General features: G+C 40.3%; 4 protein-coding genes across 12 annotated transcripts; all 4 read right to left on the bottom strand.

Moving 5' to 3' along the window:
- Positions 1 to 18,872: 18,872 nt before the first annotated feature.
- LOC143028810 (uncharacterized) lies at positions 18,873 to 19,949 on the bottom strand. Its single transcript, XM_076191174.1, has one exon. The coding sequence runs from the start codon at positions 19,947 to 19,949 to the stop codon at positions 18,873 to 18,875; it is 1,077 nt and encodes a 358-aa protein (XP_076047289.1).
- Positions 19,950 to 20,175: 226 nt separating this feature from the next.
- Positions 20,176 to 21,123, bottom strand: LOC143028811 (uncharacterized). The gene has a single exon (XM_076191175.1). It carries the CDS (start codon positions 21,121 to 21,123, stop codon positions 20,176 to 20,178), a length of 948 nt encoding a protein of 315 aa, XP_076047290.1.
- A 28,135-nt stretch (positions 21,124 to 49,258) lies between these two features.
- On the bottom strand, positions 49,259 to 234,179 carry LOC143029172 (sorting nexin-14-like). 9 transcript variants are annotated; one of them, XM_076191673.1, is made up of 21 exons: positions 234,071 to 234,179; positions 226,788 to 226,958; positions 226,191 to 226,259; positions 225,325 to 225,529; positions 224,840 to 224,971; positions 199,614 to 199,861; positions 199,075 to 199,279; positions 185,093 to 185,207; positions 184,047 to 184,145; positions 173,478 to 173,633; positions 172,856 to 172,980; positions 142,229 to 142,287; positions 134,506 to 134,526; positions 101,465 to 101,639; positions 98,796 to 98,976; positions 83,510 to 83,673; positions 81,974 to 82,209; positions 80,966 to 81,159; positions 78,513 to 78,677; positions 59,956 to 60,146; positions 49,259 to 59,706 (listed from the first exon to the last, which is right to left on the bottom strand). In XM_076191673.1, exons 2-21 carry the CDS (start codon positions 226,895 to 226,897, stop codon positions 59,620 to 59,622), a joined length of 2,937 nt encoding a protein of 978 aa, XP_076047788.1. In that variant the 5' UTR covers positions 226,898 to 226,958; positions 234,071 to 234,179; the 3' UTR covers positions 49,259 to 59,619. The 9 variants fall into 9 exon arrangements, with proteins under 9 accessions (XP_076047788.1, XP_076047785.1, XP_076047792.1 ...); XM_076191670.1 differs by having other exon boundaries at positions 233,944 to 234,074; XM_076191677.1 differs by lacking the exon at positions 101,465 to 101,639 and adding an exon at positions 114,722 to 114,791 and having other exon boundaries at positions 233,944 to 234,074.
- Positions 234,180 to 241,183: 7,004 nt separating this feature from the next.
- LOC143028812 (uncharacterized) lies at positions 241,184 to 243,339 on the bottom strand. The gene is made up of 2 exons (XM_076191176.1): positions 243,190 to 243,339; positions 241,184 to 241,772 (listed from the first exon to the last, which is right to left on the bottom strand). Exons 1-2 carry the CDS (start codon positions 243,337 to 243,339, stop codon positions 241,410 to 241,412), a joined length of 513 nt encoding a protein of 170 aa, XP_076047291.1. The 3' UTR covers positions 241,184 to 241,409.
- Between the last annotated feature and the right edge of the window lie 21,226 nt (positions 243,340 to 264,565).

Below are 264,565 nucleotides of genomic sequence, written 5' to 3' on the forward strand. Positions count from 1 at the left end.
CAGACCACAGGTTACTAGTGGTTGATCTTAAGATCGGTAATGTAAAACCACGGCAATGTAGAAAAAGAAAAGCGATTAAAATGAAAAGTTTGCAAGAGGAAGATAAAAAGAATGCTTATAAAACTAAACTTACACAAAAATTGGAGAAGCAAAATGATGAGTAAAAAGAAAGATGGGACATTTTGAAAGAAACAATCAGTGAGGTAGCAGAAGAAACTTTAGAGGTAGAATGGATTGGTGGATATAGGAAAAGACACACACCTTGGTGGAATGAGGAGGTCAAACAGGCAGTAAAAACAAAACTTTAAAATTAAGAAAGTGGTTAAGAAGACGAACACCTGAAAGCCGAGCAGAATATGTACTGGCCAGGAAAGAAACAAATCTTGCAAAAGATCGAGCAAAGACCGAGACATGGAAAGATCTGGGAGAGAGATTGACAGAGGATTTACAGAAAGGAAACAAGTTATTGTACGGTATAGCAAAGTCATATAGGAAAAGCAAGGCAAAACAATATAACAAAGACCTAGAAGGGAATGTTCTTATAGATCAGGATGAGATAGACAACAGATGGACAGAATACTTCCAAGAGCTCCTAAATGCAGGAAATGAGGAACAATGCCAAGAGATGGAGAAATATTTAGATGGGGAAGAACATGTTGAAATCACAGAAAAAGAATTTGAATAGTCATTGAAAGAAAGAAATAATTCTAAAACACCAGGAGTAGATGAAATATCATTAGAGTTAATAAAGTAAGGAGGAAATGTAGTACAGCAAAATATACTGAAGCTCATAAATAAGATCTATAGAGAAGGAACAATACCGGAGGAGTGGGGTAAAACCCTAATAGTCCCAATTTTCAAAGCTAAAGATGATGCTGGAAACTGTAACAACTATAGAGGGATTTCCCTCATATCCCACATCACAAAGCTATATGAGAGAATAATTGAGAGAAGAGTAAGAGACCTAGTAGAACCATTATTAGGAGAGGAGCAGCATGGTTACAGAAGTAATAGATCAGTAACGGACTTAACTTTTGGACTAAGGATGGTGATAGAGAAGGCATGGGAGTATAACCAAAGCCTATACATCGCTTTTATTGATCTACAGAAGGCTTTTGATTCAATACCTCGCGAAAAGGTATGGAGATGTATGGAGGAGAGGTATGGTGTCAAGGAACATCTAAAGAAAGCTATAAACAATTTGTATTACCCTTGTGTATGCAGTGTTAGAACATCAAAGGGGGCAGAAAAGTGGTTCGTAGAAACAGGGGTTAAACAAGGAAGTGTGTTATCCCCTCTGCTTTTTATAGTATATATGGAAACTGTAATAGAGGATTTTAAAGAAGGTAAAGGAGAAAACTATAAGAACAGAATAATGGTTTATGCCAGGGTTACCCAAAGTGGTCGATATCGACCCCCAGGGGTCGATGAGACCATCAAAGGGGTAGACAAATAGCCAAGGGGCCGAAAGTGGGCCAGTAGATTGCTAGGGGGTCGATATCGACTCTCAGGGGTCGATGAGATCATCCATGGGGTCGAAAAGGGGTCAGTAGATTGCTAGGGGGTCGAAAGGAGTCAGTAAATTACTATGGGGTCGAAAGGCAGTCTTTAAGATTAAATGGTTAGCATGAAATTATCCTGTTCTCTTCCCGTACTGAAAGAGTGAGAATAATCAACCAACCAATACCTAAACTTAAAGAAAACCATGTCAGTTCACTCTGAGTCGAAAATCCTCCCCATTCTGTGCATGTAGGGAAAATCTCACATACACACAACCACATCGTGAATATCAAGATGACGAACTTGTGTAATATTATTGCCTTGAATATTACTTGTAGTAATATAATAAAGAATATATAATATCACTCTTAAAGCTATTGGTAAATTATAAATATTTTAAAACACTTATGTTTATGTATATGTGAAAGTGTCTATCATTGTTGGAACGCCGTCGCCTTCATGAATGTTGCCATTTGGCCCTTTCATAACGGATGAAAATAAATAAATAAATAAATAAATAAATAAATAGAAATAAATGAATAGAATAAGTAAAATCCACAAAGACGAAAATTGTGAATATAGTACTTTAGAATTACCATAAGTGATTTATGAGACCAAACAAGAACTACAGTAAAGAATTAAAACAATAATATCAACAACAAAAATTATAACAATCATAATGATGATAATAACACTATTGATAACTAAGATTATAATAATAATAATAGTAATAATAATGATAATGACAATAACAAATATAATAATAATAATAATAATAATAATAATAATAATAATAATAATAATAATAATAATAATAATAATAATAATAATAATAATAATAATAATGATAATAATAATGATAATAATACATACATACATATACCATAGCTTTTTCCCCCTTACTAGGGAGGTAGCCAAAAAGGAAAAGGCATAAATTCATTCCCACCCATTCCATCCCTGAATACACTCCACACTCCTCCACCCTCCCTCTCATCTTAGCACCTCCTGGATGACGGGTCATCCCTGCACCTTGTCCACTGCCTTGGATCAGAAGCAGTGTCGCAAGACACAGCACATCCACAGCAAGGCCGCTTCATTAAATCGGCGACCCCCCTCTACGTCCCCCCATACATAAAGGAGAAGACGGGGAGAAATCCCTTCGGGCTGCGTCAAATTTTGCTTACACATACTACCTCACCCCCTATCCCCCCACCCATTCCACCTCATGTATCACAACATCATCCATATACAACCATTCTCCATTCACCCCTGTCTTCTGTCCTCTCCCGTCCTTCCTCAACAGACATTCCCCTCTTCCCCAAAGCCCCCTTCACCCCATCCGTCCACCTCATCCTAGGACGTCCCCTCATGTTCACTCCCTCCACATCTGCCTTCCATACCTCTTTTACTAGTCTTTCTTCACTCATTCTTTCAATGTGTCCAAACCATCCCAATACTCTTTCATCAACCCTATCTCCCAACCCCCTTTCCACCTCTGTTCTCCTCCTCACCTCCTCATTTCTCACTCTATCTAGCCTAGTAACCCCCATCATACTTCTCAGACACCTCATCTCAAACACATTCAAGCTCCTTCTCTCTTCCTCTCTTATGTTCCATGTTTCTGCCCCATACAGTGCTGTTGGCACAATCACTCCTTCATATAGTCTCCTCTTAGCATCCATTCCCAAATGTCTATTCCTCATTACGCTTTTTAATCCACCAAGGCATTTACTCGCTTCTCTCAATCTACATTCTACCTCCACCTTCACTCCACCTTTTCCTGCCACATTTGCACCCAAGTATCTAAAACTATCCACTTCCTCCAGTCGCTCTCCCTTAATGCTCACTTCCAGACTACTGCCACTATCACCCCTTGTACATCTCATCACCTTACATTTACCCACATTTATCTCCAGCTTTCTTTTATCACATACTCTCCCAAACTCTGTCACCAACTTCCTCAATCTCTCCACCGATCCTGCCACAAGCGCAGTGTCGTCCGCAAACAATAGCTGGCTCACCTCCCACTTTTCTCCATTTTCTTTAACCATCTCCAATCCCTGACCCACTACCCTTGCATTTACCTCTCGCGCCACCCCATCCATGTATAAGTTGAACAGCCAGGGCGACATAACGCATCCTTGACGAAGTCCCACCTTTACCTCGAACCACTCACTCTCTCCATTTCTAATCCTGACACAAGCTCTACTACTCTCATAAAAACTCTTGACAGCTCCTAGAAGCTTTCCTCCTATCCCGTATATCCGCAAAACCTCCCACAGTGCCTTTCTGTCTACCCTATCGTAAGCCTTTTCCAGGTCCATAAATGCCAAAAAAAAATCCTTCCCCTTTCCTATAGCTTTCTCACATATCTGTCTTACCACAAAGATCTGATCTACACAACCTCTACCTGTCCTAAAACCACACTGTTCCTCACCAATTACTCCCTCTGTTCCTCTCCTAATCCTCTCAATCAAGATCCTCCCATAAGCTTTCCCAACTACACTCAACAAGCTAATCCCTCTGAAACTACTACATTCACACTTGTCCCCTTTTCCCTTGTAAAGAGGAACTATACAGGCACTCCTCCAGTCCTCCGACACTCTACCCTCTCTCCACCAAACATTAAATAACCTCACCAACCAGTCCACCATAACTGTACCTCCTTTTTTTAGACATTCTACATGGCATCCATCCAGACCAGGTGCCTTACCTGCTTTCATCATCTTAACAACTGCCTTCACTTCATCCTTCCTTATTTCTCCTCCATTTTCCTCACTCATCACGGTCATTTTCTTAGCATTTCTCACCGCAGCTATCTTTCCCTCCCTATCCTCCTTCACATTTAGCAACTCCCTAAAATATTCTGACCATCTTCCCCTCACTGCCTTCTCTTCCATTATCATCCCTCCATCTGCACCTTTTACCTTTTCTTCTCTACTTGATTCGCCTCCTCTTCCTCTCTTAATTTCTTTCCAAAACATCTTTTTATTACTTTCAAAATTTTCTGTCATACTCTTACCCCATTTCACATCTGCTCTCCTCTTTGCCTCCTTTACCTAGTGCTTTACTTTTCTTCTCTTTTCTTTGTACCTCTCATATGACTCCCTCGTCCTATTTTGTAACCAATCTGTGAAAACTCGCTTCTTATCTTCTACAACCTTCTTTGTTTCCTCATCCCACCATTCACTACCCTTTCTTCTATTTCCTCCTGTCCTTCTTGTTCCACACACCATCTTTGCACACTTTGTGACTCCCTTCTTGAACCATCCCCATTCCTCCTCCACACCTAGATCTACTATATCCTTCACTCCCTCCCACTCCTCCTTCAGCTTCTTCTTGTACTCCTTTTCCTTTTCCTTTTCATAGAGTTTACTCTGAGCACCTCCCTACCTTTCGTCCCTTTCCTCTTCCTCCATCTATCCTCCACTCTCAACTTACCTTCCACCAAAAAATGATCTGATATTCCCCCACCCTCTCCCCTTAGCACATGTACATCCTTAACTCTTCCTATCATAATCCTATTTACCACTACATAGTCCATTAACGTTCCATCTACCACCCTTCCCTCCACCACCATCTCCCATGTGTACTTATGCTTGACTTTCTTCCGAAACACTGTATTTGCTATCATCAACTCTCTCGACACATTTCCACCATCAACTCTCCACTACGATTCTTTCCTGGAACTCCACATTTCCCAACCACTCCATCAATTGGATCATTTCCTACCCTAGCATTAAGGTCTCCCAGTACTATTACATTGATATTTCTCCCTAAATCCTCTATGTACTCATTTAAATCTATCCAAAAAGCCTCCCTTTCTTCTACGCTCTTCTCACTGCCAGGGGGGAAAAGAATACTGCCACCAAGTAATGATGACACTCTTAGTGGAAGAAACGTTGCAGCGTCGAGAAAATAAACAAACAGTTCCCACAAGGAAACTGTTTGAAGTTCTCGATTGAAAGGGAGGAGGTGTAACGAGCGGAATCTTCTATCAACTGAATAAACGTCTGGCATTATTATACTTGATATAATATCAGAGATCTATCAAGGTCATAAACGAGCACAACAAGTAAAAAAGAAATTGGAAGAAGAAAATAATGGAATATATTTTTTATTGAAATTAATGAGATACGAGTTTAATTTCTTCTCCACACCCTCTTGAAAAAAGAATCGGGTAAGGAATGAAGTATATATTGACATATTAATACGAAATCCCTACCCTGACATCAAGATGAAGAAGCACACACACACACACACACACAAACACACACACACACACACACACACACACACACACACACACACACACACACACACACACACACACACACACACACACACACACACACACACACACACACACACACACACACACACACACACACACACACACACACGTACTTACGTACGTGGCGCTGTGGTTAGAGTTCTCGCATGCCACTACGGTGGTCCGGGTTCAACTCCCGTCCAGAGGTGAAACAATTTTAGCATCGCTTCGCTGCGGGGTGTTACTCCAACTCTCGTTGGCGAGGTGTTGTGTGTGTGTGTGCGTGTATGGTGACAGTATTACCCATAAATCGGTCATAGGAGCTCTGAGCTCTCATCCGGGAGGTTGACTGTCGATCACGAGTCCAACACGTGATCCAAGACCATGGTGAATCACACACACACACACACACACACACACACACACACACACACACACACACACACACACACACACACACACACACACACGACTCGGTGGCGCGGTTGGTAGAGCGCTGGACTGGGAAGTACGGTGGTGCTCGCAGTACCTGGTTCGAATCCTGCCCAGGGCCGAAATTATTTCGGTATCGCTGTGCCTCGGGTCGTTACTCTGACTCTCGTGGGCAGGGAGTTGGGTGTGTGTGTGTGTGTGTGTGTGAAAGGTCATAGCATTACCCATAGATCGGTCATACGAGCTCTGAGCTCTCTTCCGCGAGGGAAATAGCTGTCGATCTCGAGTCCAACACGTGATCCAAAGACAAAGGTGAACACACACACACACACACACACACACACACACACACACACACACACACACACACACACACACACACACACACACACACACACACACACACACACACACACACACACACACACACACTCCTTTTGTTACTTGATGAGCTTTCACCCCAATCCCTATTCCATTGGGATGACTCATAAGCAACTTCCCCATCCCTTCCCTTTCTCTTTTTCATTTATGTCCTGCCAGTCAAGTGAACAGAAAAGGAACAGGATGACACATACAAGCCTATTCCATATACGTACTTCAGTGTGGGTTTGTGTTTGTGTCTGTGTATATTCATCTGATTTTTTCCCGGTTTAGCTTGACGGGGCAAAATAGACAGAAGAGACAGAGTAGATCAGAACAGGACAAGCAGACTGATTGAATCTACTAATCATTTTCGCACTGTAAAATATTTTCTTCTAGATAATGCTATCTATCTATATACCAAGGACCTCTTCCACCTAATAAGGGGGTAGCCAGCCAAGGGATGCATCTAATTCTACCCATTCTACTCCCATCCACCACCCATTGTTTCCCTATTACCTCAGCTCCTCGTAGGCGGAGGGTCATCCCTGTTTCTTGCCCACTACCCGGGTCAGAGGCAATGCAGCAAGACAGAACACATACACAGCAATGTCGCTTTATCAACATGCTAACCCTCCCTCCTCGTCTTCTTATGCGAAAAATTGAGAAGACGTGGAGAAATACTATCCATATATAACCGTTCTTCACTTACCCCTACCCCTTGCCTTCTCCCTTTCTTGCTCAACAGGCATTCCCATCTTGCTCAAGAACCCTTTCACCCCATCTATCTATCTCATTTTTCGTCCCCTCGAATTCACTCCATTTACATTCGTCCCCTCGAATTCACTCCATTTACATTCGTCCCCTTTTCCTTTGTAAAGCAAAAGTATACAGACACCCTCTATTCTTCCGGCACCCTTCCTTCCCTTAGACACACATTAAACAACATCACTAGCCAATCCACTATAACTGTACCTCCCTTTTTCAGGTACTCCGCATGATACCTATCCAAAACAGGTGCCTTACCAGCTCTTATAAATTTCAAAGTTCCTTTTACCTCATTTTTTCCTACTACTCTTTCATTTCCCTATCCCGTTATAGAGATAATACTAAACAAGTTCATTTAGTTTAGAGGAAATTTGAGACACCGATGGGTTAGGGTTATTTCTATTAGTCAACACTGCAATAGTTGACTTTAATTTTTGTTCAGTGTCGCCAGGCGGTTTTAATCAGCTGAGGAAAAGCTCTTAGAGCTACAGGATTAACCCAACAATGTTTATGACGTGTATATATATATATATATATATATATATATATATATATATATATATATATATATATATTCTAGCTATCACTAGATTTCTTATTCAGCTGAGGGAATTTTTTTGCCATACCATCTTTTGCCATACCGTTTCTTGCTATACCAATTTTTTACATGGACGATTTTATAGTAACGTTTTTCTCATGTTACGATATTTTTCACGATTTTCTTAGCTCCGATTTTTCTACTTACGGTTTATCAGGTACGATTTCTTTCGGTTACGATTTTCTAATTACGATTATCGTTTGGTTACGATTTCCTCTACATTGCGACCTCTTATTAGTTCCCTTCAATTATGTTGGCCATTCTGAGGATTTTCCTTTGTCCTTCGCGGACTCCAGCGACTTTGTCGAAGCTCGAGGACGTCCAATAAGAGGTACCTCATGCGATTGCTAGTTAACTTCTTTTCCGTGATTTCACTGACGGAGGCATAGATTGCGTTGACAGCTTGCGCTCCAACGGAGTAGGACATGGCTGCCTGGTCCAATGTCAAACCCGCCGTTTCCAAGAAGGCGCACACCGCTTCTAGGGAAGCCTCATCTCGTTTCTTTAACAGACAATGTATACACGAAGCTATTCTTCTCGGGCCGTAAAATGCCATCCAGGCAGAGGTTTGCAATATAAGTGCACAGCGCTATATATTGCTTTCTTCTTATTATCGAGTTTAATTCCTACTCTGTGCCCTGACTCTCTCCGGAAGAATTCAAATCTTTTGCCGTTTCAAAACGGCGTTGACATTCCTGTACCAGATGGTTTATTTAATCCTGGGCGCTTTCTTTGGGCAGCTTCTCTAGGAGCAATCTACAGAGTTTCGAGTACGTTCTCGAATAGAACTGCTAATGAGTTGCAAACTCTGTGACCAAAAATGCCGCACTCTCTGCTGTCGATGGGTTATCATTGAGAAACACAAGAATTTGCTCAGTAACCCTGTCGAAGTTCTTGGGAGACAATTTGTTTAACAACGACTTTAAGGGTCCCAGTCCTGAAGTCTATCTGTTGAAGTGTACTGGTCGCTCCTGTTCAGAAGAGGAAGTAGAGTTCTTGGAAATACTACTCATCCTCTCTTTTCAGTTGGGTGGAGTAGGAATTACTCGAGGTGTCTGCTGAGGAACACCTGAAGAATATTCGCTCCCACTTCGTCGACGGCCGCTACTGCCAGATATTATATCTATTACTTTCACCTTATTTCTATTACTTTCTGTTGAACTTTTACTTTTTCCTTCATCTTTCTTTTCTTCATTTTTACTCGTTGAGTTAAATTTTTCCTTTTTTACGTACTTTTCTGCATTATCAATGTCTTTATTTTCAGTTTCCCTCTTAATTCTTCTATTTCCATCACTAATAATGCTTCTCTCTTTTACAGGTCTATCGTTGTGAACTTCAACTGGATATGTCTGGGACCCTATTGACCTTACCATATCTTCTTGATTTCTATAATCAAAATTTTTCATATCTTTTCCACTGTTTTCTTCCTTTACAGATCTCCTGTCCTGATCATTGGTTGGTGAAGGCCGGAACACTTGGAAAAGGAAATCGCCTAAGTCCTTGGGTAGAGGCTCTACCAGGGTCTCTACACTTTGGAGTTTGTATGTGTACTTCCTTACATACACGTCCCCCTCTTCGTTCTCGACAGCCTGTGTCAGGTAGAGGTATCTTCCGTCCGGTGAGAGTTCTTCTTTGAGAGTGCGAGCGCTGACTTCCCCCGAAGAATGACCTGAAGACAGTGATCCGTTAAACATGACACCCAACAGCTCCAAAGAAGACTCCCCTGACTCTTGCGTCAAAATCCCCCTAATCAGGTGCGAAGATTAGCACATAATTAACAGGCGGGTTGCTCCATAAGGGAATAAAATCGTCTGGCTAAAAAGGCAGTAGGTCAACCATGTTAACTTGGAAAGGACATGGAAGGAATCAGTGTTTTCAAAAAACTAAAATACTGTTCAAATTATTATTGAGAGAGAGAGAGAGAGAGAGAGAGAGAGAGAGAGAGAGAGAGAGAGAGAGAGAGAGAGAGAGAGAGAGAGAGAGAGAGAGAGAGAGAGAAGGGGGAGGTGGGAGGGAGAGAGAGAAGGGGGAGGTGGGAGGGAGAGAGAGAGAGAGAGAGAGAGAGAGAGAGAGAGAGAGAGAGAGAGAGAGAGAGAGAGAGAGAGAGAGAGAGAGAGAGAGAGAGAGAGAGAGAGAGAGAGAAGGGGGAGGTGGGAGGGAGGGAGGGAGAGAGAGTGAGAGACGGAGAAAGAGGAGAGAGAGAGAGAGAGAGAGAGAGAGAGAGAGAGAGATTTTGTTTGTATAGATTTATTACACTCATAGATCGACAAACCTAGTACAGTAAGTAATTTCTATTTATACATATGAGTGCGTGACGCGCAGGTCACGTTCCTACGTACAGTGAAGATGTACGGCAATAATAAGGACATAAGAGCAAAGGAGAGAAAGGGAGACTGCATGAGATCATAAGGCCTGCACTAAGCAGTTCCATTACATTCTGTAAAGGGAAATATACTGATAATCAAGGTCGGGTAAGGTTTTGCATCCACAAAAGTAAGGGTGTTGAATTAGAACAGTGTCTAGATCAGGGGTTCCCAAAGTGGTCGATATCGACCCCCAGGGGTCGATGAGACCATCCAAGGGGTCGACAAATAGCCAAGGGGTCGAAAGGGGGTCAGTAGATTGCTAGGGGGTCGAAAAGGGGTCAGTAGATTGCTAGGGGGTCGAAAGGGGTCAGTAAATTACTATGGGGTCGAAAGGGGTCAGTAAATTACTATGGGGTCGAAAGGCAGTCTTTAAGATTAAATGGTTAGCATGAAATGATCCTGTTCTCTTCCCGTACTGAAAGAGTGAGAATAATCAACCAACCAATATCTAAACTTAAAGAAAACCATGTCAGTTCACTCTGAGTCGAAAATCCTCCCCATCCTGTGCATGTAGGGAAAATCTCACATACACACAACCAAGGTAAAACGAATACTATAAGGTACGTTGAGCACCCCCCCTCCGCGCACCTCCACCGTGACGTCATAGGAAATGCAGAGGGGGAGAGTGAGAAGTGAAAGAAAATGTAAACTTTAAAGAAAACCATCTGTATGTATGGTAGACTTTAAAATTACACTATGATGTTCACAATACTGAAATTACTCGGTATCACTTTCTTATCCTCAAATTATCAGTATCTGAGATATGACCGCCAGAAAAGTTATAAAAATGTTTTCCATGCTTTCACATTAGGTGGATTATATTAATATGACGAGTTATTAGATGGGATGACATGTCAAGCGTGGTTTTTATATGTAGATCTTTATCTCCACCAAGCTCAGTTATGTTTTAACCGGATTCTTTAGTCTGTTTATTTGCAATTGAATGAAAAATTCATGAAATGTTGCTAATAAATAGTTACTTTCAAAATGACGGCTGTATACATATCCAGATGACCGAGTATTGTGTGTGCCACATAATTCAATCCATTTCTTTCTAAGTTTTTTATTTTTGGGTAGTGAAAAGAAATGTATATTTTTATCACCTTTCAGTCTAACGGCATTGCACTTCTGCATTATACAAACTGTTGGCATTTGTATATGTTATTTGTCTGCCTTAGCTACCCCTTTAATCAGAAGAGCTTCGCTCCACACACTGGTGTGTGAGTGACTGACAGCTCTCGACCCGCGAACCCTGGTCTCGATATTTACGTTGACGTCATCATCTACCTGCGCAGTGGAGAGGTTTTCTGGCTCTCCCTCACCCCCCCGCTAAAGTACCTTGTAGTATTCGTTTTACCTTGCACACAACCGCATCGTGAATATCAAGATGACGAGATTGTGTAATATTATTGGCTTGAATATCACTTATAGTAATATAATAAAGAATACATATCACTCTTAAAGCTATTGGTAAATTATAAATATCTTAAAACACTTATGTTTATGTATATGTGAAAGTGTCTATCATTATTGGAACGCCGTCGCCTTCATGAATGTTGCCATTTGGCCCTTTTTATAATGGATGAAAATAGATAAATAAGTAAATAAGTAAATAAATAAATAAATAAATAAATAAATAAATAAAAATAAACGAATAGAATAAGTAAAATCCACAAAGACGAAAATTGTGAATATAGTACTTTAGAATTACCATAAGTGATTTATGAGACCAAACAAGAACTTCAGTAAAGAATTAAAACAATAATATCAACAACAAAAATTATAACAATCATAATGATGATGATAACACTATTGATTACTAAGATTATAATAATAATAATAGTAATAATAATGATAATAGAAATAACAAATATAATGATAATAATACATACATACATACATACATATACCAAGGCTTTTTCCCCTTACAAGGGGGTAGCCAAAAAGAAAAAGGCATAAAATCATTCCCACCCATTCCATCTCTGAATACACTCCACACCTCTCCACCCTCTCTCCTATCTTAGCACCTCCTGAAATGACGGGTCATCCCTGCACCTTGTCCACTGCCCTGGGTCAGAAGCAGTGTCGCAAGACACAGCACATCCACAGCAAGGCCGCTTCATTAAATCGGCGACCCCCCCTCTCCGTACCCCATTGCATAAAATGAGAGGACGGGGAGAAATCCCTTCGGGCTGCGTCAAATTTTGCTCACACATACTACCTCACCCGACCATTCCACCTCATGGTATCACAACATCATCCATATACAACCACTCTCCACTCACTGATAATAATAATAATAATAATAATAATAATAATAATAATAATAATAATAATAATAATAATAATAATAATAATAATGATGATGATGATGATGATGATGATGATGATGATGATGATGATGATGATGATGATGATGATGATGATAATGATGATGATGATGATGATGATGATGATGATGATGATGATGATAATGATGATGATGATAATAATAATAATAATAGCAATAATAATAATAATAATAATAATAATAATAATAATAATAATAATAATAATAATAATAATAATAATAATAATAATAATAATAATAATAATAATAATAATAATAATAATAATAATAATAATAATAATAATAATAATAATAATAATAATAATAATAATAATAATAATGTGGATAGGAGGTAAAGGGAACACGGGCTGAGGGAAATACTTTTATTCCTGACTAGTTTCGCCTGAGTGGCTTCTTCAGAGGAACATAGTTTGAAGTCAAGTTGGTCAATATATACAGTATATGGCAAAAGAAGGAACGTGGCAGTGTCAGGTTGGTCCCCCACTCGACCTCATCTGTCGGTGTGACGGGCTATCACAGCGGGTGGACCAATTATCCGCCTGTTGGTATTCGCGTGGCTGAAATGTCCGTCTGGATCAGGGGCTCTGTGTTTATTATTCATGACGACAAAGTGTGCTGCTGCTTTACCCTATATTAAATCCCCAGTCCTCTTATTAATGTTATCATGGATGTTGATAAAAACGGACTCCATCGCCTTTTTTTCTTTCCTGCCGTGTAATATTATCCATGAGAATTTTTGCCTGGTCCCATTTTGGTAGATGGCCTCTTTCGTCGACATGGTTAACTATTGCACTACTAACCCTGTGGTGTCTTACATCTGCTCGGTATTCTTTTAATCTGGTGTCTAAGCCTCTGCTAGTTTCACTGATGTATTTTCTGTCACATCCACCAAACGTGATTTCGTATACTACGCTATTTATATTTAAGGATGTTTTTTTTTCTTGATTACACGGCAGGAAAGAAAGGCGATGGAGTCCGTTTTGATCAACATCCATGATAACATTAATAAGAGGACTGGGGATTTAATATAGGGTAAAGCAGCAGCACACTGTCGTCATGAATGATAAACACAGAGCCCCTGATCCAGACGGACATTTCAGCCACGCGAATACCAACAGGCGGATAATTGGTCCACCCGCTGTGATAGCCCGTCACACCGACAGATGAGGTCGAGTGGGGGACCAACCTGACACATTGCCACGTTCCTTCTTTTGCCATATATACATTGACCAACTTGACTTCAAACTATGTTCCTCTGAAGAAGCCACTCAGGCGAAACTAGTCAGGAATAAAAGTATTTCCCTCAGCCCGTGTTCCCTTTACCTCCTATCCACATTCGTCACAATGTATACACATTTGTCAGACGGAGGTGTGGGGATCCATGGCGCTTCTGAGGCGGAATACAGACGAAAGTCAAAGGTGGTCAGTTTGCGTAACCGAAGAACGTTTCTACAAGAGTGTCTAGAGGAGAAAGTACTACCACAATCCGCGCCTGCTTATCTGTGGTTAGAAGAACACCCTTTTAGTGACACAGCTAGTATGTATTTGGAGAAAGGGTGCGAAGATCTCACATATGAGATAGCAGAGATTAAAGCTTCTTTATCTCATATACACCTACCACACAGCCTAGTGACTAAGCTGAAGAACGAAGACCTAATTCAAAAAGAGTCTCACAAATCAAAGCTCATATCTCTCTGCACAGACAGTAAATGGAAACAAGTAGGGAGAATAGACCTTATCAACAATCTATCTTCCCACACTCTGACATCGACGCAGCAGGAAGCACTGTCCTTAGGAATGAAGTTTGACACCGGTATGAACAACAAAAGTTATTTGGATTTTGTGCTTAAAAACAGCCGTTGGGACGACAGCGACATCGAGAAAGGCTTCAAGCAAGGTATCATTTTAAGTTGCACTGCGTCTGTCTCTTCGAGGAGAACATCAATTCCGAAGAGATAATTATGTCAAGGCGCTTAATGAGTTAAAGAAAATGGAAGATATCGTCATCACCTCTGCGGACAAAGGAGGAGGCATCGTGATCCTTGATTCCGACGACTACAACAAGAAGATGCTTGATCTCTTAGCAGACGGAAACACGTACTCTAGGCAACCCCGTAGCCAAGCAATTAAATAGGCGGAGATATTCAACAAAGAAGCCAGACACCTGCTGAACAAGACAGAGCGAGGAAAGAAGTTAATACATCTATTGGAAGAGGCCTCAAAAACTCCATCCATACGAGGTCTGCCCAAGATACACAAGCCAAATATCCCATTACGACCCATCACCTCTGGGATTGGCAGTGCACCACATCGCCTAACCAAAGTTGTAGCCGCCCATCCTTCCACGGCTTTGGGTAGACTCAGGCAGACACATCTACGGAATTCATCAGATCTTAAAGAGAGGTTACAAAAAGTGAATTTTAGGGCCAAGAAATTGGTGAGTTTTGATGTGAAAAGTCTTTTTACGAACGTCTCAATTGATGGTGCCCTAGAAGCAGTTGAGGAAGTACTGGAAATGTTCGAGGATAGTGATTTACCCGTGTGCAAACGCGATTACAAGAAATTATTATCCATGTGCGTCAGGTTCGGTGCTTGTGAATTTAACGGCGAAGAATACCGCCAACATGCAGGTTTAGCGATGGGTTCTCCGCTCAGTGCAGTTATGGCCTCACTCTATATGGAGATATTAGAAAACAAGTTTTTTCTCCGCATGATATCTGAAAATACTGTATGGCTAAGATACGTGGACGATGTTTTAGTAATTACCCACTACAATACTAAAATTGAAAACTTATTATCTAAACTAAATAGTGTGAATTCTAACATCCAATTCACGATCGAAAGTCAGATAGACGGACAATTACCTTTTCTAGACACCTTATTAATAAGATCAGGATGTGGCGTTAAATTTAAAGTTTACAGGAAACCGACGAATAAAAATTACTTCATTCATTACTACAGTGCACATAATAAGAGGACCAAGACTGGTTTGGTGATAGGCCTGTTCTTAAGAGCATTTCGCATTTGCAGTGACGAATTTCTAGCTGGTGAAATTAAAATTATCAAAACAACTTTTGAAGGGCTCAAATACCCCAAAGGCCTACTTTGCACCCTGGTGGAGAAGGCCCGCAGTATACTACGCAACAAAAGAGAAAAGTCCAACACTAAGTATTGGGTGGTCCCAAATTCCAATCGAACGATAGACCTAGACAAAATCTTATCGTCCTCCAACATTCGTCTTGCGACTTCCACAGGTACGAAAGTGAAGGACCTTTTAATCAAGAAAATAGACCCATCCTTAGATATAAACAGCGTAGTATACGAAATCACGTTTGGTGGATGTGACAGAAAATACATCAGTGAAACTAGCAGAGGCTTAGACACCAGATTAAAAGAATACCGAGCAGATGTAAGACACCACAGGGTTAGTAGTGCAATAGTTAACCATGTCGACGAAAGAGGCCATCTACCAAAATGAGACCAGGCAAAAATTCTCATGGATAACATTACACGGCAGGAAAGAAAGGCGATGGAGTCCGTTTTGATCAACATCCATGATAACATTAATAAGAGGACTGGGGATTTAATATAGGGTAAAGCAGCAGCACACTTTGTCGTCATGAATAATAAACACAGAGCCCCTGATCCAGACGGACATTTCAGCCACGCGAATACCAACAGGCGGATAATTGGTCCACCCGCTGTGATAGCCCGTCACACCGACAGATGAGGTCGAGTGGGGGACCAACCTGACACTGCCACGTTCCTTCTTTTGCCATATACTGTATATATTGACCAACTTGACTTCAAACTATGTTCCTCTGAAGAAGCCACTCAGGCGAAACTAGTCAGGAATAAAAGTATTTCCCTCAGCCCGTGTTCCCTTTACCTCCTATCCACATTCGTCACAATGTATACACAATAATAATAATAATGATAATAATAATAATAATAATAATAATAATAATAATAATAATAATAATAATAATAATAATAATAATAATAATAATAATAATAATAATAATAATAATAATAATAATAATAATAATAATAGTAATAATAATAATAATAATGATAATAATAATAATAATAATAATAATAATAATAATAATAATAATAATAATAATAATAATAATAATAATAATAATAATAATAATAATAATAATAATAATAATAATAATAGTAATAATAATAATAATAATAATAATAGTAATAATAATGATAACAACAACAGCAACAACAACAACAACAACAACAACAACAATAATAATAATAATAATAATAATAATAATAATAATAATAATAATAATAATAATAATAATAATAATAATAATAATAATAATAATAATAATAATGATAATAATGATAATAATAATAATAATAATAGTAATAATAATAATAATGATAGTAATAATAATAGCATTAATAACAGTAACAACACCAATGATATTAATAAATTGATATAATTTATGAATTAATAGTTTGGGGGTCTATAGAAAATCTTAAACTTTACTAGGGGGTCGATGAGCTGAAAAGTTTTGGGAACCCCTGGTTTATGCAGATGATATAGCTGAATGGAGCACAGATAGGGGAGAGATCGAAGAAGATATAAAAAGGTGGAATGAGTGCTTTATAAAGAAAGGCATGAAAATGAATGTAGAAAATACAGAGATAGTGACCGTTAGCAGAAGATAAGAACATGAATTCAGCATCACCATAAGAAATGAGATGATAAAAGACACAAACATCTTCAAATATCTTGGAAGTGTAGTCACTAAGGAGGGCGGAAATAAGAGGGATATTTCAGAAAGAATAAATAAGTTTAGTGCTTTCTGGCCAATAATAAAAGAAAAACATGTACCTTTATAAGCGAAAAGGATTATTTTCAATACCTTCATGACTCCTACCCTAACATACGGTTCAGAAAGTTGGGTAATGACAAAAGTAGACATAAGCAGGATTCAGGCAGCGGAAATGAGACCATTAAGAGTAGTTGGAAAGACGAGGAGAGATAAACTAAAAAAATAAAAAAACGAAGATATAAGGAAAAGCATTTGCGTCTGTTCCATGCTATGCAAAATAGATGCTGCCCAGTTCAGATGGTTAGGAGATTTAGAAAGAATGGATGAAGAAAGAATTGCAAGGGGATGCTGGGAGTGGATGCCGGATGGAAGAAGGCCAAGAGGAAGACCGAGAAAGAGATGGAAAGGAAATGTTGAAGAAGCCCTCAGCAGACATGACTTGCCCAACATCGAAACTCTGAGGGAGGAAAGGGCCTTCCATGATAGAGCCGGATGGAGGAACATGCTGGGATCACTGGCAGGCATAACGCCTACTACTGGGAGCTGAAGTAAGAAGTAAGAGTACACTTTAAGTTTTCCTGGGCACACTAGCACCATAACTGAGTCACTGGAGTGCGATTGACGATACCCAGCGACGGGAATACTGTGTCCTTGTTCATTTTGATTTCACTTAATTCACATTGGCGAGGCAGCGAGGTCCTCAAGGGACGCGTTTTGTGAGAATGCCAAGTGCCTACTCCTGGGACGTGATGCTGGTGGCACTGTGGGTGGGGCATGATGCGCTGTTGGCGGGCATTTTTCTAATCGTTAATTTGCGTGAGGAATACGGCGTAATGTCGGGGCAGAAACTGAGGCAATTCTAGTAGTCTCATGGAATAATTACTAGTCAGAAGGAAAGCGACATATGATACTAACTAGCCTAATTTAAACTAGTCTAGACAAGAAGTGGCAAGCGTGCAGGGGGGTTTTGAAACGCAGTGGGCTCCCCAACAAAAACAATAAGAACAAATGGTAATACATAGGTATGATGCATCAATTATAATACAAAAATACAAGGACACAGAAACATAATTTGGTGAGTTAGTTAAGTTGAGACATTTCAGTTTTAACATATAGTACCTTTGATGACTTCGAGTATGAGCTTACGAAGACATCTTGAAAGACGAGGGGAGGAGATTCCTGAATAAAATCGAGAGTACTTAGACTCAGTAAGGCACTACAACCAATTAGCGTCAAACTCTCACAACAATTGTTGTGGAAAGTAATTAGTGGATGCCTTAAGACTCCCAGCGCCTCCGCAGAGCGAAGGAAAAGTAACAGCTGAAGGGGCTGAAAAGAGACGAAAGAAAATGGGAAACACTAAAGTTGTGACACAGTTATGGAGCAAAGAAGACAGGAAAAGGTATCCTCTACAGCCTTGAAGCTAGGAGAGCTGGCTATTCATTGAGTATGGTGAACCAATCTCCGACACATTGGGCGGCCGCTCTACGTGGTCGGGCACAGGTTGACATAGTTTCGTCGTGTCAGCTGTTGCCGTAGCTGGTGGAATAGCTGGTGGTTCAGTTGGGGCGTCTGTCAGCGTGGTTGGGCTAGGCCGATCTGGAGTGGGCGATATGAGGTCCTCGAACCCACTGGCACTCTCAGTGGGGTCAACTGCTACTAGTGTCGTTTCTTTGTCAACTGTGTCGTACTCGACCTCCTCCTCGGAGAGAGGGGACTCCACAGGTGGTTCTGAGTCATCCGCGGGGGAAGGAGGAGGGTGTGTGTCTATGCTTAGGTTGAGTTCCAGAGGGATGATTTGAGTGACAGAGCGTTCATATTCTCCTTTGGCAGTGCGGACTCTGACGGATCTGATGACATTGTCAGGGCCGGGGAAAACTTGAATGATGTGAGCCAATGAATATTGGTCTTGGGGGACACCATCCAGAGTAAGAAGAACAAGGTCATGGACTCGAGGCACGCGTTGATGGGTCTTAGTGAGGCGAAGGTGGCGTTCTTTTAGACTCGTGACATAATCGTGGGTCCATCTCCTTTTGAATGTTTGTAAGGCATCTGTTAGGAACTGGTATTGTGTTCTTAGTGTGGTAGCAACAAGGTAATCAGGGTTGTCTGAATTAGTGAGTTGTATCTGTGGGGAAAGGGCATTAGTGCGGCCATGCATGAAATGATTAGGAGTAAGAGGGATGTCGTCTGCGGTGCTAACATAGATGAAGGGGTGGTTGTTCATTACGCATTCCAACTCTTGACACAAAGTTCTGAGTTTGTCGTAGGTAGGTGTATGTTTGGGGAGAGCCTTTCTCAGGTTGGACTTTGTGATTCCGACAAGACGCTCGTACACGCCACCTTCCCAGGGGCCAAGAGGAGTGATGAAGGTCCAAAAGGAATGGTGGTTGGTGAAAAATTCCCTGATTTCGGGATGATCCTTGAGTTCTCGAAGAAACCTGTCAGTGTCACCGAAGTTGGCTGCGTTGTCCGATACGGACAGGTGGGGCATCCCCATTCTTGCCGCAAAGCGACGCAATGCTCTAAGGAAATCTGCCACGCTGAGGGAGGTGACTACTTCCAGGACTAGTGCCCGGATGCTGGTGCATGTGAAAACGACCACATAGGCAATGTCAACGTGTGCTTGTTTTAACTTGATGGCTCCAGTAAAATCTACTCCAGTGATGGAGAAAGGTGCACGAAAGTGGATTCTATTAAGATGGAGGCGAGCTGGTGGAGGGAAGTTAGAGGTGGGCCTTGGATACGTCGGCAGTGTAAGCACTGTCTGATGAGAGACTTGATAGTCTGACGCTGGCGAGAGACCAGTAGTCTCTGCGGAGGAGAATATGGAGTGTGGCGGTGTTGATGTGAAGAGAGAGTCGATGTTGCTGCATGATGGTGTGGTTCCATAAAGGACATTTGGGATGCAATAACAGTGGGGGCGAGCGGCCATACTCGGTGGGCATAATAGAGTGTGGTGGTTGACAACGTATGAGACCCTGGTCATCTAGTTTGAGGCCTCTCTGGTAGATCAGGTTTTTGTCATCAGAGGTGAGATGGGTTACTTGCCCTTGTAGATGTTTATATATCCTAGGGAATGAACTGACTTGAGCCAGTCTGAGCATATCTTGTATGGGGCTTTGATAGAGTTTGGCCTTTACTGTAACTGACGCCTTGACTTTCACTGCTTTAAGTAGAATTCTGAAACTGTTGTGCGCTGTTGGAAGATCTGGGAACTGTTCAAGATGGAAAGGCCTCTCTGTTTCCATAACAATGGTAGGCCAGGCGTGTATATGAATGGGGAAAGTGTACGACTCTTGTGGGGGGTATTGGTCAGGGTAGGGACGCCATTCTGGACCCTTAAACCAGAGATTACATTTACCAATAATGCCTGAAACGTTAGTGCCCTTGGAGGCGAGATCAGCTGGATTGTCCTTAGTACTGACATGCATGAGTCGAAGATCATAGTTTTGTACTAACTGTTTGACTTCTTTGGCTCTGTTGAGGACGTATGTTGAGTTGCTGGTCTGACTGCGTACCCAGAAAAGAGCAGATTTGGCGTCAGACCACACAAAGGTGGTGTGATACTGAGAAGGACGTAAGTTCATCAGGTACTTGGCGAGGCGGCTACCAAAGAGAATAGCTGTGAGTTCGAGTCGGGGAATGGTAAGGTCTTCGTTGAGATTGGCCATGTTCTTGGGGGTGACTCTACTCCTTTCAGTGAGGAGACTTAACCTTCTTGTGAGACAGTGTAGGCTGCCACTCCAAACCCTCGTTTGCTTGCATCGCAAAAGATGTGGAGGGTGTGTCGGCTGCCAGGATGTGCGTTGCGAGGAAATAGAAGAGAATCTAGATTTCGGTAGTAGTCAAGGACGGTTGTAAAAGTCTTGATACAGTCTCCACTGAGGGGGGTATCCCATCTTTCGCCTTCTTTTCACAAAATCTGTATGTAGAGTTTACCTGTGAGAGTGATAGGGGCCAGGAAACCTGCTGGATCATACAAGGAAGAGAACAAACCGAGGATCTTTCTCTTAGTCAGGAATTGTTGAGGTTGCTCGAAGGCTTCCTTAAACTGATTGGACATAGCTACTCCGAGTGTGTCTTGTTCCGTGCTCTAACGGGGGCTGAGGTAGTCATGGACTCCGGTAGGTTCAAAGTCATCGATCTTGGCATTGGAGGTACATTGACCTAGGGGCATGTTGGCTTGACTCAAGATCTGCTCTATCTGAGGTATTTCTGTTGCAATATCGTGGACGTGATCGTAGGTAAGTTACAGGTTATCCACATAAAACACGGACTTGAGTTTAGTTGTCAGGGGATGTTCGTATATCTCTAGATGATGTTCAATAGTTTGGTTGAGGAGGTAGGGACTGCAAGTGATGTCAAACAACACCACCTTGAAACGATAGGTTTGTACTCCCTGCATGTCTGGACCCAAGAGGAGAAAGCGGCAGAAGTCTCTATCCGACTCATCTACTCCTATTCTAAGGAAGGCCTTGCTGATGTCAGCCAGGACGCCATAAGTGCCTTCTCAGAAGCGGAGTATCATTTTTTTTTTTTTTTTTTTTTTTTTTTGTGCCAGTGTCATTTAGGGACAGCGCGTTCTTGTGGGCTCTGGACGAATCGTTGAAAATTATCCGGACGGGGGTTGTGGGTGAGTTCTTATAGACTGGGTGGTGAGGCAAGTAGTGTACTTTCCCTCCACATTTGGACCGGGGGATACAGTTTCGATGAATCCAAGTTGGAGGTATTCGTCTAAAATTTTTCGATAGTCTTGATAGAGTGAGGGACGAGGGTTCCTCCTGGGTGGAATTGAGCCACAGCGCACCCATAGTTGATTGCAGGGCGGTCATCATTCTTGAAGGAAAGGCGGATCGTGTAAGCTCCGTTTTCCCTCCTTACTGTCGTCTTGAAAAACTTGATCGCCTTCTCTTCTAGATGATTGTATTTTTCTAATGAGATGCCAACTGTGTCCAAAGACCAGAGTTCGTGTACCGGGGGATCATTGATGGCAATTTCTTCAATTCGGATGCTGTTAAGTGCAACGGTTTCAAAGGGGGGGGGGGGTGAGAGTGTGGTCTTGAATCCAGGGAGGCAATTTGCCCCATACTACATAACCGGCGGGGGTGACAAAAAGTTCGACATCTAGAAAGTGCATAACGCGTTTAAAGACTAATGGTAGGTGATCGCTGCCTAATATAATATTGATATCAGAAGCTTGGTCCGAAGGTGCTTCATTGGCGACAGGGAGACCTTGGGACTTGAGGACCTGAACCGTACGTCGGTAACCGAGCATAGAAATGACCTTACCTACTGAGGGGTGCACTGCCACTTCGATGAGACGTTTCTCCGCACCCAAGTGCAAGTTGAATTCGATTCGACGATGTCGAATTCCCTGAGGTAGTTCTGTCTTGTTAAAGGAATCGATGCGGAAAAGTACGGTCCCCTTTGGATTGAGGTCAAGTTGATCTACAACGGAAGGGTGAATGAATGTGCGTTGAGGCCCACAATCGACGAAGACTTGGGAGATACAGTTTTTGCTACCTTTACTGAGGTGGCCGGTAAAAAATAGGTAAAGCTACAGTGCTCTATACTGATCGTTGGGCGAGGGTTGGGTCGGCGATGACAGTTGTGTTGTCAATAATTGTTGACGATTGGGGCTCATCTTCCGAGGGGACCGAACCAGTGGTGACAGGCTTAATTAGTACTGTCTGGGAACCTTGAGTGCAATTTGTGCAGTCTCATCGATGACTGGTACTGGTTCTGATTGACTCTGACTGATCTCTGGTTCCTGGGCTAGAGTAGTATCAGGTGCAGTGGAAGCTTGGGCTGGCGTGGTGATGGGGACTGAAGTCGCTGGGGTGTGCGCTAGCACTGTATCTGAGGGAACTGGAGAGGACTCCAAGACGGCTGGAGTTTGAAGGGTGGGAGCTTGATGTACTGAAGAAGGGGTGTTGGTGGATCCTGGTGCGTGAACTACGTTGGGCGTGACACTAGGGTTGCCATTGTGGGAACTGGTAGATGTTGATGGAGTAGAAGTTGAGGTACTGGCTTGTATTGCTTTGGTACCAGCTGGCGCTGGTTGCGATGGGGGGTAATATGGGGCCTGATACGGAGTGGGGTAGGCCCCAGAATACTGGAAAAGGGATAATAGTATGGATAGTATCCTGTATCCGGCTGATAACCAATAGGAAGGGGCGTGAGGGGGGAATGAAGATGCCACTGCTGGTTATGCTGATTGCTTGAGGGCACAGCGGAGCCTTATGGCGGGCACCACATTTCAAACAGCCTGTTTGGAAGTCACAATGGTTGGTTTGATGCTTGCTAGAGTACCAGATGGTACACTTACCTAGTGTTTGAAGTCTGTGGGTGCGAGCGGGGATATCATGGTAGACGGTGCAATGTGACGGCCGATGTGAGCCGCTGCAAAACAAACAACTGGATTTAAGAGGTGCCTCATTGTGGGCTACAGGAGCTGGACTAGGTACTGCTGGTGCTGACGGAGAAGAAAGAGGTGCTGTTCTTCTTGTGGTGGGTCTGTGTGCTTGACCTAGGGTCACTGGAGGTGTCAGAGCACGTGTTGGTATCTGTCGAGGTGGTCGAAGTGTTGGCAGAGTAGGAACCGGTGTAGGGACTACTACTGGGACTGGGTGAGCCGCCACGGGGATATGCAGGCGACTGCACGTGGTAGTTTCTGCGTAGACTTTGAACGTCGCGAGAAGCTCAGGCGCATTTAGATCAGAGGTACCCTTGTGTAAGTATATGAACGTGAGAACCTGGTGTAGCATTTTCCGTACCCGGACCACATCCACAAAATCATCGGAGAGGGCTTGTCCTACCACGTTCTTATGATGTTCACTCAAGCTGTCCCAGTCGGTGAGAAATCGTGACAAGTTCTCAAAATTGTTGGCAGGCTGGGGAATAGCAACGAGGAGCTCCTTCTATCCACTGCGTGCAGCCAGAGGCTTGTCATAGGTGTCATGAAGTCTGCGGAGGGCATTGTCATACGCGGCATCGTTATATACAGGGTGGCCGATCAGTTTCTTTGCTTTACCTGTACGGGAGCGCATAAGAGCGTTGAATTTTTCTCCATCTGTATACCTGGGGTTGTCATGGATCACTGTTTTGAAAAAATTCCACCAGCTAGAGAACATTTCTAGGTCCCCATTGAAATGGGGGGATGGGGGGCTGCTGTTCGTCCTTTGTGTAGGCTATGGTGGCGCCTTGACTAGGCTGTTGTTGTATTGCTGGGGCAACGGGGTTTGCACTGGTTATATTTACTCGGGCGTCTGCTCGGGTTCTCAGGTTAAGTAAATTCCTTTCGTGTGGTTTCAGTTGCTCCCCGAGTTCAGCAAGTCGATCATAATGAATGTATAGTGTCCAGGCAGGTTCTTATAACCGCTACACCTGACAACGGGGTTGGCTTTCTTCGTAAATTTCCCGTGTTGTGTTAGGGGAAAGGGCCTCTATGTTGGTAGTTTTGTAAGCGCCAGTATAGTCAATTATGGTTTCCAGGAAGTTCTGAGTAAGGGTGATGAGTTTCGGCAGATCTGTATTTGCACTGGTGTCTTCGGTGGGGCGTTAAGATACTTGGCACTACAAAATGTCCTTGAAACATATACAACCGCGCATGCCTCAGGTACCGAGGATTTTGTAATTTCCACGTTTTTAGATAGTTTTCCGGTTCCTTTCACGACAATCGCGCATATATTTTTTTCATCTCATTTCTAGTAAGAATTACATTTCGTCAAGGAAAGGCATAAACCTTGGACACGACCGCGCATACCCTTTTTTAAAATTACTTTCATTTTTCTGGCGGGACTTACAATTTTCCTCTAGGAAAGGTACCTTGGACACGACCGCGCATATTCCCTTTTTTTTTTTTTTTTTTTTTTTTTTTTTTTTTTTTTCTTAGCGGGACTTTCAATTTTTTGTAGCTCCTTTTTTTTCTTTCTAGGAAAAGGTATAACCTGAAACGTCGTTTTTCCGTAGCTCCTTTTTTCCTAGGAAAAGGTATAACCTGAAACATCGTTTTTTTGTAGTTCCTTTTTTCCTAGGAAAAGGTATAATCTGAAACATCGTTTTTTCGTAGCTCATTTTTTCCTAGGAAAAGGTATAACCTGAGACATCGTTTCACAAAAATAAGCTTCCAAAATATTTTTCGATTCATTTTCCAGTTTTAGATCGCGACACATGCGTTTTCAAAACGGGGTAATTTCCTGTCTCTATTCGTTTTCAAACCGAGGTAATTTTCTTCCTCTATTCGTTTTCAAACCGAGGTAATTTTCTTCCTCAATATATATTTCAAACCGAGGTTATTTTCTTCCTCAATATATATTTCAAACCGAGGTAATTTTCTTCCTCAACATATATTTGAAACCGAGATTATTTTCTTCGTCTTCGTTTTCAATCCGAGGTAATTTTCTTCCTCTATTTTTCAAACCCAGAGGGAACCGACTTCCTCCGTGATTTCATAATTCTCGTTTAATGCCATTAAACCTTAGCCTCAATGGTTCATGTTTTTGCCCGGCAATACATGCAGTAGCTGTTAATACATTCAGTATCATAATACATTCAATAGCCCGCTAATACATTCATAGCCCGCAAATACATTGGCCCGCTAATATATTCATAGCTCGCAAATACATCAGCCCGCTAATATATTCAATGGAGAGGGAATCGACATTCTCACTAGTTTCTTATTTCTGCCTGCAAATTCTTTCGATTTTTCTTTCCTTCTGTTTATTTCGATATTTTTCGTAGAGTTATTCCGATATTGCCGCATATGAAACGTAAGGGTATAGATATCCTCATAAGTTTCAATGTTGCCCGCTTATAATAGATATCCTCATAAGTTTCATTAAACATTGCCCGCTTATAATTTCGAAACCTTGAAGGAATCTCCAAAAATTTCCTACGTCAATTTTTTGACACTCTGATTTTAGGGGAGTACGTCAGGTATACGATTTTTTTCAGGCCACAAATCACACTTTTTAAATATATATATGTATATATACAAGCCCCCGGCTGCGCCGGGGGGCTTGGCCTGCGGCGCTAACGCTAACGCGCCCTGGGCTCCGCCCGTTAAAGCTTAAGATAGTAATATACTGAAGATGTAATATACGAACTTGTTGCACTGAAGATGTAATATACGAAAGCGCTTGATATTTAAGCAACTTTTATTTCTGAACCAACACATTTACATTTCTTAGATGGTTTTGGGGTTGTATCCTCTTCATCACGTCCGCGTTTATTCGAAGATCTAGCCTCTTCTTCTGTGTCGGCATTTCCTCCAATATTTTTTGTGCTAACTCCTGTGCAATCTCTTCAAGTCTGTCGGAATGTGTGTTTACACATTCGGGGAGAATCATATCGATTGCGTCTTCTTCCGAGAGGTTATATACCGGAGCTTCACCAACAGCGGTGGTCTCTGGCACGTCCACTTCAGGATTGAATGAGGTCTCATCAAAAAGCTCCTTATAAACGCAATTGATTGCAGGTTTTGGTACACATACTTCATTTACCTTATGCCAACCTGTATAGAGGATTAATGAATCCCAATTTGTTACCCTTGAACACGCCACGTAAAGTTGCCCGTGGGTTAAACACTGTACCGTATCCAAAAGAAGCCCACAGCGCTCGAACGTTTGCCCTTGCGATTTCTTGATAGTCATTGCATAGCTCAGTTTGACTGGGAATTGCTTGCGCCTCTAAGGTGATCCTAGGTATCATCACCTGTTCCCCTCGGTAGCTTCCACCCAATATTTTACCAACCAAAACATTTTTCTTTAAGTTAGTGACTATGATCCTTGTTCCGTTACATAACTTCGGCGGACAAATGTTACGTATAATCATTAACACACTCCCAACTTTTACCTGAAGACGGTGCAGCGGAAGAAAAGTATAGCGATGAATAAAACATGGATGTTGTAAGACGGTTGTTTGTTCCCTCTTTCTTCCCAGGTTTACATTTTTTCACCATTTTGTATGAGTACCCAATATCCCCATTAGGAATCAGTAAAGGATACTGAAATATGTCGTAAAAGAAGTTGGTGTGGTCAACTATTCTGAGAGGAATTGTTGTATTCTCAGCAGAAGTTATCACTATTTGCAAGGGATCTCTGTTTGGACCAAAGTCAACGATCCCCCCAACTTGTGATGAAGAAGTCGGGAGATGATATACTCCTTTCTGTTCTCTTGTATTGATACCCTCGGCCGATTTGAACGTTATAGACATATTGGGTATCTTACCGTTCCTTTTAACGTATTCGTCAATGAGCTTTCTCGAAGTCTCAACTTCTCTGAGCATACCTGCTAGAGACATATTGTTATCCACCAAGTAATTATACAACTGAGTTATTATAGTTTCGTTTTGTGAAACTTCTTTTAACTCTCTCGCTCGACGCTTATCAGTCTCCTTATTCGACCTATAGCTTTTTTCAGCTCTGAGAGAAACTACACAATCGCGCATACTCTGAGTACGCAACTTGATTTGCTGTTCCTTGTCGTGGTAGAAGTAGAGATCCAAAAATGAATTATCTGATTTCCAGAATGGCTTTTTTTTTTCCAGCAAATAATTCTGGTTTCAGATAACCAATTCTGTGGTACACCTTTCTGAAATGTCTCGCTTGTTTTGAAGCGTACCCGTGGTTTTAAAAGATGTAAAGGAGAATAACGCATTAAAACCGACTAAATTTTGTAGATAACGTTTCGAAAAAGAAGACGTGCCGTCATATAACGCTTTAAGATCTCCTTTAAGTTTCGACAGTAAAAATACTGGTGTTTGACCGGCATTGCAACAGATAGTTCTACGTTTGTTTTTCCACAGCAATGCTTGACAAAGTTTACACCTAAATGCCCCAATTTCACCAATGGAATGAGACGGAACTCCTTGTTTATCAGTCTCTCGCATAGACCCTATGTATGTCGTAGACAACTCTTCTAATGATTCCACAAATATTTGCTTTTTTATATTGAGGCAAATACGCTGTTCGCGCAAGCTATCTAAGTAAGCAATTTCCTCCGGAGAAAAATTCTTTTTAAAGATGTTTGCTCTGTATTTTATTTTTCCCTCTTTTTCCTTCTCTTTTTCTTCTCTTTCTCGTATCCGTTCAGCTTCCCGCTTCGCTTGCGCCTCTTTCTGGGCACGCATAGTTTCTCTCTTTCTTTGGCGTTCTTGCTCTTCTTCGATACGTTTCTTTTGCAGTAAATCCTTTGCTTCTTCTATTATGTTGACATTTTCTTTGATTTCTGCCACTACATCAGTATCCACAGCTTTCTGCGAATGTTGGTATTTAGTCTTTTTAATCGCGTACTTTTTGGCTCGATTTATTCGCCGCATAGCATTGTGAGTTCTTTCCAAATAATACCTTTGGTAATCCCCATGATCCGATTTCCCCCCATGTTTTGAAAAATTCTTATAACCCGCAAAGTAATGTTTTTCGAACTCACACGTATTCTCTTGCGAAATTTCTCCGTCAAACAACTCGAGTTTTTCAAAAGTTTCGTCACTGTACTTGTAATCCTTGTCCTCTTTCAATCTCCTGTTGAATAACAGCAACTTTCGGTGAAACACCTTTATAGATTCCTTTACCGAATACGCTTTAGTGTTACTATACAAACTTGGAAACCCTGAGGCGTGTTCCCTTCGCAGTTCGCCCATCAACTGTTTATTCCTGGTTAGAGATGCTTTCATCATTTTTTTCTTTTCCGCCACCCATTTCCAAAAGTGACGGTTCCTTTGCAATTTTAACTGTGAAGATTCCGGCATTTTCTTCCGAGAACAAACAATAGCACAAAGACACTCGGGTGAAACCCTAAATATACCCTTACACCTGCCAAGCGATGATGTAACCAATTTACCACCGGCCCGCCCCATCTCGGGAAATGACAGATTTTATTTTTATTAAGTATAAGATACCATATATAGATATATCGCATATATCATATATTTCACAAATATCTCATATATGCTCATAACTCATACATTCTTCTAAACAATGTCCTCCTCTCACGAGTGTATTGTTTAGCAATGTATTTGTGGTTAATGTATACAGGTAACTTTAATCGTTAATGTATACAGGGAACTTTATCCCACCGCTGCCACCAATGTCGCGTTCCTTGATTTTGAATATATATAGGTAGGTGCTAGCTGGCCAAGATGGTTAGATCAAGGAACACGAACAAACGTATCTTAACACAACATTCATGGTGGTGAATGAGACTAATGTTTCCTAAATATGTAACTTTTATTTATGTTGTTTTAACTTCAAATTAGATAGTGAATGACTTTGGGTGTGCAGGTGTGCGGGTGTGGGAGGCTGGACTTAAATATTCGATTGTACAGACCTTACAACATCCTGGTTGTAGTCCCAACTGTGACAGCTAATCTCTGAGAGTGCTCAACGAACAAATACTTCGCACTCGGATATATACTCTCTTCATGAACTGATATAACTGACTTTGACTCTATGGTAATAGTTAAGAGTTCTGACAACTTTAAACTGAATACTTTTGGGTGTCCGAGCAGACTGAACTTTACTTTGATGCTGGCTAGGAAGAAACCTCTGAATGATATAGGCTCCTCCTACAACTAATTATGATTGGCTAAGAATCTCTCTGTATAGTACAAATGACCAATGGTGGACATACGGTTTTTGTAAACATCCCCGCCTTCCTCAGACAGGGCACGGTTCATTCGGGGATCAGAGATCACGAATCCATTACAGAAGGGCGACCTCACGAGACAAAAAGTGTTATGGCTTGATAAGGTGCCCAGCGCGCGATGCGATGACGAAAACTAGTATCGACTAGTATCACTGTCTAGTATCAACCAGTGGTGATGATGCCGTCGCCAAACCAATCACCACAATCCCCGTTCCGTTTTTGTCGTCTCTTATAACTCAAGTGGGAAGACTTGGTGGCAGTATTTTTTCTCCCCACCATGGCAGTACGAAATGATAATCACTTGTTGCAAACACGCAGAGCCTTTACATGCCCAAGTGTCACCCCGGGGAAAGTTCTCAGTGACACCGCCCCCCTCCCCTATTACCACTTTCCATCTCCACCATCCCTTACAGCCTGTTTTAGCTATTGGCTTGCGAAATAATTAAACGGATTTTAAAAATTGTATTTAATGTCCCTATTGCAGTAAGGATATAGGAAAAATATTTCATATTCTATTCTAACGCAAAATTCGAATATTACGGTAAAATATTCAGGGCTCCTTTGACCTTTTTTATTATAATTATTTTGTCAGCCTTGTTGGGAGCATGCCCAGACTGGAATTGCCGCCCGAGGGCATATGCCCCCCCCCCCCCCTACACACACACACACACACACTGCACGGGCTCAAAGCCCGTGGGGGTGATACTTCACTTCCCCCCCATTATATATATATATATATATATATATATATACATATATATATATATATATATATATATATATATATATATATATATATATATATATATATATATATATATATGCCCCCCCTCCCCCACCCACCCTGTGAGGGCCTTGCAAACACGCATCAACAGACGTGATACTATAACATACAAGAAACGCAACATTATGTCAAAGTGAAGAAACGACTAAATCCGATTGGAGGAAGAATTACCCGAAAAGCTGGGAGAGAATTCTCAACAAGAATATATAAAAGGAAAATTTAAGCAAATTGTAAGTGAAGAGCAACGAAGTATGTCGGCTGTAATAAACAGTTACAGTTACATACTTATACCAAGGCTTTTTCCCCCTTACAAGGGAGGTAGCCAAAAAGGAAAAGGCATAAAACCATTCCCATCCATTCCATCCCTGAGTACACTCCACACCCCTCCACCCTCCCTCTCATCTTAGCACCTCCTGGATGACGGGTCATCCCTGCACCTTGTCCACTGCCCTGGGTCAGAAGCAGTGTCGCAAGACACAGCACATCCACAGCAAGACCACTTCATTAAATCGGCGACCCCCCCTCTCCGTCCCCCCATGCATAAAAGGAGAAGACGGGGAGAAATCCCTTCGGGCTGCGTCAAATTTTGCTCACACATACTACCTCACCCCCCATCCCCCCGCCCGTTCCACCTCATGCATTACAACATCATCCATATACAACCATTCTCCATTCACCCCTGTCTTCTGTCCTCTCCCGTTGTACTGGGTGGCTACAAGAAATGAAAGTCAATTTAGTGGGAAGTACGTTGTAATCTCTGGTACCACTGACAACTAATGCGTGTGAATACAAAGAGAGCTGGCTCCCAACTGATGCCAAGCCAGTGTTGCCACTTAGCGCGAAAACGTGCATCGCATTTGCAATATCCAATATAATTACAAATATACACAATGATTACACATAATTACAATAAATAATAAAACAACAAACAACAAAACATATGACAATTTTATAAAGAGGGGGAGACATATAATTCCCCAAATAAGCAACACACAATTACAATGTACGATAATAATGGTATGATATACGACATACCACGCTAACACATCGCTCGGCTAGCACCACTCGGTGACCCCACCGAGCAAACAAGAAAAAGACTGACCGAGGCAAGGAGAATCCAAGATACACAAGGACAAACCACACACACACCACATATGCAACAGTGGCAGACAAAAGTGTGGGAAAAATGGATACAATAGCACACCCAATACATTAAATAAACACATACATAATTGATTACATAAAGACAATACATACAAACACATAAAGGAACATAAGACTGGCGCCAGTTAACAAAAATACAAATACAGCAATTGCCGGACGTCCGGGACATGATACTTAATATCTAAACACGACTAAATACAATTCAAAACAGTAGACTTAAGAGCTAAACAATAGTTACACATTATAACCAAGGGAAAAAGAAAAAAAAAATGGTAAACATCACAAAGAATACATAACAATACACAATGAAAGTTTAAGTAATTACAGGACCCCTTGACCTAAGGTCATAATTATGAGGGGTAGATAAACAAGGCATAGTTCTTACAGTGGGCCCTGGAGGAGGCCGGGTAAAGGCAGGGATAGACACTTGAGTCTTCTTGAGCCTATCAGAGTGTGAAATCTCGCCAAGGCCTGTAGAAGGGTAAAAAATCCTGAACTAGTTAGGGTGTAGGCATTCAGTCACCAAAAGGGGACCCTCAAATTTACAATTCAATTTCGACTGGCGATCAGGCATGCTTTTGAAGACATGATCACCAACACCGATGGTCACAGGTTTTGCACGAGCATGTTGTTGTTTCAACATGTCGGCCTTTGAAACATCCAGTTTATCTCTTACAGAATTATAAATGGTATGCATCACATGACTCTGGATTTTACTATAGTCATCTAAATTGTAGAAGGGACGAGCAGGGCTGTCAAGCACATCATATGGGAGCCGTTTCTCAACTCCAAAGATAACATAATGAGGCGTTTTGCCCGTAGAAACATTAATGGTGTTATTGATACAAGCACTGACATGGGGAAGCCAATCCTCCCAAGACTCATGAAAATTACTAGCAAGGTGACGTAGGATCTCTAAAATTTTCCAGTTCGTCCTCTGAACAAGACCATTGGACGCCGGATGATAAGCAGTCACGAACGTCTGTTTGATGCCGTAACGTTCGCAAATACCTGCCAAAACCTCGTTCCTAAATTCCGTCCCATTATCACTTAAGAGCACCGAAGGAGTGGTGTATGGACACAACACATGGGAAACTAAAGCATGTGCTACAACTGGTGCAGATTTGTTACGTTAGGGAGCTAAGACTACAAAACGACTAAAGTGGTCCACACACACAAGGACATACACAGAGCCTTGAGTGCTACGAGGCAGTTGCAAAAGGTCTATAGCCACAGTCTGAAAAGGGCGAGAAGGAGTAGGGTACTCTAAAATGGGAGCAGTGCTCGTAGAACCTTTGTTCTAGGCACAAGAACTACACTGGGGTACATGAGAGGTAATGTCTAGTCGCATTTTAGGCCAATAATACTTCTTACGCGCCATGGCCAGAGTTTTGTCACGACCTGGGTGACCAGCCTGAGGGGCATCATGAGCAAGGGACAAAACAACGGGAACTAGAGACTCAGGGATCACTAGCTGTGTCACATCTTGCTCAAACACTTCCACATTACGAATGAGAACCTTGTCCTGCAGGGGAAATTGGGACAGAGGTACTGGTAAAGCTGGTAAGGTGGAATCATCACCAGACTCCAAAGCATAAATGACTGCAGACCAAACAGGGTCTTCACGCTGAGCTTTGGCCAGATCTTGCAGGGCAAAATTATGAATCACTGTAACAGCAGCAACAGGGATATTACATGAAAGTGCATCAGCAATGTGGTTCGCACGCCCCGGGATATGTTTAAGGGTTGGATTGAATTCCTCGATCGTGAGGAATCATCTGGCTAGACAGCCTGAAAGATTTTTGCCCTTGAAAAGCTGAGTGACAACAGTGTGGTCCATGTAGACTGTAATAGGATATCCAAAAAATGATATCACGGAAATGCTTTAAAGCCCACACCACTGCCAGGGCCTCTAAATGAGTAACAGAGTAACGGGACTCAGGCTTATTAAGAATGCGACTAGCATATGCAATAACATGAGGTCTACATCCATCTACTTGTTGCATGAGTACAGCTCCAATGCCTGTACCAGAAGCATCTGTACAAATGGTAAAGGGGATACTATAATCAGGGAAGGCCAACACAGGTGCTTCAGTAAGAGCAAGCTTCAAGGAATCAAAACTTTTCTGATGAACATCACGCAACTGGAAGGAAGAGTCCTTGAGAAGGCGAGTGAGAGGGGAAGCAATTGAAGCAAATTCTTTAATAAATGCACGATAGTATCATGCAAGTCCAAGGAAGGAATGTACATGTTCAAATGTCTTCGGTATAGGGAAGTCTCTCACCGCATTGATAAGTTGAGTTTCAACCCAGCTTCAGCAAAACGTTGCAAGACCATGGACAACTTAGTAAAGTGGCTTTCCACATCTTTGGAAACTAAAATCAAATCATCCAGGTAAACAAAAAGTCCATTCCCAACTAAGCCATGAAAAATGGAGTTAACTAAGCGCTGGCAAGTCAAAGGAGCATTCCGCAAACCCATGGGGCAACGAAGCCATTCATAGTGCCCACTGGGAGTCGAGAAGGCCGTGACTTTACGAGACTTCTCCTCCAGGGGTATCTGCCAAAAACCTGCTTTTAAATCTAAGGTGGTGAACACCGTATTACCAGTGCCAATGGACTGAAGAAGCTCGCTTAAGAGAGGCAGAGGATAATGGTCTGGAATAGTGACCTCGTTAACTCTCCTGTAATCAACAACAGGACGAAAAGATCCATCTTTCTTAGGCACCAGGAGAAGAGGCGAGTTCCACTCTGAGTGGGACTCCTGTACAACACCTTCACGCAATAAATCGTCAACCAAGGACTGGGCTATAAGCCGACGAGAGTGAGGTAGCCTGTAAGAGGGGACGTAAACAGGATGAGTACCTGGCTGAAGATCAGTTCTATGAACCACACGGTCCGTAACCCCTAACGGATCACCTGGTAAAGCCAAAGCCTGACGGTGAGCGACTAACAGGTCAAGGAAACGAGGCGTCTCTTCAGGAAAATCAATCTCGCCTACAAATGTGGCAAACTCAGAAGCTAAGTGAGCAGGGTCACGTGTTGGAGGAGACTGTAGTACAGAAGCTGCTATAATAGGCGAGTCCTGGAAAGTAGCAACGTGTACCACCTCAAAGGAGCCTAAGTGACTGCCAGGAGAAAGAGGAATAGGAGCACCCGTGAGATTGGTTACCATCGCCGTGGTAATATGATCCTCGCGAATAGTGGAGAGAGTTCCTTCTAAAGCAAGGCGACGAATACGAACAGAGTCAGGCAAAGAGAGAACGTCAGACCCTATCGGAGCACTTGAGACACGCACCGGAACTCGAACAGAACTTGAAGGTTCAATAAGATGCTCTCCTATAACAGGAGCACAATGAGAAACAGGGTTAGAGCGCTTAAAAGTTGGTACAGGCACATGTGCGGACTGATCAAGCACAGTAGAATCACAAACAGAAACTGGCCTATCCGATGCAGAGATATCACAATTGCAGAAAGTCACTACACGGCGACTAGGAGAAATATCTATGCCATGAGCTGTAAGAGCATCAATACCCAAGAGACAATCACACTTAAGGGCTATACCAGAAACAACAACGAAAGTGACTTGGAATACTGTAGCATGCGATGGAAACTGCAAGGGAAGACAAACAGATCCAAGAACAAGCAAGGGAGAATCTTGCACAGAATGTAAATTATTACAAAAGGGAGATAAAGGGAGATTATACAATTCCCGTAGAGCAAAATAAGCTTTTCTACTTAAGAGACTACATTCTGCACCAGTATCTACAGTGACAGAAAGAGGCGTATCCCTAGTAAGAAATTGAAAGGTAAGTAATTAAGAAGACTCAACAGCCACAAAGGGAATTATTTGAGACCGAACATTACTGGTCAACTCTTTGGGGTGTGAAACAAGCGCTGGGGAAAATGGGATTGACGAGGCTGTTGAGAAGTCTCATCCTTAAGTTTCAAAACCTTGAAACATTGATCAGTCGAGTGTTTACAATGACCATGGATATGGCAATAACTGAGTCTACCTTGAGGTTCTACTCTAGAAGGGTCATGCGACATATTAGAAGAAACAGTAGGTACACTCCTGCGAACAGGGGACTGTCTGGACTTGTGTACCTGGCGCCTACGGCGGTAACAAAATTCGCTCGAATGACCAGACCTGTTACCAAAGGTACATAACAGGGGAGGAGGGGTAACTGTAGATTGAGGAGAGCTATGACTAGGATATGTAGACTGAGAGGGCTGAGGAGAACAAGGGACATGGGCATGTTGAAGAGCATTGCTAATACACAAGGAACTAGAAGGCACTTCCACTAGTTTACAGGAAAACCTTGTCGCAAAAGACAATAGTCTCATTAGTCGTATACTTGAGAGAAGATTCTGCTCTTCTCTCAGAAGGCACCAAAAAAAGAATATACATAAAAAATTCAAATAATAAGACGAAATCTATCTAAAGTGATACTGCCATTATCTACCCAATCTGAATGTGAAAGTGACTCTAAAGCATCAACAACAATTATACTGGCCTGAGCTTGCGCCCGTCTATAATCAAGAGTGCCCAGTCGGGATACAAGAGTATCAGCCAGTTTGAAACACCAATGGAACGAACCACCACCAGGGGTATCTGAAAAAAAGTTTAAGGAAGTTAGACCTAAAGATGTCATAATTATAATCCAGAGATCTGGGATCTAAATACGACGCAGAAAGTAACTCCGATGCCAGAGGATTTGGCACAAGCTGGGACCTCACAAAGGAGATCTTTTCAGGCCCCATCGAAACATTAGAGTGCACAATTGAGTCCTCACATTGGCGGATAAAATCAATCGCCTTATAATAGGGATCTTGACCAGAGAATTTCATAACTGACGGGTCTTGATAACATAATGTCAATGTGTGCGCCATTGTCTCAGATGAGTTTTTTTTTTTTTTTTTAAACTGATAAACGAAGGCATCTTTGACTTAGACATGATAGGATTTGACAACTGTAACCCACTGCGTAATAACATACAGCAGGAATAGAAAACACTGACACTGAGCAAGAAATAATGTAAATATAACACACTTGCACAAAGCATGAGATAATGTAAATATATATATATATATATATATATATATATATATATATATATATATATATATATATATATATAGAGAGAGAGAGAGAGAGAGAGAGAAATCACATGGACATGGGACACGAACGTAAGATAATGATATAATTCAGTGACGTCTTGCGTAAGTATACGCAAGACGTCACTGGCGAAAGAAAATCTAACCACGGAGGGGTAACATTTCAAAAAGTAAACAACTAGTGACGTCATAAAAATGGCTGCCCAAGGCACGACCGGTATATATGAAATATGTATATACAACAATATGTCTACAAAATCTCAAAAAGGACAATAAGGTATGCCTAAGGCAAGGAAACATACAATACTGGGTTAGTAACGAAAATAACTAATGTCTTCGGACGCGATGTATGGGCCGGCGTGGTAAACAAGGACCGGCAGGGACGCCGACCAAGGGTTTCTTGCAATCCGAGCACGAATCCGTCCTCATCCAATCACAAATTAAAACTGCAATCCTCACAGCAACCATAAAAGAGTGTCCCGCAAAAGCAGACGGCGATATCAGTCCAAAAGAAGGCTGAACACGGAGATTCTCGGGGGAAACGTCTCCCAATAAAATCACATGGCGCTCTATGCAACCACAATGCTCCTGAACACCGTCTTTTATATAAAAAGTCACAGGTCCAAAGTGAGAAAGCACTACTACTTCTCCCAAATAAGCAAATCCTGTAGTCTGTGGAATGAAAATGGGAGAAAAGAACGGACATAGTCATGCAGCTATTACGACCGGCTATAGTCCAACGCTGCAATTTAGTCTTTTCTGAACGTTCACAAAAAAAAAAAAAAAAAAAAAAAAAAAAAACTGAAAATAATTGTTTTTACGCTGCCACCATAAATGTACCGGGTGGCTACAAGAAATGAAAGTCAATTTAGTGGAAAGTACGCTGTAATCTCTGGTACCTCTGACAACTAATGCGTGTGAATACAAAGAGAGCTGGCTCCCAACTAACGCCAAGCCAGTGTTGCCACTTAGCGTGAAAACGTGCATCGCATTTGCGATATCCAATATAATTACAAATATACACAATGATTACACATAATTACAATAAATAATAAAACAACAAACAACAAAACATATGACAATTTTATAAAGAGGGGGAGACATATAATTCCCCAAATAAGCAACACACAATTACAATGTACGATAATAATGGTATGATATACGACATACCACGCTAACACACCGTCCTTCCTCAACAGACATTCCCCTCTTCCCCAAAGCCCCCTTCACCCCATCCATCCACCTCATCCTAGGACGTCCCTTCATGTTCACTCCCCCCACATCTGCTTTCCATACCTCTTTTACTAGTCTTTCTTCACTCATTCTTTCCATGTGTCCAAACCATCCTAATACTCTTTCATCAACCCTATCTCCCAACTCCTTTTCCACCCCCGTTCTCCTCCTCACCTCCTCATTTCTCACTCTATCTAGCCTAGTAACCCCCATCATACTTCTCAGACGCCTCATCTCAAACACATTCAAACTCCTTCTCTCTTACGTTCCATGTTTCTGCCCCATACAGTGCTGTTGGCACAATCACTTCTTCATACAGTCTCCTCTTGGCATCCATTCCCAAATGTCTATTCCTCATTACACTTTTTAATCCACCAAGGCATTTACTTACTTATCTCAATCTACATTCTACCTCCACCTTTTCCTGCCACATTTGCACCCAAGTATCTAAAACTATCCACTTCCTCCAGTCACTCTCCCTTAATGCTCACTTCCAGTCTACTGCCACTTTCACCCCTTGTACATCTCATCACCTTACTTTTACCCACATTTATCTTTAGCTTTCTTCTATCACATACTCTCCCAAACTCTGTCACCAACTTCCTCAATCCCTCCTCAGATCCTGCCACAAGCGCAGTGTCGTCAGAAAAACAACAGCTGGCTCACCTCCCACTTTTCTCCATTTTCTTTAACCATCTCCAATCCCTGACCCACTACCCTTGCATTTACCTCTCGCACTACCCCATCCATGTATAAGTTGAACAGCCAGGGCGACATAACGCATCCTTGACGAAGTCCCACCTTTACCTCGAACCACTCACTCCCTCCATTTCTAATCCTGACACAAGCTTTACTACTCTCATAAAAACTCTTGACAGCTCCTAGAAGCTTTCCTCCTATCCCATATATCTGCATAACCTCCCACAGTGCCTTTCTGTCTACCCTATCGTAAGCCTTTTCCAGATCCATAAAAGCCCAAAAAACATCCTTCCCCTTTCCTATAGCTTTCTCACATATTTGTCTTACCACAAAGATCTGATCTACACAACCTCTACCTGTCCTAAATCCACACTGTTCCTCACCAATTACTCCCTCTCTTCCTCTCAATCAAGATCCTCCCATAAGCCTTCCCAGGTTCTAGGACAACTGCCCCCGGGACAACTGCCCCCGGGACAATTGCCCCCCGATAACTGCCCCTGGGACAATTGCCCCCGTAGGACAACTGCCCCCGGACAACTGCCACCCGGACAACTGCCCCCTGGACAATTGACCTGGAATTTATTGCCATTTACGTAATTACTTTTTAGTAATTGCCTAATTAAGTAACGATTACATAATCGGTCATTTAAGAAATAATTGTTGCTATTTCCTGAATTTATTACCATTTATGTAGCTACTTCCTAATTAGGTAATCGGTCGTACAAGTTATAGTTGATTTCCGAAAGTTATCGCCAATCGCATATATATAGGCTTAAAAAGAAAGAAGGATCCAATGTCTATTCAGAAATATAAGAAGTGACATCACCCATTATGGAGTTCGTCCGAAGTGAACGAGAACAAATGAAGCTTATTTATGAAGGATACATCTATGTGAAGCAGAAGGAATTGGCAAATAATGTTACATCTCAACAACTACTCACTATAAACCCTAGACTTAATCCAAAGATCTTCCTAATAGACTTTGAACAAGCTGCTAGGAGTGCTATTGAAGAGATCTTCCCCAACGTAACCGTTAAAGGATGTTTTTACCACTTATCTCAAAGCATATACCGTAAGGTGCAAAATGAAGGTCTCCAAACTAAATACCAAACTGACGCCGATTTTTCCCTACAAATCCGTATGATTCCTGCTTTGGCGTTTGTTCCCCCAGAAAAAGTTATTGAAGCATTTGAGAAACTGCAAAAGACGTTACCACCTGAGGCTGATGCTATAATAGATTATTTTGAAGATACATACATCGGCAGAAGACGTCGACATACAAGGAGACAGCTACGTTTCCCTGTAAGCATGTGGAGTATGTATACTTGTGTTGTTGAAGCTTTACCTCGAACAAACAACGCCTTAGATGGATGGCATAACCATATGCAAGCAAGCGTTACGTCATTTCATCCAAATATATGGAAATTTCTGGGGGTGCTGAAGAGAGAACAGGCACTATTCAGCGTCATAATCAATCAAATACTTGCTGGGCAGCCAGTACCTCCTAAGCGGAAACGCTATCAGGATTCTAGCATAAGAATAGCAAACATTGTGCAAGACTTTCAGAACCGCGATGTATAGGAATTTTTGAGATACATAGCCCACAAATTAAAAATCTAGTAGTCAAATCTTTTTTCAATATTTTTGCAACTTATATATGTACAAATTTGAGTATACAATGCTATCTTTTTAAAATCATGTATTTTTATTAACAATAATAAAACATTGGTTTTGATAGTTCTTATTTACTACCATTTCTCTATGAAGAATTTTTTATAAATAGTTACTCAGGAAATTACTAGAAAGTAATTACGTAAATGGCAACAAATTTGAGTATATAATGTTATCTTTTTCAAATCATGTACTTTTATTAACAATAATAAAACATTGTTTTAATAGTTCTTATTTACTACCATTTCTCTATGAAGAATTTTTTTTATAGATAGTTACTCAGGAAATTACTAGAAAGTAATTACGTAATTGGCAACAAATTTTAGGGCAATTGTCGGGGTAGTTGGCGGGGCAAATGTCCAGGGGGTAGTTGTCCTACGGGGGCAGTTATCCTACGGGGGCAATTGTCCCAGGGGCAGTTGTCGGGGGGCAGTTGTCCTGATACCGCCTTCCCAACTACACTTAACAAGCTAATCCCTCTGAAACTACTACATTCGCACTTGTCCCCTTTTCCCTTGTAAAGTGGAACTATACAGGCACTCCTCCAGTCCTCCGACACTCTACCCTCTCTCCAGCAAACATTAAATAACCTCACCAGCCAGTCCACCATCACTGTACCTTCTTTTTTTTTTAACATTCTGCATGGCATCCATCCAGACCAGGTGCCTTACCTGCTTTCATCATCTTAACAACTGCCTTCACTTCATCCTTCCTTATTTCTCCTCCATTTTCCTCACTCATCACGGTCATTTTCTTAGCATTTCCCACTCCAACTATCTTTCCCTCCCTATCCTCCTTCACATTTAGCAACTCCCTAAAATATTTTGCCCATCTTCCCCTTACTACCTTCTCTTCTATTATCATCTCTCCATCTGCACCTTTTACCTTTTCTTCTCTACTTGTTTCGCCTCCTCATCCTCTCTTAATTTCTTTCCAAAACATCTTTTTATTACTTTCAAAATTTTCTGTCATACTCTTACCCCACTTCACATCTGCTCTCCTCTTTGCCTCCTTTACCTTTTGCTTTACTTCTCTTTTCTTTGTAACTCTCATATGACTCCCTTGTCCTATTTTGTAACCAATCTGTGAAAGCTCGCTTCTTCTCTTCTACAACTTTCTTTGTTTTCTCAATCCACCATTCACTACCCTTCCTTCTATTTCCTCCTGTCCTTCTTGTTCCACACACCATCCTTGCACACTTTGTGACTCCCTCCTTGAACCATCCCCATTCCTCCTCCACACCTAGCTCTACTCTATCCTTCACTCCCTCCCACTCCTCCTTCAGCTTCTTCTTGTACTCCTTCTCCTTTTCATTTAAAGAATTCACTCTAAGCACCACCCTACCTTTTGTCCCTTTCCTCTTTCTCCATCTGTCCTCCACTCTCAACTTACCTTCCACCAAAAAATGATCTGATATTCCACCACCCTCTCCCCTTAGCACATGTACATCCTTAACTCTCCCTATCATAATCCTATTTACAACTACATAATCCATCAACGATCTATCTACCACCCTCTCCCATGTGTACTTATGCTTGACTTTTTTCCAAAACACTGTATTTGTTATCATCAACTCTCTAGACACATTTCCACCATCAACTCTCCACTACGATTCTTTTCTGGAACTCCACATTTCCCAACCACTCCATCAATTGGACCATTTCCTACCCTAGCATTAAGGTCTCCCAGTACTATTACGTTGACATTGCTCCCTAAATCCTCTATGCACTAATTTAAATCTATCCAAAAGGCCTCCCTTTCTTCTACAATCTTCTCACTGCCAGGCCCATATGCACTTACAAAGACCCACATCTCCTTTCCCAGTTTCACCTTCATCCACATTATCCTTGAGGAAACCTCCTTCCACTCCACTACACGTTTACCCATCTCTTCACTTACTAGAATAGCCACCCCTTCCCTCCCTCGCCCTCTCTTCACTCCTGATAACCTCCCACTTATACTCACCCTTCCCTTTCAACTTTGTTTCACTCAAAGCCAACACATCCATCTTTCTTCTCACAAACATACTACCTATCTCTTTCCTTTTAATCTCTCATCTGTACCACATCCACACACATTAAAAGACCCAAACCTTAGGGTGCTGGTCGGAAAACTCCCAGACGCTCTTATACCTTTACTTTTTCGTTTAGGAAGGTCTCCTGTGGGGCTACAAGGAGAAGGATGCCTAGTTCCAATCCCCGTCCCTTTCTTCTCGCCTCTTATGATCCAAGTGGAAATACTTGGTGGCAGTATTCTTTTCCCCCACCACAGAAAATGAATACTCAGAGAAATGGTACAGAACAGCAACAAGGGGTTGGGGGACAGCATAACGGAGGGACAGTCGTAGTATAAATTAAAAAAAAAAAAACGTAATACAATGAATTAAGAAAATGAAAATTTGGAGGGGAAACTAAAGAAGATTGTGCTGTCATACGAACTGGTTGGTTGGAATGGTTGGCAGACGGGCTACCTAACAAAAAATCTAAGGGTGCGTAAGGGTGGTCGCATGGGACCAATAGAAGTGGTTAAGAATGCTGCTTTTGTGTTGAGCTGGGCGGGGCCGTTTAAAACTAGGTCAGCCGTTGACGGTTTGAGCTTAAACTAAGGGGTAGCGGTTGGCACCACTGAGGAATGAAAATGGCGGGCTGTATTGTAGCCCGGGAAAATGGCGACCAGGGATACTTCAGCGCAATCTGGGCTTCTAACCCCTTCGTTACCAACCCGTCAACCTTACGTAAACAAACGTTTCAAACCGTCCCACGAATGGCTGGAGCCTTATGTTTGTAAACACAGACACTTGCCACCACGTGGGTAGAAATAACCCAGAAACCGAGGCCTTGAGAGCCCTCAATACACACAGCTTATAACTGTGACACATGCGTGTCACGGGGAGCACGCTCGGTTCCTGGCGGGTGCACTCAGCCGTGACACGCAGGTGTCACAAAACACACATCCGGTACTCAAGGGGTTAATGTGGAAATTTTTTTGCCTAGGGGGTTTGAACCTAAACTAGCATGGGGATTTTATTGGAGGTTTGGCAGCTGGGGATGCCATAGTGAGTCTAAAGAACTGAACATTTGTAGTAAATTCCTAATCTATGTGCAGGGAAAACCTTCCTGTGATTTACTACGCAAGTTTGTCACACACATTAATTAGATTGTCGAGATCTGTGCATAAGTAGAGAGCAGAGTTTCCGGTTCAATGGACAACCTGTGACCCATGTCCCAAAATCCCTGGACAGTGGAAGAAGGGGGTGATTGAATAACATGAGAATTCTCATACATTGGGAAATTGGAGAATGGGGATAGCTGCAGTACGGAAATAAAGTTCAGGAAATCTGAGACGCTGGCTGGGACCACGCACAGCCCCTTCAAACCGAGCGGGTAAATTCGAAGGACTAGAGAAACATGTTTCTCACAAGGGGAAGAATGGGGTAACAAGCTTGTATAAATCACACTCCTAGGACTAATTAAACAAAATTTAATAAACTGATTTTTTTATGATTTAATATGTCTCCACAAATCAGCCACAAGCAAGTGATATTAAACAAGATTTTACATTCACTTAATGTTCAATAAATGTCCTGATCAATATACTTCACAGCTATTCACCTGGATGAGATACATAAGTATATGGTTGGTGACATCCTATCTAGTTAGCCCTGCATGCTCTAATACCTAGCTATAATAATGAAATACCTCATGGAAATGTTCCTTTCTTCTCTCCTAGGATGGTGCACTCGTTTGGTAAAGTCTTCAAATGGGAGAACGCCCTCAGATTAACAGAATGTTCCGAGCATTTAGTGATCCAAATGCCTTTGTCTGTGGCACCGGGACCCAAGCCCCATCCTTCATCGATGGCGCAAAACTTGTGTGGGGGAGGGGAATCAAAGAACAGGATTCCATTTCTTCTATTTCCTCGATATCTCCGCACGTAGTTCACACTCTAAAAGTCAGTTTTCCTAAACACACGAGTTCACTGCACCGAATCACTGGAGTGGGATTGACAATGACCCACGACCGGACTTAATGAATTGAATTCAACGCGAGTCACGGAACACATCTTTTCCCTGTAATATACACTCTAAGTTTTCCTGGGCTCACTAGCACCATAACTGGGGTGCAATTGGCGATACCCAGTGACGGGAATACTTTGTCCTTGTTCATTTTGATTTATCTAAGTTTACATTGACAAGGCAGCGAGGTCCTCAAGGAATGCGTTTTGTGAGAATGCCAAGTGCCTACCTTTGGGATGCGATGCTGGTGGTACTGTGGGTGGGGCACGATGTGCTGTTGTTGGCGGGCATTTTTCTAATCATTAATTTGCATGAGGAATACGGCGTAATGTTGGGGCAATTCTAGTAGTCAGAGGGAAAGGGACATATGATTCTAACTAGCCTAATTTAAATTAGTCTAGACAAGAAGTGGCAAATGTGCAGGGGGGTTATGAAACGCAGTGGACTCCCCAACAAAAACAATAACAAATAGTAATATATAGGTAAAAATACATCAATTACAACTCAGAAATACAAGGACACAGAAACATATGGTGAATTAGTTTAAGTTAATTGATAAGTTGAGACATTTCAATTTTAACATTATAGCACCTTTTGATGATTTTGAGCATGAGTTTACAAAGACATCTTGGAAGACAAGGGGAGGAGATTCCTGACTAAAATTAAGGGTACTTACACTCAGTAAGGCACTGCAACCAATTAGCGCTAAACTCTCACAACAGTTGCTGTGGAGAAGTAATTAGTGGATGCCTTAAGACTTCCAGTGAATGTCAATGAAGGCCAAAATATCAAGATAGGATGTAATGACAGTGGAAGACAAAAGATCACGATGGGATGTAATTATAGTGGAGGAAAAAATATCACGGTAGGATTTAATGTCACTGGAGGACAAAATATAATATTAGAAAGGGATGCCGGACATAATGTCACTGAACGATGGGATGCCGGCGTGAATCACGGTGACGTAGGGGGACAAAATGTACAAAATAGATCGGATGACCGTAATCGACCAGATGTCCGTGATGGGGGAAAAGTTAATTTTGATAGGAGAAATGTTAATGAGGCATTGAATGTCAATGAAGGACCAAATAATAATAATATAGAGCAAGGCATAAATAAAAAAACAAAATGATAATATAAGACATGATATTAAGACTCAAAGTGTGTCAAAAAGAAATAATCACGAGTTTCTTAAAACCATGTACTTTAATGCTCGTAGTATTAGGAACAAATTTAAAGAAATACAGGCGTATGTCAAAAGCGAAAATCTCGATATGATAGGAATAACTGAGACATGGTTAAATGGTACAGAGTTCGAAGCTGAATTTAATATTGCGGGATTTAAACACTTTCATCAGGATAGAAACCACAAGAAAGGTGGGGGTGTTCTATTGTACGTTAAAAACAATGTTCATGCTTGTGTCTTAGAGAAAGTGAAACAGGATGCATATGACAGTTTGTGGGTTGAGTTAACCCAAACAAATGGACAAAAAATGAATATAGGTGTAATATATAGGCCAAAGACATTATCATTAGCAGACGACAAACTGTTATTTCAAGAACTGTCTAGTTTCTGCAACCGGGATTTATTGATAATGGGTGATTTCAATTTTACTGACATTGATTGGATGACCCTTGAACATGGCCATATAGGTAGTCGCTTGATTGATTTTCTTGGTGACAATTACTTAATTCAGCATGTAAAAGAGCCCAAAAGATATGGAAACTTACTCGATTTATTGATCACTAGCCGCGAAAGCATGGTAACTGATGTAGAAGTCGGTGAATCTGTTGCAAATAGCGATCACAACTTAGTCAGATTCAAACTCCTAACCAATTTTAGAATAGATACTTGTGCTTCTAAAATACCCGATTTCAGTAAAGCTCAGTTCATAGAACTACGTCAGGAGCTTCAGCTTACAGATTGGGAGGCAAAATTAAACGAAAGACCTGTAGATCAGATGTGGGAAATATTTCAAAATACGCTCACTAAGATGATTCAAACTTACATTCCTTTTAAGGACAGACGTCCCCCAAATCAGGCTCGCCCAAAGTGGCTCGACAAAGAAACTGAAAAAAGTATTGCTAAAAAGAGACAGGCTTATAAGAAATATAAGTGCTCGGGTGCATCTAATGACTATGAAAGTTATGTATCAATACAGAGAGATTTAAAAAAGACAATAAGAAAAAGAAAACGACAATACGAAATGAACATCGCTGATAAATCCAAAGAGAATCCCAAAGAATTCTATAGTTACATTAGAGATAAAAAGGTTGTTATGAATCACATTGGTCCATTATTATCTGATGACGGTCAACTTGAATATTAAAATGAAGGGATGTGTAATATCTTAAACAATTATTTTAGCTCGGTATTCGTAAACGAAACACCTCAAAGTGAATCCCAAACTGAAACCTGTGAAAAGTCTGGGGGTAAACTTACTCAGTACGGTAAATATAACAAAAGAAAAAATTAAAAGGTGTATAGACAAACTCAAAGTTAATAAAACCCCAGGGCCTGACGGTTGGCATCCAAGAATCTTAAAGGAAATGAAAAATGAGATTGTTGTTCCATTAGAAATTATTTTCAAGAAATCCATCATATCCGGAGATGTCCCAAGAGAATGGAAGCTAGCTAACGTTACTCCCATATTCAAAAAAGGTGACAAAAAGAAACCAAATAACTATAGGCCTATAAGTTTGACTTCGATCGTAGGAAAAATAATGGAAACTATCATCAGAGATGATATCGAATATCATTTAGAAAGTAACCGTTTGATAAATGATAGCCAGCATGGTTTCAGACGGAAACGTTCTTGCGTGACTTACTCGAATTCTACAACACAGTTATCTCGAATTATGACAAAAGAAACAATATAGATTTAATATATCTAGACTTTGCAAAAGCTTTTGATACCGTCCCACACGAAAGACTACTTACTAAATTAGCTTTGCATGGAATAAGTGGTAGCCTATTAGGTTGGACTAGTAATTGGTTGAAAGGTCGAAAACAGAGAGTTGTTTTAAATGGAAAAACTTCTGGATGGAAAAGTGTTGCAAGTGGAGTTCCTCAGGGTTCCGTTCTTGAGCCACTTCTATTCATAGTATATATAAATGATATAGACCATGGACTAAAATTTACTGTTTTCAAATTTGCTGATGATACAAAACTGTGCGGAGTGGCAAATGATCACTCAAACCAATTAGATATTCAAGAAGATTTAGATAAATTACAGCAATGGTCTGAAAAGTGGCTAATGAAATTTAACACAAGTAAATGCAAGGTAATGCACATAGGTAAAAATAACAGTAAGTACGATTACAAGTTATTTGGAAATTCGTTAACAAAAGTGGATAGTGAAAAAGATCTCGGTGTAATTATCAGTAACGACCTCAAATCATCCAAGCAGTGTATTTCAGCCTCTGAGAAAGCAAATAAGATTCTGGGATTGATTTCGCGATCTTTTGATTTCAAAAGTCCATCACTCATTAACAAGCTATATAAATCGTTAGTTCGTCCACATTTGGAATATGCTGTTTCCGTATGGTCACCGAATCTCATTAAAGACATTGACAGACTGGAAAAAGTACAACGGCGAGCCACAAAACTGATTCCAAATATAAAAAATAAATCATACAAAAATCGACTTAAGCACATGAATCTGTTTTCCCTAAAAAAGCGTAGACTCAGAGGTGACTTGATACAGGTCTTTAAGATTTTAAAGGGAATTGACAACATCAAAAGTGACCAAATTTTCACATTGAATGAGAATCAGACAAGAAACAATGGTCTCAAACTGTCCGGAAATAGATTCAATTTGGAAGTAGGTAGAAACAACTTTGCCAACCGTGTAGTTAATGAATGGAATAAACTTCCTGCACAGGTAGTGCAATGTAGTTCAGTTCGAAGCTTTAAGAATCATTTAGATAAATACCTGAGTAAGATGCTGTAATGATTATAATTTATGTTATATTATTTGGTTTTGTTTTGTTATAATTTGTCTGTGATTTTCATTTATTATTAGTTATATGTCAGTTTATAATAATTTACTCTTTACCTGTTTGTTTGTTATTCAACTATACCTATGCATTTATTTATGTATTTTATTTGTTATTTTTACATTATTATAGTTTTAATTTATCATTATTATTATTATTATTATTTTTTTTTTTTGCATCCGACCTAGATATGGATCAAAAGGTCTCCTGTCGGCATGCTCCGCCTTTGTAATCCTTAGTGGATGCCTTAAGACTTCCAGTGCCTCCACAGAGTGAAAGAAAAGTAACAGCTGAAGGGGCTGAATAGAGATGAAAGAAAATGGGGAACACTAGGTAGTGTGTCACAATGCCAAAGTTGTGACACAGCTTTTAATCCCACAATAACATGCAGCCAATACCCCAGATGGGGTACATAGTTTCCAAAATCCAGTTTTCACTACGAAATGTAAGAGTAGGGGGAAGAAATTATTACAATATCTTTTGATCATATCATTTATTAAGCAACAAAAATCACAACTTTGGAATACAATTTCTTTTATCATAGATTATTCTCCCAACCAGAGTGGAGTTAGCCCCCTTTATTGAAGCAAAGAAGCCTTTCGTGAACTGCATACCCATCTAACCTTGTTCATAGTTCCTTATGTAAAGCTTCAAGTACAGCCTTCATGTTAGGTGGTACAGTACACTTTAGCCTGTGAAATCACACTGAATCTGAAGAATACATGAGAACTGATTTATATAAACATTAATTCTTCATCCACAAGGACTGCAGTACTCTTAATGCAGTACTACATAGTACATTACTAGTTTCTCCTTTGAACTCAGTCATTTCCACTGATCAAATAACATTACTACAGCTACAGTAGATTGACCTGATATGTTCTCAATAATTTACTGAATCCATATATATAATATATATATATATATATGTATATATTTATGTGTGAGTGTGTGTGGTGGAGAAGAATACTGCCACCAAGTTTTCCCAGTTGGGTCATAAAAGGCAACAAAAATGGAATGGGGATAGGATTGGGCATCCTACTCTCTGTAGCCCCAGAGGGGACATTCCTAAAAAAATCAAAGGCATAAGAAGGTCTGGGAGTTTTCCATCCAGAACCCAAAGGTTTGGGTCTTCTAATGTGGATGGATATACAAATGAGAGTAAAAGAGAAGAGATAGGCAGTATGTGAGAAGAAAGATGTATGTGTTGGCACTGAGTGAAACTAAGTTGAAAGGGAAGAGTGAGTTTGAGTTTGGAAGTGTAGTTGGGAGGGTGTTAGGAGTGAAGAGAGGATGAGGAAGAGAAGAGGGTTGCTATATTAGTGAAGAGATAGGTAAATGTGTGGAGTGTAAGGTTTCTTCAAGCTTAATGTGGATGAATGTGAAACTGGAGAGATGTGGATTTTTCTAAGTGCATATGGGCCTGGTAGTGAGAAGAATGTAGAGGAAGATTTAAACAAGTGCATAGAGGGTTTAGGGAGAAATGTCAATGTAGATTTTGATGCTAGGGTAGGAAATGAACCAATAGATGGAGTTGTTGGGAAGTGTAGAGTTCTAGGGAAAAAAAAACATAGTGGAGAGTTGATGGTGATGTGTCTCGAAAGACAGTTTATAGCAAATAGTGTTTAGGAAGAAAGTCAAGCATAAGTACACATGGGAGAGTGGTGGATGGAAGGGTGGTAGATAGGACTTTAATGGACTACATGTTCTATGGGGAGAGAGTAGGGGAATATCAGATAATTTTTTGGTGGAGGTTATGTTAAGAGTGGACTGAGGGAGAAAGAGGAAAAGGACAAAAGGTAGGGAGATATTTAGAATATATACATATACCAATTTTTTTGTCTCTTACAAGAGAGGTAGAAAAAAAAAAACACTGATGGTGAACTGGCTGGTGAGGTTGTTTAATGTTTGTCTAAATGAGGGTAGAGTGCCAGAGGACTGGGGTAGTGCCTTATAGTTCTGCTTTACAGGGGAAAAGGGGACAAGCATGAATGTTGTAGTTTCAGAGGGATCAGTTTGGTGAGTGTAGTTGGCAAAGCTTATGGGAGGGTTTTGATTAGGAGGATGAGGATGCATTATGTCACCTTGGCTGTTCAATTTATACATGGATGGGGTGGTGCATAAGGTAAATGCATGGGTAATGGGTTTGGAATTGGAGATAGTTAAAGAAAATGGATAAAAATGGGAGATAAGCCAGTTGATGTTTGATGACGATACTGCACTTGTGGTAGGATAAGAGAGGGATTAAGGAAATTAGTGACAGAGTTTGGGAAAGTGTGTGACAGAAGAAAGTTGAAGATAAATGTGGGTAAAATTAAGGTGATGTGATGTACAAGTGGAGGTGGCAGCAAATTGGAAGTGAGTATTAAGGAAGAGACTGAAGGAAGTGGATAGCTTTAGATACTAGGGTGAGAATGTGGCAGGAAAGGGAGGAGTGGAAGTGGAGGTAGAATGTAGATTGAGAGAGGCAAGTAAATGTTTTGGGAGAGCTAAAAGTGTAATAAGAAATAGATATTTGGGAATGGATACTAAGAGGAGATTGTATGAAGGAGTGATTGTGCCAACAGCACTATATGGGGCAGAAACATGGAACATAAGAGAGGAAGAGGTGAGTTTGAATGTATTTACCTAGTTGTATTATATGGGAAGGGAGCTATGCTCGTGGTGACCTGTCTTTGTATCTTTCAGCATCAAGTTTTTTCTTAAAATCTTGAATAGTGCTTGCATACACTGTTTCTTTTAGATATCCAGCACTCTGTGTGGGAAGCTATTTTTTTTTTTTTTCAGATCTCTTCTATAGTTATCTTTTTTGAGTTTCTTTCCATGACCTCTTGTTTTTCCATTGTCATTTTTTAGTAAATCATTCCTATCAAGGATTTCCATTCCTTTCATGATTCTATAGTCATAAGAGTGCATCTTTCTCTCCTCTGCTCCAGTGTGGTGGTTCCAATTTGGATAATCTTTGTATGTTAATTTGGAGAGAGCTGGTGCCAACTTTGTCGTTGCTCTCTGTGTTCTTTCTAATTTCCTTATACTGTTTTAGTGCTGGGTGTCCATAGTGTCGCTGCACATTCCAGTTTTGGTCTTATTAATGTAACTAATATTTTTTTTATTTCTTCATTCAATTAGTCAAATACCACTTTCATTGACCTTGATAGGTTGAAGGTTTCTCCGACTATTTTGTTGATATGTTTATCTGGTGTCATGTGTTTACTGATTATTACTCCAAGGTCTCTTTCCTAGTTCACTTTTTTGATTTCTTCTTCACCAATTTTATAATTTTTTGATATTGTTTTTACTTTTGCCAAACTCCATTATACTATATTTCTTGATACTGAAGTTTACTTCCCACTTTTGAGTCCATTTCCAGATTTTGTCCAGGTCTGATTGTAATGATTCACAGTCCTCCTCTGTTCTTACTTTCTTTAGTATTTTTGTGTCATCTGTGAAGAAATTCATATAACACTCAACTCCTTCATCAATGTCATTTATATATGTATATGGCAAACATGATTGGAGCCAGCACCGACCCCTGTGGGACACCACTTATCATTTCTTCCCACTTCGAGAAGTATGATAGGGGTTACTAGGCTGGATAGAGTGAGAAATGATGTGGGGAGAACAGGGTGGAAAGGGAGTTGGGAAATAGGGTTGATGAAAGAGTACTGGGATGGTTTGGACACATGGAAAGAATGAGTGAAGAAAGATTAGTAAAAGAGGTGTGGAAGGCAGTGGTGGAAGGAGTGAATATGAGCAGACCAAGGATGAGATGGATGGATGGGGTAAAAGGGGTATTGGGAAAGAGGGGTATGTCTGTTGAGGAAGGATGGGAGAAGACAGAAGATAGGGGTGAGTGGAGAATGTTTGTGTATGGATGATGCTGTGATGCATGTGGGGGAGTGGGTGGGTGATGGAGTATGTGTGAAAAATAAAGTGACACAGCTCAAAGGGATTTCTCCCCATATTCTCCATTTCTTCATGAGGGGATGGAGAGGAAGTGTTGCCGATTTTATGAAGTGGCCTTGCTGTGGATGTACTGTGTCTTGCAACACTGCTTTTGACCCAGGACAGTGGGCAAGATGCAGGGATGACCCATCATCCAGGAAGAGCCAAGAGGGAGGGAGGGGTGTGGATGGAAGTGGAGCATGTGGGGATGGAATGGGTGGGAGTGGATTTAATGCCTTTGCTTTTTGGCTTACCTCCCTTGTAAGAGAAAAAAACCTCTGGTTTATTTATGTATGCATGTACTAGTAGGATTTTTTGTAACTTGTTATATCTCATCATCTTACTAGTAAATCACAGAACTGACTGTATTAGTCTCCATGCCTCACACTGCCAGTGAATTCCTGTATTCCTTAAGTATGGATGAGAAATGGCTTTTTAGAAGAACTGAAGGTCTTCAGATAAAGATCATCAATGCTGAGATTTCCATGGCATTTAATACTATATGCATTAGAGAAAAATTGCTGCTTAAAATACACAAATATATACAGGGTGCTGTGGTAATTGTTTTGTTGTTTCAGGGATGTGATAAGATGTGGGTAACCACACCACTTGAAACAAAAGCAACCAATTAGTATACATTGAGACTTTGTCTCAGCAACACCTTGCATCCATGGAGAGAGCTTTATATTTCCTTATCTATGGAAAAGGCATGTGATACTTATGTTAATCTCCACAAGATCTCAGAACTGCTAAAAGTGACTGAACAGTTTGTCAGGACCGTCAGGAGGGAGTTGATTTCTTCTGACTATGATTATGAAGGTGTTGCTGAGAGGAATTCTCAACGATCGGACACCATCAGGGATGCCGAATTTGTCACTCCATTGCAAGCCATGATTGATAAAGACCCCACCTGGTCCATGAGGTCTATTGCCAGAGAGCTGCAAGTGTCTGAAGGCACTGTAAGGAAATGTTTGCACAAAAATATCAGATACAAGACATACAAGATGCCTAAGGGTCAACTCCTCTCTGCAAAGATGCAGAACTGCTTAAAGAAGAGCAATAAGATACTCAATAAACTGAAGCACCCTCTGGAGAACGACATGCTCTGGTTCTTTTCAGATGATAAGAACTTCTGTCATAACAACAGGTGGTTGGCTGTCTGTCCCAAGGATGTGCTGAGAGTCATGAAAACCAAGTTTCCTGCAACTGTCATGGTGTTTAGGGTAGTCTGCAGCGAGGGCCAAGTCTCACTCCGGTTCTTCTTTCCCCAGAGGCTCTGGGTGAGCACTGAGTGTCCTATAGAACCATGTGAAGCTATGGATTGAGGAAGTAGCTGCTGATAGACCCTATGTGTGGCAACAGGAGTTGGCACCATGTCACATCTCCAGAAAATCTCAGAAATGGCTCTTCAACAATTTCTTTGACTTTGTTGCCCCTGATGTATGGCCCCCTAACCCACCTGACCTCAAACCTGTGGACTATTTTGTATGGGACTGTTGAATGAGATACTAACTGCACCCCATGCAAGAGTAAGGATGATCTGGTCAGTTGGATCAAGGTCGTCTTTGCCAATCTCTGCAAGGAGGTTGTGAAGAAGGCCTGTGCCAGGTTTTAAAGTGTGCTGATACAGAGTCTTTTTTTTTTTTTTTTTTTTTTTAAATAAATGCATTTTTACCTGTATTGGGACTTTTTTGTGACCCCAAAAATTTAACAATTACCGTTTGCACCCTGAATATATATATATATATATATATATATATATATATATATATTTACCTGTATTGCAACTTTTTTGTGACAAATGTTTTTAACAATTACCGTTCGCACCCTGAATATATATGTATATATATATATACACATACATGTTCCAAGGGGAGACAGTGGGGGAATATGAGATCATTGTTTGGTGGAAGGTAAGTTGAGAGGGGAGGATAGATGGAGAAAGAGGAAAAGGACAGAAGGTATGGAGGTGCTTAGAGTAAACTGCTTAAATGAGAAAGGAAGAAGGGGTACAAGAAGCTGAGAGAGAAAGGGGAAGGAGTGAAGGATAGAGTGAAAGAGGAATGGGAATTGTTCAAGAAAGGAGTCACAAAGTGTGCAGAGTTGGTGTGTGGATCAAGGAGGTTGGCAGGAAATAGAAGGAAGGGTAGTGAGTGGTGGGATGATGAAGCAAAGAAAGTTGTAGAAGAGAGGAAGCAAGCATTCACAGATTGGTTACAAAATAGGACAAGAGAATCACATGAAAGGTACAAAGAAAAGCGAAGTAAAGCATAAAATAAAGGAGGCAAAGAGGAGAGCAAATGTGAAATGGGGTAAGAGTATGACAGAAAATTTTGAAAGTAATAAAAAGATGTTTTGGAGGAAAATTAAGAGAGGATGAGGAGGCGAATCAAGTAGAGAAGAAATGGTGAAAGGTGCAGATGGAGAGATGATAATGGAAGAAACATAAGAAGAAGATGGGCAGGGTATTTCAGGGAGTTGCTAAATGTGAAAGAAGATAGGGAGGGAAAGGTGTTGTAGCGGGAAGCACAAAGAAAATGACTGTGATGAATGAAGAGAATGGAGGAGAAATAAGGAAAGATGAAGTGAAAGCAGTTATTAAAATGATGAGAGTAGGCAATTGGGTTGGATGTCATGCAAAGTGTCTAAAAAGGGAGGTACAGTGATGGTGGACTGGCTGGTGAGGTTGTTTAGTGTTTATCTAAAAGAAGGTAGAGTGCTGGAGGACAGGAGGAGTGACTGTATAGTTCCATTCTACAAGGGAAAAAGGGACAAGTGTGAGTGTAGTAGTTTCTAAGGGATCAGTTTGTTGAATGTAATTGGGAAGGCTTATGGGAGGGTTTTGATTCAGAGGATTAAGAGAGGAACAGAGGGAGTAATTGGTGAGGAACAGTGTGGGGTTTAGGACAGGTGGGAGTTGTGTGGATCAGATTTTTGTGGTGAGGCAGATATGTGAGAAAGCTTTAGGAAAAGGTAAGGATATTTTTTGGGCCTTTATGGATTTGGAAAAGGCTTATGAAGAATATGGCAGCAAATTGGAAGTGAGTATTAAGGAAGAGAGACTGAAGGAAGTGGATGGCTTTAGATATTTGGGTGTGAATGTGGCGGGAAAGGGGGGGAGTAGAGGTAAAAGTAGAATGTCGATTAAGAGAAGCAAGTAAATGCCTTGGGGATTAAAAAAGTGTAATGAGAAATAGACATTTGGGAATGGATGCTAAGAAGAGATTGTATATAGGAGTGATTGAGCTGAAAGCATTGTATGGGACAGAAACATGGAACATAGGAGAGGAAAAGAGGAGTCTGAATGTGTTTGAAATGAAATACCTGAGAAGTATGGTAGGGATTATTACAGTGGTAGTGGAAAGTTTGGGCGCAAAACTACAGGTGTCATAACATTTTGCTAAACTCAAAATACACAAAAGATACCAATTTCCAATCAAACTTTTGGCTATTTCTTTAATGCTAGCATCTGTACTGTTATTTAGACAAGACAATATGCACCACTTGGCAACTCTGTTTAGTTGCTCCCGGGACCACGTGGTGTCAGTTTGTAAACATCTCTCACATGGACTAGTAGATTTTTTGTGGTGGTCTCTGTTTTTGTGCCTTGATATCTCTGTAATGAAAAGTGGTAAAGAGCTGGGAGGACATAATTGTTGCTATTATAACCTTCTATAAGGAGGGTTATATGTGTAAAGACATAGCCACTTGTGTGGGAATTGGAATGTGGCAAGTGTAAAAGAGGACCAAGAAATTTTGAGATGGAAGAGGTGATGTCATTCCTACCCCTAAGCCTTGTTCTGGTTGGCCAAGGAAGATATCAAATCATACTTCTAAGGTTATTAAGAGGCAGTTGGATAAAGATCCAACACTCATGGCTTGAAAACTGAAGGAAAATAACTCTGCACTGCTGCAAGACATGTCTGTAAGATGCACTTCTGATCATTTAACCAAAGATTTACAATACCATAGTTGTAGTAAGGTTCTTCCCATCTTAAGTGCAAAAAACCTTACGTGATCACATAGTTTTTTGTAAGAAATATAAAGATTAGACTCTAGAAAACTGGGAACAAGTATTGTGGAGTGATAAGTCAATGTTTGTGGTTTAGTCAGGCTGTAGGTCGAAGTGTGTGAGGCACCCCAGGGGGTCGGACACTAATGACCCATGTTATATAGCTGCTGTGGTGAAACATGCACTAAGTGTTAAGGTGTGGGGTGGTTTGTGTTTGGTGGAGTCAGCAATTTAGTGTTTCTTGAACAAAATGAGTGTAAATCAGCACAGTTATTTTGAGTTATTGTGTGATAACCTGCCTGAAAGTTTTGAAAAGCCCATGGCATAGAAGGAAAAGCCCATGGCATAGGAGGAAAAGTGTTAGAATGGATTAAAGCTTGGATTAGTAACAGAAAACAGCAGGTCACCATAAATGGAATAAAATCTAGGTGGGGCAATGTTACTAGCAGGGTCCCCCACGGCTCCGTTTTGGGTCCCTTGTTGTTCATTATGTACAGAAACAACTTCGACGATGGCATAAATAGTGATGTTAGTAAGTTTGTGGACGACACTAAAATAGGATGCCTAATTAGGTCAGGAGATGATGCCCAGATTCTGCAGGATGATCTTAATAAATTGTTAACATGGTCGGTGAAATGGCAAATGAACTTCAATATTGCTAAGTGTAGCGTGTTAAACGTAGGGCTACAAAACCCCGAAAATAGATACAACTTAGATAACACGTGTTTAGAAAAATATGAGTGCGAGAGGGACTTGGGAGTTCTGGTGAGTCCGGACCTTAAAACCAGGAAGCAGTGCATTAGCGCCAGAAATAAAGCTAACAGAGCATTAGGCTTTATTGCTAGGATGGTAATGAATAGAAGTGCAGAGGTAATCATTAAACTCTATCTAGCGATAGTTAGACCCATCCTTGACTATGTGGTACAGTTTTGGTCTCCATCCTACAGAATGGACATAAATTCACTAGAATCAGTACAGAGAAGAATGACCAAAATGATACAAGGACTTGGAAATTTGCCTTACGAAGAGAGGCTTAGGCACCTAAACTTACACTCTCTGGAAAGACGCAGAGTGCGGGGTGATCTAATAGAAGTGTTCAAGTGGATCAAAGGCTATAACAAGGGTGATGCAAACAAGGTCATCATAATAAAACAACAGGGCAGGACTCGCAGTAATGGGTATAAACTGGACAAATTTAGATTTAAGAAGGAAATAGGCAAGAATTGGTTTACTAATTGGGTGGTCGATAAATGGAATAAACTTAGTAACCATGTAGTAAGCGCTGAAACTATCAGTTGTTTTAAAAAACGATTAGACAACTTTATGGATGGGGATGACAGGTGGTGATGGATACAGAGCTGCCTAGTGTAGGCTTTATGGTCTCTTGCAGTCTACTTTATTCTTATGTTCTTAAAAGTGTAACGCTAGCTTGTTTGTGCAGGATGGAGTTCCTACTCACACAGCTTGGTCTATACCCCACTGGTTAGAGGACTGTGGTTTAGATTACTTCAAAAAGTGGCCTGGGAATTCACCAGAACTAAATCACATTGAGCACATGTGGCATATCATTAAAAAACAGCTTTGGGATCGTAACATTTTGATTGTAGCAAAGCTTAAAATAGAAATACAGTATATTTGGGATAATATTGTTCCCCAACATGTAGAAAAACTGGCAAAAGGCATTCCAGCCTGTTTGGAGGTTATCATGAGCTGTTTAAATGTCTATTTAAAAGTCACAATTGTTTACATTTGTTTCTCATCAATTTGTGCCCAAATTTTCCACTACTAATGTAGGCTGGATAGAATGAGAAATGAGGAGGTGAGAAGGAGAGCAGGGGTGGAAAGAGAGATGGGAGATAGGATTGATGAAAGAGTATTGGGATGGTTTGGTCACATGGAAAGAATGAGTGAAGAAAGATTAGTAAAAGAGGTGTGGAAGGCAGAGTTGGAAGGAGTGAACAAAGATTAGTAAAAAAGGCGTGGAAGGAAGAAGTGGAAGGAGTGAACATGAAGGGGCTACCAATGGTGAGATGGATGGATGGGGTAAAAGGGGCATTGGGAAGGAGGGGAATGTCTGTTGAGGAAGGGAGACGACAGAAGATAGGGGTGAGTGGAGAATGGTTGTGTATTGATGATGCTGTGATGCATGGAAAGGAGTAGGTGTGGGATGGAGGGGTGAGGGAGTATGAGTGAATAATATTTTGATGCAGCCTGAAGGGATTTCTCCCCATTCTCTCTTTTTCTGCATGAAGGCACAGTGAGGGGGTGGTTACTGATTACATGAAATGGCCTTGCTGTGGATGTGCTGTCTTGCTACACTGCATCTGACCCAAGGCATTGGGAGAGATGCAGGGATGACCCATCATCCAGGAGGAGCCAAGATAAGAGGGAGGGAGGGGGTGAGTGTGAGTGCAATATGTGGGGATGGAATGGGTGGGAGTTGATTTTATGCCTTTGTTTTTTGGCTACCTCCCTTGTAAGGGGGAAAAGGCCATTGGTATATGTATGTATGTGTGTATACATGTATGTATATAAGTAATCAAATATAGCAAATAAATTATAAATTAAATGTATGATAGTACAGAAAGTAGAAAGAGTATTTTTAAAACTACCTAGTGTTGACTCAGCCAACACCCCCCTCATAGGTATGAACTTTGATTTGGCTACCTTCCTAATAAGGGGAGAAGGCCTTTGGTATATGTGTGTACTCAATGTTTCCTATCAACAACTGATATGACAAGATTATTTACAAAAAATGAAAGACTAAACCAAGCTGCCATTATCAAGTGGAATGTCCTTTTTAATGCTTTATGTATTTGGTTTGAGTTTGTTGTGAAGGCGTTTAGGTTGTCCCCTAGTGCCTAACCAGAGTGCAGCAAGGATTACTGCTGCAGGAAAGGTGAAGTGAAGTCATGAGCTAATTCAGGAAAAAGTTCTTCTAACACCTTATCCAGGAGAACATACGAAAGCTGAAAATAAAATAAATAAATCATGAATAATTACATCAACAAAACTGATGTACCTAATTCAAGCATTTTTTATAAAAAAGATGTACTTAATGCTACAAGTAATGCTACATGAAAATGGTTATCATGGCATCAGTAATGATTAATGCCAAATTCATTGCTGATAATGAGATCTGAATGTATTCAATCATCTCAATGACATAATATGAGTGGAAACCATTCAGAGACAAGAGAGACATCATATATTGTTACCTGTTTGTTGAGGATTGGGTGCTGGAACAAATTCACTAAAGTATTAGCTCCTTCTGTGTACTGGTCCTCTGTTAAGAGAAAGCCACGAATAGTTTTGGGAAGGAGGCTGACAATTTCATTTCTCAGTTCACTTTCACGAGCTCGCCGGTCTGCAGAGGTACGGTCAGAGGGTGCATCTATGAACAAAGCATCTGAAAATGGAATTCATAATTAAATAGGAATAAATACTATAGTACTGAGAAAGTCCAATGTCATTTGTACATACATATACCAAGGGCTTTTTCCCCCTTACATAGGAGGTAGCTTAAGTAAAGTATATATATATATATATATATATATATATAAAGGCATAAATCCACTCCCACCCATTCCATCCCCACACACTCCACTCCTCCCTCCCTCTCTTCTTGGCTCCTACTGGATGATGGGTCATCCCTACATCTTGCCCAGTCTTGGGTCAGAAGCAATCCAGCAAAACATGGCACATCCACAACAAGATCACTTCATTTCATTTGTGACCCCCCTCTCTATCCCTGTCATGCAGAAAAAGAGAACACGAGGAGAAATCCCTTTGGGCTGTGTCAAAATATCATTCATACATAACCACTCCACAACCCCCCTTCCCATCCCCCACCCACTCCCTTCCATGCATCACAGCATCATCCATACACAACTACTCTCCACTAACCCTATCTTCTGTCTTCTTCCTTCCTACCTCAACAGACATCCCCCTCTTTCTCAAATCCCATTTTACCCCATCCATTCATCCAATCCTTGGTTGCCCCCTCCTGCTCACTCCGTCCAACTCTGTCTTCCAAACTTCTTTTACTAATCTTTGTTCACTCATTCTTTCTGTGTCCAAACCATCCCAATACTCCCCTATCAACCCCATCTCCCAACTCCTCCCTATCCCTCACTCCATCCAGCCCAGCAACCCCCACCATATTTCTCAGACACCTCATCTCAAACATACTCCTCTCTTATGTTCCATATTTCTGCCCCATGTAGTGCTGTTAGCACAGTCACTCCTTCATACAATCTCCTCTTAGCATTCAATCCCAAATGTCTATTTCTCATTACACTTTTTAATCCTCCAAGTCATTTACTTGCTTCCCTCAATCTACATTCTACCTCCACCTTCACTCCTCCCTTTCCCACCACATGCATCTCCAATTATCTAAAGCTATCCACCTCTTCCAACCACTCTCCCTTGATACTTACTTCCCATTTGCTGCCATCCTCTCCCCTTGCACACATCATCCTACTTTTACCTTCAACTTCCTCCTCTTGCACACCTTTCCAAACTCTGCCGCTAACTTCCTTAATCCCTCTTCTGATCCTGCTATAAGCACTGTGTCATCTGCAAACAACAACTGGCCCATCTCCCCTTTTTCTCCATTTTCTTTAACCATCTCAAATCCCCTGCCCATTACCCTTGCACTTACCTCCTCCACCACCCCATCCATGTACACATTGAAGAGCCATGGCAACATGACACACCCTTGCTGAAGCTCCATCTTTACCTCAAACCACTCACTCTCTCCATTTTCCATTCTAACACAGGCTTTAATACATACATATACCAAGGCTTTTTCACCCTTACAAGGGAGGTAGCCAAAAAGGAAAAGGCATAAAATCATTCCCACCCATTCCATCCCTGAATACACTCCACACCCCTCCACCCTCCCTCTTATCTGAGCACCTCCTGGATGACGGGTCATCCCTGCACCTTGTCCACTGCCTTGGGTCAGAAGCAGTGTCGCAAGATACAGCATATCCACAGCAAGGCCGCTTCATTAAATCGGCGACCCCCCTCTCCGTCCCCCCATGCATAAAAGGAGAAGACGGGGAGAAATCCCTTCAGGCTGCGGAAAATTTTGCTCACACATACTACCTCACCCCCCATCCCCCCAACCATTCCACCTCATGCATCACAACATCATCCATATACAACCATTCTCCATTTACCCCTGTCTTCTGTCCTCTCCTGTCCTTCCTCAACAGACATTCCCCTGTTCCCCAAAGCCCCCTTCACCCCATCCATCCATCTCATCCTAGGACGTCCCTTCATGTTCACTCCCTCCACATCTGCCTTCCATACCTCTTTTACTAGTCTTTCTTCACTCATTCTTTCCATGTGTCCAAACCATCCTAATACTCTTTCATCAACCCTATCTCCCAACTCCCTTTCCATCCCCGTTCTTCTCCTCACCTCCTCATTTCTCACTCTATCTAGCCTAGTAACCCCCATCATACTTCTCAGACACCTCATCTCAAACACGTTCAAACTCCTTCTCTCTTCCTCTCTTATGTTCCATGTTTCTGACCCATACAGTGCTGTTGGCACAATCACTCCATACAGTCTCCTCTTCGCATCCATTCCCAAATGTCTATTCCTCATTACACTCTTTAATCCACCAAGGCATTTACTCGCTTCTCTCGCTACCTCCACCTTCACTCCACCTTTTTCTGCCACATTTGCACCCAAGTATCTAAAACTATCCACTTCCTCTAGTCACTCTCCCTTAATGCTCACTTCCAGTCTATTGCCACTTTCACCCCTTGTACATCTCATCACCTTACTTTTACCCACATTTATCTTTAGCTTTCTTCTATCACATACTCTCCCAAACTCTGTCATCAACTTCCTCAATCCCTCCTCCGATCCTGCCACAAGCGCAGTGTTGTCCGCAAACAACAGCTGGCTCACCTCCCACTTTTCTCCATTTTCTTTAACCATCTCCAATCCCTGACCCACTGCCCTTGCATTTACCTCTCGCACTACCCCATCCATATATAAGTTGAACAGCCAGGGCGACATAACGCATCCTTGACGATGTCCCACCTTTACCTCGAACCACACACTCTCTCCATTTCTAATCCTGACACAAGCTCTACTTCTCTCATTAAAACTCTTGACAGCTCCTAGAAGCTTTCCTCCTATCCCATATATCTGCATAACCTCCCACAGTGCCTTTCTGTCTACCCTATCGTAAGCCTTTTCCAGATCCATAAAAGCCAAAAAAACATCCTTCCCCTTTCCTATAGCTTTCTTACATATTTGTCTTACCACAAAGATCTGATCTACACAACCTCTACCCGTCCTAAATCCACACTGTTCCTCACCAATTACTCCCTCTGTTCCTCTCAATCAAGATCCTCCCATAAGCCTTCCCAACTACACTTAACAAGCTAATCCCTCTGAAACTACTACATTCGAACTTGACCCCTTTTCCCTTGTAAAGTGGAACTATACAGGCACTCTTCCAGTCCTCCGACACTCTACCCTCTCTCCAGCAAACATTAAATAACCTCACCAGCCAGTCCACCATCACTGTACCTCCTTTTTTAAAACATTCTGCATGGCATCCATCCAGACCAGGTGCCTTACCTGCTTTCATCATCTTAACAACTGCCTTCACTTCATCCCTCCTTATTTCTCCTCCATTTTCCTCACTCATCACGGTCATTTTCTTAGCATTTCCCACTGCAACTATCTTTCCCTCCCTGTCCTCCTTCACATTTAGCAACTCCCTAAAATATTCTGCCCATCTTCCCCTTACTACCTTTTCTTCCATTATCGTCTCTCCATCTGCACCTTTTACCTTTTCTTTTCTACTTGATTCGCCTCCTCTTCCTCTCTTAATTTCTTTCCAAAACATCTCTTTATTACTTTCAAAATTTTCTGTCACATCTGCTCTCGTCTTTGCCTCCTTTACCTTTTGCTTTACTTCTCTTTTGTTTTCTTTGTACCTCTCATATGACTCCCTCGTCTTATTTTGTAACCAATCTGTGAAAGCTCGCTTCTTCTCTTCTACAACCTTCTTTGTTTCCTCATCCCACCATTCACTACCCTTCCTTCTATTTCCTCCTGTCCTTCTTGTTCCACACACCATCTTTGCACACTTTGTGACTCCCTCCTTGAACCATCCCCATTCCTCCTCCACACCTAGCTCTACTTTATCCTTCACTCCCTCCCACTCCTCCTTCAGCTTCTTGTACTCCTTCTCCTTTTCATTTAAAGAGTTCACTCTAAGCACCTCCCTACCTTTTGTCCCTTTCCTCTTTCTCCACCTATCCTCCACTCTCAACTTACCTTCCACCAGAAAATTATCTGATATTCCCCCACCCTCTCCCCTTAGCACATGTACATCCTTAACTCTTCCTATCATAGTCCTATTTACCACTACATAATCCATCAACGCTCTATCTACCACCCTTCCATCCACCACCCTCTCCCATGTGTACTTATGCTTGACTTTCTTCCGAAACACTGTATTTACTATCATCAACTCTCTTTCTAGACACATTTCCACCATCAACTCTCCACTATGATTCTTTCCTGGAACTCCACATTTCCCAACCACTCAATCAATTGGACCATTTCCTACCCTAGCATTAAGGTCTCCCAGTACTATTACATTGTCATTTCTCCCCAAATCCTCTATGCACTAATTTAAATCTATCCAAAAGGCCTCCCTTTCTTCTACACTCTTCTCACTGCCAGGCCCATATGCACTTACAAAGACCCACATCTCCTTTCCCAGTTTCACCTTCATCCACATTATCCTTGAGGAAACCTCCTTCCACTCCACTACACGTTTACCCATCTCTTCACTTACTAGAATAGCCACCCCTTCCCTCCCTCGCCCTCTCTTCACTCCTGATAACCTCCCACTTACACTCCCAAACTTACACTCACCCTTCCCTTTTAACTTAGTTTCACTCAAAGCCAACACATCCATCTTTCTTCTCACAAACATACTACCTATCTTTTCCCTTTTACTCTCATCTGTACTCTCATATAAACTCTTAGCTGTTCTTGACAGTTTTCCTCCTATTCCAAATATTTGCAATACTACCACAAAAAACTAGTCAATGCAACCCCTACCTTTCCTAAAGCCACACTGTTTCTTACCAATTACTCTCTCCATTCCTCTCCTAATCCTCTTAATCAAAACTCTCCCATAAGTCTTCCCAACTACACTTTACAAACTGATCCCCCGGAAACTACTACACTTACATTTGTCCCCTTTTCCCTTGTAAAGCATAACTATAGAGACACTCCTCCAGTCCTCTGCCACACTACCCTCTTTTTGACAAACATTAAACCTCATCAGCCAGTCCACCATCACTGTACCTCCCTTTTTTAGACACTACACATGACACCCATCTAGCCTAGGTGGCTTGCCTGCTCTTATCATTTTAATAACTGCTTTCACCTCATCTTTCCTTATTTCTCCTCCATTTTCCTCATTCATCACGGTCATTTTCTTAGCATCTCCCACTGCAACCACATTTCCCTCCCTATCCTCCTTTACATTTAGCAACACTAAAATATTCTGTCCATCTTCCTTTTACCACTACCTCTTTCATTATCACCTCCCCATCTGCACCTATTACCTTTTCTTCTCTACTTGATTCACCTCCTCTTCCTCTCTTAATTTCCTTCAAAAATATGTTTTTATTGCTTTCAAAATCTTGTCACACTCTTCTCCTATTTTAAATCTGCTCTACTTTTTGCCTCCTTTATGTTATGTTTTACTTTTGTTTTTTCTTTGTGCCTCTTACATGTTTCTCTTGTCTTATTGTACAACCAGTCTGTGAAAGCTCATTTCTTCTCTTCTACAACCTTTTTGGCTTCATCATCCCACCAGTCATTACCTTTCCTTCTATTTTCTCCCTTCCTCCTTGTTCCACATACCATCTTTGCACATCTTGTGATTCCCTCCTTGAAACATCCCCGTTCCTCCTACATTCCTAGCTCTACTCTATCCTTCACTTCCTCCCACTCTTCTCTCAGCTTCTTACTGTACTCCTCTTTTTCTTTCTCATTTAAGTAGTTTACCCTAAGCACCTCCCTACCTTCTATCCTTTTCCTCTTTCTCCATCTATCCTCCCTTCTCAACTTAGCTTCCACCAAAAAATGATCTGATATTACCCCACTCTCTCCCTTTAGAACATGTACATCAAAAACTTTTCCTATCTTCTCCTGAGTGTCACTGTATAGTCCATTAATCACTTTGGTATGACTCGCATATATGTGCGCAAGCACTGGGTTGCTAGATGTACAATGATTTGATGACACATCATGTCTCATGCGCAATATGCCCGATGTACAATGATTCTATGATGCATAACCGTTGTATTTTTTCCAATCTGTCAATGTCTTTAATGAGATTCGGTGACCATACGGAAACAGCATATTCCAAATGTGGGCGAACTAACGATTTATATGGCTTGTTGATGAGTGATGGACTTTTGAAGTCAAAAGATCACGCAATCAGTCCTAGAATCTTATTTGCTTTCTCAGAGACTGAAATACACTGCTTGTATGATTTGAGATCATTACTGATAATTATGCTGAGATCTTTTTCACTATCCACTTTTGTTAACGAATTTCCAAATAACTTGTAATCGTACTTACTGTTATTTTTACCTATGTGCATTACTTTGCATTTACTTGTGTTAAATTTCATAAGCCACTTTTCAGACCATGCTGTAATTTATCTAAATCTTCTTGAATATCTAACCGGTTTAAGTGTTCATTTGCCATTCCGCACAGTTTTGTATCATCAGCAAATTTGGAAACAGTAGTCCCCAGAAGTGCCAGTTGTTGATGTGTTGACAGGCTGATGAGTGATGTGTATTTACCTAGTCATATTCTATGGGAAGGGGTACTATGCTCATGGTGTCTCGTCTTTGTATCTCACAACATCTAGTTTGTTCTTAAATTCATGTATGGTGTTTGCACACACTATTGTTTCATCCAATTTGTTCCAGACATCCACCACTGTGTGGAAAGCTGTTTTTTTTCTGATCTCTTCTATAACTGTCCTTTTTGAGTTTCTTTTCATATCCCCTTGTTTTTCTTCTATCCTAATTTAATAAGTCTTCTCTCTCAAGGACTTCCAAGCCTTTCATAATTCTATAAATGGCCAACAGATCACCTCTTTCTCTTCTTTATTCCAGGGTTGTGTGTGTGTTCACAGTAGGCCTATCTATTTTCCCCTGCCAGTTCGTCTCTCTCTACCTCCCTCAGCCCCCTCTCTCTCTCTCTGAGCTTGTATAGGATACAATTACCAGAACCCTTTGAGCTTTTGGCTTGGATAGACATCCTTTGCTGACCTTTGTGTTTACTGGAAAAATATGTTATGAGGAGTGGGACACAGAGAATGATGAAGAGTCCCTAGAAGAGGTATTTAGTGATGATTTCACTACTGATGAAAAACAAGTTGTGAGTGAAGAATGGACACTCCTTGGTGATCCATTTAGTAATTGGCATCTTGAGGGTGTGCCTCCCTTCACTGCACCATATGAAGGCATGAGGCCTTAGAAGGACATAAGTGCTTTGCACCTTATGATGCCTTCAAATTATTCTTTAGTAAGGATGTGATGGAAAAATTGTGTCTGTGTACTAATGCAAAGGTTGAGATTTTTTCACCAAGCATCCTGAAAAAGAAGGAAAATAAACAGACTTATTTGGAGAGAAGTGACTGTAAGTGACCCATATATGTTCATTGCTCTTTGGTTCACAATGGGCCTGGCCACACTTCCAAAAATGCATGACTAATGGTCCACCAACTGGGTGAGGTCTGGACCACCAGTATTTTGTAAAGAAGTGATGAGTAAGGACCAATTTTTTAGCACCCTTAAGTTCTTGCAGGAGTAGATAGAAGTGACCCTTGTACCAGAATTGAGCCATTTATACACTTGATAAGGGACAACAGCCAGATGATGATGACACCTGGTTGCCTTGTAGCTGTGGATGAAGCCCTTATTCTATGGAAAGGGCTGCTGCATTTCAGGATGTATATCAACAGCAAAAGGGCGAAGTTGGGAGTTAAGTTGTTTGTATTGTGCCTGTTTGATGAAGCTTGGAGGTGGATATTCCTGGAATGTGGAATTTTACTACGGCAGAGATGTATAACACATAGGAGATGAGGCTGCCTCACACTTATCTGTATCAGAACAAATTGTAGTGTATCTGATGAAAGACTTGTTAGATGAAGGGAGGCATGTCATAACAGACAACTGGTATACCAGTCTCAGATTGGCTATGTACCTAGACCAAAGGAAGACAATGCTCACAGGTATTGTGAGGTCCGGGAGAAGCCCTCCTAATTTACCTAGTTGATTATACGGGAAGAGAGCTATGTTTTTTTCTTGTCCCAACTTAATAAATCACCTATATCTACGACTTCCATTTCTTTCATGATTCTATAGTCAATAGATTTCCTCTTTCTTTTCTTTGTTCCAGGGTTGGCAGTTCTAGTTTGGACAATCTTTGTTCGTATGTCAATTTGGAGAGTGTTGGTGTCATCTTTATCATTGCTCTTTGTATTCTTTCTAATTTCTTTATATTCTTTTTAGTATTGAGTGTTCAGTGTTGCAGCATACTCCAATTTTGGTCTTATCAGTGTAACTAATATTTTCTTAACCATTTCCTCATCCAAAATTGATATATTTGTCTGGTGACATGTTTTTGCTGATAATTACTCCTAGGTCCCTTTCCGAGTTCACTTTTTTTACTTCTCCTTCATCCATTTCATAATTCCTCAATATTCAATTTTTACTCTTTCACAACTTCATTATACTACATGTGATAAAAATTAGTTGTTGTTGTTGTTGTCGTTCCCTAGACTGTCTGTCCGAGCAGTCCCGTCTCCCCAAGGAATGCCACAGCCGAAACTGGGTTTTCCCACAAATCCTTTATAAAGTGTATGTTGTGTTGTTTGCGTGCATGATTGTGTATAATGCAGTCTTCCATTATGTGTTGTATGGTATGGGGTGAAGTGTTACATCCTGGGCAGCTGTTCACAATGCAGTCATCCAGCCTCTTCTGGTAGCTTAGAAGTACTGGGTGGTGGCCGCACCGCAGTCTGGCTAGGTGGATTCAGAAGGGTGGATATCAGGGGGTCTGGCATGCAGCAGTGTGTTGTCTTTCAGTGTGTTAATGGAGCGATGAGTGATATGATTATGAATATGTTTCCGGAGGCTGGTATTTGGTGGTTGTGGAGGAAGAGAAGAGAGTATCTGTGTGTGATACAGGTCTTTGGGTGTTGTTTTAATGTTTCTTGGTGTGTGTGGGTGTTCTGCTATGTAGTGTAGCGGGTGTGATGTGTTTGTGGTGGCTACAGCAAGTGTTTGTGTGCCTCTCATGTCGAGGTGGTCCTTGACTTTGAGGACTTTTGTTTCATGGTGTAAATGGTCTGTAGGTGTTGTATTTGTGCAGCCTGTAATTGTTTTTAGGGCTTTGTTTTGTATGATTTGAAGGGTGTTGTGGTGTGTCTCACTGAGATTAGGAGCCCATGCAGGACTCGCATAATTCATCACTGAGCGTATGCATTGTTTGTATATTGTTGTATTAGTTTCTTTGTTTTGTCCAAATGTTGTTCAAGTGATTGACTTAAGTGCGTTAAGTCTAGGTGTGCATTTGTTTTTTATGTTTGTGATGTGTTGTTTGAAAGACATGGATGTATTGTATGTTACACCAAGAATTTTCGGTGTGTTTGTGTGTGGTATTAGAGTGTTGTTGATGTAGAGATGAGGTATGTATTTGTGTTCTTTTGTCCAGTTGGTGAGAAGTGTTGCTGTAGATTTGGTTGGAGCTATTTTGAGTCTGTTTGTGATGAACCATGTGTTGAGTGTATCAAGGTATGGCTGGATTATTTCTGCAGCTTTGTCTGTGTTACGATGTGTGCATGTGATTGTTATGTCGTCTGCGTAGGAAGAGATTTGTATTTCTGAGGTGTCTGGTGTGGGTAAGTCATGCATGTATAGATTAAAGAGAGTGGGGGATAGAACAGAGCCCTGTGGTACTCCATTCTTAATGTTTCTGATGTGCGATGATTGGCCATTATATGACACGTAAGCATTCCTACCTGCCAGATAATTGGCCAGCCATCTTTTGGTGTTATTGTGCATGTCTGTGTTATATATTCTATTTGTTAGGTTGTGGCGGGGGATAGCATCAAAAGCTTTACTAATGTCTAATGTTATAAGAAGTGTTCTGTGGTGGGGCCTATCTGAATTGATGCCATCTAAAATTCTTTGTGTGAGGTTTATCAGAAGAGTGTTTGTGGAGTGTAGTGGCCTAAAACCGTGTTGTGAGTTAGCAAGGGGAATATGTGGTGTGACAAGTTGAAGTATTAGGCGTTCAATGACTTTAGAGGGGGTGCAGAGAAGTGTGATTGGGTGGTGCAATGTTGGGATTGTTGGGTCTTTCTTCAGTTTTGGAATGGTGATTATTTTACCATGCTTCCAGATGTTGGGTATAGTGTTGTGTGAATAGCTGTAGTTTGCAATCTTTGTGAGTGCGTGTATACCTTGCGGTCCAATGTGTTTTAGGTGGATGTTACTTATGTTATCAGGGCCACAGGCAGATGAGTATTTGAGATTATGTATTATGTGTTTTGTCTGACTGTCTATGAAGGGTGTATAGTCTGAGTCTGTGGGAAAGTCTTTCTTACGTCGAATAGTGCATTGGTCGTCAGGGTGAGAAGTGAGATGGCTTGTCTGTGGAAAATGATTTATGAGTGTGTTTGCTTGTTGTCTGTTTGAGGGTAGATTGTCTGTTGTTGTGATTATTGCTGAGTGAGAGCGTGTTGTGTTACTGTTGGATAGTGTAATGCTGTTGAGTGTTTTGTACAATTTGCTGGTGTTTGTTTTGTGATCAAGTGTATTGATAAAGTTTTGCCAATTTTGTGTTTTTTGTTTGTGTATTTTATTGGCAATCACAGTGTTTAGTGTTTGTATTTGGTCTGCTATGTTTTGAGGGATAGGTGTGGGGGTATCGTGTTTAAGTGTGTCTCGTTGTCTGATGAGGCCTTGGATTTCTGGTGTGAAGTTGGGGTTGTGTGATTTTCTGTTGCCTCTAGGGATGTATCTCTTGTCTGCATTTTGTATGATTGTATTAAAAGTGTGCACAGCATTGTTTATGTTTGTGATTGGTGTACTGTTAAGTGTTTCAAAATGTTGTTCTGTCTCTTCAGTAAAAGCTTCCCAGTTAGCTCTCTTGTAATTGGTGTATGTGTGTCTGTGGCCAACTGGGGTGCATCTTGTTTTGGTGGTGATGATGATTGGAAGGTGGTCAGAACCAAGGGTTCCAACCACTCTCCATGATATTGGGATTAGGCAGGGGGAGCAGAAGGTGATATCAGAAGAGGAGGGAGTGTAGAGGGCTTGGTGTGGGATATGTGTATGACTATGTGTGTTGTTCATGATAGTCAATGAGTCAAATTGAGTCTGTATATCAAGCCCTCTGTCTGTGTCATGGTTGTCGACATACCAGGCAGACGACTTGGCGTTGAAGTCACCACCCATGATCAGGGGGGAATGTACATGTTAACTATTGTCAGTGTTGATTTGTTGCTTGTGCGGATTCGAATGGATTGGATTTCTGTAGTGTTACCTGTGGTAGGGAGAATTTTGGTTGTGGCACTTGTGTCCACAAAACAGATGGAGTGGTGGATCAGGGTGATGAGTCCACCCCCATTGCCGTCGGTCCGGTCTTGTCTGATGGTGGTGTAATTATGAAATGATGGTGTTTTGTGTGAGTGTCTTAGTTTTGTTTCTTGTATAATTGCAATGTGTATGTTGTGTTGTTTAAGAAAGTGTTCGAGTTCATGTTAATACCGTCAATGTTGTGTGTTCTGTATGTGTTGTATGTTGCCATTTGGGGTTGAGGTTGGGGTGTTAATGGGGAAGGTATAGGATTTGGGTTAGAAGGGGGGAAAGGAGAGATTGGGGACAAAGGAAGGGGAGTACTGATTGGGGATAAGGGCAAAGGGAAATTGGGAGTGGGTAAGGGTGCTGGCTGTGGTTGGGGAGGTGGGAGTGGGGTTACTGGAGGGCAGGTAGAACATGTCCAAGTGTTTGTGTATTGTTTTGTGTCAGCAAGTGTTGTACAAGTGAGGTGGGCCCAGTTTTTGCACATATTGCACTGAACTGAGCCCTTTGTCTGTCTGCTCGAAGTAATAGTTTTAGAGCATGTTGGGCATGTGTATTTTGTGGTGGGCCCAGGATTGCTCTCTACATCTCCGGCTAAAAGTAGAAGAACAGGGGTGATTGCCAGAAAATCACCCCTCGGTGCAGAAAAAACGTAATATTGCATGTTGAGAAAAAAGGATTGTGGTACTCCCCAAGGCAGACGTAGCTCCTCTTGGGGATCGGTGTATCATTATTTACAATGGCAACACAGTTGGTCTAGGTCCGGCATACCAAACTGTTTTCTACTGTTAATGCGTGTGAGTGTTTCTTTTATGTTGTTTTGTTTTGTTATGTGTTGTGTTAATAATGTTTTAAATGGTTGTCTGTATTTATTTTGTTTTGTCTGTTATGCATTATATCTGTTGTTTTGTGTTAATGCCGTGTTGTGTGATTATCAGTAGTTATTTTGTTTTGTGTCTCTGTTACAGATATGGTAGCCTGGTATTTTGTTGAATAAAGCTTGGATTTTGCCATTAAACGTTTCTGTCTCATTTCAATTTATTCAACAAATACCCATCATGGCCACACTGCTGAAACCATTCAGACTGGACACAAATCCCAGCTCATCTACAGTGGCCAAGGAGTGGAAACATTGGCACTGGACATTTACTAACTTCATAGAGGAGAGTGGAGAGGCCGCACCAGACAAATTGAGGGCTCTAGTGAATTGTGTGTCCCCAAATGTGTATGAACTAATTGAAGACTGTGCTACATATGAGACTAAACTAGAGAGTACTTATGTAAAGTTACCAAATGAAGTTTTTGCTAGGCACGTTTTGGCAACATGATAACAAGTCAGGTGAATCCCTTGATGAATTTCTAAGGGAGTTACATAAGCTAAGCAAGGATTGTAACTTCAAGCCAGTCACAGCTGAACAATATTGGGATGAGCTGGTACATGATGCATTTATTAATGGTATTGCCTTAGCATTCATGTGTCAGCGTCTGCTAGAAAATAAATCATTGAATCTGGAGGCTGCATACAGTCAAGGCTGTACATTGGATCTTGCCCAGTGTAATGCTGATGCATATACATCCCCATTGCCTGTTCCTCATGTTGCTGCTTTAGTTCCAGGACAGCAGGAACAGCCCAGTGATGACCAGCAACAGCAGTCAACGAGAGAGGAAATGGAAAGATCACCTGGAGATTCAACTGTTGCTGCTGCATACTTATCTAAGAAGAGATGCTATTTTTGTAATAAAGCATTCCACATTACAAGTAGAGTGAGTTGTCCTGCACATGCTGTTACATGTAACAAATATGGTAAAACAGGTCCTTTTGCAAAAGTCTGTAGATCCAATGCTAAGGCTTCAGATAGCACTACTGCTATGTTGTATAACCCCACTTTGCTCACAATTGCTACCACTTTTCCAAAAACAATTTCACATGCAGCTATGGACATCACTGTAAATGGTCTTTCCCTCATCCTCTCTTCACTCCAGACACCCTCCCCACTCTACTCCCAAACTCAAACTCACCCCTACCTTTCAACATAGTTTCACTCAATGCATTTACCTAGTTGTATTATACGGGAAGGGAGCTATCCTTGTAGTGACCCATCTTTGTATCTTTCATCATCAAGTTTTTTTCTTAAAATCTTGAATAGTGTTTACGCACACTATTTCCTTATCTAACTTATTCCAGGTATCCACCACTCTATGTGGGAAGCTATTCTTTTTCAGATCTCTTCTATAATCATCCTTTTTAATTTTCTTTTCATGTCCTCTTGTTTTTCCATTGTCCCATTTTAATAAATCATCTCTATCTAGGATTTCCATTCCTTTCATGATTCTATAAATGGTCAGTAGATCTCCTCTTTCTCTTCTTTGTTCCAGAGTTAGTAGTTCCAATTTGGACAATCTTTATTCATATGTTAATTTGGAAAGAGTTGGTGCCATCTTTGTAATTGCTCTTTGTATTCTTTCTAATTTCTTTATATTCTTTTTAGTACTGGGTGTCAATAGTGTTGCTGCTTATTCCAGTTTTGGTCTTATTAGTGTAACTAATATTTTTTTAATAATTTCCTTATCCAAATAGTCAAATGCCACTTCCATTGACCTTAATAGGTTGAAGGTTTCTCCGACTATTTTATTAACCCCTTCAATACGGGCCACATCGCACATCTGGCAGCATTAGCTGCCAGACGTGCGATGTTGCGTCACAGTACTCGCATTATAAAGAATAAAATCACTGCTCTATTGCTCGTTCTCTTTCACCCCTGAATTTTGATAACCATAGAAAATATGATGAAGCCAGTTTACAGAGTATGAGGGTCACGCAGGTACGACTACAATAAATATAATCAAGACGCCGACGTCGGCATCCTCGCGTACCCACTTGCTCCTCATGACGCCTACGTAGGCATCACCGTATGGAAGAGGTTAACCCCTACCATATGGTGCCGCACACGTAGGCATCATGAGGAGCAAGTGGATTCGCGACGCTGCCATATCGGCGTCTTGATTATATTTATTGTAATCGCCCCTGCGTTTTGACATTCTCCCTAATCTGCTCTTAATCACATTCTCTATGGTTTTCAAAATTCACGGGTGAAAGAGAGAACGATCGATATAAGCGGTGACTATATTTTATGATGCGAGTATTATTACGACACGTCGTAGGCATTGGCTGCTGCCCGCGAGATTTAAGTCCCAGAGTGAAGTGGTTAATATGTTTGTCTGGTGACATGTCTTTGCTGATTATTACTCCAAGGTCTCTTTCCAAGTTCACTTTTTTTATTTCTTCACCAATTTGATAATTTCTTGATTTTCTATTTTTACTTTTTCCAAAACTCTATTATACAGTAGAACCTCTACATATGAATTTAATTCGTTCCAGGACCTACTTCGTATGTTGAAATGGTCATACATACATACATACATATACCAAGGCTTTTTCCCCCTTCCAAGGGAGGTAGCCAAAAAGGGAAAGGCATAAATACACTCCCACCCATTTCATCCCTAAACACACTCCACACCCCTCCCACCCTTCCTCTCATCTGAGCACCTCCTGGATGACGGTTCATCCCTGCACCCTGCCCACCGCCCTGGGTCAGAAGCAGTGTCGCAAGACACAGTACATCCACAGCAAGGCCGCTTCATTTAATCGGCGACCCCCCTCTCCCTCTCCGAGGACGGGGAGAAATCCCTTCGGGCTGCGTCAAAATTTACTCACCCATTCCTCCTCATGCAGTCACAACATCATCCATATACAACCATTCTCCACTCACCTCTGTCTTCCGTCCTCTCCCTTCCTTCCTCAACAGACATTCCCCTCTTCCCCAAAGCCCCCTTCACCCCATCCATCCACCTCATCCTAGGACGTCCCCTCATGTTCACTCCCTCCACATCCGCCTTCCACACCTCTTTTACTAGTCTTTCTTCACTCATTCTTTCCATGTGTCCAAACCATCCTAATATTCTTTCATCAACCCTATCTCCCAAATCCTTTTTCACCCCTGTTCTCCTCCTCACCTCCTCATTTCTCACTCTATCTAGCCTTGTAACCCCACCATACTTCTCAGACACCTCATCTCAAACACATTCAAACTCCTTCTCTCTTCTTCTCTTATGTTCCACGTTTCTGCCCCATACAGTGCTGTTGGCACAATCACTCCTTCATACAGTCTCCTCTTCGCATCCATTCCCAAATGTCTATTCCTCATTACACTCTTTAAACCACCAAGGCATTTACTCGCTTCTCTCAATCTACATTCTACCTCCACCTTCACTCCACCTTTTCCTGCTACACTTGCACCCAAGTATCTAAAACTATCCACTTCCTCCAGTCGCTCTCCCTTAATGTTCACTTCCAGTCTACTGCCACTTTCACCCCTTGTACATCTCATCACCTTACTTTTACCCACATTTATCTTTAGCTTTCTTCTATCACATACTCTCCCAAACTCTGCCACCAGCTTCCTCAATCCCTCCTCTGACCCTGCCACAAGCGCAGTGTCGTCCGCAAACAACAGCTGGCTCACCTCCCACTTTTCTCCATTTTCTTTAACCATCTCCAATCCCTGACTCACTACCCTAGCATTCACCTCTCGCACCACCCCATCCATGTATAAGTTGAACAGCCAGGGCGACATAACACATCCCTGACGAAGTCCCACCTTTACCTCAAACCACTCACTCTCTCCATTTCTCATCCTAACACATGCTCTACTACTCTCATAAAAACTCTTGACAGCTCCCAAAAGCTTTCCTCCTATCCCATAAATCTGCATAACCTCCCACAGTGCCTTTCTGTCTACCCTATCATAAGCCTTTTCCAGATCCATGAAAGCCCAAAAAACATCCTTCCCCTTTCCTATAGCTTTCTCACATATCTGTCTTACCACAAAGATCTGATCTACACAACCTCTACCCGTCCTAAATCCACACTGTTCCTAACCAATTACTCCTTCTGTTCCTCTCCTAATCCTCTCAATTAAGATCCTCCCATAAGCCTTCCCTACTACACTCAACAGGCTAATCCCTCTGAAATTACTACATTCACACTTGTCCCCTTTTCCCTTGTAAAGAGGAACTATACAGGCACTACTCCAGTCCTCTGGTACTCTACCCTCTCTCCAGCAAACATTAAATAACCTCACCAACCAGTCCACCATCACTGAACCTTCCTTTTTCAGACATTCTGCATGACATCCATCCAGACCAGGTGCCTTACCTGCTTTCATCATCTTTACAACTGCCTTCACCTCATCCTTCCTTATTTCTCCTCCATTCTCCTCACTCATCACTCTCATTTTCTTCACATTTCCCACTGCAGCTATCTTTCCTTCCCTATCCTCCTTCACATTCAGCAACTCCCTAAAATATTCTGCCCATCTTCCCCTCACTGCCATCTCTTCCATTATCAACTCTCCATCTGTACCTTTTACCTTTTCTTCCCTACTTGATTCGCCTCCTCTTCCTCTCTTAATTTCTTTCCAAAACATCTTTTTATTACTTTCAAAATTTTCTGTCATACTCCTACCCCATTTCACATCTGCTCTCCTCTTTGCCTCCTTTACCTTTTGCTTTACTTCTCTTTTCTTTTCTTTGTACGTCTCATATGACTCCCCTGTCCTCTTTTGTAACCAATCTGTGAATGCTCGCTTCTTCTCTTCTACAGCCTTCTTTGTTTCCTCCTCCCACCATTCACTACCCTTTCTTCTATTTCCCCCTGTCCTTCTTGTTCCACACACCATCCTTGCACACTTTAAGACTCCCTCCTTGAACCATCCCCATTCCTCCTCCACACCCATCTCTGCTCTATCCTTTACTCCCTCCCACTCCTCCTTCAGCTTCTTTTCGTACTCCTTCTCCTTTTCCTTTTCATTCAAGGATTATGTAGTGGTAAATAGGATTATGATAGGAAGAGTTAAGGATGTACATGTGCTAAGGGGAGAGGGTGGGGGAATATCAGATCATTTTTTGGTGGAAGGTAAGCTGAGAGTGGAGGATAGATGGAGAAGGAGGAAAGGGACAAAAGGTAGGGAGGTTCTTAGAGTGAAATGGTCATATGTTAAAATATTCCCATAAGAATACATTGTAATTCGTTTAATTCGTCCCACAGCCCAAAAACCTATGATAACTCCTTAATAAATACTGTACTGCAGATAATTACATATAGCAATAAACCAAATGCATTACTGTATATAAGAGAGACGTAAAAAAAAAAAAAAAATTATAAGGATCACTTATATGAACACCGCTCTCATGCTTTTCTATGATTTCTTGCTTTACTTCTAAGGAAAGCATTACTTTCTTCCTTTTTCACCACTGCTAGCACTCGCAGCCGTCATGGGACCCATGATGATAAAATAAAAAAGGAAATGTGAAAAAGGAAGGTATTAAGCACTGTTATTTACGATCAGAACATGGAGAACCATGCGACACGAAGGAGAGCTGTGAACTGACTGCTGTCTAGCGGGCTAACCATGAAACTGCGATGCTACGAGAAACTTCGATGCCGTATACTGTATATGCGAAACTTTGATGACTTAATATGTTGGAAATCACTTCGGGTGTAGTCAAATATTAGATCGAATTTCACACCGTATGTTGAAAAATTCGTATGTTTAGGCAATTGTAAGTAGAGGTTCTACTGTGCTACATTTCTTGATATTGAAGTTTATTTCCCACTTTTGACTCCATTTCCAGATTTTATCTAGGTCTATCTGTAATGATTCACAATCTTCCTCTATACTTACTTTCTTTAGTATTTTTGCGCCATCTGCAAAGAAGTTCATATAACATTCCATTCCTTCATCCATGTCATTTATATATAAATATATATAGGGGCACCCCATATAGACCCTAAAGTATCAGCTGCATGCTACTGAGCAGATTTTCACCTCACAATAACATGCAGCCAATACCCTAGGTGTATTTGTGACAAAGTAAAAATAATACATACCTATACCAAGGGCTTTTTCCCCCTTACAAGAGAGGTAGCCAAAGTCAAAGGTATAAATTATGCAAAACAATATTTCTTTTAAAGTCAGAACTATAGTTACACATATATTTACAATTTATACAGTACTCAAGGTAACTATCATTTTGATCCCATATACCTCGGATTAGGTGAATGAGTTTAACAATACGAGGAGGAACAAGTGCTTGAGACAGTCTTCTGCGAAGGAACCAGGCCACAGCAGCATCAAAAGTACAACGGCACAAAAGCCGCAAGCACATGAGCCACCGTAATACCTGCATGGACAACCCGTACACTCGAACACCTGTCAAAATTTAAACATAGCTGTATGTAAAGAGGCTCAAAACAACATACACACACACATATATTATTAAGGCAGTTTACCCCTTTTAGGTGGTCAGATTAAAGCACAAATGATGGAAGGCATGAAATGACAGTGGATGAAGTGATTTCGAGGCAATAAATCTGAAAATTAGAGCCAGAAGATTTGATAAAAGAGAATTCATGGTCATACAACCCTTCTCAAATACATACCAAGTAATGTTGTCAGATTTGTCTCTTCTTTGGAAAATGACTAAAAATTATAACATAATTCTAGTAGGATACTTCATTAGTAAAGACGTGAACATGGGAGGACTGAGAAGCAAGTGGGAATGAAAGGTGAAAGTATTTAGCATTGCAGGTAATTTGCAGGACTGTTGACCTGGGGGATGGCAGTCTTTCTAGTGTTTCACAGTAGCTTAATCTGGCCTGGTAAGGTTGTATGGATGGTACAAAGAGAAGTGCTGGAAGTGCTGAATGTGTTGGGATTCGGTACCGTATTTTTCGGACCATAAGGCACTACGTACCATAAGGCGCACCTGTAATTTGCTATTCCCCGTCCTTACATAAGGCACGCCTGACCATAAGGCGCACCTGGTCTCGTCATCGGATAATCATGCATATGTGAGTGCATTCAGAATTGAACATTTTCGATGTTGAATGAGAAAAATCGGTTGGGATTTAGCAAAATTACAAAAATGTTATATTCTTTAATTTTGGTCAGTGAAATCAGACCCCCTCCATGGACGGTCTGCCCTGCCAATACCCCTAAAAAATAACATAAACACGTTACGGGAATTGTGGGGAATAAAACCAACATTAGCAGTTTTATTCCTAGAATTCTCTATTCACTTAAAAACACAAGATTTATTACAAATGACGGTAAATTTTTAGTTTCGACCATGGGCGCAATATAGCAATAGAAAATTAATTATTAATTTTGTAAATTATAATGTATCAACGTAATATGCAATTTTGTGAGCGGAAATAAAAAACAAAAAAGATGCTAAAACAGATTTCGTAAGTAACGAAGTCGTGTCGGACGAATGGTACGCCATGTTTGTTATGATAGATGTTGACATCGAAGAAATGAAAGGATGATAAATTCGTCTAACCTAACCTGTGTTTAATAAATCATTACCTGCAAATTAAATGTCATCCGGCTCATCCTCGTTGTCATCGTCATGAGAGACATTGGCAAGCTTTTCAACCACTCTCTCAGCTTACGGGGTATACAAAGTTCTTGCAGTTTGAAGGAATGCATGTATCTCCACTCCATAACATTCCTTCAAGAAAATGTACCTGGCGAGGTACTGTCGGAAGTACCGAGGCCGTCAATTGACAGACAAGATGGCGTCCCGATCCTATGTTACCGACTTCGTTCATTAGCATATTTGCTTGTAGCATGGTATTTTTTATTTTCATTTCCGCCCACAAAATTGCATATTACGTTGATACATTTTAATTTACAAAATTAATAATTCATTTTCTATTGCTATATTGCGCCCATGGTCGAAACTAAAAAAATACCCAAATGACTACAGTCGGAGTGGAGCGAGACTAGACCAATGCAAAATGGCTGTCTGTGTTGTGGATGCTATCATATCATATCCATAATAGCGTGAATGAATGTGGTGGCATGGACTCGAGAACTGTCGAAGTTTTCGCAATTTTCTCGTCAAGATACATGCATCTTGGTTATAACTTGGTTGTAACTTTTGCTAGGCCTATGCACTGTCGCTGTTGGCAGGCTAGCTATGAAACGTGTCAAAATAGTACATCACTGTCTGAGGCAATTTTTTGCACTGAAGCCACACATAAGGCGCACCACCCGATTTTGGCCGATTTTAAGGATTTTGCCCATGCCTTATGGTCCGAAAAATACGGTAGTTGTCAATAAAGTCTGAGACCAGTGATTTGGTGCACCTCTGATGTCCACTGTTGCAGAGAAGGCTTGGGAAGCCTTGCAAGTGTGACTTGAACAACTGCTCAGTACCTCCCAGGGACTGAACCCAGGCCTCCCATTTTACAGCAAGAACACTACCCACTGCTCCATTGCAGGTACCTGGAGTTAAATGAACACTGCATACCAAGGGCCCTTACCTCAGCCCTGAAAACCATATATAAATAGGTTAAATGTTTCATATAATTATATAACTCTAATGCAATGCTAGAACAGATATTGAATATACTTTGTCCCACTGTTTAATATATTACAAAATCCTTAATCCTATTACTAATCATGAAAACTGCATCTCACTTAACACTAACCTACAAAAAGGATGGTGTCAAAGATGCCCGAGACCATGATTGTAGCTGGAGGAGGAGGGGGCATAGGGGTGTCTGGTGGTGAAGGTAAAAATGAGGCTGAATTATCTTTAAACATGGTATTTGTGATGCAAAGGTCTGTCTGATGATCTTCCTCCAGTGGAAGAGCTGACGGTGCACCCTCTTCCCAGTCTGATCTGGGAAAGAAAATTAAGAAAATATTTCTCCTGTACCCAGCACAAATAGTAATGGCTCTTTTCATCACAGGTTCAAACCTATCATGACTTAACCCTATGTTGTCATGCACTTTCTGATTTTATTCTGTTTCAAGAAGATATAATCCAGGTGTACATGCCCAGCCTTCACTATCCTTAACATATTCTTTCTCTAAACTTGTGACAAATTCCTTGAATCAAAAACCCAGATTCGGCCTATGACAATTCCTGCTACTTTTATTATTTTTTCCCAAAGTGGCTGATCAAAAGCTGCATAAAAGTTCAAGATTCCTATTCTTCTGCAAAAATTCCTCATGGTAACCCTGTCCTATTTTTAGTATGTCATGTGTACTTTCCCTGAACAATTGTGTCTGCATTAGCATTCATATCTTAAATACTAACATACCCACTACCCACTATCTCTACACTGTGGGCCAATCTAATAATTGCTGATGGTTACCTGGAAGCTATGAGTTTCCTACAAGAGACACATTGGGGCAACAGAATGATTGATTAATCATCTATATACCAAAGGCCTCTTCCCCCTTATATGGGAGGTAGCCACCTATTCCATTCCCATCCAATGTCCAAGTCAGAGGCAATGCAGCACAACACAATATGGCCACCACAAGGCCACTTCATTTACATGGCAACCTCCATTCTTGTTCCCTCATGGGAAAAATTTAGAAGACCGGGAGTATTCCCTTTATCTATACTACCCCAACTGAGGTGTGGGTCTCCTACAAGATACCTGGAGCAAAGGACTGATGAACTGATTAACTATCCCAACTCTTACTTGTGCTTGGTCTTGGCTGTAACTGTTGTGGCAATGAAGACATTGATGAAAGGTTCGAGGTGCTGTCCACGCTCCTTCATCAGTTTACGAGGCACATCCCTGATGAAACGACCTAGGGACACCTCAGGTAAAAAGGTAGTTGTGAATTCATCCTTTGTCTTCAGGAACAGGAAAAGTAGCTGTGAACTTTTTAGTACAGGATTTTGAAGCAGTTTCTGCAAAAACTTTTCAAACACCTGCAATAAGGTTAACCACATCAGTGCGACTCAAATTCTTGTGTGCAGCATTGGCTGCCATTTGTAATTTATAATATAACAATCAGATACAAAGTAAGAACCACACTAACATGACTACATTCTGGTCACTACCCAGCATATAAACAATACATACATACATATACCAATGGCTTTTCTCTCCTTGCAAGGGAGGTAGCCAAAGTCAAAGGCACAAATCTGCTCCCCCCCCCAAAAAAAAAAAATAAGAGAAACAAGAGGACACAAAAAGAAACTAATGAAAGTCAGCTACAGAAGAGACCTGAGAAAAAAAAAAAAAAAAAAAAAAAAAAAAAAAAAAAAAAAATAATAATAATAATAATAATAATAATAGCTTCCCACATAGAGTGATTGATGTCTGGAAGAATCTTAATGGAGAAACAGTGAATGTCAGAACTAAACACGATTTTAAAAATAAACTGGATGTGGAGAGAAATGAAAACGGGTCACTACGAGCATAGCTCTTGTCCCATAAAATACAACTAGGTAAAATACAACTAAGAAAATACATACTCCACTCCCATTCACCACACCTCCTTCCCTCTTTTCTTGGTTCCTCTGGTATGACAGGTCATTCCTACATCTTGCCCACTGTCCTGGGTCAGAAGCAATGTCAAGACACACATAAACAATACCAATACACAATAAATAAGACGCATTCAATTACCCCTCCCGTCTCACTATCTCAAAATGAAGGGTCACCGTCCCCAATCATACTGATTGGGTTAAAGGCAATGGTGCAAGGCAGAGCTCTTCCGCAGTAGGGCCCAACAGCTGGAGCTGGTTTATCCCCACTGCCTCATCCTGTAGTGACCCCTCTCCTTATCCACACAAAACAACTTGTGAAGCAGATGAGAACACAATTTCAGGCATATCTAATTCACCATGACTAATACTTGGTCTGTAGCCTCAGTTCTTTCTTGCAAAAACCCTACTGTTGTGGAGCCACAACCACCAGGTTGACCTAATTTTTGTTTCTTTCTATTCCATCTGCAACCAGGCTATTTTATTCAATCACTTGGCATTTTCTTAGTAATAAAGAGGATAGAAACCTCTCCCAATTAATCCCTTCCTTATTAAGTGGCCCTTTTTCCTTTCAGTCTGGCTGATGCCAAGCTATTTCATTCATCTACATAGCACTCACTAGCAAAGGAGCTACCAACCTTCTTACTTTTTTTTTTTTTTTTTTTTTTTACCTAAAACCTGTTCCACCATTATCACCTTGCAGTATCCATTCCACTATCCATGCTTTAGTTTTACTCACCTCTTTTCTTTCCTGCATGAAAGCCATTCCCTTATTAGTGAAGAAAGTTCTTCTTGGAGGAAGTTTATCAGGAAATTCACCATGAAATTCAGTTAGCTTGGTTTCTAAAATATAAAACTCATGATATCGCCTCTCCACTTCCCAATGAAGCTCTTCAGGGTTTTCTGGAACAAAAAAAAAAGTATATATACATATATATATATATATATCTTATACACACACACACACACAAAGAAATATCAGAACATCTATCAAGACTGGACGTCAGAAAATCACATGGCCCGGATGGTATTGCAAATTGGATTCTAAAGGAGTGCAAAGAAGAACTAACAGACAAAATACACATCTTAATAAACAGCTCACTCAAAGAAGGAAAGATACCCAAGGACTGGAAAAATGCTAACATTGTACCAATATATAAAGGAGGAAACAAGGAAGAACCCACCAACTATAGGCCAGTATCACTAACAAGCACTATAGCCAAAATTTGCGAGAAAATAATCACGAATAGATGGGTAAAACATCTGGAAGACAACAACATATTAAACCCAAGACAATTCGGGTTCAGACAAGGAAGATCATGCACCACAAACTTAACATGCTTTTACTCAAGACTAATAGACATAGTGCAAGAAAGAAATGGATGGGCTGATTGTGCATTCCTAGACTTGCAAAAAGCCTTTGACAAAGTACCACACAGAAAATTACTAAAAAAACTGGAACACATAGGAGGAATACAAGGAAACCTACTAAAATGGATGGAGGACTTTCTGACTGGTAGAAAGATGCAAAGAGGAGAGCAGATGTGAAATGGGGTAGGAGTATGGCAGAAAATTTTGAAAGTAATAAAAAGATGTTTTGGAAAGAAATTAAATTAAGAGAGGAAGAGGAGGCGAATCAAGTAGGGAAGAAAAGGTAAAAGGTACAGATGGAGAGATGATAATGGAAGAGATGGCAGTAAGGGGAAGATGGGCAGAATATTTTAGGGAGTTGCTAAATGTGAAGGAGGATAGGGAAGGAAAGATAGCTGCAGTGGGAAAATCGAGAAAATGAGAGTGATGAGTGAGGAGAATGGAGGAGAAATAAGGAAGGATGAGGTGAAGGCAGTTGTAAAGATGATGAAAGCAGGTAAGGCACCTGGTCTGGATGGATGCCATGCAGAATGTCTGAAAAAGGGAGGTTCAATGATGGTGGACTGGTTGGTGAGGTTATTTAATGTTTGCTGGAGAGAGGGTAGAGTACCGGAGGACTGGAGAAGTGCCTGTATAGTTCCTCTTTACAAGGGAAAAGGGGACAAGTGTGAATGTAGTAGTTTCAGAGGGATTAGCCTGTTAAGTGTAGTAGGGAAGGCTTATGGGAGGATCTAAATTGAGAGGATTAGGAGAGGAACAGAAGGAGTAATTGGTGAGGAACAGTGTGGATTTAGGACAGGTAGAGGTTGTGTAGATCAGATCTTTGTGGTAAGGACAGATATGTGAGAAAGCTATAGGAAAGGGGAAGGAAGGATGTTTTTTGGGCTTTTATGGATCTGGAAAAGGCTTATGATAGGGTAGACAGAAAGGCACTGTGGGAGGTTATGCAGATTTATGGGATAGGAGGAAAGCTTTTGGGAGCTGTCAAGAGTTTTTATGAGAGTAGTAGAGCTTGTGTCAGGATTAGAAATGGAGAGAGTGAGTGGTTTGAGGTAAAGGTGGGACTTCGTCAAGGATGCGTTATGTCGCCCTGGCTGTTCAACTTATACATGGATGGGGTGGTGCGAGAGGTGAATGCTAGGGTAGTGGGTCAGGGATTGGAGATGGTTAAAGAAAATGGAGAAAAGTGGGAGGTGAGCCAGCTGTTGTTTGCGGACGACATTGCGCTTGTGGCAGGGTCAGAGGAGGGATTGAGGAAGCTGGGTGGCAGAGTTTGGGAGAGTATGTGATAGAAGAAAGCTAAAGATAAATGTGGGTAAAAGTATGGTGTTTAGATGTACAATGGGTGAATGTGGCAGTAGACTGGTAGTGAACATTAACCACTTCAGTACAGGACTTAAATCTCGCGGGCAGCAGCCAATGCCAGCCGTATGACGTCACGTAATAATATTTGCATCATAAAATATAGTCGCCGCTTATATCGATCGTTCTCTCTTTCACCCGCAAATTTTGAAAACCACAGAGAATGGGATTCAGGGCGCATTTGGGAGAATGTAAAAACACAGGGGCGACTACAATAAATATAATCAAGACGCCGATATGGCAGCGTCACGAATCCACTTGCTCCTCATGACGCCTATGTGTGCGGCACCGTATGGAAGGGGTTAAGGGAGAGCGACTGGAGGAAGTGGATAGTTTTAGATACTTGGGTGCGAATGTGGGGGGAAAGGGAGGAATGGAGGTGGAGGTAGAATGTAGATTGAGAGAGAAGCGAGTAAATGCCTTGGTGGATTAAAGAGAGTGTAATGAGGAATAGACATTTGGGAATGGATGCTAAGAGATCATATGAAGGAGTGATTGGGCTGACAGTACTGTATGGGACAGAAACATGGAACATAAGAGAGGAAGAGAGGAGTTTGAATGTGCTTGAGGTGAGGTGCCTGAGAAGTATGGTAGGGGTTACTAGGCTGGATAGAGTGAGAAATGAGGTGAGAAGGAGAGCGGGGGTGTGAAAAAGGATTTGGGAGATAGGGTTGATGAAAGAATATTTAGGATGGTTTGGACACAGGGAAGGTATGAGTGAAGAAAGGCTAGTAGAAGAGGTATGGGAGGCAGATGGGGGAGGGAGGTGAACATGAGGGGGACGTCCTAGGATGAGGTGGATGGATGGGGTGAAAGGGGGCTTTGGGGGAAGAGGGGAATGTTCTGTTGAGGAAGGAAGGGAGAGGATGGAAGACAGAGGTGAGTGGGAGAATGGTTGTATATGGATGATGTTGTGATTGCATGAGGAGGAATGGGCGGGGGGGATGGGGGGCGGGGGGTAGTGAGGTAGTATGTGTGAGTAAATTTTGACGCAGCCCGAAGGGATTTCTCCCCGTCCTCTCCTTATATGCAAGGGGGGACGGAGAGGGGGGGGGTCGCCGAATTAAATGAAAGCGGCCTTGCTGTGGATGTGCTGTGTCTTGCGACACTGCTTCTGACCCAGGGCGGTGGGCAGGGTGCAGGGGATGACCCGTCATCCAGGAGGTGCTCAGATGAGAGGGAGGGTGGGAGGGGTGTGGAGTGTATTTAGGGATGAAATGAGTGGGAGTGTTTTTATGCCTTTCCCTTTTTGGCTACCTCCCTTGGAAGGGGAAAAAAAGCCTTGGTATATGTATGTATGTATGTATGTAGAAAGATGAGAGTAGTGCTCAGAGAAAAATATTCAGATTGATCAGTGGAGTACCGCAAGGATCTGTACTGGCACCAATAATGTTTGCTATCTATATGAATGACATGGACGAGGACGTGAACTGCTACATGAGCTTCTTTGCTGATGACGCCAAACTGTTAAGAAAAGTAGAAACTGATGAGGACTGTGAAGCACTGCAAGAAGACCTAAATAGGGTATGGAACTGGAGTCAGAAATGGGAAGTGGACTTTAATACTAAGAAGTGTAGCATAATGGAGTTTGGAAAAAGCAAAAACAGAATATCAGGAAAATATACAATTGGAACCAAGGAAGTAAAGAAAGTAGGATCCGAAAAAGATTTGGGTGTAATTATCACGAACGACTTGTCCTATGATATACAGATTAACAAAATTGTCGGGGAGACTTACAACTTGCTAAGATCAATAAAAGTGGCATTTACATACTTAGACGAAGACATGATAAAAAAAATATTGGTTACATTGATAAGGCCTAGATTAGAGTATGTGGCGACATTGTGGTCCCCCAGTACCAAAAAGAATATAAAGAAAATAGAAAGAATCCAAAGAGCAGCTACAAAAATGGCACCTGCACTTGCAAACCTATCATACGAGGAGAGATTGGCTAAACTGGAGTTACCGACACTGGAGCAAAGAAGAGAGAGAGGTGACCTATTGACCATCTACAGAATCATGAAAGGCACAGAGATACTTGATAGAGAGAACTTACTTAACTGGGACAAAAGAAACACAAGAGGACATGGAAAGAAAATAAAAAACATAGCTATAGAAGAGAACTGAAGAAAAACAGTTTTCCACATAGAGTTTTGGACACTTGGAACAAACTGGATAATGAAATAGTATGCGCAAAAACCATTCATGAGTTTAAAAACAAACTAGACACTGCGAGATACAATGGCGGGACATCACGAGCATAGCTCCCCTTCCCGCAAAATACAACTAGGTAAATACAGCTAGGTAAATAAATATATAAATAAATACAGAAATGAATACCTCTATAACTGAATACAAAGATACATAACATATTTTCTGTACAAAATAAAAAATTAATGCATAAATAATGTGATGGATGGGATGAAAAAGGCAATGAGCAAGAGGGGAATGTGTGTTGGTCAAGGGAGAATACAGGAGATAGAGGTAAATGAAGAATGGCTGTGTATAGATGACACTGTGATGCAATGAAGGGGAGTGCGGGATGGGGGAATGGAGCATTTGTGTATGAATGATATTTTGATGCAGCCTGAAGGGATCTCTCCCTGTCTTCTCTTTTTCTGCATGAGGGGACAGAGTGGGGGGTGGTCACCAATTAATTGAAGTGGCCTTGCTGTGAATGTGCTGTGTCTTGTTGCAGTGGGCAAGATACAGGGATGACCCATCATCTATGAGGAGCTAAGATGAAAGGGAAGAAAGGGTGGTGGATGGGAGTGATATGGGTGAGAGTGAAATGAATGGGAGTGGATACTTGTCTTTTGATTTAGCTACCTCTCTTGTAAGGGGGAAAAGCCCTTGGTATATAGATAGACACGCAAATTAAGTATAGCTATACAAAATATTTCTACACAATTACAGTATAATTCCTTCCCATTCTACTTATTTACTACATGAACTATAGTAGCTTTCACCCTCCTCGTATCAGTTTTTATGTTTTTGTAAATATCGAACTCTGTATGGGGTACTGTAACTAATACGGTATGCTTGGGCAAGCTGCCAAGAGTAGGTCACACAAACACAGGATATTGATTGTCTTCCTCTTTATATGAAGTAGTTGTGGGGGAAAGGAATACTGCCACCAAGTGTTCCCACTTGAGTCGTATAAGGAACAAAAACAGGATGGGGATAGGACTAGGCATCCTTCTCCCTGTAGCCCCAAAGGAGATATTCCTAAAAAAAGCAAAGGCATAAGAGGGTCTGGGAGTTTTCCAACCAGAACCCTAAGGTTTGGGTCTTTTAATGTGCTTGGATGTGGTACAGATGAGAGTAAATGGGAAGAGATAGGCAGCATCTTTGTGAGATGAAATATGGATGTGTTGGCATTGAGTGAAACCAAGTTGAAAGGGAGGGGCGAGTTTGAGCTTGAGTTGGAAGGGTGTCAGGAGTAAAGAGAGGATGAGGTAGAGAAGGGGTGACTATACTAGTAAGTGAAGAGATAGGCAAAAGTGTGGTGGAATGGAAGGAGGTTTCTTCAAGGTTAATGTGGATGAAGGTGAAATTGGGAAGGGAGATGTGGGTTTTTGTAAGTGCATAAGGGCTTGGTAGCGAGAAGAGTGTAGAGGAAAGGGAGGCTTTTTGGATAGATTTAAAGAGAGAAATGTCAGTGTAGTGGTTTTAGAAAACCTTAATGCAAGGGTAGGAAATGAACCAATAGATGGAGTGGTTGGGAAATGTGGAGTTCCATGAAAAAATCGTAGTGGAGAGTTGATGGTGATGTGTCTAGAGAGTTGATCATAGCAAATACAGTCTTTGGGAAGAAAGGCAAGCATAAGTATACATGGGAGAGGGTGGTGGATGGAAGGGTGGTAGACAGAGTTGTTAATGGACTATATAGTGGTAACCAGGAGATGAGTAGGAAGAGTTTTGGATGTACATGTTCTAAGGGGAGAGAGTGGGGGAATATCAGATAATTTTTTGGTAGAAGGTGAGAGTGGAGGATAAATGGAGGAACTGGAAAAAGACAGAAGGTAGGGAGGTGCTTGGAGTAAATTACTTAAATGAGAAAGAAAAAGACAAGTACAAGATCTTGAGAGAGGAGTGGGAGGGAGTGAAGGATAGGTGTGGAGGAGGAATGGGGATGCTTCAAAGAGGGAGTCACAATGTGTGCAAAGATGTGTGGAACAAGGAAGATGGGGGGAAATAGAAGGTAGGGTAGTGAGTGGTGGAATGAGGAAGCCAAGAAGATTGTAGAAGAGAAGAAGCATTAACAGATTGGTTACTAAATAGGACAAGAGAACCATATAAGAAGTACAAAGAAAAGAGAGAAGTAACGCATATGATACAGGAGGCAAAGAAGAGAGCAGATGTAAAATGGGGTAAGAGTATTACAAAATTTTTGTTAGCTCCATCACCACTGTTCCCTTCCCTGGTCTCCACTCACCACTCTATTGTCATCTCTATGGACTGACTTTCTTTTGTGCTTTTACTTTATATTTTCCTTTCACCACTATCTTTGTGTAAGATTAGTCACTCACTATTTTCATCTGTAGGAATTCCCAGTAGTATTACTCTAAGAGAGGGGAATGAAACAGAGCTTAATTTTTCTTTTCTTACTGAATATTAGTATACTTGGTTTGTCAATTTACACTAAGGGACTCCCTTCAGGAATCCTTAATTTGTTTACTTGGACAGTTTGCAATGACATCATGATTTCTTTAGTCCAATGATCTTTACTTTCACATCTAAGTACCTTCCCTAAGGGCATGACTTTACTCTCATGAACCAACTGAATTTTCTCCTTCACCCTTTCTCTAATCAGAAAGGCTGTTACATTAAAGCAATACAGCTTACTCAAGCAATCTCGAAATCAATGCACTACTGACTCAGTTTACATATTGTTTTATCAACATAAAAATGAACATAATACAGTAATGAAATCGGGTCCCTGATGGCTGTTTGTAAACATTTAAGCAGGGAGCGAGATTGTGCAATTCCTTTGCCGATGAACTGTTGTTCATCAAACAACCAACTCATAAAAATTAATTCTCACTACTTACCACTCTACCTTTCTTTCTACCCACTTGTCTACTAGCCTCTTACACTTTGAAAGTAATAAAAAGATATTTTGGAAAGAAATTAAGAGATCAAGAGGAGGCAAATCATGTTGAGAAGAAAAGGTGAAGATGGAGAGATGATAAGAGATGGCATTAAGAGGAAGATGGATAGATTACTTTAGGGAGTTGCTAAATGTAAAGGAGGATAGGGAGGGAAAGGAAGTTGCAGTGGGAAGTGCTAAGAAAATGACAGTGAGGAAAATGGGGGGAGAAATAAGGAAAGATGAGGTGAAGGCAGTTAAGATGAGAGCAGGTATGGCACCTGGGTTGGATGGGTGTCATGGGGAATGTTTAAAAGAGGGAAGTACAGTGATGGTGGACTGGCTGGTGATGTTATTTAATGTGTGTTTAACCTCTTCACTCCTGGGCACATTGCACGTCTGGCAGCATTAGCTGCCCGACGTGCGATGTTGCATCATAATAATTGCATTATAAAAAATAAAGTCAGTGCTCAATCATTCGTTCTCTTTCACCCGTGTATTTTGATAACCATAGAAAATTGACGAAGCCAGTTTAGAGAGAATGGAAATTACATAGGTACGACTACAATGAATATAATCAAGATGCCAACGTCGGCATCATCGAGTACCCACTGGCTCCTCATGCCGCCTACGTAGGCGTCACCGTATGGAAGTGGTTAAGAGAGGGTAGAGTGCTGGAGGACTGGAGGAGTACCTGTATAGTTCCACTTTACAAGGAAAAAGGGGACAAGTGTGGGTGTAGTAGTTTCTGAGGGATCAATTTGTTGAGTGTAGTTGGAAAGGTTTATGGGAGGGTCCTGATTGTGAGGATTAGGAGAGAAACAGAGGGAGTAATTGATGAATAGTGTGGGTTTAGGAAGGTAGGAGTTGTGTGGATCAGATTTTTGTGGTAAGACAGATATATGAGAAAGCTTTAGGAAAAGGTAAGGATATTTTTTGGTCCTTTATGGATTTGGGAAAAGCTTAGGAAAGGGTAGACAGGAGGGCACTGTGGGAGGTATTGCAAATATATTGGATAGAAGGAAGGCTGTTAAGAGGAGTCAAGAGTTTTTACAAGAGTAGTAGAGCCTGTGTTACAATGGGAAATGGGAGGAGTGGGTGGTTTATACATGGATGGGGTGGTGCCAAAGATAAATGCAAGGGTAATGGGTTGGGGATTGGAGATGGGTAAAGAAAATGGAGAAAAGTGGGAGATAAGCCAGTTGTTGTTTGATGATGAAACTGTACTTGTGGCAGGATCAGAGGGGATAAGGAAGTTAGTGACAGAGTTTGGGAAGGTGTGTGAAAGGAGGAAGTTGAAGATAAATGTGGGTAAAAGTAAGGTGATGAGATGTACAAGGGGAAAAAGTGGCAGCAAACTGTGAGTATTAAGGGAGAGAGAGAGGAGAGGAGAAAGTGGATAACTTTGGATAATTGGGTGTAAATGTAGTGGGAAAGGGAGGAGTGGAGGTGGAAGTAGAATGTAGATTGAGAGAAGCAAGTAAATGCCTTGGGGGATTAAAAAGTGTAATGAGAAATAGACATTTGGGAATAGATGCTAAGAGGAGATTGCATGAAGGAGTGATTGTGCTGACAGCACTGTATGGGGCAGAAACATGGAACATAAGAGAGGAAGAGAGGAGTTTGAATATGTTTGAGATGAGGTGCCTGAGAAGTATGATAAGGGTTACTAGGCTGGATAAAGTGAAAAATAAGGAGGTGAGGAGGAGAATGGGGTTGGAAAGGGAGTTGGGAGATAGGGTTGATGAAAGAGTATTGGGATTTGGACACATAGAAAGAATGAGTGAAGAAAGATTAGGAAAAGAGATGTGGAAGGTAGAGGTAGAAGGAGTGAACACGAGGGGCCACTCAGGTGTCCATAAGGGGGAGGAGAGACAGACACCTGCCTTTCATCTACGTGACAGTGTGCTGTCCTGACGGCGGATGCCATCTGCTTTTTCCAAGGATGATGTGCCTTCGGCAACTGTGGAACAGCTGGTTGTCCCTTCTACTTGCCACAAGATCCACCCATGCATCCATAAGACCTTTGAGAGGCCCTCTTTTGGCCAGGTAATTGGAAGGATGAGGATCAAGTAGCAGGGCTCCCAACCAATGGGAGAAACCAGAACCATTTTCTGCCATACAGCTGGACATTGTGGGACCTCCTGACAGGACCCTTCGAAGTGACAATTTCAGACAGTTTGAGGAACCATTCTGTGTGCAGGTGGACGGTACTTCTCATTTTTTGGTGATGGTATTGATGACTTTGAGAAGTGGGCATAGTGTAAAGAAGCTGCCAGATGACTGAGTCTGTTTTGTGCAAATATGCAGCTATTTTTAAGTTGATTGTGTGATGATAATTACTATGTTTTTATAAAGGGATTTGTCTGGTTAAGCAGAGGCCATTGTATTAGAGGCCTAGAGAGTTTATTCTTGTTAGAATGGATAGGGGATATTAGAAAATTTAATTTAGTGATGGAAAATTGATGCAGAGCACCTGGACAAGTCTCAGTCCTGTGCACATGCACAAGTTTGACAAGAAGGCAACTTAGTATTGGTCCTTTTGTCTTTTAAAGGGAACGCTTTAGGTCTGTATCGAGTATTTAAATGGTGGGGGTGGCCAATTATGTGATCACTACACCAGATAGGGCTGCAGACAGTGGCTGTGTCATATCACTTGTCAAAAGGTTAACACGAGAGGGTCTCTGAGGAGTGTTAAGGGGGCTCCTGTTTGCCTCACAGGCCTGGCCAAGCAAGCCGAGGACAAGGTAGAGATCGAGGATGGCCCCCTGCAGACTTTTTCTGTTGAGTGTCTGGTCTGAGAACACTGCTGCCCCGCTGGAGTCGGAACTGGGGCACCTGAACGTAGAGCGGAAAAAGAGCTGTTCGCTGTGTGGGATAAGTTTCCCCTAAGGGGGTTTGAAGACAGACTGAGGGGCTCACCATCTCAGTAGCTTAACAACTTTGGTGTTAGTGATGTCATCTTGGTGGAGCTTTTGCATAGAGTGCACCCTCATAAAGCATCCTTGTTACAGGAGTTTGATGTCTTGTTGCAAATAGGTCTCATTCATCAGGTATGAGAGAGTATTGTTCACCCATTTTTCCTTTTGCCTTAGCCAGATGGTAGCCAGAGGTTTTGTATTGATTTCTGCAGGAAAAAAAGAAAGTAAAGAGCTATGCTCCTACAATTTTTTTTCTCTTGGTGGGGAGGGCTGTTACATAGCCAATGTTTATGTTTTTTTTTTTGTTTTTTTTTTTCCTTTCTTGTGTTGGCTGTTAGTGGTCTACCAGGACGTAGTTTTACCCCCCCACCCTTATCTATCAGCTGTGTATACCAGTGTCACACCCATAAAGTCAACATGTCAGATCACAGCGAGTGTTTTGGTGTCCTGCCCTCAGGTCATAGTATGCCGTGAGGGTAGCGTGTGTAAATTATCAAGTTGTATTTTTTGGTTATGTTTCTTTTCTTATTACTTTACTTTTCTCTTTGATGTAATGTGACCAGCTTTATCTATTACAACTTGTAACACAGATACAATATGTCAGTGCACTGCGATGTACTCCAATTTCTGTATTGTATTTAAGTTTAGATATATGGTAACGGTTTTCAACACCAGCTGGTTGGACCTATACATTGCGCATGTCGAGTTGCCAGTTAACTATCTTGTTGTCTTTCTTTTATTTTCTTTGTGTTAGTATTAAGGTTTTTGGATTATATACATAATAGTCAGGTGTGTGTAATTTAAGGTTATGTAAGTGGTTATGCTGTTTGCTGTTATCCAGAGTGGAATAGGAAAAATTTCCTTTTGTTGAATTCTTTGGCTCCATTGACCTGTCAGGTCAATTGCAAGTATTTTAGAGAGGCTCAACCACTCTTGAGCACTCATTCTTCCTCATCTCATTCAAGTTGGTAGCCGGCCATCCGTCTCCCTTTTGCAGAGACTTTTTCCCACAAGGTATCTAGTAACAACCTAGGGTTTTAAAAGACACAAGTGGTTTTTATAGGAAATATATCCTATGTCTGGTGGGTTTTTTTTATCATTATTTATTTTTTTATAGGATTTTAGGTTCACCTTTTGGGATTTTAAATTGGTGTATCATATGGGCTTTTACCAATTTATTCTAGTGAGTGACCTTGTTTATCTGTTTTCCTTCACCTTGTTTATCCACATTATGCATAAACTAAATGTTAGTAATTTTAGGGTTGTTCTGTCTCATGTGATAATTTTCTTGTCTTTTAATTGTTAACTTTCATTAAAATAAAATACTTAATTGCTCTAGTTACCGGAGTGCTTTTGTTATAATTTTGTTGTGAAAATAACATTTTAAAACAAAACACTCTTTTTTGTTCCTGGAGAAATTAAAGTAAAAAAATTAGCAATACTTCAAATATTCCAACCTTCAAAAAAGTAACACTCTCCAGTTGCTTCTCATATTTCTTCCTCCTAGTCTCTTTGCTGCAGCCTTCCTCTGGCATCTATGGCACTGATGTCTGGCTTAACTGACTGTTAGAGGAACTGCATGGATTGTACCTGGGTGGCTGGGACACCATGCTAAGATGCCACACTAGTATTTACTACTTGGGTGACTACTTGGCTTGATGCCATGTGGACCCTTTGTCCCACCAGCATTCTACACTGAAGTGGCACCATGACACCCCCCCCCCCCCATTCAGAAAGTGCACTCCACAGCTGCCCATACTACACAGAATATGGAGACAATTCCTAGATGAAGGCATGGTCCCAGATATTATGAAACAAGGACTAATAACACCTATACACAAGGGGGTCAACAAAGGAGAAGCCAAAAACTATAGACCTGTCAACTTAATATCATTCATCTCAAAAGACATTTGAAGCTATAGTGTTAGAACACCTAGCTAACTTTTTTTGAGAAGAAAGGACTCTTCAATGTTCCACCAGCATCCTATGCTGAAGTGGCACCATGACAACCACTCCCTCCCCATTCAGAAAGTGCATTCCATGGCTGCACATACTACACAGAATATAAAGACAATCCCTTGATGAAGGCATGGTCCCAGATATTATGAAACAAGGACTAATAACACCCATACACAAGGGGGACAACAGAGGAGAAGCCAAAAACTATAGACCTGTCAACTTAACATCATTCATCTCAAAAATATTCAAAGCTATAGTGTTAGAACACCTAGTTGACTTTTTTGAGAAGAAAGGACTCTTCAATGATGGATAACACAGTTTCCTGAAAGGACAATCCTGCCTATCCCAGCTGCTAGCTCACCAGGAATACACAATGGAAAAGCTAGAAAGGGGACCATAGCATCCTACTACATAAGCTGAAGGCTTTGGGGTTTAACAGGGAAGTTGGGTCAATGGTTGCATAGCCTCCTCCATGACAGACAGCAATGTGTAGCCATCAATGGAACAACCTTGGAACTGTCTTCAGTGATAAGTGGCGCCCCACAGGGCTCTGTGCTGGGCCCTTTCCTGTTCCTAGTACTCATCAGTGACATTGACTGCACAGTTAACCACTCCAACATATCCTCATTCACAATTGACACCAGAGCCACCAAAGAAATAAGAGGGATTGAAGATACCAACCTCCTCCAGAAGGACCTTGAAAACATGCACATCAGGGCCATTGACAACAACATAAAATTCAATGAAACAAAATTTGAACTGATCAGATATGGCAAAGGCCTCACAAACAACATCCAACCCTACACCACAGCTCATGGAGAGATCATGAACACAGCAAATGTTAGAGATCTAGGAGTAATGTTGAGTTGAGATGGCAAGTTTACCACACACATTGACAACATTGTTGACAGCACTAGGAAATTATCAGGTCGGATCCTCAAAACATTCACATCAAGAGATGAAGATTGCATGATTACACTGTGGAAAACCCTAGTGCTACCAAAACTTGAATAATGATGCCAACTGTGGAACCCAAACAGTATAGGGGAGATAGAGAAACTTGAAAGTAGTCCAAAGAACCTTCATCAGCAAGATTGTGTGAAAGGCATGCCCTAATGGGACTGACTCAAGCACCTCAAACTCTATTCATTTCAAAGTTGCAGAGAGCAGTACCTGATCATTTACATGTGGAAAATGCTGGATGGTCATGTCCCCAACATTGGAGTGACACTTGGCCAAGAAAGGACCACAGGGAGATCTTGCTATAATGAAGGAATTGTCAGCAGCACAAGGAGCACCATATCTCTCCAAGCAAATTCCTTCACCAGAGTGGTCCCCAAGCTCTTCAATAGTCTCCCCAACTACTTGAAGACACCACATCCTGCACAGTGGAAGTATTCATAAGATGGCTGGATGGCTTTCTACAAGAAATTGAAGACTCATTTCCCACATCATCCTATAGAAACACATGGCCCCACTACGAGCTGGTATTATCATATACCACTTCACTGGAGGCAACATGGCCAGGGAAGAAGCAGCAGCAGTCCCTGTAGCTGAGGCGCAGTTGCTGAGATCTCCATTAGGTAACATACCTTAAGGACCAGTGACACCCCAATGGACCAGTCACTCGTTAGTCTAATTTGAATAGAGATTGATTTCCACTCATAGATGGATGCTGTAATTTTTATATTCTATCATCCATACTTTTTACTACCTTACTTCAATCTCCTTCAATCATACTTCAATTATAGTGGAGAGTTGATGGTGGAGATGTGTCTAAAGAATTAATGATAGCAAATACAGTGTTTATAGAGAAATTCAAGCACAAATACACATGGGAGAGGGTGGTGGATGGAAGGGTGGTAGATAGGGTATTAATGGACTATATAGTGACAACCAGGAGATTAGCAGGAAGAGTTAAGGATGCACTTGTTCTATGGGGAGAGAATGGGGGAATATCAGATCATTTTTTGGTGGAAGGTAAGTTGAGAGTGGAGGACAGATGGAGAAAGAGGAAAAGGACAGAATGTAGGGAGGTGCTTAAAGTAAACTACTTAGATGAGAAAGAAAAGGAGTACAATAAGAAGTTCAGAGAGGAGTGGGAGGGAGTGAAAGATAGAGTCGAACAAGGAGTGGAGGAAGAAGAGGGATGGTTTAAGGAGGGAGTCACAAGGTGTGTAAAGATAGTGCATGGAACAAGGAGGATGGGAGGAAATAGAAGGAAGGGTAATGAGTGGTGGGATGAGGAAGCAAAGAAGATTGTACAAGAGAAGAAGCGAGCATTCACAAATTGGTTACAAAACAGGACTAGAGAATCATATGAGAGGTACAAAGAAAAGAGAAGTAAAGCATAAGATAAAAGAGGCAAAGAGGAGAGCACATGTGAAATGGGGTAAGGGTATAACAGAAAATTTTGAAAGTAATAAAAAGGTGTTTTGGAAAAAAATTGGGAGAGGAAGAGGAATTGAATCAAGTAGAGAAGAAAAGGTAAGAGGTACAGATGGAGAGATGATAATGGAAGAGATGGCAAGAAGAGGAAGATGGGCAGAGTATTTTAGGGAGTTGCTAAATGTGAAGGAGGATAGGGAGGGAAAGGTAGTTGCAGTGGGTAGCACTAAGAAAATGACAGTGATGAGTGAGGAAAATGGAGGAGAAATATGGAAAGATGAGGTGAAGGCAGTTGTTAAGATGATGAGAGCAGGTAAGGCATCTGAGTTGGATGGGTGTCAAGAAGAATGTCTAAAAAAAGGAGGGGTGAGGGAGTATGTGTGAAAAAATAATTTGATGCAGCCTGAAGGGATCTCCCCATCTTTTCTTTTTCTGCATGGGGAGTCAGAGAGGGGGGTCACCAATTTAATGAAGCGGCCTTGCTGTAGATGTGTTGTGTCTTATGACACTGCTTCTGACCCAGGGCAGTAGGCAAGATGCAGGGATGACCCATCATCCAGGAGGAGTCAAGATGGGAGGGAGGGAGTAGGGTGAATGGGAGTGGAGTATGTGGAGATGGAATGGGTGGGAGAGGATTTTATGCATTTGTTTTTTGGCTACCTCCCTTGTTAGGGGGAAAGAGCCTTTGGTATATATGTGTACTTCAATCTCCTTTCCCACCTCCTACTCTACATCTCTTCATTTTTCCTCAGCACCGTATGGGAGAGGACAAAAATATCACCACCATCTCCAATGGCAAGTACCAGCTGGTGCATCATAGAAGATGGAAGGCAGGTCGATTATGTCCCTGCTACCAATTTTCATGCTTATCCACATTGTAGTAAAGTGAGTAACAACTAAAATGTTGAAAAAAGTAAAAAATTCGCACTTACCTCCAGTTACATCAATTCTAGTGACGTCCACAATGAAAGCATAATACGCTTTGCCTGTCACATCAACACGTTGTTCCACATGTGGAATGCTTACCCGCCAGGCAGTCAGATCACGAAAACTTGTTGTAAGGCCTTCTAGCCCCCCACCAATTCCTTCAGATAAACTGCTGCCATCTTCAGTCTAAGTAAATCATGTGTCATGAGAAAAAAAAAAAAAAAAGTCAGTAAAAGAAAGACAGCACAGTATAAAGGTATAGCATACAAGCAACAACAGAAACAATACTGGCAGGCATTTGGTGAAGATGGGAGTGCTACGCAGGTTTGGAAGTGATGGGTGAGATTGGAAGGACATGGCAAATAAACTAGTTGTTATTTGCAGATGAAAGAACACTTGCAGCTGATTCTGAGAAGGAACTGAAGCAAGAGGTGATTGCGTTTGGAAGAGTGTAAGAGATACGAAAGTTACAAATGAATGTAAGCAAAAGTAAAGCAATGAGATATACAAGGAATGAAGGTGGCAGATTGAATGTGAGTGTTAGATGTGGTCTCAAGTTTCACTGATGGATTTGATGAAGGGGGGCTTCAGATATATGTGGAAGGTCTGTCAAGCAGTAATGAGTGCAAAAGATAAAAATGGATTCATGAAAAGATGACACAACCCAATGGGGTGTTCTTCTCATCAGCTTAACTTTCAATTATTCTAGGAGGATGAAGAAGGGGGTCATCAAATGATTAAAAAATTGGGGTTCACCAAGCTCCTAATGTTACACTCTACTTTCTCAGGCCTCTCACACTTCACACTTTCATTAAGTTTGCCACTGTCATCATTTCTTGTACATCTCATAACCTTATTTTATCCACATTTACTCATAACTTTCTTCTGTCACATACCTTTCATAACCCAGTTGCAAACTGCCTCAGTTTCCCCTCAGAATCCACCAGAAGTGGGTTGGGATCCCCAAATAATATCTGGATCACTTTTTATGTCCTAATCTCACTCACTAATTCTAAACCACTGCCTAGCACATGGTAACATCACACAGCCCTAGCACAGTACTATGCATATATGATGCATGAAATGTTTCATAATTTTTTTTATAAACTAAAATAAACAACATAAAAATCACCACATTAAGTCTAGGGAAGCAAATGATATTGTTAAATGACACACTGAAAACCATGCACAGTGGGTAAAATTTAAAAGCTCTGCAAAGTCAAATCACTGCTACAACATTATATAATCATGCATATAAAAATATTCAAGCTGAAAAAATAATAAAAAAGAAACAAAAACACTACTGCCTAAACTAAAGGCCAAACCCAAACTTTAGAATAAGATTTCTTCCAAGCAAATAATAACTTAATCATAATTACAAATGAAAACACAGATAATCCAAATATGACATGGAGGAGCTTATGCATCTTTCATCTTTAGGTATAGACGTGTTTATTTATATTATCAATTATATGGATAGGGATGACAGGCAGTAATGGACATGAAATTGCCTAATGTAAACCTTATGTTCTGGCTGCCACCAGGTTGTTTTATCCATGTCTGTGTCTTAAGATACAAGGAGCTAAGATAATAAGGAAATGGGTGATAGGTAAAAGTGGGATAGGTGGGGGTAGGTGCATGCCTTGGCTGGCTACCTCACTAATAAGGGGGAATAAGTCTGTTGATATACACTTGTAAATAGATAGAAAAATCTAACACACCAAGTCTTTTACTGATCAAATTTCCCTAATCTTAAAGATTTTTGTGTGTCAAATTCTTCCCTTTATTAACATAAAGATACCCAGTGAAATCTTCAGATTCCCATCTCTCAGAATATATTGACTATCCCTAGTGCTTCTCCTTTGTTCAACAATTCTACAATTTATATAACCACTACCACATTCACATTTTTCTCTTTTTTCCATCATCCTTAACTTTCTAATAATTTCCTTAACAAATAATAATTGTTGCTTTGGGTTTAACTGACTGGGCACTCGCAGCCCCACAGCAGCTAGGAATGGTCCTCAGTCCCTCCCACTGATTCCCATGAAAAAAATGTTTGGTTGTCTGTATTGTGCCCTCCCACATCCAAACTGCCATTACCTGATTAGACAATGTTGCATGATTCGTGTGTATTGTATACCACTTTTATCCCTTCAAAACTGAAAATTTACCACCAAAATGGTGGAGTAGAGGAGGAGGAGGAGAAGGAGAAGAATGAAAAACTGTCAATATCAATACAAATCTTGGGCTCTCTCTAGATATTGAGAGTCAACCCCTCTTGATGATGGTGAGTGTGTGTGGGGGTGGTGTTGCATAATCTTTGTATGTGCAAAACCTTGATGACATCACACACCTGCCCCTTTCCCACTTCCATTCCAAACAATCTTATTTCCTCTAAGTACTATGAAACATCCATAAGAATCTGAAATTCAAACAATTAACCACAAACATCCTATGCATGTATACTAGCTGGCAGTGTCTCCAACTGACTTTGTTGTATGTAACAAAGCCTATCACCTGATGTTTATCATACAAATATTCTGGGTTGTGAGACTTGCAAATTATCTCATAGTAATCTTTCACACTGATACTGTACTATAAAAACATCTTTTACCACACTTTCACATTTAACAGAAACTTTACGTACTTCCAGGTATTAGATACCACTAACCAGCAATAGGGAGATATCATCAGCATGGTCAACATGGTCAAAACCAGCTGGTTCTTCGTGGCCAACCACGACGTTTGGTCGCAGGACCATCTGCTTGCCGATGTGCTTGAGGCTGCTGCCCATCCTGCGCACCACCTGTTTGCCCATGCTGTTGCCCTTGCTGCCCTCATTTTCCCTATATATGAACGTGCAAGCCAAACCATCAATGCAAAAGGGCTACATGGTGTGATATGTCAAAGGGTGAATACTTCTAAAAGGCAAACACCAAAAGGAAATTACTTGCAGGTTACAGTAGGGCAAGAATTGAGTACAAAAAGATGACATTAAATTGGCATGGTGTAACTGAGAATTAATCACAAAGAAATTGAGATAGGTTCTTTCATACTTGATCCACAAGCAGGACTATAGCAAAGCACGTGCAAGTGGTTCCCCACAATAAAGTAATAACATGGGGTGTCAAACTGCATTGTAATATATTTGATGAATTCACTACTTACAAAAGTGATAGTAATCTATGCAAATGCAACTTTTAATGATAGGTGGTATATAAGGAATGCCTCACATAAGGTCAGTGCAGCCTTGCTTGCTGGTGCAATGTAAGGGAGGGTAAAATATCAGGCAAACTCAAGTAATGATGTGGACTGGTAGGTATGGAATGCTGGTGAAAGAAAAAGTGAAATTAAAGTGAGTAGTGTAGGTAGTCTTGAAAGCCTTCAGTATGATGGTATATACTACTGCAGACACCTGAACCAGATCTATGATGTATTAGAAATGCGTTAATATACAATTTGTTGGTGATGTTGGATTCATACAATTGTTTATAGTCAATAAACTTAATTACATGGGAATAATTTTATATAGACAGATCAAATATCCAAAAAACAAAATATCATGGATCAATTTTAGGTGTTTGCAATAGTACAAAATTCTGGGCTATTGAAACATTTTGTACCAAGGCCAGAACCAGCAGTGGACATTGAAGCCATAAAAACAAGTCTAAACAGACAAGAAACCTAGGGTAGAAAATGATTACATATTGATACCATATAAAGTTGAACATAAAAATAACTAAGCAACATATTTCAAAGTTTACACTGCAAAAAGCCCTGATGAAAAGCTCTGACATTATTCACTTTTATTTTCATTCATTATAATTATTCTTTTATCCAAAGCAGCCATTAGCTAGCAAAGTGAAGTGGCTAGAAATGGATCAACCACCTTGCTTTGTATTTATTTACCTAGTTGCATTTTACGGGGTGTGAGCTATGCTTGTAGTGACCTGTTTTCATATCCCTCCAAATCCAGTTTATTCTTAAAATCGTGTATAGTTTTGGCATTCACTGTTTCTCTGTTCAGTTTGTTCCACACATCAATCACTCTATGTGGGAAGCTATTCTTTTTCAAGTCTCTTCTGTAGTGGTCTTTCTTAAGTTTCTTTTTGTGTCCTCTTGTTTCTCTTCTGTCCCACTTTAATAAGTCGTCTCTGTCAAGAATTTCCATCCCTTTCATAATTCTGAAAATGGTCAACATCTCTTTCTCTTCTCTGTTCCAGTGATGACAGATGTAATTTTTTCAATCATTGTTCATATGTCAGGTTTGTCAGTGTAGGAGCCATCTTTGTCGCTGCTCTTTGTATTTTTTCTAAATTTCTTATGTTCTTCTTTGTGCTAGGTGCCCATAGTGTTGCAGCATATTTTTTTAACCATCTCCTCATCTATGTAGTCGAAGGCCACTTTCACTGACCTCTCCAAATAATTTATTGACATGTTTATCAGGTGTCAAGTCACTTGAGATGATTACTCCCAGGTCCCTTTCTGAATCGACTTTTTTGACTTCTTTGTTTCCAATTTTGTACTGTCCCAATACTCTATTTTTACTTTTTCCAAATTCCATTATGCTACATTTTTTAATGTTGAAATTCATCTCACTTTTCTGACTCCATTCCCATATTTTGTCTAGGTCTTCTTGTAGCGATATGCAATCTTCTTCTGTTCTTACTCTCTTGAGTAATTTGGCATCGTCAGCAAAGAAGTTCATATAACAGTTTACTCCCTCATCCATATCATTTATATATATGGCAAACATTAAAGGAGCCAGTACAGAGCCTTGTGGGATGCCACTTTTCATATCTTCCCAGTTCAAATTTTTGTCTCTATGTACTACTCTCATTTTTCTCCCACTTAAGAAATCCTTCATCCATTCCAGCAGTTTACTTTGTATTCCTCCTATTATTTCAATTTTTCTTATTAATTTTTCATGTGGTACTTTGTCGAATGCCTTCAGCAAATCCAAAAGATGCAATATGCCCAGCCATCTTTCTTGTATTATTTCAATTAATCTTGAGTAAAAGCAGATTATGTTTGTAGCGCATGATCTTCCACTTCTAAAGCCAAATTGTTTGGGGTTTATTATTTTATTTTCTTCCAAGCGTTTGGCCCATTTGTTTCTGATGACCTTTTCACATATTTTTGCTACTGTTCTTGTAAGGGATACCAGTCTGAAGTTTGTAGGATCTTCCCTATTTCCTCCTTTATATATTGGTACTATGTTTGCATCTTTCCAATCTTGCGGCACCTTTCCCTCTTTGAGTGAGAAGTCAATTATCTTGTATAGTTTATCTGTCAGTTCATCTATACACTCTTTCAGTATCCAATTTGCGATTCCATCTGGTCCATGCGATTTCCTGACATCTAGGTTTTTTATCTGGTCTCTTATTTCTTTTTGTGTTACCTTTATTTCTTTCATCATGGGTGATCTTTCTTGTTGTCCATCTTCCCAAGATTGTGAGCTCTCGATTGTAAAAACAGATCTAAAATGTCTGATCATAACTTCTGCCATCTCTGTGTCATCTATATATTCTTTATCTCCTTCATGCAATTTCACTATTTCATGTTTATCCTTTAGTTTTTCATTTATATATCTGTAAAAGAGTTTAGGTTGGTCCTTACATTTGTCTATAATATCTTTTTCATAATTTCTTTTTTCTTTCCTGCATATATTCACATATTCGTTCCTAAGTCTTATATATATTTGGCATTTGGATTTTTTTTTATTTTTTTCCATTTTTTCCAGGCTTTGCCTCTCCTGTCTCTAGCCTCACTACACCTTTTGTTAAACCAACATCTTATGTAAATCTCTTTTTGTTTCTTTTTTGGTAAATATTTGTTAATTCCTTCCTTGTACTTTTATTTGAATATGTTCCATTTGTCTTCCATCTTTGCTTCCTCTTTAGAGAATTTTCCCCAGTTTGTGTTTTGGATTTTTTTTTCTTAGTTTAACAAAATCCATTTTGTTGTACATTAATCTTCCTTCTCTGTGTTTGTCATTCCTGTCTACATTGTTCTGTTCTTTTAATTCAAACTCTATTACCAGTAGTATATGCATTCTTTCCAATTGGTGTTTTATACTCCATTTTGTTCACAATATCTGGTTCAGAAGTTAATATCAAGTCTAGTTTTGATGGTTCCTCATTGTTTCTATACAAAGTTTTTTCCTTAACCTATTGTGTTAGGGTGTATTCGATGGTCATATCCAGTAGAATGTTGCTCCAAAGTTCATTTCCCCATTTAACTATAATTTCTTCCCAGATGATGTCTTTTGCATTAAAATTGCCCATGATTACTGTTTCCCTCTTTCAATAACTCGTTTAGTACAATCATAGTGTCTTCCAATAATCTAGGATGTTCACTGTCCGACCACACATGTGTATTTCTGCTTTTCATCTTTTTGTTTGCAATTTTAATCATAATTAATTCTACATTGCCTTGGCCTTCAATTGTCTTTGTCACATTTAGACCCTTTCTGGCCAATATCATGACACCTCCTCCCTGCTTTTCTGTTCTATTTTTCCCCCAGTGGTTGTATAGACCATGTCCTAATATGCTTGTTGATAGAGGTCCTTTCAATTTTGTCTCTACTATTCCCATGATGTCAGGTTTTTCTGTTTCTAGATAGTCATTTAGTTCATTGATTCCAGAGATCATGCCATCAATATTTGTGTATGCCAGTTTTAGTTTCTTATTTTCTTTTCTATTTTGGTTTAAGTTTCCATTTTTTTGAAGTACCATTTTTTCAGTCTTAAGTCCAGCACTCTCCAAAAAACTCATTTTTTTCCGTCTCTGTTATCTTCTCATTTCTATCATTGGCTTCAATTCTGAGAGCTTTGTCTTTCTCTTTGTCTACACTCATTTCCTTTTGTATCCATATATGTTTGAATTTCTTGCTGTTTGCCAGTTTAACGGCTTTCAATAATACCTCCTTGGCTATCATTTGGGTTCTTAGTTTTATTTTCAGAGGTTTATGTTTTTTCTTTTGAATATTTGCCTATCCTATGGATTTCGTCGATTTCTTTATCGAAATTTTGCCCTTCATCCTGTATTTCTTTCAGAATCTCCTTAGCTATTTCCTTCTCCTCCTTTTCTCTCTGGTATCTATACATATCGTGTTTTTCCTGGATACCATGGACCACAATGCACTTACCTTTGTCAACTGTATCTCTCACCCAATTTTCCTTTTCTTTAATTACTTTCATAACTGTTTCTTTTGTGTTTTCCTCCATCTGCTTTTGTACTATTTCTCTAAAACATATTTTTTTATTTTCCTGTTCTTATTTCCATAGATTTTTTACTTCAACGAGGTCTGTTTCTTTGATTGACTCTTCCACCTTTCCGGTCACTACTTGTAATTGCTCTTTGACCTCTTTTTCAGTTCATCATTATTATTTTTGTCTTCATTTTTCATTCTCTCGCTTTCTCTTTTTAGGATTTCAATTTCACTCTTTAGGTCACTTAGTTCTTTGATCGTTTGCTCATTACTCTTACGCAAAGTAATCAATTCTCTATGTACAGCTCAGTAGTCCAATTTTAAATCTATAATTTCTTCCATTAAGTCATTTATTTCACAATTTCTTAATGCATTACTATATCTAATTTCTCTATCTATATCTAAGTTTTTTTCCTATTTCACCTGGGTTTCTTTGAAACCCCGAGAAAAAGTTACTTTCCCACCTTTGGTTTTTCCTTGGAGTATCAATTACACAAGGGGGTTTGGGGATGACACCTCTAGGACTTTCCACTATACTTACGTCTAATCCTCTTTTTGCAGGTTAATTTGTTATTCTTTCTTCTTTATCTTTCTCCATTTTGCCGAAATCTATACTTATTTTAAGAACTGGAAAAACTGGAAAAACTTTTACCAGTCATACGAGTACCATAGTTCACCCATCCCGCACAATAACAACTGGTTTCTTTTGTTGTCAGTGACAAAACCACTAGATAGATGCACTCAATGCAGCACTTCCTTTCACTTCAGCATCTGGATGATGTGGTTATGTTGATGTTTGTGTGGAAAGAAAGAAGAAGAGAGAGAGAGAAAAAAGTGGGTGTTCTCCTTTTACACTTTATATACTTGATTATAAAAGCAAAATAATAATCTGACAGCATTTCAAGCTTATTTCTGGGAACTATGAACCTATTAGCACCTGTGGTAAAGTACTACAAGGGCAATATGAATCGATGAAACATGGTAGTTTCTTCAACTTGTGAAAACAGTGAGCAGAGAAGCCATAATAATAAGGAAATACTGGCTTCTACAATGTTGCCCATGTTGTATTAATGAGGGACAGTTTCTTTCACTTCATAGTGATACTCCTTGCTTGTTACAATTCAAATGCATGGTGCCAGTGATCCATGTCATCATATATCAATCAGTTGGTCAACTGTTGCCTCAAGTTTCATTGACTAGGAATCCATAGCCTCACAGCAGCTGGTGGTCCTCACACCCTTCCATAGATCTCTCTGCGAGTAAACTTTGTGCCTAAGTCAACACTGTGTTAGTGTGGGACTGAAGTGGTTTGGGTAAACCAACTCTGGCTATTTGGCCATTCTGTGGAAGTGCTGCATCCCACTCTACTGCTTTCAACCCAAACAATGTAGCAGGGAACAGGGATGACCCTTCATTCATGAGGTGCTGAGTTGGGGGGTGCATTGAATGGGTTTTCACATGTATCAAGGGGATGTGTGCTTTGACTCAGCCAACTGATTTATGGTATGGAAAGGTCCTTTGGCATGTAAGTACTGTAGAATTGTAAAGTTACAATATGCCAGGTGTCACTTCAGTGACAACTATCTCTAGTGCGGTTGGAATGGAACATACACATTTTGTGAGCATTTTGGGCACAAAGTCAAAGGATACACAGATACATACATGGGTCAAGGAAAATACCAGATATAGAAACAATGAAGAACCATGAGGACTAGATTTGATATTCACTTCTGAGCCTGAAATTGTGGACAAAATGAATTACAAGACACCAATAGGACCTTTCGCAGTGGGCGATTTGATACCAGACACTGCCAGATTTTGTAATTCTTGCTGGAAAATAAATATTTTTTTGGGCAAGTTTTATAAGCTTACAGAGGTGTATTGTTGTATATTGTGTCTGAAATCTAAGTCAATTAATTTCATGATTGCAAATGGCATATAGCATTGTTTGAGCCTCTATTTATAATTACAGATGATATTCGTAAAAGAGCCTATAATTGTATCAAGCCAAGCAATTTGTCATTTTCTACTGACTTCAATGGATGTATACTGATATATACTTTAATTTGAATGCACCTAGCAATAGGCAAATCCATGTAATGTATAGAAAATATAATTTTGCATCGAAGACTTAATTTTTCCGGTACGATTACGGTTTGTCTTTCTCTTACTTTTTCTTGAATCTGACGTGGTCTGCCACGGCACATGTAAAATTAGTTATATTTGTTTGAAAATAGCTCCCAGCAGATCTAAGAGGCTATTGTTTACACAAACGTCGCTCACCTCGTACGTCTGCCACCACTGTTATCTCACTGATTATCTTCATATACAGGACGTGACAGTGATATCCATTATTTTTCAACACTCAGATAAAATGCACAAACCGAAATCAACATCCTCTTATTTTTACTGCTCATATTTACTTCAGTAAAAATAATTACCTATTTTTAGTTTTATCTTATAATTAAATTAACAAAGCCTTATCACACACCAGTAAGTAAAGATTATAATATTAAGAGTCATGTTTTTAATTTTGAATACACTTATGCAGCCATTTATGTCATTTTTTTTTTTAACATTGGTTTCCAAATCAGCTTAGTCACCCCTTTGCCTCGTGAAATCCGAGACAATTGAAAATTCTAGCACTAATAGGAATCTACGAGCCTGACTGCGAAAGGTCCCATTGGGAAGAGTGACCACATACTAATAGATTTCAAACTTAAAGTACAAAATTATGTGAGAAGAAATGAGAAACATAGAGAAAGAAGATTAATGTACAACAAATTAGACTTTGTAAATCTTAGAAAAAATGTTCAAAACACCAACTGGGAAAATTTTTCAAATGAAGAAACAAAGATGGAGAAATGGAATATATTTAAAGAAAAATACAAGGAGGGAACAGATAAATATGTACCTAAGGAGAAACAAAAAATGATTTACATAAAGTGTTGGTATGACAAAAAGTGTAGTGATGCTATAGAAGAGACAAAGCCTGGAAAAGATGGAAAAAGACAAAAAAGCAAACATACATCAAACTGAGAAATGAATATGGAGAATATGTAGATATATGCAGGGAGGATAAAGAAACTATGAAAAAGATATAATAGATAAATGCAAAGAACAACCTAAACTATTTTACAGATATGTGAATGACAAACTAAAAGACAAACACGAAATAGTGAAACTATGGGAAGAAATAAAGAATACAGTGATCCCTCGCTACTTCATGGTTCAACTATTGCGGATTCACGACTTCAGATTTTTAAAATATATATATGGAAAATATATCACGGAGTTTCTGGAAAATTCTAGAAAAATTGCAATATATGAACACCTAAAAATTTTCATCAAATTCATCAAAATATTAATAATATTATTTCCTAGTCTAGGAACAACAAAACAAGTGTAAAATAGTAAAAAAACATATACAGGGGTATTTGAGATTGTAACTCACATGACAAAAAATCTAGAATGCGATGTGCATACAGTAACCACATATCCTGTTGTTGAGAAAACACAAAGTGTACCATCTTGGTGATGAGGTGCATTGCAAGATGGACTGTGGTTGGTGCAATGGAGAGAGACCATGAATCACAGCTTTCTATTTAGTAGTCTGGCCTGTGACTGGTGCTTTGACCGATGCTCAGATCCACAGCATCTTCCCTTGTCTCTCTCTTGCGGCCATTTCGCTTCAAGCTTTCTCGCTGAGCAGTTTACTATACTATTTTACTCTGTGCTGTGCAATTTTTTTGTTTTGTTTCTTTGCACTGAACTTTGTGCTTTTATCCCCTGCAATGGCTCCCAAGCATGCTGCTTCTTCCAAGGCTGGTACTGAGCCTAAATGCAAATGAAGAATGATGAAGATTGCTGAGAAGGTGAAACTTCTGGATATGTTGAAGGAAGGGAGAACTTTTGCTGCCGTAGCCCGCCATTTTAGCGTGAACGAATCCACCGTTCACTACATTAAGAAGGACAAGGCTAACATTAGGAAGACGGCTGCCATCACCTTTAATAAGTTGGCAAAGAGAGTGGTTATGGTTCGTAATAAAACTATCATCCGTATGGAAGTGATCACTTGCTGTGATCATTGGAGGTGACAGCTTAGCAGACATGACCACAGGAGACACTGACAAATTATTAGACTGCCACTCCCAGCCGCTAACTGACACAGACCTCGAAGACTTGACAAAGTTGGCCAGTGAAAAAGAAGAAGAAACACAGCAAGAAATGGAAGAAGTTGTCGACCAAACTGGCTTGATTTTGGAATGGCTGACCAAGTTCTGCAACCTGGCTAAAGAATTGAGAGAGGGGTCACAGGAATGGGACAATGATATGGTTTCTTCTGTGCAATTTTGCAACAGGTCGACAAAGTCATGAATCACCTACAAGACACTCCTTGAATGGAAAAAGCAGCAGTAGCAACTTTCTATCACAATATTTTTGCAGCCTCACAAAAAAGAGCAAGTTCCTGCTCCTACTACTACGGTTGCACCTTCAGAAGAAGTGGAAGAGGTGTCCCAGGAAAGGGCACTGCCATCTGAAGAGATGTAAAATACAGTCACCAGCTGCACCGTAGAAGTCATCATCAGCCTCATCATCATCATTTCTACTGGACAGCAAATTCATCACCCTCATCATTCAAATTTTACTTCAACTTCTTTTGTGTTGTGTACAGTAACAATCTTTATTTCTTTTAATTGTAAGTATTATTGCTTAACAGTTGTCCTTGTTATTAATAAAGCACTGTAATGGGTGGGTTGTTAACAGTACAGGGGTTTTAAAAGTCCAAATGCACGTTAAATAAATACTGTAAATATGGTGTCCCTACTTCGCGGAAACTCAATTATCGCGGCTGGTCTTGGAACCAATCTACCGCAATAAACAAGGGATCACTGTATATAGAAGATGTAGAAATGGCTGAAGTTATGACCAGGCATTTTAGTTTTGTATTTACAATTGAAAACTCACAAATTTGGGATGAAGGACAGAAAGATCCCCCGAAATGAAAGAAATAACGGTGACACAGAAAGAAATAAGGAACCAAATAAAAAACTTTGATGTCAGAAAGTCATATGGGCCCAATGGAATTGTGAACTGGATATTGAAAGAATGGATAGATGAACTAACAGACAAAATACACAAGATAATTGACTTCTCACTCAAAGAAGGAAGAGTACCACAGGATTGGAAAAATGCAAATATTGTTCCAATATACAAAGGAGACAAAGAAAATCCAACAAACTATAGACTGGTAACCCTTACAAGCACAATAGCAAAACTATATGAAAAAGTTATTAAAAATAAATGGATTAAACACTTGGAAGAGAACAATATATTAAACCCTAAACAATTTGGTTTTAGAAGCGGAAGATCATGTACTACAAACTTAATATGCTTTTACTCAAGATTAATACAAATAATACAAGAAAGATGGATTGGCAGATTGTGCTTTCTTGGACTTACAAAAGGCTTTTGACAAAGTACCACACAAAAAGCTACCAAGAAAAATTTAAATAATAGGTGGAATACAAGGCAAGTTATTGGAATGGATGAAAGATTTCTTGAATGGAAGAAAATTAAGGTGACATTAGAGGCAAAAACTCAAATTGGAAAGATATGATAAGCAGTCCCCCAAGGCTCTGTATTGGCTCTGACAATGTTTGCCATTTATATAAATGACATGGATGAAGGCGTGTAATGTTATATGAACTTGTTTGCAGATGATGCAAAACTATTAAAGAGAGTAAATACAGAGGAAGACTGCAAATCTCTTCAAGAAGACCTGGACAAAGCATGGAAATGGAGTCAAAAGGGTTAAGTGAACTTCAACATTAAGAAATGTAGTATAATGGAGTTTGGAAAAAGCAAAAATAGAAACTTGGGTCAATATAAAATTGGTACAAAGGAAGTTAAAAAGTAAACTCGGAAAGGGACCTAGGAGTAATTATTTCAAATGACATGACACCAAACAAACATGTCAACAAATTAGTTGGAGAAGCTTTTAACTTATTAAGATCAATGAAAGTGGCCTTTGACGACATGAATAAAGAAATGGTAAAGAAAATACTAGTTACACTGATAAGACCAAAATTGGAATACATAGCGTCACTATGGACATCTAGTATATATATATATATATACATATATATATAAATCAAAGAGTAACGACAAAGATGGCACCAACACTTTGCAATTTGACATACAAACAAAGATTGGATAAATTAAATTTACCAACCCTGGAACTAAGAAGAGAAAGAGGTGATTTGATAAACATTTACAGAATTATGAAAGGGATGGAAATTCTTGATAGGGATGACCTACTAAAATGGGACAGAAGAAAACAAGAGGACACGAGATGAAACTTAAGAAAGACAGTTACAGAAGAGATCTGAAAAAGAATAGCTTTCCACACAGAATGATAGATATCTGGAACAAACTGAAAGAGGAAACAGTGAGTGCTAAAACTATACATGACTTTAAGAAAAAACTGGATGCAGAAAGATACAACAGCGGGTCACTACGAGCATAGCTCTCCTCCCACAAAATACAACTAGGTAAATACACACATACAACCAAGATTAAAACAACACATCACACACATAAGGACTAAATGCACACCTAGACTTATTGTGTTAAAATCAATAGCTGGAAAAACATTTGGACTACACAAAGGAATTAATACTGCAGTATACAAACAATGCATATGCTCAGTGATGAATTATGTGAGCCTTATATGGGCCCGTAATCTCACTATGACACACTACAACATCCTTCAAATGAAACAAAACAAAGCCCTAAAGACAATTACAGGCTGCACAAATATAATGCCTACAGACCATTTACATCATGAAACAAAAGTTCTCAAAGTTAACCCCTTCCATACTGTGACGCCTACGTAGGCGTCGTGAGGAGCAAGTGGGTACGCGAGGATGCCGATGTCGTCTTGATTATATTTATTGTAGTTGTACCTGCGTGACCCCCATACTCTGTAAACTGGCTTCATCATATTTTCTATGGTTATCAAAATTCACGGGTGAAAGAGAAAACAATTAATACAGCAGTGACCTTATTTTTTATAATGCGAGTATTATGACACAACATCGCACATCTGGCAGCTAATGCTGCCCGCGAGATTTTGGCCCGTATTGAAGGGGTTAAGGGTCACCTTGACATGAGAGGCACACAATCACTTCCTACAGCCTCCACAAACATAGCACATCCACTACATAGCAGAACACCCACACATGCCAAGAAACATCAAAACAACTCCCAAATGCCTATACTACACAAATACTCTCTTCCTCCACAACCACCAGCCTCCAGAGGCATATCCATAATCACATCACTGCTCCATCAACAAACTGAAAGACAATACATTGCTGCATGCCAGACCCTCTGATATCTATCCCTCTGAATCCTCTCTCTCCAAAAATGACAGATTCCTCCTGTTCACCATCCAGCTCTTCTAAGCTGCCAGAGGAATCTCCAACCACAGTTTCAGGAGGATTCTGCATATGGATTTGAATTTCCATCCCTACAAAATAATGATGACTCAAGAATTGAACCAAGCAGACTATGCCACCAAAATCTGTGTGAGAGAATGCTTGCACATATTGCTCCTGAGGCAGCTTTCTTCAGTAATGACAAGGCACATTTTCACCTCAGTGGGGCTGTGAATTAGCAAAATTTCCACTACTGGGCTGAAAATAACACTTGAATAATCCAGGAAGCACCACTACATTGCCCTAAACTAACAGTGTGGTGTGCAGCCGTGTCACATCACAATTTGGCGTGATAGACCTGTACTTCTTTGAGGAGGAAGGAATGACCATGACTGTGAATTCCACACATTGTGTTTCAATTTTGCAAAATTTTCTGCAGCCCAGAATGGAAAACACTGTTGAAGATCATGGATTGGGGGACATGTGGTTCCAACAGGATGGGGCTATAGCTCACACAGCCCAAAATTCACTCAATGTTTTGAGAAGAATGTTTCCTGGGCATCTGGTATCTCTGAGGGGAGATTTAGGTCATCTGATTTGAACATTTGTGATTTCTTTCTTTGGGAATATCTAAAAGAAAAGGTATTTAAACATTGCCCTCACACCCTACCACAGCTAAGGGAGTGGATTATTGAAGAAGTTAACACCATACCCCGCAACATGTATGAACGTGCTGTACGAAACTTCAAAGATCGACTCCAACAGTGTGTTGCTGTTAATAGCTGCCATCTTGAGGACATTATTTTCAGAACTTAAGGTTTATGAATGGTACTTTTATCCTCGAGTATAATATTTTTTCTCTATATACTCCCATTACTATTTTATAACTCCTAAAAACTGCTCAATTGGTTCTGCTGCATCCTGTATCTTCATTCCATGGGTGCCAAACAACAAAAGGAGCCATTAAAAGCAGTGCTTTAAAAAAAAAAAAAAAAAAAAAAAAATGAAAGCTCAAGTCTTTTCTGTTATCAATAGCATAAAGCATACATGCTAAATAAAGCAACATTAAAGAATACAAACTTCATAGCTAGATAAATATGAAGTAGACATCTAATCAAACAAAATATACACCTAATAGAAAAATCTATATCCAACATTTTTAAAAAGCAGATTATACTTGCACTGACACAAAAATAAGACCATCAAACAAGCTGTCTTGTGTGAACCCTCTAAATTATTTAAAGCTACTTATCACTAAATATCATGTGAGCACCTGTGCTCTTGAGACTCTGCTTTTGAAGGGCGAGAAAGTTGCTGAGGAACTCGAGTCTGTGCGTCTATGTCTGTGAAGAAGAAATGTCATTTTGCACAACTTCAAAAATTTTAATACTTGCTGTGTATCTTTGGTTCCAGTCCTACATTTGCACCTGATTTGACTACAAGGTTACATCAGTGTTTGTGTGTGGCTGCACATGTTTTTATGTAAATTTTGGGAAAACAGAATGAACAGATTTTCTTTTGAACATTTTAGTTTGCACTGGCACTATGACTACAATAACTATAAACATAACATAGAGATGGACCTTAAATTTAATGGGATTGCACTGAACATAATCTGATACATACACACGTGTGTATATATATATATATATATATACACACATATTGTATATGCATTAAACATAATCTGATACATACACACATGTGTGTGTATATATATATATATATATATATATATATATATATATATATATATATATATACGTTTTAAATTACCCACTGTCGGGGAAACAAAGCAAAAGAAACAGACGAACTGTATATTTTGACCACTACTGTGGTCCTCTTCAGCAGATAGGTACAAGGTAAGATGTACAAGAATATATACAGTGAGAGAGGTACAAAGTGGGAACAAGGGGAGGTGGCTCAAGTCACATGTCCGAGGTGGGGCAGATTCGGGAAGGGTAATAATTTATTCACAGCATAAGTTGTTATACAATCAGGTGACCATTGCCTTCTTGATATGTTGAAATTTGACAAGTGTTGCAGTGTATTCCAATCTTGGTCTTATCAATGTAATTAATATTTTCTTTACCATTTCCTCATCCAAGTAGTCATAGGCCACTTTCATTGATCTTAGTAAATTGAAAGTTTCACTGACTATTCTGATCATATGTTTGTCTGGTGCTGATAGTTACTCCTAGGTCCCTTTCCGAGTTGACTTTTTTAACTTCCTTTGCACCAATTTTATATTGCCCCAATATTCTATTTCTACTTTTTCCAAAGTCCATTATACTACATTTCTTGATGTTGAAGTTCACTTCCTACTTTTTACTCCATTCCCAGACTTTGTCCAGGTCTTTTTGTAGTGATTTACAATCTTCCTCTGTAGTTACTCTCTTTAGTAGTTTCGCATCATTAGCAAAGAAGTTCATATAACATTCCACATCTTCATCCATGTCATTTATATATATGGCAAACATTATTAGAGCCAATACCACCCTCATTTTTCTCTCGTTCAAGAAATCTTCCATCCACTGTAATAACTTTCCTTGTACTCCACCTATTGTTTCAATTTTTCTTAGTAGCTTTTTGTGTGGTACTTTATCAAATGCTTTTTGTAAATCTAAGATGGCACAATCTGCCCATCTGTACCTTTCTTGTGTTATTTCTATTAGCCTTGAGTAAAAGCAAATCAAACTTGTGGCACAAGATCTTCTGCGTTTAAATCCAAATTGTTTTGGATTTAGTTTATCATTCTCTTCCAGATGTTTAATCCATTTACTTTTGATAACTTTTTCACATATATTTGCTATTGTACTTGTTAGGGAAACCGGTCTATAGTTGGTTGGATTTTCTTTGTCCCCTCCTTTGTATATTGGTACAATATTTGCATTTTTCCAATCTTGTACTTTTCCTTTTTTGAGTGAGAAATCAATTATCTTGTGTATTTTGTCCATTGGCTCATTTATACATTCTTTTAATATCCAATTTGTAGTTCCATCCAGCCTGTGAGATTTTCTGATGTCAATATTTTTTTATTTGGCCTCTTATTTCTTTCTGTGTCACTACTATTTCTTTCAGGGGGGGATCTTTCTGTCCTTCCTCCCAATTTTGTGTACTTTCAATTGTGAATACAGATTTAACATGTTTGTTCATAATTTCAGCCATTTCTATTACATCATCAATATATTCATTATTTCCTTTGTGCAGTTTCACTATTTCTTGTTTATATTTTAGTTTGTAATTTACATATCTGTAGAATAGGTTGGTCCTTGCATTTTTGTATCATGTCCCTTTCATAGTTTCTTTTTCTTCCCTGCATATTCTTACATATTCATTCCTTAGTTTGATGTATATTTGCATTTTTTTTTCTTTTTTCCATCTTTTCCAAGCTTTGTCTCTTCTATCTTTAGCCTTGCTACACTTTTTGTTATACCAGCACTTTATGTACACCTGTTCTTGTTTCTTCTTTGGTATGTATTTGTCTATTCCCTCCTTGAAATATTCTTTTAACATGTTCCATTTCTTTTCCATCATTGTTTCTTCATTCAACAAGTTTTCCCAATTCGCATTTTGAAAAAATGTCCTAGTTTCTCAAAATCAGTTTTGTTGTACATTAGTCTTCCTTTTCTATATTTCTCATGTCTTCTCAAATCAATTTATTGTTTAGTTTGAACTCTATTAGTATGTGGTCACTCTTCCCAATTGGTGTCTTGTATTTCATTTTATCCACAATTTCAGGTTCTGATGTAAATATCAAATCTAGTCTCAATGGTTCTTCATTGTTTCTATATTTGGTATTTTCCTTTACCCACTGAGTCAATGTGTATTCAATGGTCATATCCAGTAGAATATTTCCCCAAAGTGCGAAAGTTTGGTAGAACATTCGTAGACTTTCTTTTGCTTCTCACGCTGGTTGAGTGAGACTGTAGTCATATTTTTTCGGGGAAGCTTTGTTAGAATTTCAGCGAGTGAAGGAATTTATTTGACATTTATGATGTTTCAAGACAATGTACAGTCACCCATAATAGTCTGTAACTGTATAACTTTAAACATATACAATTACAAGAACACAACACAATCATTTGTCACTATTCGAAGATATAAACTTCACAGGAAGTAATAAACTTATCAAGAGGTATTCGCTAGCTGGTGTCTTGGCAGCAAATGAGTTCACTAGCTGAGGTCTCGAAGCAGACTAAAACAAGTTCACTAGTTGAGGTCTCATAATCTTTTTGGTTGAGAATTGCTATCTTCCCCCCTTTATCAGCTCTTGTGATGATGATGTTTTTACAATTTGTAAGATGTTTAACTGCTTGTTTGTAACATTTGGGTAAACCAGGCTTCTTTGAAACCATCCATAATTCCTTGTAGGACACCTTTTAAGCAAAGCAAGTATTCATCATAATCATTAGCTGCTACATATTTATAAAATCCAATGATATAATCTGAGCCATGACTTTTGTCTGGTTTCATGGCAAAATTGACACCAAATCCTAACACTTCTTGTTTATGTCTAGTGAGTTCTTCATCTGACGAGTTGGCCACATTGTCTGTGAGAGAAAACTTAGTCCAAAGACTGTTATGGCACAACCTAGTTAATTTGTTATCAAGACTAACTTTATGTTTGACACTGATATAAAAATCTTTTCCAAGAGTCATCCTGATAATATTAAATACAGTGTAGTCTTGGGTCCATATCTAAGACCTATTAGGATATGCAGCTCACAATACTTGGACACAGAATTAGAACTGGTGAGCTCATAACTTTCAAAATTAGGATATCTGGGATGGTTTTCGTTCAAAGCTCTGTAGAAGGCAATAAGTAATTTTCATAAGATGCCCAACCCCAAAAATAAGTTCAATTGGAGTAATAAGAACATCACATTAACATACCATGAGTCTAATAACACCTTTTCTAAATTACTACCTAACAACCAAATTGAAATGATATTCAATTACCCCAACACTATTTATAGGAAAACAGTGAATGTACATTGCAGAATGAATGTGGACAACAGCTCTGGGGTTTACAAACTACTTTGCAAAGACTGTGATGAAGTGTACTGGGGCCAAACAGGAAGAGATTTAATAACAAGAATCAAGGAACATAAAAATTCCATCAAATATGGCCAAGAGAATTCCACAGTGTTCCTACACACCAGCAGGGAGGATCATCGCATGGACTGGGATAATGCCGCCATCATCTACAAATCCATCTGTAGTTTTTGAAGAAAAATTATTGAATCCTCCTTGATAAAACATCATCCAAATTTCAATACCTCAAAAGGTCAGTGGTCCCCTGATTGTATAACTTGGATGGCTGCAAATAAATGATCCCAAAAGTGGCCGGACTTGACCTCGCTATCTGTCAACCTTCACCCTGACCTCATCAAGGACATATGACCTGAGCCCCCTATTCCTTGTCACCTAACTGTACCCCTCTTAGCTATATTTATTCGTGTACTCAATTCTATGTATCTACCTGCTGAAGAGGACCACAGATAGTGGTCGAAATATACGGATCTTCTGTTTCTCTTATCTTATTCTCTGACAGTGAGTTAATAAGTTCCATTTTACAAATGTGCTATGACATTATATTATCACACACACACACATATATATATATATATATATATATATATATATATATATATATATATATGTGAATCACTAGTAACACAGTAACAGTGAGGTCATACAAATAATCTTATTGGTCATTGCCCCTGGAATTGAACTGCGACCTAACTTGATACCAAGCCATCATCTTACCAAATGTACCATAGGAGCTCCTATGGTGCAATTGGTGAGGTGATGGCTTGGCATCAAGTTAGGCCTCGGTTCAATTCCAGGGGTGACGGCGAGTAAGTCTATAATATATATATATATATGCAAAGTAGACCACTTGGAAAAAGGAAACTAACGAAGCAGAGCGCTTTCGTATATTACATCTTCAGCGTAACAAGTACATAGTGATAGGAATGCATAGAAAATATATACATGATACAAAGGAACAAGGACAGTTTAACTCCTCAGCCTAAATCACCTTTCAATTATCATAATGTTTTAATTTTACCATTTCAAGAAAATTTGTTAAGTATCACAGAATTATTAAAAAGATTTAACGTTAAGGTAGTTTTTAAACATGATAGTACAGTAAAACATAAACTCATCAACAATAGTATTGAAATTAAAAAAGGATGCATTTATAAAATTCCTTGCAAAATGTGTAATCAATTTTACATAGGTCAAACTGCCAAACCCTTAAACATTAGAATTGAACAACACAAGAAAAATGTTAGGGATGGCAATCATTCTAGTGGTATATTCAAGCATATTGAATTAAATAATCATCCAGTTGATTGGGGTAATGCCCAGGCAATCTATTATACCAACAACATAATAGCAAGAAATTTAATAGAGTGCATTTTGATTCATACCACCAGTAATCAAAATACCAACCTACATAAAGGCTTCTACAAACTTGATAATTTCATTTGTCAAGAAATTAGTAAGATAATATCAGGTAAAATGTAACCCAATGAATTGACCTAATGTCGCCCTGTATCATTAGTAGAAACAGTGACCCTGGCGACTGTGACCTGATGTCCCCCCACCATCTTAAGATAATTGACAATGACCTTCCACTCTCCAGGGGGTAATTGGTCGCTACGCTTATTCAAACTGTCCTTGTTCCTTTGTATCATGTATATATTTTCTATGCATTCCTATCACTATGTACTTGTTGCACTGAAGATGTAATATACAAAAGCGCTCTGCTTCGTTAGTTTCTTTTTTCCAAGTGGTCTACTTTGCATAAGTGAACACACGTACCTGTGTTCTTATCAGCATACATACATACATATATATATATATATATATATATATATATATATATATACACACACACACACACACACACACACACATACAGGGTGTCCATAAAGTCTTTGTGTAATTTTAAAAAATTATAACTTTGTAAGTTTCTGCCTGGGGTATTAGCTGCATGTTATTGTGGTTAAGTAGCAAGCAGCTGATACTTTAGGGTCTATGAGTATATGGGGCGCCCCTATAGACCAGAGCCACACATCATTTGTTCATAGAGAAATGATAATACTTTATTTACTGCGACTGTCCCTCCGTTACGCTGTCCCCACCCCTTGTTACCGTCATGTACCTTTTTTTTTGCCTAACCTTGTGGTGGGAGAAAAGAATACTGCCACCAAGTCTTCCCACTTGAGTCATGTGAGGTGACAAAAAATGGAATGGGGATAGGACTAGGCATCCTTATCCCTGTAGCCACAAAGGGGAGATTCCTAAAAAAAAGTAATGGCATAAGAGGGTCTAGGAGTTTTCCAACCAGTACCCTAAGGTTTGAGTCTTTTAATGTGTGTGGATGTGGTATAGATGAGAGTAAAAGGGAAGAGATAGGCAGTATGTTTGTGAGAAGAAAGATGGATGGGTTGACATTGAGTAAAACTAAGTTGAAAGGCAAGGGCGAGTGTGAGATTGGGAGTGTAGTTGGGAGGTTCTCAAGAATGAAGAAAGGAGGAAGAGAAGGGGTGGCTATACTAGTAAGTGAAGAGATAGGTAAGTGGGTAGTGGAGTGGAAGGAGGTTTCTTCAAGGTTAATGTGGATAAAGGTGAAACTGGGAAAAGGAGAAATACAAAAAGAAGCTGACAGAAGAGGGGGGGTGGAAGTGAAAGATAGAGTAGAACTAGGAGTGGAGGAATGGGAATGTTTCAAAGGGGGGAGTAACAAAGTGTGCAAAGATATGTGTGGAACAGGGAGGATGGGAGGAAATAGAAGCAAGGGTAGTGAGTGGTGGGATGAAGCAAAGAAGGTGGTGGAAGAGAGAAAACAAGGTTTTACAGATTGGTTACAAAACAGGATGAGAAAATCATATGTGAGGTACAAAGAAAAGAGAAGACAAGTAAAACATAAGATGAAGGAGGCAAAGAGGAGAGATGTGAAATGGGGTAAGAATATGACAAAAAACTTTGAAAATGATAAAAAGATGTTTTGGAAAGAAATTAAGAGAGGAAAAGGAGGTGAATCAAGTAGAGAAGAAAAGATAAAAGGTGGAGATGGAGAGATGATAAAGGAAGAGACAGCAGTAAAGGGAAGATGGGCAGAGTATTTTAGGGAGTTGCTAAATGTGAAGGATAGGGAGGGAAAGGTAGTTGCAGTGGAAAGTGCTAACAAAATGAGTGATGAGTGAGGAAAATGGAAGAGAAATAAGGAAAGATGAGGTGAAAGCAGTTATTAAAATGATAAGAGCAGGTAAGGCACCTGGGTTGGATGGGTGTAATGCAGAATATAAAATGAGGTACAGTGATGGTGGACTGGCTGGTGAGGTTATTTAATGTTTGTTTAAGAGAGGGTAGAATGCTGGAGGACTGTATAGTTCCACTTTACATGGAAGAAAGGGACATGTGTGAGTGTAGTAGTTTCAGAGGGATCAGTTTGTTAAGTGTAGTTGGGAAAACTCATGGGAGGGTTTTGATTGAGAGGATTAGGGAGGAACAGAGGGAGTAATTGGTGAGGAACAGGATGGGTTTAGGACAGGTAGGGTTTGCGTAGATTAGATTTCTGCAGTAAGGAATATTTGTAAGAAAGCTTTAAGAAAAGGTAAGGATGTTTTTTTGGCTTTCATGGATTTGGAAAAGGCTTATGACAGGGTAGAGAGGAAGGCACTGTGGGAGGTATTGCAGATATATGGGATAGGAGGAAACCTGTTTAAAGCAGTCAAGAGTTTTTATGAAAGTAGTAGAGCTTGTGTTAGAATCTGAAATGGAGAGAGTGAGTGGTTTGAGAAAAAGGTGTGAATTCACCAGGGATGTATTATGTTGCTTTGGCTGTTCAATTTATACTTGAATGGGGTGACTCGTGAGGTATTTGCAAGTGTAATGGGTCGGGGAGTGGAGATGGTTAAAGGAAATGGAGAAAAATGATAGATAAGCCAGGTGTTGTTTGCTGACGACACTGTGCTTGTAGCAGGATTAGAGGAGGGATTGAGGAAGTTAGTGACAGAGTTTGGGAAGGTGTACAAAAGGAGGTTGAAGCTAAATGTGGGTAAAAGTAAGGTGATGAGATGTACAAGGGGAAAAAGTGGCAGCAGACTGGAAGTGAATATTAAGGAAGACAGACTGGAGGAAGTGCAGAGTTTTAGATACTTGTGTGTGAATATGGTGGGAAAGGGAGAATTGGAGGTGGAGGTGGAATGTAGAATGAGGGAAGCAAATAAATGCATTAGGGGATTAGAAAGTATAATGAGAAATAGACATTTGGGAGTGGATGCTAAGAGGAGATTGTATGGAGTGATTGTGTGCACTGTATGGAGTAGAAACATGGAACATACGAGAGGAGGAGAGGAGTTTGAATGTGCTTGAGATGAGGTGCCTGACAAGTATGACAGGGGTTACTAGGCTGGATAGAGTGAGAAACATGGAGGTGAGGAGAATGGGGTGGAAAAGGAGTTAGGAGGTAGGGCTGATGAAAGAGTATTGGGATGGTTTGGACACATGGAAAGAATGAGTGAAGAAAGGCTAGTAAAAGATGTGTGGAAGGTAGAGGTAGAAAGAGTGAACATGAGGGGGCAACTAAGGATGAAATGAATAGATGGGGTAAAGGGGGCATTGGGAAAGAGGGACATGTCTGTTGAGGAAGGAAGTGAAAAGACAGATGACAGGGTTATGTATGGATGATGCTGTGATGCATGAAAGGGAGTGGGTGGAGGATGGAGGGTGAGGGAGTATATGTGAAAAAATAATTTTATGTGGCCTGAAGGGGTTTCTCTCTGTCTTATCTTTTTTTCTGCATGTGGGGATGAAGAGGGGAGGGTTGCTGATTTAATGAAGTGGCCTTGCTGTAGATGTGCTGTGTCTTGCAACACTGCTTCTGACCCAGGGCAGTGGACGAGATGCAGGGATGATCTGTCATCCAAGAGGAACCAAGATATGAGGGAGGGAGGTGGGTGAATGGGAGTGGAGTGTGGGGATGGAGTGGGTGGGAATGGATTTTATGCCTTTGTTTTTTGGCTACCTCCCTTGTAAGGAGGAAAAAGCCTTTGGTATATGTATGTAGGTCGCAAATGATTTTAGAGAACTGCAAAATTGTATTACTCTTTGTATTGTTAATGGTGTTGGACATGTGTGGGAAAAAAAAAAAAAAAACAAAAAAAAAAAAATATATATATATATATATATATATATATATATATATATATGCATGAGGAGGAATGGCCAGGGGGGGGGGGTTAGTATGTGTGAGTAATTTTTGACGCAGCCCGAAGGGATTTCTCCCCTCTCCTTATATGCAAGGGGGGACGGAGAGGGGGGGGTCGCCGATTAAATGAAGCGGCCTTGCTGTGAATGTGCTGTGTCTTGCGACACTGCTTCTGACCCAGGGCGGTGGGCAGGGTGCAGGGATGACCCGTCATCCAGGAGGTGCTCAGATGAGAGGGAGGGTGGGAGGGGTGTGGAGTGTATTTAGGGATGAGTGTTTTTATGCCTTTCCCTTTTTGGCTACCTCCCTTGGAAGGGGGAAAAAGCCTTGGTATATGTATGTATGTATATATATATATACAGGGAAGACAGGGGCTGGTTGTCACAAGTGTTGTATTTTCAGTCAATAGAGGGCAGCAGCAGTGTAACCACTGTTGCCATTTATATTTACCTAGTTACCTAGTTGTATTTTGTGGAAAGGGGAGCTACGCTTGTGGAGTCCTGCCTTTGTATCTTGCAGTGTCTAGTTTGCTCTTAAACTCATGAATGGTTTTTGCACACACTATTTTTTCATCCAGTTTGTTCCAAGTGTCCACCACTCTCTGTGGAAAACTGTTTTTCTTCAGATCTCCTTTGTAGCTATGTTTTTTATTTTCTTTCCATGCCCTCTTGTGTCTCTTGTCCCAGTTTAACAAGTCCTCTCTATCAAGTATTTCTGTGCCCTTCATGATTCTGTAGATGGTCAATAGGTCGCCTCTTTCTCTTCTTTGCTCCAGAGTCGGTAACTCTAGTTTAGCCAATCTCTCCTCATATGACAAGTTTGCAAGTGCAGGTGCCATTTTTGTGGCTGCTCCCCTGATTCTTTCTATTTTCTTTATATTCTTTTTGGTACTGGGTGACCACAATGTCCCCGCACATTCTAGTCTAGGCCTTATCAGTGTGACCAATATTTTTTTTAATCATTTCTTTGTCCAAATATGTAAATGCCACTTTTATTGATCTTAGCAAGTTGTAGGATTCTCTGAAAATTTTGTTTATCTGTTTATCACAGGACAAGTCGTTTGAGATAATTACACCCAAGTCTTTTATGGATCTCTCCTGCCATGTGTCCTGAGCTCCAACAGTAGTCTACTTTTTGCCCTGTTAAGTTAATTTCTGACATACCACTATATCTGTTACTATAAGCAACTGCCTAAAGACAAAGAAGCTGTAACTACTGTATTTATTTACCTAGTTGTAATATATGGGAGGGGAGCTATGCTCGTGGTGACCTGTCTTTGTATCTCTCCGCATCAAGTTTTATCTTAAAATCTTGTATAGTGTTAGCACATACTGTTTTGTTGTCTAATTTGTTCCATGTATTTATCGCTCTGTGTGGGAAACTGTTCCTTTTCAAGTTTTTTCTATAACTATCCTTTTTCAATTTTTTTCCGTGTCCTCTTGTTTTACCGTTTTCCCATACTAATAGGTCGTTCCTGTCTAAAACTTCCATTCCTTTCATTATTCTGTAGATAGTTAGCAAATCTCCTCTTTCTCTTCTTTGTTCCAGAGTTGGTAGGTTCAATTTGGATAGTCTTTGCTCATATGTTAGTTCGGCGAGTGTCGGTGCTAGTTTGGTTGTCGCTCTTTGTAATCTTTCTAGTTTCTTAATATTCTTTTTGGTACTGGGTGTCCAAAGTGATGCTGCGTACTCAAGTTTTGGTCTTATTAGTGTAGTTAGTATTTTCCTTATCATTTCTTCATCCATATAAGTAAATGCCACTTTGATTGCTCTCAATAAGTTATAGGTTTCTCCGAACATCTTATTTATATGCTTATCTGGTTTCATGTCCTTTCCAATCATCACTCCAAGATCTTTTTCAGTTTTTTTTTTCTTCCCCAATTCTGTAATCTTTTGACATTCTGTTTCTACTCTTTCCAAATTCCATTATACCGCATTTCTTAATATTGAATTTTACTTCCCACTTTAGAGTCCAATTCCATATTGTGTCCAGATCTTGTTGCAATGAGTTGCAGTCCTCTTCCGTTTTTACCTTCTTAAGTAATTTTACATCTACAAAAAAAATTATATAGCACTCCATGCCTTCATTCATGTCATTAATGTATACAGCGAACATGATCGGGGCCAGTACTGATCATTGCGGGACACCGCTTTTTACTTCTTCCCAGTTGGAGAATTTTTCTCTAATTACAACTCTCATTTTCCTCCCAATCAGGAAGTCTTTCATCCATTCCAATAATTTTCCTCTGATGCCACCTTTTGACTCTATCTTATTTATTAGTTTCCTATGAGGTACCTTATTGAATGCCTTTTGCAGGTCCAGAAAAGCAGTCTGCCCATCCATCTCTTTCTTGTATTATGTCTACTAATCTTGAGTAAAAGCATATCAGATTTGTTGTACAGGATCTCCCTTGTCTAAATCCAAATTGATTTGGGTTCAGTATAGATTTTTCTTCCAGGTATTTAACCCATCTGTTTTTGATCACTCTTTCACAAATTTTTGCTATTGTGCTTGTTAGTGAGACCGGTCTGTAGTTAGATGGATCTTCTTTATCACCTCCCTTATAAATTAGTACAATGTTTGCTTTTTTCCAGTCCAATGGTACTTTTCCTTCTTTAAGTGAGGATTTAATTTTATCATATATTTTGTCAGTTAATTCTTCCATGCATTCTTTCAGTATCCAGTTTGCTATTCCGTCTGGGCAATGTAATTTTCTGACATCCAGGGTTTTAATTTGATCACCGCTTTCTTTTTGTGTTACATTTATTTCTTTCATTGCTGGGGATAATTCTCTCTCTCTAACTTCACTGTTAGGTGAGTTTTCTATTGTGAATACTGATCTGAAGTGTGTTGAATATACATTGTTGCTTCAAAAGAGCATACAACTGATTTTTGCTTAACAGCATATTTGATCTGTCTACATCAATAACTGTACAAAACTCTGTTGGGGCTGGCTATCACAGAGCATGTGGGGTTGATTGTCACATGTGACAACCAACCCCAAATAATATAGCATCATACTATTCATATGAAAAGTAACCTTAGATTTTGCCTATTTTGGTAAGTTTGTAAAAGTGTATGGGTTCATTTTAATTATCTCTTGGCATTTTATCATAAAAAATATTACATCATAGTCTATTCTAAATACCAAGATAAACTTTTTTTTTCATTTTCAACAAGGATGAGGGCATTCTAGGATACATTAGGTAGGGATCCCTGATATCTTTGATCTTGACTTAGCCCAATGAACGAGTAGCTGTTTTTTTTTTGTTTTGTTTTTTTAAGAAAAGAAGTAAATTTAATTGAACATGTTTCACTGGATATTTAGAACTGCTAAACATGATAGTATAATTTATTTTGTGATGAAATAAATATAAATAACTAAAACACTTTTCCAAACTTTATTGCTCTTATTTTTGTTATTTCAGGTAGGTGACTTGTGGCAGTGATGGTTTGTAACTTTAAGAAGAAGAATGACAGAGGGCAAGTGTCCCCTGATGTAATGGTTCAGGCTGTCTGCCAAGTGAAGTTTATATCTATGAAAAAATTAGTCATGAAGAAATTACCAGAAACAACCCTATACCTCAAACCTCTGTTGGCTACATAAGAAATATGTTAATATTCACTGCAGAAATGGAAAATCTCTTGGTGGATTACATCTTGAAGGCATCTGCAATATACCAAGGTTTGTCACCAAAAGAAATTCCTAAGTGGGCTTTTCAGCTGGGTAAAGCAAATGCTTTATCAATGACACTGAAGTGGTTTGAAACATAGCAAGCTGGAGCAGACTGGTTTACTGGTTTTCTAAAGTGTCATCTCACACTGTCAATCTGAACCCCAGAGGCAACAAGTTTGGCATATGCTAGCAGTTTCAATAAGACCAATGTGAGTTTATTTTTTGACAAACTTTTTGATGTATTTAGTCATTACAATCTGCAAGCCAAATATATATGGAACATGGATGAAACTGGTGTCACTACAGTTCAGAAGCCTGACAGGGTAGTGGCATGCTGGGGTTACAAGCAAGTGGGATTTCTAACTTCAGGAGAGAGGAACACTTGTTATCATTGCCTGTGCTGTCTCAGCTACAGGAAATAGTGTCCCACCATTTTTTTTTTTCCATGGGTCTACTTCAAAGATTTCCTGAAAGATGCATCTCCAGGCAGTAAATGTGCAGCCAATCCTTCAGGATGGATGAAAGAAAAAAGCTTCTGCATATTTTTGAAGCATTTTGTTGAAAATATCAGATGCTAAAAGGAGCATCCATGCCTTCTGCTATTAGATAATCATGACTCACACCTTTCCATTGATGGTGTGGATTATGCAAAAGATAATGGATTAATAATGTTGTCCTTTTTACCTCTCATTGTCTACAACCTCTTGACAAATCAGTGTATGGGCCATTCAAAAAATTTGTCAACAATTCTTGTGATGCCTGGATGGTTAATCACCCAGACCATACAATGACTATCTATATCATCCCTAAAATCATCAAGACAGCATATTCTCTTGCTGCAACACCAAACAATATCACAGGTGGATTTAGATCAACTGGTATTATTCCTTTCAATCGAGACATATTCAGTGATGCAGACTTGGCTCCAGGTTATACGACTGATCATCTGATGATCAACAATGCCACTGTTGCAGATCCTAGTACTGCAGACAACAATGAGATTGATGATCAACCTAAAACTGACAGAGAGCCTCAGTCTGTGACTGATAAAGACCAACAGTCTGACAGGAATGTTGAACACCAGCCTGTGACAGATAAAGAGGCTGAGCCAGGATCTAGTAATATAATCCCTAACAAGTCTACAACAAAAGAGCCAGGAACAAGCACATCAAATTAAGAAAATACTGTGACAACTTCAGAAACTCAAAGTCTAGGTTTGACAACTCCTGATAACATCAGACCATTCTGCAAAGCAGGACCAAGAAAGAAAGTACAGGAAACAGTAGTAAGTGTCACACAGCTGTCCTGAGGTGATACTCCTGTCAAAGAATCTTTGAAAGACATAAAGATGCCCTCTAAAGCAAGGAACAACACAGGCAAGAAACTCTTTCAGAAGAAATCAAAGAAAGGAACAAGGAGAAACAGTAGAGGCAAGAGAAAGTCTCAAGCAAGCACACCTGAATTCTCGAAAGATGAAGAATGGTTCTGTCTTGTTTGTATGGAGCCTTATTCCAACAGCAGGCCTGGGGAAAAGTGGGTGCAGTGTCCCAGCTGCAAACTGTGGGCACATGATGACTGCACTCCAGGAGGATCCTACTATATTTGCCAAAAGTGTGATTTGGAATCAGAATGAACCACAATAACTTAATGTTTTTCTATTATTAGAAATTTCTTTATGAATACATAAATTCCTAATTTTCCTAATTTTTGTTTTCATAGTTAAATCAATGAAAGGCAATGGTTCAGTGTTTATAAAGATGGTTAAAGTGAATAGTGCAATTTCTTTAGTTACCAATTTTACATGAAACTATCTGGTTTAATTTTTATACATCATACTACTGTAAATCAGGGAACAATGAAATTGCTACAGTAATTAGAGTTCACATATCTTTCACGTCCATTTACAATTTGGCAAAGCAATTCAATCACTATTGTTCTGCTTTTACAACCCATCTTCAACTATCAAAGGTTCTGCAAGTTTGAAAAGGTAATAAAAATAAAGAAGTGGGTAAAATCACAATATTTCTATAGAAAAAGACTTCCCTGCTCTAAATAATTCTTTATCTGGCATTACATGGCTTTTAATGACATTATAAAAACCTTTTTTCTATGTTTTGTGGCTATGTGACAACCATTCCCATGATGGGGATGGTTGTCACACTTTAAAAAATATTTTGTTTTGAAAAATACTCCAAAAAGGGTACAAAAGGATCACAAATATACCAGTGGATAGCTTAAAGGTCAAACTTATATTTGATCACCACAATACTTGCCATTATGTTGAATCTTTGACAAAAATAAATAAAATGTGAAAATTGTGACAACCAGCCCCGGTCTCCCCTCTATATATATATATATATATATATATGTATATATATATATATATATATGATATATATATATATATGTATATATATATATGATATATATATACATATATATATATACATATTATACATATATATATACATATATATATTATATACATATATATATATACACATATATACATATATATATACACATATACATATATACATATATATATACATATATTTACATATATACATATACATATACATATATACATACATATATATACATATATATATATATACATATATATATATACATATATATATATATATATACATATATATATATACATATATATATATATATATATACCGTATATACTCGTCTATAGGTCGATCTCGTGTATAGGTCGACCCCCCATTTTTGGCCAAAAAATCTGGAATTTTCCATATACCTCATGTATAGGTCAAGTGGTTTGTTTTTGTTTTTGGTGCTGTGAGCATTCCACTGCCTTAATGCTTTGAAGTAGCATGGCTTGCCTGGTATAGCAATTGATTATTATGGTTTTTTCACTTCATTAATTCTGATGTATTCTGGTTTATGTTTTTTCAAGTTCACTGATTTTAATATTTAATAAGTTTCACTGAAATTGCCATTTCAGCGGAGTGAAAAACTTGAACAGATTGCCAAGTACAGTATTCGGAATAAACTGGCTAGGCGTATTTCGTTAGAAAAAAATTTAACCAACACTCAGAGTTAGTCTTGTAATCTCAACTGTGCAGATGATCAGGCTAATGATAATGTGGAGGAGAAAGATGATGTTGATGTTCCTATGGCTGATGAGGTTGATTCGTATGACGATACTCGACACAGAAGTGAGTGGGAGGAGCTGTTTGGTGGTGAAGATGACGACATCAAGGAAAACGATTTTGGTGGATTTCAGTTAAAATATTTAGGATTATACCATGTGTCACTGTAACAGTAACAAGTTGGCAATACTGAACAGTTTGTTTTCGTGATGGTGAGATCCATGCATTGTTTTGGTAATGGTAACAATAACATATACCATGTAGAAAGCTAAATTTGGGTAAATTTTTAGTTTCGACCAAGGGCGCAACATAGCAATAAAAATTGATTATTAATTTTGTAGATTATAATGTATCAACGTAATATGCAATTTTGTGATCGGAAATAAAAAAACAAGAAAGATGCTAAAACATTTCATAAGTAATGAAGTTGTGTCGGACGAATAGTACGTCATATTTGTTATGATACATGCCGACGACGAAGAAATGAGAAGTTGGCGGGCTTTTCAACCACTTAGCTTGCTGGCTATACAAAGTTCTTGCAGCTTGAAGGAATGCATGTATCTCCGCTCCATAACATTCCTTCAAGAAAATGTACCTGGCGAGGTACTGTCGGAAGCACCGAGGCCGTCAATTGACAGACAAGATGGCGTTCCGATCCTATGCTTGTGGCAAGGTATTTTTCATTTTCACTTCCGCCCACAAAATTGCATATTACGTTGATACATTTTAATTTATAAAATTAATGATTAATTTTCTATTGCTAAACTATAAAAAAAAAAAAAAAATAAATTTGAGAATATCACAGCATTTCATTATTTTTTTTAAACAATTATGGGTACTGTAATAGTATACATGATATAATAAGCTCGCCTGTGTTAAGAAATTTAACAAACAGGTAAAACCACAGTATGGGGTTACCGTATCTAGAAGGAATTTTACATGTTTTAGTACGTACCGTGTATTTTATGTACCCATTGTTTACTGGTAGTATTTAGTAGGTAAATATTTTGATTTCTGAACCTAAAGAAAAGGTAAGAGTTCTTCCTAGCCTTTCTTGTCATGTCTGGATTTCAACCTAACAAGATTATTACTTGTGTATAGGTCGACCCCTAGGTTTTGGCCTAAAGAAATATCCTTAAGATTTCGACCTATAGACGAATATATACGGTATATATATATATATATAATTCTACTATATATTTATATATTATACATGGATATATATGTGTATATATATATATATATATATATATATATATAAGATGGGAGGGAGGGTGGAGGGGTGTGGAGTGTTTTCGGGGATGGAATGGGTGGGAATGATTTTGTCCCTTGTCCTTTTTGGCTACCTCCCTGGTAAGGGAGAAAAAGCCTTGGTATATGTATGTATGTATATATATATATATATATGCATACATATACCAAAGGCTTTTTCCCCTTACACAGGGGATAGCCAAAAAGAAAAAAGGCATAGAAACCACTCCCACCAATTCCATCTCCTATACACTCAACTCCTATTCACCCTCCTCCCTTCCTCTTATCTTGGATATATAAATATAAATATATATATATATATTATATATATATATATTATATGTATATATATACATTTTATATACATATATATATATATATATATATATATATATATATATATATATATACATAAATATATATATACATAAATATATAAATATATATATATATATTTATATATATATGTATCATGTATAGATTGTCTTCGTTCTAACACTTTTTACAGATTCTTTATATTACAAAGACTAGTGAAGTTATAATTTTTTTAATGTGCACATGGACTTTATGGACACCTTGTGTGTGTGTGTGTGTATATATATATATATATATACAGGTAGTCGTCGACTTACGACCGAGTTCGGTTCTGACAGACAGGTTGTAAGTCGATCTGGACGCAAGTCAGATTTTATATATATACAGTATATATTAACCTTTATATATTATTTTTGTTACTGTATATATATACTGTATATTATATTTACCATACTGAAATAATCTTAGCATCTTTGAACTATGTTGTATAGTATTTCTAACCTTTTTATAATTTTATCTGATTTTCTTTGGGAAACGTAGTTTAGGCCTAAGCATACTGAATAAAATCCTGTCATCTTTGACCTATGATATTAGATACTTTATTTTTTAACATTTTTATTATTTTACCACCAGACTTTCTTTAGGAAACGTATGCATACTGAATAAAATCGTATTATCTTTGAGCTACGTTCTTTAATATTCATTAACTTTTTATAATTTTTGTTAGGAAACGTAGCCTAGGCCTACGCATACTGAATAAAGTCCTGTCATCTTTGACCTACAAATACTTTTTTGTTTGTTAAATACATATCATTGCAAGGCACAATCAGGAAAATTTCTATTTCAAAACACATTCTTCTCGTTTACGTACTATACCGAAAATATTGACAACAGAGCATAAACAAAGTTTACTGTTACATTTTAGTAATCGCAAAACATAAAAATACAAAATGCTGTACCGAACATATTGTTATCGACAACAAACTAAGCATAAAAAAGTTTTACTGTTACATTTCATTAATTGCAAAACATATAAAAATACAAAACGCAAGGTAAAATTTTATTTCAAAACATTCTTTTCGTTAACGTACTGTACTGAACATATTGTTATCGACAACAAATTAGCCTAGGCACAAAAAAAAGTTTTACTGTTACATTTTATTAATTGCGAAATATATAGAAATACAAAATGCAATGCAAAATTAGGAAATATTTTACTTCAAACAAACAAAATGAAAGAATAATTAGCTGGCTGAAATGCTAATGCCGCTGGCAGCCTGCCAAAATTGTCGTACTTGCGTCTTGTGGCGTGCAAAGTAATTGTACTGCACTGCCGGGCATAACATTGCAATTCTATTACTCTATTAAATGTTAGATATTATTGCACTATCTCGTGGTCGTAAAGTCGATCAGTCGTAAGTCGCATAGGTCGAAAGTTGACGACTACCTGTATATATATATATATTCAATGGAAATACTTGAATGATAAAAAACAGTAGATGGGCAAAATCATTTAATGGAAATATCTGAGAGAATATGAAAATCTTAGTAGCAGACCCAGTGTTTGTCACAGTAACCACAGTGAAATGGTGGTACTTCTGCACTTATCCATCTGTCAATCTTAGTGCTGATCAGGCTAAAAAATATCATATGATTCCTGTATTTTTGCCATGATTATTACCAAAATATTGTTCCAAAGCAACATTCAAGTGATTCTAGGTGTGAGAAAGACCCCAAAATAAAATAATCATAATTTTCATTAAAGATATGGGTGTGTGCTTTGACTAAGCCACCTCCTTTTAATGGGAAAGGGCCTTTTGTACAAGTATCCTGTATTATTACTGAATTTTCTAAAGTATTCTTATTTAACTGAAATTTGCATTTAATGGGGTAACATTAGCCCTGAAGTTACTGTTAAACTGAAGTTCAATCTATAGTCCTGTATGTGCATTTTAACTCCTAGGGTCTGAAACAGCATAGTTTCATTACTATTCACTGCAATGACTGCCACAGGTCTGTATCAATACAAATACTACTTCTGTATAAAGACAATTAAAAACATAGTTGTAACAATGTTATGCAATGCCCTACTCAAAACATAGTAAGAAAAGAAAGTAAATGTTAATGAAGTCAGTATGCAGGAAATTAACCATTATGATCATGCAACTATAAATCCTTTTTGATTATACACTATATTCATCTTGTCCTAGCTATCACCAGTTAACTTTTTTAGTTAAGTGATACCTCTCAGATAGTAGGTTTTTAAGTTTGTTTTTCATACCCAAAGTCCAGATGAAAATTACCGTATGTATATTCCATTCTCATGGTCTATAATAGAATGGAGATTCTTAGGTTCAAAATATTAATCTACACTGACCTGATGAACAGTTAGTAAGAACCAATATTAACACTACATTACAGTGATCACCTTAAGTCCTAAAAACAAATATTCATAATATACCTGTTCCTTCCAGGGGAGGTACTAGATGGAAAAATGAAAACATACATGAGTGAAGTTTACAATGTTCTGAACAATAAAAGCATATTATACATGATAATTGTTGCCTCAAATTTCATTGACTGAAAACCCACAGCCCCACAGTGGCTGGCAACAGTTCTCAGGCATTCCTCTAGATCTCTGTAAAGAAATGTTTAACATTTGTCTGTGTTGCATAAGTGGGACCATTTTCATGTCACTGGCTTACAGGAGAAGGATATGGATAGTAGTTGCTGACTGTCAATGCTCCTTGCATGAAAAGGTGGAGGAAATAGTCAAGTTGACAGATATCTTAGGCCCAGTCCAAAGACAGATCTTGAGCCCTCCCATAGATCTCTCTGGGCAGAATCTCTGGAATGATGTCTACAATGTACTTGTGTGGGACTGTTTCACCAGTAATCAGTAGTATGAGGAGAGCTGCTGCTAGTTGTCATTTCTCCTTTTGTTTAAAAGTGGAAGAAAGACAGTCAAAGTTGATAGAGAGAGATTTGGGCCCAGTTCAAAGACAGAATTGCAGCCATTTAGAGCTGCACCTATATATGGAAGTGAGAAAGTTATTGGGTTTTGAAGATGGACAGCAGAAAGATGATTCTCTCTGATATCTGTCTTGCAAGACCACCCTTTGCAGGTACCTGTTATTGGTCCCATAAAATGTACTTCACTGCATAAGTCAATGACTTTGTGTTTAGATACCTAGACAGCATTGTTAGCACCTATAACATGCACAAGTTTTAGGCAAATGTATATACATGTATACTCAATAAATATGAATTTCAGAGATTTACCCCATCTTGGGTATTGGCTGCATGTTATTGTATTTACCTAGTTGTATTCATCTAGTTGTATTATACGGGAAGGGAGCTATGTATCTTTGTATCTTTCAGCATCAAGTTTGTTCTTAAATTCTTAAACAGTTTTTGCGCACACTATTGCTTTATCTAATTTATTCCAGATATCCACCACTGTGTGGGAAGCTATTTTTTTTCAGATCTCTTCTATAATCATCCTTTTTGAGTTTCTTTTTATGTCCTCTTGTTTTTCTCTTGTCCCACTTTAATAAAGCAATGGGAATAGGTGAAAGAAATGACAGAGGTGAGATGTTAATCAATTTTGCAGTGGACTACAACATGAAGATAATGAACACTTTCTTCCAAAAGTGAGTAGGTCACAAATGGATCTGGAAAAGTCCAAATGGAACAAAAAAGAATGAAGTAGACTACATATTAGGAGATGAGAGCAAGAGCGTTAGCAATGTTATGGTCATAAATAAAGTCAACATAGTGACCACAGAATGGTAGGTTGTACAGCTAAATTCAATTTCAGAGCCAAGAGAAATAAACTAGTTTTAAAAAAGGAAATCACTCTTGCAGAGATTAAGGATAATAAGAATAAATTTCAGTTAGAAATTAAAAATATATTTGAAGCTCTAAAAACTAACGAGGGCACTGTCGATGATATGAATGTGAATTTAGTGAATATCATTAGGGAATCAGCAGAGAAATTAGTCAGTACAAAAAGTATTAGAGAAAACAAATACTCCAAGGCTACAAATGACCTAATTAAAATAAGAAGGACCATACAGATTTAAAGCAAAAAGAGACAAAATAGAAAGAGTAGAACTAAACAAGATTATCAACAAAAGGCAGAGACCATAAAAAAAAAAAAAAAAAAGAGAAACATGGATAAATAGAGGAAACTATTCAGAAAGGTAAGATTATTAAAGGGACCGAGCGCAGACATGCTTTAGGAAGACAGCAAATGATATGTTTGAAAGATAGGAATGGAGAAATCATTAAATGTAGAGACAGAATGATAAAAAGAGTAGAAGAATTTTACCAAGAGCTTTACTTGTCAAAGACTGTAGTTGAGTCAATAAATTCATCTGTAGACATTAGTAGTGTACCAGATATTACAAAGGAAGAAGTAGGATTTGCTCTAAAAAATATGAAATGAGGAAAAGCACCTGGGGAAGATGGTATATCGATAGATCTGTTGAAAGACGTAGGGAAAGAAGTTCATATTAGGCTGGCTCAGTTGTACACCCAGTGCTTACATCAAGAAAGCATTCCTGAATTGTGGTGCAATGCTATAGTTATTTTGCTTATATATAAAAAAAAAAATAGTAGCTATTGACTGATTAGCTTGCTATCAAATGTATATAAAGTTTTCTCCAAGATCCTTACAAATAGACTAAGTCAAGTTTTAGATGGAAACCAACCGTGAGAACAGGCAGGCTTTAGGAGTGGATATTCAACCCTAGACTATTTGCAGGTGATAAACCAACTAATTGAGAAAATGACAGTATACAATATACCTCTCTTTTTAGCTTTTGTAGATTATGAGGCCTTTGACTCAGTAGAACAAATAACAACACTAAACTCACTAAGCAAGCAGGGTACAAACAAACAGATCATAAGAGTTTTAGAAAAGACTTATGCGAAAGGTACCACTATAGTTCGACTACATAAAGATACAGAAAATATCAAGATCGAGAAAGGAGTATGGCAAGGCTATACCATTTCACCCAAATCATTTACAGCTTGTTTGGAAGAGATTTTCAGAAGGTTGAGTTGGGAAGAGAAAGGTTTGAAGATTAATGGTGAATATTTGAACCACCTAAGATTTGCAGATGACATTATTCTTATTTCAGAAAGAGCAGAAGACTTGCAAGATATGCTGAGTGATCTGAACAAAGAAAGTCTCAAAGTAGGTTTAAAAATGAATAAGAGTAAAACCAAAGTAATGTTCAACAAGAAAGTTCAAAGTAAAGAGATTATAATCGATGGTGAGAATCTTGAAGAAGTTGAATAGTATAATTATTTAGGCCAGATGGCAAAAGTGACCAAAGATCATGATAATGAAATAAAAAGATGTATTATTATTGGTTGGAAAGTGTTTGGTAAGTATAATAAAATCCAGAGAGGCTGTCTATCTTTATGTTTGAAACATAGTTTACAATCAATGCATTCTGCCAGCAATAATCTATGGGTGTGAGACTTGGAAACTGATAAAGGTGATGGAAACAAAGCTAGGGACTGCACTGAGGAGAATGGAGAGGTCAATGCTGAGAGACTGAAAGAGAGCAAGTTGGGTAAGAGAACAGAGTGAAAGATATTGTGGAGGCAGTAAAAGAGAGGAAGTGGAATTGGGCAGGTTAGTACAAACGACTGATGAGCGATGGAGCAAGTGTGTTACTGAGTGGATGCTGCGAGATGGGAAGTGTGGAAAAGGGAGACCAGACAGAAGATGGAGAGATGAGATTGAGAAGTTTGCAGGAGTGATGTGGCAGAGGTTGGCGCAGTTGTGTGAATCATGGAATGCTATGAAGGAGGCTTTTTTTCAGCAGTGTACTCAGAATGGCTGATTTGATTGACTGACAGTTAACAATAAGAAATACACATTGCTCCACTGTATTTTTCATTAGATATTACATACTTACATTCATATCCAAGGCTTTCCCCCTTTACAAGATAGAAAAAAAAAAAGGCATAAAAACCATTCCCATCCATTCCATCCCCAATACACTCCACTCCCCTCCATCCTCTACCCTCCCACCTCTCTTGGCACCTCCTGGATGACAGGTCATCCTTGCATCTTGTCCACTGCCCTGGGTCAGAAGTAGTGATGCAAGACACAGCACATCCACAGCAAGGCCGCTTCATTAAATCGATGACCCCCCCTCTCCGTCCCCTCATGCAGAAAAGGAGAAGACGGGGAGAAATCCCTTCGGGCTGCATCAAATTGTTCTCACACATACTCCCTCACCCCCCACCCATTTCACCTCATGCATCACAACATCATCCACATACAACCATTCTCCATTCACCCCTGTCTTCTGTCTTTTCCCATCCTTCCTCAACAGACATTCCCCTCTTCCCCAAAGCCCCTTTTACCCCATCCATCCATCTCATCCTAGATCGCCCCCTCATGTTCACTCCCTCCACATCTGCCTTCCATACCTCTTTTACTAGTCTTTCTTCACTCATTCTTTCCATGTGTCCAAACCATCCCAATATTCTTTCATCTACCCTATCTCCCAACTCCCTTACCACCCCTAATCCCCTCCTCACCTCATTTCTCACTCTATCCAGCCTAGTAACCCCTGTCATACACAAACACATTCAAACTCCTTCTCTCTTATGTTCTGTGTTTCTGCCCCATACAATGCTGTTGGCACAATCACTCCTTCATACAACTTCCTCTTAGCATCCATTCCCAAATGTCTATTTCTCATTACACTTTTCAATCCACCAAGGCAATTACTCGCTTCTCTCAATCTACATTCTACTTCCACCTCCACTCCTCCCTTTCCTGCCACATTCACACCCAAATATCTAAATTTATCCACTTCCTCCAGTCTCTCTCCCTTCCAGTCTGCTGCCACTTTCACCCCTTGTACATCTCATCACCTTACTTTTACCCACATTTATCTTTAACTTCCTTCTTTCACACACTCTCCCAAACTCTGTCACTAACTTCCTCAATCCCTCCTCTGATCCTGCCACAAGTGCAGTGTTGTCTGCAAACAATAGCTGGCTCACCTCCCACTTTTCTCCATTTTCTTTAACCATCTCCAATCCCTGACCCACCACCCTTGCCTTTACCTTTCGCACCATCCCACCCATACCTTGAACCACTCACTCTCTCCATTTCTAATCATGACACACATTCTACTACTCTCGTAAAAACTCTTGACAGCTCCTAAAAACTTTCCTCCTATCCTGTATATCTGCAAAACCTCCTACAGTGCCTTCCTGTCTACCGTCATAAGCCTTTTCCGGATCCATAAAAGCACAAAAAACATCCTTAACTTTTCCTATAGCTTTCTCACTCCTCTAGTCCTCTGGCACTCTATCCTCTCTCAAACAAACATTAAATAATCTCACCAGCCAGTCCACCATCAATGTACCTCCATTTTTCAGACATTCTGTATGGCATCCATCCAGACCAGGTACCTTACCTGCTCTCATCATCTTAACAACTGCCTTCACTTCATCCTTCCTTATTTCTCCTCCATTTTCCTCACTCATCACGGTCATTTTCTTAGCACTTCCCACTGCACCTACCTTTCCCTCCCTATTCCCCTTCACACTCAGCAACTCCCTAAAATACTCTGCTCATCTTCCTCTTTCTGCTTTCTCTTACATTATCATCTCTCCATCGGCACTTTATACCTTTTCTTCTCAACTTGATTTGCTTCCTCTCTATTAATTTCTTTCCAAAACATCATTTTATTATTTTCAATTTTTTTTTTTTTTTTGGTCATACTCTTACCCCATTTCACATCTGCTCTCCTCTTCGCCTCCTTTATCTTGTGCTTTCCTTCTCTTTTGTTTGTACCTCTCGTATGACTCCCTCATCCCATTTTGTAACCAATCTGTGAAAGCTCACTTCTTCTCTTCTACAACCTTCTTCGCTTCCTCATCCCACCACTCACTAACCTTCCTTCTATTTCCTCCTCTCCTTCTTGTTCCACACACCATCTTTGCACACTTTGTGACTCCCTCCTTGAACCATCCCCATTCCTCCTCCACTCCTAGTTCTACTCTATTCTTCACTCCCTCCCACTCCTCTCTCATCTTCTTTTTGTACTCCTTCTCCTTTTCCTTCTCATTTAAGCAGTTCATTCTAAGCACCTCCCTACCTTTTGTACTTTTCCTCTTTCTCCATCTATTCTCCATTCTCAACTTACCTTCCACCAAAAAATTATCTGATATTCCCCCACTCTGTCCCCTTAGAACATGTACATCCTTAACTCTTCCTATTATACTCCTATCTACCACTACATAGTCCATTAACACTCTACCTACCACCCTTCAATCCACCACCCTATCCCATGTGTACTTATGCTTGACTTTCTTCCAAAACACTGTATTTGCTATTATCAACTCTCTAGATACATCTCCACCATCATCTCTCCACTACGATTCTTTCCTGGAACTCCACATTTTCCAACCACTCCATCTATTGGTTTATTTCCTACCCTAGCATTAAGGTCTTTCAATATTACTACAATGATATTCTTCCCTAATCCCTCAATGCACTCATTTAAATCTATCCAAAAAGCCTCCCTTTCCACACTCTTCTCACTACCAGGCCCATATGCACTTACAAAAACCCACATCTCCTTTCCCAGTTTCACCTTAATCCACATTAACCTTGAAGAAACCTCCTTCCACTCCATGTTTACCTATCTCTTCACTTACTAGTATAGCCACCCCTTCTCTCCCTCACCCTCTCTTCACTCCTGAGAACCTAACTACACTCCCAAACTCACACTCACCCCTCCCTTTCAACTTAGTTTCACTCAAAGCCAACACATCCATCTTTCTTCTCACAAACATACTACCTATCTCTTCCCTTTTACTCTCATCTGTACCACATCCACACACATTAAAAGACCCTAACCTTAGGGTACTGGTTGGAAAACTCCGAGACCCTCTTATGCCTTTATTTTTTAGGAATGTCCCCTGTGGGGCTACAGGGAGAAGAATGCCTAGTCCTAATCCCTGTCCTGTTTTCCTCATCTCTTACGATCCAAGTGGGAATACATGGTGGTAGCATTCTATCCCCTACCACAAGGTAGGCAAAACAAGGAAATGAATATTCAGAGAAATGGTACAGGACAGCAACAAGGGGTTGGGGGACAGCATAATGGAGGGACAGTAGCAGTACAATAAAAGTGTCATCATTCCTCTGTGAGCAGAGTTGTCCTGTATCACAGACAAAATGATGTGTGGCTCTGGTCCATAGGGGCACCCTGTATAGACCCTAAAGTATCAACTGCATGCTACTTTGCTATAACAACATGCAGCCACAAAAATTCCACCCTGTTGCAAATGCTGGAGTGGTATTGGGAAACAAACAGCTTTTAAAAAATAGAAAAACAGTGAAAGATATATGAAAATGTGAGCTGTCATAAATCTGTGGATGCGAAGAAATTTCAAATAGGGATACATAATAAATATTTCCATTTCCATACCTCAGTATACTAATCAAATACACACATTAGTTCCTGGTTCCATATGTTTCATCACAGAAATTCTAGAATGTTAACTTAATGGTGTTTTATTTAGTTTGTGAATTCCACACTACCTAATTCCACACTTTAAAAAGAAAAAGATTATATTTTGATTTCCAAGATTTCCCTACTTTAACCAATCAATCATACATACATAATAGCCTTTTCCCCCTTATAAGTGTGATGGCTGAGTCAAAACATATGCCCACTCTGAAACCATCCCACAGCCATTCAAAATCCATCCATTGATTCTACCATCTTGGCACTTCATGGATGAAAGGTCATTACTGCTCCCCCCAACCCCACCACCACTACACTTCTTGGTTCAAAGACAATGCAATGTAACAGTTCTACCAGGGCCTGGCATTCAGGGCAGGTTAACCCCCACCACTTCATTATATAGCAACCCTCCCAACTTACCTCACCCACCCACTCAAAAATATTTATGGAGGGGACAAGAATTTCATTTCCGGCTGTGTCCTTTCTTCATTTATAATCTCTTTCATTCACTATCTTTTACACTCTCTCTTTCCTGCTCACGGCATTCCTCTTGAATCCACTGCCCTTTTAATCCCATCCATCCACATTATTCAATCAATTCTACCTTTAAAATAGCAGACTATTCTGAATTTTTTTTAATAGACAGTTAAAATAAAATAGTCTTACCTTGAACTGTTCCTGTGGTATGGATGTGAATTTCTGCTACCACACAAGTGCTCAAAGTACTGCAACATAAAAGAAAAAATGTTCATGTTTTTTTTTAAACCATTTCAATTTCAGTTGTGGATATAAAAAATTCAAGCACTTAACACATAAATATGGATCACCTTACATACATGTGTGCATCAGGGCAAGCTTTACTTAATTGGGAAGCGTATTGACAGAAGATTGTAGATGTGAAAAAGAAATAAAATCAAGGATAGCGATAGCTAAAAGCACGTTTCAGAAAATGAAAGGGGTTTTAACAAACAAGAAAATGTCTACAGATATAAGGAGAAGAACAGTTAAAACATTTATATGGTCAACACTATTATATGGTTCAGAAGCGTGGACAATCAGCAAAAAATTGCAGGAAAACTTAGAAGCAGCAGAAATGTGGATATGGAGACAAGTATTAAGAGTACCATGGACAGCGAAGAAAACAAATGAAGAAGTATTGAGAGAAATGGAGACAGATAGGGAATTGATGACAACAATAAGGAAAAGACAGTTGTGATTCTTAGGACATATAATGAGGAGGGAAGGGTTGGAAGAAGTGGTGATGACGGGAATGGTGGAGGGAAGGAGAGCAAGAGGAAAGCAGAGGGAGAAGTACATGGACGGGCTGATGAGGGCGATGGGAAAACAACTCAAACCAGCACAGATGTTACAAGTAACTAGGGACCGTGAACAGTGGCGCTCCATGGTTGCCGAAGTCTAAGAGGATATGGCACGACGGTAAGGTAAGGTAAGTATACAGCAAAGAAGCAATGCTTGTTGGGTTCCATCTCCTATTCTCTCATTTTTTATTATACCTAGCCTCAAATTCATGTACAGTTCCAACTTAATCTATATCCTTTATTCCCAATTATCATATATAGGGAGTGAACATGAGGGGATGTCCTAGGATGAGATGGATGGATGGGGTGAAGGGGGCTTTGGGGAAGAGGAGAATGTCGGTTGAGGAAGGACGGGAGAGGACAGAAGACAGGGGTGAATGGAGAATGGTTGTATATGGAAAATGTTGTGATGCATGAGGTAGATTGGACGGGGGAATGGGGGTGAGGTAGTGTGTGCGAGCAAAACTTTTTGACGCAGCCCGAAGGGATTTCTCCCCGTCCTCTCCTTTATATGGGGGGGACGGAGAGGGGGGGTCGCCGATTTAATGAATCGGCCTTGCTGTGGATGTGCTGTGTCCTGCGACACTGCTTCTGACCCAGGGCAGTGGACAGGGTACAGGGATGACCCGTCATCTAGGAGGTGCTAAGATAGGAGGGAGGGTGGAGGGGTGTGGAGTGTTTTCAGGGATGAAATGGGTGGGAATGTTTTTGTGCCTTGTCCTTTTTGGCTACCCCCCTGGTAAGGAGAAAAAAAGCCTTGGTATATGTATGTATGTAGATCTGAACCCATGTACTGTTTGACCTTGGGGCATATCAACTAAGCTATTCCAAGTATATATGCATCTATATGCATAACCCGTCTGGGGTATTAGCTGCATGTTATTGTGGCAAAGTAGCATGCAGTTGATACTTTAGGGTTTATATGGGATGTCCCTACGGACCAGAGCCACACATCATTTTGTCTGTGATAGAGGAAAACTCTGTTCATGGAGAAATGATGACAATTTTATACTACAACTGTCCCTCCGTTATGCTGTCCCCCAACCCTTTGTTACTGTCCTCTACAATTTCTCTGAATATTCATTTCCTTTTTTGCCTACTTACCCTGTGGTGGAGGCAAAAGAATACTGCCACCAAGTATTTCCACTTGGATCGTAAGAGGCGAGAAAAACGGGACGGGGATTGGGACTAGGCATCCTTCTCCCTGTAGCCCCACAGGGGACATTCCTAAAAAAAGTAAAGGCATAAGAGGGTCTAAGAGTTTTCCAACCAGCACCATAAGGTTTGGGTTTTTAAATGTGTGTGGATGTGGTACAGATGTGAGTAAAAGGGAAGAGATACGTAGTATGTTTGTGAGAAGAAAGATGGATGTGTTGGCTTTGAGTGAAACTAAGTTGAGAGGGAAGGGCGAGTGTAAGTTTGGGAGTGTAAGTGGGAGGTTATCAGAAGTGAAGAGATGGTGAGGGAGAGAAGGGGTGGCTATACTAGTAAGTGAAGAGATAGGTAAACGTGTAGTGGAGGGGAAGGAGGTTTCCTCAAGGAGATGTGGGTTTTGTAAGTGCATATGGGCCTGGTAGTGAGAAGAGTGTAGAAGAAAGGGAGGCTTTTTGGATAGATTTAAATGAGTGCATAGAGGGATTAGGGAGAAATGTCAATGTAATAGTACTGGGAGACTTTAATGCTAGGGTAGGAAATGAACCAATTGACAGAGTGGTTAGGAAATGTGGAGTTCCAGGAATGAATCGTAGTGGAGAGTGGATGGTGGAGATGTGTCTAGAGAGTTGATGATAGCAAATACAGTGTTTCGGAAAAAAGTCAAGCATAAGTACACATGGGAGAGGGTGGTGGGGGGAAAGGTGGTAGATAGAGCATTAATGGACTATGTAGTGGTAGATAGGAGTATAATAGGAAGAGTTAAAGATGTACATGTGCTAAAGGGAGAGGGTGAGGAAATATCAGATAATTTTTTGGTGGAAGGTAAGTTGAGAGTGGAGGATAGATGGAGAAAGAGGAAAAGGACAATAGGTAGGGAGGTGCATAGAGTGAACTCATTAAATGAGAAGGAAAAGGAGAAGGAGTACAAGAAGAAGCTGAAAGGGGAGTGGGAGGGAGTGAAGGATAGAGTAGATCTAGGAGTGGAGGAGGAATGGGAATGGTTCAAGGAGGGAGTCACAAAGTGTGCAAAGATGGTGTGTGGAACAAGAAGGAGAGGAGGAAATAGAAGGAAGGGTAGTGAATGGTGGGATGAGGAAACAAAGAAGGTTGTAGAAGAGAAGAAGCGAGCTTTCACAGATTGGTTACAAAATAGGATGAGGGAGTCATATGAGAGGTGCAAAGAAAAGAAAAGAGAAGTAAAGCAAAAGGTAAAGGAGGCAAAGAGGAGAGCAGATATGAAATGGGGTAAGAGTATGACAGAAAATGTGGAAAGTAATAAAAAGATGTTTTGGAAAGAAACTAAGAGGAGGCGAATCAAGTAGAGAAGAAAAGGTAAAAGGTGCAGATAGAGAGATGATAATGGAAGAGAAGGCAGTAAGGGGAAGATGGGCAGAGTATTTTAGGGAGTTGCTAAATGTGAAGGAGGATAGGGAGGGAAAGATAGTTGCTGTGGGAAATGCTTAGAAAATGACCATGATGAGTGAGGAAAATGGAGGAGAAATAAGGAAGGATGAAGTGAAGGCAGTTGTTAAGATGATGAAAGCAGGTAATGCACCTGGTCTGGATAGATGCCATGCAGAATGTCTAAAAAAAGGAGGTACAGTGATGGTGGACTGGCTGGTGAGGTTATTTAATGTTTGTTGGCGAGAGGATAGAGTGCCGGAGGACTGGAGGAGTGCCTGTATAGTTCCACTTTACAAGGGGAAAGGGGACAAGTGTGAGTGTAGTAGTTTCAGAGGGATTAGCTTGTTAAGTGTAGTTGGGAAGGCTTATGGGAGGATCTTGATTGAGAGGATTAGGAGAGGAACAGAGGGAGTAATTGGTGAGGAACAGTGTGGATTTAGGACAGGTAGAGGTTGTGTAGATCAGATTTTTGTGGTAAGACAGATATGTGAGAGAGCTATAGGAAAGGGGATGTTTTTTGGGCTTTTATGGATCTGGAAAAGGCTTACAACAGGGTAGACAGGAAGGCACTCTGGGAGGTACTGTAGGTATATGGGATAGGAGGAAAGCTGTTAAGAGTAGTCAAGAGTTTTTATGAGAGTACTAGAGCTTGTGTTAGGATTAGAAATGGAGAGAGTGAATGGTTTGAGGTAAAGGTGGGACTTCGTCAGGGATGTGCTGTGTCGCCCTGGCTGTTCAATCTTTACATGGATGGGGGGGTGCGAGAGATGAATGCAAGGGTAGTGGGTAAGGGGTTGGAGAGGATTAAAGAAAATGGAGAAAAGTGGGAGGTGAGCCAGTTGTTGTTTGCTGACAACACTGCGCTTGTAGCAGGATCAGAGGAGGGATTGAGGAAGTTAGAGGCAGAGTTTGAGAAGGTGTGTGAAAGAAGGAAGCTGAAAATAAATGTGGGCAAAAGTAAGGTGATGAGATGTACAAGGGGAGAGAGTGACAGCAGGCTGGAAGTGAGCATTAAGGGTGAAAGACTGGAGGAAGTGGATAGTTTTAGATACTTTGGTGCGAATGTGGCAGGAAAGGGAGGAGTGGGGGTGAAGGTAGAATGTAGATTGAGAGAAGAGAGGAAATGCCTTGGTGGATTGAGAAGTGTAATGAGAAATAGACATCTGGGAATGGATGCTAAGAGGAGGTTATATGAAGGAGTGATTGTGCCAACAGTATTGTATGGGACAGAAACATGGAACATGAGAGAGGAAGAGAGAAGGAGTTTGAATATGTTTGAGATGAAATGTCTGAGAAGTATGATAGGGGTTACTAGGCTGGATAGAATGAGAAATGAGGAAGTGAGGAGAACAGGGGTGGAAAGAGAACTGGGAGATAGGGTTTATGAAAGAGTATTAGGATGATTTGGACACATGGAAAGAATGAGTGAAGAAAGATTAGTAAAAGAAGTGTGGAAGGCAGAGGTGGAAGGAGTGAATATGAGGGGGCATCCTAGGATGAGATGGATAGATGGGGTGAAGGGGGCATAACAAAAGAGAGGAATGTCTGTGAAGGAAGGACTGGAGAGGACAGAAGATAGGGGTGAATAGAGAGGGGTTGTGTATAGATGATGCTGTGATGCATGAGGGGGAGTGGGTGGGGGATGGGGGGGTGAGGAAGTATGTATGAGAAAAAAAATTGATGCAGCCCGAAGGAATTTCTCCCCATCTTCTCCTTTTCTGCATGGGGGGAATAGAATAGAATAATTGGGATTTATCTTGCATCGCAACATCAATGGTCAATGACGCCGTAGTATTTATGATTAAGAAAAGGAAGTGGTAAAAAGCCTAAAAAATAAATAAAATAAAAAAAGATTGAAATCTAAAGATCATTGAGAAGATCAATAGCACTAAGAAAATTAAAAATAGAATTTATATTGCAGTTACATCCCAGAACACTTCGAAGGGACAGATCTCCTTCATCTCTGTGTTTTGACAAATATTGTTGTCTTTCTCCATCATAACTGGGGCATTCCACCATAATGTGTCTAATGGTTATAGGAACAAGGCAATCATTACAAAATGGAGGAGGACTGCCCTCCATAAGAAAGCCATGGGACAATCTAGAGTGACCAATCCTCAACCGGCAAAGGGTTACTTCCTGTTTTCTGTTCAGTAATGTATAAGACCAAGGACGAATAGTATCAATAATCTCTCTCATCTTGTTACCAGCCTCAAGATCCCATTGGAACTGCCAAAGAGATGAGATCTCGGCTTTGATTAGAGGGATATAATCTTCATAAGGTATAGGCCGTAAGTGAGGTAAGGGTGAGAGAGTGGCTTCCTTGGCCAATTTATCGGCCTGTTCATTTCCTGGTACTCCGACATGTGCTGGAACCCAGCAGAAGTTTATTTCATTACCTCGATGCTCGATTAAAAAAAGCCATTCTAAGATCTTTAAACTATTGGGTGCCTTGAGTCAAATTGTTCTAGAGACTGCAAGACACTCTTTGAGTTACTAAAAATTGTAAAACATTTGGCTCTGCTTTTCATGGAGGATATAATCTCCACGGCGGACAGTATTCCTGTCAGTTCGGCAGTGAAATTAGATGTTGTATCAGGCAAGGTACCCTTACGATTAACCACTTCCATACGGTGACACCTACGTAGGCGGCATGAGGAGCAAGTGAATGCCGACGTCGACATCTTGATTATATTTATTGTTGTCATACCTACGTAACCTCCATTCTCTCTAAACTGGCTTCATCATATTTTCTATGGTTATCAAAATACATGGGTGAAAGAGAACGAACGATTGAGCACTGACTTTTTTCTTTTTCATAATGCGATTATTATGACGCAACATCGCACGTCGGGCAGCATTAATGCTGCCAGACGTGCGATGTGCCCCGGAGTGAAGAGGTTAAAATCATTTGAGAATATTCCAAAACCAATGCCAGCGCTAGTTTTGGAGCCATCAGTAAAAACAAACACAGAGGGTTGGTGATTAAAAGAATGTTCTAAAAAAGCATTGCGTAGTTCATAATCCTTAAAATTACGCTTACAATCGTTAAAATATTTACAGAAAGACACTGTGGGCAGTCTCCATGGGGGAACAACCGAATATTTAAAAGGAGGGATGGGAATCTTGGGAAGATTCATGTCCTCTAAAATCCTTTTCATCCGGTATCCAAAAGGCTTTGGAAGTCTGGGATGATTGTTGAAACATGTGTTGTTAAAATCTGCTTGCGCTGTTCTAAAAGTGAGAGAGTTGGGAAGCCTCTACAATCTATGCCAGTATCTAATAGATGAGGTCTGGCGAATAAGATCTAACGAAATTTCCCCTGCATCAACTAATAAACTTGGTATTGGGGAAGACTTGAAAGCACCTGTGGCCAAACGAACTCCACCGTGGTGTACCGTATCTAAAATTTTCAGTCTGGATGAAGTGGTCGATGAGTAAAACTCGCATCCATACGATAGTTTCGATAAAATAAGGGAGTGATGTAACCGCAAAATTGTTCTGCGGTCAGTGCCCCATGAGGTATGTGCTAAAACTTTTAAAATTTGCATTGTCTCTAGACATCGTGTCTTCAGGGTTTTCAGGTAGGGTACCCAAGAAAGGTGCTTATCAAAAATAAGTCCTAAAAACCTGGTTTCATCAACACAAGGAATCTGGTCATCCTTTAACCAAATAGTAGGGTCAGGGTGCAGACTTCTTAGTCGGCAGAAATGTACGACGACAGTTTTGCTGGGTGAAAATTTAAAACCATTATTATTGGCCCATGAAACTATTTTATTGATGCAGAGTTGTAGTTTTCTTTCAGCTATTGCCATGTTACTAGCTCTAAATGAAATGGAGAGGTCATCTATAAAAAGGGTGGCAAGTAAATCAGGAAGAATCACAGATGTCACCCCATTTATAGCTAAACTAAAGAGAGTGATACTGAGAACACACCCTTGAGGTACACCTTCTTCCTGTTGTCTTATTTTAGATATGACATTCCCAACTCTTACTCTAATAACACGATTTGCTAAAAAATTCTTGATGAAAAAGGCCATTTCTCCTCGAATGCCAATAGCATGTACAGCTTTGAGAATACCATGCTTCCATGTGGTATCATATGCTTTCTCTAAGTCAAAGAAAACACTGATATGATGTTGCTTAGAGACAAAGGCTTTACAAATAGAAGATTTCAGCCAAAGTAAGGCATCTGCAGTGGAGTGCATGTGACGGAAACCACATTGAATATCAGATATGATGTGGTTTCGTTCAAGATACCAGACTAGTCGTGCATTGAGCATTTTTTCTAAAATTTTGCACATGCAGCATGTGAGGGCAATAGGACGGTAATTTGATGGAATTGAACCATCTTTATTAGGCTTAAGAAAAGGTAAAATAATACCCATTTCCCAAACACTGGGAAACGAATGTTCAAACCACATCCTATTAAGAAGTGCAAGAATAAAACCTTTAGTTACAGGAGATATATGTTTCAACATGGCATATATAATGTCGTCAGGACCTGGAGAAGTATCACTGCAAGAGTTCAAAACTTAATCATATTCCTTTTCAGTGAAAGGGAGGTTATAGGATTCTTCATGAGGAGCAGTAAAGTCAAGATTACGTTGTTGTTCTCTCATTCGGTATTGATATCCAGGAGAGCTGTTGTCTGGTTTAGATATATTAGCAAAATGATTTGCTAAGGCATTACTGACGCCTTTAGGATCAAAGACCAAAGAGCCATCTAATTTTAAAACGGGTGGAGGGCTAATGATGTATTTCCCCGATATTTTTCTCAAGTTTTTCCAAACGATCGATGCTGGTGTTCTACAGTTGAATGATGATACAAATTTAGCCCAAGACTGATGCTTTGCTTCTTTGATGGTGCGTCGAAGTAATGCCCTGCTTTTACGATAAGCAACTAAATTCTCATCATTTCTAAGGCGATGTAATCTAGTCAAAGCTCTTCGTGTTGCTCTATGTAGATATCATATGGTGTCAGACCACCACGGTACATGGCGTCTCCTAAACTTTCCAGATGACTTTGGGATGGAATTAATGCCAGCAGTGTAGAGTGTGTCATTTAAGCACTCCAGTGCAGCTTTTACTGAATAAAAACTGTCAACACTGTTCTGGACAGTGCTCAATTCTTCAAACTTGTCCCAGTTGGCTTTTTAAGAGCAACAGCGAGGAATACCATCAGTAGGAGCACCTTCCTGTGTATACAATACAGTGGGATAGTGATCACTGCTTCGTAAGTCATCAAGGACTTTCCATTCAAAGTCCAAAGCACAATTTGAGCTGCAGATCAATAAATCTATACATGATGTAGAGCCAGTCTGAATGTGATAATGAGTAGGTTCACCAGTATTTAAAACAGTAATGTCCTCCTGCTCCAAAATAGATGAAATTAGATTTCCTTTCTGATTTGAGGTAACATCACCCCATAATGGGTGATGAGCATTAAAGTCACCCATAATAACGAATGGCTGAGGTAACTGTTGAATAAGATTCAACAGATTATCTTTGGTTATATTAATATTTGGTGGTAGATATAGGGAGCAGACTGTATATCTGCGATTCAAGCCGGCTTGTATCGCAACAGCTTGCAATCAAGACTGAAGAGGGATAGGAACATGAGGTATATCTTTACGGATATACAACATGCTTCCCCCATGTATACCAATATCTGGATCGTATGTAGTACGGTATGCTATGAAGTCTTTAGGGCATGGGGTGAATAAGTCTAACATTATTTCTTGTAAGGAAATAATATTAGGTTGCTGGTCATGGATTAGCAGTTTCAATTCCTCATACTTGGCTCTTAATCCCTGACAACTCCATTGGAGCAGAGTGAATTTATTCATGGTTCAGGGAATGTCTGGTGGTGTTGTTACCCGACTTCTTGGTCTTAGATTGTGGGATTGAATGGACCTCAGCTTTAATTGGAAGCTTTGGTGGTTTGGATGATTGAACTCCAGGTTTAATTTTAGTAGGACCTTTTTTAGGTCTACCAGAGGTGGTAGAACTTCCCTGTGGCCCTACAGGTACAGGGGGAGGGACTGGCACTTTCTCTATAGGTACTGAAGGATCTCCTGTTGAGCCTTCTAGGTTGAGGGAAAGGTTTCCCACTAGGCCTCTCAGGGGTGGGAAGAGGGCCACTATCTGGGCCCTTGGGTAATGGTGTAGGGCCTCCCATGGCCCCAATATGGGAAGAGTTGTTAGATGGCATTTTGGATACAGCTGTTGTAGAATCTCTATTTTGAATTTTGCCACTTGGGCAATCTAAAGAGTCTGAACTCCGTGTTCACTTATTGCGAGTTAGTTGGTCAACTGATCGATTGGTTGATTCTTTGCACTTTATCTGGTGTGACTGATCGGTCTCCATTTTATCCGTATTAGGCTGTGTTTTAGTGGTGAGGTGGCCTGTAGGCTGTAATTTGTTGCCAAGGGCTTCTGAGTATGTCTTAGTATCAGGTTTTGATGAATCAAGCACTTTTCTTCTTGCTTCAGAGTAGCTAATACGTTCTCTGACCTTTATATTTAGGATTTGTTTTTCTAGTATATATTTTTCACAAGATCTAGAGGAAGCTGGGTGCTCTTCATGACAATTAAGACACTTCGATGTTTTTGTACATTCTCCATGTTTGCTTTTACTGCAATTGACAAATCGTTGGTGTTCCTGCTAATTTCTTGTGACATGTGGTGAATATATGACTAAACATTTGGCAGTGGTAACATCTTGGTGAAGGTATATATGGTCTAACCTTCAGTTTATACCAAGCAGCAGATATTGATGATGGAAGATTAAGCAGGTCAAATGTTAAGATTATTAGAGGTTGGTCTACAAGAGTGCCATTTTCTTTTTGTTTCATCCGGCGAACACTTGAAACGTGCTGGGATTTCAACTCTGTTAAGAGCTTTTCTTCAGAAAACCTCAGTAATTCCTTGGAGTAGACAACTCCTCTACATTGGTTGAATGTCTTGTGAGGGGTACAATCTGCCTTATACCCAGCAACTTTTCCAATGTTCTGCAATTTTGAGCTCTCTTCTGGAGAGTGATCCACTACTTTGGGGGATGATTTTGGGTTCCCTGCCAATACATTGGATAATTTCTCTATGGACATCAAAAATGTCTAAAGAGTCAATGGGGTTGCCATTGAGCATGGATAAAGTTAAATATTTATTATAATGGGACTCAAAAATCCCAGGCAAAACTTCCAATTGTCCTCGTGGATTAGTTAGAGGGGGTAAAGACTTTTCTTTATTTTTATTTTTCCGCTGTGGTTTAGCGGAATAGGGTTCCAGTGTGATGAAAGACTGTGGACTTTAATCTCTAGAACCAGTAGAGGCCTTGCTCATATCCTTGGTCATGCATAGGTCGTCAACGTTAGGAGAGTTTTCTCTTATGGGTTTGTCTTGACCGCAGTGAGGGTGACCTTACTGGGGGTGGTTCCCCAGTCAGGTGGTTACGAGGTAAACTATGTTTGGGGCACCTTTTCTAGTCCTCTCCCCATGTGGGGTGAGCAGAGTGGATCCTGAGTAGGGCTGCTCAGTCATGTGGGTAGCTACCGAACCGTGCTGTTGCCTCAATCCCAACACGAGAGCGATTTATCTTGCCCACACCGCCTATGTGTAGTTCGTGACTAGAGGCTTCTAGAGATCACCTTCTCCTGCCCCCATCATCACTAGCCATCCTCATAGGGCTTTCTTTAGGATGCTTATGGATGGAGGGTTGATTTGATGATTGCTCGTGAAGGATTTCATCTTGTGAGGTCATCAACAAAAGGTCAATTACGACAGAAGAAGAAGGGAAAAACTGAAAATAGTAGGATTGAAAGTTGGTTGCTCTTGGTCTGGGCGCTCAGAACTGGCCTTAGTAGCGTGGTTGTGCCTGCCAGGGTGTGTGATTTCCCTGCTACCTTCGCCCAGTTCTTCATCGCACCTCACAAGCCCCACCACCACATAAAGGTAGCAAGCCGTCGGTGGGGTCTGCATGGGAGGGGTCAATGAATTTATGAAGTGGCCTTGCTGTGGATGTGCTGTGTTTTGTGACACTGCTTCTGACCCAGGGCAGTGGATGGGATGCAGGGATGACCCTTCATCAAAGAGGTGCCAAGATAAGAGGGAGGGAGGAGGGTGGAGGGGAGTGGAATATATGGGAAATGGAATGGGTGGGAGTGGTTTCTATGCCTTTTTCTTTTTGGCTACCCCCCCATGTATGGGGAAAAAGCCTTTGGTATATGTGTGTATGTAAAAAAAAAATTGCAGAGAAATTTATATTTTGGGATTATACAAAATATTCCCCCTAACTGCACTGTGACTGTGAGGTGGCAGATGATTTCTTTCCCTCCACCATGAAGAGACAACAAGGCCTTTCATTACAACGGGGCCTCTCAGCTAAGATCGAACAACAAGAACCTCAGCTATGCTCGGAGGTCATGAAGTGACCTTTACTCCCATACATCTGCCAGGACACCCAAACAAACTAGAAGTTTCGCTCAGGTCGGGGTCATAGGCCAACTTGAGGACCGACGTTCTACGGGCTGGCATCACAAGAGTGCCACCATGATGCAGTTTTCCTATTGGGTGCCTTCTTGTATGGCATGCCCAATTTTTGTAATTTTTTCCATTTAGTTAGGAAGATCTGGCACCTCCAAAGTTGACTTCGGAGCTGCCAGGCCAAGATTGTATGAGATCAGGCTCACCCCAATAAACCGGAAGAAACCCATCCGCATTTTCCACCAAAACCCTGACAATACAAAGGATTACAAAGGTGGAGCATGCCGACAGGAGACCTTTTGATCCATATCTAGGTCGGAAAAAAAAAACAAAAAAAAAAAAAAACATATTAATAATAAAATAATAAATAAAAACTATAATAATGTAAATAACAAATAAAATACATAAATAAATGCATAGGTATAGTTAAAATAATAAACAAACAGGTAAATAATAAATTGACATATAACTAATGATAAATGAAAATCAGACAGACAAATGATAACAAAACAAAAACAAATAGTATAAGATAGATTATAATCATTACAGCATCTTACTTAGGTATTCATCTAAATGATTCTTAAAGCTTCGAACTGAACTACATTGCACTACCAGTGTAGGAAGTTTATTCCATTCATTAACTACACGGTTGGCAAAGTTGTTTCTACCTATTTCCAAAATATAGCTAACATGTACATTCCCCCCCAAATCATCCCCCACAGTTCCAAACACCTTCAGGCCTCAATTTAGCCAACTAGCCTCAATCCCCAACCTGATCATGGGTGGTGACTTCAACGCCAAATCGTCTGCCTGGTATGTCAACAACCCTGACACAGACAGAGGGCTTGATATACAGACTCAATTTGACTCATTGACTATCATGAACAACACACATAATCATACACATATCCCACACCAAGCCCTCTACACTCCCTCCTCTCCTGATATCACCTTTTGCTCCCCCTGCCTAACTCCAACATCATGGAGAGTGGTTGGAACCCTTGGTTCTGACCACCTTCCAATAATTATCACCACCAAAACAAGATGCACCCCAGTTGGCCACAGACACACATACACCAATTACAAGAGAGCTAACTGGTAAGCTTTTACTGAAGAGACAGAACAACATTTTGAAACACTTAACAGTACACCAAACATAAACAATGGTGTGCACACTTTTAATACAATCATACAAAACGCAGACAAGAGATACATCCCTAGAGGCAACAGAAAATCACACAACCCCAACTTCACACCAGAAATCCAAGGCCTCATCAGATAACGAGACACGCTTAAACACAATACCCCCACACCAATCCCTCAAAACATAGCAGATCAAATACAAACACTAAACACTGTGATTGCCAATAAAGTACACGAACAAAAAACACAAAATTGGCAAAACTTTATCAATACACTTGATCACAAAACAAACACCAGCAAATTGTACAAAACACTCAACAGCATTACACTATCCAACAGTAACACAACACGCTCTCATGCAGCAATATCACAACAACAGACAATCTACCCTCAAACAGACAACAAGCAAACACACTCATAAATCATTTTCCACAGACAAGCCATCTCACTTCTCACCCTAACGACCAACGCACTATTCGACGTAAGAAAGACTTTCCCACAGACTCAGACTATACACCCTTCATAGACAGTCAGACAAAACACATAATCTCAAGCACTCATCTTCCTGTGGCCCTGATAACATAAGTGACATCCACCTAAAACACATTGGACCACAAGGTATACACGCACTCACAAAGATTGCAAACTACAGCTATTCACACAACACTATACCCAACATCTGGAAGCATGGTAGAATAATCACCATTCCAAAACCGAACAAAGACCCAACAATCCCAACATCGCACCGCCCAATCACACTTCTCTGCACCCCCTCTAAAGTCATTGAACGCCTAATACTTCAACTTGTCACACCACATATTCCCCTTGCTGACTCACAACACAGTTTTAGGCCACTACACTCCACAAACACTCTTCTGATAAACCTCACACAGAGAATTTTAGATGGCATCAATTCAGATAGGCTCCACCACAGAACACTTCTTATAACATTAGACATTAGTAAAGCTTTTGATGCTATCCCCCGCCACAACCTAACAAATAAAATATATAACACAGACATGCACCATAACACCAAAAGATGACTGGCCAATTATCTGGCAGGTAGGAATGCTTATGTGTCATATAATGGCCAATCATCGCACATCAGAAACATTAAGAATGGAGTACCACAGGGCTCTGTTCTATCCCCCACGCTCTTTAATCTATACATGCATGACTTACCCACACCAGACGCCTCAGAAATATAAATCTCTTCCTAAGCAAACGACATAACAATCACATGCACACATTGTAACACAGACAAAGCTGCAGAAATAATCCAGTCACACCTTGATACACTCAACACATGGTTCATCACAAACAGACTCAAAATAGCTCCAACCAAATCTACAGCAACACTTCTCACCAACTGGACAAAAGAACATAAATACATACCTCATCTCTACATCAACAACACTCTAATACCACACACACAAATACACCGAAAATTCTTGGTGTAACATACGATACATCCATGTCTTTCAAACAACACATCACAAACATAAAAAACAAATACACACCTAGACTTAACGCACTTAAGTCAATCACTGGAACAACATTTGGACAAAACAAATAAACTAATACAACAATATACAAACAATACTTACGCTCAGTGATGAATTATGCGAGTCCTGCATGGGCTCCTAATCTCAGTGAGACACACCACAACACCCTTCAAATCATACGAGACAAAGCCCTAAAAACAATTAAAGGCTGCACAAATACAACACCTACAGATCATTTACACCATGAAACTAAAGTCCTCAAAGGCAAGGACCACCTCGATATGAGAGGCACCACAAACACATCACACCCCCTACACTACATAGCAGAACACCCACACACACCAAGAAACATTAAAACAACACCCAAAGACCTGTATCACACACAGATACTCTCTTCTCTTCCTCCACAACCACCAAATACCAGCCCCCAGAAACATATTCATAATCATATCACTTACTGCTCCATTAACACACTGAAAGAACACACTGCTGCATGCCAGACCCCCTGATATCCACCCTTCTGAATCCTCTCTCCCACGAAAGGACAGAGTCCACCTGGCCAGACTGCGGTGCGGCCACCACCCAGCACTTCTAAGCTACCATAAGAGGCAGGATGACCGCATTGTGAACAGCTGCCCAGGATAACACTTCACCCCATACCATACAACACAATGGAAGACTACATTATACATAATCATGCACGCAAACAACACAACATACACTCTATAAAGGATTTGTGGGAAAACCCAGTTTCAGCTGTGGCATTCCTTGGGGAGACGGGACTGCTCAGACAGACAGTCTAGGGAACGACAACAACAACAACAAGTGGTGGCAGCTAGTGGATTTTGAACTCTACATACGATGGTAAGACTAATTCTACAGCCGTGAACATCAAAGCAGCAGTGAAGACTAAGTCAACAAGCAACCAGCAAAAGCACGCTAAGCACCGACGTCTAGCCCATCACCAATCAACCCAAGTGACACTGAAGACAACATTTAACATTCTTCGAGCTTCGCCATTTCTTCAGGGACGCAACAACAGACATTCTCTCTGTATCAACCAGCTGCACTGATGTGACTGTGGCACGAAGCCCTAGTCTACGCCGATCCCTCCCAGCTGTTTCTCCACCATGCCCTCCAACACAAGCCTAACAACTTCGGCCGTCGCCACCACATCGAGCGACGAGACACCTTCTCCGCCACAAAGCCAGCTGCACAACACGAGCGACAAGACACCTCCGCCACAACAGACAGCTGCACGAGACAGATTCTTTAGCCCCAAGACAATCTCCACCGACCTTCGCTGCTGCCCAACCAGCTGTGTCTAGCGAAGACACGTACAAGCTCCTACAAGCTCCCCCCCTTAGTTTTTTTTTTGTTTGAAACATTCATACAGGTATACATGTCTGTATAGTGTGCTCCCTTCCTCATACCTTCTAAAAAAACCAACAGAGCACTAACCTTTCCCTACAACTGTAGCAGTGCTCGTGACCGCAAGGTTCGCCCCACAACTCTCCATCACCCTTCCCTGGTGCTCGCGACCTCAACCGCCGACATCACTCACGACGAGTACAACCCTCTATCACCCTTCCCTCTATACGTCAACCTGGGTAAGTAGATATATTTCCGTTTATTTTTTCCATGTAGAGCAACAGGATCTCTTTAGTTTTTTTAATGAATAGTACTGAACACCACTCTGACGTGACAGATAGACCCATCACACGAAGACACTCTGCGCGGATATCTGAGACACAACACATGGCCGATCAGCAAGCTAGCACCTCGTCACAAGGTACAAATACCGTTACCACCCAAAACTTAATTACGGTAATAAAGGGCGAGACGACTTTGCCCCTTTTCAATGGTAGGAACATACCGGTACACAATTTTCTAACAGAGGTAGACGCAGAAATATCACATAGAGGAGCCACAGATGACAAGACTAAAATCTCCATATTGACATCTAGAATAGACAAGCATGACACCTTGGCGGGAGACATCATTTACTCTGATGTATTCCTAGAACTCAACAACTATTCAGAGTTTGTCAATGAATTTAAAAAGCTTTTGATATTTTTGAGCCTCTTGGCGCCTTTTCAACTGTTTATTCTGTGGCCAAGGAGTTAAATCACGCACCTTACAAAACTAAGGACAGAGTAGTGAAAATAGCGACCACCGTCAAAACAAAATTAAGGGAAAATCTCAAACGGTCAAGTTGGGTAACAAATGAAAAGATGGATCTGGAACATGTCGTATCTATGATGGCATACCTTGTTTTCCTTTCTCAGTTGCACCCAGAGACATTACAATGAGCTAGCACCTTTACTTTCAAACCAGATGAAAAGTTAGCTAGGGTCGCTAGGAAATTACCTGACTTTGACAAGATGACCGCTGAAATACAGAGCCAGACTATACCCATCACACCCAACCACATGATAGCGCAGGTAACACAGGCCACTCCACCTATCATGAGATCGAGACATACATCTCGCACACGTCATAGGTCCCCCTTGAGGACACGGAAGTTCTGTAACTATTGCCAGAAACTAGGCCACACGGAAATCACATGTTATCACAAATTCCCCACACTGCCAAATAAGCACTGCAGTTATCATGGGACATGTTTTCATTCGTCAGACAGATGTAGAGTCTTACACTCACAAACCCCACACAACCGAGGATCAACCTTCCCTGTGAGGTATTCACGTAAATCATCCCTGACATACTCATGTCATATATCTCCTGCGAGATATGCGTGTCACTCCTCCCCTGCCAGCCATTCACGCAACTCCTCTCCTGCATGACTCCTCAATAAGAAACCGCAAGGCCATTCAATGACAGGAAACCCTTACACTGACATACCTACGTCCATGTTGCCAGTTCACACACTGGACGTACCAGATACATCTCCCCATACATTAACCTTCAACGCCACATCTGGAAACACCAAACTGAAAGTTTTTCTCGACACGGGTTCACCAGTGAACAGTTTTCATAACTTTGCACCCAAACAAAGCGAGTAACCATTCTAGAACCCCAGACGTAAACTTGTGCAATGTGGATGGGATCCCCTTCCCCATCATTGGAAAATTTTCTCTAGACATTAACTTCAAAGACGAGTGCCCATCCATTACAGTTTCTATTTACATAGCAGATGTTCATTTCCCTGCTGATATCCTCATAGGCTTAACATTGATGAAGCAACATAATATCATTATATATCCTGCTCAACATGACATCATTTATGCAAATCATTTCCTCCCAGCATTGCCCTCAGCAAATTCCCCTACAGTCAACCACCTCAAGGTGAACGAGCAGGAAAAAACTAACTTAACTTCAAGTATTTCTAGCCCAACAGTTCAAACAAACTCTGCTTCATCACACGAAGATGAAACATCCCTTGATGGCACCTACGAACAGACACATGCACATGACTCTAACCCCTCCATTTCACTACCAGCTGTAGGAAGATGTTCCAAATGTAACAGGCGCGCACAATCTTCTCATAGGTCAAAATCTGCTAAGCGACAGACCATACAACAGGTAAATAACGTTGATCTTTTACCAGCGGAAGCAAATTTCTTGCCCCTCTTAGAGGAATTCCACACACAATCGGCTCCAGTCTCTCAAATGTTATCTACTCTCCAACGTACTCACGCAGTGCTTATCAGCCCAAAGACACTGTTTCCTCGTGAGTACACATGCATACATATACGAGTCTTCCAAGCACCAGACACCGATGTACTCTGTATGCCAGAAACTTGCCGCATAAATGGCATCTCCCTGTTTTCAGCCATCAGCTTCACTTCAAGGAAAGGTCATACTTGCATTTTAATTGCCAATGACCCTAACGCACCCCTCCACCTCACAGTTGGCACAAACATCTGTGATTTCCAAATTTATCCTTCAAGTATTAAAATCATGGATGATGAGCTCCCAACTTCTCAAGTTTGTGCCACAGTTCCCAATGTGCAAGTAGCATAGGAACCTATTGATGCATCTCAACTTAACCCAATTGAATTTCCTGATGCACAAGCAGACTTGATTGCACTTTGCAACAAGTTCAGACAGACCATTGCCACAGAAGGTGAACCCCTTGGAGCCACTAATATCATTCAGCATCATATACCCCTTCGGGAGAACTCAAAACCGTGTTACATTCCCACATACAGATTACCACACTCTAAACGCATGATTGTAGATACCCTTATTCAAGACATGATTGAACCATCCATTAGTGAATGGAATTTTCCACTCTTTGTAATGCCAAAGCAAGACGGGTCCTTTCGACCTGTAGTAGATTTCAGAGAACTAAATAAACTCATCATACCTGACCGACACCCGATTCCACTTCTAAACGAGCTCCTCCACTCTGTTGGTGAAAACAATATAGTCTTCACGACCTTAGACCTTATGTCGGGATATTTCCAGATCCCCCTTGCGCCAGAGTCGAGGCCTCTGACAGCTTTTAGCATACCCACAGGACACTATCAATTCAAACGACTCGCCATGGGTCTTGTATCAGCCCCTTCAGTGTTCACACGTCTCATGCATCAAGTACTTGCTGGTCTCCCTGGAAATTCTGTATTCATGTATCTCGATGATGTCATCATAGCTTCCAAATCAATTAACGAACATCTACACACTGTTTTCTCACGGCTAGAACAGGCAGGTCTCAAACTGAAGCTTAAGAAGTGTTCCTTCCTTCAGAAAGAAATACGCTTCCCAGGACACGTCCTTAATTCAAAAGGAATTTTAATTTCGCAGGACAAAGTCAAGGCAGTCATTGATTTTCCACATCCTACTTCCGTAGATCACGTACGATCATTCCTTGGTCTGTCAGGTTTTTACAGACGTTACATTCAAGGTTACGCTAGTAGAGCAGCACCTTTGACGTCACTTCTTAAGAAGGACATACCCTTCAATTGGACACCTGACCAAGAGAAAGCATTTAATGACTTAAAGAAAGCCTTAACCACAGCACCTGTCCTTGCCTTCCCAAACCACAAGCTTCCCTTTACAATTTACACAGATGCATTATATTCCGGATTAGGCACTGTTCTCATGCAAGAACACAACTCAAAACTCAGACCTATTGCATATGCTAGCCGCACACTTAGCAAGCACGAACGTAATTACTCAGTCACAGAGATAGAAGCCTTAGCAGTGATATAAGCCCTCAAGCATTTCAAAGACATCATCCTCGGGTACGAAATACACATATACACAGACCATCAACCAATCTTACACCTGTTCAAAGGGAAAAATCTTTTCGGTAAACTTGTCCGATGGTTCCTCACCATACAGGAATTCATGCCTACCTTCCATTTCATTCAGGGAAAGGCTAACGTTTTTGCAGACGCTCTTAGTCGACATATTGCGACCATTATTCAAGACCCTATTTCAGTTAATATTACTCAAGTGCGCATAGCAGCAGCACAGAGATCAGATCCTCTTTGGAAACGTGTCATATATTTCCTCGAATCTGCAGACACATGTGACACAGACAATTTTCCTCCAGACATTGACAACTACACACTAGTGGATGACATTCTCTATCATAAAACAACATTGACAAACAAGCAGGAACCCAACAGATCGGTCCTCCAACTAGTAGTCCCTACAGATCTCATTCCGGATGTCTTAAAACTTATACATGATTTCCCTATTGCTGCACACCCTGGCAAAGAGAAATGCATAGCTCAGGCTAGATTACATCATTTCTGGCTAACCATGTGTAAGGACATACACAAGCACATCGACTCTTGTCATTCCTGCACGAGTCACAAAGGTCATATTAGCGGTCATGTTCAAATTCTAACTTACCCTACACCTTCGAAACCCTTCGATATGGTAGCTGTTGATCTTCTTAAGTTACCCATTACACCTACTGGAAACAGGTACCTCTTTGTCTGTGTCGACCATTTTTCTAGATTCTGTATTCTCGCCCCCTTACCAGACAAGACAGCAGAGCACGTTGCAAAGACAATTATTGACAAACTCATATGCCCATTAACGACACCCAAGACTCTAATTTCTGACAACGGAAGTGAGTTCAACAATGAGATTCTTTCGCACATTTGCAATTATTTTCAAATCCACAAATGTAATACTACTGCTTACCATCCTAGTTCAAATGGCCTAGTTGAACGCCAGAATAGAAAGATTCTCAATGTTATCAGACATCTTGCTTCTGATATTCAACCTTCCTGGGATGAACATGTCCCCATGATTCAAGTGTGTCTAAATTCTGCAGTAAATAAATCAATATCGGAGTCACCCCATTTTGTTCTTTTTGGTTCAGACAAACAGCTCCCTTATGATCTTCTTCTTTCAGAATTACCGCCAATCTATAACTTCAATGAATTTGTGAAGGTTAAGGTAGCTAATTTCAATCGCCTTTTCAAAAGAATACATAATTCCCTCCATCTAACGAAGGACGAAATGGTCCGTTTGTACAACAAATCAGCCAGAACTGATACCTTTGATATTGGAGACATTGTTTATACTCTTAACCACACACCTACCTCTAAGCTCTCACCTAAATTCTCTAGACCCTATCGCATCATTGCCCACGAATCTAACAATAAAGTCAAGGCACTTAGTTTGCCAAATCTGACAGAGACCCTGTTGCATAAAGATTACATAAAAAAGGTTCCCAGTGGCTAAGACATAGAAACTGTTGTTTCTCAATCTCCCCCTAATCAGGACAGAGAGAACACTCAACCCTCTTCGCAAATTCCACCCTTGCCACTTCCCCGTTATAGTATTCGTAACAGAGCCACAACTTCATAAATATATATTATTGCCTAGGTGAACAGAAATAATATCTACTTTCTGATATTCTTACTTTTAAGTTCCTCACGTTCTTCATATGTTTTGTTCTTGTATATTTCCTTTACAGCACCCATTTGCCAAACTTATATGTACAGTATATAACCTTCATGCCAAGGCCTTGATTAGGACCTTGTTTTGTGTTTCTTTTTTTTTTTCTTGTTTCTCTAAATGTACAGTCACCGGGACGGTGACGATAGCGTGGCCGAGCAATGTGAGGTGGCAGATGATTTCTTTCCCTCCACCATCTTTCCACCATGAAGAGACAACAAGGCCTTTTATTACAACGGGGCCTCTCAGCTAAGATCGAACAACAAGAACCTCAGCTATGCTCGGAGGTCATGAAGTGACCTTTACTCCCATACATCTGCCAGGACACCCAAACAAACTAGAAGTTTCGCTCAGGTCGGGGTCATAGGCCAACTCGACGACCGACGTTCTACGGGCTGGCATCACAAGAGTGCCACCCTGATGCAGTTTTCCTACTGGGCGCCTTCTTGTAGGGCATGCCCAGTTTTTGTAATTTTTTCATTTAGCTAGGAAGATCTGGCACCTCCAAAGTTGACTTCAGAGCTGCCAGGCCAAGATTGTATGAGATCAGGCTCACCCCAATAAACCGGAAGAAACCCATCCGCGTTTTCCACCAAAACCCCCTCCAACATGACCAGTAGTCAGTATTTTAGTTTAGGGTAAATTATATTTATCATTCTTTTATGGAGTGTATTTAGGGATGAAATGGGTGGGAGTGTTTTTATGCCTTTCCCTTTTTGGCTACCTCCCTTGGAAGGGGGAAAAAGCCTTGGTATATGTATGTATGTATGTATTCTTTTATTTTGTTGTAAAGAAATTTAAATTTTGGAATTATATATATATATATATATATATACATATAAAATCCCCCTTACTGCACAGTGACCAGTAGTCAGTCTTCAATTTAGTGTAAATTATATATATACATACATACATACATACATATACCAAGGCTTCTTCCCCCTTACTAGGGAGGTAGCCAAAAAGGAAAAGGCATAAAATCATTCCCACCCATTCCATCCCCGAAAACACTCCACATCCCTCCACCCTCCTTCCCATCTTAGCACCTCCTAGATGACGGGTCATCCCTGCACCCTGTCCACTGCTCTGGGTCAGAAGCAGTGTCACAAGACATACATACATACATATATATATATATATATATATATATATACTGTATATATTGCAAAGAAATTTAGATTCTGGGATTATTAAAAAAAAAAAAAAAAAAAAAAAAAAAAAAAAAAAAATCCCACTTACTGCACTGTGACCAGTAGTCAGTATTTTAGTTTAGTTTAAAATATTTATATATATATATATATATATTAGACATTTAAGATTTGGTATAAAAAAAAAAAAAAAAAAAAAAAATCCTCCTTACTGCAATGTGACCAGTAGTCAGTCATGCTCTGGGTCGCATGTACGCTGTATCTATGTTGATGAACAACAAAATTGTCTTTAGAAACTAATTGGCCGAAACGTCCACCCTTGCCAAAATATTTGGCCAAAACATCCTGGCTGAAACGTCTGTTCACCCTGAAATTCTCACTGTTTGCTAGTTTAACCGCTTTTGATAGTATCTCGTCAGCTATCATTTGAGTTCTTAGTTTGATTTTCAGAGGTGTATGTTGTTTTTCGTTTGAGTATTTGCCCATTCTGTGAATCCCATCAATTTCCTTATCAAACGTTGCCCTTCGTCTTGAATTTCTTTCAAAATTTCCTTAACTATTTCTTTTTCCTCCTTTTCTCTTTGGTATTTATACACATTGTGTTTTTCTTTGATACCATGGACCACAATACATTTACCTTTGTCTACTGTATCTCTCACCCAATTTTCCTTTTAATTACTTCCATAACTGTTTCTTTTGTATTCTCCTCCATCTGCTTTTGTACTATTTCTCTAAAGGATATCTTTTTTATTTTCCTGTTCCTGCTTCTGCTGATTTTTCATTTCAAGGAGGTCTGTTTCCTTGATTGAATCTTTCACCTTTCCGGTCACTACCTGTAATTGCTCTTTGACCTCCTTTTTCAGTTCTTCATTTTTTGTTCTTATCCTCATTTTTCTTTCTTTGGTTTTCTCTTTTAAGCATATCAAGTTCGCTTTTTAGGTCACTCATTTCTCTAATTGTTTGCTCATTACTCTTATGCAAAGTTGTCATTTCTCTAAGTAAAGCTCGGTAGTCCAATTTCAGATTGATAATCTCTTCCAAAAAGTCGTTCACTTCACAAATTCTTAATGCACTGGTATATCTAACTTCTCTATCTACATCTATGGCTTTATCTATTTCTCCTAAATTTCTTTGAAAACCTGAAAAACTGTTAGTCTCCCACCTTTGATTTATTCTTGGTGTATCATTTAAACATGTCCTCTTTGGTATCACTCCTCTTGGTGATTTGACTCTACTTACATCCAGCCCTCTCTTTGTTGGTTCATTTGATATTTTTTCTTCTTTTTTTCTCTCCATTGTGCCAAAACTACTTTCTTAAGAACTGGATTTAACCTTTGCCAGTCACTTGAAAACAAAGTCTAAACATTCTGCAAAATAACTATGCGCTTCCTTCATATCGGCAACAAAACTACTAGGTTGGAGCTCAATCGCTGCACTTCCTTTTGCTTTGATGTCTTATTTATGTGTGTGTGTGTATTTACCTAGTGGTATTTTATGGGACGAGAGCTATGCTCGCAGTGACCCGTTTTTGCATCTCTGCATCCAGTTTGTTCTTAACCCCTTCAATACGGGCCAAAATCTCGCGGGCAGCATTAGCTGCCAGATGTGCGATGTTGCGTCATAATACTCATATTATAAAAAATAAAGTTACTGCTGTATTGCTCGTTCTCTATCACCCGTGAATTTTGATAACCATAGAAAATATGATGACCAGTTTACAGAGTATGGATGTCACGCAGGTACAATTACAATATATATAATCAAGACGCTGACATCGGCATCCTCGCGTACCCACTTGCTTCTCATGATGCCTACGTAGGTATCATCGTATCGAAGGAGTTAAAATCTTGTATAGTTTTGGCACTCACTGTTTCCCTATTTAGTTTCTTCCAGACATCAAACACTCTGTGTGGGAAGCTATTCTTTTTCAAATCTCATCTGTAATTGTCCTTCTTTAGCTTGTTCTCATGTCCTCATTTCTCTTCTGTTCCATTTTAATAAGTCATCTCTATCAAGAGCTTCCATCCCTTTCATAATTCTGTAAATAGTTAACAAATCACCTCTTTCTCTTCTCTGTTCCAGTGTTGATAGATGTAGTTTATCCAATCTTTGTTCATATGTCAAATTTGAGAGTGAAGGTTGTATCTATCTAGTTTTATTTTACGGGACGAGAGCTATGCTCATAGTGACCCGTTTTTGTATCTCTCCACATCCAGTTTATTCTTAAAATCGTGTATAGTTCTGGCATTCACTGTTTCTCTGTTCAGTTTGTTCCAGACATTGATCACTCTATGTGGGAAGCTATTTTTTTTCAGGTCTCTTCTGTAACTGTCTTTCTTTAGTTTCTTTTCATGTCCTCTTGTTTCTCTTCTGTCCCACTTTAATAAGTCGTCTCTATTAAGAACTTCCACCCTTTTCATAATTTTGAAAATGTTTTTGTATCTCAGGAGAAACTGGGAAAGGAGATGTGGGTTTTCGTAAGTGCATATGGGCCTGGTAGTGAGAAGAGTGTAGAAGAAAGGGAAGCCTTTTGGATAGATTTAAATGAGTGCATAGAGGGTTTAGGGAGAAGTGTAAATGTAATAGTACTGGGAGACCTTAATGCTAGGGTAGGAAAGGATCCAATTGATGGAGTGGTTGGGAAATGTGGAGTTCCAGGAAAAAATCGTAGTGGAGAGTTGGTGGTGGAAATGTGTCTAGAAAGAGAGTTGATGATAGCAAATACAGTGTTTCGGAAGAAAGTCAAGCATAAGTACACATGGGAGAGGGTGGTGGAGGGAAGGGTGGTAGATAGAGCTTTAATGGACCATGTCGTGGTAAATAGGATTATGATAGGAAGAGTTAAGGATGTACATGTACTAAGGGGAGAGGGTGGGGGAATATCAGATCATTTTCTGGTGGAAGGTAAGTTGAGAGTAGAGGACAGATGGAGAAAGAGGAAAGGGACAAAAGGTAGGGAGGTGCTTAGAGTGAACTCTTTAAATAAAGTGGAAAAGGAGAAGGAGTACAAGAAGAAGCTGAAGGAGGAGTGGGAGGGAGTGAAAGATAGAGTAGAGGTAGGTGTGGAGGAGGAATGGGGATGGTTCAAGGAGGGAGTCACAAAGTGTGCAAAGATGGTGTGTGGAACAAGAAGGACAGGAGGAAATAGAAGGAAGGGTAGTGAATGGTGGGATGAGGAAATGAAGAAGGTTGTAGAAGAGAAGAAGCGAGCTTACACAGATTGGTTACAAAATAGGATGAGGTTCAAAGAAAAGAAAAGAGAAGTAAAGCAAAAGGTAAAGGAGGCAAAGAGGAGAGTAGATGTAAAATGGGGTAAGAGTATGACAGAAAATTTTGAAAGTAATAAAAAGATGTTTTGGAAAGAAATTAAGAGAGGAAGAGGAGGCGAATCAAGTAGAGAAGAAAAGGTAAAAGGTGCAGATGGAGAGATGATAATGGAGGAGAAGGCAGTAAGAGGAAGATGGGCAGAATATTTTAGGGAGTTGCTAAATGTGAAGGAGGATAGGGAGGGAAAGATAGCTGCAGTGGGAAATGCTAAGAAAATGAGTGATGAGTGAGGAAAATGGAGGAGAAATAAGGAAGGATGAAGTGAAGGCAGTTGTTAAGGGGGTACGCGACACCTGGGGGGGGTGAATTTGGTCAAGATATGGCATTTTTCAAAACTGTGTTCAAAATGTTCGTATACCACTTAGAAATAAATCCCGACAAATAATTTTCCAGCCGCGCGCAATTTAAAGGTCCTGGGTGAGGATTAAAGGGACAGATTTAAAGGCGCAACCCACACTAGAAGGAGGCGTGCCACTTAGGACCTTCAGGCGCAGCGAATAACGTTGAAATTTGATTGAATTTACACTCGCCCAGTGTATCAACGGCCAATACGATTGTGGAGGGGAAGGGAGGAAGGTGGAGGGAGAATATTTCGCCAACTTTGTGCGAAACTAAGCGTTAGTTACCGGCTAGCTCTGAAAAGGGAAGTATGCATGTCTCATGAGCTCTCATTGCAATCTATTACTTTAGCTAGTACATATTACTCTTTAGTACAGTCATCATGGGTAGCAAAAAGAACAAAAGAACATCACAATGACAAAAAACAGCAGTTAAAGATGGCAAGCAGTCAAAGACGACTAAAGATCTCACCACCTCTCACTCCACCACCGCCCTCACCTGCACCTCTGTGACGGTGACAGAGGTAAAGGACAACATTAGACTAAACAATTCAAAGAGGAAGATTAAATCCAAAGAAGAAAGCAAGAGGAAAAAGATCAAGGCTATACAGGAAGAAGAAAGAAGAAGGGACATCATATGATGCTGGAGGGGGTGCCCTACCAACATAGATTGGCGAGGGGAATCTGATGAGGAAAGAGAAAGCGCCCACTACTGGAAAATAAACCTCTTTCCAATGATTTAGATACCCTGAAGACCCCCAGCAGAGAGGTTTCATATGAAGAAACCGCCAAAGGTGCAAAAAAGCAAATTATATGATGTTGTCGTCTGTGCGTCGTCACTACTGTGACATACTTATACTTTAGTTTTTCAGTATTTAAAGTACTTATAATTAAAATATATTTGATAATTTTTACTGTGATTACTTATTATATAATAAGAATTAAGCCATGAAAAAATCAGTCAAATTGGTGAAACTATAAGCAAGTTACAGATATATTCATATTTCAAGTTGCCATATCTCCGTTCGATATTTTTCTACTTTTTTTTAATCATAAAAAATCTAATATACATTAGATTTAGATGAAACTTACAGGGAATATTACTTTTAGTAACTGCTAGGGCCGATCGTTCGAATATTTTGAATAGGATGAAAGAGTTCGGAGTAATAATGGAAACAAGAGCAAAAAAATTGTATTTTTCACGATTTTTGCCAGCCATTAAAATTGAAATGCCTGTTTGCAAAAGTATAAAGGAAATTGTTCAATTACTCAATGACCGGCCCTAGGTGTGCCTACTGACTAATCATAGCCAAAATATAAAACAAATTGGTCCACGTATTATGGTGCTGTGCACTTTTAAATGTCGCTACTGGTATACGTACATGTGTACATGTGTACATACATCATTCTGCTTCACCTAAAATGTAGGCAATATGGATACCTATTTACCTGAGAAGTTTCAGCTCTTTACTCTAAATATTTTAGAAAATGACCTCCAGGTGTCGCGTACCCCCTTAAGATGATGAAAGCAGGTAAGGCACCTGGTCTGGATGGATGCCATGCAGAATGTCTTAAAAAAGGAGGTATAGTGATGGTGGACTGGTTGGTGAGGTTATTTAATGTTTGCTGGAGAGAGGGTAGAGTGCCGGAGGAATGGAGGAATGCTTGTATAGTTCCACTTTACAAGGGAAATGGGGACAAGTGTGAATGTAGTAGTTTCAGAGGGATTAGCTTGTTAAGTGTAGTTGGGAAGGCTTATGGGAGGATCTTGATTGAGAGGATTAGGAGAGGAACAGAAGGAGTAATTGGTGAGGAACAGTGTGGATTTAGGACAGGTAGAGGTTGTGTAGATAAGATTTTTGTGGTAAGACAGATATGTGAGAAAGCTATAGGTAAGGGGATGGATGTTTTTTGGGCCTTTATGGATCTGGAAAAGGCTTACGATAGGGTAGACAGAAAGGCACTGTGGGAGGTTATGCAGATAAACGGGATAGGAGGAAAGCTTCTCGGAGCTGTCAAGAGTTTTTATGAGAGTAGTAGGGCTTGTGTCAGGATTAGAAATGGAGAGAGTGAATGGTTTGAGGTAAAGGTGGGACTTCGTCAAGGATGCATTATGTCACCCTGGCTGTTCAACTTATACATGGATGGGGTAGTGCGAGAGGTAAATGCAAGGGTAGTGGGTCAGGGATTGGAGATGGTTAAAGAAAATGAAGAAAAGTGGGAGGTAAGCCAGCTGTTGTTTGCAGACGACACTGCGCTTGTGGCAGGATCGGAGGAGGGATTGAGCAAGTTGGTGACAGAGTTTGGGAGAGTGTGTGATAGAAGAAAGCTAAAGATAAATGTGGGTAAAAGTAAGGTGATGAGATGTACAAGGGGTGAAAGTGGCAGTAGACTGGAAGTGAGCATTAAGGGAGAGCAACTGGAGGAAGTGGATAGTTTTAGATATTTGGGTGCAAATGTGGCAGGAAAAGGTGGAGTAAAGGTGGAGGTAGAATGTAGATTGAGAGAAGCGAGTAAATGCCTCGGTGGATTAAAGAGTGTAATGAGGAATAGACATTTGGGAATGGATGCTAACAGGAGACTGTATGAAGGAGTGACTGTGCCAACAGCACTGTATGGAGCAGAAACATGGAACATAAGAGAGGAAGAGAGAAGGAGCTTGAATGTGTTTGAGATGAAGTGTCTGAGAAGTATGATGGGGGTTACTAGGCTGGATAGAGTGAGAAATGAGGAGGTGAGGAAGAGAACAGGGGTGGAAAGGGAGCTGGGAGATAGGGTTGATGAAAGAGTATTAGGATGGTTTGGACACATGGAAAGAATGAGTGAAGAAAGACTAGTAAAAGAGGTATGGAAGGAAGATGTGGAGGGAGTGAACATGAGGGGACGTCCGAGGATGAGATGGATGGATGGGGTGAAGGGGGCTTTGGGGAAGAGGGGAATGTCGGTTGAGGAAGGACGGGAGAGGACAGAAGATAGGGGTGAATGGAGAATGGTTGTATATGGAAGATGTTGTGATGCATGAGGTGGAATGGACGGGGGGATGGGGGCTGAGGTAGTGTGTGTGAGCAAAATTTTGACGCAGCCTGAAGGGATTTCTCCCCGTCCTCTCCTTTATATGGGGGGACGGAGAGGGGGGGTCGCCGATTTAATGAAGCGGCCTTGCTGTGGATGTGCTGTGTCTTGCGACACTGCTTCTGACCCAGGGCAGCGGACTGGGTGCAGGGATGACCCTTCATCTAGGAGGGGCTAAGATGGGAAGGAGGGTGGAGGGGTGTGGAGTGTTTTCGGGGATGGAACGGGTGGGAATGATTTTATGCCTTTTCCTTTTTGGCTACCTCCCTAGTAAGGGGGAAAAAGCCTTGGTATATTTATGTATGTATCTCTCCAAATCCAGTTTGTTCTTAAAATCGTGTATAGTTCTGGCATTCACTGTTCTCTGTTCAGTGTGTTCCAGACATTGATCACTCTATGTGGGAAGCTATTTTTTTTTCAGGTCTCTTCTGTAACTGTCTTTCTTTAGTTTCTTTTCGTGTCCTCTTGTTTCTCTTCTGTCCCACTTTAATAAGTCGTCCCTATTGAGAACTTCCACCCCTTTCATAATTCTGAAAATGGTCAACAAGTTGCCTCTTTCCTTTCTCTGTTCTAGTGTTGACAACTGTAATTTCTCTAATCTTTGTTCATACGCCAGATTTGAAAGTGTAGGTCCCATTTTTGTTGCTGCTCTTTGGATTATTTCTAATTTTCTTATGTTCTTTTTTGTGCTAGGTGCCCACATTGATACAGCATATTCTAATTTCGGTCTTATCAGTGTAACAACTATCTTTTTAAACCATCTCCTCATCTATGTAGTCCAAGGCCACTTTCATTGATCTTAATAAGTTGTAAGTCTCTCCAAATAATTCATTTACATGTTTGTCAGGTGTCAAGTCACTTGAGATGATTATTCCTAGGTCCCTCTTTGAGTTTACTTTTTTGACTTCTTTGTTTCCAATTTTATATTGTCCCGAAACTCTATTTTTACTTTTTCCAAATTCCATTATGCTACATTTTATAATGCTGAAGTTCATCTCATATCTCTGACTCCATTCCCATATTTTATCCAGGTCATCTTGCAGCGATCTGCAATCTTCTTCTGTTCTTACTCTCTTGAGTAATTTGGCATCGTCAGCAAAAAAGTTCATGTAACAATTTACTCCCTCATCCATATCATTTATGTATATGGCAAACATTAAAGGAGCCAAAACAGAGCCTTGTGGGATGCCACTTTTCACATCTTCCCATTTCGAATTTTTGTCTCTAAGTACTGTACCAATCTCATTTTTCTCCCAGTTAAGAAATCCTTCACCCATTCCAACAGTTTGCCTTGAATTCCTCCTATTTATTTCAATTTTACTTATTAATTTTTTGTGTGGTACTTTGTCAAATGCTTTCTGCAAATCCAAGAAGGCACAATCTGCCCATCCATCTCTTTCTTGTATTATCTCAATCAATCTCGAGTAAAAGCAGATTAGGTGTGTGTGTGCATGTGCATTTGTGTGCAGAGAGAGCAAGGGTAAAGAGAAGGCAAGTCAGAAGTTTAACTTACTGAGTGAGAGTTCATGAAAAGTGCCAGGTATTCATGTTCCAGCAAATTGTACGCATGCTCATAAGCCTGAAAAAGTGGTCGCGTGGTGCGTAGCTTGACAATGTCTCCTTCTTCTCCGTGGATTACTGAGGAAGAAATACACAATTCTATTAACCTTGTAAAATACACTCCTTGCCTAAAACCAGTGGCATAACTAGATTTTTTTTTTTTTTGACAAATGGTAGGCAATTTGTTCTGCTAAATTTACCAAAATGTAATACACATGAAAACAGCTATACTTGTGAGGTCCAATCTCATACCTCCATTGGGCAAACTTGGCTTTTCATTTATGTTACTGTGACTGTATTATTTCCTCATCTGATTTATCATGCAAAGTGATGTCCCTGTACAAAAAATGGCATCTTGATATAGTTTAAGCATCTTGCCTTTTTCAGCTATGAGGGGTTGCTCACAAAGATCAATTCCTGATTATCTAGAACCTTTCCAGTGTATGAAATCATTTGATATCAGCCTAGACAAAATCTATGACATATATCACACAAGATGAAAGAGATGAAGGGAAAAAAATGTGATAGCACCAAGATAAATAAGCAGCAAGACAACAATTAAGAGGCAAACTTACTTTCCCTAATATCTGTGACAATGTGCTGAGGAAAGTTGATACGGTCCACAGCAGAGGGAACCATGTAAGTGTGGTAGAGCTCACGAGCTTCATGGTGGAGCTGCTGGAGTTGCTCACTACTCAGTTTAGGGTCCAGAATATGCCGATTAAAATCTTCTGCAAGGTGTCAGTTTTTGTATGAGTACTGTCATTAAAGAAAACATAGGAGGATACATAGCAAAAATTTATAGTCACTTATAAACTAGAAGTAATTATTTGAATACCTTAAAATAAAGTTAAATACAAACTATGACCACATCTCATGTAAGGTGTTGCCTTTTCAATACCCTAAAATAAAGTTAAATACAAACTATGACCACATCTCATGTAATGTGTTGCTTTATCTACTGAAAACATTATGCTGCCCTACCAACTATCCTGAGAAAACATGTTTCAAATGTGATCAACTATTGTTCACAAAGAAAGATTAGATCAAACTATACTTAAGTTGCTGACTCATTTTAGAGCAGTAAATAAAATACAGTTACTTATTATTAAGACATGTTCTTTACACAATCTAAACTGGTGCCAAGCCAACTTTACATGGTGACATCTCAACCAATGATTAAATTGTAAATGTGAGATGGGAATTCCAAAGGGTTGTCAAAGAAATAATATCAAGCTGAGGTGTGAACTATAATGGGGTTTCTCTGTGAAAATCAACAAGTCATCTTCATTGATGAGGTGCCCTGCTGCAACCTTTGAGGATGATATGATTTGGACTATGAAAGTCGTACCTATGATCAGGGAATGATGATGGATATCTGTTAGTGGTAGTTCTGAAAGGTGGATGTCAGAATTGTCTTCAAAACCTGTCAAGATTCTCACCTCTATCTATGAGCACCATGAGAAGCTGACACCTGGTCTTCACACCAGGACCAAGATCTCTCTACATATTCAACTATATATCCTCCACCTTTTCACAAGGAAAAGAGTTGACAACTGGTGATTGCTCCCCTCCTCCAACTACTAAAAGCCAGGGACTTAGGAACTGTCCCCACACTAACACAACACAGACAAAATAGATATATGGAAGAAACTGAGGACCAATGCCAGCAACTGTGCTTCATATTTCCATCCAGTGAAATTTCTATCCATCTATATATATATTATATATATATATATATATATATATACATATATATATATATATATATATATATATATATATTTATATATATATAAATACTCGTATATATAGATAATAGACAAAAACATTTAATATTCCGAACTTTAATTTCCCTGTGGTTTCTGCATGATATATATATATACATGATAAGGTTTAACATCACAAACTCCCCCCTACCAGAAGGCTAGGATGGTGCCCCTCACAGAAGGCTTTGTAGCATACAATTTAATGAACCATGCCCTTGGTTCAACTGGCAAAGTTGAACTAAGGGCATGGTTCATTAAATTCCATGCTACAAAGCCTTCTGTGAGGGGCACCATCCTAGCTTTCCGGTATGGAGGAATTTGTGATGTTAAACCATATCATCATACATATATATATATATATTTTGGAAGGAGGCCATTCTGAATACAGGCTTTGTATTCTACTACAGCAGTAGTAGCATTGTTCAACGGTATATAGGTTCAACCACTACCACCTTGTCAAAAAGGATGATGGCACATTTGCAGGATGGGGCCATACTCCGTCACACCAGTAATACACATGGACACTCCCTCACCAGGCAACAACCAGAAATACAAACAACAATACTGTATCGAGAACAAGACAGAAGGAGATTAAGGATGGCTGAATCAATTTTTATTCGTCTGGATCAACCCTCCGTCAATATCCAGCTACAGCCTGAAGTTTCACTCCCATCAATGAGGAAACCCTACCAGCAATCTACAGGGAACCCATCGGCGCTCCATGGGTAGCTACGTCAACTTCCTGTCCCAGGGTTTTCTCGCGGGTATGACATCTCCCCCGCCACACCTCATATGACTTCCTGTCCCAGTGTTTCTTCGTGGGTACAAAATCTCCCCCGCCACACCTCATATGTTATTCCTGTTTATCATTGTGTATATTGTAACTCCTGAAGATGACCTCTGATTGGGTCAAAAGATGTCTGGAGTAAACATCATGTTCCTTGGAGATTCTATCAATACCCTGACCTCCAACCTCCGATCTCTCATTAGAAATATCGAGAGTACTTCTTATAAATTGAACAATGCTACTACTGCTGTAGACTTCAACAAAGCCTATATATATATATATATATATATATATATATATATATATATATATATATATATATATATATATATATACATATATATATATCATGCAGAAACCACAGGAAAATTAAAGTTTGAAATACTAAATGTTTTTGTCTATTACGACATCCTCAGAGTACAGTGGAACCCCGTCATTCGTCTACCTCTCTACTCGTACGACTCGTTATTCGTCCAACTTGTTCAAGTAAAATTCAACTCATCATTCGTAGGCTTGCCCCATGATTTGGACAGTGTCACCTTATTACTGGCTGCGCCACGCGGTCACTTCAGCTCAGTCTCGTGCTAGCTTCCGTATGCTATGCATCATCCATGTAAGCTTCGTGAAACTTTGTGCTACTTTATAGCTATTTTTTGTTATCTTTACTCAAAATAGTGCAGCCATTGGTCCAAAAAAGATTGGTGATTCAACCAAGCCTAAAAGGAAAGCAGTGAGAACGACAATTGAATTGAAAAAAGAACTCATTGTGAAGTTTGAAAGTGGAAATCATATCTCTGACCTGGCAACTCAGTATGGCATGGCGAAATCAACCATATCATCTATACTGAAAAATAAGGACATAATAAAAGAGGCTAATGTGGCAAAAGGAGTGACCGTTCTTGCTGTGAACAGGTCATCTATAATTGAACAAGTGGAAAAACTTTTGTTAGTTTGGATTAACGAAAAACAACTTGCTGGTGACAGCATTTCTGAAACAATAATTTGTGAAAAAGCAAAGCAGTTGCATGATGACCTTAAGCGAGACAGCCCTGGAACCAGTGCACAAAGTGATGAATTTAAAGCAAGTAGGAGGTGGTTTGATTGATTTAAGAAGTCGAAATGGTATTCACAGTGTTGTTAGGTGTGAGGAGGCTGCCAGTGCAAACAAAGATACTGCTGAAAAGTTTGTTGGGGAACTTAAAAACTTTGTAGAGTGAGGGATTTACTCCTCACCAAGTTTTTAATTGTGACGAAATTGGCCTCTTCTGGAAGAAGATGCCTGAGAGGACCTACATCACAAAAGAGGAGCAATCATTGCCATGACACAAGCCTATGAAAGACAGGCTTACACTCTTGTTGTGTGCTAATGCTAGTGAGGACTTCAAAATTAAACCTTCCCTTGTCTACCACTCATAAAACCCAAGAGTGTTCAAGAAAAATAATGTTATAAAAAGTAAACTCAGTGTAATATGGAGGGCTAATAGTAAGGCTTGGGTAACAAGGCAGTTCTTCACCGAATGGATGTATGAAGTGTTTGCCCCGTATGTGAAAAAATATCTAGAGCAGAAAAATTTACCACTAAAGGCCCTTCTGGTAATGGAAAACACTCCTGCTTACCCTCCAGACTTGGAGGAAGAGCTGGTGGGTGAATACAGCTTCATCCAAGTGAGGTTTTTGCCTCCTAATACCACTCCTCTAATCCAGCCCATGGATCAGCAGATCATTTCAAACTTCAAAAAGCTTTACACAAAAGCACTTTTTCAAAGGTGCTTTGAAGTGACCTCTGACACAGAACTAATCCTCAAGGACTTTTGAAAGAACCACTTCAATATCCTTCATTGCTTGAGGATAACAGACAAAGCCTGGGGGGGGGGGGAAGTTTCTTTCAGGACACTGAACTCTGCCTGGAAGAATCTGTGGCAAGACTGTGTGGCAGCCAGAGACTTTGAAGGCTTTGACACGGAGCCTGTAGTGGTGGATGATATTGTGTCCCTGGGGAAGTCCATGGGTTTGGATGTAGACAGTGATGATGTGGAGGAGTTGGTCGAAGACCACAGAAATGAGCTGACAACTGAAGAACTCCAAGATTCTTGGTGTAACATACGATACATCCATGTCTTTCAAACACCTCACAAACATAAAAAACAAATGCACACCTAGACTTAACGCACTTAAGTCAATCACTGGAACAACATTTGGACAAAACAAAGAAACTAATATAACAATATACAAACAATGCATACGCTCAGTGATGAATTATGCAAGTCCTGCATGGGCTCCTAATCTCAGTGAGACACACCACAACACCCTTCAAATCATACAAAACAAAGCCCTAAAAACAATTACAGGCTGCACAAATACAACACCTACAGACCATTTACACCATGAAACAAAAGTCCTCAAAGTCAAGGACCACCTCGACATGAGAGGCACACAAACACTTGCTGCAGCCACCACAAACACATCACACCCGCTACACTACATAGCAGAACACCCACACACACCAAGAAACATTAAAACTACACCCAAAGACCTTTATTGCGCACAGATACTCTCTTCTCTTCCTCCACAACCACCAAATACCAGCCTCCGGAAACATATTCATAATCATATCACTCACCGCTCCATTAACACACTGAAAGACAACACACTGCTGCATGCCAGACCCCCTGATATCCACCCTTCTGAATCCTCTCTCCCACGAAAGGACAGAGTCCACTTGGCCAGACTGCGATGCGGTCACCACCCAGCACTTCTAAGCTACCAGAAGAGGCTGGACGACCGTGTTGTGAACAGCTGCCCAGGATGTAACACTTCACCCCATACCATACAACACATAATGGAAGACTGCATTATACACAATCATGCACGCAAACAACACAACATACACTCTATAAAGGATTTGTGGGAAAACCCAGTTTTGGCTGTGGCCTTCCTTGGGGAGACGGGACTGCTCGGACAGACAGTCTAGAGAACGACAACAACAACAACAACAACAACTCCAAGAACTGCACGGGGAGCAGCAAGAAGTGGTTGAAGAACTTTCTTCTTCAGAGGAGGAAAGTAGTAAGGGAAGCATTTCCACTGCAGAAATTAAAGAACTGTGTTATCACTGGGAGAAAACACAGAGAGTGGTGGAAAAATGGCATCCTTACACTACACTGTGTCATTTTAGAAAAATTCTGAAAGTTGTCCAAGGGAGACAACACTGAACAGGTTTTTAAAGAAAGAATCCTAAGATTCTTCTAGTGCAAAAAGACAGAAAAAAGAAAGAACACCAGAAAGAGAGAAAACACCTGAAGGGATGTTACCTGATGTTTATATGGAAGGTGACCCCTTCCAAACAGTAACATCAACATCCCTCCTCCTCCTCTCCACTTTCCATTTATGCCATCAGCTCACCTCAATACAGGTAAAAAGCATTTAAATTTTTATTAATTTCATGTACAGTACCCTTTTCAGCCTTGGTATATGTATGTATGTATGTACAGTACTGTATATTTATGGTTTTTCATAGTTTTTATGTATTCTATGCTTAAAATATTATTATAAAGGTTTAAATAAGTTATCATCTGTGGGTCTGGAATGGATTAATCCAATTTACATTATATCTTATAGGAAAAAATTATTTGCCATTTGAACAGCCTCCTGGAATGGATTGTGTATGAATAGCAAGGTTCCACTGTACAAGAAAGAGAAATAGAACACAATATACAGAAATAAGAAGAAAACTGGGGAAGGTTACAGCCACATAAAACCTTCAGACTAATTACATACATGCACATACATATACACATGGAAATAATAATAATAATAATAATCAAACAATAAAAGAGAAAAAAAAAGACAAAAGACAATGATGTGGCCAAAAAGTCCACAGGGACATTTGACACAATTAAGAGTCATGGTACTCTTTTATGATCCTATCAATGATGAAATGATCTAGTCTAAATAAACCTAAACTCAAGTTGATGTTATTATAAAAATTGCTCTTTATAAAACTGGATTCAATGATATTCCTTTTTGAAACAGAATTACAAACAATTTTTTTTTTTTAACATTGTCCCAGTCAATGCTATGGTTTGTGTCCCTTACATGGACAAAAACCCCACTAGACATTTGGCCCGTCCTTATACTATATCTATGTTGATTCATCCTTATATGTAATTACCCTGTGGTTTCTGCATGATCATTTAGTCATGCATTTTTTGTGATTACTTTTGCAATATATATATATATATATATATATATATATATATACAATATATATATATATATATATACAATATATATATATATATATATATATATATATATATATACAATATATATATATATATATATATACAATATATATATATATATATATATATATATACAATATATATATATGTATATATATATATGTATATATATACAGACACACACCAAGGGCTTTTTTCCCCTTTCAAGGGAGGTAGCTCATTTAACTCCTATCCACCAACCTTTACTCCCTCTCATCTTAGCTCCTCATGGATGATGGGTCATCCCTGTATCCCGCCACTACACTGTGTCAGCAGCAATACATCAAGATACAGCGCATCCACAGCAAAGTCACTTCACTTAATTGGCAACCCCACACTCTACCCCTCAGTGAAAGCTTGAGGTTACAATAATTATCATTATAACCTATGAGTAGTTGGGATTGGGAGATACCAGGACTGTGATGGGAATGGAGAATGAGATGGGTTACAGGAAAATGTGAGATACAAAGAGCACTGAAAGTGATGAAGACTGGTAAAGCACCTGCGTTAGATAGTTGTCACACAAGGAGGAGTGATTATAAAGGTTTGACTAGTGAGATTCGTAGTTTCACTATACAAAGAAAAAGGGAACAAATATGAATGTAGGAACTTTAGAGAAATCAGATTGATAAGTGTAATTAATAAGGCTGGTAGGTTGTTACTTGAGAGGATTAGGAGGGGAGCAGATAGAGTAATTAGGGAAGAACATTGAGGGTTTAGAAGATACATAGATAAAGTCTTTGTAGTTTGGTAGATATGCAATTGTTTTTTGGCAAATGTTATGGATGTCTTTCTTCTGAGCTTTCATACACTTAGAGAAAGCATATGGCAGGGTGGACAGAAGGTATTATTGGGATGTGTTGCAGATGTATAGGACAGGGGTCTGCTGAGGATGGCCTAAATTTTTACATAAGTAATAGAGCTTGTGTGAGGACAGGGAATGGACTGAGTTAATGGTCTGATCTGAAGCCAGGGCTATGCCAGGGTTGTATGATGTTACCATAGTTGTTTAACGTATAAATGGATGGGGTGGTCATGGAGATACACGAGGGTGATGACGAGGGGTTTGGAACTGATAAGTGAGAGTGAAAGAAAATGGGAGATGAACCATCTATTATTTGTAGATGACACTATGTTTATAATTGAGTCAAAAGAACATTAAGTATACAAGAAAAGTTTGTCAAGCAGGGAGAGGAGAGGGCAAGAGATAGGTGTGGGTGATGAGTGGTTGTGATGAGAAATTGTATATAATTCTCTTATCCCAATTTAGCAAGTCCTCGCTATCAAGGACTTGTGCCTTTTATGATTCTGTAAATGGTCAGCAGATCATCTCTTTCTCTTCTTTGTTCCAAAGTTGGTAATTTCAATATGGCCATTCTTTCCTAATATGACAGGTTTGAAAGTGTTGGGGCCATTTTCGTGGCTGCTCTCTGGATTTGTTCAATTTTCTTTATATTCTTTTCAGTATTAGGTGACCATAGTGTCACAGCATACTCCAGTCTAGGCCTTATTAGTATGACTAGTATTTTTTAAACCATTTCTTCATCTAAATAGGTAAAATCCACCTTTATTGATCTTAGCAAGTTGTAGGATTCTCCAACAATTTTGTTTATCTGTTTATCAGGGGAAATGTCATTTAAGATAATTACTCCCAGGTCTTTTTCAGATCCCACTTTTTTTACTCTCTTTGTTCCAATTTCATATTGCCCTGATATTCTTTTATACTTTATCTGAACTCCATTATGCTACATTTCTATATGTTGAAGTCTATTTCCCACTTTTGGCTCCATTTCCAAACCTTGTTTAGGTCCCTTGGTAGTGATTCAGAATCCATTTCAGTATTCACTTTCCTCAGCAATTTAACATTATCCGCAAAGAAGCTCATGTAACAATCCACATCTTCATCCATGTCATTCACATAAATAGCAAACATTATTGGAGCATTATGCTACATTTCTTTATGTTGAAGTCTATTTCCCACTTTTAGCTCCATTTACAAACCTTGTTTAGGTCCCTCGGTAGTGATTCACAATCCATTACAGTATTCACTTTCCTCAGCAATTTCATATTATCTGCAAAGAAGCTCACGTAACAATCCACATCTTCATCCATGTCATCCACATAAATAGCGAACATTATTGGAGCAAATACCAATACTTGTGGAACTCCACGAATCACCTCCTCCAAGCTGAATTCTTTTCTCTGATCATTGCTCTCATTTTTCTGCCATGGAAGAAATCATCCATCCAGTTTAGTAATTTACCTTGTATTCCTCTTATGTTTTGAATTTTTTTTTTTAAATAATTTTGTGTGTGGTACTTTGTCGAAGGCTTTTTGTAAGTCTAGGAAAGCACAATCAGCCCATCCATCCTTTCCTTGTATAATATCTATTACTCTTGAGTAGAAACAGACTAAGTTTGTCACATGATCTTCCCTGTCTGAATACCAATTGCCTCAGGTTTATTATATTGTTTTCTTCCAGGTGTTTTATCCATCTGTTCTTAATATACTTTTTTTTTCACAAATTTTGGCTACAGGTCTTGTAAGGGAGACCAGTCTGTAATTTGTTGGTTATTTTTTGTTTCCTCCTTTACACACTGGTACAATATTGGCATTTTTCCTGTCCTTTGGTATTTTTCCTTCTTTGAGTGAGCAACTTATTATGTTATATATTTTGTTCATTAATTCTTTTTTACATTCTTTTGGTATCCAATTTGTAATTATGTCTGGGCCGTGTGACTTCCTGACATCAAGGTTTGTTAGTTGATCCATTATTTCTTTTTGTGTTATTGTTATTTCCCTCATGGGAGGGCAATTGTACTTCAATTCCCTCATCCCAATGCTGCACTTTTTCTCTAGTGAAAACAGACTTGAAGTGGTTGTTCTTGACTTCAGTCATTTCTAAATCTTCTGCATATTCTATATTTTTGTGGCATAGTTTCACCATTTCCTGTTTATTTTTAAGTTTACCATTCACATATCTATAGAACAGTGATTGGAGAAAGTTGAAGGTAAATGTGGGTGGGAGCAAGGTGATGAGATGTACATGGGGAGAGGATGGCAGCGAGTTGGAATAAGTCTTAAGGAAAAAGGATGGAGGAAGTGGATAGTTTTAGGTATTTGGGGTTCCATGTGGCAGGAAGGGGAGTAGATTGAGGAAAGCAAGTAAAATGCACTGGGAGATTATAAAGTGTCATGAGAAACAGGTATTTGGGAATGGATGCAAAGAGATTATATGAAGAGGTGATTGTACCAATGGCACTGTATGGGGCAGAGATTTGAAATTTAAGAGCGGCAGTGAGAAGTTTAAATGTGCTTGAGATGAAATGTTTGAGAAGTATGGTAGTGATTACAAAGCTGGGTTGAGTGAGAAATGAGAAGGTGAGAAGAGAAGAGGTGGAATAGAGGATGGCAGATAGGGCTGATGAAAGAGAATTGGGATGGTCTGGACACATGGAATGAATGAGAAAAGAAAAATTAATAAAAGAGGTATGGAAGGCAGAGCCAGATGAAGCAAACTTGAGAGGATGACTGAAGATGAGATGGATGGATGGGGTATATGGGGCATTAAATAAGAGTGGAATGTCTGTTGAGCAAGGAAGGAAGAAGGCAAGAGGTAGGGGTGAGTGGAGAATGGCTGTATACAGATGATCCTGTGATGCAAGTGAGGGGGCAGAGGAGGGGGGGGGGTAGGGAGTAGTTATGTGTAAATATTTTGATGCAGCCCAAAGGAATCCACCCCCCCCCCCTCAAGAGAGGGGGGGTCACCGATTAAGCGAAATGGCCTTGCTGTGGATGTACTGTATTTTGCTACACTGCTACCTCCAGGGCAGTAGACAGGATACAGGGATGACCCATCATTAATAAGGAACTAAGATGAGATGGAGGAAAGGGTGTTGCTTTGAAGTGAGATGGGTGGGAGTCGGTATGTGCCCTTGCACTTGGCTACCTCCATTAAACAAGGTGAAAAAGCCCTAGATGTATAGATAGACGAACAATCTTCATCTATAAGGTGTTAAGATGGGAAGAGTGATGAATGGGTATGGGATGAGTGTATTGTTTGACCTGGGCTCTCCCTATATACATGGGAAAAGGTCCATTGGTATGATCTATGATTACAAAAAACAAATAAGTGAATAAATAAACAATACTATCATTATCAGTAATTTGAAGTGCACTGCTTGACAAGGCCACTCTCAACCCCTTTCGCGTCACACAACTGAGCCAACCTTTGCCATGTCACTCCTGCAAACCTCTCAATCTTATCCCACCACCTTTTTTCTGGCCTCCCTCTTCTACGCTTACCAACTTTTGGTGTCCAGTAAGGAAAACACTTCCTCCATCTGTTTTCCTCTTTCTTAGCAATTTCTCTTGCCCATCTCCACATCTTCTTCTGTATTGCGTCTATAACATTAAAATAATGATAATAATAATAATGATAAAAACAACAATGATAAAAGAATCCTAGAAAAGAAATGAAAAAGCATAGTCGAAAGGATGCAGAGGGTCTTTGAGAGGCGCAAAAGGATGAAGACATTCCAGAAGATTAGGGGACATCATGCAGTGCCAATTTATTAAGAAGGGAGGGTAAAGGTCTTGGATGGGAGTGGAATAAGTGGGAGTGGACTGGGTAGAATTGGAATAGGTGGGAGTGGGTGCATGCCTTTTGACTTGGCTACCTCCCATATAAGGGGGAAAAAGCCCTTGGTACATATAGTAAAGGTATTGAAGAACATAGGAATTAAATTGTCAAGCATACAAGGAAAATTACAAAATGATATACATGGAAAAACAACAAATAACAAACTGCATAAGGATGGTCACACAGGGAAAGGTAGGAGAGAGAGGGAAGGGGAGGAGTGGAAAAAGTGATGTGGGAGAAGGAATAAAGGAGGAAGCTAGGAAAACAAAAATTCTACATGGGAGCACAGGGAATCCTCTGTATACAAAACTCCAATATATGAAAATTCAAGGGTACGAAATGGAAAAAATTAGGACAATTCTCTTTATATGAAAGGCTGCCTTTGATGTCACAAAAAAGTATGAAAAAAAATATATATATATACTGTAAAGAACTAAGTTTACCACATGAGCAACTGCAGAACGTCTCACTTCAACCTACGAAAGTGTTTAAAGGTTTGAATCTCTTTTGTAAATAGGGGATTTCCTGTACATTGAGAACTAAATTCCTCATATTATGGGAAAGGAACTTAGCCTGACATTTTTGAGGGTTAGATAACATGCCAGTGATTAATGGTTTGGGTAGGTGGCCTAAACATGATAACAAAAAGCACTGCAGACAAAAATAGAGATACATAAATGAATGAACAAATGAATAACAATATACTAACCTACTGCCAGACAAAACTGAAGAACATTGATGGCAGACTCTTCCTTCAGAAAGGCATGGAACAAGTAAAGCAAACTCTGGTCCTTCAAAACTGATGAAAGGTTGCTGCGGAGTACCTGCAAAAATAACAGTGTATCACACATTCAGAGAAATCACTATATTCTTCTTACTTCTGAACATGAGCATACAAAATTACAATGGTAATATAAGTGGGGAGTGCATGATTTTGTCTTTAAAAATGTGAAACATTTGGACAAGACTGAAATAGAAGCATTGGTATGGGATGAAAAAATATGAAATGGACATAGCAAGAAACTTAAAAGATGGAGACAAAATAAATATTATCCAGTTCTATCTATTTACAATTTTTTTTTTTTTTTTACCCCTTACAAAGGGAGGACCACTTGAATGCAGGAATACTTTTCAAGCTGTCACAGGTCTACAAAAGGAAGAAACGAAGGAGATGCAAGAGGAGAAGAGTAAGGTAGTAACTAGATCCCTGCCCACAGGTAAGATTTTGGTTGTAGGGGATAGTCAGGTGAAACATTTAGATAGAGCCTTCTGCAACAAAGATAGGAAGCATAGGACTCAGGTGTGTTTCCCTGGGGTAGGGATAGGTGATGTGAGACAGGATTGAATATTGTATGGTTGGAGAAAGTGAGAGACCCATTGTTTGCTTGAGTGCAGGAAGGAATGACATGTAAGTTAGGGAGTGAGAAATTATTTGGAAAGTTCCAGGATGTGTTAGATAAGATTAGGGATAAGGGAGGGGTTCCTATTGTATGTGGAAACCTTCCAAGGCATAAAATTGGAGGCATGTGGCATTCCAGGGCTATTGTAATGAAATGTAGGCTGGCAAATCATTGTATGGCCAATGGATAGATATTTGTCAACAACTGGGATTGCTTTTATGGCAAGAAATATCTATATACAAGGGATGGGGTGCATTTGTCATCCAAAGGATTTTGGATCCTTGCTGAATCCCTTGAGTGAGAAGTAGGCATCCTGCAGGTTTTTTTCTGATAGATTACATGGGAGTCAGGCAAAAGTATCAGAATATAGTTTAGATAATAGAAACAGCTCAGAGAGAGACTGTGAAAAGAATCACTTAAATAGATGGAGGGAGGATAAACCAAAGGCTTATTATACAAATACCAGAAGCATAATGAATACAATTTATTTGTTGTGAGGTAAAGCATGTGTAGAGATTTGATGATATAGCTATTACTGAATCCTGGATCAACATGGTTGACAGACATTTCCTTCCAGAAATTGAGAGAGAAGGATGTAAACTTTTCACAAGGATAGGGTAAGGGGTAGCATTTTTCGTCATAAACACAGCTAATTGTATTATCAACAATTTGATTACCGTAGAGGAAAGTATGGAATCTATGTGGGTGGAGATTATTGGTAAAAATAAGAAACTTATTGGCATCCTATACAGACCTCCTAACCTTAGTACTGAGCATAATGAATTCAAGAAATTCACAGGGGATCCCAGTACAAAAATGGTGTGATCATGGGGGATCTTAACTATGAAAACACTAACTGGGAAAACTTAGTAGATCAGGAAGCACAAAGTATTTTAGATGTGTCATGTTTTCATGTTTCACAATATATACATGTATATATTTTTTTTCAACGTTTCCACACTTCACTTCGTTTTCAGAGTGTCCAGCCTCGCGTTCAGTGTTTGTCAACACTTGAGTCATGCTTCACTGAGATTTTGGCATTATTCATGGTGAGCTGGCTGGTTGTTGGCCTGAGAACATTCATCTAGGAGCTACCTTCCCATGGGTCATGTTTCACCCCAATCTATAAGGGTGGAACATTGTTTTCCTTGACAGTATGTGTAGAAATTTAGATTTTCTATCTTAAATTGTCAGTATGTATTTCTTTTAAGTACAGTATGTAGATGTAAGACTTGCTTTTATACCCACCTGTCTATGTGTTCAGGTCAATGGGCAGTTTCCCTGTCCAGAAATTAAGGGAACTTTGGTTCCTCCAACAATACGAGGTGACTGCTGATCACAGTATATATATATATATATATATATATATATATATATATATATATATATATATATGTATACATATATATATATGTATATATATGAAGTTTGACATTTTAGGTTAAGATGTGAGACCCAGGAGTATTGTAATGGTCTCTGAATAGGTTTAAGATTAGTGAGGAATATGTATGTGTCTTATCTATGGCCATTAGGTGCTGGTACATGCCTTAGCGGTTTTTGGCAACCTCATAGTTGTTAGACTTTGTAAGGCAGTTCAGATGCCTGTCTTGTTTTGTTTTTTTTTCTTCTGTTCCCTGAGGTGGAAACCGCTGCTTATTATAAATTAAGGTAAGCCAAACCAGTATTTGTGTTGTCTATGCATTTTTTTTTTTTTTTTATAACTTTGTTGCTTTGCTTGGTGACTGGACTTTTTGTTATCTTAATTCCTGGATTCCACTCAATTTACGTGTGTTCATGTCACCTTTTCATAACTTAGTTGTTTGCTTAGTGACAGGACCTTTTAATCTTAAGGGGGTACGCGACACCTGGGGGGGTGAATTTGGTCAAGATATGGCATTTTTCAAAACTGTGTTTAAAATGTTCGTATACCACTTAGAAATAAATCCCGACAAATAATTTTCCAGCCGCGCGCAATTTAAAGGTCCTGGGTGAGGATTAAAGGGACAGATTTAAAGGCGCAACCCACACTAGAAGGAGGCGTGCCACTTAGGACCTTCAGGCGCAGCGAATAACGTTGAAATTTGATTGAATTTACACTCGCCCAGTGTATCAACGGCCAATACGATTGTGGAGGGGAAGGGAGGAAGGTGGAGGGAGAATATTTCGCCAACTTTGTGCGAAACTAAGCGTTAGTTACCGGCTAACTCTGAAAAGGGAAGTACGCATGTCTCATGAGCTCTCATTGCAATCTATTACTTTAGCTAGTACATATTACTCTTTAGTACAGTCATCATGGGTAGCAAAAAGAACAAAAGAACATCACAATGACAAAAAACAGCAGTTAAAGATGGCAAGCAGTCAAAGACGACTAAAGATCTCACCACCTCTCACTCCACCACCGCCCTCACCTGCACCTCTGTGACGGTGACAGAGGTAAAGGACAACATTAGACTAAACAATTCAAAGAGGAAGATTAAATCCAAAGAAGAAAGCAAGAGGAAAAAGATCAAGGCTATACAGGAGGAAGAAAGAAGAAGGGACATCATATGATGCTGGAGGGGGTGCCCTACCAACATAGATTGGCGAGGGGAATCTGATGAGGAAAGAGAAGGTGCCCACTACTGGAAAATAAACCTCTTTCCAATTATTTAGATACCCTGAAGACCCCCAGCAGAGAGGTTTCATATGAAGAAACCGCCAAAGGTGCAAAAAAGCAAATTATATGATGTTGTCGTCTGTGCGTCGTCACTACTGTGACATACTTATACTTTAGTTTTTCAGTATTTAAAGTACTTATAATTAAAATATGTTGATAATTTTTACTGTACTTACTTATTATATAATAAGAATTAAGCCATGAAAAAATCAGTCAAATTGGTGAAACTATAAGCAAGTTACAGATATATTCATATTTCAAGTTGCCATATCTCCGTTCGATATTTTTCTACTTTTTTTTAATCATAAAAAATCTAATATACATTAGATTTAAATGAAACTTACAGGGAATATTACTTTTAGTAACTGCTAGGGCCGATCGTTCGAATATTTTGAATAGGATGAAAGAGTTTGGAGTAATAATGGAAACAAGAGCAAAAAAATTGTATTTTTCACGATTTTTGCCAGCCATTAAAATTGAAATGCCTGTATGCAAAAGTATAAAGGAAATTGTTCAATTACTCAATGACCGGCCCTAGGTGTGCCTACTGACTAATCATAGCCAAAATATAAAACAAATTGGTCCACGTATTATGGTGCTGTGCACTTTTAAATGTCGCTACTGGTATACGTACATGTGTACATGTGTACATATGTACATGTGTACATACATCATTCTGCTTCACCTAAAATGTAAGCAATATGGATACCTATTTACCTGAGAAGTTTCAGCTCTTTACTCTAAATATTTTAGAAAATGACCTCCAGGTGTCGCGTACCCCCTTAAACAACTTTCCCAGTTCAAGTAACATCTGTGTCGCCTTTTTGTAACTTTGTTGTTTGTGCTTGGTGAACGGAATCTTTTATTCATAGACTGGAATTTATTTCCCATTTGGTTTACTTTTTATTTGAATTGTGAATCTTTTATTTTGCTTTAATCACTTTAATTGTAATTTATTTTTCTTTTGTGAAAATTATTAGTGTACTCTTCATTAATATCCACTGCAATAAATGTACATACTGTACATACGGTACATATACCAAAGGCTCCTTCCCCCTTACACGGGGTATAGCTAAAAAGAAAATGGCATAGAAACCACTCACACCCATTCCATTCCCTACATATTCCACTCCCCTCCACCCTCCTCCCTCCCTCTCATCTTAGCACCTCCTGGATGACGGGTTATCCCTGCATTCTGTCCACTGTTCTGGGTCAGAAGCAGTGTCGCAAGACACAACACATCCACAGCAAGGTTATTTCATTCATTTGGCGACACCCCCCCACCCCCCCTCCATCCCCTCATGCAGAGAATGTGAAGATGGGGAGAAATCCCTTTGGGCTGCATTAAATTATTTTTCATACATACTTCCTCACCCCCCATTCCCCACCCACTCCCCCTCATGCATCACAGCATCATCCATACACAACCCTTATCCATTCACCCCTATCTTCTGTCCTCTTCTGTCCTTCCTCCACAGACATTCCTCTCTTTTGTAATGCCCCTTTTACCCCATCCATTCATCTGATCCTAGGACGTCCCCCTCATATTCACTCCTTCTATCCCTGCCTTCCACACCTCTTTTACTAATCTTTCTTCACTCATTCTTTCCATGTATCCAAACCATCTTAATACTCTTTTATCAACCCTATCTCCCAACTCCCTTTCCACCCCTGTTCTCCTCAACTCCTCATTTCTCACTCTATCTAGCCTAGTAACCCCCATCATACTTCAGACATTTAATCTCAAACACATTCAAACTCCTTCTCTCTTCCTCTCTTATGTTCCATGTTTCTGCCCCAAACAGTGCTGTTGGCACAATCACTCCTTCATACAATCTCCTCTTAGCATCCATTCCCAAATGTCTATTCCTCATTACACTTTTTAATCCACCAAGGCATTTACTCGCTTCTCTCAATCTACATTCTACCTCCACCCCCACTCCTCCCTTTCCTACCACATTCACACCCAAGTATCTAAAACTATCCACTTCCTCCAGTCTCTCTCCCTTAATGCTCACTTCCAGCCTGCTGTCACTCTCTCCTCTTGTACATCTCATCACCTTACTTTTACCCACACTTATCTTCAGCTTCCTTCTTTCACACACCTTCTCAAACTAATTTCCTCAATCCCTCCTCTGATCCTGCCACAAGCGCAGTGTCGTCAGCAAACAACAACTGGCTTATTTCCCACTTTTCTCTATTTTCTTTAACCATCTCCAACCCCTGACCCACCACACTTGCATTTACCTCTCACACCACCCCATCCATGTATAAATGTAAATATCATAATTTGTTAAAAATATAGAATTAAATAAATATAATATCTTTTCTGTCATAGATTCATTCATTCCTGGATTATTACCTCTTGCTAAAATCAAACCAACAAGTTCTTTCAAGTTCAAAACACTAAACATGACAGTGATGGTTTTATGACAAGTTGTATATAACAGGATAATGACAGATGTGGTACAAAATAATTTCCTAAAACAAATGGTTTCTGATCCTATGAGGGGAGAGAATACTCTGGACTTACTATGAACAGAGAATAAGAATTTAACAAGAAATATAAAAGTGGGCTCTAGTGACCATCAAAAAAGAAGAGGGGTGATTTTGAGCTTGGTAGTGTAGTGGGGAGGGTGTTGGGAGAGAGGAGAGGGCAAGGAAGGGAAGGGGTAGCTCTACTAGTAAGTGAGGAAGCACCGTATATACTCGCGTATAGGTCAAACCAGTGTATAGGTCGCACCGCTAGTTTGTGGTTGTCACAGTGGTTATTTGTGGTTGACCCGCGGATAGGTTGCACTTAATCTGGCGATTTACAAGACCCATTCAAACATAAAATTGATCAGATATTTACCTTTATTTTAAAACTTTCCTCACAAATTTTTAATATTACAGCACATGTAGATTGTCTGATTGTCATGCATGCGCACAATGCAAACTTACATAAACAACGATTGCATTTCTAAAACTATAATCGTATACAAATGCACTTACGTAAAAAAAATTATAGTCAACTTGACCAAAAAAATCAATAGAGTTTAACTATCAACTGGACATTATACAACAGTATAGAAGAAAATTTCTTTAAAGCTGATCTTTTTGCTTTCTCCATCCCCTAACTACCTTTTCTGAAACCCCAGACTCCCTTTCTGCAGATCTGTTTCCATGTTCTGCGTAACCCCCCACTTTCAGCTTAAAACCTATTTTATAGCTCTTTCTCTTACTGGTACTCATGATTAGGGTTTGCAGTTATTAGCCCTAAAACTCCTTGCGATCTACCGTAGATCTAACAGTATGGTAGGCCTAATGGAAGTTTACGAAAAAAAAATTTTATTACAAAAATCATAAGTTTAAGTTATGTTATGGGGTGTTATGTTATGCTACGAAAACATAATTTGAGCACATATAGAAATGCAACCACGAGTGAAATAGGTGATATACAGTAATGTGCAGTAAACAAAGGGTCAAGGTCGCATTGCTTACAAGCACTATAAAACATACGAAAGAGTTGGAAAAGAGAATGTTTTACAATTTTATTGTAGTTGATACATGATTTTCTAGCTGCAATTGTTCAGTTTAAAGCAGCGAGTCAGTAGGAATCTTTGATATATATACACTTTATGCATACAAAAGGCTTGAAAAGCTTTCCGATGCATATTGTGCAAACACCACTGAAATTCTGTGTCATTGTCACATTGAAATTGCCAATTGTTGCGACTTTGGTGACAGAGTAGTGCTGCCCCTCATTAATGTTGAGTGGATAGGTCACACCCCTGATTTTGGCGAAATATTTAGTTAAAAATAAAAAGTGTGACCTATACACGAATATATATGGTAGGTGAGTGGTGGAGTGGAAGAAGGTTTCTTTAAGGTTAACCCCTTCGATATGATGACGCCTACGTAGGCGTCATGAAGAGCAAGTGGGTACGTGAGGATGCCGATGTCGGCGTCTTGATTATATTTATTGTAGTTTTACTTGCATGACCCCCATACTCTGTAAACTGACTTCATCATATTTTCTATGGTTATCAAAATTCACGGGTGAAAGAGAACGAGCTAAATACAGCGGTAACTTTATTTTTTAAAATGCGAGTATTATGACGCAATATCGCATGTCTGGCAGCTGATGCTGCCCGCGAGATTTTGGCCTGAAGTGAAGGGGTTAATGTGGATAAAGGTGAAACTGGGAAGGGAGATGTGGTCTTTGTAAGCACATATGGGCTTGGTTGTGAGCAGAGTGTAGAAGAATGGGAAGATTTTTGGACAGATTTAAATGAGTGCATAGAGTTTTTTTTTGAGGAGGAATGACAATGTAATGGTATTGGGAGATCTCAATGCTAGAGTAGGGGATGCACCAATAAATGGAGTTGGGAAGTGTGAAGTGCCAGTAAAAAACTAGTGGAGAGTTGGTGGATATGTATTTAGAGAGTTGAAAATAGCTAATACAGTGTTTAGGAAGAAAGTCAAGCATAAGTACACATGGGAAAGGGTGGTGGATGGAAAAGTGGTTGATAAGGCATTAATGGACTATATAGTGGTATTCAGGAAAGGAATAGGAAGAGTTCTGGATGTCCATGTTCTTAGGGGAGAGAGTAGGGGAATATCAGATAACTTTTTGGTGAAATGTAAGTTGAGAGTGGAGGATAGGTGGAGGAAGAGGGAAAGGGTGGAAGGTTGAGAGGTGCTTGGGGTAAACTGTCTGAGAAAGAAAAGGAGCAGGAATACAAGGAGAAGCTGAGAAAAGTGTGGGAGGTGGAGGATAGAGTAGAAATAAGTGTGGAAGAGGAATAGGGGTGCTTCAAGGAGGGAGGGACAAGGTGTGCAAAGATGGTATATGGAACAAGGATGGGAAAGAATGGAAGGCAGGGCAGTGAGTGGTGAGATGATGAAGTAAAGGCAGAGAAGAAGTGAGCATTCAGGGACTGGTTGCGAAGTAGGATGAGAGAAAAGTAGAGGTATATAAAAAAAAGGAGAGAGAGTAGCAAAACAAAAGATAAAGGAGGTAAAAAGGAGTTATGTAAAATGGGGGAGGAGGATGACAAAATTTTTAAAGCAACAAAAAAGATACCCTCTTCCCTCCCTCTTATCATAGCACCTCCTGGATGATGGGTAACCCCTGCATCTTGTCCACTGCCCTAGGTCAGAGGCAGTGTCTCAAGACAGCACATCCACAGCAAGGCCGCTTCATTTGATCGGTGACCCCCCTCTCTGTCCCCTCATGCAGAAAAGGAGAAGACGGGGAGAAATCCCTTCGGGCTGCATCAAATTTTTCTCACACATACTCCCTCTCCCCCCAACCCCCACCCATTCCACCTCATGGATCACATTATCATCCATATACAACCATTCTACATTCACTCCTGTCTCCTGTTCTCTCCTGTCCTTCCTCAACAGACATTCCCCTCTTCCCCAAAGCCCCTCTTACCCCATCCATCCATCTCATCCTAGGTCACCCCCTCATGTTCACTCCTTCCACATCTGCCTTCCACACCTCTTTTACTAGTCTTTCTTCACTCATCCTCTCCATGTGTCCATACCATCCCAATACATCCACCCTATCTCCCAGTTCCCTTTCCACCCCCATTCTCCTCCTCATCTCCTCATTTCTCACTCTATCCAACCTAGTAACCCCCATCATACTTCCCAGACACCTCATCTCAAACACATTCAAACTCCTCTCTTCCTCTCTTATGTTTCATGTTTCTGCCCCATACAGTGCTGTTGGCACAATTACTCCTTCATGTAATCTCCTCTTAGCATCCACTCCCAAATATCAATTTCTCAATATACTTTTTAATCCACCAAGGCATTTACTCACTTCTCTCAATCTACCTTCTACATCCACTTCCACTCTTTCTTTTCCAGCCACATTCACACTCAAGTATCTAAAACTATCTACTTCCTCCAGTCTCTCTCCCTTAATACTCACTTCCAGTCTGCTGCCACTTTCACCCATTGTACATCTCATCACCTTACTTTTACCCACATTTATCTTCAACTTCCTTTTTCACACACTTTCCCAAACTTTGTCACTAACTTCCTCAATCCCTCCTCTGATCCTGCTACAAGCGCAGTGCCGTCCACAAACAATAGCTGGCTCACCTCCCACTTTTCTCCATTTTCTTTAACCATCTCCAATCCCTGACCCACCACCCTTGCATTTACCTTTTGCACCACCCCATCCATGCATAAATTGAACAGCCAGGATGATATAACACATCCCTGACGAAGTCCCACCTTTCCCTCACGCTCTACTACTCTCGTAAAAACTCTTGACAGCTCCTAGAAGCTTTCCTCCTATCCTGTATTTCTGTAATACCTCCCACAGTGCCTTCCTGTCTACCCTGTCAAAGCCTTTTCCAAATCCATAAAAGCCCAAAAAATATCCTTACCTTTTCCTATAAGCTTTCTCACATATCTGTCTTACCACAAAAATCTGATCCACGCAACCTCTACCTGTCTTAAATCCACACTGTTCCTCACCAATTACTCCCTCTGTTCCTCTCCTAATCCTCTCAATCAAGATTCTCCCAACTACACTTAACCACTTCACTCCATGACTTAAATCTCGCGGGCAGCAGCCAATGCCAGCCGTACAACGTGTCGTAATAATACTCACATCATAAAATATAGTCACCACTTTTATCGATCGTTCTCTCTTTCACTCGTGGATTTTGAAAACCATAGAGAATGGGCTTCAGTGCATATTAGGGAGAATGTAAAAATGCAGGGGTGACTACAATAAATATAATCAAGACGCCGATATGGCAGCGTCGCGAATCCACTTGCTCCTCATGACGCCTACATGTGTGGCACCGTATGGTAGGGGTTAACAAGCTAATCCCTCTGAAAATACTACACTCACACTTGTCCCCTTTTCCCTTGTAAAGTGGAACTATACAGGCATTCCTCCAGTCCTCTGGCACTTTACTCTCTCTCCAGCAAACATTAAATAACCTCACCAGCCAATCTACCATCACTGTACCTCCTTTTTTTAGACATTCTGCATGGCATCCATCCAGACCAGGTGCCTTACCTGCTCTCATCATCTTAACCACTTCACTACGGGACTTAAATCTCGCGGGCAGCAGCCAATGCCAGCCGTACGACGTGTCATAATAATACTCGCATCATAAAATATAGTCACGGCTTATATCGATCGTTCTCTCTTTCATCTGTGAATTTTGAAAACCACAGAGAATGGGATTAAGAGCAGATCAGGGAGAATGTAAAAACACAGGGGCGACTACAATAAATATAATCAAGACGCCGATATGGCAGCGTCGCGAATCCACTTGCTCCTCATGACGCCTACGTGTGCGGCACCGTATGGAAGGGGTTAATAACTGCCTTCACTTCATCCTTCTTTATTTCTCCTACATTTTCCTCACTCATCATGGTCATTTTCTTAGCACTTCCCACTGCATCTACCTTTCCCTCCCTATCCTCCTTCACATTTAGCAACTCCCTAAAATACTCTGCTCATCTTCCTCTTACTGTTTCTCTTCCATTATTATCTCTCCTTCTGCATCGTTTACCTTTTTTTCTCTACTTGATTTGCCTCCTCTTCCTCTCTTAATTTCTTTCAAAAACATCTTTTTATTACTTTCAAAATTTTCTGTCACACTCTAACCCCATTTCACATCTGGTCTCCTCTTTGCCTCCTTTATCTTATGCTTTATTTCTCTTCTCTTTTCTTTGTACCTCTCATATGATTCCTTCATCCTATTTTGTAACCAATCTGTGAAAGCTCGCTTCTTCTCTTCTACAACCTTCTTTGCTTCCTCATCTCCATTCACTACCCTTCCTTCTATTTCCTCCTGTAATCTTTGTTCCACACACCATCTTTGCACACCTTGTGACGCCCTCCTTGAACCATCCCCATTCCTCCCACTCCTCTCTCAGCTTTTTCTTGTAGTCTTTCTCCTTTTCTTTCTCATTTAAGCAGTTCACTTTAAGCACCGTCCTACCTTTTGTCCTTTTCCTTTTTCTCCATCTATCCTCCACTCTCTATTTACCTTCCACCAAAAAATGATCTGATATCCCACCACTGTCTCCCCTTAGAACATGTATATCCTTAACTCTTCCCATTATACTCCTATCTACCACTACATAGTCCATTAATGCTCTTTCTACCACCCTCTCTTATGTGTACTTATGCTTAACTTTCTTCCTAAACACTGCATTTGCTATCATCAACTCTCCACTACGATTCTTTCCTGGAACTCCACACTTCCCAACCACTCCGTCTATTGGTTTATTTTCTACCCTAGCATTAAGGTCTCCCAATAATACTACATTGAACATATAGAAATAGATAACTCAATGAGTCTATTTAATCATAGGTCAGACAGGAGAAAGAGATCAGATCAGAAACAGATAAAAGGAGAGAAAGAGTTAGTCAGAGAGAAAGGATGTAGACCTAGGGCTTAGGAACTAATTTGTGTTGGTGTTTTGATGTGGTTACATTTGTGTAAGAACAGACATACATACATATACCAAGGCTTTTTCCCCCTTACAAGGGGGGTAGCCAAAAAGGAAAAGGCATAAAATCATTTCCACCCATTCCATCCCTGAATACACTCCCTGCACCTTGTCCACTGCCCTGGGTCAGAGGCAGTGTCGCAAGACACAGCACATCCACAGCAAGGCCGCTTCATTAAATCGGCGACCCCCCCTCTCTGTCCCCCCACTGCATAAAAGGAGAAGACGGGGTGAAATCCCTTCAGGCTGCGTCAAATTTTGCTCACACATACTACCTCACCCCCATCCCCCCACCCATTCCACCTCATGCAATCACAACATCATCCATATACAACCATTCTCCATTCACCCCTGTCTTCTGTCCTCTCCCGTCCTTCCTCAACAGACATTCCCCTCTTCCCCAAAGCCCCCTTCACCCCATCCATCCACCTCATCCTAGGACGTCCCCTCATGTTCACTCCCTCCACATCTGCCTTCCATACCTCTTTTACTAGTCTTTCTACACATTAATTTTTCCATGTGTCCAAACCATCCTAATATTCTTTCATCAACCCTATCTCCCAGCTCCTTTTCCACCCCTGTTCTCCTCCTCATTTCTCACTCTATCCAGCCTAGTAACCCCCATCATACTTCTCAGACACCTTATCTCAAACACATTCAAACTCCTTCTCTCTTCTTCTCTTATGTTCCATGTCTCTGCCCCATACAGTGTTGTTGGCACAATCACTCCTTCATACAATCTCCTCTTAGCATCCATTCCCAAATGTCTATTCCTCATTACACTCTTCAATCCACCAAGGCATTTACTCGCTTCTCTCAATCTACATTCTACCTCCACATTCACTCCACCTTTTCCTGCCACATTTGCACCCAAGTATCTAAAACTATCCACTTCCTCTAGTCGCTCTCTCTTAATGCTCACTTCCAGTCTACTGCCACTTTCACCCCTTGTACATCTCATTCCCTTACTTTTACCCACATCTATCTTTAGCTTTCTTCTATCACACACTCTCCCAAACTCTGCCACCAACTTCATCAATCCCTCCTCTGATCCTGCCACAAGCGCAGTGTCGTCCGCAAGCAGCAGCTGGCTCACCTCCCACTTTTCTCCATTTTCTTTAACCATCTCCAATCCCTGACCCACTACCTTTGCATTTACCTCTCGCACCACCCCGTCCATGTATAAGTTGAACAGCCAGGGCGACATAACGCATCCTTGACAAAGTCCCACCTTTACCTCGAACCACTCACTCTCTCCATTTCCAATCCTGACACAAGCTCTACTACTCTCATAGAAACTCTTGACAGCTCCCAGAAGCTTTCCTCCTATCCCATATATTTGCATAACCTCCCACAGTGTCTTTCTGTCTACCCTATCGTAAGCCTTTTCCAGATCCATAAAAGCCCAAAAAACATCCTTCCCCTTTCCTATAGCTTTCTCACATATCTGTCTTACCACAAAAACCTGATTTACACAACCTCTACCTGTCCTAAATCCACACTGTTTCTCACCAATTACTCCCTCTGTTCCTCTCCTAATCCTCTCAATCAAGATCCTCCCATAAGCCTTTCCAACTACACTTAACAAGCTAATCCCTCTGAAACTACTACATTCACACTTGTCCCCTTTTCCCTTGTAAAGAGGAACTATACAGGCACTCCTCCAGTCCTCTGGCACTCTACCCTCTCTCCAGCAAACATTAAATAACCTCACCAGCCAGTCCACCATCACTGTACCTCCCTTTTTCAGACATTCTGCATGGCATCCATCCAGACCAGGTGCCTTACCTGCTTTCATCATCTTAACAGAGACATAATTAATACAAAGTGTTTGAAAAACTTATGTTGGAAATATAGAAAAAGTAAACCAAATGTCTTATTGGCCAAGCTACCATCCAACATCTTCATATGATCACCTCTTTGCATCCATTCCCAGATGTTTATTTCTCATGACACTTTTAAATCCCCAAAGACATTTACAATTTACCTCCACTTCTCCCTTTCCTGCCACATGCAATCCCAAATATCCAACACTACTTCCTTCAGCCTTTCTCCTTTAAGATTTACTTCCAACTCTCTGCCATCCAGTTACTAGACTAATATTTGCATTTGGAATACATGCTTGCAATTAACAGCTACTGGACCACATACCGAGTTTCTTGGATGAGTGTTGATGGTGGAAAAGTTTTTCAACAACAGGACCTCTGGCTCGGTGCTGGGAGGATAGATGGTCATTGACTCCTTACTAAACAAGAGCAGGAACAGTAAGTTGACTGTGTCAGGATCTGCCAAGAGGTCCATCAACTTGAGGAGAAGAACTCGACCCAAAAGTTCCTCCAAGAAAACTTCTCCAAGTCTGTAAGCAACACAATGAAGTACAAAGGAATAGAACACCAGTAATAGGTAGTTATAATCATTGCATCAAGCTTCATTGAATAAAAACCTGACTCCACAGGTCTAACATTCATCACCTTGGCAATACTTCTAAACACTGTTGGCACAACTATTCATTTGTACATTCCTCTCACTGACATTCATTTACTTCTCCATAGTTCTCAAGCTTTCTACTGTACCCCACCCTTTCTCTATAACCAACCTCTTCCATTTCATGTATATGTTCCCAAATATTTATAACTCTGCACCATTCTCTCTCTAATCAACTGGACAAACAAGAAAAAAAAAATTCTCACCTGCAGGACTGGTACTTTTCTGGAAGAAGATAAGGAAGAAGTGTCCTTACAGCTGCTCTAAGATACGAGACCTCATCCTCACGTGATGCAAGTGCCTTGTGTAGATTACCACCAGACTTTAAGTATTGCAGTACAACCCCTTCTAGGCTGCGACTGCCACGCACACGTTTGCTTCCCTCCACATAAATGTCCAGATGGTGTACCAGTGTGGGAATGAGGTTCTCACTGATTACCATTGCCAGGTCCACCTGTTGAGAACCAATATTTTTTACAATATATATATATATATGGGACTGTCAAAAACCAACGTTGTGTACAGACTTAACTGTAATTATGGAGACTACGCACTCTACAAATGTGCATACATTGGGTTTACGACCTGTAGTCTCAGCCGTTGCCTAACAGTCCATCTCCAACAGGGAGCGATTAAAAATCATTTTCAGCATGAGCATCAATCTTCCTTTGATAGAGCAACCATTGTTAACAACACTGAAGTAGTTACACAATGTAATGATGTTAGAGAAGGATGCTAGAGGCTACGTATATCAGGGAATGGGCTCCTAGCATTAATATTTAATCTAACATGGTAATGGCCATTTCCTTATTCAATAGCTCTTCTAGATATCTGGGAACTAATCCCAACAATAGTGGGATTATGTCCACCCCTCTCACATTGCCTACTCCCTCTCCTCTGAGACGATCAGCTTGGGTCAGGTCAACGGCCCACACACTATTGTAAGCCTTTCCATGTATATGGAAAGACGTTGCCTTGTTCTGTCTGTGAAAATGTAGTTGCTCTGTGCCTGTTTAATTGTGTTGTGTTGAATTGTAATTTATTATTTTGAGAATGACTCCTTGAAGTCGAAACGTCAAATTGTGTTATTATAACTTTGGACAGCTCATTTATGATCACCCTCCAAAAGTCAGAACTGTAGTGAGGAGAATAAAATATTGGGAAGAAGATAAATAATTGTGACAATGCTGAGGTGTTTAACTCAGTGTGTATATATATTTATATATACATATATATATATATATATATATATATATATATATATATATACAGACATTCCTCTACTCACATTCATTCGTTTTACGTTTTTTCGATTTTACGTTTGAACTGACTGTATAAAAAATTGCATTTTTTTGGTGAATTTTTTAGTTTAGCGCGCTCTCCGTAATTCAAACGATACTTACGCATGACGCTGCATCCATTGTTTACATGGCACAAATGACAGACTGAACGTGCCTTGCCTCCTCCTCCTCCTCCTCCTTCTCCTCCGCCATCTCAATTTATGTTGCTTGAATTTAATTTATTTGAAATTAATGTTATTATTTTACAATGTTATGTTTATAATTAATGATTTAGGGGTGTTTTATAAGATACAGTAATAGAATTTATGGATGTATAGTACAGTAACAACTTACGTTCATTTTCACGTTACATTCGGCCGTTCGGAACCTAACTAAAACATAAGTTGAGGAGCGTCTGTATATATGTATATATATATTGTGATGGCCCACCATCCTCTACGTATCTAAAATATCTGTAAATTATGTATGTACTGTAAATTACTTGTATATTTTATGGATCTACTCTCTAAAGCCGACGGACGTGAAAACCAGTTCTGTCCGGCTCATCCTTCGCCTTCCTCCCGTCCTCGCCAACTGTATATAATGCCTGCCGGCTCCTAGAGCGAGAGACTTTCGTTGGCTGAAGCGACGCGTAACTTTATCTCTCCCATATTGCTTTTGCTCTAGTACCGTGGCGTCACCACGTAATCTATATTCTCATGACTTGGTTTTCGGTGGAGGAATTAATTGTCAATTGTTTAATTTGTTGTTGTAAAGTACTTATATTTGTTTTGTTGGCTTTTTGTTATACATTAAATTAGTTATTTATGTTAACTTCCGTTTGGTTTTGCCTTAACCACATCAAGGCCACTAAGTACGAACCCTTCCTAGACATTACAAAGGATTACAAAGGCGGAGCATGCCGACAGGAGACCTTTTGATCCATATCTAGGTCGGATGCAAAAAAAAAAAAAAAAAAAAAAAAAAAAAAAAAAAAAAAAATCATAATAATAAATTAAAACTATAATAATGTAAAAATAACAAATAAAATACATAAATAAATGCATAGGTATAGTTGAATAACAAACAAAAAGGTAAATAGTAAATGATTATAAATTGACATATAACTAATAATAAATGAAAATCAGACAGACAAATTATAACAAAACAAAAACAAATGATATAACATAAATTATAATCATTACAGCATCTTACTTAGGTATTTATCTAAATGATTCTTAAAGCTTCGAACTGAACTACATTGCACTACCTGTGCAGGAAGTTTATTCCATTCATTAACTACACGGTTGGCAAAGTTGTTTCTACCTACTTCCAAATTGAATCTATTTCCGGACAGTTTGAGACCATTGTTTCTTGTCTGATTCTCATTCAATGTGAAAATTTTGTCACTTTTGATGTTGTCAATTCCCTTTAAAATCTTAAAGACCTGTATCAAGTCACCTCTGAGTCTACGCTTTTTTAGGGAAAACAGATTCATGTGCTTAAGTCGATTTTCGTATGATTTATTTTTGATATTTGGAATCAGTTTTGTGGCTCGCCATTGTACTTTTTCCAGTCTGTCAATGTCTTTAATGAGATTCGGTGACCATACGGAAACAGCATATTCCAAATGTGGACGAACTAACGATTTATATAGCTTGTTAATGAGTGATGGACTTTTGAAATCAAAAGATCGCGCAATCAATCCCAGAATCTTATTTGCTTTCTCAGAGGCTGAAATACACTGCTTGGATGATTTGAGATCGTTACTGATAATTACGCCGAGATCTTTTTCACTATCCACTTTTGTTAACGAATTTCCAAATAACTTGTAATCGTACTTACTGTTATTTTTACCTACGTGCATTACCTTGCATTTACTTGTGTTAAATTTCATTAGCCACTTTTCAGACCATTGCTGTAATTGATCTAAATCTTCTTGAATATCTAATTGGTTTGAGTGATCATTTGCCACTCCGCACAGTTTTGTATCATCAGCAAATTTGGAAACAGTAGATTTTAGTCCATTGTCTATATCATTTATATATACTATGAATAGAAGTGGCCCAAGAACAGAACCCTGAGGAACTCCACTTGCAACATTTTTCCATCCAGAAGTTTTTCCATTTAAAACAACTCTCTGTTTTCGACCTTTCAACCAATTACTAGTCCAACCTAATAGGCTACCACTTATTCCATGCAAAGCTAATTTAGTAAGTAGTCTTTCGTGTGGGACGGTATCAAAAGCTTTTGCAAAGTCTAGATATATTAAATCTATATTGTTTCTTTTTGTCATAATTCGAGATGACTCTTGTAGAATTCGAGTAAATTAGTCACGCAAGAACATTTCCGTCTGAATCCATGTTGACTATCATTTATCAAAGTTACTTTCTATATGATGTTCGATAGTATCTCTGATGATAGTTTCCATTATTTTTCCTACGATCGAAGTCAAACTTATAGGCCTATAGTTATTTGGTTTCTTTTTGTCACCTTTTTTGAATATGGGAGTAACGTTAGCTAGCTTCCATTCTCTTGGGACATCTCCGGATATGATGGATTTCTTGAAAATAATTTCTAATGGAACAACAATCTCATTTTTCATTTCCTTTAAGATTCTTGGATGCCAACCGTCAGGCCCTGGTGTTTTATTAACTTTGAGTTTGTCTATACACCTTTTAATTTTTTCTTTTGTTATATTTACCGTAGTGAGTAAGTTTACCCCAGACTTTTCACAGGTTTCAGTTTGGAATTCACTTTGAGGTGTTTCGTTTACGAATACCGAGCTAAAATAATTGTTTAAGATATTACACATTCCTTCATTTGAATATTCAAGTTGACCGTCAGCAGATAATAGTGGACCAATGTGATTCCTAACATATTTCCTTTTATCCTTACGGAAGGTCATAACATATAATGGGGGCCCGTCGGAATCCTCTTACCCGAACAAAAACTAAGAAGGTGTGAGATATACGAGCGAAACGTAATACATAAGTTACACTTGCATTCCCACAACCATCGAAATTGTCCATCTGTCCGGTAAACTTGCAACTCAGTACCCCAGTTCCGTAATTCAATTAATCGTAAATACGCCATTGCTTATGACCACGTTAAACTCTTGCAGCTGTAAATTTCGTAAGAGTACTGAAGTAGGATCCGTTTAGGATACGTGTGGGAACGTTAATTCTATCCTACTTACGGCATGTAGTTTTGGTCAATGTATTCTGTCCCAAAGATTTATAATATTCGTGGGAGTCGAGTATTATAATTCTACTTGTATCTCTTGTCCGGTATACCACGTAAGCGAACCAAGCATTCTACCTTGCTGAGTAGCAACTGTTAGCGAGTAAAAATTTCGCGATGTCAGAACTGAATATCGAAAACTTTGTTGAGAACCCCTCGGTGGAAGAACTGATAATTCAGAACCCAAATAAAGAATGTCTGAAAGAAATAGCAACAAGATGGGAATTAACTTATCCAGCGAACATTAGTAGAACTGAATTAGTTCAACTAATATTGAGTCACATAGATCAGTTAAAGAAAACGGAAGACGAAGACGGAGAATTTGAACGCTTAGAACAAATAGTTGCAGCCAAATTAGACATTAGCCCTACGAAAGAGATTCAATTAGACCATCTAGAATATCAGATACTTGAAAGGAAGATGAAGCATGAACTACAAATTAAGGAACTCGAAGTGCAGCGTGAAAGAGAGCAAAGAGAGCATGATAGAGAGCAAAGAGAGTATGATAAAGAGCAAAGAGAGCATGATAAAGAGCAAAGAGAGCATGATAAAGAGCAAAAAAGAGAGCAAAGACAACACGAACTTGAAATGAAATGACTCGAACTATCGACTCCATCAAATTCAAGTAAGTTAGATCTTTTGCAGTACACCAAACTTATTCCCTCTTTCTCAGACGAGAATCCAACCTTATTTTTTCGAGAATTTGAAGAAGTAAGTAAACATTTTGCAATTCCCCAAGCAGATTGGATATGGTTAACCCCTTCCATACGGTGCCGCACACGTAGGCGTCATGGACTTAGATCTCGGTGGCAGCAGCCAATGCCAGCCGTACGACGTGTCGTAATAATACTCGCATCATAAAATATAGTCACCGCTTATATCGATCGTTCTCTCTTCACCCGTGAATTTTGATAACCATAGAAAATGCGATTACAAAAGAATTAGAAAGAATGTCATTATGGAGGGGCGACTACAATAAATATAATCAAGACGCCGATATGGCAGCCTCGCGAATACACTCGCTCCCCATGACGCCTACGTGTGCGGCACCGTATGGAAGGGGTTAATTAAACCAAAGTTATCCACAAAAGCGTTACAAGTATGTAACAATCTGGAAAATAACACTGATTACGAAACGGTCAAACAGACAATTCTTTCCGCTTATGAAATTTCCACCGAAGGTTATCGACAAGCATTTCGAAATTCAAACAAACTTAGCCATCAGACATATATGGAATTCGCGTCAGACAAACTACGAGCGTTAAGAAAGTGGATTAAATCGGCATCAGCCGATAATCTTGAGAAAGTAGTGAACTTGATCGCGTTAGAGGAATTCGTGCGTAAAATTCCTCATTACTTGAAAATTCACATTGTTGACAAGGAGGAATTTGACCTTATGAAAGCAGCCAAATTGACTGATACCCTCTCATTGATTCACAAAAATGTTGGAAAGGACAGTAACCGCCAACAACCTCATGTAAAACCAACTAGTGGTAGTAAAGATGGGAAAATTGATAGCCCTAGTTTCCCTGTTTGTTTCTTCTGTAAGAAACCAGGACATGTAATTGCAAATTGCCCAGACCCAAAATGTAAAGTAGCTCAAAAGAATATAAAATCTGTAGCTTTCTTTAACCACTCTACTGCCAATTCTGTAGATCCTTTTCAGCCCTTCCGTTCAACGGGAACAGTATCATTTGGTTCAGACCACGTAGAACACAACCTCCGAATAGTACGGGACACAGGAGCAGCACAGTCCCTGCTACTTCAGTCAGCACTGCCGGGAGTCCAACGTAATTATACAGGAGAACGTGTATACTTGCAGGACTTCCACAATCCCTTCTCAGTACCTCTGGCAAAGGTGCACCTGAACTGTGGACTCATCAAGGATACTGTCTCTGTAGGAGTAAGTGAAATGGCAACCCTACCTGTTCCTGAAGCAGATTTTATACTAGGTAACGATCTAGCAGGAGAACTAGTACATCCTCCTTTAATTGTTTCTAATTCTCCCCTACCATATAACCCAACTTCTACCATAGAGCAAACCCAACCCAACCTATTTTCAACCTGTGCTATCACGCGATCCCAAGCACCAGCTAACCAACCAACTCTTACCTCTCCAACCACCCCGCTTACCTTACCCTCCGAGCTGAGCATCAAAGAGGCTCAACAGAACGATCCTTCACTAGTTCCCTTGTTCAATAAAACCATTCCCAAGGAGGATATCCTACATACTCCTTCCTTTTATTTGCACGAAGGAATACTGATGAGACTATATAAACCTCGTCATCTTTCTGATGATGATACCTGGGCAGAATGTCACCAAATTGTTTTACCTGTTAACTTGAGGACTCAGGTAATAGAGATTGCTCATGCTGGACACTCAGGACACTTAGGTATTAAGAAAACTTATTTACGACTCTTGTCAGAATTCTTTTGGCCTGGCATGAAAGCAGAGGTAAGTAGATTCGTTAAATGTTGCCACACTTGCCAAATAGTAGGCAAGTCAAACGAGTCTATTCCTCCGTATCCCCTTCAACCCATTAAAGTACCTAGTGAACCCTTTCAGAAACTAGTGATTGACATAGTAGGCCCGTTGCCTAAAACCAAGAAGGGTAACCAGTACATTTTAACAGTTCTTTGTCCCACTACCAGGTACCCTGAAGCTTTTCCTTTAAAGAATATTTCTGCTAAGAGTGTAATTAAGTGTTTAACTCACATGTTTACTTCCTTTGGTATTCCTCAGGAAATACAGTCAGACAGAGGTTCTAATTTCACTAGCAAACTCTTTACCCAAGTCCTCAAGGAATTAAATGTTAAACAGTCTCTGTCTACAGCGTACCACCCCGCCAGTCAGGGAGTTCTAGAACGATGTCATCAAACGTTAAAGAATATGCTACGTAAATTCTGTTACGAGGAAGACCGTGACTGGGATGAGGGATTGCCTTTCCTCCTCTTTATGCTCCGTGAAACACCATCCGAAGCTCTGGGTGTTTCTCCCTTTGAATTGTTATATGGAAGGAAGGTAAGGGGACCCCTCAAGGTAATCAAGGACCATATCATATCTTCTCCTACCTCACCTTTACAGTCTGTTAACCAGTATATTGTTTCCCTTAAGGATAACCTAGCCAGAATTCATGCCTTTGCCTTGAAGAACCTTGAACATGCACAAAGTAAAATGAAGGTTAATTTTGATCAGAAATCTCGTAAGAGAGAATTCAAGGAGGGAGATATGGTTCTTGCATACATTCCTATCTCTGGACAGCCTCTTCAAGCTAAATACCATGGTCCTTATAAAATTCAGAAAAAGATGTCAGAATATAATTACGTACTAGAAACCCCTGACAGACGTAAAACTACTCAACTTGTTCATGTTAATTTGCTTAAGCCATACCTTGCCAAAATACCACTAGACAGTTCAGTCAAACCATTGCTTTCGCTAAATCATGGTCCCAGTAAAATACCTATGTCAACCGACCGTCCACGAGTCCACGAACCGACGTTGCCACATTTCGATCCTCCCACAGTCGGCAACAACAGCGACATCTTGAACAACCTACTTTCGTACCTTAACCACTTGAATCCTGATCAAGCTAAGGAAATTTCTGAAATTATTTCTAGTCACAGATCCTTGTTCCGAGATAATCCTGGCCGTTGTAACCTGACGTCCCATGAGATTCAACTGTATCCAGTAACTTCTCCTAGCCACCAGCACCCGTACCGACTGCATCCCCAGAAGAAGCTAATAATGAAGAAAGAGGTCGACTATCTAGTGCAGCACGGTTTGGCAGTTCCCAGTAATTCCCCATGGGCCGCTCCGTGCGTTCTGGTCCCTAAAGAAAACGGACAAACTCGACTGTGCACGGACTACCGCCGAGTGAATGCAGTTACCATCCCCAGACGTCCCCTTCGTTCTCCAGACGGACGCAAGTGATCAAGCCGTCGGAGCTGTTCTACTCCAAGAACATGATGGGATATTGCATCCTGTCGCGTACCACTCGGCTCAACTAGATAAACACCAAAGGCAGTATTCGACCACCGAGAAGGAGCTACTGTCCATCATCTCTGCCCTGCGGAAGTTCGAATGCTACGTAACACCCAGCTCGACCCCTTTACGGATATTCACGGACCACAATCCGTTAATATTCCTTGAACGGAACAAGAACAATAATAGGAGGCTATTACGTTGGTCCTTGTTCCTCCAACAATACCTCCTCGAAATAAAATTTATCAAGGGATCTGAAAACCTCCTTGCTGATGCCCTTAGCCGTCCTGATTAGAACTCCCAACTCGTCTGTTCTCCTGAGTTGATGAGTTCTAGGGGGTGTGTGTGATGGCCCACCATCCTCTACGTATCTAAAATATCTGTAAATTATGTATGTACTGTAAATTACTTGTATACGTTGTGATGGCCCACCATCCTCCATGTATCTAAAAATACCTGTATCTGTTGTTCTGTACTTGTTAGGTAATTACGTATGTACGATAAAATGCTTGTGTATTTTATGGATCTACTCTCTAAAGCCGACGGACATGAAAACCAGTTCTGTCCGGCTCATCCTTCGCCTTCCTCCCGTCCTTGCCAACTGTATATAATGCCTGCCGGCTCCTAGAGCGACAGACTTTCGTTGGTTGAAGCGACGTGTAACTTTATCTCTCCCATATTGCTTTTGCTCTAGTACCGTGACATCACCACGTAATCTGTATGCTCATGCCGTGGTTTTCGGTTGAGGAATTAATTGTCAATTGTTTAATTTGCTGTTGTAAAGTACTTATATTTGTTTTGTTGGCTTTTTGTTATTCATTAGATTAGTTATTTATGTTAACTTCCGTTTGGTTTTGCCTTAACCACATCAAGGCCACTAAGTACGAACCCTTCCTAGCCACATTTCCTTTTATCCTTACGGAAGGTCATAACAATATATATATATATATTATATATATACATATATATATTATATATATACACATATATATACATACATATATACATATACATATATATATATATATATATAATACTGAAGGTAGAGGAAGCAGACAGGAACTAATGGGAGAATTTTAGTGCTTTGACATTTTGACCCGCAGGGTCTTGATCACAAAGCTAACAACTCAAACATAACAGGGGATTTTATACATAGATGGGTCCCCTGTTATGTTTGCATTGTTAACTTTGTGTTCAAGACCCTGTGGGTCAAAACGTTAAAGCATTAAAATTCTCCCATTACTCCTCGTCTGCTTCCTCCACCTTCAGTCTTATTTGTCATAATATATTCAATATATATATATATATATATATACACACATATACCAAAGCCTTTTTTCTCCTTTACAAGGGAGGTATAAAAAAAAAAAAAAAAAAAAAAAAACCAATCCCATCCATTCCATTCCATCCCTATCACACTCCACTCTCTTCCCTCCCTCTTGGCACCTCCTGGATGATGGGTCATCCCTACATCATGTCCACTGCCCTGGGTCAGAAGCAGTGTCGCAAGACAGCACATCCTCAGCAAGGCCGCTTCATTTGATTGGCGACCCCCGTCTCTGTCCCCTCATGCAGAAAAGGAGAAGACGGGGAGAAATCCCTTCGGGCTGCATCAAATTTTTCTCACACATACTCCCTCATTCCCCATCCCCTACCCATTCCATCTCATGGATCACATCATCTATATACAACCATTCTACATTCACCCGTCTTCTGTTCTCTCCCGTCCTTCCTCAACAGACATTCCCCTCTTCCCCAAAGCCCCTTTTACCCCATCCATCCATCCATCTCATCCTAGGTCACCCCCTCATGTTCACTCCTTCCACATCTGCCTTCCACACCTCCTTTACTAGTCTTTCTTCACTCATCCTCTCCATGTGTCCAAACCATCCCAATACTCTTTCATCCACCCTATCTCCCAGTTCCCTTTCCACCCTTATTCTCCTCCTCACCTCCTCATTTCTCACTCTATCCAGCCTAGTAACCTCTATCATACTTCTCAGACACCTCATCTCAAACATATTCAAATTCCTTCTCTCTTCCTCTCTTATGTTCCATGTTTCTGCTCCATACATTACTGTCAGCACAATCACTCCTTCATACAATCTCCTCTTAGCATCCATTCCCAAATATCTATTTCTAATTACATTTTTTAATCCATCAAGGCACTTACTCGCTTCTCTCATTCTACATTCTACCTCCACCTCCACTTCCTTTTCCTGCACCCAAGTATCTATAACTATCTACTTCCTCCAGTCTCTCTCCCTTGATACTCACTTCCAGTCTGATGCCACTTCCACCCCTTGTACATCTCATCACCTTTTACCCACATTTATCTTAAACTTCCTTCTTTCACACACTTTCCCACACTATGTCACTAACTTCTTCTAAAGAAACAACAGCTGGCTTATCTCCCACTTTTCTCCATTTTCTTTAAACATCTCCAATCCCTGACCCACTACCCTTGCATTTACCTCTTGCACCACCCCATCCATGTATAAATTGAACAGCCAGGGTGACATAACACATCCCTGACAAAGTCCCACCTTTACCTCAAACCACTCACTCTCTCCATTTCTAATCCTGACACATGCTCTACTACTCTCATAAAAACTCTTGACAGCTCCTAGAAGCTTTCCTCCTATCCTGTATATCTGCAATACCTCCCACAGTGCCTTCCTGTCTACTCTGTCATAAGCATTTTTCAAATCCATAAAAGCCCAAAAAACATCCTTACCTTTTCCTATAGCTTTCTCACATATCTGTCTTACCACAAAAATCTGATCTACGCAACCTCTACCTGTCCTAAACCCACTGTTCCTCACCAATTACTCCCTCTGTTCCTCTCCTAATCCTCTCAATCAAGACCCTTCCATAAGCCTTCCCAACTACACTTAACAAACTGATCCCTCTGAAACTACTACACTCACACTTGTCCCTTTTTCCCTTGTAAAGTGGAACTATACAGGCACTCCTTTCCTCTGACTACCCTCTCATAAAACAACATTGAATAACCTCATCAGCCAGTCCACCATCACTATACCTCCTTTTTTCAGACATTCTGCATGACACCCATCCAACTCTGTCTTACCTGCTCTCATTTTCTTAACAACTGCTTTCTTTTCATCTTTTCCTTATTTCTTCTCCATTTTCCTCACTCATCACTGTCATTTTCTTAGCACTTCCCACTGCAACTACCTTTCCCTCTGTAGGAGTTTTTATTGTGAGAGCTGGCAACTGCGAGTCACGCTCGTTGAGACTACCCCAAGAGCGGGTAGTCAGTCACCCGCCAAGAGCCCTATTGTAAGCAGGCTTAAATAAAAACCTAACATGGCGCAGTGATAACCCTTCCTACGCATCTACGATGACCACCCTGAGACGCCCTAGGCTCCCTGCTGCATCAGGTAGACGGAGGGAAGGAGAAAGCCTCCTAGCACAGGCTCGGACGCTCTTACTGTCCCAGCAGGGAGCCATAGCGGCTTTGCAGCGAAACATGGCGGCGATGGGGACACCAAGCCGCAAGGCCCTTAGCACAGCTGGGTTGGAGAAGTGCGACCTGGACATGACTGCAGCAGACTTCAGGTCATGGCGTCGGTCCTTGGAGGATTGGATCGAGCTCAACGCTGCCGCGCGCTACATCCGGCTTTTATGTGCCCCAAGGCTCCAAAAGGCGCTCGACGCCAGGTTCCCCAAGGCTCGTTGGGACACCCTTCCCGCTGCCGAGGCCCTGGAGAACGTCAGCAAATTAGTGTTGCGTGCGGCGAACCAGGCAGTACAGTGGTCGGACTTCTTTAGTGTCAAGCAGGCCTCGGGGGAGTCGGTGGGCGATTACTTCACGAAGTGTTCCCAGATGGTGTTAGATTGTGCTTTTCAGTGCCCAAGCTGTGACGCGAGTTTAAGTGAATATATGTTAGTGCGAAAGCTCATTGCTGGGTTGCGTGAACCAACCCTAAGACGCGAGGTATTACAGTGCTGCACTCAATTCAAAGATGTTGGCAGCCTCAGATCTTACTGCATGGCATTTGAAGCAGCTCAGAGGGATGTGCATGATTTCCTGCCAAGCCGCCATCCCGAGGCTGCAGCTGGTGACGTCACGCACGACGCTGTGAGTAACGACAATGTCAGTCATCACTGCTGCTGGTCCCGGGAAAGCCTGCCACAGCCCTTTGTTGGCACTGCAGTGACCGACACCAGTCTGGTAGGGCAGCTTGCTTGGCAGCAAATGCCACATGTCTTGCTTGTGGAAAGTTGGGCCACTTCCAGAAAGTGTGCAAAAGGGGAAAGAAGCCTACGAAGAAGGACGCGGTGGCCAGTGCTGTGGTAGTGACCACCGGGGTGATGAGCCAACCACGGCTTCAGGTCATCGTCTCCAGGCCAGAAGGCAACACACAGCACTCCACCACAGTCATCGCAGATACAGGCGCACAGGTATGTGTAGCGGGACCCAAGCTGTTGAAAGCTCTGGGCCTCTCGCCCAGGCAACTTAAGGAACACACTGGCCTGCGCGACCTCGCCAACATTAACCTACCAACCTTGGGAACCATAACCTGCCACTTTAGCATCCCTGGCCACTCCACCCAGCAGGAGATGTACTTTGTACGGTCTGTGCAGCAGGTCAATCTGTCTCTTGCCGCCTGCAAGAATCTGGGCCTGGTACACGAAGGCTTTCCACACCCGCCACTACCAACCATAGTGAGTGTGGGCAGGGGGAGCAGCAGCCCGGGTTCGCCACCCAGACCAGCAACCATGCCTTTCCCTCCTCTCGAGGAAAACGTGCCGAGGCTACAGGAATGGCTGCTCGGCCACTTCTCGACATCGTCCTTCGACACCGACAGGCACCCGCTGCCGATCATGGCGGAGCCCCCTCATCATATCCACCTATCACCCGACACTGTCCCTTACGCCTGCCACACTCCCGCCCCCGTCCCGAAACATTGGAAAGCGGAGGTCAAGCAACAGCTGGATGAGGACGTCCAGAGAGGCGTGATCCGTCCTGTCCCCGCGGGAGAGGCCACAGAGTGGTGTGCCAGGATGGTCGTGGTGGCAAAAAAGTCTGGCAAGCCGCGCCGCACGGTCGACTTCCAGAAACTCAACGCATGCTGCCTACGAGAGACTCACCACACCCCTGCCCCGTTTGACATGGCCTCTGGGGTCCCGGCACACTCCTACAAAACCGTGGCAGATGCGCACTGGGGATTCCACCAGGTGGAATTGGACGAGGAGAGCAGGCGCCTCACTACGTTTATCACACCGTGGGGCAGGTACCAGTATTGCCGGACGCCCATGGGACACTGCGCAGCGGGGGATGCATATACCAAAAGATTCGACGACGCCATCATCGACCTGCCGCGAAAATACAAGTGCGTGGACGACACACTCCTCTATGACGCAGGCATAGAAGAAGCCTTCTGGCATGCCTACGACTTTTTGGAAGTATGTGCCAAGCCTGGAGTGACACTAAAGCCGGAGAAATTTCGCTTCTGCCAGAGGGAGGTCGACTTCGCTGGCTACCACTTGGATTGGGACACATACAAACCGACTACAGAGCGCCTTACTGCCATCAGGGACTTTAAGATGCCAGAAAAACCGTCCATCACAAACGTGCGCTCCTGGTTTGGCTTTGTGAACCAACTGGCGCCCTTCCTGGCCACTGCCCCTCTTATGGCGCCCTTCAGGGACCTGCTGAAAAAACCAGCAGGTAAGGTTGTCTACTGGGACGAGTGTCTCCAGAGTAGATTCACACAAGCCAAAGAGATCATCTGTCAGCTAGCCAAACAGGGGTTAGCATACTACGACATGACCCGACCTACCATCGCCATCACGGACTGGTGCAAGGACGGCATCGGGTTCGTGGTGATGCAGCAGTACTGCTCATGCCCGCCAGCCACTGCCCCACACTGCTGCAAGGGAGGCTGGCGCCTGGCATTATGCGGAAGCCGGCACCTTACCCCGGCCGAGTCGGGATATGCACCGGTGGAGGGGGAAGCTTTGGCGGTAGCGTGGTGCCTGCGTAAAGCCCGGCTTTTCCTCCTGGGGTGCCCCAACCTGGTTATCGCCACAGACCACCGGCCCCTAGTTAGGCTCTTTGGCGACAAGGCCCTCAAGGACATCACCAACCCACGGCTGTTTCGTCTGAAGGAGCAGACCCTGCAGTACAGGTTCACCATGCGCTTTCTGCCGGGGAAACACAACACTGCAGCCGACTTCTTATCCAGGTATCCCGTGGCCAAGTTTAATCCGGACGAGATGGATGAAGAACAAGACGTCGCTATCGCCGCAGCCATGTCAGCAGCTACTGTAGCCGCCCTTGACCTGAGTGGGTGCGCCACCATCGACGAAGAGATGGTGCTGCAAACGGCCCTTGAGGACCACACCTACCAGTCACTGGTGTTAAGAGTGAGCAGCGGCGACTGGGAGCCCCACAGATCACGGGAGCCCGCCTGCCTGCGGCCCTTCTACGGTGTACGAGACAGACTGGCAGTGTCCCGTGGCCTAGTCACCTATACCTATGATCAGGGATGTGTGCGGCTTGTCATCCCTGAGGCTCTGCGACAACGAGTGGCAGCTAGCCTTCACGCCAGCCATCAGGGCCTCGACTCCATGCTAAGAAGAGCCAGACAGACGGTGTACTGGCCTGGAATGGAGGGTGACCTGCAGCATTACAGGGCCACATGTAACTCCTGCAATGCTAACGCGCCGTCACAACCACCTGAGCCCCTCATTCTCACCCCACCCCCCGATTACCCCTTTCAGCAGACGGTGGCAGACCTATTCCAGCTGGTAGGTCAAACATACCTAGTCTACGCCGACCGACTCACTGGTTGGCTAGAGGTTGCGCACCTACCCTCGGGTGCCACGTCCAGCGAAATCATGAAGCACCTAAGGCACTACTTCACCAGATGGGGGGCCCCAGAACAACTCTCTACTGACGGAGGTACGAACCTAGTGAGTGGGGAAATGACCGCTTTCCTCAGGAGATGGGGCGTCACGACCCGCCTCTCCTCCGCTCAGTACCCTCAGTCCAACGGCCGAGCCGAGGCCGCCGTGAAGACAGCCAAGAGGATTCTGCGAGACAACACAGGGACCAGCGGCAGCCTGGACAATGACAAGGTGTCGCTTGCCCTCCTCCAATACCTCAACACCCCGCTACGAGAAGGAAACGCATCCCCCACACAATTGACAACTGGCAGACAGCTATGTGATGGAGTCCCCACGGCCAAACAGAACTACAAAGTCAATTGTGAGTGGCAGCGGACCCTGGAGGAGAGGGAGACTCAGATGGCGCAACATCATGCAGAGATACGACAGAATAGCACGGGCCAGCGACGTCGACGGCGCCGCCTGCAGCCGGGAGCCCGTGTGTGGGTTCAAGACCAGACTTCTAAGGCATGGAGCAAGTCTGGTACCGTAGTCGAAGTCCACCCACACCGCCAGTATGCAGTGAGGATGGACGGAAGCAGTCGCATCTCACTGCGCACCCGCGGCCATTTGAGAATGGCCGAGCAACCACGGGGGCCATTATCATCCGGGGGTTCACCCGAGCCGCAACCACCGACCCAGGGGACGCCTCCGCTTGCTTCCCCGAGAAGGGAACGTCCTCAAAGGCACAGGTCTCGGCCGAGATGGCTGGACGACTACATAATCTAGCTGTTCAGTTTTGTTCATATTGTATGTCATTGGAATTACCATTTATATTGTCTTGTTCAATGTAATCAGATTGTCAAGGTATTTGTTTTGTTTTTCCCTCACAATCTTGAGGGGGAGATGTAGGAGTTTTTATTGTGAGAGCTGGCAACTGCGAGTCACGCTCGTAGAGACTACCCCAAGCGCGGGTAGTCAGTCACCCGCCAAGAGCCCTATTGTAAGCTAGCTTAAATAAAAACCTAACACCCTCCCTATCCTCCTTCACATTTAGCAACTCCCTAAAATACTCTAACCATCTTCCTCTTTACTACCTTCTCTTCCATTATCATCTCTCCATCTGCACCTTTTACCTTTTCTTCTCCACTTGATTTGCCTCCTCTTCCTTGCTTAATTTCTTTCCAAGACATCTTTTTATTACTTTAAATTTTTTTGTCATACTCTTACCCCATTTCACATCTGCTCTCCTCTTTGCCTCCTTTATCTTATGCTTTACTTCTCTTCTCTTTTCTTTGTACCTCTCATATGATTCCCTCGTCCTATTTTGCAACCAATCTGTGAAAGCTCGCTTCTTCTCTTCTACACCCTTCTTTGCTTCCTCATCCCACCACTCATTACCCTTCCTTCTATTTCCTCCTGTCCTTCTTGTTCCACACACCATCTTTGCACATTCCACCACTCCTAGTTCTGCTCTATCCTTCACTCCCTCCCACTCCTCTCTCAGCTTCTTTTTGTACTCCTCCTTTTCTTTCTCATTTAATGGTCTCATTCAACAGATGGATCTTAAAATGGCTTGAATATGGATGAATATAGATATTGTCTCAGGTGTGCCCTTTATGATGAGATTGATAACATGGATGACTATTGAACACTTATTTATACAATGGTTTTAAATTAATCCTTTTGAAGTCATGACTCATTGATGCCACCCCACACTTCATATTCCACTGCCTTATATATATCCATACATATACCAAGGATTTTTCTCCTTACAAGGGAGGTAGCCAAGTCAGAAGGCATAATTTCACTCCCACCCAATTCATCCCCATCCACTCCACTCCAATTAACCACCCATCCCTCATCTTGACTCCTCCTGGATAATGGGTCATCCCTGGGTCAGCAGCAATGCTTGAAGACACATCACATCCACAGCAAGGCCTTTTCTTCTAATTGGTGACCCCCACCCCCTTGTTCCTTTATTCAGAAAAAGAGAGGACTGGGAGAAATCCCTTTGGGCTAAGTCAAAACAACATTCACACAACCATTCCCTAGCCCTCCTTTCCATGCCTTCTCCCTTCCTTCCTCAACAGACATTCCACTCTTACTCAACATACCTTTTGCCCCATCCATCTTATCCTTGGTTGCCCCCTCATGTTCACACTATCCAACTCTGCCTTCCACACATCTTTTACTAATCTTTTTTTCACTCATTCTTCTCATGTGTCCAAACCTTCCCAATACTCTTTCATCAAACCTATCCCATAACTCCTTTTCCACCCTCGCTCTCCTCCTCACCTCTTCGTTTCTCACTCTATCCGATCTACTAACTCCCACCATACTTCTCAGGCATTTCATCTCAAACACATTTAAATGCTTCCTCTCTTTTGTTTATTGTTTCTACCCCATACAGTGCTGTTGGCACAATCACCCCTTCATACAGTCTCCTCTTAGCAACCATCCCCAAATGTCTATTTCTCATCACACTCTTTAATCCCCCAAGGCATTTTTTTGCTTCTCTCAATCTACATTCTACCTCCACTTGCACTCCTCCCTTTCCTGCCAAATGCGCCCCAAATTATCTAAAGCTATCCACTTCCTTCAGCCTCCCTCCTTAATACGTTTCCAAATTGCTGCCACCCTCTCCCGTTGTACATCTCATCATTTTACCTATACCCACATTTGCCTTCAACTTTCTCCTCTTGCAAACCTTCCCAAACTCTGTCACTTAGTTCTGTCCCAAACTCTGTCTTCCTTAATATCTCCTCTGATCCTGCCACAAGTGCAGTATCATCAGGAAACAACAATTGGCCTATTTCCTTTTTTTTTTTTTTTTTTTCAATTTTCTTTAACCATCTCATCTGGGGTATTGGCTGCATGTTGTTATGGCAAAGTAGCATGCATTTGATATTTCAGGGTCTATATGGGGCACCACCAAGTATTCCCACTTGGATAGTAAGAGGTGAGAAAAACGGGACGGGGATTGGGACCAGGCATCCTTCTCCCTATAGCCCCACAGGGGACATTCCTACATACATACGTACATATATCAAAGGCTTTTTCCCCCCTTACACAAAGGATTACAAAGGCAAAGGTGGAGCATGCCGACAGGAGACCTTTTGGTCCATATCTAGGTCAGATAAACACAGGGGGTAGCCAAAAACAAAAAGGCATAGAAATTACTCTCACCCATTTCATTTCCCATATATTCCACTCCCCTCCACCCTCCTATCTTGGCACCTCCTGGATGATGGGTCATCCCTGCATCCTGTCCACTGCCCTGGGTCAGAAGCAGTGTCGCAAGACACAGCACATCCACAGCAAGGCCGCTTCATAAATTCATGCAGGAAAGGAGAAGATAGGGAGAAATCCCTTCGGGCTGCGTCAAATTTTTTCTCATACATACTTCCTCTCCCCCCATCCCCCACCTGCTCCCCCTCATGCATCACAGCCTCATCTATACACAACCCTTCTCCATTCACCCCTATCTTCTGTCCTCTCCTGTCCTTCCTCTACAGATGTTCCTCTCTTTTGTAAAGCCCCTTTCACCCCATCCATCCATCTCATCCTAGGATGCCCCCTCATATTCACTCCTTCCACCTCCGCCTTCCACACTTCTTTTACTAATCTTTCTTCACTCATTCTTTCCATGTGTCCAAACCATCCTAATACTCTTTCATCAACCCTATCTCCCAGCTCCCTTTCCACCCCTGTTCTCCTCCTCACCTCCTCATTTCTCACTCTATCTAGCCTAGTAACCCCTATCATACTTCTGCAGACATTTCATCTCACATTCAAACTCCCTCTCTCTTCCTTTCTTATGTTCCATGTTTCTGCCCCATAAAGTGCTGCTGGCACATTCACTCCTTCATATAACCTCCTCTTAGCATCCATTCCCAGATGTCTATTTCTCATTACATTTTTTAATCCACCAAGGCATTTACTCACTTGTCTCAATCTACATTCTACCTCCTCCCCAACTCCTCCCTTTCCTGCCACATTCACACCCAAGTATCTGAAACTGTCCACTTCCTCCAGTTTCTCACCCTTAATGCTCACTTCCAGCCTACTGTAACTCTCTCCCCTTGTACATCTCATCACGGGGAGAGGCATAAGGTATAAGAGTGTCTAGGAGTTTTCCAACCAGTACCTTAAGGTTTGAGTCTTTTAATCTGAGTGGATGTGGTACAAATGAGAATAAAAAGGAAGAGATAGGCAGTATGTTTATGAAATGAAAGATGGATGTGTTGGCATTGAGTGAAACTAAATTGAGAGGGAAGGGTGAGTGTGAGTTTGGTAATATACGAGTAGTTGGGAAGTTCTCAGGGGTGAAGAAAGGACGAGGGAGAGAAGGGGTGGCTATACTAGTAAGTGAAGAGATAGGTAAACGTGTAGTGGAGTGGAAGGAGGTTTCCTCAAGGATAATGTGGATGAAGGTGACACTGGGAAAGGAGATGTGGGTTTTTGTAAGTGTATACGGGCCTGGCAGTGAGAAGAGTGTAGAAGAAAGGGAGGCTTTTTGGATAGATTTAAATGAGTGCATAGAGGGATTAGGGAGGAACGTCAATGTAGTAGTATTGGGTGACCTTGATGCTAGGGTAGGAAAGGATTGAAGGAGTGGTTTGGAAATGTGGAGTTCCAGGAAAGAATCGTAGTAGAGAGTTGATGGTGATGTGTCTAGAGAATTGATGATAGCAAATACAATGTTTCTGAAGAAAGTCAAGCATAAGTACACATGGGAGAGGGTGGTGGATGGAAGGGTGGTAGATAGAGCGTTAATGGACTATTTACCTAGTTGTATTTTGCGGGAAGGGGAGCTACGCTCGTGGTGTCCCGCCTTTGTATCTCGCAGTGTCTAGTTTGCTCTTAAACTCATGAATGGTTTTTGCGCACACTATTTTTTCGTCCAGTTTGTTCCAAGTGTCCACCACTCTATGTGGAAAACTGTTTTTCTTCAGATCTCTTCTGTAGCTATGTTTTTTTATTTTCTTTCCATGTCCTCTTGTGTTTCTCTTGTCCCAGTTTAACAAGTCCTCTCTATCGAGTATTTCTGTGCCCTTCATGATTCTGTAGATGGTCAGTAGGTCACCTCTCTCTCTTCTTTGCTCCAGAGTCGGTAACTCCAGTTTAGCCAATCTCTCCTCATATGACAAGTTTGCAAGTGCAGGTGCCATTTTTGTGGCTGCTCTCTGGATTCTTTCTATTTTCTTTATATTATTTTTGGTACTAGGTGACCACAATGTCGCCGCATATTCTAGTCTAGGCTTTATCAGTGTGACCAATATTTTTTTAATAATTTCTTCGGCCAAATATGTAAATGACACTTTATTGATCTTAGCAAGTTGTAGGATTCTCAGAAAATTTTGTTTATCTGTTTATCATAGGACAAGTCGTTTGAGATAATTACACCCAATCTTTTTCGGATTGTAGAAGAGAGAAGAAGCGAGCTTTCACAGATTGGTTACAAAATAGGATGAGGGAGTCATATGAGAGGTACAAAGAAAAGAGAAGAGAAGTAAAGCATAAGATAAAGGAGGCAAATAGGAGAGCAGATGTGAAATGGGTAAGAATATGACAGAAAATTTTGAAAGTAATAAAAAGATGTTTTGGAAAGAAGTTAACCCCTTCCATACGGTGCCGCACACGTAGGCGTCATGGACTTAGATCTCGGTGGCAGCAGCCAATGCCAGCCGTACGGCGTGCCGTAATAATACTCGCATCATAAAATATAGTCACCGCTTATATCGATCGTTCTCTCTTCACCCGTGAATTTTGATAACCATAGAAAATGCGATTACAAAAGAATTAGAAAGAATGTCATTATGGAGGGGCAACTACAATAAATATAATCAAGACGCCGATATGGCAGCCTCGCGAATACACTCGCTCCCCATGACGCCTACGTGTGCGGCACCGTATGGAAGGGGTTAAGAGGAAGAGGAGGCAAATCAAGTAGAGAAGAAAAGGTAAAAGGTGTAGATGGAGAGATGATAATGGAAGAGAAGGCAGTAAGGGGAAGATGGGCAGAGTATATTAGGGAGTTGCTAAATGTGAAAGAGGATAGGGAGGGAAAGATAGTTGCAGCGGGAAGTGCTAAGAAAATGACCGCAATGAGTGGGGCAAACAGAGGAAAAATAAGAAAGGATGAAGTGAAGGCAGTTGTTAACCACTTCCATACGGTGATGCCTGTGTAGGTGTCATGAGAAGCAAGTGGGTACGCGATGATGCCGACGTCAGCGTCTTGATTATATTTATTGTAGTCGTACCTACGTAACCTCCATTCTCTCTAAACTGGCTTCATCATGTTTTCTATGGTTATCAAAATTCACGGATGAAAGAGAACAAAGGATTGAGCACTGACTTTATCTTTTATAATGTGATTATTATGATGCAATATCGCACGTCGGGCAGCTAATGCTGCCAGATGTGCGATGTGCCCCGGAGTGAAGAGGTTAAGATGATGAGAGCAGGTAAGGCACCAGGTCTGGATGGATGCCATGCAGAACGTCTAAAAAAAGGAGGTACAGTGATGGTGGACTGGCTGGTGAGGTTATTTAATGTTTGCTGGAGAGAGGGTAGAGTGCCGGAGGACTGCCTGTATAGTTCCACTTCACAAGGGAAATGGGGACATGTGTGAGTGTAGTAGTTTCAGAGGGATTAGCTTGTTAAGTGTAGTTGGGAAGGCTTATGGGAGGATCTTGATTGAGAGGATTAGGAGAGGAACAGAGGGAGTAATTTGTGAGGAACAGTGTGGGTTTAGGACAGATAGAGGTTGCATAGATCAGATTTTTGTGGTAAGACAGATATGTGAGAAAACTATTGGAAAAGGTAAGGATGATTTTGGGCTTTATGGATCTGGAAAAGGCTTGTAAAAAGGTAGACAGGAAGGCACTGTGGGAGGTTTTGCTGACATACAGGATAGGAGGAAAGCTTCTAGGAGCTGTCAAGAGTTTTTACAAGAGTAGTACAGCATGTGTCAGGATTAGAAATGGAGAAAGTGAGTGGTTCAGGGTAAAGGTGGGACTTTGTCAGGGATGTGTTATGTCGCCCTGGCTGTTCAACTTATACATGGATGGGGTGGTGCAAGAGGTAAATGCAAGGGTAGTGGGTCAGGGATTGGAGATGTTTAAAGAAAATGGAGAAAAGTGGGAGGTGAGCCAGCTGTTGTTTGCAGACGATACTGCACTTGTATCAGGATCAGAGGATGGATTGAGGAAGTTGGTGACAGAGTTTGGGAGAGTGTGTGATAGAAGAAAGTTGAAGATAAATGTGGGTAAAATAAGGTGATGAGATGTACAAGGGGTGAAAGTGGCAGCAGTCTGAAAGTGAGCATTAACCCCTTCCATACGGTGCCGCATATGTAGGCGGCATGAGGAGCAAGTGGATATGCGAGGCTGCCATATTGGCGTCTTGATTATATTTATTGTAGTTGCCCCTGCGTAATGACATACTCTCTAAACTGTCTTCATCACATTTTCTATGGTTATCAAAATTCACGGGTGAAAGAGAGAACGATCGATATAAGCGGTGACTATATTTTATGATGCGAGTATCATTACAACACATCGTACATCTGGCAGCTAATGCTGCCCCCGAGATTTTGGCCCGTACTGAAGAGGTTAAGAGAGAGCGACTGGAAGTGGATAGTTTTAGATACTTGGGTGGGAATGTGGCAGGAAAGGGTGGAGTGGAGGTGGAGTTTGAATGTAGATTGCGAGAAGCGAGTAAACACCTCGGTGGATTAAAAAGTGTAATGAGGAATAGACCTTTGGGAATGGAGGCTAAGAGGAGATTGTATGAAGGAGATTGTACCAACAGCACTGTATGGGGCACAAACATGGAACATAAGAGAGGGAGTAGTTTAAATGTGTCTGAGATGAGGTGTCTGAGAAGTATGATGGGGGTTACTAGGCTCGATAGAGTGAGAAATGAGGAGGTGAGGAGGAGAACAGGGTTGGTAAGGGAGTTGGGAGATAGGGTGGATGAAAGAGTATTAGTATGGTTTGGACACATGGAAAGAATGAATGAAGAAATGCTAGTAAAAGAGGTATGGAAGGCAGATGTGGAGGGAGTAAACATGAGAGGGCAACCTAGGATGAGATAGATGGATGGGGTGATAGGGGAGGAGGGGAATGTCTGTTAAGGAAGGATGGGAGAGGACAGAAGACAGGGGTGAATGGAGAATGGTTGTATATGGATAATATTGTGATGCATGAGGTGAAATGGATGGGGAATGGGGGTGAGGTAGTATGTGTGAGAAAAATTTGACAGAGCCCGAAGGGATTTCTCCCCATCTTCTCCTTTTCTGCATGAGGGGACAGAGAGGGGGGTTGCCAATTCAATGAAGCGGCCTTGCTGTGGATGTGCTGTGTCTTGCGACACTGCCTCTGACCCAGGGCAGTCATCCAGGTGCCAAGATAAGAGGGAGGGTAGAGGGTGGAGGGGAATGGAGTGTATTTAGGGATGGAATGGGTGGGAATGGTTTTTATGCCTTTTTCTTTCTGGTTACCTCCCTTGTAAGGGGGAAAAAGCCTTTGGTTATGTATGTATGTTTAACCATCTCCAATCCCCTGCCCATTACTCTTGCATTTACCTTCCACACCACCCCATCCATGTACACATTGAATAGCCATGGTGACATGACACATCTCTGGTGAAGTCCCACCTTTACCTCAAACTACTCACTCTCTCCATTTCTAATTCTAACACAGGCCCTACTACTCTCATAAAAACTCTTAACTGCCCTTCACAGCTTTCCTCCTATTCTACATATCTGTAAAACATCCCACGTTTCCTCCTGTCTCCCGTCATAAACCTTAAAGCTTTCTCACACATCTGTCGTACCACAAAAATCTGATTGATGCAACCCCTACTTTTTCTCACCAATTACCCCCTCTGTTCCTCTCCTAATCCTCTCAATCAAGACCCTCCCATATGCCTTCCCAACTACACTCAACAAACTGATTCCTCTGGAACTACTACACTCAACAAACTGATTCCTCTGGAACTACTACATTCACATGTCCCCTTTTCCCTTGTAAAGTGGAACTATACAGGCACTTCTCCAGTACTCTATTCTCCTTTAGGCAGACATTAAACGACCTCACCAGCCAGTCCACCATCACCGTACTTCATTTTTTGAAACACTCTGCATGATGCCTATCTAACCCAAGTGCTCTGCCTGCTCTTGTCATTCTAATAACTGCTTTCAACACACCTTTTCATATTTCTCCCCCATTTTCCTCATCTATTATTGGCATTTTCTTAGCACCTCCTACTGCAACAACTTTTCCCTCCCTATCCTCCTCCGCATTCAGCAACTCCTTAAAATACTCTGTCCATCCTCCTCTTCCTGACACATCTTGTTATCATTTGTCTATCTGCACCTTTCACCTTTTCTTCTCTACTTGATTTCCCTCCCCTTCCTCTCTTAATTTCCTTCGAAAGCATCTTTATATTGCTTTCAAGATTTTGTCATACTCTTCCCCCATTTTACATTTGCTCTCCTTTTTGACTCCTTTGTCTTATATTTGACTTTTCTTCTTTTTTCTTTGTACCTCTCATATGTTTCTCTCATCCTATTTTGCAACCAGCACGTGAAAGTTTGTTCCTTTTCTTCTACAACATTCTTTGCTATCATCCCACCACTCGCTACTTTTCCTTCTATTTCCTCCCATCCTCTTGTTCCACACACCATCTTTGCACATCTTGTGACTCCCTCCTTGAAACACCCCCATTCCTCCCCCACTACTTCTACTATATCCTTCACCTCCTCCCACTCTTCTCTCAGCTTCTTGTATTCCTTCTCATTTAAGCATTTTACTCTTAGCACCTCCCTACCTTCTGTCCTTTTCCTCTTTCTCCATCTATCCTCCACTCTCAACTTACCTTCCACCAAAAAATTATTCCAGATAGTAACACAAAATCTCTTCAAGTGACCTATGGGTTGCCTTTCTGCGGGCCTTAGGTATTCTACAACAGTGAACTGAAGTAATGGATTGGTTGATCTACTACTGACAAGATGCATTTCTATAAAGTATGCACTCTTATTATAGTACAGTAAATCTACCTTGGTGAGACGGTTGGCTAGGGATGAAACTGCATAACGAATGGTGTAACGAATCTCATCAGCAAGCTGGTCATGGACAGATACTTCACGGTACCAACTATACACGTGTTCATCCAGCGTCATGTTCAGCAGCTGTTGGAAAGGATGGGTTAATACAAATGTAAGATGCTGTGGTGAGAAAGTGGCAGTTCTCCTGTATCACTGAAGTGAAGTTTTGGTTTGCATGTATATTACTGGAATCAACTATTGTTACTATTCTTCTTCTGAGCAAAAATAAAGAAAATGTGTCCCTTTGATGGACAAATGTGGAAATTAGGAACACAAGGTGATGCCCTCTAACATGTACCTACAGACTATCAAATGACCAACTACGATCAACATTTCGGCCAAACCTGCTACAAACTTTATCATCATATGCCAGGGTGTTATCAATGACTTATGACAGAGAAAACTTTATTACTCTACAAACCCATTCTGAATCATACCTCTTCTAGGGCTTCATCTATGGACTGAGGAACTGTTAACTCAGTATGAATATGGGAAGAAAAGATGTTGGCAGTGTTTGGATGCTGGCGCTGGCAACGCTCACCACCACATACTGAACAAGAGCGAGGGATGTCTCCAGCATTCTTCCCTGCAGTATCAGGGCCAGTAAAAATGGAAAGCAGATTGGGAAGCGGCCTGCCATCACTGCAGAAAGAATTCAAAAGTCACAAGCTTCATTGCACTATAAAAGAGTCTATCTTTCCAATATATCTTTAATACATATTTTATTAACATAATCTGAAGGGTAGATACACAGGTTATTTTAAATTCAAATGAACACATATCAATATCAGAATAGTAAAGCAAACCTCCATTATTTCAGTGTGTAATATATTCCTGTACTGTATACATACATATACCAAAAAGTTCCTCCCCCTTACAAGGAGGGGTGGCTCAATCAAAGCACACACACTCTTCACCCATCTCACATCTACCCAAAAACCCATTTCATGTCTCTCTACTGTAAAATAATCTGAATACTACACTGCAGTATGAAAAAATCTGATACCAGTTGTAATATCATGAAGTTATCTACATCATGATATTGGTATCATTCACTACATTCATATATCCAATGTATTTACCTAACTGTAATTTATTCATAATTAAGCTACCTCCTTCATAAGGGGAAGCCTTTGATATTCATATAGAATAGATTTACAATTATGTAAATATGCACATCATGTACATGTGAATGTTACTTGCCAAGTCCACTGTGATAAAGTAATTTTATTCTTGCACAATCTGTAAAGTTTGAAGAGGTACTTACTATTAGAGAAAAAAAAAAAAAAAAAAAAAAACTCACCTGAATAGTATGAATGGTAAAATCAATCCTGTTGCAAGAGACACCAAAAGAACAAAGCTCACAATCAAACTGGAACAAATATCACACAATCACCAAAATATAATGTTTAACAAGCTACCATAAATAAATCTACATATATTTTTGAGATATACATCACAATGAATTACATATGAAATATATATCATAAAACAACAACCTATAAAGAACCATGAGTGTACAATAAAATCCCCCCAACAAGCAGTGTGATCTTTGTTATCTAATTTAATTATGCATGATCTCCCTATATGAAACACAATGCATAACATCAAAGCTCTCACATATCAAATGCAGATAACCTAACAATGGAAGCTGAGCACTGCAACTAAAAAGTAGCACCCAAAAACACACAATAAGTTGGAACTATAGCTAAAACAGGGCAGAATGGCTGCATCCCCTCAGAGGTCCTCTGTGACAATGCTTACCCCAATCTACCATGAACCCAAGTACCAACTAATAATCATTAGTGAACCTATCCTATTGGTAAAAAACCCAAATGAATTTGGCCTAAAAAAAAGGCAATTAGTTAGATACCATGAAAAATGTCTCACTTTAACTAACCTGACAAAGATGGCAAAAAATATACTAAGCAGGAAGACAAAGGCTGAGAGAATCAGGACATTTTTGTCCCGAAAAAGAGTTGCTAGGGATGGCCTGTCGTCTTCTCCCATTCTGTGGCATCACAACCGAACTTCTACTAGGTCACTTTTCCTTCATACACATTTATTTTACCTGTTCACAAAGAGTATATATATATATGGGAAACTGTGATGTTATAACACATTTGTAAATGTACACTTAAAACCCACTACTGGAGAAATAATATCACAATTTTCTTGTACTTCTGATATCATTTCTCTGATAGTGTGTGTGTGTATTTACCTAGTTGTAATATATGTGGTGACCCGTCTTTGTATCTCTCCGCATCAAGTTTTATCTTAAAATCTTGTATAGTGTTAGCACATATTGTTTTGTTGTCTAATTTGTTCCATGTATTTATCGCTCTGTGTGTGTGTGTGTGTGTGTGTGTGTGTATATATATGCGTGTGTGTGTATTTACCTAGTTGTATTTTACGGGAAGGGGAGCTATGCTCGTGGTGTCCCGTCTTCATATCTCATTTTATCTAAACTATTTTTAAATTCATGTATTGTTTTTGCATACACCACTTTCTCATCTAACTTGTTCCAACTGTCTATTTCTCTGTGAGGAAAGCTGTTCTTTTTCAGATCTCTTCTATAGCTGTCTTTCTTGACTTTCTTTCTGTGTCCTCTTGTATTTCTATTATCCCATTTTATTAGATCCTCTCTATCAATAATTTCTATGCCTTTCATGATTCTGTAAATAGCTATCAAATCTCCTCTCTCTCTTCTTTGCTCTAGTGTCTGAAGCTCAAGTTTTGCTAGTCTCTCTTCATATGATAGTTTTGAGAGTGTTGGTGCCAATTTTGTAATTGCTCTTTGTATTCTTTCAAGTTTTTTTTATACATTTTTTTTTGTACTTGGAGACCACATCGTTGCAGCATATTCCAATCTTGGTCTTATCAGAGTGATTAGTATTTTCTTCACCATTTCTTCATCCAGGTATGTAAATGCCACTTAGTTCTTATTAAATCATAAGTTTCTCCAAAATCTTATTTATATGTTCCTCAGGTGACATATTATTCATAACAATGACTCCCAGGTCCTTCTCATTTTCAACTTTTTTTTATTCCTTCTTCTCCCAATTTATATGATCCTGTTATTCTGTTATTGCTTTTTCCAAATTCCATTATACTACACTTTTTAGTGTTGAGCTCCATCTCCCACTTCCTACTCCAATCCCATACTTTATTTAGATCACTCTGTAGTGACTCACAATCTTCTTCCATGTTCACTTTTTTTAATAGTTTTGCATCATCTGCAAAGAAGCTCATGTAACTTTCAATTTCTTCATCCATATTATTAATGTATATAGCAAACATTATTGGGGCCAGAATTGTTCCTTGCGGAACACCACTAATTACTTCATCCCAATTTGAGTGTTTGTCTCTTATCACTACTCTCATTTTTCTTTCTTGCAAAAAGTCTTCCATCCATTTAAACAGTTTGCCCTGTATTCCTCCTTTAGTTTCTAATTACTTAAGCAACTTCTTATGTGGTACTTTGTCAAAAGCTTTTTTTAGGTCTAGAAATGCACAATCAGCCCATCCATCTCTTTCTTGTATTATATCTATTAGCCTTGAATAGAAACATATTAAATTGGTGACGCATGATCATCCTTGTCTGAATCCAAATTGCCTTGGATTTAGCACATTCTTTTTTATCTAAATATTTTACCCATCTACTTTTGACAATTCTTTCACAAATTTTTGCTATTGTACTTGTTAGAGAGACTGATCTATAGTTGGTCTTCTTTATTTCCCTCTTAATATATAGGTACTATATTTGCTTTTTTCCAATCTTTTGGATTTTTTCCTTCTTTCAAGGAACTGATTATTATGTTATGTATTTTGTCTGCCATTTCATTCCTGCATTCTTTCAAAATCCAGTTTACTATTTCATCTGGTCCATGCAATTTTCTGACATCAAGATTACTCAAGTGTTTCATTATTTTATTCTTTGTTACTTCTATTTCTTTCATAGGGGGACTTTCTCTTTCCATTCGTTCTCTTCAGGTTGTATGTTCTCCCTTGTAAACACTGATTTAAAATGCTTGTTCATAATTTCTGCCATTTCTATTTCCTCTGTTTATTCAACTCCTTGTTGTAATTTCTGCAAATCTTGTTTGTTTCTCAGTTTGTTGTTTACAAATCTGTAAAATAGTTTTGGTTGATCTTTACATTTTTCTATGACATCTTTTTCATATTTTCTCTTTTCCTCTCTGCATACTTGTACATTTCTATAACAAGTATATATTTTCCATTTTCAGGTCTTTTGTCTTCCATTTGGTCCAAGCTTTATCTCTTTTGTCTTTTAACTCCCTACAACTTTTGTTGTACCAGCACTTTACATAATCTTTTTCTTGTTTTTGTCTTGGGACATACTTTTCCACTACTTTTTTTTTATATATATAAATTTTTGTCAAAATATTCCATTTCCCTCCCACTGTTGTTTCTTCTTTGTATATTCCTTCCCAGTTTTCTTTTTGAAAGAATTCTCTTATTTTATCAAAGTTTGTTTTTTCATACATCATTCTTCCTTTTCTATATTGTTTATTTCTTTTCATGTATTTTTCCTCATTTAGTTCCAGTTCAATCAATATGTGGTCACTTTTACTTATTGGTGTTTTATATTCAATCTTTTCCACTATTCTAGGTTCAGATGTGATTATTAGGTCTAGTCTCGATGGTTCTTCTTAATTTCTATACCTAGTGTTCTCCTGTATCCACTGTGTCATTGTATGGTCAATAATCATCTTGAGTAGAACATTTCCCCATGAGCCGTCTCCACCCTTTACTGTCATCTCTTCCCAGCAGACTTCTTTGCAATTAAAGTCGCCCATCATAACTATTCTTCCTCCATCTTCCATTATCTTATTTAATGTTATCCTTGTGTCTTCTAACATACTTTTATGTTCACTCTCTTCCCATGAGGCTGTTTTGGAGGCACATAATTTATCACAAACTTTCTGCTCTTCTTATCTCTGTCTTCCACTCTGATCATAATCATCTCTACTGTATTCTTTCCATATGTCACACCTCATGTTTATATTCTTCTTAGTCAGGAACATAACTCCATCCCCTTGTTTTGTCTCTCTGTTTCTAATCCAATAAATTATGTGCATCATGTCCTACACTGTTGGGTGGTAGTGGACCTTTTAATTTTGTTTCTACAATTCCCATTATGTCCGGTTCTTTTTCCTTCAGATAATCATTCGGCTCATTCAATCCTGTTATTAATCCATCTATATTTGTGTAGGACACTTTTAGTTTTCTGCCACTTCCATTGTATTCTCTGTTTCCCTTTTGTCTTTCTCTAGTATGTCGTATTTCCTTACTTTCATATTCACTACTCTCCAATAGAATTTCTCTTTTTCTGACTCTGTTCTGTTCTCGTTTTCTCCTTAGCTTCATCTTTTCTTTTTTTCCTCTCTTTCCTCTTTTTATCCATACCTTTTAATATTGTTCACTTGCTGCTAGTTTCCCTGTTTTTGCTAAGATATTCTCTGCTGTCGTTTGTGACCTGAATTTAATCTTAATTGGTCTGGTCTTATCTGTACTATATTTTCCAAGCCTATACATCTCTTCAATTTGTTTCATGATTTCAGGTTCATCTTCCTGAACTAATTCTAGTAAACTGCTACTTTTTCTTTTTACTCATTGATTCTTGTGGTTCTATTTAGGTTATATTTCTCTTCCATTCCTAATATAATTATACATTTCTTTTTATCTGCTAAGTCTCTTACTATATTCTCCTGTCTCATCACTTTAATAACCGAGTCTTCAGTTTGTTCTTTCATTTCCTGTTTTATTATGTCAGTAAATGCAACTTTACTATTTTCCTGGATTTTTTTTCCAACCCTGTGCTTCTTTTGCTATGGCCTCTTTATTGTCTTTATTATTCCTCTTTAATTCCTCATTCTCTTCTTTTACTTCTTTTAACTGTCTTTTTAATTCTTCTATTTCTTTAGTTAAGTTTTTGTTCACCTTCTCTAGTTCTTCCAATTTTTCAACTCTGCACAATCTTTGATATGTTACCAAACCTATTCTCCCAATGTTCGGTCATTTTATCAAATTTTTCCTCTAGTCTTGATAATCTGTTGAGGTTGATATCCGCCCCCCCTCATTAAATTCCTGGAAATTATTATCCTCACCTTCCATTGTGCTGCTCTTATCTATATTTCTAATCTTTACATTTTTGTTAATCCCTTCACCAAAATCATCGGTCCTTCTCTTGTTTACAAGACGCCTGGCCTCCTGGACCAAGTCCTCCCCTTCCTCATTTCCCTCAGTAATCCCTCCCCTTCTCCTTTTTCCTCACTTTCCCACTACACCATGAGCTTTTCCCTTCCCTGTAAATACAATAGGGTACTTTCTTTGCGTTGAGATCCACGAAAACTTCACTTTCTCTTCAGAACTCCAATCTTCGCCGTCCATCCGACGAAAGTGCGTGTTTGTGTGTGTGTGTGTAATAATAAATCAATATATTACTGATTTAATTTTCTTGTAACTCTGGTAACACACTAAACTGACATGGGCAGTCTATCATCACCGTAATACTATATCACATTTACTTTAACACGTTAGATCTGTTCAGACACATATGCACACATTAACAAATATGGACACCCACACTTGTCAAGTTATATTAAGTCAGGGGTGCAATGCTGTTGGATAATGCCAGATGGGGGGGGGACTTCCACACCTCTGCAAATGGGTGGCTCGTTTTTCTTTATTTGCTTGATGATCATATTTATGTTATGATAATTAGTGGGTGCAAACATGAAATACATCATTGTGTGGTATACAATGGGCCCACTATATATAGTAACATGATAAGGATGGCAGGCTTTTGTCAGGCCTTACATTGCTCAGATACATATAAAATTGACAATGCACCCATGGTCGGAACAGATTTGACTAAATCAGGTGGACTTTGGTGAACTGGACCATATCAGGCACTGTACTTGTAAGAATTCTATATTTCACCACAAAAGCTGTCAACAAATAAAAATAATAATTCTCTCATCAACTTAAAAACTTCTAGCAATATTTTCAGACAATTTATAGTTTCACCCAACCATAGAATTTGATATGTGGCTTATGTGTTTCTGGTGAGAAATGTTGTGATATGAACGATGGTGTACATTATTTCCATTGCAAATGTGTACTTTTGAAGTAATTAAATATTGAAGTTATGCACTTATGCCTACATCTCCCGAATGATCTGGGGGGAAATGTGGGAAGTTGGGGTTTTTGGGTGGGGAAGACTAATAAATGTAGTAATGTGCGTTGCAAAACAGGAATAAAAAAAAATCACATTTTACGGCCAGAGTCCAGCGGTAGCCATCATTGTTTTTACCAACGATTTGAAAAAGGTCTTGCTAGATCTGTTACACTTACCGAAGTCCACTCCAGCCGCACAAGACTTCCTAACCGTAAACTAACATTACCTCCGTTAGGTTAGGCTAGGTTAGTTTAGTTTAGGTTAGTTTACGGTTACCAAGTCTTGCACAAGCGTCTTCCCTAAATCTAGCGCTTCTACTCACAAATACTTAATCGTTAGTAAACAAACATATCGTCGCGCGCGGTACCCGCCAATATGGGATTTTTTTTTTCTTTGGCGTTTCTTTAGTCTTCTTCATTTTACACCTGTTTGGCAACGTGCATTACTCCATTAATTAATCTTCCCCACCCAAAAACCCCAATTTCCAACACGTCCCTCCTCATCGTTCGGGAGATGTAGTCATAAGTGCATAACTTCAATACTTAATTACTTCAAAAGTATGCATTTGCGATGGAAATGATGTACACCATCGTTCATATCACAACATTTCTCATCAGAAACACATAAGTCACATATCAAATTCTATGGTTGGGTGAAACTATAAATTGACCATATTTTCATCATTTACCCATAAAGAGGTTACCAGTGCACCCAACAAAAGAACACACATGACACAAATTAGCACATAAGCAACTATGATTTTACCAAAAATAAAAGGCTGATGGGGGGGGGACTTCTCTTCCCTCTTTGGGCACAGCCTCAACTAAGTCTATTATTAAGGTTAATTTGATGGGTCCAGGTCCACTGCCCCTGGCTAACATCCAGCAGCAAGGTTAGGAAAGGTGCTGACCTAGAGATTAGTTGCATTAGGTCAGATTAGGTTATATATATAAGTCTACATTAAATCTGGTTGACTAAACCTTGCTTGGGTAACCATACTTTGCAGTAATTAACCTTTCAGCTGCATGTACCAATACGTCATATACTGATGAAGAAAGTACCACAGACATAGGTTCTTAATTTTTTCTTGAATTACCAAAAATAAATGAACGGGAAGCACAAAGCATCTACAATAAAAAAGACTGTATAAGTCTTGATGAAAAACTGAAATCTTTGCATTCTGTAAAATTCTGAGAAAATACTGAACAATGTCAAATGGAAAAGTAATTGTTGAGGCGACCACTCACCTAGCACATTATTTGAGTGCATTTTATGATTTATACAATACTCATTCCAAGATCTAATATTTATGATTTAGTCATGTGATAAGGATTCTGTCATAGAAACGTCATTCCTGGGTTTGGGAATTTCTTATATAGGAGGTGACTAATCAAATCAATATATAATTGGGATAAAAGTGCACTTTTGGACTGGATCATCGTCCTTCTATGATTCTGCAGCAACAGAACCTGTCACTTCATTAATTTAATATTCACTGCGTCCGTCTTCTTCCTTTTTTCCAAATAATAATTCGGTTACATAATACACCTGAAATATATAACAAGTTAAGGCTAACTACTTATTCTGTTGGTCTTTGGTTTTCGTCTACTGCTGTTGGGTAGCGATGGTTTAGATTTTGATATCTCCTACCGGAAGTCGAAATCTAATTCTAAATTTCAATAGGCCTGCCCTGGCTTTAGTTGGTAAAACGATATACCAAAGATAAAGTACAATCATGCTCTTATTTGAATAGTTTTCCAACGTATCAATAATGCATTAGTCTTCTGGTTTAATTTTCGTCCAAATAGTCTTCAAAAAACCGCAAAACAACGAAAAAAGTATTGTATCTCACCTTCTGTGTTTTGTTGTGCACCTGGAGTGTTGACAGATAACAACTGACATAGAGTATTGAAAGAATATACAAATTTTTCTTAAGTTTCTAATTACTACATTAACATTTATAGGAAAAATATCCACACCTTGATTTTAAGTTAGTAGCCACTGCAAAACATTACATCGGTATTTGTTGTCAATTATGAAAAAAATTCTGGGGAAGTTTCTCAACCTGGAGCAACAGTAGAGTTGCCAAGCGCAGTTTTGGGAGTCAATAACAAGATAAAAAGAATGATAATGAGTTATTCCTGGTGTGCTTCAGCATAGAGTGGACAAAATATGGAAGTATCTTCACACTTACTAAGTGTGAAGATACTTCCATATTTTGTGGCTTAGTCTGCGAAGAACATAAATATATATATATATATACATTATATATATACATATATATACTGTATATATATATATATATATATATATAGATAGATATAGATATATATATATATGTATATGTATATATATATATATTTGTATATATATATATATATATATATATATATATATATATATATATATACAGTATATATATAATAATATATGTACACACACACACACACACACACACACACACACACACACACACACACACACACACATATATATATATATATATATATATATATATATATATATATATATATATATATATATATATATATATATATTAGTATATTTTGGCAGTAAATTTTCTTGTAGACATGTCTTGTTAAAGACCAATGCTAATTCAGTTTCAACTATCTTCTTAGTTGTTTTTTCCATTCTTCTTATATGTTTCTTATAGTCCAGGGGTAGATTAAACACAAGTCTACCGAGATCCATGGTATATTGACACTAATTATATAAATACAAACGCAAGCTTTCGGTTGTTACATACAACCATCTTCAGGCAGATAAAATGACAGGAAAAGGTCCATGTCAATTATGCTAAGGAGTTACAAAATGACAAGGCTTTATGGTTCCAGTGAGATGGAATTAGGAGAGGTTCGGGTCAGATCATAATGACTGCGGGGGTGGGAAGCTGGACGGTCAGGTGGAATTGGGAGAGGTTCGAGTCAGATTATGACGGGGGGGGGGGAACTGGACAAGGTGTCCGTTGATGTTATATGTCATATTGTCGAGGGAAATTTTGTCCTGGTGTGACGGATTCTTTGTTTAAGAGTAAGGTGCCTAATGTGTTTGTTTGTATGTTGATGATTGGTGTGTGTTGTGAAATGTAGACTTTCTCCAGGATGTGTAGTTTTTTGTGATTGTTACAGTGTTTGAGTATTTTGGTATTGTTAACTAGGTCTTGTCTTGTTGGATTTCTGTTGTGATATTGAGTCATATGTTTCCGTATGCTACCATCGCGGGCATGCATTGTGAGCCTTCGGCTAAGTGAAGTAGTGGTAACACCAATATAATTCATGTTAGGCAGAAGTTTGCAACCTTCTTCGGAGCAGGAGTATTGGTATACCACATTCGCTTGCTTTAGGGTGTTGTTATCTTTTGTCTGGTTATTCTTCATGAACAGGCTAGAGACGGTTGTGTTTTTGTAGTATATAATTATGGCTAATTTTTCTTGTGGGTTGATACATGTGACATTCCTTGTGATGATTTCTTTTAAGACCCGTTCGTCAGTTTTATATGCGGGTGTCATTTGATTCTTAAAGAAAATTTTGTGTATAGTCTGTGTGGGTTTTTGTTCCTGTTGAGTTTGGGTACGTGTCAGAAAGAGGTTGATTTCTTTGTCTATGATAGTGTTTGAGTAATTGTTGTTGATGAGTATCTGTTTCAGTCTCAAGAGTTCTGTGTGAAGCAAGTCCCAAGAAGAACAGTTACGAAAGGCACGTCTTAAATATGCTCGAATGACGCTCAGCTTATACCTATCGGGGCATTCACTGTCGGCATTCATGCATCGTCCAATGTCTGTGTCCTTCCTGTACACTTTAGTTTCATGTCGGTCATTTCGGGAATTGACAAGGACGTCGAGGAAGGGGATTTTGTGATGTAGGTTAAGCTCATATGTGAAGTTCAGGACTGAGGAAGATTCCATGGCTTGTTGGAGATCTCTTAGGTGGGATTTGTTCCTAATTTCCACGAAAATGTCGTCAACATATCTGCAGTACAGGTGTGGTCTTATGTCAGGGTTTTGAAGTACTGAGTTTTCCAGGTTGCACATGTAAAACTCTGCAAAGGTACAACCTAACGGTGAACCCATTGCAACGCCTTCTATTTGGTAAAAGAGATGTCCTGTTGGGCTCTTAAAAGGGGGCTTCGGTCGTGCAAGCAATGAGTAACTGCTTCAAGATATTCTCCGGAATTTTAGGAGGGGGCAGTTGGGGGTGGTGGTAAACATTATCCATAATGATGTTTATGTATGACTCAATATCACAACAGAAATCCAACAAGACAAGACCTAGTTAACAATACCAAAATACTCAAACACTGTAACAATCACAAAAAACTACACATCCTGGAGAAAGTCTACATTTCACAACACACACCAATCATCAACATACAAACAAACACATTAGGCACCTTACTCTTAAACAAAGAATCCGTCACACCAGGACAAAATTTCCCTCGACAATATGACATATAACATCAACGGACACCTTGTCCAGTTCCCCCCCCCGTCATAATCTGACTCGAACCTCTCCCAATTCCACCTGACCGTCCAGCTTCCCACCCCCGCAGTCATTATGATCTGACCCGAACCTCTCCTAATTCCATCTCACTGGAACCATAAAGCCTTGTCATTTTGTAACTCCTTAGCATAATTGACATGGACCTTTTCCTGTCATTTTATCTGCCTGAAGATGGTTGTATGTAACAACCGAAAGCTTGCGTTTGTATTTATATAATTAGTGTCAATATACCATGGATCTCGGTAGACTTGTGTTTAATCTACCCCTGGACTATAAGAAACATATAAGAAGAATGGAAAAAACAACTAAGAAGATAGTTGAAACTGAATTAGCATTGGTCTTTAACAAGACATATATATATATATATATATATATATATATATATATATATATATATATATATATATATATATGCCTTTCCCTTTTTGGCTACCTCCCTTGGAAGGGGGAAAAAGCCTTGGTATATGTATGTATATATATATATATATATATATATATATATATATATATATATATATATATATATATATATATATATGTGTGTGTGTGTGTGTGTGTGTGTGTGTGTGTGTGTGTGTGTGTGTGTGTGTGTGTGTGTGTGTGTGTGTGTGTATTCACCTCGGATCTGCTGCAGTATCTGTCGAGACAGCCAGACACCACCCTACGGCAGTGAGCTCAGAGCTCATTATTTGCCGATCTCTGGGTAGGTCTGAGACCACTCACACACCACACACCGGGACAGCAAGGTCACAACTCCTTGACTACGTGTGTGTGTGTGTGTGTGTGTGTGTGTGTGTGTGTGTGTGTGTGTGTGTGTGTATTCACCTCGGATCTGCTGCAGCCTCTTTTCGAGACAGCCAGACACCACCCTACGGCAGTGAGCTCAGAGCTCATTATTAGCAGATCTCTGGGTAGGTCTGAGACCACTGTGTGTGTGTGTGTGTGTATTCACTTGTGTGTATGTGTGTATGTGTATGTATGTGTATTCACTTGTGTGTGTGTGTGTGTGTGTGTGTGTGTGTGTGTGTGTGTGTGTGTGTGTGTGTGTGTGTGTTTACCTAGTTGTATTTCACGGGAAGGGGAGCTACGCTCGTGGTGTCCCCTCTCCATATCTCATTTTATCTAAACTATTTTTAAATTCATGTATTGTGTGAGTGTGTGTGTGTGTGTGTGTGTGTGTGTGTGTGTGTGTGTGTGTGTGTGTATTTACCTAGTTGTATTTTGCGGGAAGGGGAGCTACGCTCGTAGTATCCCACTTTTGTATCTCGCAGTGTCTAGTTTGCTGTTAAATTCATGAATGGTTTTTGCGCACACTATTTCTTGTCCAATTTTTTTCCAAGTGTCCACCATCTCCGACTCATAAATTGCGATTCCTGGTTATAGTGTTGTGCGTAACGATAGAAAGAGGACCGGAGGAGGGGTATGTACTTTCATTTGCAATGATTTAGCATTCAACCCCCGTACAGACCTTATGAGTAACGAGGGGCTCGAAGCTGTGTGGGTAGAAATATTGTTACCTAAATCGTATCCCATCTTATGTGGGGTCTGTTACAGACCACCGAAACAGATGTCCTTCTATATCTCATTAGAATCTACACGTTTCAATCGGGTCAATATGCATGACCAAAAAACTATTATCCTAGGTAATTTTAATACGAATCTGGCAAGTACAAATAATAACCTTGTTAAGGCAATGAGAGACTTGCTAAAATCTCATGGCCTGTCACAACTGATTGACGAGCCTACTAGAATAACAGGCACATCCAGGTAAAATTATAGATCTTATCCTGGTCTCCGATTGTAATATGATAACGCAGGCCACTATATTGTACTGGGAAAGCTCGGAAGACGATTTTCAACAAGCACAACACTATTTCTTTGTCGCGGATAGTGACGATTTTATTGTTCTTATCGGCTTAAGAAACCTGCACAGCGAAGCTATAGCGATAATCCTATACCACACTCCTGGTCATATGGCCAATTCCCGAAGGTTGAGTGTGGTTGAATTTTCCGCCAAAATCATCGGAAATTTAAAATTCCCGGCTCTGTGCAGGCATGCGCATTGTCGACCCCACCTCCCCCTTCCTACCCCTCCCTTCTTCCCCGGCTCCCCGGCTAGCTGAGCTCACTTCAATGAGAAATGAAGGCTTCGCCTGTGGGAGGAGGGAGGGACCCTAAATCTATGTAGGTTTCTTAAGCCGATAAGAAGAATTTAAGCGGCACGAGCCGCGACAAAGAAATATTATCGGCTGAAAGAAACCTGCACAGCGAAGCTATGCATGAGACGAGGACAGGTGGGAGGAGAGGTAAAGCCTGATTCACAGAGCGGAAAGACAGGTGTGCCCGGGACCTCGGGGTTAGGGGAATCCTAAATTTCGAGTTATAGAAGATGATCCTCAAAAATCTCTTCCGTGTGGTCCACGTAGTCTTCGAACGCACGGACCGGGCGCAGTGGATGTGGGCGTCCTCCCTCCCGGAAGGATTGTATTCTGAGAGGGCCAATCATGTCGTCCGCTCGGCCGTTCCTGTCCAGGAATGTTGGTGATGGAGGTTAGGGCCGAGCTGTCCTCCTCCAGTTTGGAGACGGACGGGTGGCGGTTGATTGCCACCACTGTGAAGCCCTGTAGTCCGTAGTCAAGGCGAGCAGAAAGACGACACGTTGAGGGAAGTGATCTTCCTCCATAATGGCCCTTTCGAACGCCAGGAACTGCAGAACACGATGCAAGGACCAGCCCAGTAACGGAAGATGTCTCGGCTCTCTCGAGGCTCTGATCCCCTTCATTAGGAGGGTTAGAGCCCTCTGTGGCACTCGGATGTTCATGCCCAATATTATCGGCTGAAAGAAACCTGCACAGCGAAGCTATGCATGAGACGAGGACAGGTGGGAGGAGAGGTGAAGCCTGATTCAAACCGTTATTACGTGTGTCTTTCCTATGGGAGACTTATTCATTTTATCACTCAGTAGAGGGGAGAAAGAAACGTCAAGTACCCACGCCGAAGAATGTGACATGCACATTGCACTGTTCACACGATGACCATCATGACTGTAGATTAGCTCAAGTTGAATAGGAAAAGTCATGTCCATTTCGACCTGAGTCACAGTGAGCGTCGAAATTAACTTTAACATGGTAAAATTCTCGACCATCATGACTGTAGATTAGCTTAAGTTAAATAGGAAAAGTCATGTCCATTTCGACCCGAGTTTTTTTTTTTTTATGGTCAAGGCATTTTATCTATACAATACCTAGCACTTTGCGTCAACTTAAACTGTACTATTTAAATCATTTTCCTCTTCTCATTACGCTAAATGTTTGTAGTTTATCTTTGAACCGATTTATACTAATTCTAACACTAGACTCCCTAAGCCTAAAGTTCTTTTGTGTTTTACTTGGGGGTGGAACATCAGGTAAGTCATCTTTAAACTCAAGCCAGGTGAAGTTGACAAGAGGTTGGCTGTGGCTCAAGAGAAGATCTGTGTGGTAACATGGTATATATATTTTTATATATATATATATATATTTTTTATTTATTTATTTATTTATTTTTTTGCTTAAGAAACATGGAAGGAGGGTGGTGCCGTGAGGCGTTAGACCATTGAAGGTCGGAGGTATGGTGCTGCCGAGGCCTGATGATCCTCGGGGCGCCACCCTCCGTATCATAAGACACGTCCCCTTGTCTTCCGGGAAGCCCGGGTTCTTACCACGGACGACTCGAAGACGTATGGGGAACGGATTACGAGTGGAAATGTCAGACTACGCCTAGGGCCTGACAGAGCAAGCCATAAAGGCCTGTCTACACGAGCGGGCCTGATCGGCGGGTTTGCCCGTTAACGGGCAAATTCTCGCGGGCCTGCCCGTGAATGTTGTCCACACGACCGAAGTGATGAACAGCTGGGCCTGCCCGACGATGTTGCCAGTAGCGGGTGGAGTGCTGTACGAGAACCATGGTGCCTAGCATTGTCAAGAAAAAGATTTTGTGCTCTATGATAATAGCTGTGTGTCTCAAGAAGAAAAAGAAAAAAAGGATATGGTGTAAAGATTGGTTAAAGAAAAGAAGTATGTTTGGAAGCACTGCAACAATTTCATGAACTACAAAGTAGTGAGGAACACGACTTCAGAAATTACCTGAGGATGAATGTAAGCACTTTTTACATCTTATTATCAAAGGTGGAGCCGTACATAGTGAAGAAAGACACAGTTATGAGAAACAGCATTACAGCAGAAGCTCGTCTGGAAGCAACTCTGCGATATTTAGCAAGTGGGTCTTCTTATTCGGAGTTGCAGTACAGTACACGCATATCAAAGCAAAGTTTGTCCCGCATAATACCAGAAACATGTAGGGCCATATACGAGGTGCTGAAGGCTGACTACTTACAGGTTAGTGAATCTGTTATAAACATGTTACGTGTAAATAATGTAAATATGTACCTGTGTTATGTTAATCACATGATTAATGTAACTAAATAAATAAGACTCAATTATGTATTATATTTTTATTATAATCATTATTGATTTGATAACGTTTGATAACGTTGGGTGTTATAGCATTTAAACTAATGAAACATATAAATGATTGGGAATATTGTATTGTGTAATACATAATTGACTTAATTGCATACAATGCACATTCAAAACAATAAACAGACCATGCACTAGGAAAGAAATTAATATAATTCTGAACAAACTTAATGAACTTTTTGAGCGCTTATATAGATACATACAAATATGTATGTGATGTCGCTATACTTACATTTTGTCCAATACCTTTACCAAATAATAAAATTATTACATGATGACAGTTATTCTACGATCTTAGTAGACGAGGAAAGCCTTCCAAGTCGACCGAGAAAAATTATATCCTGAACTAACTTCTGAGCGTAAATCTGATTTTCACTATTAATTTCTTTAAGATTATTTGCAACCACAGTTCCGAAAGCAGAAAACACATTTTCTGTTTGAGACAATGATTTAAGTTCGTCATAAGCCTTTTGCATTAGTTGAGTTTCATCAATAATCGTTTTGCGTGGCTTTTTTGCTGGTCGTGCATGAGAAGGTCCTGGCGCATGCGGGTCTGACACCACATGTTGACCAGGTGGGATGTCAGCAGTTCCAGGTGTTACCTCGGAAGCATCAGCAGCAGCCAACAGTGGGTCATTAAAGATCTAGAATATAAGAAACTGTGTTACTTATGGTTATGTCATTGAATTACGTAATTAGGCAGTTATAGATCGAATTTTTTATAGGAAAACATTACCAGTACCATTCTCCTTATTTATTATTATTTTTTTTTTTACGTTTGACAGATCCCTACAACCCCAGATGAGTGGATGCGTGTGGCACATGGCTTCAAAACACGGTGGAATTTCCCGAACTGCGTCGGAGCCATTGATGGGAAGCATATCTTGATAAGACCTCCGCCTGACAGTGGCTCCTATTTCTATAATTACAAAGGCAGCCATAGTATAGTTCTCATGGCTATTTGTGATGCTAATTGTGAATTTTTATATGTTGATATTGGCTGCAATGGGCGAGTGTCGGACGGTGGTGTGTGGGATAATACACTTATCAGTAGCCGTATTGTCACAGATACAGCAGGTCTCCCTAGCGATGCAAAACCTCAAGGAAGTGACAGAATGCTACCATACGTATTTGTGGCAGATGACGCTTTCCCCTTGCAACGCCACATTTTGAAACCGTTCTCTCACCAGACCCAAAGTAATGAGGAACGCATTTTTTCTTATCGCCTATCTAGGGCTAGACGTACAGCAGAGAACTCCTTTGGGATTTTAGCTAATGAATTTAGAATCTTTCTGTCACCCATAAACCTATCTCCAAACAAGGTTGAGGTGGTAGTATTAGCATGTACTGCCTTACATAACTTTCTTAGACGTGATCATGTCACGCAATATACGCCTGAGGGGTCTTTGGATTGTGAGGATGTTGCAAGATGTACAATCCTCCCTGGTACATGGCGTGAAACTCCGGACTTGTTGCAGCTACAAAGAAAACGACGGAACACAAGTAGAGAAGCTCAAAGTGTACGCCATGACTTTATGGAATATTTCAATAATGAAGGTGCAGTGTCATGGCAGTACAAAGCTGTGCAAAATCATTCCACCACTTAAATATTTTCCTTTCTTCATTATCACACTTATGACTACATATACTGAAATGGCAAATCCTCTTCACAACATGTATAGGCTATAGTAGTATAGTACATGTATGAACTTCTATGCAATATTTTGTTACAAACTGATTATTTCTATAACTAATTTTGTTTTGCAATAAAAACACAGATAATGTTATCTGAAGGTGTCATTTATATATTATTTTGTGTAAAATAAAATGTATAGTTCCATTAAATAACAGATGCAGTTATGTATTATGAATAACCTTTATTGATTCAATTTTCACTAACTTCTTAAACACAATGGGTATTGCTCGTATCAGCCATACTACTGAACTTCTCCAAGTTATCTATTAATAAAATCAAAGTCAGGTTAATTGCAATAAAAATTATTAACCATGCAGTTCACTATTCACGAGAGAGAGAGAGAGAGAGAGAAAACTTAGTCTTACCTCATAATCAGATGTTTCTCCGGAAGACGTATCCTCACCATTCCCAGTGTTTTGGCTTGTGTCCAAGTTTGACGATGAAGGTCTTGGATTTTCACTGTCATGGAGGAAAATCAGGTCATAGACTTCTGTGAATTCTTTACTTTCTTGCATTCACGCCGATATTGGTTACGCAGCGTGTCTATTTTCTTTTTTATGTCATCCGTCGTAACGGAAGTACCATGCTCTCTCATCTCCGCGGCAATAGCCTTCACTGCTGTTATGCGTTTGTCTCTGTTCTTATAGCATTTCAGCTTCACATTCCATAAACATGGATTCTTACGATAAAGGTCAATCAAAGTACTAGTAAGTGCTTTAGACCAATAAATTGTTGGTGGCTCACTAGAGTTATCCTGGGCTGCCATCGTTAAATGTTCACTGTGCTACTATGCCGTGGAATGTGGGATGAAGGCCCGCTGTGGGTTCACGATATTATCTTGCGTCTGGCAGGGTAGAAACTCCAGCTACCGGGCACCAGCTCAGTGATTTCGCTCGGCGGCCTTTCGGGCAATTTGATCGTTTGCCCGTCAAATATGCCCGTTAACGGGCAAGCCCGCCGATCAGGCCCGCTCGTGTCGACAGGCCTTAAGGCGTTATTGGGTCATTACTGGTCGGAGGTATGGGGCTGCCAAGAGGCCTGATGATCCTCGGGAGCACCCCCCTCCGTACCATAGGACACGTTCCCACGTCTTCCGAGAGGCCCGGGTTCTACCACGGACGGCCTGAAGACGGGGACGGATTGCGATCGTATATGGTCAAAGTCTACGCCTAGGTCCTGATACAAACCGTGAGGCAATAGAGGACCGATGATAGTCGGAGGTATGGGGCTGCCGAGAGGCCTGAGGACCTTGGGGGCGCCACCCTCCGTACCATAAGACACGTTCCCACGTCTTCCGAGAGGCCCGGGTTCTTACCACGGACGGCCTGAAGACGGGGACGGATTGCGATCGTATATGGTCAAAGTCTACGCCTAGGGCTTGATACAAACCGTGAGGCAATAGAGGACCGATGATGGTCGGAGGTATGGGGCTGCCGAGAGGCCTGAGGACCTTGGGGGGCGCCACCCTCCGTACCATAAGACACGTTCCCACGTCTTCCGAGAGGCCCGGGTTCTTACCACGGACGGCCTGAAGACGGGGACGGATTGCGATCGTATATGGTCAAAGTCTACGCCTAGGGCTTGAAACAAACCGTGAGGCAATAGAGGACCGATGATGGTCGGAGGTATGGGGCTGCCGAGAGGCCTGAGGACCTTGGGGGGCGCCACCCTCCGTACCATAAGACACGTTCCCACGTCTTCCGAGAGGCCCGGGTTCTTACCACGGACGGCCTGAAGACGGGGACGGATTGCGATCGTATATGGTCAAAGTCTACGCCTAGGGCTTGATACAAACCGTGAGGCAATAGAGGACCGATGATGGTCGGAGGTATGGGGCTGCCGAGAGGCCTGAGGACCTTGTAGGGCGCCACCCTCCGTACCATAAGACATGTTCCCACGTCTTCCGAGAGGCCCGGGTTCTTACCACGGACGGCTCGAAGACGGGAACGGATTGTGCTCGTATAATATCAAAGTCTACGCCTAGGTCCTGACAATCCAAGCTGTGGGACCGTAGAACTTAGGTAAGGGGCCGCCGACACCAGAAGCCCCCCTCCGCACTACCAGACTCGCAGCAACGGGCACAAGCCGGAGCACAAGAAATAAGAAGATAACATTTGGATCACTAAAAGGGTAGTCGAAGAATGGGACAAACCAGCAGCCAAGCGGAAAGCGATAAAACTAACAGACGATTAACCAGCAGGAAACGGGACCGCCTGCTCCCATGTGGGCAGCAAGTTGACCACTCTGTCCCGTTTCCGCGATGTGAGTGAGCTCAGCAAGCCGGGCAGCCGGGTAAGAAGGGAGGGGTAGGGAGGGGGAGGTGGGGTCGACAATGCGCATGCCTGCACAGAGCCGGGAATTTTAAATTTCCGATGATTTTGGCGGAAAATTCAACCACACTCAACCTTCGGGAATTGGCCATATGACCAGGAGTGTGGTATAGGATTATCGCTATAGCTTCGCTGTGCAGGTTTCTTTCAGCCGATAAAGTGAAGCTTCGTTCCATGAAGCATTACTCACGGGATCATTTTGCAGACGAACTGGGTAGGACAGACTGGTCGCCAGTACTAAATTGTACCGATGTTTATGAGGCCTGGTCTAATTTTAAGTACACATTTCTTACTATTATTGACAGAGTAACGCCTCTCAAAGAAATACGAATAAAACAGAGGACGGAACCATGGATGACTAACGAAGTAATTAGAGATAGAGACAGATCTATCGCTAAATTTAGGAAAAGTGGAAAACAGGAGGACTATAATAGCTTTATGTACTATGGGAATCAGGTGAAATATTGGAAGGAAAAAGCCAAAGCTGAATATTGTACTAACATGTTGAACCAGAACAAACACGATCCAAGGAAGCTTTGGCAGACTCTGAAGACCCTAGAAGTTCACACAAAGCCTAGTAACAAAGTAGACAGGATAGGACTCATGATAAACGGCGAGCTTAACTCTGATAAGAACACCATAGCCAACCACTTCAACTCCTTTTTCACAACCATAGCCACTAAACTAGTAAAATCCCTCCCAATGGGTTCTGGGAAGTTTGGGCTGGGGGTACGTTCAGGAGTACTATAAAGACAAGTCCACAAAGTGTTTCCAACTACATAAGACCACTCAAAAAGAAGTGTTTAAATTACTGGCTAGCATAAGTGCCAATAAGTCTACAGGGTTAGACGACATTCCTGAGAGGTTTGTTAAGGCTGGAGCCACAATTATAACTCCTCCAATAACCCACATAATAAATTTGTCTATCAGTTTAGGATTTATCCCAAGCGACATGAAAAGGGCTCGGGTAACACCCCTTTATAAGAAAAACGCAAAAACTGAGGCAGGTTACTACAGGCCTGTTTCAATTCTAGGTATTATTTCCAAGATTTTGGAACATATCATATATAATTAGTTAGATACCTACCTCAGGGAACGTATTCTACTATACGCCATGCAATCTGGTTTTAGAACGAATTACTCAACAGACACCAGCTTAATATACCTTTACGATCTGATAAAACAGGAATGCGACAGAGGTAACTACACGGATTTAGTTTTGTTGGATCTTCAAAAGGCATTTGACACAGTGGACCATGATATCTTATCAAAAAAACTTCAGGCATTAGGAGTGGCGAATATTGGCTGGTTCAAGTCCTACCTTACAGGTCGCAAACAACTTGTACAGGTAAATGGAGCCTGCTCAGGTGACAGAGAGATAATTTGTGGTGTACCACAAGGTTCAATTCTAGGGCCGCTACTGTTCCTGGTCTATATCAACGACATGCCAGGTGAACTGTAAATTATTGCTTTATGCAGACGACTCCGCACTAATTGTCTCAGGTAGGGACCCACCTCGGTAAAACGGAAAGTATTGTCTTCGCATCAAAACCCAACCTCAGGAAACACCGCGATGTACAGGTCAAGATGTGGGGTTAATGTCTTGGAGTCAAAACAAGAGGTAACCTATCTTGGAATACCCTTAGATCAGTCCCTCTCAGGGAATGCCATAACGGATAAGATTGTACCCAAGTGTTCACATAAAGTCAAATTTTTGTACAGAAAAAAACAGAAATTTTGATTTGGAAACAAAGAAGCTTCTGGTCTCAGCCTTGTTACAGCATCACTTTGATTACGCTTGTAGCTCTTGGTACAGTAGTCTGAGCAGAAAAAAATAGTCTCGGCTACAGGTTGCACAAAATAAGATTATTAGATTCATGCTAAATTTACCTCAACGTAGTCATATTGGTATAGAAGAATTTAGCAGGGTAGGAATGTTACCTGTAAAATATCGTGTCCAACAGCTGAAACTAAACAAGGTTTACAATGTCGCTCATAATTCTGCTCCTTCATATGTGAGCTGTAATTTTACGTTATCTGCTGAGAACCGAACCCGGAACTGTCAAGGGTCTTTTATTGTATCCCTTCACCAAAAACAGCTTTCACTTCACAGGTGCTCAACTATGGAACTCACTATCTGTGTCCATTAAGAAGTCAAATAGTAAGGTTACTTTCAAGAAAAAAGTCAAGGGTTACTATATGTCTCAGCTATGAACAGAGAACAGACTTGATTTTATGTACTACTAGCTTAGTGAGGGATACCTGACTCCATGAGCAATACCATCCAAATCTGCGTTCACTCATAACTGTTCTAACCTCCCCCACTTTGTTTTGTCCTTCAGAAGTTTAGTTTAGTATAACAATGTTTGATATTACAAATTGGTTTCCACCTTTGTTTTGCTAGTCATAGTACGGTATATGTCTCAGGTAGGGTCCGAGAAAAGTTATGATCTGACCATAATACAAGCCTGGTGAATCAGGGCACCAGGCAACGAGGTAATTGGTCTTTTCCTCGTTCTCCTTGTTGTTTTACTCATACGGGTACTGGTCCCCCTGTACCCTACATCTGGTGCTTCAGGTTATAATGTGCTACTTCCTAGTGCTTATACTAATTGCCCACCCCGTCCTGAGACACAAGTAAATTTTTAGAATTGATTAATTGGTGACCCTAGCTGCAATGTAGCATTCACTATAACATGTTGATACAGCTGTAGAATAATGTAGTATATCATTAATGGTACTACTCTGATATGGTACTCACTCATACTGTTTTGTTACAATTTAACATTATTTTGTTGTTCCTTTGCTTAATGCAATGTTCCTTATTGTGATGGTGCTCAATTTTTGGTATTACGAACATTTTAGTAATATTCGCAAAACTATAACAATGTTTATGTGTCATATGTGTACTGACTGGTATTACTCATGATTGTCTCTGGTCCCCTTAACCCCCTATGTATGTTGTCTGTGTGACTTAGTGTAGAATAACAATCTAATGAGGACCACAATGGAAATAAGCGTACATGCTTTTTTGTGTTATCCTCGGCAATTTTCAATTATTATTTCGAACTATGTGTTCTTGTCATTATCTGCACTTCATGTATATTGATTCTTTGCCAAATAAAGTCTATCTATCTATCCACCACTCTATGCAGGCCCGTGCAGAGGGGGGGTTGCTGTGGGTGCTCTAGCACCTGCCCCTTTGCCCTGTGTCCCAAAAGTGCCCTCCACAAAAATATATAAAAATGAATGAAAAATGATTTCTCACAGGCTTTTTCCATTTTTTTTTTACAATTCAGAAATTATGATGTGGAAAATGGTGTTGCACAGAGTTTACACACGCACACACACACACACACACACACACACACACACACACACACACACACACACACACACACACACACACACACACACACACACACACACACACACACACACACACACACACACACACACATTACAAATTTATTTAGCATCGGAGGGCACGCGCGCGCACGGACACACACACACACACACACACACACACACACACACACACACACACACACACACACACACACACACACACACACACACACACACACACACACACACACACACACACACACACCGACTCGGTGGCATAGTTGGTAGAGCGCTGAACTGGGAAGCAGAAGTGCTCCCAGTGCCCAGTTCGAATCCTGCCCAGGGCCGAAATTATTTCGGTATCGCTGTGCCTCGGGTCGTTACTCTGACTCTCGTGGGCGGGGAGTTGGGGGTGTGTGTGTGTGCAAGGTCATAGCATTACCCATAGATCGGACCTACGAGCTCTGAGCTCTCTTCCAGGAGGGAAATAGCTGTCGATCACGAGTCCAACACGTGATCCAAAAGACCAAGTGAATACACACACACACACACACAACGAAAAGGAACAACTTTTTCAGCGCCAGAGTGATAAACCAGTGGAACAGCCTTCCTGAAAGTGTAGTTGCCAGTTCAAGTGTAAATGCATTCAAAAATAACTATGACAACTACATGAAAGTTTTTTATGAGAAGAGGCAACCTATGAGCCATAGCTCCCTAGCTTCTTAGCTATTACTACGTCAAGCAAACGTCAAACACACACACACACACACTTTCGTCGGATGGACGGCGAGAATTGGAATTCCGAAGAAAAAGGAAAATCTACGTGGATCTCAACGTCAAGGAAGTACCTTATTTTATTTATAGGGAATGGGAAAGCTCGTGGTGTGGTGGGAAAGTGATAAAAAAGAAGGGGAGGGATTATTGAGATAAATGGAAGGAAATGAGGAAGAGGGGGACATGGTCCAGGAGGCCAGGCGTCTTGTAAACAAAAGACGGACCGATGATGACGATGATTTCGGTGATGACGAGATCAACAAAAATGTAAAGATTAGAAATATAGATAAGAGCAGCACAGTGGAAGGTGATGATAATAGTTTCCAGGGATTTAAAGAGGGTGGGGGGGATACCAACCTCCACCGATTAGCAAGACTAGAGGAAAAACTTGATAAAATGACCGAGCATTGGGACAATAGGTTCGGTAACGTAACCAACATTGCGCAGAGAGTTGAAAGATTGGAAGAACTAGAGAAGACGAACAAAAACTTAACTTTAGAAATAGAAGAATTAAAATGCCAGTTAAAAGAAGTTAAAGAAGAGAATGAGGAATTAAAGAGGAATAATAAAGACAATAAAGAGGCCATAGCAAAGGAACAACAGGGCTGGAAAAAATCCAAGAAAACAGTAAAGTTGTATTTACTGACATAATTAAGCAACAAATGAAAGAACAAACTGAAGACTCAGTTATTAAAGTGATGAGACAGAAGGAGAATATAGTAAGAGACTTAGCAGACAAAAAGATATGTATAATTATATTAGGAATGGAAGAGAAATATAACCAAAATAGAACCACACGAATTAAAGAGGAAAAAGAAAAAGTAAACAGTTTACTAAAATCAGTTAAGGAAGATGAACCTGAAATCATGAAACAAATTGAAAAGATGTATAGACTCGAAAAATATAGTACAGATAAGACCAGACCAATTAAGATTAAATTCAGGTCACAAACAACAGCAGAGAATATCTTAGCAAAAACAGGGAAACTAGCAGCAAGTGAACAATATAAAAAGGTATGGATAAAAAGAGAAATGAATAAAGAGGAAAGAGAGGAAGAAAAAATGAAAAGGCAAGAAGCTAAAAAAAAAAAAAAAAAAAAAAAAAAAAAAAAAAAAAAAAAAAAAAAAAAACGAGAACAGAACGGAGTCAGAAAAAGAAGAATTCTATTGGAGAGTAGTGAATATGAAAGTGAGGAAATGGACCATAACAGAGAGAAACAAAAAAGAAACAGAGAATACAATGGAAATAACAGAAAGTTAAGAGTGTCCTACACAAATATAGATGGATTAATAACAGGACTGAATGAACTGAACGAGTATCTGAAGGAAAAAGAACCGGACATAATGGGAATTGTAGAGACAAAATTAAAAGGTCCACTACCACCCAACAGCATAGGACATAATGCATATAATTATTGGATTAGAAACAGAGAGATAAAACAAGGGGATGGAGTTATGTTTCTGACTAAGAAGGATATAAACGTGAAGAGTGTCACATATGGAAAGAATAGAGTATAGATGATTATGATAGAAGTAGAAGACAGAGATAAGAAGAGCAGAAATTTTGTAATAAACTACGTGCCCCCAAAAACAGCCTCGTGGGAAGAGAGTGAACATAAAAGTATGCTAGAATACACAAGAATAACATTAAACAAGATAATGGAAGATGGAGGAAGAATAGTTATGATGGGCGACTTTAATTGCAAAGAAGTCTGCTGGGAAGAGATGACAGTAAAGGGTGGAGAAGACTCATGGGGAAATGTTCTACTTGAGATGATTATTGACCATACAATGACAGAATGGATTCAAGAGAACTCTAGGTATAGAAACGAAGAAGAACCATCGAGATTAGACCTAATAATCACATCAGAACCTGAAATAGTGGAAAATATAGAATACCAGGCACCAATAAGTAAAAGTGACCACATATTGATAGAACTAGAACTAAATGAGAAAAAATACATAAAAAGAAAAGAACAATATAGAAAAGGAAGATTGATGTATGAAAAAACAAACTTTGATAAAATAAGAGAATTCTTTCAAAAAGAAAACTGGAAAAGAATACACAAAGATGATACAACAGTAGAAGAGAAATGGAATATTTTGACAAAAGTTTATAAAAAAAAAAGGAGTGGAAAAGTATGTCCCAAGACAAAAACAAGAAAAAGAATATGTAAAGTGCTGGTACAACAAAAGTTGTAGGGAGTTAAAAGACAAAAGAGATAAAGCTTGGGCCAAATGGAAGAAAGACAAAAGACCTGAAAAATTGAAAATATATACTTGCTATAGAAATGAATATGTACAAGTGTGCAGAGACGAAAAAAGAAAATATGAAAAAAGATGTCATAGAAAAATGTAAAGATCAACCAAAACTATTTTACAGATTTGTAAACAACAAACTGAAAAACAAACAAGAATTAGAGAAATTACGACAAGGAGGAGTTGAATACACAGAGGAAATAGAAATGGCAGAAATTATGAACAAGCATTTTAAATCGGTGTTTACAAGGGAGAACATACAACCTGGAGAGATCGAATGGGAAGAGAAAGTCCCCCCTATGAAAGAAATAGAAGTAACAAAGAACGAAATAATGAAACAGTTGAGTACTATTGATGTCAGAAAATCGCATGGACCAGATGAAATAGCAAACTGGATTTTGAAAGAATGCAGGAATGAACTGGCAGACAAAATACATAACATAATAATCAGTTCCTTGAAAGAAGGAAAAGTTCCAAAAGATTGGAAAAGAGCAAATATAGTACCTATATACAAAGGAGGAAATAAAGAGGACCCTACCAACTATAGACCAGTCTCTCTAACAAGTACAATAGCAAAAATCTGTGAAAGAATGATCAAAAGTAGATGGGTAAAATATTTAGAAAAAACAACGTACAAAATCCAAGGCAGTTTGGATTCAGACAAGGACGATCATGCGTCACCAATTTAATATGTTTCTATTCAAGGCTAATAGATATAATACAAGAAAGAGATGGATGGGCTGATTGTGCATTTCTAGACCTAAAAAAAGCTTTTGACAAAGTACCACATAAAAAGTTACTGAAGAAATTAGAAACTAAAGGAGGAATACAGGGCAAACTGCTTAAATGAATGGAAGACTTTTTGCAAGAAAGAAAAATGAGAGTAGTGATAAGAGACAAACACTCTAACTGGGATGAAGTAATAAGCGGTGTTCCACAGGGAACAGTTCTGGCCCCAATAATGTTTGCTATATATATTAATGATATGGATAAATAAATTGAAAGTTACATGAGGTTCTTTCCAGATGACGCAAAACTGTTAAAAAAAAGTGAACACGGAAGAAGATTGTGAGTCACTGCAGTGACCCAAATAAAGTATGGGAATGGAGTAGGAAGTGGGAGATGGAGTTCAATACCAAAAAGTGTAGTATAATGGAATTTGGAAAAAAAGATAACAGAAGGATCATATAAATTGGGAGAAGAAGGAATAAAAAAGTAGAAAATGAGAAGGACCTGGGAGTCATTATTATGAATAGTATGTCACCTGAGAAACATATAAACAAGATTTTTGGAGAAACTTATAATTTAATAAGAACAATTAAAGTGGCATTTACATACATGGATGAAGAAATGGTGAAGAAAATTCTAATCACTCTGATAAGACCAAGATTGGAATATGCAGCAACGATGTGGTCACCAAACACAAAAAAATGTATAACAAAACTGGAAAGAATACAAAGAGCAATTACAAAATTGGCACCAACACTCTCAAAACTATCATATGAAGAGAGACTAGCAAAACTTGAACTACAGACACTAGAGCAAAGAAGAGAGAGAGGAGATTTGATAGCTATTTACAGAATCATGAAAGGCATAGAAATTACTGATAGAGAGGATCTAATAAAATGGGATGAAAGAAATACAAGAGGACACGGAAAGAAAATCAAGAAAGACAGCTATAGAAGAGATCTGAAAAAGAACAGCTTTCCTCACAGAGTAATAGACATTTGGAACAAGTTAGATGAGAAAGTAGTGTGTGCAAAAACAATACATGAATTTAAAAATAGTTTATTGTGGCAAAGTAGCATGCAGTTGTCACTTAAAGGTCTATATGGGGCGCCCCTACGGACCAGAGTCACACATCATTTTGTCTATGATAGAGGAAAACTCTGTTCATAGAAAAATGATGACACTTTTATACTACGAATGTCCCTCCGTTATGCTGCCCCCCAACCCCTTGTTGCTGTCCTATACCATTTCTCTGAGTATTCTTTTTCTGTGGTGGGGGAATTCCCTGTGGTGGGGGAGAAGAATACTGCCACCAAGTATTTCCACTTGGATCGTAAGAGGCGAGGAAAACGGGACGGGGATTGGGACTAGGCATCCTTCTCCTTGTAGCCCCACAGGGGCATTCCTAAACCAAAAAGAGAAGGCATAAGAGGGTCTGGGAGTTTTCGGACCAGCACCCTAAGGTTTGGGTCTTTTAATATGCGTGGATGTGGTACAGATGAGAGTAAAAGGGAAGAGATAGGTAGTATGTTTGTGAGAAGAAAGATGGATGTGTTGGCTTTGAGTGAAACTAAGTTGAAAGGGAAGGGTGAGTGTAAGTTTGGGAGTGTAAGTGGGAGGTTATCAGGAGTGAAGAGAGGGCGAGGGAGGGAAGGGGTGGCTATTCTAGTAAGTGAAGAGATAGGTAAACGGGTAGTGGAGTGGAAGGAGGTTTCCTCAAGGATAATGTGGATGAAGGTGAAACTGGGAAAGGAGATGTGGGTCTTTGTAAGTGCATATGGGCCTGGCAGTGAGAAGAGTGTAGAAGAAAGGGAGGCCTTTTGGATAGATTTAAATGAGTGCATAGAGGATTTAGGAAGAAATGTCAATGTAATAGTACTGGGAGACCTTAATGCTAGGGTAGGAAATGGTCCAATTGATGGAGTGGTTGGGAAATGTGGAGTTCCAGGAAAGAATCGTAGTGGAGAGTTGATGGTGGAAATGTGTCTAGGAAGAGAGCTGATGATAGCAAATACAGTGTTTCGGAAGAAAGTCAAGCATAAGTACACATGGGAGAGGGTGGTGGAGGGAAGGGTGGTAGATAGAGCGTTGATGGATTATGTTGTGGTAAATAGGATTATGATAGGAAGAGTTAAGGATGTACATGTGCTAAGGGGAGAGGGTGGGGGAATATCAGATCACTTTTTGGTGGAAGGTAAGTTGAGAATGGAGGATAGATGGAGAAAGAGGAGAGGGACAGAAGTTAGGGAGGTGCTTAGAGTGATCTCTTTAAATGAAAAGGAAAAGGAGAAGGAGTACGGAAAGAAGCTGAAGGAGGAGTGGGAAGGAGTAAAGGATAGAGTAGAGCTGGGTGTGGAGGAGGAATGGGGATGGTTCAAGGAGGGAGTCATAAAGTGTGCAAGGATGGTGTGTGGAACAAGAAGGACAGGGGGAAATAGAAGAAAGGGTAGTGAATGGTGGGATGAGGAAACAAAGAAGGTTGTAGAAGAGAGGAAGCGAGCTTTCACAGATTGGTTACAAAATAGGACGAGGGAGCCATATGAGAGGTACAAAGAAAAGAAAAGAGAAGTAAAGCAAAAGGTAAAGGATGCAAAGAGGAGAGCAGATGTGAAATGGGGTAAGAGTATGACAGAAATTTTGAAAGTAATAAAAAGATGTTTTGGAAAGAAATTAAGAGAGGAAAAGGAGGCAAATCAAGTAGAGAAGAAAAGGTAAAAGGTGCAGATGGAGAGATGATAATGGAAGAGAAGGCAGTAAGAGGAAGATGGGCAGAATATTTTAGGGAGTTGCTAAATGTGAAGGAGGATAGGGAGGGAAAGATAGCTGCAGTGGGAAATGCGAAGGAAATGAGAGTGATGAGTGAGGAGAATGGAGGAGAAATAAGGAAGGATGAGGTGAAGGCAGTTGTTAAGATGATGAGAGCAGGTAAGGCACCTGGTCTGGATGGATGCCATGCAGAATGTCTGAAAAAAGGAGGTACAGTGATGGTGGACTGGCTGGTGAGGTTATTTAATGTTTGCTGGAGAGAGGGTAGAGTGCCGGAGGACTGGAGGAGTGCCTGTATAGTTCCTGTTTACAAGGGAAAAGGGGACAAGTGTGAATGTAGTAATTTCAGAGGGATTAGCTTGTTAAGTGTAGTTGGGAAGGCTTATGGGAGGATTTTGATTGAGAGGATTAGGAGAGGAACAGAAGGAGTAATTGGTGAGGAACAGTGTGGATTTAGGACTGGTAGAGTTTGTATAGATCAGATTTTTGTGGTAAGACAGATATGTGAGAAAGCTATGGGAAAGGGGAAGGATGTTTTTTGGGCTTTTATGGATCTGGAAAAGGCTTATGATAGGGCAGACAGAAAGGCACTGTGGGAAGTTATGCAGATATACGGGATAGGAGGAAAACTTCTAGGAGCTGTCAAGAGTTTTTATGAGAATAGTAGAGCCTGTGTCAGGATTAGAAATGGAGAGAGTGAGTGGTTCGAGGTAAAGGTGGAACTTCGTCAAGGATGCGTTATGTCGCCGTGGCTGTTCAACTTATACATGGATGGGGTAGTGCGAGAGGTAAATGCAAGGGTAGTGGGTCAGGGATTGGAGATGGTTAAAGAAAATGGAGAAAAGTGGGAGGTGAGCCAGCTGTTGTTTGCGGACGACACTGCGCTTGTGGCAGGATCGGAGGATGGATTGAGGAAGTTGGTGGCAGAGTTTGGGAGAGTATGTGATAGAAGAAAGCTAAAGATAAATGTGGGTAAAAGTAAGGTGATGAGATGTACAAGGGGTGAAAGTGGCAGTAGACTGGAAGTGAGCATTAAGGGAGAGCGACTGGAGGAAGTGGATAGTTTTAGATACTTGGGTGCAAATGTGGCAGGAAAAGGTGGAGTGAAGGTGGAGGTAGAATGTAGATTGAGAGAAGCGAGTAAATGCCTTGGTGGATTGAAGAGTGTAATGAGGAATAGGCATTTGGGAATGGATGCTAAGAGGAGACTGTATGAAGGAGTGATTGTGCCAACAGCACTGTATGGGGCAGAAACATAGAACATGAGAGAGGAAGAGAGAAGGAGTTTGAATGTGTTTGAGATGAGGTGTCTGAGATAGAGTGAAGATAGAGTGAGAAATGAGGAGGTGAGGAGGAGAACAGGGGTGGAAAAGGAGCTGGGAGATAGGGTTGATGAAAGAGTATTAGGACGGTTTGGACACATGGAAAGAATGAGTGAAGAAAGACTAGTAAAAGAAGTATGGAAGGCAGATGTGGAAGGAGTGAACATGAAGGGACGTCCTAGGATAAGGTGGATGGATGGGGTGAAGGGGGCTTTGGGGAAGAGGGGAATGTCTGTTGAGGAAGGACGGGAGAGGACAGAAGACAGGGGTGAATGGAGAATGGTTGTATATGGATGATGTTGTGATTGCATGAGGTGGAATGGGCGGGGGATGGGGGGTGAGGTAGTATGTGTGAGCAAAATTTGACGCAGCCCGAAGGGATATTTCTCCCCGTCCTCTCCTTTTATGCAATGGGGGGACGGAGAGGGGAGGGGGGTCGCCGATTTAATGAAGCGGCCTTGCTGTGGATGTGCTGTGTCTTGCGACACTGCTTCTGACCCAGGGCAGTGGACAAGGTGCAGGGATGACCCGTCATCCAGGTGGTGCTCAGATAAGAGGGAGGGTGGAGGGGTGTGGAGTGTATTCAGGGATGGAGTGGGTGGGAATGATTTTATGCCTTTCTCTTTTTGGCTACCTCCCTTGTAAGGGGAAAAAACCCTTGGTATATATATGTAAAAATAGTTTAGATGAAATGAGATATAAAGACGGGACACCACAAGCATAGCTCCCCCTCCCGTAAAATACAATTACGTAAATACAACTAGGTAAATACACACACACACACACACACACACACACACACACACACACACACACACACACACACACACACACACACACACACACACACACACACACACACACACACATGCATGCATGCATGCACACGCACGCACGCACACATGCACACACACGTACACACACACATGCACACACACACACATACGCACACAAAACATTGTTCGTGACGGAGACAAGCTTGCTTTTACCGTCTATAGAAAAGAAACCCATTCTGGTAGTTATCTTAATTTTTTCAGCAGTCACCCAGACAAAGTAAAAAGTAGCGTCGCTTCAGGATTATTCCTTCGAGCTCTTAGAATTTGCAGCCCCCAGTTTCTTGAAGGAGAATTAAACATTATTAAATCTCAACTTAGTAATTTAGCTTACCCGGATTGGTTCTTGGTCAAAGCCCTCAGCCGAGCGAGATCCAATTTTTTCAACACCACCCCCACTTCCTCTAATTTTTCATTGGGCAAGAGCTCTTTAATCGTTCCCTTTTCTGAATCATTCATTCCCTCGACCAAGTTTCTTCCCAAAGACAAATTAAATTTGATTAATTATTACCCTAACACCATTAATAAAAAGGTGGTAAATGTCCATCAAAGGTTAAAAGAAGAACAGAGCCAAGGGGTTTATTCGATTCCATGTAAAGGTTGTGACTTAGTTTACATCGGACAGACTGGAAGGGATTTGAATACCAGGATGATTGAACATAAACGTTCCATTAAATATGCACAAGAGAGCTCAGCTGTGTTCCAACATGCAATTTAAACATTGTTTAGATTGGGACAGAGCTGAGCTTATTTATAAATCCAGATTCAGGAGAAAAATGGTAGAATCTACGATCATTGAATTTCAGCCCAACATGAACATTTCAAAGGGGCAATGGTCCCCGGACATAATGTCCGGACTCTTCATCTCCAACCTAGTGAAAGCTCATTTGCCTCCTGACCTCACATACGGAGTGAGCCGAGGGTAGAGATATCTTCCCATGTTCCCCTTTCTTTTGTTAAGGGTGCTACTTAAACAGCACGCCCTCTCTTATTTGTATCTACTGAAGAGGATTGCAGTTTGCAATCGAAATATATAGATTCCCCGTTTCCAGTCTTTTCTACTCCAACAGTGGTTTCTACGTTATTGACAAATGTGTGATTACATTTTTCACCTGTAATATATATATATATGTATATATATATAATGTAGTTTGATCAAATCTAGTAAGGGAATAGATGTTAACCTCCATCAAGGTTTGTACATATTAGATAGTTATGTTTGCCAAGCAATTTAAAAATTATTTAAATTGTAATATATCAGTTATGAGCAATTGTCCCATACTTGTTGGTTAACAAAACGCCAGTAAAAGTCGCGTGTACTTCTTCCACTACCTCTCCGAATTCCCTCTTCACCATGTCTCACTGAGCCATATAATCTGTACCTTGTTTCTTCGTTTTATACTTCCTTCTTTGTATTAGCACTGAAGATGTAATCATACGAAAGTGTTCTGCTTCGTTAGTTTATTTTTCCTGGTGGTTACTCACGCATTTATATATATATATATATATATATATATATATATATATATATATATATTTTGCAGTATTTCACAAAAGACACGTGAATATGATTTGCAGTGGTTTTTTCTGCATATATATATATATATATATATATATATATATTTATATATATACATATATATATATATTGTTACAAACCTCTCTAAAGTACCAAAGGTTCACCGGCCTTGTGAATGCCAGAAGTTCGTAACATCAAGGGAACCCTTTAGACCCTATGTCTATTACGGGTTCAAACGGTCAAAAGAACTGAATAAGGTCGCCACCCGGTCGGACACCGGGGAAAGAAAATCAAACTAACTCAACTTAAAGAAATATAATGAAACAAATTATAAGTATGAAGTTAATACAAGTAAAATGACACGAAAATAATATAACAAAGACACTATTACAATTAAACAAACATGATTTTACATAATACATCTGACTTCTGATCATACATTTGACTTTACACAAAAGAATCAAGTTCGAAGATTTTAACGGGATTGAACAGACGTAAGACCGGGTCACAGATCACCAAACAGTCATGAAATATAAGCTAATCCTAAGCCCCAATGCTACTCACTCCGCGCTTCACTTATATAGGGCTCTACAAAGCTAAGTCCTAGTAAATCTGGCTTGCTGCTATATCAAGGGAAAAGGGTACTAACCTCAAGGCTGTCATTTTGAATCTGACCCGTGTAGTAGGTTTAAGCAGGGTCTGGACAATCGTATAGACTCGTTGGATACTACAAGGGGGGCGGGATTTACCTAGCCTGACGAGCCTACATTGTTTAAGCGGGAAATACAAACGAAATATTTTTACGTCACGGCCTGTGACGTAGCAGAGACGCCTGCGCAATGGACACTTGAATAATCAACATATTACCAAAAAACAATCAATATCATTATAAACTAATACCATAGTTACATTAATAAATACATACAATACATAAAGAAAATACCTTACGGTGACATATTTGGACATAACCAAAGCAGCACAATACAACACACGTAACATGACATTTCCTCGAAATTATAACAATTACATATTTGGCAAGTATACATCGCAGATGTAACAATATATATACATATATGTATATATATATATTTATATACATATATATTTATATATATGTATATATATGTATATATATTTATATATATATATATGTTTATATACATATATACATATACATGTCTATATATACATATATATATATATATATATGTCTATATATTACTGTGTGAACTTGGGTCCAACCATAGCGCCAATAAGCCTAATTTTATTAACGTTTTTTATCGTAACACCTTCAGTGATGCCTACAAAAAGGATGAAAAAGCAATCAAGGACATAATTAAGAAAAATTGTCACCCCACTAAAGAGAACCATGAGATCCGAGTCCTTATATACTATCGTAACCCTAGAACCTGTTCAATGGTGATGAAAAACAACTGTAATAGTCGAGCTGACTTTACATCTAAAGCCAACGTGGTGTATTTATTCAAATGTCCAGCCGAGAATTGTACGTCTCGCAATATCACATACGTCGGGCACACCAGATGTACTCTCAGCCGAAGACTAACTTTTCACCAACAGGACGGAGCGATCAAGGACCATTATTTAAAATATCACAAACGAAATATTGACAGAGACACCTTAGGTCAATGTACCAAAATTATTGCGTACAATGAGGACCCTAGAAGGTTGAAACTCTTGGAGGTTTTCCACATCAGGGACTCTGCCACCACTATAAACATTCAGTCGGACATGACGTCCAGTAGCGCCAGTTAGCTGTACAGTAGCGCTAACCTGAGGCCTCGCTACATTGAGGTCCCCTCTCCCCCTCCCCTCCCACCCCCCTACTCCCCCACCACTCAGACGATCAGCCAGACTCCGTAATGGGAACTCGGACAGCAGTTTATGTATTTAAACTTTTCTCTCTCTCTATCATTTGTACTTTCCTTGTAGACGTAAGTAATAACTCTCGTTATATATCTTTTGTTCTACCTGTATATTTGTATTTGTATTTTTGTAATTTATTTTGTAACTTATATGTACCAACATTTGTATTCATTATTGCCGAAATTTTGTCAATCCTGAAGATGTCTCTTTGAAGACGAAAGCTCGTAAATATTAAATGGAGAACTATGGAGAACTTGTATCAGCTCACCCTACAACTGGAAAAAAGTTGATAAGACAAATAGAAAACATTAAAAAAAAGTTGAACAATTGTCAGAATGCTGTCGTATTTAATTCTACATGCATCAAAGAAAACTTGCTTCCTTACTTCACACACACACACACACACACACACACACACACACACACACACACACACACACACACACACACACACACACACACACACACACACACACACACACACACACACACACACACGCGCGCGCGCGCGCACGCACACACACACACACACACACACACACACACACACACACACACACACACACACACACACACACACACACACACACACACACATATATATGCATGCGTTGTTAAAGTCAACAGCTGAGATAGCATTATTCTGTTTATAGAATTTCTTTTCTGTTACGCACCAATGTGCGGTCGTCTGGATGCAGATTTCTGAGTAGAGTACTGAAGTCCATGGTGTTTTCCTCTAGATGTCTTTCGGCCCTAACTGGCCATCTTTAGGAAGTGTTGTCTGGTTAAATTGTTCACAGAGAATTCTGAATTCTGAATTCCTAGGAAAGACCACTCGCTTGCGCGGGATCGGTTTTTGTGGGAGGGGAAGAATGTCTGTAAGAAAATGAAAAGATAGTAGTCTATAAAAGAGGGCTATTGCCACCGGGCGATTTAGCGAGTGATTAGGGGCTGTTGGTGGTCGTGGTTCGGGAGAAATGGACCGGGAGCTTGGACGGCGGCGCCGACGCCAGGATTAAAAACAGATTACAATCACCAAAAGTTCAGAAAATGGAAGGAGGCGTAGTAGTAAAGGTGGAAAAACGGAAAAATCTTTAGTGGGAGGTAAACTGAAATGAGAAGATGTAGTATAAGGGAAAGTTCGAAAGGAAGCGAATTTTAGTCGATGAAAAAGTAAGTGTAGATGTTTGTGCATGGATCGTGGCTATGTTCGTGAGAGGTGTGTGTGTGTATCTTACGGGAAGTGAGTAGAGTTCACTTCCCGCATGTAGAGCGTGTTCCTGATTAGCCCCAGGTAATTCTGAATTCTGAATTCTGAATTCCTAGGAAAGACCACCCGCTTGCGCGGGATCGGTTTTTATGGGAGGGAAAGAATGCCTCTAAGAAAATGAAAAGATAGTAGTGTATAAAAGAGGGCTATTGCCACCGGGCGAATTAGCGAGCGATTAGGGGCTGCTGATGGTCGTGGCTTGGGAGAAATGGACCGGGAGCTTGGACGGTGGCGCCGACGCCGAGATTAAAAACAGATTACAATCACCAAAAGTTCAGAAAATTGTAGGAGGCGTAGTAGGAGAGAAAGGTGGAAAAACGGAAAAATCTTTAGTGGGAGGTATACTGAAATTAGGAGATGTAGTATAAGAGAAAGTTCGAAAGGAAGCGAATTTTAGTCGAAGAAAAAGTAAGTGTAGATGTTAGTGCGTGAGTCGTGGCTATGTTCGTAAGAGTTGTGTGTGTGTATCTTACGGGAAGTGAGTAAAGTTCACTTCCCGCATGTAGAGCGCGTTCCTGATTAGCCCCAGGTAAGGCATGAGCTCTCCTGCTTTTCCCCAGGTTGGGTTTGAGTTGTGTATGCTTGTAGCCTGTCAATTAATGGGCTACATGCAATATTATTATTATTATTATTATTATTATTATTATTATTATTGTTATTATCATTATTATTATCATTATTATTATTATTATTATTATTATTATTATTATTATCATTATTATTATTATTATTATTATTATTATTATTATTATTATTCTGATTATTATTATTTTTATTATTTTTATTAGTATTTATATCATTATTATCATTATTATTATATTATTATTATATTATTATTATTATTATTATTATTCATTATATTATTATTAATTATCATATTATTATTATTATATTATTATTATTATATTATTATCGTTATTATTATTATTATTATTATTATTATTATTAATGATTATTATTATTATTATTAATTATTATTATTATTATTATTATTATTATTATTGTATCATGTCAATTATTATGGGCTACATCAATATTATTATTATTATTATTATTATTATTATTATTATTATTATTACTAGTATTATTATTATTATTATTATTATTATCATTATTATTATTATTATTATTATTATTATTATTATTATTATTATTATTATTATTATTATTATTATTATTATTATTATTATTATTATTATTATTATTATTATTATTATTATTATTATTATTATTATTATTATTATTATTATTATTATTATTATTATTATTATTATTATTATTATTATCATTATTATTATTAGTGTTATTATCATTATTATTATTATTATTATTATTATTATTTCATCATTATTGCTATCACCAGTCAAAGCTGGTGAAAGGGTGTATCATTAATAGGTACGGTTATACACGTCTTATCGTGTACACCGCACGTGGGACGGGTGCAGGTGACAGATTGTGTGTACGGTGTGGTCTAGGTGTAATGTGTTGTATCAGGTGTTTGTGTCTGTCATGCAGTTTTTCTAGGTGTCTTGAGTGAAGTTTGTGTTTGTGTTGGTTGAGTGGACGGATGTTGGAAATTCGGTGTAGAGACTCAGTGGTTCTGAAGTCGCTCCATCGCGAGCCCGTGATGAACTTGACAGCGGCATTCTGAACCTTCTGATACTCCTAGTTATTAGTGGGACATGTCAGCTGGCTTAGTCCCGGGGACTGGCACAGAATCGGTCTGACGAGGGCTAGGTACAATCGACGTTTGGTGGTCAGTGTTGCAGTTTTGAAGCGTCTTAGCTTTCCCAGTACAGCCCTAGCCTTCGCTCCCTGCTTGCGGAAGTGTGGGGTCCAGGTAAGGCCACTATCAAGTGTGCTACCCAGCACACAGGTATGGTCCTTCACTGGGATGTTTGTGTTGTTTATTTTAAGAGGAGTGTTTGTGATTGTTCTGTTGGTTCGCTTGCAGCAGATGTATACAGCGTTGCATTTCGACGCGTTGGTCTTAATGCGCCACTGTTGCTCCCACGCGTGTGCTCCGTCTAGTATGTTTTGCATTACGTGTAACGCTCCCTGCAGCGTTTTGTGTCTGCTAATGTGGTTAGTGTCGTCCGCATACGAAAGAGTTAGAGCCTGGTTGCGTGGATAAGCTGGCTCTGGCAGGTCATTCATATATAGATTGTACAGAGTGGGGACAAGGACTGACCCTTGCGGTACTCCAGCCTTCGGCACAAAAGGTAATGACGCGGTTTGGTCGTATGAAGGTATATATTGGCGGAGAGCGGAGTACCGAAACGTCCACCCGCCAATCAGCGCGCGGGGTGCATCCTCTGTCTTCTGGTTGGTAACGACGTTTCAGGCTGCTGCTAGATATTAATAGCGGGTTTTTGGTTGTAAATTAGCACCGCTTCTGTCATCTTCAGTCTTTTGGTGTCGTTATTTCTTTCAATGATGGTGGTGGTGCCTTCCATATGGTGCCTCTTAAGTGTTAGTCCATGCTCGTACAGGTAGTGTCTTCTTATGTCGCCGTCCTGCAGATGTGCTGAAATTCTCTTAGTGTTGTAGTGGTGACGCCAATGTACCGAGAATATAGGCGACTGCAGTCACCACTGGAACATGTGTGTTGGTACACGACGTTCACCTCTTGCATTTCGCTTGTCTTAGGGAGGCAGCTATTCTTTACAATTAACTTGCTAAAGTCAAGCGGCGCACTGTCCACAAAC

This window comes from Oratosquilla oratoria, chromosome 10 (genome assembly GCF_046742065.1).
Source record: "Oratosquilla oratoria isolate Oo_2021 chromosome 10, ASM4674206v1, whole genome shotgun sequence".
Taxonomy (NCBI): domain Eukaryota; kingdom Metazoa; phylum Arthropoda; class Malacostraca; order Stomatopoda; family Squillidae; genus Oratosquilla; species Oratosquilla oratoria.

What these genes read in the sequence shown, in the direction of transcription:
- LOC143028810 (XM_076191174.1), bottom strand. Translation starts at nt 19,949, where the DNA reads ATGGGGATGCCCCACCTGTCCGTATCGGACAACGCAGCCAACTTCGGT.
- LOC143028811 (XM_076191175.1), bottom strand. Translation starts at nt 21,123, where the DNA reads ATGGCCAATCTCAACGAAGACCTTACCATTCCCCGACTCGAACTCACA.
- LOC143029172 (XM_076191673.1), bottom strand. Translation starts at nt 226,897, where the DNA reads ATGGGAGAAGACGACAGGCCATCCCTAGCAACTCTTTTTCGGGACAAA. An exon ending in TTTTCATGAACTCTCACTCA is followed by an intron (nt 142,288 to 172,855) that starts GTAAGTTAAACT and finishes TTTATGTTGCAG; the next exon opens with TACTTTGAGCACTTGTGTGG. An exon ending in TGACACCATCCTTTTTGTAG is followed by an intron (nt 78,678 to 80,965) that starts GTTAGTGTTAAG and finishes AAATTTTGACAG; the next exon opens with GTGTTCGAGTGTACGGGTTG.
- LOC143028812 (XM_076191176.1), bottom strand. Translation starts at nt 243,339, where the DNA reads ATGCAAGAAAGTAAAGAATTCACAGAAGTCTATGACCTGATTTTCCTC. An exon ending in GAGAAACATCTGATTATGAG is followed by an intron (nt 241,773 to 243,189) that starts GTAAGACTAAGT and finishes CTTATATTCTAG; the next exon opens with ATCTTTAATGACCCACTGTT.